At 54.8% G+C, this 217,477-nt stretch overlaps 4 protein-coding genes and 1 pseudogene across 11 annotated transcripts; 2 read left to right on the top strand and 3 right to left on the bottom strand.

The window, feature by feature from the left end:
* Nucleotides 1-8,056: 8,056 nt before the first annotated feature.
* TUBB2B (tubulin beta 2B class IIb) lies at nucleotides 8,057-11,061 on the bottom strand. The gene is made up of 4 exons (XM_065912496.1): nucleotides 10,875-11,061; nucleotides 10,060-10,168; nucleotides 9,674-9,784; nucleotides 8,057-9,358 (listed from the first exon to the last, which is right to left on the bottom strand). The coding sequence occupies exons 1-4, from the start codon at nucleotides 10,929-10,931 to the stop codon at nucleotides 8,298-8,300; spliced, it is 1,338 nt and encodes a 445-aa protein (XP_065768568.1). The 5' UTR covers nucleotides 10,932-11,061; the 3' UTR covers nucleotides 8,057-8,297.
* A 10,019-nt stretch (nucleotides 11,062-21,080) lies between these two features.
* LOC136151149 (leydig cell tumor 10 kDa protein homolog pseudogene) lies at nucleotides 21,081-21,371 on the bottom strand (annotated as a pseudogene).
* Nucleotides 21,372-33,738: 12,367 nt separating this feature from the next.
* PSMG4 (proteasome assembly chaperone 4) lies at nucleotides 33,739-38,438 on the top strand. Its single transcript, XM_065913369.1, has 3 exons — nucleotides 33,739-34,000; nucleotides 35,578-35,653; nucleotides 38,259-38,438. The coding sequence occupies exons 1-3, from the start codon at nucleotides 33,827-33,829 to the stop codon at nucleotides 38,378-38,380; spliced, it is 372 nt and encodes a 123-aa protein (XP_065769441.1). The 5' UTR covers nucleotides 33,739-33,826; the 3' UTR covers nucleotides 38,381-38,438.
* Nucleotides 38,439-39,381: 943 nt separating this feature from the next.
* Nucleotides 39,382-171,508, bottom strand: SLC22A23 (solute carrier family 22 member 23). Of its 8 annotated transcripts, XM_065913365.1 has the most exons (11): nucleotides 170,834-171,499; nucleotides 135,770-135,873; nucleotides 130,679-130,833; nucleotides 73,130-73,298; nucleotides 57,700-57,827; nucleotides 53,002-53,104; nucleotides 52,571-52,803; nucleotides 50,954-50,986; nucleotides 50,812-50,835; nucleotides 49,713-49,836; nucleotides 39,382-42,727 (listed from the first exon to the last, which is right to left on the bottom strand). In XM_065913365.1, exons 1-11 carry the CDS (start codon nucleotides 171,464-171,466, stop codon nucleotides 42,370-42,372), a joined length of 2,064 nt encoding a protein of 687 aa, XP_065769437.1. In that variant the 5' UTR covers nucleotides 171,467-171,499; the 3' UTR covers nucleotides 39,382-42,369. The 8 variants fall into 8 exon arrangements, 4 of the variants coding, with proteins under 4 accessions (XP_065769437.1, XP_065769438.1, XP_065769439.1 ...); XM_065913366.1 differs by lacking the exon at nucleotides 50,812-50,835 and having other exon boundaries at nucleotides 170,834-171,497; XR_010660109.1 differs by lacking the exons at nucleotides 39,382-42,727; nucleotides 49,713-49,836; nucleotides 50,812-50,835; ... (3 more) ...; nucleotides 57,700-57,827; nucleotides 73,130-73,298 and adding exons at nucleotides 122,396-123,309; nucleotides 123,628-123,704; nucleotides 123,857-125,194 and having other exon boundaries at nucleotides 170,834-171,508.
* LOC136151253 (dapper homolog 3-like) lies at nucleotides 171,465-172,788 on the top strand. The gene is made up of 4 exons (XM_065912194.1): nucleotides 171,465-171,492; nucleotides 171,535-172,194; nucleotides 172,306-172,440; nucleotides 172,625-172,788. Exons 1-4 carry the CDS (start codon nucleotides 171,465-171,467, stop codon nucleotides 172,786-172,788), a joined length of 987 nt encoding a protein of 328 aa, XP_065768266.1.
* Nucleotides 172,789-217,477: the final 44,689 nt, after the last annotated feature.

Raw genomic sequence — 217,477 nt, 5'->3', positions numbered from 1 at the left:
AATCCCACACAGCATTATGCATAAAAGTAAGAACACAATAACGTCTCTGCAGATTAAGGAAGTATGGCAAAAAGACAACAGATCCAAATGGATGAAAACTGTAACCTAAAATTTCAAAATATCAGAAAAAATAAAAAAGACTATAACAGACCTGAAAGAAAAATACATTAAAATTAGAAAAACTATAAAATGAGATTGTAAGGGGGGGGAGGGGATTTGTAAATAGACTGAAGGAGGAGAGAGAACAGGCTCTATCTTGAAAGCGGGACTCCGTCCAGGGCTGGACTGTGGACTTTGAGCTCTATGCCCAGGATCTATGGAAACTACAACCAACTGGAAAACCAGGCCCCCAGAAGGAAGAGCCCCAGGGCTCCTACCTAGACCATCCATCGCCCAAAACAATAGGCTAATTATCTGTGTAACCGAATAGAATCATACATTCTGTTATGCTTATTGGGGTATGACCACAGGCCTGTGGATAACTGTCCGCTGTTAACTACCTAGGCTTAAGGCACATGAATCACGGGTTAACTTTGTATCTTTCTTTTCCCTTTGTTCAGACTAGTTTCAGGGAATTGGGGGAGGTGGGTTTGGGTACGTACACTTAGGGTATGTAAGGTTTTCACAGAAACTGGTCAGGGTCCTTGGCTAAGAGGAGACTCTGCCTTGGGCCCGCCGGTGTAATAAACTGCATTGTCCTTCTGAGTGAGTTTGTTTCCCGGAATGTGTGGCCACAACAAGGTGAAAGAAGTAAGAAGAAGAGGTGAGAAGAAAAGAAAAGCATAAGTGAAGTCCAAACTAAATGGAAAACAAGAGCAGATACACGGGACAGGTACTGCTGTAGATTCTTAGTAGGTGGAAGGGCAAAAAAACACTTTAATCAAAAGGAAATGAAGAGAGGGATTCTACTTTCAGCCAACATGGGCCAATAAGAATTAGATTCACCCTCCTGAGTGAAACAAGTAAAAAACTGAGTAAGATGCATGAAATAACAATTCTCAAGGTCCTGGCCACCAGGCAATGAGTGACCGCCGCTGAGGAAAGGGAAGGGAAGTTAGCACGCGATGCCCCAGCCAGCCATTGGGACGCAGTTTCCAGGCCGCGGTGGCGCGGGGTGGGGGTGGAGCCCACACAGGGTTCGGGGGTCTCAGCGAGTCAGAGCGAGACGTCAGGACTCGGAGGGCCCAAGTCGGGCAGGGGGAGGGACCGGGCAGACCACGGAAGAGGAAGGAGCGTCACAGAGCATCCTCTCGGGTCCTTGGCTGAGAACCGTGCGCGCAGACAAGGTCGGAAACTGCTGTAAGTCAGCAACACTGCAGCAAAAGTCAAGGAGAAGGAAAGAGTGCTGCTGGAGAGCAGGAGAGGACTTCCTGCTGGCCCAGCGGTTAAAACCCTCCTGCCAGTGCAGGGCCACGGCTCTGATCGCTGCTCTGGGAAGCTCCCACGCTCAGAGGGGCAGCTAAGCCCGCGCCCCACACCTGCTGAGCCTGAGTTCTGGAGCCCGCGAGCTACCACTGCTGAAGGCCACGTACCCAGAGCCTCCGCTCTGCAACAGGAGAGGCCACCGAGAGGAGAAGCCCGCGAACCTCAACGGAGAGGAAACCCGCTGGCCACAACCAGAGAAAGCCCGTGCGCAGCGACGAAGACCCGGCACACCCAAAACAAGTAAATAGATAAATATTTTTAGAAGAATGGGGGGAAGCTACTGGAAAGCAGGCGACCAAACAAGCCCCAGAGCTCACCCGGGCCTGGGGATGGCCCTTGTTCCTGTTAGACAGAACGGACGCAGTCCTCATGCATAGGCGTGGCTGTGATGTGGGCTCAGCCGTGTCCTCTGCGACCCCATGGGCTGTAGCCTGCCAGGCTGCTCTGTCCATGGGATTTCCCAGGCAAGAGTACTGGAGTGGGTTGCCATGCCCTCTTCCAGGGGATCGTCCCAAACCAGGGATGGAACCCAGCTCTCCTGCATTGGCAGGTGGGTTCTTGACCTTAGTGAGGTGAGATTATCCCTGGGTCAAAGGCTAACCTTGGACTTACCCTAGTAAAGCCGAGAAACACGTTTCAAAAGGTCCTTCTAGTTCCGAGTAATCTTAACTGTGGGCCAGAACAAGGTCCTATGGCTTTTAAAGGACGGTAACAAAATGGGTCCATTTCTGGCCTTGCCATTCTGCTGTTTTTCTCTATTTCTTTGCATTGATCGCTGAGGAAGGCTTTCTTATCTCTCCTTGCTCTTCTTTCGAACTCTGCATTCAAATGGGAATATCTTTCTCCTTTGCTTTTCGTATATCTTCTTTTCACAGCTATTTGTAGACCAGACCACCTGACCTGCCTCTTGAGAAATCTGTATGCAGGTCAGGAAGCAACAGTTAGAACTGTACATGGAACAACCGACTGGTTCCAAATAGGAAAAGGAGTACGTCAAGGCTGTATATTGTCACCCTGCTTATTTAATTTATATGCAGAGTACATCATGAGAAACGCTGGGCTGGAGAAAGCACAAGCTGGAATTATGATTGCCGGGAGAGATATCAATAACCTCAGACATGCAGATGACACCACCCTTATGGCAGAAAGTGAAGGGGAACTAAAAAGCCTCTTGATGAAAGTGAAAGAGGAGAGTGAAAAAGTTGGCTTAAAGCTCAACATTCACAAAACTAAGATCATGGTTCCTGGTCCCATCACTTCATGGCAAATAGATGGGGAAACAGTGTCAGACTTTATTTATTTGGGCTCCAAAATCACTGCAGATGGTGATTGCAGCCATGATATTAAAAGATGCTTACTCCTTGGAAGGAAAGTTATGATCAACCTAGATTAACATATTTAAAAGCAGAGACATTACTTTGCCAACAAAGGTCCATCTTGTCAAGGCTATGGTTTTTCCAGTGGTCATGTATGGATGTGAGAGTTGGACTGTGAAGAAAGCTGAGGGCCAAAGAATCAATGCTTTTGAACTGTGGTGTTGGAGAAGACTCTTGAGAGTCCCTTGGACTGCAAGGAGATCCAACCAGTCCACCCTAAAGGAGATCAGTCCTGGGTGTTCATTGGAAGGACTGATGCAGAAGCTGAAACTCCAGTACTTTGGCCACCTCATGCGAAGAGTTGACTCATTGGAAAAGACCCTGATTCTGGGAGGGATTGGGGGCAGGAGGAGAAGGGGACGACAGAGGATGAGATGGCTGGATGGCATCACCGACTCAATGGACATGAGTTTGGGTGGACTCTGGGAGTTGGTGATGGAGAGGGAGGCCTGGCGTGCTGCGATTCATGGGTTCGCAGAGAGTCGGACATGACTGAGCGACTGGACTGAACTGAACAAAATGGGAAGTCAGCAACATAAAACTCGCAATGTCTGGCAAATTATACAAAACAGGGACTGCCCCGGTGGTCCAGTGGTTAGGACTCCGCCTTCCAGTGCTAAGGGTGTGGGTTCCATCCCTGGTGAGGGAGATAGAAATAATTTTTTTTAGTGGTCCACATCAAAAAAAATAAAATCTTTAAAAAAAGATACAAAGAAGTGGGAAAATATGATCCACAACCATTGTTACTGTTCAGTCGCAAAGTCATGTCCGACTCTTTGCGACCCTACGGACTGCAGCAGCCCAGGGTTCCCTGTCCTTCACTGACTCCGGAGTTTATTCAAATTCATGCCCATGAAAAAGCTCAGTTATAGCCATAGACCTGAAAACGACAAAGAGGGTGAAATGACAGGCAAGGGTTGTAAAGTAGCTCGTACATGATCTATGCATTCAAGAAACTAGAGGAAAGCAGGAACATGAAAAGAAAAGAAATGGAAAAATTTCAGAAGACAGACAGAACTGCTAAAAATTAAATATATTGATATAACATTGAGATGAAAAATACTTGTATGAGAATAACAGCAGCTTAGACACTGCAGAGGACATGAATTGGAGGTGCAGCAATTAAAACCCGAGGTCCAGAGAAAAGACTTGAAAGAAAAAAAAGGAGGTTTCAGTAAACTGTGAAATTCTGTCAAGAAGTCTAAAATGCACATAATTGGAATCCCAGAATAAAATGGGGAGGATAGAAAAATAATTGAATAAATTATGGTGGAAATTCTTATGAATTTGATGAAACTATAAGTTCAAGGAACCCCAAGTAGAATAAAAAAAAGAGGAAACCATCCCCAGGGACATCAGATTAAAACAGGAAAACAGGGATTATCTTGAGCAGATCATCTTAGAAGTAATTGGACAGAAAAATAAAACATAGAGGGAAAATAAGCTGATAAATACTGGTGATGTCTCACATAGCCAGGAGACCAGAGAATTATGTCTGTAAAGTGCTGACAGAAAACAAGTTGTCCACCGAGAATTCCATATCCAGGGAAAATATCTTTCAAAAATGAGGCAAAATACTTTTTTCAGACAAACAAAAGCTGAGAGAGTTATGGCCAGCAGATCTGCCCTATAAGAAATGTTAAAGGCAGTTTTTCAGGCAGAAGGAAAAGTGATCCACCCCAAAAGACGGAAGTAACCTGAATTGGTAAACATTGTGGATAAATCTGGTTTTCTTAGCTTTTAATCTCTTTAAACTATAATTGTTTAAAGTCAAGGCTTGACTCTTCCTGTCTTAGCCTCTGAAGGCTGTCCCTTCTCAGCGGTACCCCCAGGGTCTCAGCTGCATGTGGAAGGGGCCACCCCGCAGCTTCCCCGCCCCGCCGGCCCTCCAGCCCACTACTGACTTGCGTGCGTCCCTGGAGCCTACCAGTATCTTCCCGGGCAGGCAAGCAAGCCTTAAGAAAAGCATGAGGGGTGGGGGAGGTGGGGGGCAAAAGCCTTTAAGAAACGAAGGAACGAGTGAGCCTGTTTTCAAGTGAATGTCTGAATATTCAAGTGAATATCAAGCATTCGTGTTTGATAAAAGCATGACCTTGTAAGAGAATTTCTCTTACACTCTGGAAAGAAATCAGCGGAGAGTAGCTGTCAAGTTCTGTTCTGCAGGAGACAAGTCACAACTGAAATGGGTGAGTATAAAAGGACACTCATGAACGTCCCACCCATTTTCACAAGAAGTTCCCCCGATGGAAAACTCTTCTTGCAACCAGAATCGTATTAGGACTGGCGTGTGGTTTAACCAGGAGATTCCGCATCTCCTGACCACGACCTGGGCAGAGACAGAACGCTCGGTCCGGTGCCCCGCCCAGGCCGGCGGGCAGAGTGAGGACCCAGGGGTAGCTTTGGGTTTTTCCTTGAAGCCAGGATGCGCCTCTGCGGTCTTCACAATCCTCGTGTGGCCTTGTAACCATAGGACCTGAGAGGTGCAGCTGTGGGGAAAAGATCAGAGTCCAAAATCGGATTTGCACAGAGAGTCCTGTGAACTGAGACAAAGTTCGCTGACCCGCCATCTCCTTAGTTACACGATGAGGAGGTCTGACTAGCTGACCTTTTCAGGTTACTTCTAGTTCAAGTTCCTGTTAGCCTCACACACTGTTAGTGACGAAATGGGAGCTCGTCCCTGGTCATCTCTGGGGCCGATGCAGAGATGCAGGAAATCTGCAGCTTGCTGGGGTTCCCGTTCCTTCTCAGACTCCTGGGGTGACCCCAGCCCCCCCAACCCTCACCCCAGAATCCCACGTCATAGCTCCGCGGGTCTTGTCATTCAGGTCCCACGCCTGCCCAGAGTGAATGTCCTCCTGGCGGAATCTCGGGGTCGGGGGAGGGATGGAATCGTTCCTTTGTGGAAATGGTGCTGGAAACACATACCGTCCCCCCACTAACGAACCCCACGACACAACGCTAACGTCACAAAGGCACTGGCGGCCTCAGAAAGTGTCTGATGATCCAGGTGCTAGTCCGCGCGCGCCCCTACTCCCCAGGTGTTTTCCTAAGCAGCGAGTCCCTTTATACAACTGGGCTTTTAAAGCTTCGCCCTGGAGCGTCAGCTTGACGCTCAGCCTGGCACCCCCTTGTAATCCTGCTGAAGTGAGCCCTCGCGGTGCCCACGCGGGCTTGCGACAGGCTAGCAGCCTGCCTGCCGGGTGCCTCCCGTCCACTGCTTTCTCCTGAGTGGAAGGAGAAGCAGGGCTCTTCCAGGGTACCGAAGTCACCAGCAGGATTCCCCCCGCCTCTGGAGGTCTGACCGGCTGCGGGAAGGCACGACCAAGGGCAGACCCGGGGGCCCTGGCAGCTGCCCAAGTGCTCCGGGCGCTTCGGTCCAACGTTCCCCTTCGGTGAGGTAGTTGGAGGCTTTCCACCAGCTGAGCTCAGTTGGAGGCGTTCACACCTGCTGGGTTCGCTGCTAAATGTAGAAAATGAAAGAAGCCACTGGTTCCTCACCTGTTTGACAATCCTCAGCACGGGTCTGGGTTTTAGGATGTGTAATATTCATAAACTGAATGGCTGCTCATTTCCATGGGGGGGCATCTGGTAAATGAACTTATTTTCATACTACTTAGAATGACACTGCTCACACATTTTCTTTGTCTTCACGCTTCAGCCTCTTTAATCTGTGAATGCTTTATCCACCCTTCATCTTTCTCCTTCTCATCCTTGTGCCCCTCCCCTTCCTCCCTCTTCTTCTTTAAACACACACACACTTAAGTAGGAGTAGAACCAAGTAGAATCAAATAAATACAGGGTCAGATTTAAAGTAATATTTCCTCTAATTTTCAATTTGTCTAAAAATTACAAAAAACCCCATAAATCTAGTTTCCTTGGTGTTTTTTTTCTTCCTAGAGTGGTATGTAAATGTTTTGCACATTCATTTATTACTTATTCTTCACTCCTCTTCCCAAAATATGAAACTGACTAGCCCAGCTTAATTGACTCTGCCTTAAGGCAGACCATTGGCACCTTTTTGACAAAGTATAATTGATCCTATAGAACCATATAAATCATGACTGAAAATCACATGTTAAAAAGCCACAGCTTCTTTAGTGATTGAGGGAAGTCTAGAGGCAGGCTTGGGTTCAAATTCCAAATCTGCATGGTAAGAACACAACAAACTGAAAATTGCAATGGCTTACCTATTTAAAGTAAAATTCTCCAAAAATCCAGGGTTTATAATTTCATATAAATTCAAAGGTACTCAACATGTATAAACCTAACTGCTGAAAGGAAAAGTTGCCTGAGAATTTTAGTGTATTAACGATGTATAAATCTATGGCTATTCCTAAGTACAGGGGATTTCATTACCTTAAGATGTCACAGTATCATATACCCTTTGACAGAAAATTCCACTTAGGGAAATTCACACAAAATTATTCACTGAGGCACTATAAGATAGAAATATAAACAACCTGCATGTGTGGGAATTGGTTAAATAAAATACAGCACAACTACAGAATGGATACTACGCATCCATTTAAAGGAGGCAGATCTCTGTATTTTAAAGATACACTGTTTACTGAAAAAACAGGCAGAGGACAGAACTAGTACCATAAGGTGTGAAAAAAGAAAATGGGAAATAATCCACAGAGGTGTGAAGACAGAATACCCCTGCAAGGATGCAAGAAACACAATAGAAGAATGCCTGCCCTCCAGGGGAGGGGAGGGACCAAGAGGCACAGAAGGAAGACAGGCTGGTTTTCCACTCTGTGCTGGGAATTAGGTGCTGTGTGCATAAAGTAACTATTCCCCGTTTCTCTCTCTTTTCTTTTTGTAGAGGAGATAAAGGTGGAGTAGGATTTCTCCATGAGAAGAGTCTGCGCTTTCAACCAGGCATCTCTCAGCTAATAAAATATTTACTTAAAGCCATCTTAAGGGAATTCCCTGGCAGTCCCGTGGTTAGGACTATGCCCGTCCACTTCCACTTGGGCAGCGGGACAGGGTTCCACCCCTGCTGGGGGGAATCCCCCACTAGCCCCACCTTGCAGCCAAAAAAAAAACAAAGGCATCTTAAAAGTCAGATTGATCACCCTTCCTAAACTGGGTACGCCTGTGGTTGGTTTGATTTTATCCTTCTGAAGCCGAAGAGTACATGCATGTGAGCATACCCATCCCTTCGCTTGGGGAGGAAGGATTGAGTAGAATGTGTTCTGACAGTGACATTTACATTGATAATAAAGAGGAGGAGACAGAAAAGAGGACACCGCTAGGACACAAATGTTTATGTGATTTTAGCCATTACAACAGTAGTTCAGAAAGACCTCAAGTGTTACATGGATGTCATCAATATTACAAAAAGAAAAAAAAAGGGACAGGCAACAGGGAAGAGCACCAGAGCCCCAGCGCCCGCCTCGCGGAACCCGGGCCCCCCTGTCTGCTTCTGCGAGCCCCCCTCCCCTGGCCTCCGCCCGGCCTCCCCGCCCGGCCGCCGCGGCGCCCCCGGCCGGCTCAGGCCTCGTCCTCGCCCTCCTCCTCCTCGAACTCGCCCTGCTCGTCGGCCGTGGCGTCCTGGTACTGCTGGTACTCGGACACCAGGTCGTTCATGTTGCTCTCGGCCTCGGTGAACTCCATCTCGTCCATGCCCTCGCCCGTGTACCAGTGCAGGAAGGCCTTGCGCCGGAACATGGCCGTGAACTGCTCCGAGATGCGCTTGAACAGCTCCTGGATGGCCGTGCTGTTGCCGATGAAGGTGGCCGACATCTTCAGGCCGCGGGGCGGGATGTCGCACACGGCCGTCTTCACGTTGTTGGGGATCCACTCCACGAAGTAGCTGCTGTTCTTGTTCTGCACGTTCAGCATCTGCTCGTCCACCTCCTTCATGGACATGCGGCCCCGGAAGATAGCGGCCACGGTCAGGTAGCGGCCGTGGCGCGGGTCGCACGCGGCCATCATGTTCTTGGAGTCGAACATCTGCTGGGTCAGCTCGGGCACCGTCAGCGCCCGGTACTGCTGGCTGCCGCGGCTGGTGAGCGGGGCGAAGCCGGGCATGAAGAAGTGCAGGCGCGGGAAGGGCACCATGTTCACGGCCAGCTTGCGCAGGTCGGCGTTGAGCTGGCCCGGGAAGCGCAGGCAGGTGGTGACCCCGCTCATGGTGGCCGACACCAGGTGGTTGAGGTCCCCGTAGGTGGGGGTGGTCAGTTTCAGGGTGCGGAAGCAGATGTCATACAGCGCCTCGTTGTCGATGCAGTAGGTCTCATCCGTGTTTTCCACCAGCTGGTGCACGGACAGGGTGGCGTTGTAGGGCTCGACCACCGTGTCCGACACCTTGGGCGAGGGCATGACGCTGAAGGTGTTCATGATGCGGTCGGGGTACTCCTCACGGATCTTACTGATGAGGAGGGTCCCCATCCCAGACCCCGTGCCGCCCCCCAGCGAGTGGGTCAGCTGGAAGCCCTGCAGACAGTCACAGCTCTCGGACTCCTTCCTGACCACGTCCAGGACGGAGTCCACCAGCTCGGCGCCTTCTGTGTAGTGGCCCTTGGCCCAGTTGTTCCCGGCGCCGCTCTGGCCTGCCAGAGGGAGAGAGTCTTCATAAGTCACTGATGATTGCATTCAATTCCTTTTCACCTTAAACCCTTTAATAGAGCTCAGTGAGTCAGAGTTCAGATCAGATTTCAGGTTATCATTAAAAGGACCGAACATTAAAATATTTGGTCACGGACATAATTATAAATAAGGAAGGTTAGGGACCTCAGGGGTTGAAAGACCTTTTGTTTTAGGTTATATATTAAGACAAAATGAGCACACCGCTCCATGCTTTCTCTAAGGCGGCCACACCCCTCCACTCTGAGCTGTCCAGGCCATCAGCCATGCCAGTCACTCACCAAACACGAAGTTGTCGGGCCTGAAGATCTGGCCGAAGGGTCCAGACCTGACGGAGTCCATGGTGCCCGGCTCCAGGTCCACGAGGATGGCCCGAGGCACATACTTGTTACCTGCGGGGACAGAGCAGGACTCAGACCTGCAGGCAGAGTGCTCAGAAAAGGGGCCCTGGTACCAGCTTCCTTCCTTACAGAAGCTGCTCGTAGCCCCAAGAGAGGACACAGGACAGGATTCTCACAAGATTCTCAAAGGGGCACTCCCCCCCCCCCCAAAAAAAAACCCCAGGGAAAGATAGGAATCCTAAATCCGCTAGACCACCCTCCCCTGGGGCCACACTTCTGGGGTCAGTCCCTTGGGGAGGGGGGCAGGGTAAGGTAAAGGCGATTACCGGTGGCCTCGTTGTAGTACACATTGATTCTCTCCAGCTGCAAGTCACTGTCGCCATGGTAACTGCCGGTGGGGTCGATGCCGTGCTCATCGCTGATGACTTCCCAAAACTGAGACACAGAAAAACCTGCATTAGACCACGCCCCACCGCCGAGAGGCCCGCGACACACAATGAAAAGGCTCGGTCTCCGCAGCTTTAGGGCAGTCACGCCCGCACCGCGGCAGGGCTTGCATTCTGCAGGGTCACGGAGTTGAAACTGGGCGTTTCCTGGGCGAACAGCTGCTCGAGGCGGGAGGCGGGGGTCTCGGCGGGGAGAGGAGGGACTAGCAACTGGAGGCGGGCGCGCGAGGCGCCCAGCCGCGCGGAGGGGTGGGAGGGGGTCGGGGACCGGAGGGGCTGAAGGACGGGGGTGGTTAGATTCAAGGCACGTCCGGGGACCACGAGACGCTCGTCCTCCGCCCCTCCCCCCGCCACTCGACTAGCGTTGGAGCGAGTAAAGCCGATCCTCCCGGCGTCCCGGCCCCGCCCGCAGAGCGGCGCACAGCCGCGGACACCCCCGCGCGCGCTCCGGGACAGCGTACAGCTTTAGAGAAGAGAAGGGAGGGGCGGCCGGGGGCCGAGAGGCCACACGAGTCACGGCCTCGAGCTGAGGGGTTCCCCCCACTCCCGCTGAAAGTCGCCGCGGGCGCACGCCCGGCTCCGCAGTACAGAGCCGCGGGCAGGTCTGCACTCAGGACGACGTTCGCGCCCGGAGCCCCGAGGGGCGTCAGGCTGGGCCCCGGCCCCACCCGGCCCCGCCCGGGCGCCGCGCCCACCTTGGCGCCGATCTGGTTGCCGCACTGGCCCGCCTGGATATGCACGATCTCGCGCATGGTGCCGGCTCGCTGCTTCTGGCCCGGGTTGGCGTCTGGTCGTTCTGTCGGTCCCCCTGCACACCCACTGCGGGGCCACCAGGAACGCGCTCGGGAACCAGCCGGCTGAGAGCGCCGGCTCGGCGGGTTCGGCCTTTTATATGAGAAGGGTGGGGCGGCCCGCGCAGGCCGCGCCCCCAGCCCGAGCCCCCCAGTCCCCTTCGCGCTAGCGCTCTCCAGGCCCCGCTGACGTAATGCTCCGGGCCCCAGGGACCGTCCAGGGGGCTGGACCAAGAGCCCGCGGCCTATCAGCAGAGGCTTGAGGGCCGGGCGCGGCCCCGGGGCTGAGCGGAGCCGGGTGGGGGGCGTGCGCATTGTCTAGGACTGGGGGGCGGGGGGGGGGGATGTGGAGAAGCTGGGCACCGAGAACCGGGGGGTGGGTGAAGAAACCGAGCGCGGGAGGGTGGAGACGCGAGGGTGACCGGCGTGGCAGGCCCCGTGTGGGGGGAGAGCGGGCACCGGGTGGGTGGCGGTGGGAGACTGGAACAGGTGGAGGGGCCGTCAGGTGCTCCGGGAAGGAGCGCGCTCGCGTGCTGGGGCGCCGGCCGGTGGTAGCGCTGGTGGCCTGGGTTTCGCCACCACCGCGGACTGCGGCGCCTCTTCCACCCTCGGCCGGGGCCCCCTAAGCCACCCTCCCGGGGAGACTCCTGCCCCTTTCCCCAGTCCAACCGCGGTGCGGTGGCCGAACCTCGGCCCCGGGAGGAAGTCCTTGTGACAGCTTGTTGAGGCCGAAGGGCCGTGGCCCTAGACACTTAGGGCCCAACGGCCCCAGGGTGCCCTCCGCCCCGCCCCCGGGGTCCGCGCGTCCCCTCTTTTGTCTCTGCCAAGGGCCCTTTCCCTGTGGCTGCGGCATCCGGGTAGCCGGCCACCTCGGGGAGTGCACCACCCTGCCCGACCCTCTCCAAGAGTCCACACCTCCCCGGCTGGTACCCAGGACTCCTCCACCCGGCGGCTTTTGTTCCTTGGGAGCCTGCGGGGTGGGTGTGGCAGGGTGGACGGTCCAGCAATCAGAAGAGGGTGGGGTTCGGGGGCGGGGCTGCGGCAGAACAAAGAGCTGGAAAACGCGTGGGCCACCTCCCACGACCTAGCGTTTGACAGTCACACTGGGTTCGGTTCATCTTTTGTCCACTAAGGGGACAGGTCCCCAGGGAGATCGCCGCCTGCCCCACCGCTGACATTCTCATCATCCACCAGGCGCCGGAAGCCGAGGCGGCCACGAGGTCCCCAACCTTGGTGCTGCCGATGCGGGCGAGGGGCCCGCCTGGAGACTGCAGCACGGGCGGGCGGAGGCCGCGCGCGACCCTGACGGCCCACGGCGCGCGTGCGCGGACGCGGCCCCGACACGCCTTCAAACCTACAATTTCTAGGGAGTCCAAGAAGGAGCTGATCTCTTTGTTACTTTTCGTGCGTGCGTGCGTGTGTGTGTGTGTGTCTGTGTGTATGAGAGAGCGCTGGAACCGGGTCCCCGCAATTCCGTGGGCGAAGCTTCCTGTCCTCCACCCCGACCCTTGACAGGTCGTCTGCGAGGTGACGTGACCCCTTTTCATCCTCAGGCCAGAGGGGCCGAATGACCCGGGTTCCCCCGGCGGAGAGCAGCCCGCAGCTGTCGAGTGAGACCCGCCGCCCGCCCGCCCCCCCCCCCCCCAAGTATCAGCAAGCTGTCATCGCCTCCCTTCCCGCTGTGGGCGGAAGGGGGGCTTTCAACCCAATTCCAGCGCACAAAGAGAGGCAGAGAGAACAAAAGCTCGGCGCCCCCAGACACCCCCAGCTCCGACGGCGCTCCCAAGACGCGGCTGTCCGAGTCCGGGTGGGGAGGCGCCGGCCGAGGGGCAGAGCGGCGGAAGGTCGCTCACGTGCCCGCTTGCGGGGCTCCAAGGACCGAGTCCTGACCCCGAGTTAGTGCTAGTCACTCCTGCAGATGCAAAAGCGTCCAGGGAAAAGGATGCCCCAGGTCACGCAGCCAGTCAGAGTCAGGGCTCAGGCTGGAATCTCGCGTCCCGGCGCCCAGCCCTCAGGAAAGGGATCGTGTGCAGGCAGAAAGGGTTGTGGCTGGGCCCGGGGTGACGGCTCGGGCGGGACCGAACCGCGCGGGAAGGAGGCGAGCGAGGGCCACACCCGCGCAGCCAGAGCAGAAGCGCGCGGTGCGGTTCGAGCGGACCGGGGCAGAGCGCCGCCGCCCGCCGGGATCCGCCCCACGCCCGGCGGCTGAGCCCCGCCGGCCCGGGTCTCACGGCCAGGTCTCCGCGGAGGGCTGGGGGTGGACCCTCGGGTCCACGAAGATGAGGGAAAACGCCCTTTCCCTGGGCTTTCTCTCAGGAAAGGGGCTTAGGACGGGGTGGGGCTGGAACTCGTCCGTCGGAAAGCCCGGGTGCCCTCGTGGACGCAGCATTTCGGACCCCAGATCCGCTTTTCTCTCCTTCCGTTTGCCGGCACCGTCCCGCGCCCCCGCCTCCACTGAGCTGCCAGCCTCGGTAGCCGCTCCACGCCCCCTCCTCAGTTTGGAAGCTTGAGACTCCTCATCTTAATTTTCACAAGGAGCTGGTTTTGCCTGGCAAGGATGCGTGCTGAAGACAGCCAGCCCTTCCCTGAAGCTTTCACTTCGTCTGCCAACCGTTGTCGCCTTTATTGGGGTAGCTCCCAGAGAAGAGGCTGGTGAGGGGCTTTCAAAGCAAAAAAAAAAAAAAAAAAAAAAAAAAAATTAGTCTCAGTTCCCTCTCCCAGCATCACAGCATTTCTTTTTGCCTGTTTATTACACACAATTCCTCTCCATCTGGGTCACTGTGTATCAGATGTGAAGGTGTTACAGCAATATATTTTATCGTCCTTTACATGCTATTAATTTTAACGATGCATTAACATTTCTAAATTTTCCCCCTCCCTCGACCATTGTAGAAATAACACTGCAAAATAAAATCCCACCTTAATTTTATGCATAACAGTATGAGGCCAAGGCGAGTAAGATACCCCTTAAGCTACTAAAATTCTATTTGCTCTCACACTTTGCAGAGTATTTTTAAGGACAAATTCTGAAGTGAGTTTGCATTCATCTGTAACACAGAGAGTCATTGTGTTAATTAACTGAAGAAGTCTGATTGAGAGGGGGCATTGCATAGCCGAATGGGTAGTGAATTGTTAAAGCATTATTTTCTTAAACCAAGGTGTGTGCTTTTGCATAGACTGAAATTGCAAGGCTTAGAGCTTTCCGGTTTTCTCACTGCCTGCCTGCAATCACTACTTAATACCCAGCTCGCGGAGCTGGTAGCCTGACAGACAACTCTGCCGTGGAGATGCCCGCGGTTTCCTGGGTAACCGACACTTAGCCAATGAATGAAGCGGAATTGAAAGAAAGCGACTGCAAATCCATCATTATTTCCTTTTTCACTCGTCTCAATGCGCTCCAGCTAGAAATATTGGAAAGCTACCAGCCCTAACATCTATGTAAAGGAGTCAATGGCCACAGAACCGGGACTAGGACGGGGTCCAGCCCCACACTGCGACTGCGGGGCGTGGGGGTGGGGGTCCTGGGACCCGCCGGGACGGGGGCTTTCTCAGCTGCCAGGGCCCCTGTGGATGGTCCCCTTTCCTCCCCCTCCTGGGAAGGCAGCCGCTCCCGCAGGGCTGCCCCGGGCCCTCTAATCAAAGGGCCGGGTGGGAGGCTCGAGCCCCGTCTTCCGCGGCCGCGGGGCCCCGTGGGAGCAGCCGGCCCAGGTAACAAAGGACGGGACGGAGCGGGACGACGCTGAGGCCCGGCGTGCGGGTGGCGGAGGGGCGGCGACCTCTCCTTTTGTTCCTCCGTCAAGCTGGCGGTTTTCCCACGGCCGGCCTCCGAACTGGGGTGAAAGTGGCCTCAGGCCAGCCTGAGAGCGCTGGGCTCTCCGCGCGGAGCCTTGCCTTCTTTGTCCCGCAGGTCGGCAGGGGGAGTCGGACCGGCGTCCCCGGGCCCCGCGCCCCTTTTATGCGCGCCCCTCCCGCACACCGTCGGAGACCCTAAGATTCTCGGGCTGGGGGAGGGCAGGCCAGAGGATGCGGACTCTGTGAATCCTTGGTGAAGGACAGCCCGTGACCGAGCCAGATTGTGCGGAAAAGGCAAGCAGAGGGTAGAAGACACCCTTGAATGGGAGCCTTCCGGAATGCTAAGACCGGCAGGTGCAATCCGTGAAGTCACAAAGGTAGAAATAAATTTATGAAATGAATGCTACTCTCTGCTCCAGGTTCGGGGCGTGCATTTTAAGTTTCGTGCCGCTGCCGCCGTAGCAGTGTAGTATAATTGTGATTGCGGGGCTGCCCCCCTCCCAGTAGAAACCGGTCCTCCAGCCTCTGGGCACATGGATATCCAGGCAGCTCACCGCTTCTCTTCTCCATCGGCCCCAGACCTTTGCCTGCCACTTAAATAAAATTAAACCTGTGTATTCAGACAGACAGAGGCACACACGTCCACAGGGTATTTGTGACTGTCTACCCTTTGCCTCTGGCATTTAGATGCCTGGTCACCATTAACCATTAACCTGGTCACCGATGTCTTCACTGCAGAAGCAGGTCACCCTCTGAGTAGGGACTCTTGGCTTGACCTGCCCAGCCTTCTTGTCACTAGCCACCACACATTCACCGTCCATTTTCAAGAAAACAATTCCTTAAGAGAACCTCGGGGAGAATTGCACTCTTCCAAATTCGTCTCTAGAGAGACAGTTTATCAAAACATTTGGTTTCTCACATATACTCAAAAGAACTGAAAGAATTTCATAGAGATATTTGCACACACACTCATGTTCACAGCAGCATTATTCACCATACCCAAAGTGGAAGCCACCTAAGAGTCCAGTGATAGACGGATGTATTCATACAAATCAAGCGTGGTCCACACACACACATGGAATACTATTCAGCCTTAAAAAGGAAGGATGTTTTGACACCAGCTGGAACACGGACGAACCCTGATATTGTGCTTGGTGAAAGAAGCCAGTTGTGAGAAGACAAAAATTGTGTGATTTAACATATACAAGGCACCTAGAGAAGTCAAGTTTGCAGAGGCGGAGAGGGTGAGGGCGGGTGCCCAGGGCCTGGGGGAGGGGGATGGGGAGCGAGTGTTTACTGAGGACAGACTTTCAGTTTTCCAAGATGAAGAGTCCTGGACAGGCTGGCGGTGGTGACTGCACCACAGTGTGAATGAGCTTAATGCCAATGAGATGTAATTGTAAAAACGGTTGAGAGGGCAGATTTCATGTTTGTGTGCATTTTGCCACAATTAAATATAGCTTGTTATTCTCTGTGAAATATATAGAGGCATTTTTTTGTCTTGATGCTAATATGGTGCCCCAAGTTTCTCAGTGGTGGATATATAGACAGATAGGTGATAGGCACAGAGACAGTAGATAGATATTTTAAATACTAACATCAATTTCATCATTTATTGCCCCTTATTCTGCACCAAAGGTGTCAGAGGCATCTTGGCTCCGATTGGCTGATGGCTGTCCTTGTTCTTACATCTCCAGGGATGCCCTGTGGTTCAGAGTCTGTGGTCCAAATTCTTAGCACAGCACTGAGGCCACTCCAACTCGGGTGGTCTACCTTCCCAGTGCTACCCGCCCCCTCTCTGCCTCCACAGTGCATCCCAGGAGACTTGAACCTGCCCGCCGAGTTCCTTTGAGGATGTGTTCTCAAGTCTCTGAGTCTCATTCTGCTCCATCGACTGGAGAAACCTCTCCTCTTCTTTACTGGTGACATTTCCATTGTTCTTCCTGCTGCAACGTAACTACCTGCGGCCCTCCCCACCCCCACCCCAGCAGCTCACCTGGAACCGCGAGTTGCTGATGCTCTGATCCCAGAGGCTTCTTCTCCGGTTAGCGTCAGAGTTACATTTATTACCTAAGAGCAGTGATCACCCAGCTTGTTCATTGCACGCCACTACCCATCAAAAAAAAACAGTTGAGAATACATGCCCAGTATGTACTCAGTCACTTCAGTCGTGTCCGACTCTTTGTGACCCCATGGACTGCAGTCCATCAGGCTCTTCTGTCCATGGGATTTCCCAGGCAAGAGTACTGAAGTGGGTAAGCCATTCCCTTCTCTGGGAGATCTTCCTGACCCAGGGGTCAAACCTGCACCTTTTACATCTCCTGCATTGGCAGGCAGATTCTTTACCACTGGCACCATCTGGAAAGCCCCCACAAGCCCAACATATTTATTATTTATGTGTGCCCAAGGTATTTATCTATAAATTGTATACATTTATTTTTACAAGCCAGTATCTCAAGGTACCATATATTTAGTATGAGTTGTATGCTGAGTGACATCAGAAGGTAGTCAACATTTCAAGTACACCACTGTCTAACTTTTAATTTTATTTTGGCCAACATCTCACCAGACTTGAGCTGCTCATGGTTTTCTTACCTCTCAAAGGACTTGACTAAGAGCCTGTGGAAGGAGCAGAGTGTAAGCTCTGCCGTCTCCTATTGTTCTTATGTGTTTGCATCACTAATATCTTCACTTTGCAGTTTCTTTTCTGTAGTGTTTGAGGCCCAGCTGTGAGGATCCGTGGAGCAAAATCTCGATAACGTGGTGGCCAACCTGTCATCGCTTCCTCCTTTCCAGGGAACGATTCACAACATGTGACCGCAACGCACAGCAGTCTGTGAGGCCCCAGCATCACTGGGAACATCAGCTATTTAACATTAACTGTTACATTAATGTCTTTATTTTTATGGTAGGGCTTCCCCTGTGGCCCCGTGGTAAAGAATCCACGTGCAATGCAGGAGCCATAGCAGATGCAGGTTCGATCCCGGGGAAGGGCATGGCAACCTACTTGAGATTCTTGTCTGGAGAATCCCGTGGATGGAGGAGCTAAAGGAAAGAAGCATAAATAGGACTTCTCACAGTTTCTTCCCACACTGCAAAGGCTGTTTCCACCGGCCCCACCTCCAGACTAGATTTCTTCATGAGGTTAGGGTTCACTCCATTGAGGCCTCTGTTTCCTGCTGGGTTTTGACCCCTTGATGGCAGGAACCATGTCTTATTAGCCTTTATATCTCCCACATTGCTGGAGCTAAGTGCAGGAAAACAATAAATATTTCTCTAGTAAATAAAATATCTCGAATCTGCAGCAACTAGAGAACCCAACTATCTCCAACACACTCAGCAGCAGGTTAGAAACAGAAAAAAAGACCAGGTCATTTATAAAGGTGGAAGAACTCAGCTATCCAGAATTTTATAAAGCAATAGTCAATGCTAGAACATGATAGAACAATTCCTATAGAAATTTCAAGGAAAATATGCCTTAATATTTGCATGCCCAGTTACATTTACTTTAAATTTTTAAGATAACAGGTATTTTTGAACATAAAAGATCTGAGGAAATGTAGCTTCTGTGAGTCATTTTGGAAGGAAAAAAAAAAAAAGAAAAAGAATCTCAGAGAATGTAGAAATAGATCTTAGAAAGGTTGGTTGTTTGACAGCACATGACCTGAGGGATAAAGGCACCTCGAAACACACCTAGAGACAGACACAGAAGTCCTTCAATCGGTCCTCCGTGAAGGATGCTGGAAATGCTTTTTTCAGGTGTTGGCCGAGGACCTGAGGCTGCCAGATCGTCATCAAGTTCCCTGAAATTGGAATTATTACCTCCTTACACGGAATTGGTTGTTTGCCAGTTAATTCTGGAAACTTCTCTGCTACAAAGAGTAGAAGATTTCAAATGATGGAAAAACAGATGCACAGACGTTTTAAAATGTCCCATGAAAATATAAAATGCTCAACAAATCCTAAGATTTTAGGCAGACGTCAAAGCAACAAAGGCCACATTAGAAGTCAGGATGCAAAGTAAGAGTGTGCCTGAGGAGGTGAGTGGGCTTCAAGACACATTGTCGGGGGCTTGAAGAAATGAGCCAGACTGCAGTAGAAAATTCGCTTCTTACTTTGATGACTAAGGATAAATGCCGTGGAAAGAACCAGGCCAAGCTACTGGGAAGCCAAAACTCTATGGAAATGTCACGTGTTTTATAAGGAATTCTGTAAAAACTCACAGAGGCAGAAAGAAAATTTTTAAAAGGCTGTAATAAAACTAAATTAGTAAAGAAAAGAGGAGGTCTAAACTCCATCAGGCTTATGAGGAACATGACCAGATTTAAGAGGAGCGTGGAGCAGTGGTGGAGGAATTAGAAACGCTCTGAGCTCCGTGAACTAACAAAATTATGTAGAAACCCCTAGAAAGATGTGTGAGGCGCCTTGCTCACAGAGAGAAGGAAATCGAAGTTTTGAATCACTGCGTTTGCAGCTGACGGGGAGGCCAGGCCCTGCAGCAAGAGTATTTTAAAGAGGAGGAAGATGCAGTTTTCACAGAAAAACCGTTGCTCAATCCTTTGTTTCCAGCGTAAACTGAGGGCTGAGAGGTCAGCTGGGCGTGACATTTGCCCAAAAAATTCTGCTGGGAAACGAAAGAAAAAACCTGGCAGCACAAAGCCGAGACCGGTGATGACCTCTCTCTCGAGACACAGGGATCTGGAAAAGCAGCTGATCCACAGCGCGTGTAAGTGGGAGATGAAGCCCAGAAGCCGGCAGCTGCAGAGGAAGTGAGAACCCCTGGGCAGAAGGAAGACACCCCGAGTGCAGGACAGCAGCAGAGACAGCTCACAAAACCCCAGGCTGCCCCCCGGGGGCTCGTGACAGCTGGCCCGCTGCACTCACCGGAGCCGAGGGTGACGTATGCCAACCCGGGACAGAAACCAAGGCAGCCAAACCCACGGCTTCTCCACGCAGCGGTGCTCACACCCAGGAGGACGCGGTACCCACAGCTCTTAGGGAAGAGCTAGGCCCAAAGGTTTCTGGAGCAAAATGTGCCTGGGTGCTGGGTTCCAGGAGCTGTCATCACTAAACGCAGAGACCTCATCCTTCCGGCAATGATGAAGGTCCCGGGTGATGCTGGTCTGAGAACTCGGTCTTTCGGGAGGACGACAGAGGGTGCCCACAGGGTCCGCTTGGACGCCTCCTCGCAGGGGGTGGGCTCTGGGCCTCTTCACTGTCTCCCACCCCCGCTGGGCTCACCTCCAGGCCTGGGAACACTGCCCCCTCAGAGCACGCGCCCGCGTGGTGGGAAGCCCTGCAGAGAGCCCCCCTCTAGCATCCCAGGACTCTGCTCTGACCTCGGTGACCTCCCTGCCCTCCTCCCACCCCAGAGCAGGGGACTGTTTGCCACCACCTTTTGCAAGATTCGGGAATGTCTTCGGGCTCCAGAGCTGAGCCTTGGCGGCTCACAGGACGGCTCTCAGGCCTCTCCCTGACCAGGCTCATGACGGTGAACGGGCCGCTGCTTGGGCTCCACTCCTGTTCTCTTGTACTGACTCTTGTTCACCCAGGCTGAGCCCCAGACGGAGGAGACCCTACAGATGCAGCTGCCCACAGCATTACCTGCTTTATTTTGTTACTGTAATCCAAGTAAATTATTTTAAACATTATGAAATTTTAAACATTATAAATTTTTTTTTTTTTGGAAAGCGCTTCTGGTTTAATCAGCATTTTGACTCTGCAGGGTGGTGTCACTGTCTGTCCTGCGGATGGGAAAGTGGCTCCCTAGGCTCTCTGGTTTGTCCCCGGCAGACGGGAAGACACAGGGATATCTGTGGAGGGCAAGCAGGCGAGTCACCCCAGGTAGGAGAAAGAAAAGGCTCTCCCCCAGCCCCCAGGCCGGAGGTGCAGGAGTTTGTTCATCCCTCCCTGGGCATGTGGCTCATGTGTAAACTGGGGCTGGCCGGGTGGTCTGGGCACCTGGCCCGACGCTCCAGCATGGCCTGTTCACAGGAGCGTGTGACCCTGGGAGGAAGGACAGAGTCAGCTGCCTCGCTCCAAGTTATCCAGACAGGATGTGGGAGGGGGTAGTGGGGACACAGGGAGTCGGTGAAGACATCCCCCTGGCCTTGGCCTGTGCTGAGACCTCAGCATCTGAGAAGCCAGCCAGTCCGTGTGCCTTTGACCTGCTACTCACTGGCTCACGGCCAGATCCCTGGTCAAGTTCGAGGTGCAGTTCAAATCTTTGAGAGCACAGTTCCTCTTTCCTGTGGGTTAACCGCACAGGCCTGAGCACAGAGGAGGGGCTGCAGTGATGGTCCCTGCTGGGACGCATCCTTAGGCAGGCATCCTGGTGGAAGGAAGAGGCCTCCTTCTTGGTGCTGGCCTTCAAAAGCGCCAGCTTTTTGGGCAGGCTGGTGCTGGCTTTCATCACCACGTCATGCTCAGTCTTCTTCCGGATCCCAACCTCCAGGTTCTTCTTGAGCTGCTGCTGCTGCACGATGAGTGCCTTCTTGGGTGCGATAACGCGACCGCCCTTCCTCGGGCCCGGTTCTGCGCTGAGGCCGCTGCCGCCGTCTTGCTCTTCGCTGGCTTCTGCACCTGGAACTTGTGCTGCCCCTGCACCATGATCAGGCACGCATTGGAAAAGCTAAACATCATAAATTTTAAACATTATGAAAATGACCTACCCTTAAAAAGTATTTGTAAAATTTAAAAATGTCAAGGTACTTTAAGATGGAAAAAGAAAAAACCTCGCTGTAATTTGAAGAGCAGGACTTCCCTGATGGCTCAGTGGTAAAGAATTCACCGGCCAAGCAGGAGCCATGGGAGACTCGAGTTCAATCCCTGGGTGGGCAAGATCTGCTGGAGGAGGGCATGGCAACCCACTGCAGTATCCTTGCCTGGAGAATCCCGTGGACGGAGGAGCCTGGCGGGCTACAGTCCATGGGGGTTGAAAAGAGTCGGACACGACTGAGTGACTAAATGACAACAAATCTGAAGCGTAGCGAGGTGGTGTCCGCCTCTGCACGATAGTGATTCCCTCGGTCAGGAATCAGATGGTCCGGAATGACCGTAGGGGGCCTGATCCTTTGTCCTAGTCGCTGCCTTCATCCTGGAAACTGAGTGAAATCAGGTGTGTGCCCGAGCGGGGCAGGCCCAGCTGTCCTCATGATTGGAAGGACCCAGAGAGAGGGGGCCACAGTGGAGGGTGAGGGTGAGAAAACAGAGCTCACTTCCCAAACAGCCCTGGTCCTGGCCTTTCCCCGGGAGGGCTGAGAAGGGGGCCTGGGGGCCTTCCCAGGACAGCAGGCTGGGCCCCGCGGTGGGTCCCTCGGGGCCCCTGGAAGTGTTATCTTCCAGCCAGCACACCCTGCGTCATCCTTCAGAGTGGTTTGAGAGGCCACCGCGTTCACCCCGCAAACGTCTGCGGTGCCGGGCGCTGTTCTAGGCCCAGAAAGACAAGCGAACGCATCAGATGGGACCCCGGCCCTCCTGGAGCTGAGCGGCAGCCCAGGAGGTCAGGTTAGAGAAGCCCCGTTCCTGGGGTTTTTGATGTTTTCTTCATCCTCATTTGCTTCCCCTCACTGGTTTTGTTTAGCCGGTTCTTACGCTCCTCCAAACCTTTCGGTTCTCTGCTTAATTGAGCGTGTGGTCAGACAAGTAATTAAGGGCTGCAGAAGCTGGGGTGACGGTGAGTCTGGGCGGCTTGCGGACGAGGTGCGGTCAAGGTGAGTCACCCTCCCATCTCCCCCACCCATCTCCCCCTCTCATCTCCCCCTCCCTCCGTCTCTTCCTCTCTCTCTCTCTGAATGTTTACAGAGTACCTGGTGTGGGAGACAAGTGATTGATTCTGGGATTTCACTTGAAAAGGAAAAGCAAACCTTCAGCTTAAATACTGGTGTCTTTAGTAATTACAGGGTCATCGCAGAGAGGGGTGAACCTGTTTTCCGTGGTCACTGTGAGGCCCTCTTTGCCCCAGACCAGCCACCCAGACAGGGAGGCTGAACTCTCTCCGGGCCCCCATGCGCCCGCCCGGGAAGGGCGTCTGTGGCCCTGGACACAGTGTCCACGAGGTGAGCGCCTCCAGGAGCCCGCGGCGGCGACGCGAGGGTCCAGGGAGAGGCCTGTGGGGGAAGCGTGTGCAGAGGGGCGGCGGGGCGGGGTGCTGGGGGTGCTGGGGGAGGGTAGGTGGGCCTGTGGCCCCCTGGGGGTTTCATTTTAGCCGAGAGAAGACAGTGACCGAACTGTGCCACGGGCCGCGGCCTCCGCACCTCTGGCCTTCAGCCGCCGTGCGCGTTTCCAGAACCCTCGGGGCCCCGTGAGGCCGGCAGGTGAGCCCTGTTCCCTCTGCCCCGAGCCCCACCCGGCCACACAGATTCGAGATGAAAGAGGAGCCGCTGAAGGCGCTGCGCAGGAGGGCGGCGGCCCGCCGGGCGCTGGTCCCGCAGCCTCAGGTCCACCCTGCAGGCCCGGCAGCGTCTGGGCGGCTCTAGAGCGCTGGCCGCCGCCCCCCACCCCCCCGCCCCAAACCCCAGGCCGGGGGTGCAGTGCTCGCTGCTGTGGTTAGACTGGAAGGGCTGGGGTACGGGCGACGCCCAAGCTGATGAGTCAGGGACACAGACGGGTGGGGACGTCCTCTGAACCTGGAGCAAGGCCTTAAAGACACTTCCAAGGGGAGTCCAGGTCGCCCAGACCAAGTGAGCAAGCAGAGAGGGAAGAACACCCAGTCTGGACTCAAACCGCGACCTATACGGGGAAACGAAAGCGCGTGGACGCCTCCCCAGGTCGTGGCTGAGTGGTCATGAGGACGTGGCAGCAGCTCCCTGCTTGAGGCGGGCACCCTGACGGGTAACCGGCATCCTCACTGCTAGCTGAGAGCACGCAAGGGTTCAGGGTCTGGTGCCGAAGTGGGTGGGAAAAACCCAGGTGTCAGAGCTGGGCCCCGGAGTCTGCACTTCCGTGCTGCAACTAGAAGGAAAGTGCAAGGAGTTAGGGGGTGTAAGGGGGCGATGCACAGACTGCATGCCTGGAATGCTGGCTCCAGAATGACGGGCGCACAACGCCCAGGGCCTGTGGGCAAGGAGGCGACTGCTCAGCTTCAGCCTCTGCGGCCGGCCGGGTGGAGAGGTCCTGCCGCCTCCCTCGTGGGCCTGCTGTGGAGCCGGGCTGGGCGAGTGGCGGACAGGGTCTGCACGGTGGTTCTTTGGGGCCCGGAAGCTGTGGTGGGCTTTTAGCCGCAGCTTCCAGAGAGGAGTGTCCAGAAAGGGGGCGACTGACCCAGAGGGACTCTTGGAAATGAAGCTGATCCCGAAGTTTACAGGAGAACCAGGACCTTTGCAACACCAGTAACAATTTGGGATTTGTTCTGAGTTCTCGGAGGGTGTTCCCCGCCTGGGTCCTTGGACTCTTGTTCAGTAGAAGTTGATAGGAGGCTGGAGGAGAAATCCAGGCAAAGCTTCACTGCGGCTCAGCAGCGCGAGGCAGCCAAGGCAAGAAACAGGTGCCCTGAGAGCTCCCCAGGGAGGGCGCGCTGGCCCCTTCAATGCGGCGAGCGTGGGGGCAGACTGGACGGTGGCTCAGGCAGTCTGCCCGCCCCTCGCTGGTAGAGTGTGCAGGGACCCTGTCAGGACCCTGCCTTTGCTCCCGGCACCTCAGAAGTGGCCTTTTTGTATCTTGTTCATAATCTGCTCAGCTGGGCGTGCCTGCAGTTATTTTTAGTCCCGGCCGTTCAGTATCTTTGTATTTTGTTGCTGGAGGTGTTTGTCCAGGTGGAAGCTCTGCTGCAGCAGGTCCAGGGCCCAGCCTGTCTCGAGGACCTGGCATAGTTTGGACAGCAGAGTGCGTGGAGGCTTCCTAGGTGATGTGTGTGTGTGTGTTGGTCGCTCAGTCGTGTCCAACTCTTTGCGACCCCATGGGATGTTGCCCGCCAGGCTCCTCTGTCCATGTGATCTTCCAGGCAAGGATACTGGAGTGGGTTGGCATTTCCTTCTCCAGGGGATCTCCCCCACCCAGGGCTCGAACCTGGGTCTCCTGCACTGCAGGCGATGCTTTACCGTCTGAGCCACCAGAGAAGCCTTCTTAGGGGGTCTGGTTAAATACATTATGAATGTAGTTGACCTTCCAAGCTAAAGTCACCTTTCTTTTTCTAAAAAAACAAACCACAACATTATGGTAAAACACATTCAATTTCCCTTTTATCCATTCTGAAGTATAAGGTCTGTGGCATCACGTCCATTCACACTGTTTTGCAGCCATCACACCATCCATGCACAGGACTCCTCATCTTGCAAATCTGAAACTCTGCCCCATCAGACACTAACTCCCCCGTCCTGCCCCCGGGTCCCTGGCCCCCACCCTTCTACTTTCCGCCTCCCGAGGGCCCTCTTGTAAGTGGGGTCATCTAGTATCTGTCCTTTTGTGTCTGGCTTATCTCATTGAGCACAGTGTCCTCAGGTTCCTCACGCTGTAGCCTGTGGCGGAATTTCCTCCATTTCAAGGGCAGAGTCCCCACTCTGAGTGGGTTCCCAGATGTTCAGATGAGGGTTTTTCAGGGAACCAGGTCGGCTGGACTGTAGTCCTCCCCTTTCATCTGTACGGTTGCCCTTTGTCAGCTCGCCTCTCTCCCTGTCTGTGTACCAGCCTCTGAACCTTCTCTGCCCTGTGTCCCCAGCTGTGTTCTCCAGGCGGGCCCCAACTTCTCATCACCTGGCAGGTTCCCCCACCCCTGCCCGGGCCTCCCACCTGGTCCATCTGACGCCTCCTCATCCTCCTGCATGGCGCTGCCTCTTCCAGGAAGTCCTCCTGAGGGCTCCATCTGCGCTGGACCAAACCACCCAACCCACTTTACTTCTAGCCCAGCCATTACTGTGCTGCACTGCAGTGATTTGCTTTTCCATTCCTTTCGTTAAAAAGAGCTTTGTCTTCATTTTCTTTTGTTCCCCTGGTGCCTGGTACACAGTCGTCACTCAATAATTTGTAGGATAAACATATGCGTGGGTAAGTGAAAAACTGGGAACTCATCTTCGGTATAAACCAGGCACCATCATTAGGATCAATGGACTTAATTATTGCATTTTATGGACTGAGATAGAGACCTTTTTGGTGGAGATGTGACCAAGTTTGGGGCAAACAGGGAAGGGGTCGGTGCTGTTTAGATCTGGTTCTGGGCAGAGGCAGTGGAAAAGGTGCCGTGGAAGGCCTCTTGCTCTCTGAGTCCATACAGACGTGTCTATAAATACCTGTATAGACACATAGACTCAGGCTATTCCCGGATCGATTCAGAAACTGCTCAGATTACAGGGGACAGCTTCACCTCTCCGGAGGGCGCTGCACGCCTTCCTGGGCCCCTTGGTGGTCTCCATCTCCTGCCCGGGAGAGTAACCAGGTATCCGGCAGCTCGGATGCACCTGCGCCCCGCACTGTGAGCCGGTCCATTCATCCGGGCGAGGCGCGTGCACACGGCCGCGCTCCGGAAGCTGAGCCTCGCGGGTGGAGGGGCGCCGCCCTCCCCGCGCGCCGGGCGGACAGGCTGGGCAGCCGGGGGCGGGGCGCGCGCTCAAGCGCATCTTTGTGCCCCCAGCACTCGGGGCGGGCCTGGAGCACAGATGGCCTCAGTAAATGTTTGCCGAGTGAGCCCATCAATGGGCGTTTTGTCGCTGGATCTTTCCACTTTTCCCTTGGCTTGCTCCCCGCTCTCCTTGAAATAACAGCTGCTTTCATGGGCCGAGTCCTTCGTTCTTGGTCCGCTGGACTCGTCTTCAGGGCCGGGAAGAAAACAGCAGGAAGGGACCCGCCCGGCAGCCTTGGTCTGGGCACTGCAGGTCTATGCTCCGGGAGGGGCTCGGGGCCGAGGGGCCGGGCTGGCACCCAGGCAGGTGGAAGAGACCCCTCCGCCGCCGCCCCCAGGTGCTCTGAGCCCCCGACCCCCTCCCCTGCCCTGCCTCCCCTCCCTCCCTCCTCGCCCCTCCCCCTCCCCGCCCCTCCCCCTCCCCTCCCCTCCCCCTCCCCTCCCCCGCCGGGCCTTGCAGACTGAGCTCTGCTCTGCGTCACGTGACCCTCCCCCAGGAGCCGCACAGCGTGCAGGAGAAGCAGCTTTTGTTCCCCGTCCTCCTTGTCCGCTCCTGGGGGGTGGTCCTCGGCTCCGAGGGCTGCCAGGATTCTGACAAAGCCACCCCGGCTCCTCCAGCCTCAACCGGCGCCTGTGTCTCCGCTTCCTCCCGCGTCTCCTCGTGTCAGCCACCCCACGTGCGCCCCAGCGCCTTCAGGGGGGCCCTCCCCAGCAGCGACACACCCACGACGGCCACGTGTCCCCACCCCGTCCCTGAAGTGGGTCCCCCTCCAGGTGTGTTTGCTCATCTGAAAGTGCTGAGTCACAAAACAATCGCATTGAGAGCAACATCACCGAAAGGTTAAAAACGGGGGATTGTGGGAAATTCTGAGGTCTGGGATGAGGACGAATAGATGTCCCACTGGCTTTGGTGACCCGGCCCGAGTCACGGCCCACCTTCAGGGCCATGGCAGATGTCCAGCATGGAGGCTGAGGAGGGATGCCATGTGGAACAGGCTCTGCACCCTCCACCCCCCCACCCCCTGCATCCTGGCTCCCTGGCTGGCCTTCAGCGCCCCCTCCCTGATGATGGGAGAAGAGGCCCCATTGTGGAGGTAGAGGCCCAGCCCTGCCCGTAGTGACCAAGGGTCTTCGGGGTCCCTTGTCCCTCCTTCTTCATTTCCTTGTTTGAAAACTCCATAACAGCCACCTCACAGGATCCTTGTGAGGGTCTCTCCCATGTGGCCCCGTCCTGCCCCCGTTGTTAATTCTCGGCTGGTCCCTGCCTGCGGGGGCAGACGCCATCCTCCCGCCCAGAGCTCAGTGAGTCCTAGGAGCTGCAGGGGTCGGCAGGGTGAGGACACCTGGCCATTGCCCGAGTTGGAACGCCGTTTCCGGCTTTGCTCCCCTGAGTCCTGGGCTTGTGTCCACCCTGCCCCGGGGCTGTGGGTGCGCACGCATGTGGCTGCTCCCCTGGCCAGCCAGACTGGGGGAACCTTTCTATTCATCACTCATGGCTCGACCAGAGGCAGGGGCAAGGCCTGCTCCATGCAAGGGTGGAACTGGGTCTCCTGCTGGGGGGTGGAGGTGAAGTGAGGGGGCGGCGGTCTGCAGCAGAGGCTGAGCAGGTTAACCTCTGCGAAGGGTGGGGCTGGGGTGAAGTGTAATTGGTAAAGAAACTGAACAAACATTTTAAAAGCAGTTACAGAAAAATCTCGCGGTGGATGGTTCTTTCCGTGGTAACAGGGACGGCTCAGCTTGCTTCTGCCCACTCGAAGGCTTGTCTTCCTCTGGAGCACCCTAGGACCCTAGCATCTTGTTTTCCTTTCAAGCCAGAGCCTGATGACGTCAGAACCTGGGCAGGGCTTTTCTCTTGTGCCAGTGCTAAGGAACGCTCCGGGACAGTTGGTGCCAGCAAAAATATTTTGTCTGCACTTGTGGAGAGAGAGTGGGGGAGCTGGCGTGCGGAGCAGGGGAGAGTTGCGTGCCCTGGGAACACTAGCCTTTGGGGGCTTCCAGGACTGATGGGGGCTTCCTGGTGGCTCAGGTGGCAGAGTCTGCCTGCAATGCAGGAGACTCGGGTTCAGTCCCTGGGTTGGGAAGATCCCTGAAGGAAATAGCAACCCATCTCGGTATTCTTGCCTGGAGAATCCCATGGACAGAGGAGCCTGGAGGGCTACTGTCCATGGGGTTCAAAAAGACTTGGGCATGACTGAGCAACTAACACACACATACACACAAGGACTGATGGGAAATTAAAAAAAAATTAGGAATAGCTCTGATAGCCCCAAGGAAGATGGACATTTTAGAAGTCTTCCCTGAAAACAGACTCCTCACATTAGGTAATTTTAGTTGGAGCATCTAATCCTCTTATTTTAAAAATGAGGGAAGATGAGAGCTGCTTAAAGGACTCACTCTGCTACTCTGAGAATAGATATCTGGCCAGGGGCTGAGATGAGGGTGGAGGCCGTGGGGTGGGGGAGCCATTTAGGTTAGTGTCTGCAGCCAGATGGGGGCGATGGGCGGAGGCAGCAGGGAGATGTCTGAACGTCTAAGAATCAGGGGCCACGTTCTGAACTGGGAGACTGGAGGGGCCGGCTTGCCGGGGGACCCCTGGAAAATGAGAGGTTTCTAGGCACGTTCGGATGGAAATGCTTGGTGGGTAGCTGACCTTATAGGGTGGAAGCTCAGGAAGGAGGCTGCGTCCAGAGACACAGATTAGGGGGAGGTCAGTGTGGGCTGTGGCGTGGGGTCACCTGGAAGGGAGAGCAGCTCGGGGAGCAAGTGGGCCCTGGAGCTGGGGAGCCTGGGACCACCATGACCCAGAACCTGGGGGGACCCTGAGAAGGGGTGGGAAGGAGGAGATATTCTGGAAGCCGCGGCAGCCGTAGGAGGGGAGAGGCTGTATCAGGCTACGGCTCTTGACTCCTGAGGTCTTTGCTGGTGTCGGTGGGACCCACTCAGGCGCGGTCAGGCAGCCGAATGGAGTGAGTTCAGGAAGGAAAGAGTGAGGGACGGCAGACACGTCGTGGGGGCTGCTCAGAGTCAATGGGGAAACAGATTTGTTTAAAGATGCGTCTGTATGCCGACAGGAGTAGGCTAGTAGGGAGGAGTGGATCAAAGATGCAGGAGAGGGGTACGACTGCTGGGCGCTGCCCTGGACATGAGACGGGGCCCGTGAGTGAGGGAGTGGACTTGATCCCAGGATAGAAGTGGATGTAATGCTTCAATTGGAGAAGGTTTCTCAGGTTGGGTTGGGGGGGGTGTGGGACAGATCTGGGGCAGGGCATGGATTATCGAATACTCTTTGGGTTAGAAAACGAATGGTTTAACCATTTGGGCCATGCCTCCTGACCCAGGGCCCTGGAAAATCTGGACGACGCCGGTTGTGGTCACTCTTGGTAAATCGTGCCGTTCTGTTGTGGCGGAAGGAACAGTGGTGCTCATCCAACACTCCCATCTGCCCCCCATCCTGGAACCCCTCCACGCCCAGTCACAGTTACGAGTGGCTATCTGCGGCGAATGGGCTATAAGAGGGTGTGATGCATCACTTCTGGGTCGGGGCAGTGAAAGGTGGACCCAGCACTGCAGCTGTGACCCGAGGTGGCACCTGGAGCCCAGTACCCCCACCGCCCCACCTCCTACCCCCCTGTCCAAGCTAGAAATACATAATGAGCTGAAGGCAAGAGTTGGTTCCCTCACAGCACTGCCTTTGCAGGGTTAAAACATTACCATCATGTAACCTGGTCTATTACTAACCCGATACCACCTGACCAACCAGGGCATATAGCAGAGTTTGGGTTTGACTTTGGATTAAAGGCCCAAGGATCTTGTGAGAAACTCTGGTGATGCTGCAGACGTCCTGGACGTTCTCGTGACTCACTGACTGTGCCCTGAGCACGCCGCACACGTGCCTGGGGGGCAGCTGCATCTCCAGGTGGGGCCCATCTCGAACCTGGGACTCACCTTTCCTCACCTGGGAGGAAGCTGATAGGTGTCCTCCCCGTGGGCGGTTCTCTTTTCCATCATCTAAAGCCTGTAGTTCTTGGTTCCTAATGAAATTCACACCAGACGGAGGCTCACAACCCAGACAGGTGGCAGAGAGAGGAGAGGGATGAGCTGAAACATGGGCCGTGCCCTCTTCAAGCCCACAGCTGGGAGGTTGATCTCTCCTGAAGCCTCCTACTGCTGCCTTTGCAGCCTGGGAACCCGGACCTGCTCTTTCACCTGAGTGTTCTAAAACTGCACAGTTTAGAGAAAAGGCTGACCCTGAGTTGAGGGTAGGATCCAGGCCCTCTCTTCACTCTGCAAAGCCAAGGCGGCTCCGCACGGAGCCCGCCCCCTTCCCACCTGCCACCCCGCGGCCCCCTGCGGAATTACAGGCTCCTGTCTGTCCTGGAGTGGAAGGATCCCGTTACCCGTCTGCATGCTTATCTGATCTTCACAGGGTTCTAGCCCTGGAAGGCGCCTTGCAGATGACCTAAGCCTGTCTTCTCATTTCCAGCTAAGGTAACAGAGGCCCAGTGCAGGGATACAGCGCTAGTGAGAGCTGAGCCAGGCCGGAGCCTGCAGCCCCAGGAAGTCCCCGTCTATTCCTCCAGCTCCCTCACTCCCCCACCACTCAGCCCATCTTCCCTGTGCCTCTGACGTGCAGCGCCCCAAGGTGAGGGGCCCCGGAGCTACCCCGAGGAGCTTCCCGAGAAGGAAGGTGGGCAGGAAAAAGGCCATTGCGCCAACGATTGCTCTGTGCGAGGTAAAAAGGCAGGCCAGGAGAGGCTCCCCACCTCTCCTGTGGGCAGAGTCGGGGCAAACCTCCGGACCGGGTTTCTCCTGCAGGGAAGGCAGGGCGGGCAGGGGTGCACAGGGCAGACCGTGGGGCCAGGGGCGGGCCTCCTTGTGGAGCTCAGTGTCAGCCGAGCATCGCTCAGGAATGAAAACGGCCCCCTCAGTTGTTCTGCGCTGGGCTGAAATGGCCTGGCCTTTCCGCAGCTGCTTCTGTCAGTCACTGGGTGTGGGCTGCCTGGGGAGGGGGTGCAGACCCCGAAGGAGGCACAGCGGCAGGCTGTCTGCGCCGGGCAGTTCCAGCAGCTGGGACAGCCAGTCCTTTCTTGAAGGGAGTCTGGGCAGAACATCTCAGAGGCCACCACAGCGTCTGCAGAGCTGGCAGGGTAGATGGGGTGGGTTCCTGAGGACATGGAGGAGGACAGGGTCAGAGCACCGGGGGAGAGATCAACCTCGGACATAGGGAGGGGGCATCTCTGCTTAATGAGGGGGGAGAAGGAGGTAAGAATGAGGCCACACGAAGGAATGGGTTTGAGTAGAGAGACAAGGTGTTGGGGAAATTGAGCCTGACAACCTCGATTTTCTTTCTAAGTGCAGAAGCTGGGTCATCTGCTGAACTTGGGCTTAGTGGGGTTAGGGCTTGAGGGGAAGAGTCCTCAAGGTAAATGAGAGGGTGCAATCCTGGGGGCCGCAGGGCAGTGTGTTGAGGGGCAGCTGCCGATGGGGTGGCTAGAGGTTGTAAGCCTTGCCTGCTGGGTCATGTGACTTCCCACATGTTGGTTATCTGAGCCCAGTGGGAGGAGCAGAGAAGAGCAGTCTCCCACCTGTGCTGGGGCGGGGCTGGGGAGGAGGTGGGCAACAGAGAGTTAGCTAGTTGCCTTAGGTTCCCAGACAGCTCTTCAGGATTCTTCAGAGAGAAACTCTTGATTTGAAAATGGCGTTTGTCTTCTAAGGGGACTAGGCATTAAGAGGGTATTAGGAGTTAATGTGTGGGTGACATCACCTGCTGTGTCAGTCCAGTTTATTGATTTATTTTTCCATGGATCACACTTGGTATTTTGTTGTGAAATCTTGGTCTGATTAAAGGCCACAGACTTTCTCCTCTGTCTTCTGCAAGTTTGACAGTTTTAGGGTTCCCACTTACGTCTCTGAACCATTTTGACTTCACTTTGTGTATGATGTAGAGTGCAAATTCAAGTTCATTAATAATTAAGGAAATGCCAATTAAAATCACATTGAGATACTCCTTAGGATGGCTAAATGAAAAAGACTGGGAGCATGCAGTGGTACAGTCACTGTGGAAACAGCTTGTCAGGTTCTTAAGAATTTACACATGGTACCACCACTCTGCTCCAGGTCTTTAACTACAGGAAATGAAAGCACATGTTCACACAGAGACTTAGGCATTCACACGTGTTTGCAGCAGCTTGACTGCAATATCCCCAAACTGAAAACCGCCCCAGTGGACACCACTGCGTGAGGGCTAAACACACAGCGATGTGTCCAGCCAGCGGAGCCGTGATCATCAACACAAAGGAAGGAACAACTGACTCATGCAACAACCTGCGTGAATCTCAATATAACTGGGAGGAGAGAAAAGGCAGACAAAAACTTGTACACACTGTACTTTCCATTTACATGAAACTCGAGAAATGCAAACTACTCTGTGACTGAGTGCAGCACAGTGCCTGGGGTGGGGAGGGAGGAAGGGTTCCCCGGCGCTTGAGGAAGTCTCTGGGGGTGATGGACATGTACCCTCTTGACTGTGGTGATGATTTTATGAGTTACACGTGTCACAGCTTCAGTCTGTATACTTTGACCAGTGCAGTTACTGTAGTTTATTTCTTAATAAAGCTGTTAATCTATTATAATATTGACCTGAAAATTATAAATTGAATCATTAATTAGCGAACTGAGCAAACTTATTCACAATACTTACCTTCTTAACTGTCAGTTTAATTTAGACCTATTAGAGATTTAAAAGGCAGAACTGATAGCTCTGTCCTTAAACCCCAGATAGTTGCAACAGAATCTGACAAGAGTGGGCGCTGTGTGCTTTTAGTACAAAGACACTCTCAACACACTGCAGGGTCCCCGTGCCACCTCTGAAGGTCCCAGAGTGACTCAAGTCAAGCTCCCCAGCAGGGCTGACAGCGGCCCCCGTCTCGGAGCGGCAGACGGGGAGACTGAGTCTCAGGGGCTGAACCGTTAGCCGAGGCCCACGCTTGTACAGAGACCAGCTCTGGGGTCTTGGACCAAAGGCGCGCCAGCCCACGCCCCTAACTCAACCCACGCAGCTCTTCTGAGAGCCCCCGACATCACTGCCATTCTCACGGGCCTCCAGCAGGTACGGGGCTGCTGGCAGCAGGAGGGCTTTAGAAAGTGTAACCCCGCTCGCGGGACACAGGCGGCCGCGCTGAGCGCTGTGGCACCGACTAAACAGCGCGGGACCACGCGTCTACACCCGGGAAGGTGCTCCTGCGAGTCTACACTTCGCCCAATGGAGACACCGCCCCGCCCCGCCCCCTCCGGGCCCCGCCCCTCAACGTCCCACCTAGGCTCCGCCTTCCCCGAAAGGCCCGCCCCAGGGCCCGCCCCCTCCGGGCCCCGCCCCGCCCCTCCGGGCCCCGCCCCTCAACTTCCCACTCAGGCCCCGCCCCCCGGAAGGCCCCGCCCGCTCGGCCTCTCGGCGCTTTCCTGCTCGCGGCTGGTAGCGGCGGCGGGCTGACGGGCGCGGACGCGCTCCGGGCGGATGGAGCGGCCGGAGGCCGCCGCGGGCGGGGACGTGTCCCTGCACAACTTCAGCGCGAGGCTGTGGGAGCAGCTCGTTCACTTCCACGTGATGCGGCTGACGGACTCGCTCTTCCTCTGGGTGGGGGCCACGCCGCACCTGCGCAACCTCGCCGTGGCCATGTGCACGCGCTACGTGAGTGGGCGGGGGCGGGGAGGGGGAGGAGGGGATGAGGAGGGGGGCGGGGCGCTGGGGTCCCGGAGGGGCGGGGGAGGGGAGGGGGGAGGGAGGCGATGAGGAGGGGAGCGGGGCGCTGGGGTCCCGGAGGGGCGGGGAGGGGAGGGGGGATGGGGGAGGGAGGGGAGGGGGGATGGGGGAGGGAGGGGAGGGGGGAGGGGGGAGGGAGGGGAGGGGGGAGGGAGGAGGGGATGAGGAGGGGGGCGGGGCGCTGGGGTCCCGGAGGGGCGGGGGAGGGGAGGGGGAGGAGGGGATGAGGAGGGGGGCGGGGCGCTGGGGTCCCGGAGGGGCGGGGGAGGGGACGGGGGAGGGAGGGAGGCGATGAGGAGGGGGGTGGGGCGCTGGGGTCCCGGAGGGGCGGGGGAGGGGAGGGGGGATGGGGGAGGGAGGGGATGAGGAGGGGGGCGGGGCGCTGGGGTCCCGGAGGGGGCGGGGAGGGGAGGGGGCGGGCCGGGTCTGCTCGGGGCTGCGCCGCCCACCCGGGGGTCTCTGTCCGCCGCACGGCTGGTACCCCCCGCCCGGTCTCTGGTTGGAGTGTCGGGGTCCCCGCGGGACCTCTGCTGTCCGCTCTCACCCTCCCTGGGCCGGGGGTGGCGTGTCCCCGCCTTTTTCCTCCCGGTTCCTCGCTGACCGCGTTTGTTTACGTTTCCCTCACGGACCTGTCTCCCGCTCTTTGGCTCTCCAGTCCCATCGGGGGTGTAATTGGTGTCCTATTGGGCTATCCAGACCCGGCCGCACCTCCAGGGCCGCCCCTCCCGCGGAATCCAGCCACTTCTCACCTCCCTCACCTGTCACCTGGGCCCCGCACCATCGCTCCCCAGGCCGAGGTCCGCTTTGCCACCTATGGGGTGTGTCAGAGCCGCTGTATCCAAGGGCCGCAGACTGGGGGGCTGAGAACAGCAGAGAGGGCGGAATTGAGGCATCCACGGGCTGCTTCCTCCCGTCTCCGGGCTTGCGGTGCTGCTGACACCTCGGGGCCCCTTGTCTGGCAGCCTCGTCACCCTAGTCCTGCTCCAGTGTCGCCTCCTCTGTGCATCTCAGTCTGTCCCCTTCTTCCCAAAACACCAGTCCTGTTAGCGGAAGGGTCCGCCTCACTTTGCTTATGTCTCAACTACATCTGCAGAGACCCTGTTTCCAAATAAAGTCACCTTCGCAGGTGCTGGGGTCAGGAGGCTAGGACCTGGACATTCCTCTTGGAGGACGTGGCTCAGCCTGGTGCTGACAGCATCAGCCTTGTCATCCCTGCACTCAGACCCTCCAGAGTTCAGAGCCTGCATGGACCTCCAGGCCCTGTAACGGCTGGGGTGCCCCCGCCCCTCTGACTTTGCACCCACTTGCCCCTCTGGGCTGCTCCAGCCTTTCACGGGGCAGGTCTGTCTGCTCCTGGGAGAGGCTGCCGAACTGGGCGACACAGGCCCACTGCAGGGGAGGCTGGCCTGCGACCAGAAGGGGCACTGTGGGACCCTGGGTGCCCAGGTGATCCAGGAGGCTGGACCTTGCAGAAGAACCAGTACCGCTCTCTGTTTTCCTTGCAGGACTCCATCCCCCTGTCCACTGCCCTCCTCGGGGACGCGTCTGACACCATGTCCACCGGCCTCGCCCAGCGCTTAGGTAGGTTCCGCAGCTCAGCTGCCGGAGCACCCGGGTGGTGCTGTTCAGGGAAGCGGGGAGGTGAGTCAGTGTAGGAGGGAGGGTCTCCGTCTGGGAGGTGAACCCCCTGGTCGCTGCAGGAAGCCCAGGCCTTGCGCACTGGTCTCAGGAGGTGGTACCAGCACCCTCTCTGGGGGCCTGCTCCCCACGGGCTCCAATGGCCTTGGCTGCCTCCAAGCCCATGAGTGACAGGTGATTTTGCTCCTCGTCCTCTTGGGAGGCGAGGGTGAGTAACGCCCACGGTGCCCAGTGGCAGCGGCTCCAGGTAGCATCCCGGGCCTGCCCTTCACTGCACGTGATGCTGCTCAGAGCTGGAAGGGAGATGGCCTGGCCTGAGGGTGGTGTGGAGGGGGGTGTCAAGCAGGGGCCGAGGTTGGGGGCTGCAGCCTCCACTGCGCCCCGAGCACCCGTCCCGCAGATGCCTCACCGGTCCAGGTGAGGATGCCTGTGGCTGGCGTGTGTGACTGCCCAGTGGTCCCTGGTGCCTGGGCACCTCGATGGGCAGAGCAGCCTCGCCCCCGTCTGGCCTGAGTGTCCCGGCCGTGTGCGGAGCCTGGTGTCCTGGCTGGGGTGCGGTGGTGGGGCCCCTGCCGTGGTTTTGAGGCGCTCTCTGTGGTTGTGTTCACAGTTCTGTCAGCCTGGTCCCTGGGGAGTGGGCATGTCTGTGGTGGTCACTCTGGGACGACCCACAGTCACACGGATTCCGGGCACCGCCAGCTTTCTGGGGTGGGGGTGTCACGGGGCCCACAGGCTGCACCAGACAGGGTGGAGACCACAGGGCCGGCGGCCACGTCTCAGGAGCGTCCACCACACTTGTGCTTTAGCCTGAAGTTACAGGAATCTGAGTGGTAAGTTAGCTTGGTAATCTTTTATTAGGAAGCAATTTTGATTCTACAGAAAAGCAGCAAGAAAGAGAGAAAGTCTTCCTGTTCAGCTTTTTTCACCTAGGTTCCCAGGTGCCGCCATTCCTTCTCTGCCTTTGCTAGAGTTGGTGGTTTTTAGTGGAAATAGGTTGGAAGCCTGACGCCCTTTTGTTTCACTGTGTGTTTGCCTGCGTTTCAGGGTAACCGCCTCATCCCAGCAGGCAGACCCCATGTGACGGGCCTGGGGGAGGAGGGCGGGAGCCTGCTGGTGTGTGGAGCTGGGACTGGGGGGGTCCCCGAGTGTGGACAGAGTCTGGGAGAGGAGGTGGCGGGAGCTCGTTTGAGGACAACGAATGAGCTGGCTCTTCATTGAAGGGAGGCTGGCTCCTAGTGTCCTCGGGGCGAGGCCTGGAAGCAGTCTGTAAGCAAAAACCGGGGTTCTTTTTATTTCTTTTTGCATTTTGTGTAAATGTTCGGGCTTTTTAAAATTAGGATTTTTCTTTCACTTGGTTTACATCAGTTTACAAACAACGTAATATGAAACAGAACACAGACATCCCCTGTAACTGAGGTCAGATGTGATGGAGGCTCCCACCTGCCCATGTCTGCAAACCTGGTGGCTGTCGGCCACCACCCATCAGGGTCGGGCACGCGTGGTGAGATGCCAGCACTGCCCCCCGCCCCCTGGGGCGGGTCACATGGCTGCTGAGATCGCGGAGGGCCGGCCTGTGACGCCCTGCTGCATCATCCTCTGGACCTGGGTCTGGACTCTGCAGTGGAAGTTGTGTTATTAACTGTTGTTGGTTGTCTGGACGGTGCTGAAGAGACAGGTGTCGCGAGACCGTCTGGTGTGGGAGAGCTGAGCGCCCTGGGGGCTTCCTGTGGACGGGGACCCCTTGCTCCGTGCGGCTCTGGAGGGCAGAGGGGCTGCTGGGCGGACGAGCAGGTGGGCTCGGGTCTTGGCTCGTGGAGGGATGGGGGTCAGCGGCCCCTGGGGTCGGGGACTTTGCCACTGAACACGGAGCCGCTGTGATGCGAGGGGCCCAGCTTCCCCCGCCGCCTACTCTTTGCCTCTGACGGTGGGACTCGCCGGTCTCTGTGGCCTGCAGGGAGGAGCGCTTTGTCCCTGCCCCTGGGGGGCGGGACCGGGGCGGGGGCTGGACCACCCGAGTGTCCTCAGGACCTGTCCTGCCTCAGGTGCCGGCGTGCAGCCGCTCCTGCCAGCCCCAGGCGGTTCTGTAGAAAGGGGCTCAGTCGTGTATTCAGCATGCAGTTGAAAACCATACCTCGTGTGCGTGCACCTGCACATACATTCATGTAGGAGTGTCAGCTCCTCTGGGAGGAGGGTGGTGGGGTTGGGGGAGAGGGTGGTACTGGAGGACCTTAATACTTTAAATCTGTGGTTTGAAGAAGCGCAGCAACCAGCCAGCCCTGTGTGTAGAGCAGGGGGTCACAGACACTGGGATCTGTGAACAGACTTGGGGGGTCTGGGGGTGCACCTCACTGGTCCTGGTGCCGTGGCTCTCAGAACTGCTCTTCTGGATGAGCGGCGGGTCCAGCGACTGGTCTGCTTTGCAGCAGCTGCCTGTGATGTCTTCGGAGTCACAGCTTTCTTCGCTCTCAAAAAACCTGCCTTTTCCAGGCCTTTCTCCGCTGTGGGCAGGCGTGGGGTCACACGCGTCCCTGCGGTCTCTCTCTTCCAGCCAGGAAGACCAGCAAACAGGTCTTCGTCAGCTATAACCTTCCAAACACCAGCAGCAGCTTCGAGTTGCTGGTAGAAAACCGGATCAAGGAGGAGATGCAGGCCTTTCCGGAGAAGTTCTAGCCGGAGAGACTCAGGCACAGGGGACGCTTGAATAAACGGACTGGATCCCACCCACCGCTGCAGCAGGTTTATGTGTTCACGTTTGTTCTTAAAGGGCCAGTCTCCTCCCTCCAGTCGCCAGGGTAGGGTCCCGGGAGGAGGGGTCCAGCAGGACGTGTGAGGATGGGGAGGCTGCCCCAGTCCCCGAGAGGGCGTGGGCCACGACTGTCAGGCCGTCCTGTCAGCTCCATCCCTGAGGTCTTGCTCCGTCGGGCCCTGTCTCCTCACCTGGGAGGTGGGAACCGTTTCCCCGGGCTGGGTTATTACCAGAAACGCTCTGCAAACCCTGGATGCCGGTGCCCCTAGGAACTGGGTCCCGGGTTCACCTGCTTCGCTGAACGGATCCCAGCGTCAGCCCCTTCCCATGCTTCCCGCCACCCTGTCTTTCCTTCCATCTCCCCTCTCCTCCACGCCCCAGGCCCCTCCTGCCCGCGTCTTAACCCTCAGCCTTTTCTTGCCGCTCGCGGTGGCGTCAGTCTCTCTGGGACACGTGCTGCTTTCCGGAAGCCAGCGTTCCTGGGTCAGCGGCTCTTCACTTGGCTTCCGGTTGCATCCCTGGGGAGTTTTTACAGCTTCCTCCCCAGAGTCGGGCGGCCCCTGCTTTGTGTGGCTGGAGAGCGCCCCATGTGCTTCTCAGCACAGCCAAGGCGGGGACAGGACTCTCTGACGCTTGGGGTCCACACGGGCCCCTTTTGTCCCGGGAGGCAGTGGTTCGGGACCCTGGAGCGCGTTTCACGAGGTGGCAGGTGTCACGTTGGGCCGGTGCCTGCAGCTGGGCTGGGACGCTCGGCCGGGATGAAAGGCCCTTCCGGGAACTGGGTCCTGGGCTAAGCCGCTAACCTGTGAGCCCCAGCCCATCACGGCTTGGAGGTACGGAGGGCACCTCTCTAGGAGGGAGGAATAGGTAACAAAATCAGGGCTATGGAGAGGAGAGTTTGGTATAAATACTTTATTAAAGAAATATTGCTTTCTTGTTAAAAAAACACTACATTAAAGAGAGCCCTGGGCACTCAGTCTTCCGACAGTCACAGTGTGAGAATGTTCCCTCCCTGGAGGCTCCAGGCCCTGGCTGAGGTCAGCAGGACGGCCACACGTGAGCGGGCGAGCTCGGAAGCCTGCTGCCCCTCCTCAGCGGTCTGAGCGGTGCTGAGCAGGCGGTGGGCGGTCACCCCACCCTGCCTCCGCCCGCCCGGAAGACGAGGACCTGCTGGCCAGGAGCCCCCCGGCCTGGGGCAGGGCGGGGGCTGGGGTCTCGCGGGCTGAAGCAGGGACACAGTGAGACCTGAACGCACAGTTTATTCCTTGTAGCCAGTGGTTGTGAAATGCCCTGCAGGGGCTCCCATCGGATGAGGTAGGGAAGACATTCCAGAGGAGGTTTGTTAATGGGGCAACGTCTTTATTTCTGTACATTTACACACACATCTCCCCCAGGGTACAACAGCCGTGACGGCATGCAGGCGGCACGGAAGGCCGGGTCAGGGCTGGGCGCAGCTCTGTGCCGCCAGCAGGCACTCCAGGGGTCCCGTCTGGAAGCTTCCGAGTTGTGGCCACGGGGCAGGGAGGGCCCCTCAGTGAGGCTGGCGCGCTGCGTCCCCCTGGCCCAGGGGCTGCGTCCTGGCCAGGGTCCCCACGGTCTTGTGGCCCGTCGGCCCCCCCGTTTGGCTCTAGGAGGTGGTACCAGGGGCAGTACTTATTCTTCGAGGCCTCATTCTTGCTGTTCTGTGGTCAGACCAGCTCACCAGCCCCTTCCCCCTAGTCGCCAGTGATTATGCTCTTAGAAAATGAGATATTTAAACCGTTTTACTGTTTCGGGTGCTAATATGAGGGATATTAGGTGAGTTGTTACTGGTTTCTGGAAAAGAACAGAAAGTAGAAGGGTCGCTTGTGTGCCTGACTTGTTGGAAGGGGGATCCCGGCTCCCTGGGGTCGGGACAGGGGGTGCAGGGTGGCGCTGCTCCCCCCAGGCGAGCAGTCAGGTGCCTGAGCAGCGTCTCCCTGCTGAGCGTGGAGGACACGGGCCGGGGGTCCATGCGTGACCGGGGCCTGGCCAAGCAGGCGGGGGCTTGTGGGCTTGGCCTGCGGGAGGCTTTCTGCTTTGGCCTCACTTCTGAGTCATTGCTCACGGAAGCCGTGAGCCCGGGCTGCCGGGCAGTGCTGCTCATGCCCGCAGGAGCCCGGCCTCGGCCAGCGTCTCGTCTAGTCCAGGAGCCAGGCCTACCATGACGGGACAGTGCTGACCCCACAGGACCGGCGTCCACCGCGGTCACCTAGGACGCACAGTCTGCCTGGAGGTGCAGGCCACACCCTGCGGCTTCACGCGTTCCCTAGAGGTCTACACCGCCAGCGGGAGGCCACGCAGCGCCTGGGGTCGGTGAGTGGGCTGGTCTGGGGTCGCAGGTGGGGCCCGGGGACCCTGCCTGCTGCCCCGGCCCCCACACTGCAGGCCTGTCCTGGACCGGGGGGCCCGCGCCCAGCACGTGAGAAGGGCTGAGGCACCTCCTGGTTTGGCAGACAGGCTGGAGGTTAAGGTGAGGGTGACCCGCCCGTGGAAACAGAACAGAAGTGACTTGAGAGCCGGAGAGCCGGGAGGAGCTGGGTCACAGGCCTGCGAGTTCGCTCGCTTCCCCACAAAGTTCTCCGGAGCCCGCGGCTCCTCCCAGGTTGGCCAGCTTTGGGGGCTCGGCTGGGGGCGGGAGGTCGCCTTGCTGGTTCACACAGACTCGGGGCCACGCCGTCCCTGGAAGAAGAGCCCACCGCAAAGACGTGCCCCAGAGCCGGGGCCGGGCCTTCCAGAGAGAGCCCAGGCTGCCCCCCTGACGGGTGCCGGTGCTGCGACAGGACGGGGCCCGCCTGGCCGGCGAGGGTAGCTTCTTGGCCTCCCCCGTGCTGCCTCTGAAACAGCCGCAGACGGGAACCGAAGGCCTGACCCGGACAGGCGGGAGGACAGACAGGAGAACGTGGCGGGAGGACGGGTCGAGGAACGCGACGGCGGGGCGGGGCGAGCTCGGGTGTGTTATTGCTTCTCTCGCTCGCCTCGATGCCCTCCGAGGAGGCTGCGGTCAGGCCCCGCCCCGGGCAAGGCCGGTCCCTCGCAGGCTCCCCGGGGCCTCCAGGCTGGTGATTTCCGCGCGGTGTGTGCTCAGGACACGGCCTACCTGGGCCACGCCTGCGAGAGTGCCCGTCCCTCCCGGAGCGCTGCCGCGGTCATGTTTCCCTTGGGTTTAGTTCAGGAAGGAGCCGGTAGTGAAGTCGTGCTGCAAAAACGCTGACTGCGAGGCGGGGCGGGCAGGGCCTTTCCTGCGGGAGCTGAACCGGGAGGCGGCGACACCCAGGACAGGGGCGACAGCACTGACTCGTCGTGGACGCGAGGCGCTGGCTGCTGGGGAGCGCAGCGGGCAGACCTGCGCTGGAAGACCGTGGCGAGGCCGCCACTCATCATTTATAACTTCCAGTGAAGTGGTGACGCTTTTCCCCCGAAGGAGCTTCCGGATCAAGTATAAAAGGATGATCTCGAAGGAGAGACGAAGCTGGTTTTAATGATATTGTGAGCTGCTTTTCCCTAACAGAGCGGAAGCTCTTCCCTTACAGAAAAGACCTGTACAAACCATCACAGAGACTCCAGCAAAACCCCAACCATTCACATCTCAGTCTGAGCAGAGCGCAGCCCTGGGAACGCTCGGGGCGGGGGACCCCGGGAGCCGGGCTGCGCGGTCGGGTCCGGCGGCGTGTCCTTCCCGAGGAGGGGGCTCGGTGGGGAAGGGAATAAAGTGCTTCTTGTAAAAATGACCAAAATAAATACAAACATTTCATGGCAGAAAAGAAAGTCTCCGAAGGGTTGTCTGCTAGGTCCGCTCCCTCAGACGCGTGCACTCCTCGAGAGCTTTGCAGGGTCCCCGCCCCCCCGGGGTCCCCAGCCTCCGCGGAGTGGGGTCTCCCGCAGCCGCGCCCGGCTACATGGGCCGCCCGCCATTGGCCGTGGCCCCGTCGGGCAGCCCGTCGCCCGCGGCGGCCGCGTCGTGCAGCCCCGAGTAGTCCTTGAGCTCCGCGTGGGTGGGCAGCAGGGGCTGCTCGCCCCGCCGGGGCGGCAGGAGCGGCTGGCGCGTGTAGTGCTCGCCGTCGGGGATGCTCTCGGGCAGACTCTGGCCCCGGCTCTCGGGCAGCAGCAGGAGGCAGATGATGCAGATGAGCGTACAGCAGGCGAAGATGACGTGGTGCAGGAAGTAGCCCTTCTGGTTGTGCAGCTCGATGATGGGCGCCGTCAGCATGCCGAAGCCCGCGCTGGCCAGCACCAGCCCCAGCCCGCCGCACCTGCGAGGGCGCACGGGTCAGCGGGCGGGGCCGGGGCCGGGCTCCACCCCTGCCCCGGCCAGGCCGGCGTTCCCCGCGTCAGCCCAGGCTTCTTCCTTCCTTCACTTTCAAAGGTGACTCTATAATAACCACAACGGTAAGGGGGAAAACCAGCCTCACCTGCCCTACATGACAGACAGTGTTGAGAAACCAAGTATTACTAGATTACGCTGTTGTCCCGAGGCTTGCTTTCCGCTTAGAAGAGAGGAGGGTGGCCGCGGATTAATGAAGGCATTAAAAACACATCAAGAGGAGAGCTGCCAAGACAGTGGAGCATAAAGGCCCTGAGCTCGCCTCCCTGCAAGGGCCCACCAGAATCACAGCTGTCTGTGGAATAACCATTGGTGCCAAATAGATCCACAACTAAAGACGTAAAGAAGGAACCATGACAAGATGGGTAGGAGGACCAGAAGCACAATATAAAGTCTCATGACTCCCACCAGACCACTGACCCACACGCTAGAGAATATATTCCAGAGGATCTCCTGCAGAAGTGAGTTCTGAGTCCCAAGTCAGGCTCCCCAGCTTGGGGGCCCTGCACCAGGAAGAAACACACCACAACACAATAAAGGCCATATATGACAAACCCAGGCTGCCCAGTGGTAAAGAATCTGCCTGTCAGTGCAGGAGACGCAGGTTTGATTCCCCTCCAGGGAAAAGCCCCTGGAGGAGAAGACGGCAGCCCACTCCAGTGTTCTCACCTGGGAAATCCCATGGAGAGAGGAGCCTGGGGGACCACAGTCCATGGGGTCAAAGAGACTCGGACATGACTTAGCGGCTGAGCACCAGCATGGTCACAGACCCAGAGCTGACATACTCGATGGTGAGAAGCTAAAAGCATCTCCTCTGCGATCAGGAACAAGAACAAGGTGCGCACGTTCACCATTTTTACTCAATGTGGTTTTGAATAAAAATCCTAGCCACAGCAATCAGAGAAGAAGAATCCAAATTGGAAAGAAGTAAAACTGTCACTGTTTGCAGATGACGTGATACTATATATAGAAAATCCTAAAGATGCCACCAGAAAACCGCTGGAGCTCATCAGTGTATTCGGTAAAACTGCAAGATAAGAAATTAGTAAACAAGTCTGTTGCATTTCTGTACACTAACAACAAACTATCAGTAAGAGAAATTAAGGAAACAATCTCATTTACCATCACATCAAAGAGAATAAAATACGTAGGAATAAACCTACCTAAGGAGGTAAAAGACTTGTATTCTGAAAGCTATGATGCTGATGAAAGAAACAGAAGATGACAAAAACAAATAGGAATGTACACTGTTTTTGGATTGGGAGAATCAATGTTCTTAAAGTCACCATCACACAAGGCAATCTACAGATTGAGTGCCGTCCTTATCAGAATACCCATGACGTTTTTCATAGAACTACAACAAACATTTTAGAAATTTATGGAAACACAGAAGACCTGTAATAGCCAAAACAATCTTGAAAAGAAGAACGGAGCTGCAGGAATCAAGCTCCCTGACTCCAGACGACACTACAAAGCTACAGTGATCAAAACAGCATGCTGCTGGCACAGAAAGTGACACGCAGACCAACGTAACAGAATAGAAAGCCCAGAAAGAAACCCACATACTTATAGTCAGTTAACCTGTGACAGAGGAGGCAAGAATGTGCAGTGGGGAAAAGACAGTCAAGCATTCTCTTCTGGAACGTCCACGGCAGACACCCTGCTTCGTAACCATTGGGACGCTGCAGATCAGATCACCCTGGTCCTCGGCAGGAGGGCCACTGGCCGAGTGAACGCAGCAGAGTGAATATGACGACCCTGCAGAGAGCGGTGTGACTGGGCCACCTGAAGCTGGATAAACGAGAACCTGAAACAACCGTTTGGTCCTCATGAGTCTGCTCATTCCAGGAAGCCGCAGGGCGCTGCAGGGGGCGTGTAGGGTGCTGGGGCTGAAGCGCTTGTTCTCAGGCTTTTGATACCAGTGAGCCGTCATTTTCTCCAAGACCACTTGGGTGACCTTCCCGCCTGAGTCTGGGTGGTGCCGAGGGAGGTGGGTGCACAGCCCCCAAGGGGGTCCTGGTCAAGGAGCTGGGCTCCCCTCAGAGTCCAGGTGAACTTGACATGGTAAGGTATTAGGTTACTGTGCGTGCTAAGTCGCTTCAGTTGTGTCTGACTCTGCAACCCTATGGACTGTAGCCCGCCAGGCTCCTCTCTCCATGGGATTCTCCAGGCCAGAATACTGGAGTGGGTAGACTGTCCCTTCTCCAAGGGGATCTTCCCAAACCAGGGACTGAAGCCAGGTCTCCCACATTGCAGGTGGATTCTTTTATCACCTGAGCTTCCACTGGCAGGTGGGTTCTTTACCACTAGCGCCACCTGGGAGGTCTATCAAATGAAATGTATTTGATTTACAGTAGAACTTTGGACTGGTTTTTAAAAAGTGCCTCTGTGTCTACAAATGCATACATATAAAATGCAATACATGTGTGCATGCATATGTACTATGCAATATGTCTTTACATATTTTTCCCCACAAAAGCTGTTTTCTGTTGATTTCCTATTAAGGATCCCTTGGAATTAGTAAGATCAGGAACAGCTGTGGCAGAATCTGATATTCCAGTTTTGGCTCTTGTGTTTCAGAAATCTCAGTTCAGAGAATGGGATGATTATGTAGTTGGTTCTGAGGCTCTACCCTGCCCCCACCACCCCAGAATGCTGACTTTGTACATTTTCTGCTTTTCTCTAGCTTGTCAGGAGAGGGCAGCACCTGCTCATGTTTAAGCAGTAGATTTACAGAGAAGGGAGGACCCAGGGCAGGTTGCCTCCTCCAGCTTCAGGAGCACAAAGGTTTAACATGCACTGGATATCTGTTTTACTAGTGATGATGTGATGGTGATGTGTTAGTCCCTCAGTCGTGTCTGACTCTACGACCCCAAGGACCGCAGCCCACCAGGCTCCTTTGTCCATGGACGTCTCCAAGCAAGAATACTGGAGTGGGCAGCCCTTCCCTTCTCCAGGGGAATCTTCCTGACCCAGGGATCAAACCCAGGTCTCCTGCATTGCAGGCAGATTCTTTACCATCTGCGCCAAAGGGCCCTTATTTTTTTTTACTAGTAATAACACCTAAATTACTTTAACGATAAAAAGGTTGGCATGCAGGCAGGTTTCTTACAAGTAGCAAGCTTGAATTAAGTTTTCTGGGATTTTTGGGGGAAAAAAAAGAAAAGGAAAAAACAAAAGAATCTTCAAATTATCCTTTTAAAGACATGAACCCAGCATCTTGAACACAGAAAACAAGCCTCCTGTTTTTCGATTCCTCTGTTGTGTTACTTATTTTTACTGCTTTTCTGTGAAGTCAGAGATGAACAAATATTTCTGCCAGTCTCTGCATATCACTGCCAGAAACACTCAGGTAGGCATCACTGATAACACCATGTCCCTGGGATCAGACCCTCCGCGTGCTCTCTGTCCCCACCCATCCCTGCAGACGGGCCATCAGGATGGACCGTCAGGATGAGTCTCTCTCGGGGCAGAGGTGAGCTCCCTCCACTTTCGGCAAAAGGCCTGAGTCTTGGGTCACTTCCCAGGGGAGCCTGTGCTGTAGACATTTATATACAACGTAAGTGGCCGCCCTGCGTGTCTCAAACGTGCAGGCCGTCTTTGCCCCTCCCTGGTGCCCGCACGTGAGGGCCGCCTGGAGCAGTGACGCAGGCGGGTTCCACCCGGCGGGAGTGGGGCCAGGAGGAGCCAGTCGGAGAGAGGAAGGTGCTGGGGGAGGGGGAGGGGGGAGGCAGGCACCGTCGCCCCCGGGAGCCTGTGAGGAGGTGTCGGCAGGTGACGCTGCTCACCTCAGGTGAAGGAAACACAAGCAAAAATAGACGGGACCTAATTAAACGGTCTGAAGTTAAAGGTTTTGCACAGTAAAGGAAACCGTCAACAAAATGAAAAGCCAACCTACTGAATAGGAGACAGTATTTGCAAGTGGTATGACCAATAAGCAGTTAAGATCCAAAATACACAAACAGCTGATATAACTCAACGTCAAAAACAGAAGACCCCGATTGAAACATTGGCAGAACCGAATACGCATTTTTCCAAAGAAGTGCAGATGGCCGAGAGGCATGGGAAAACATGCTCCGCATCACTGGTCATCAGGAAAAGCAGATCAGAACCACAGCGAGGTACCTCCTCACCCCTGCCAAAATGGCCATCATCGAAAAGAACATAACCTCCCCCCCACCCCCACGCCAATGAGGACGTGGAGAAGCGAACCTTTGTGCCCTGCTGGTGGGAAGTGCTGCAGCCACCACGGAGACCACGATGGAGGCTTCTCAGCAAACCAGCACTGGGACTACCACATGATCCAGATTCCACTTCTGGGTCCAAGGGAAACCCAAAACACCAAGACCAGACATGCTCCTCAGCGTTCAGAGCGGCATTATTTACAGCAGCCAAAACATGGAAGCATCCCAAGTGTCCACGGACAGATCAAAAAGACACGGTGTGTACATGAGATGGAACGTCAGCCATGAAAAAGAGCAAGGCTGTGCCATTTGCAACGAGGATAGATTTGGAGGGTGTCATGCTAAGAGAAGTAAGTCAGAGAAAGACAAATCCTGTACGGTATCACTTGTAAGTGTAATCTAAAAAGTACAAGAAACTAGGGAATGTAGCAGAAAGGAAGCAGAATCAGATACAGGAAACAGACTAGTTAGTGGCTCCCAGTGGGGGGAGAATCGGGGGGCACGATAGGGTGGGGGTAAGAGGTACAAACCAGCCGGTGTAAAATATGCCACAAGGATGTACACTGCAGCATGGGGAATAGAGCCAGTACTTTATAATTTACCTTTCAGTTAACACATAGTAACCCTCAAACACTCAATCACCGCGGCACACCTGAAACTTACATTGTGCCTCGACTGTCCATAAAGAAAAGCAAAGCCCCGCAGCCAGGCCCTGGCGCACAAGCAGCCAGGAAGTTGGGAGCTGAAGTGGCTCGTCCCTCCCCCAGCGCCTGCCTCCTCCCCGTCCAGTCTGTGAGGGCGCCTGCCTGCAGCTTGCAGTGGCACGGGGCCTGTCATACCAAAGCCACCGCCGGCTCTTCAGCAGCCAGATCCCCCAGTCCTGCCGAAGCCCAAGGGAAGTGCCTGCTGCACCTGGAGGCCCTGGGAGCACACCCGTCACCCGCGGACGCCACGGCCGGCGCCCTGGAGCCTTCTGGCCGCCTCTGGATAGTCGGCCCCTGACCTTCGCAGCTGTGCTGGTTCAGAGGGTGTGTTCCTAACAGTGCTGAACAGAAGGCTCACTCTGTATTAGCAAACATGGAGCTTGCAGGCCCGAGCGGCCCCTCCCGGCTGCTCCGGGCTTCACCTGTGAGATGGGAGGGGCAGGAAGCCCATTTCCCCCCAGCGGCTCTGGGACTGCCCCCGAGGGGACACGCCAGGAAGGGCCGGGGTGCAGGGTGTCCCGCGGGAAGCGTCCTCACTGGGAGACCCCCGACCTCACCTCCTTCCTCTGCAACTACAAACACATCGCCCAGGTCAAGTATTCTGTCTACTTTTGTCATCCTGACAAGCTGATCCCGAGAACATTCGCTGAATTTCCATCCCCAATAATCTTGCCAGGTCTGCTTCCGAGGAAAAGGATGACTGCGTTTCCATCAGTTCAGCTTGTTCAGCAGAACCTAACCATGATGAATGCAGTCTGCGGACCGCCAGGGTGAAGGGTGGCCCGCCCTGGAGAGACAACCACACAGAGGTCTGACCATGATTCCTGCCCTCTGAAGGAGCCCTCCTGTGGGGTGCTTTTGTGAAGGGAGGGCGTTTAACCCGCAGAGAGACGCCGAGGGTTGCTGTCTGCCTGGGTACTCTGCGGAGTCCCGCCTGAAATAAGCTCCTGGCATCGTATTCCAGGATGGGGCAGCCTTCAGGCTTGGCACGCGTGTGAGAACCCAGAAGGAGGAATCAGAAATCAGAAGGAGGAATCAGAAATCAGAAGGAGGAATCAGAAATCAGGCAGTCCCGCGGACCTGCCTGCCTCCGCCCAGAGCCCAGGGGCAAGACGGTCCGTCCTGGGCACCCTGCCTTGAACGGGACTGGCCGCATGTGTCTCTCACGTGGGAAAGGGAGGCTGGCAGGGTGTTGCGTGCTGGTGGCTTGGGCTCTATCTCACGGCCAAATAACTGCCACACACTCAATTAACAAAGCACGTGTTTAGCAAGTTAATGACATTCACACACCAAGTTCAGGAGCTCGACCGAAAGTCACCGCTTCACTGAACCCTATGACATCCGTGCCAGCAGGACACCCTTCCGTGTCGCCACAACCTCAGCACCAGAGCCTGTGCACGCGCCCCCCGCCCCCCAACAGGGCAGGTCCCCCCGCCGTTGCAGAAAACAGGCCGCCACTTGGTCTTTGTACTCGGCCTCTGCCGGGCAGGCACACGGGGGTGGGGTGGTTCCCAACAAGTGTTTGTCAGACAAATCAGTGACGTAACTGGCTGGGCTTTCTCTCTCTGAGGCTCTTTTTTGGACTGGAGACACTGGCTTCTCAGCCAGCAGAAGACCAAGGCCCTTTCTACTCTACTTTCTGAGACCGACTTGTCACTGAATCCTCCTAGGAGAGTGGGCAGCGTTTGGTGGGGCTGAAGCACAGGCATATATCCAGGGACCCCCCTGACACCCCTCCTTTACCAGGGCCTCTTGTGTGGCTTGTACCCCCAAATCCCTCTGTTCCCCATCCCTCCAGCTGCCTGGACGGGACCCAGGGCTCAGTTCTCCCCTGATTCGGGCATCCCTGGGGGTCAGGGTGGAACAGCGGTCCATCCCAAGCGGACGCCCAGCGCAGCCCACACCTTGTCCAGAGGCCCGGGCTAGAGCTGGCGCTCATTCACCAGAAGCTTTGCCAGGCAGCGCCCACCCGAACCCCAGTGTCCTTGGAAGACCCCCTCCCGCCCCGTGGACGGCCCGCACGCACCTGATGACCGTGGGGGTGATCTCTGCACAGAAGAACACGCTGAGGCTCCCCACCGCGTGGGAGGCGAACATGCCCACGATGGAGAAGGTGACGGAGAACTTGTCCTTGACGTTGTCGCTCATTCCTGGGGGAGAACCGGGGCGGTGAGGGGCTGGAGGGCGCGGGGAAGCGGGCGGGGGGGGGGGGGGGGGGGGGCTGACGGCGCTCTCCCCTCCTCCCCTCTGCCCGGGGTGAGGCGCAGACCCGGAGACGAGCAGCGAGTCCAGGCGTGGGAGGTCAGAGCCCTCCCGGCAGGCTCCCCCGAGGCCCCGGGGGTCTGGAGCGCGGGGCCCAGGCTGACTCTGCCGGAAGCTGAGGACGGGAGCGACCGGCAGGGATGGAGGCTGGGGGGCTCCCTGGCCTCAGGCCTGACCAAGACGAGGGACAGGAGTCCCGAGCTTGATTTAGCGGAACAAAAACTCACGATAACCCCGAGAGAGGAACGGGGGCCTGGAGGGAACGTGCCGGACCGAGTCAGGCATCTTGGCCGTGGCTCGGGGTCTGACCTCACACCCAGGCGGCGGCAGGCGCGGGGCGGCAGGCAAGCTGCTGAGGGTCGGAAGCGGGGTGTGTCCCGTTCCCCGCGAGGCTGGCCGGGAGCCCGGGGGGCTCGGCTCTGTAGGCCGGGCTCGTGCGCGCGCGCATCCGAGTGACGTGCAGCCGTGGCCCGTGCGTGCGCGCATCCGAGTGACGCGCAGCCGTGGCTCGTGCGTGCGCGCGTCCGAGTGACGCGCAGCCGTGGCCCGTGCGTGCGCGCAGCCGTGTCGCGTGCAGGGGAAGCGGTCCAGCAGTCCCCGCGGCCAGGGCGGCGGGCTTGCGGGGTTTACATGCGGGGTGGGCGGCTTCCCCTGGCGGCGGTCAGCCAGACCTCCAACGCTCCGGGGCCGCGTCCCCGAGGCCCTGCATCCCAGCAGGCGTGGCTGGGCCGGGCCAGGCTGCCGGCTGCTGCCAGGGGAAGGGGCGAGGGCAGCGTGCAAGCCGGACGCAAACGGGAGGGGGGCAGCCAGGCTTTCTAGAGGCGGGAGGGACAGAGGACAAGTGGATGCGCGTGGTGTCCAACCTACGGCCAACTTCAGCTGCAACTCTTGGGGCGAAAGGGGTGGGGAGAGAGAGGAAAGGGAAACCACAGGTCTGTGAGTCGCTCTGAAAACGCCCTTCCGGTGCAATAAAAAGACAGCCTCACCGCACGCACCGGGGCTCACCTGAGTCTGGATGCTGGCTGTATTTCCCGATCACTGGGCCGTGGAACCGCAGTGGAGGGGGACGAAGGCGGGCAGAGAGGGGAGAAAGAGAGCAGGTCAGGGCGGCTGTTATGACCTCGTGTGTCCAGGGGCAGCGGGGCGGCCTCTCTGCCCGCCTGCCAGGCCCACGTGGGCAGCACGGTTGACACTGCCAGCGGCCAGAGAGCGGGAGAGCCCAGGGCCTCTGGGTGGGCTTTCACCAAATGGAGTGCCTCCTGTTCAGAAGGGAGGTCTGGGGCCCCTCTGGCTCTGGAACCTGAGGGGGGTGCAGCTCTGAGAGGAGGGGTCCAGACACAGCATCCTGTACCCCCTCAAGCCAAAGGGTGACTTTCACTGTGTCCAACGCCACTCAGGTCCCTGCAGCCTGTGCTGGGGCACCAGGCTCAGGTTAGACCAGACGGCATCATGTGCCCGTGAAGCCTGGTCCCCTGGGCACCCCAGCTCAGGGACCAAGGTGGCAGCTGTGAGCCTGGGCTGCCGCTTGCCTGCACGTCCCCCCAACCCAGGGGCACCGAGGAAGGCTCCCCCAAGGGCAACTCAGGAGGCCCCAGCAGGGGACGGACCCCATGTGGCCACAGCTGAAAACAAGACCAGTCTCCCGGCAAGATGCTGAACGCATGCAAACTTGCCCAAGTCGGAAAACTGAGTCCAACATTGGCTGTTCTAGAATCCAGTTTGCACAACAAGGCTGAGGAAGTCCTCTGTCTTTTCCTTCTCTTCCCTTTGTTCTGGACACGCGGTCCCCACCTGGACGTCACACAGACCTGGGATACTAGGAGGCGTTTGGCTTTCTCAGCAGCTCTGGCCTAACTCCCGACACCTCGGGAGGGAGGGGCAGCCATCAGAGGCATCTGGTTGCCGCGGCGCCCGAGGCCATCGTGGGGATGGTCCTGGGTGGAGGGGGCTCGGGTGCCCGGCTCCAGCCTCACTCCGGTTGATCAGACACTCAGCCTCGTCCCGGCATGGGAGCAGCTTCAGTTCACAAGAGCCAAACTGAGCTTGACTCTTAAGAGCCGAACGAGCTACACAGATGGTCTAGCTTTTCTTTAAATGATGTTTAACGATTACTGAGAAGTTCTCTGGCCCCAAGAGCAGCTAATAAACTCGGGAACACATACTGAAAAGCAGTGTCCCAGGGCAAGGGTGTCACTGAGTGCTTATCTTTCCCTTGATGTCACACGAGAGAAAAGTCCTTCCTTCCTTCTCAGGTGATGATGGATCACAAAGGGGCCGTGCGGCCACCAGGGGGTCATGGCTGCCAGGACTGCAGAAGCCTCGGTGCCTGGGAGGGCTGGGGTCAGGGCGGGAGAAGAGACCCCACACCCTAGGGGCAGTGGGGAGGCTCAGGGTCAGGGCGGGAGGAGGAGACCACATACCCTAGGGGCAGGAGGGGAGAGCCCACACCCTAGGGGCAGTGGCCGCGCGCGTTCTAAGGGAAGCTCATCCTGCAGCCGCTCAGTGCAGGGGTTCTGGGAGGATAGCGGGGCCCCTGGGTATCGCCCCACCCCACCCCCGTGACCCTGGTCCTGCCCGCCGCTGGCCCCCGCCGGCCGCCCGCCCCCGGCCCGGCCCACTCACGGTTGAGCAGCCCGAGCTGCAGGAGCGAGGCCAGGGCGGTGAGGATCATGAAGAGCAGCAGGCCGCCCCGGCGGCCCAGGACGCGCACCGCCAGGCACATGGCCAGGCAGGACGCCAGCGCGATGCCGGCCGCCGCGTAGTAGTCGGCGTAGAAGTCCTCGAGCAGCGGCACCTTCACCTCGTGGCCCATCATGCTGCGGGCGAAGCAGTGGTGGATCCCGAAGCCGGTCAGCCTGTGGGCACACGGCGCGTGGGCCACGGGGTCCCGGGGGCGGGCCGCGCGGGGGTGCTCCCGGTGCGCCCCGCTTTCCCGAGGCTGGGGTCCGTGTCCGCCAGCACGGTTCCCTCCAGAGGCTCGGGCGGCTCCTCGGCTCACCGGCCCGCGCCGCTCCTGGGCGCCCCGCCCGCCGCCGCCCGGCCCCCGCACTCACGAGTTCACGCACAGCACCACGATGTTCTTCCACAGGTTCCGGGTCCCCACCACCTTCACGATGCAGACCTTCCTGGGCCTCCGGGACAGCTCCTTCTCCAGCTCTGCGGGGAACGGCTCGTGAGCCACACTGGCCGGCCGGCCGGCAGGGGGCCCCACCGACAGGCCGGGCGTCAACTGCGGCGTCAGGAGGAGAGCGGTTTCCGCTAAGGCGGGGGAGGGCCTGGCTCTGGGGCAGAACACTGTCTTTGCAGGTGCAGCAGGGGCTGCAGGGAAACGGGCCTTTTCCAGAGACAGCAGGATGCACGAAGCAGTCACCCGAGTGGGCTCTGTCTGCAGGCGCTGCTGGCGGGCGCTGAGGCCCTGGTTAGGCTCGGGCAGGGTTCCCTGCCCAGGGTTCTCCTCCTCGCGGAGTCTGATTGGTCTGCATCTCCCTCTGCTTAAGGACTGGGAGACGCACGCGCTGCCCTGGTCCCCAGGGCACAACAAACTGGGCAGGTACAGTGCCCGCATCTTAGAAAGAGAAGTGGCCAAATGGACCAGGAGATCCAACCACTCCATCCTAAAGGAAATCAGTCCTGAATATTCATTGCAAGGACTGATGCTGAAGCTGAAACTCCAATACTTGGCTACCTGCTGTGAAGACCTGACTCATTGGAAAAGATCCTGATGCTGGGAAAGATGGAAGGCAGGAGAAGGGGAGGACAGGATGACATGGTTGGATGGCATCACCGACACGATGGACTTGAGTTTGAGCAAGCTCTGGGAGTTAGTGATGGACAGGGAAGCCTGGTGTGCGTCCATGGGGTCGCAGAGTCTGACTCGACTGAGCGACTGAACAGCCACAACGACACCCTTTTCAGGGGCCAGAAAAGGAAAAGGAGACTTAAGCAAGCAGGACTGCTGAAGCTGGGGAAGTGAGTAAAGACTGAAAGTGCGCCGACCAGAGGCGGCTGGGGGCCTGAGGAGTGGGTAGTCCTGGTGGGGTCCTGGGCAGCCCTCGGTGGGGATGTCAGGTCCGGGCTACAGCTGGGCTGCCCGCACAACAGCCGTGAGGTTTCCCAGCCGTGACACAGTCAGAGGACCTGGGACGTTACAACCGGGAGACTGATGGGGAGGTTTCAGAATTCTGTCTCTGCAGCTTTACCATAAACTTGAGATGAATCCTAAACAAGTGCACTAAAAATAAAGCCCGCGGTGGGTGCGAAGGCCTGGGGGAAGCGGGGTCGCCTCTGGAGGGGCCTGGGAGTGGCAGCTCTCTCGGGAGACGGGGTCTTGGGGGCGTGTGCCCCTCCTGAACGTCCTAGGCCCACTCTGACCCCGGGACGCCCTGCCCCCTCCCTGCCATCCACGGGAGAGGGTCACCACCTCACTAGTGACAGCTGGGGGGGAAAAGAGGCTGCTTAACCACAAGGGCTTAGGAGGTTTTCTCTTTTAAAAATGTTTGGGGACTTCCCTGGTGACCCAGTGGTTAGGAATATGCCTTCCAATGCAGGGGACGTGGGTTCGATTCCTGGTTGAGAAACCAAGAGCCCACAGGCTACGGGGCAATGAAGCCGGCGTCCCACAGCTGCTGAAAGCCTTGCACTGCACGGGAGATCCAGTGCAGCCAAAAAAGAAAAAAGTCCGGATCAGCACCACCACCTGGGGCCCAGAAGGGAGAAGGGGGACCGCGCCTACATCCGCGGGATCAGCCCCCTGAGTCTCCAGAACCTTCTTCCTTCTCACTGTTCAGGCCCAGACCTGGCGGCCTGTGCCTCAGCGGGGACAGCTGGGCATCCAGCCGTCCATCCACAGGTCCTCCTGGCCTTTATCGTCCCCTCTGCAGAAACAGGCTCATGGGCGTCACAGACACACTTTCCCCACGGTCACAACACTAGAAGACTTTTAAAGAGCATGGAAATGTGCTCCGAACACATAACGCCGATCCAACGATACGAGTATCCTCACTGTTGTAAAACTGCTCATGAACCTGCTATCACAGGTTCCACACTTGCTCACCGTGGAAATCTTCCAAGAAGAAAAACTAGACGTCCATTAGGACAGCTGTATAGATTAAAATTTTTTTTGTACTGTGGCCCAAACTGAATTCCTGATACTTTCTGGTATATGAAATAGAGGTTGTTAAGAAGCTGTAGCAATTGTAATTATGACCTGAGTTTTCTTTTTTTTTAAGCATTAAACTCTGGAGCCCAAGTTGACTGTAGTCTGCAGAGGTAGCTGCGTTATTCTGGGTGGAATCCCATTGACCCGTCAGGGCCGCTGGTGTCTTGCGCGTCCCGGGCCTGTCAACAACAACGCAGAACTTCCCAGGTCTGTTCTGGGAGGAAACCCAGCGGGGAGGCCCTCGGGATGGACACCAGAGGCCTTTCGGTCTCTCCAGAAATCTCGGGGCTCCCTGAGGTCCTCACGTGGGGGAATAGGAGGGACAAGGGGCATGGAGAACAGGCTCTGAGCACCCATGAGTCGACAGGGACCCATGACGCCTCCCCTCTCCCTGCGCCTCTTCCAACCTCTTGGAGCCAGACTTGAGATTCCAAGACGAAGGCTAAGTCGGGCCTCTGGGGCTCCAGGCCTCCCCTGCTCCGCACGCGCCCCCTCTCTGCCCTGCTCCCCGCAATGGGCCACCGGGGAGCCGGCCCTGGCCGGACAGGTGATAGCTGTCCTCACCTGGAGGGGTGAGGGGACTGACGGAACCCCAGCTCTCACCCTCGGGCTGAGGCTTCCCGTCTGATGAAGGGACGGAATAACGACCAGACAGAAGTCGCGGGGCTGCCTGGCCCCCTGGGTGCAGCCGCCTCCCTGGCCCCAGGCTCGGCTGACCCAGACCGTCCCAGCTTCTCCCCAGCCAGCGCAGGGACTCCTTCCTGGGCCTGGGGGACCCCCGCTGACCCCTGAGGTGGCCTCTCGGTCCGCGAGGCTCCAGCCAGCCTGAGGACCCCGCAGGAGCAGGAAGCTTATGCAGAGGGTCAGAGGCGGGTCGCTGGGGGCAAGGAGGGGGCCTGACACGGGGACCTGCTCCTCACCAGGGGTCCAGGACAGACGGACAAGACAGAGCGAGCCACCCGGGGCCGGGTCTACGCTCTGTTACCGAGCAGGGCTCAGGCAAAGCCCCTGGCCTGATGTGGGGACCCTCGAACCTCAGAGCCTCACCCTAACGACCTGGCCAGGACGCTCCCCTCAGCGTCAGGCTGCGCAGAGAGGGCCTGCTGCAGGGCGATGGGACTTCCCCGACCCGGCTCACGCGGAAGAGGCCAGGGGGCTCCTGCCAAGGAGGGAACGCTGGGGGTGGGGAGCCCTGCCCCAGCCCCAGCCTCTTGGGGCCCCTTCCCCAGAGGTAGAGGGGGGTGATCGGATTGACAGAACAGGTTCTGAGGGGGGTCAAACGCACGAAGAGCGGCTCAGCCCCGCGTGGCGGGGGTGGAGTCAGGGCTGGAGAGAAGCCGGGAGGGGCCTGGATTAGATGCTGGGGAGGAGCGTCCACCCAGGCAGTGCAGGGCGTGGGTCTGGAGCTCGGACAGCCACCGTCCCCGGGTGCTGCCGCAGAGGGAGACCCAGGGACGGGGACAGCTGCGTGCCCCGGGGCCCCGGGCTGAACCCAGCACCACCAACTCCCGGGCAGGGAAGCGGGAAAAGAGTGAGCACCGCCTTCCAAAAACAGGAGGGAAATGAATCCGTGCAATGAGGATGCAGACAACAAGCTCCTCCCAGACGGGTTCTAACCCAGAAGCAGCAGAGGAGGTGACAAAACGCCGGAGACAAGGCACTTTGACTTAAGAGCGCTGACGTGCTGATGGCCGGGCTTGGGCAAGGCTGGGATGAGGGCCGGACCCTGCGCGAGGAGCAGACGCGGCCCGAGAGGCGCGCGGTCCACCCGGCCCTCCGCCCCGCCGGGCCTGCGTCCACCCCCTCTCCTGCGGCAGCACCGAAGCCGCTGCCGCTGGGCTTGCAGGGCCCACGTCCCAGGGCTCCTGCTCACTAGCTGTGTGACCCCCGGCAAGACGCTCAGCCTCTCTGTGCCTCGGCCCCCTCAGCTGCAAACGGCACAGTCACAGCAGCCTGCACAGAACTGCTGTGGAAAGCCTCAGCACGCGCCGCTCACTTCAGGGCTTGCTGAACACAGCGTTCAGGGCTCCCTCCAAGGTCTACTGGACCAGAGCTCGGGGCTGCCTGCCGGGAGGGGCCCAGGAGTCTGGGCTACAACACCTCCTGGTGACGCCACGCGTCTGGCCCAGCCTGTGCTGACATTCCTGATAAATTCTACGGACCTGAACTTTCCTGCTTCTTCCGACACCCAGTCGATAGGTCCTGACAGATACAGACAACGGGGTAGCTGCCTGAAGGTCCTGCTTGGGAGAGATGGCTCGGGGACCAGGGCCACCCCCAGGCCAGCATCTGCTGACGCCACCAGGCAGGCAGGCAGGCAAGGCTGAGTGCCAGGCGCCGGCTAAGCCTCGAGTTTCCCCCGAGGAGCAGGGGCACGGAAGGTCACGCCTCCCTCCAGACTTGGGCCCGATCACGTTCCTTGTTGAGCTGGGGACTGACCATCACAGGAAGTGAGACCGCTGGCTGGGGCCGCTGCCTGGCAGAGTGGGGCCCATGCAGGGCGTGTTGTGGGGTGACTCCCTGTCCTGGAGGGGTGGCTGGCGGGTCCCCCACGCCTGGTGGGGCCTCAGGGCTGAAGGGAAGACGTGCTCACCGGGCATCACGCCTTTGATGTCACTCTCGGGACTCATGCGGTTCTTCTGCGTGAAGTGCAGGATCAGCTTCTTTGCCGACTCAAACTGGTGGGTGGCCATGAGCCACCGCAGGGACTCGGGGAAGATCCTGCAGAGAGACGGGGGGAACAGGTGAGGGTCTTTGCATCGTGTGGGGTGAGGAGACACTCTGTCGGGGGCTGGGAGCGTCCAGGCAGGTCCGTCTGGGTTTCTGTCCGTGAGCTGGGGAGGCCAGTGGGTGCTCACGACTCGGGTAGTGCCGCCGGCCAAAAGAAGACTGTGGCCCTGGATTTTCCTAGTTTTCTTTAGAAAGTATAAACGACGCAATTTTTAAAATATGGCAGAAAGGAGCAGCATCCTCCCAGCTGTGTCAAGAAACCCATGTAGGCTGTTGAGCACAACGCTGTGCCTCTAAAGTCCGTTCCGGCAACTCACGGACGGGCTGCTTTTGTGATAGTTTGTCTCAAAACCGGGGCTTCCCTGGTGGCTCAGACGGTAAAGAATGCAGGAGACTTGGGTTTGCCCCCTGGGTCGGGAAGATCCCCCGGAGGAGGAAATGGCCACCCGCTCCAGCATTCTTGCCTGGGAAATCCTATGGACAGATCTGTTTCAAAAAACAAATGTTCACAGAATGGCTTTAAGTTTTAAAAAATGCCCCCATCCTAGCAATCTGACAGGCGCTTTCCCGGGCCTCCCCCGCAGAACTGTTTTCACCTTGCTGCTCATGCCCGGAACTGCTCCCTGAGAGGATGGTTTTCAAGGGTTATTGGCAACAGACTCCTTGCTGGTTACTGTTTAGGATGAAATCTGATGAGGATTCCCAGTGGGAGGAAAAAACCTCCCAAAGTCGTGTCTTATTCTCAGTGCATGTTGTAACTTCACGTTTATAACGACATTTGCAAGTCGGCCGAAGAGAACAACGTGCCTGTTTGGGGCAGGGGTCAGCGTGCTTTTTCTGTAAAAGCCCAAACAGCCGATATTTTACACTTTGCCTGCAGGCCGCGAGGTCTCTTCATAAACCAGCCACTGCCCCTTCCTCAGGGGCGGGCTGTGTCCCCAGGACTTGACTCTGAGGCTGGCGGCGCTCCTGGGCGGGGGACGCCGAAGCTGGGAGTCGGGGCTGGGGACGACAGCACAGCCCCTGCGGCCCGCGCTCCGGTGTCCCCGTGTCCCCTGTCGCTTGCAGCGTGTCCGGGAAGCATGACCGATGCTGATAAGCAGTTATCTTTGCTGCTGCCTGGCACCTGCCCTGCCAGCTCTGGGGAGACTCCAGTTAGAGTCAGCCAGAAGCCAGAAAAGCTGACTCTGACAGAGTCACATCACTCATGATGCAACAGCTGTCATCCCCTTGCTTGTCTGAAGAAAAACCAAGTTTCTAAATGTTCATGATGTATTCTGCAGAAACAGCTGACGTCAGCGGTACATTGGGTACACTGGGCTGCTCTGTGAGTGTTAATCTGAGCTGGGCGGCCTGGGTTGTCACCAAGAGTCAAAGAGCCCCCCTCCCACCAGGCTGCAGGAGGGTCCTCCCCAGGAAGGCATGGTCCGAGCCAGAAGCTGGGCTTGGGAAGCCCCACGTCTTTTCCCCTGGGAGCCCCCCAAAAAGCTGATAAAACACAGGTTCCAAACTGGAGGTACAGATTTTTTTTAAATAATAAAAGTTAATGTTTTACTGGCCTTTACCTTTTACAAATTAACTTTGAATAATGTATGTCCAGCAAACAGAAACAGTCAGAATCATATTACATAGACATTAACATCTTGCCATATTTTATCAGAGCTTTTCTTTGTAATGAAATAGCCTAATACAAATGCCCACTCTTATAGCTCTCAATACTCTCTCCCATCCATCTTTCTGATTTATTTGAGTTTAGTGTCACGTTCTTATTTCTTGAGAGAGACACATAGATCATTAACTTTAATTCTTCTTTTCTAATATGTGCATTTTGGACTTCAAAATTCCACCTACCATTTTAGCTACACTTTACAACTTTTGATAAGGAGTTCTTGCTGAGATTTGATTCTAAATATTTTGTGACTCTCTCAGGATTTTTCCTTACCTATGACAAACCTTGTATATATTTTACAAATGTGAATGTTACATGTATATGTATATATAAACATGTGCGTATTACATATATATACACATTTACAAACACATAGGGGTTGAGAGGAGGGTAGTGGCAGAGCTGCAGTCTTGTTTCATTGATTCTTAATTTTTTAAAATCACTTTGAGAAAACAGTCTGTGTTCTGCAAGCTGGCACAACCAGAACCCTGGGTCCAAGAGGAGAGATGAGAGGAGAGGGGCAGGGCCCAGGGAGGGGGGCCCCTGAGGTTATGGGGGAGCAGCGGCCCTCGGACCAGAATGAACCCAAGTAAGAAACTGCTCTCCCAGGAGACCTGGGCACAGGTGACAGGCAGACTCTTAGCCACACGACCCATCTCCAGGGGCAGACAGCACTGCAAACCACCTCCCCACGACCGGGTCTACACTCACTAGGCCTCCGGACACACGTTTCCCGTGTGTTTAAGCCTTTCAAGCCTGTTATGTGGAAGTAACATTCTCCCTACTGCACAGATGGGAAGACTCAGGTGAACAAAGTTCAGGGACATCGTCCAGATTCCGGGGGGTTAAAGGCAGAGCTGGGTCAGAGCCCAGGCACCCCGACCCAGGACCCATGATCAGAACCTCGGGGGTCACAGCAAAGACGCCCAGCCCAAGTGCGGGGATGGTGCTCCGATGATGGGGGATGGGAGGCAGACACTGGTCCAGCGACGCCCCCTCGGGCCCTCCAGATGCCGCGGTGCCCATCCCCTCCCGGGTGTTTCAATCTGCTGTGGTCACAAAGGACGTGCTGAGCCGTCCGCCGGTGAGAAAGCCCAGGACGGCTGCTCCAGCCTGGGTGATGTGTGGTGCGGCCACATTATGGGAACTTAATGAAATGTCTCCCGACAAGTACATAATGTAATAACACCATGGAAATTAAAAAGCCGGCCAGTGGCCCAGGGTCTGGCAGGAATGTAGCTGAGCCTCAGGATATCCATCATTTTCAACAAAAATTTAAGAGCGTAGTGGGCGGCTGGAGCCCACGTCTGCTGCGGGACTCACGCGTGGGGCCGACACTAAAACGGCAACCACTCCAGTATTCCTGCCTGGAGGATCCCACGGACAGAGGACGGAGGTGGCTACAGTCCGTGGGGTCGCAGATGAGTCAGACCGGACTGAGCCACTAGACAAGCAGCAGCAGCAAGTCAGACTTGCACTCATGGTCTGTTCTGCGTCCCCATCGCCTGAAATATCCCTCAGAAATTAAAACTTAACACTGTGATCCTTGCATAATACCATGACGCTGACGTTTTCTTCTTAACGTTTAACAATAAAGCCAAGTATGCTTCTGTCCCACTGGACGCCATGCACGCTGCCTTCCTGCTCATCCACATGACACCTGGTCCTGGCAAGGGTCTGCATCTAGAGCTCGTCTCTCTTCAAATCACTGAACTGGAACATTTACCCACAAAGAAAGTATGGAAGTAAGGCTGATTGCTGACACTCTGTAAGATTAACTCTCTCCTCGAGTTGTTCTGTCTGTGATTCCGAGGCACTCAGTTTTGGGTGACAGGCCTGCTGACAGCGACATCACCACACTCTGGGGGAAACCTGACCTGAACACGATCAACCGGCCACAGGGAGGAACACGCAAACCAGTGAGGACGGAGGGGCAGAGCGTGAAAGGCTTTGCGGATGGTTTCCCTGAATGTGGCTGAGAAAAGGGTCATAGATGGTTGTTCTAAGGGCGCTTTGATTTAGAGAGGTGATTCTAGCTCTGGAGTATTACCAAGCATCACACATATGACATTCTGAAAAGGCTCTCAAAATGGAAAAAAAAAAAAAAAATCAAAGACTAGAATTAAACACCAGTTGGAAGGATATTCTAAGTCTTTGAGTCAAAGCTCTTATAAAAATATACACTTAGTTCCAGTAGATAAGTTTCACCTGAATTTTTCGTTCTGTTTGGTATTGAAAAAATTAGGTAAGGAGGCTCAATTCAGGGCAGAGCAAATGGATATGAATTAGCTCTTTTAAAAAAAAGTCAAGTTCATGATTTCAGCTAAATTTAGTAAGTTAGGGAGAAGGGACAAGTACAAAATTAAAGAAAATTTGGCTCTCAGGATGGTTAAGCCTCAATGAACCCTTCCGGTAAATTTCTGTAGCACAAGGAATTCTTTCATAATTCAATTGCATCCCACGAGCTGATAGGTTACAAAAATTTGGAACGCAGCACCTTTATTGGTTTGCAACATGATGGACACCTAAGCTCCAGAATTCTTTCACTTAGGCAAAATTGTGGGGGGATTTATCAGGAGGTGCAGGCTCACAGACCAGTTTTGTGACCTTGGGCAAAGTCGCCTCGCCCCCAGGCCTCTGTTTCCCCATCTGTGGAATGGGGTGGGGTGTGTCATGACACCAAGGCTCCCCCCGCCCCAACATTCTAATGTATTTCAAGGGGCTCGTGGCGACTGTTGCCTCTTTCTAAAAAAGGTGCTGCTCGCACAGCGCACGGAACCCATGCTCCAAGGCTGCTTTAGGTGCCGCCAGGACGGGTGGAGTCAGTCCCTAAGACGCCTTCGCAGCTGGCCTTTTAAAGGTTCGGCAGCTCTGAATGGACCGCAGCGTGGAACGGCTGGGATACATTTAAAACGCTCCTCAGTTCCCGCTTGAGACAGGGGTTACTGGGAATTCATCTGGGCTCATTTCCTCCACTTCCTTGGACTCCCTTCTTTCAGCTCCTTTTACTAATTGATTCACGGGAGAGGTGATCAGGCCGCAGAAAGCGATAGGACACGTGGGCATTCAAATGTAATATTGTAGGGGAGTTAATCTGGCATTTTTGCCAACGATAAAAATAAAATGTGATGCTGAGAAACGACCTGAGGAGGTGAGTGGGCAGAAGCAGCAAAGCCTCCGTGCGCTTCTTTTTCTAACTGGAATTCCATCGGTTCCTCTGAACCAGTCGCCTGTTACATGGAGCTTCTCGGTCCCCCGGGGAGCAGCCCCTCACAACCCCCCCGACCCTGGCCTGTGGCTGCAGTCCCGAACCCCTCGGGATGATCATCGAGGCCACAAATGGAACCCTGATGGTTCGCCGTGACCTCAGACCCGGCTCTGGGAGGTGGCCCGTTGTGTCACACCTTGGCCGACCCCAAAGGAGTAGCCACAAGGACCGGTGAGACCTCCCGTCTCCTGCCAGGACCGCCCGCTCGTGTGGGGCTGTTGTGGGCTTTGCCAGAGGGCCTTCAGTGACCGATAGAGGCTGGGACCCGGCCACTCCGTTCGTCCGGGGACTCCTGCCAGTTGCCAGCCGGGCAGGCACTTAGCTGTTCTCCCTGCACACCTGTCACCAGGCCACTTCCCTAATTTCTGCCGCCGCCAACCGCTCCACCCTGCCACTCCCACGACACCCATGTGCACACGACACACACACATACCTGCACACAACACACGTGTGCATGCACACGGCCTGGGCGCGGCCTGGTCTCCAGGCTCCGAGATTCTCAAGCTGGTCTTAAGCGACCCCTGGCTTCCCCGCGGTGGGCAGGGTATCGGAGCGCAATACTGGAGCAGAGGTCAGGCCCTGGGCCATGGTGTGGCTCTGGGGTCAGACCCTGCGGCGGTGCCTTGCTTCCGACTGGCAGCTTCCCTCCACATCTACTTGGAAATGTTTCAGTTGACTGCAGGGCTTCCTATTATTTTACATAATCTCTGCCTACTCAGAAGGCAAAAATGGGGCTGCCTCTAGCCTGAGGGCTCCTGAAAATTCCACCCATCAGCAAATCCCCCAAACCCCAATTTAGAGAGCATTCTGATCTGTTCATCAGATGCTTACGACTGACATCGGGCTTCCGCTTTTGTTTCTGTGTTCACCTTTGTCAATATTACCTAACCTTCCCCATCCAGATAATTTGTAAACAACCAGGATTTTATGGAACTTCCCTGGTGGCTCAGACGGTAAAGAATCTGCCTGCAATGTGGGAGATCTGGGTTCAATCTCTGGGTTGGGAAGATCCCCTGGAAAAAGGAAGAGCTGCCCAGTCCAGTATTCTGGCCTGAAGAATTCAGGACTGTATAGTCCATGGGGTTGCAAAGAGTCAGATACGACTGAGTGACTTTCACACACATACATAGGATTTGATGGGCCTCCCAGGTGGCGCAGTGGTAAAGAATCCATCCGCCAATAATGCAGGAGATGCAAGAGATGTGGCGGGTTCAGTCCCTGGGCCAGGATGACTTCCTGGAGAAGGAGATGGCAACCCACTCCAGTGTTCTTGCCTGGGAAATCCCATGGACAGAGGAGCTTGGGGGGCTACAGTCCGTGGGGTCAAGAGAGTCGGACATGGCTGAGCACACACATAGGATTTGACTAAAACATTTTTTGTTGTTGTTGTTGCAAGTGTCCTGAAACTCTCCTTAAATTAACAATCTGACAACCTGCAGAGTCAATCAAGCTCCCAGAGGCGACAGGTCTTTTATGACTCACTTCTTCCACTTTCCTGGGAGGAAAACGTTGTCCTGTGGGGCTTGACCTCTGGGGACGCTGTAGCTGAACTGGGTTTCTGTCCTGGCGCCCAGGGCGTCCTGAGGCCCTTGTTTTACGTCTGCATGGTGTTATTTCGACCCCCTGTTGTAAAGAATCTGCCTGTAGTGCAGGAGACCAGGGTTTTATCCCTGGGTTGGGAAGATCCTCTGCAGAAGGGAATGACAATCCATTCCAGTATTCCTGCCTGGAGAATCCCATGGACAGAGGAGCCTGGCGGGCTACAGTCCAGGGGGTCACGAAGAGTCAGACACGACTGAGCAACTAACACACAGACACACAATCACACTGACATAAACTTTATCTGGACGCAGGAAGGTGTTCTGTCCCCTGGTGTGAGTGGGCAAGACGAACAAACGCTGGGATGCTCATGTACGGTCCTCGTGCCGGCTCGGGAATCACTGCGGGCCTTGACCTCAGCCGGCAGGCCAGAGCTGGGCCAATCGCTCTCTGCCTCAGTTTCTCCATCTGCCCTGGAACCTCCTCCAGAGGGTCAGAGTTGTAGAAAGTGCCGGGCAGCATCTGACTCAGAGCAGACCCTCAAGAAATGTTAAAAATCAGTATTATTCTGGTCAGAATAGTTCTGACCATATTTAAAAGAGCCAAATAATATTTAGGAGCGCTTATCTATTGGAATTGTTAATAATGTTTTTCGGGATATTTATTTAACATGAGGCCCTTCAAATGTTTTACAACGGCTTGTTTCTTGAAATTTTAAAAAATTAAGATTGCTTTTAGCACATACCACGTGCCCGAGGGGTTTAAGTGCTTCTCCTCCCCCAGAGAGTCCTCAGGCCAGCCCGCTCGGATGGCCGTGGTGTCAAGGTTCATCTTCCCTCTGAGGAATGGACAGACTGCTTGTTCTCGCTGCTCCCAGGGCGTGGAGAGCCTCCTCTCAGGCCTCCGTGTTCCCGCGGGGTTGACTCCCTTCCTGCTCTCTGGACGCGTCCCGCGGTCTCGCTGACTGCGCAGTGCTCGGTCGATGATCCCGTACCTTCACGCGTCTTGAAACCTTCTCAAGGCAGCTCACGCCACGCATCCATCAGGCGAGTCTCAGGGAGGCCCCGCTCGATGCAGGGGCTTGGCTGGGAGCCTGGGGGTCGTGAAGGGAGACCACGCCCAGGTTCCCTGCGGGGTGAGGGCCACACGGGTGCCGGGACAGGAGAGCAAGGTGGGACCTTGCCGTCCCCGCAGCTGCCACCAGGGGCCACAGCTGGAGACTCCCAGACGTGCCTGCGTGTGAGGGTACGTTCTCACAGCACAGATAAAATCGCTGGATTCCGTGCCGAGGCCTTTGTGTCTTCTATGGGTTCCAGGAATGCCTATGACTTCCACCATCTGAGATGACCCACAGGAACTGCGCTGGGCAGCAGGCCCCGCGTGGCATCTTGCAGACCCTCACGGATGGCACCTGCTTCACGCCGGGCAGAACCAAGAACCCCTTCCTGCAAGCAGAGTGTGCTGTCCTCAGCCGACACGTGTCCCCTCTCACACCTTGTCAGCATCTTCGTTGGACCAGGCCCCTCGTCCCGTAAGCAGACGGCTGGGTGCTCCTTCTCACGGGGCAGCCCGGCATGCAGCAGCCCCCGGGACTCGAGCCGACAGCCTCCCTGGAAGGCTTCCCGAACCACCCTTGGACATCCAGACCCAGGCGGTCTGGGGTGAGGCCCCGTGGTAGTGCTGGCCCAGCCTGCTCTCTGAGAACCACTGATGGTCGAAAACCAGCTTTTAATGGCTCTCCACACTTTTGAGTGTTTTTACAGAAGCTTTTTGATGTCCTGGTCTTTCCAGCTAAAACCAGGGGTAATCCCACTAACCACCATCTTGGACCTAATCCGAGAATATCAGGTTAACACAGCCTTGCATACAGGAGCCTAAGACTGATCTCCAGAAAAGCGCTTCCTGAAAACTTGAAGACACGTTCAAGTCGCCACACCTGATGCTGCACCTTCCTCGTGGGAGGCACCTGAGGCTCCCCTCCATGACAAGCTGCTCTTCCACGCAGCGGGAGAGTGTGTGTGTGCGTACAGTGGCGTGCTCCCTGAATAAGCCTGGGTGCGCTGTCTCACCAGCGGCCTCGCCGGGGACCTCGCTGAATTGCTGCGCTAGTGGTAAAGAATCCGCCTGCCAATGCAGGAGATGCAAGAGACTCAGGTTCGACCCCTGGGTGGAGGAGATCCCCTGGAGAAGGAAATGGCAGCCCACTCCAGTCTTCTTGCCTGGAGACTCCCATGGACAGAGCAGCCTGGTGGGCTACAGTCCAGGGGTCGCGCAGGGTCAGACACAACTGAGTGACAGACACACACACAGCGCCCTCAGCGCACCCCGGGCAGACATGCCCACGCTCCTGCTCACAAACCATCCCGGGGGCTTGGCTCCTGCAGAGAGGCTCTTCAGGGGGCGACAGCGAGCAGCAACATTTGGGGAGTGTGACGGAGCATCTCCACCATCTCTGGGAACCCTTCCTCCTGGATCTCCCCCCAGCCCTGAGGTCAGATGCCACGCAGACGGCCTTCGCTAGCACCTCCGCAGCTCCGGTCACTCTCTTCAGGGAGACTCCCCGGGGCCAGCCAAGGCCATGTCTCTGTGCACACGTTCCTGATCATGCACACCTTCCTGACCGCACACAGCTTCCTGACCGTGCACACCTTCCTGGTCATGCACACCTTCCTGACCGCGCACACCTTTCTGGTCATGCACACCTTCCTGACAGTGCACACGTTCCTGACCGTGCACACGTTCCTGATCATGCACACCTTCCTGACCGCGCATACCTTCCTGGTCATGCACACCTTCCTGGTCATGCACACCTTTCCTGACCGTGCACACCTTCCTGACAGTGCACACCTTCCTGATCATGCACACCTTCCTGGTCGTGCACACCTTCCTGGTCGTGCACACATTCCTGATCACGCACACCTTCCTGGTCATGCACACCTTCCTGGTCGTGCACACCTTCCTGACCGTGCACACATTCCTGATCACGCACACCTTCCTGACCGCGCACACCTTCCTGGTCATGCACACCTTCCTGACCGTGCACACCTTCCTGGTCATGCACACCTTCCTGACAGTGCACACCTTCCTGGTCATGCACCCCGCACTCTCCCCAACCAGCTCAGTGAGCGCACGCCTGGACCCCCCAATACAGCCGCCCCCCAGAGCACGCTCAGCCCTCAGACCCTCCCACACGACCCCGACACCCAGAGGCCACAGCCCTGCCCGCCGCACGGAGTCAGCTTCTGCCCAGCTCTCCTCATCTGCCAGGAACACGTCTCCACCCAGAACCTATTTCGATCTCCTCTTTCTGATCACTTAATCTCAGCAAGGCTCATTTCCTCAGAGAGGCTACCCCAAGTTCCTTCTTCCTGTGACTTTGACCCACTTCTCCTCGTGCTGCTTATTAGGCAGTGTGTCACTGGCTCGTTTACTGCTTTTTGGGCCGTGGCCCTCCTCACCTCCCAACAAGCATGAGCACAGGCTGGACTCAGAGGCTCTCGGACCTGGAACCGCGTTCAGGGTAGGGAAGGGCGACCAGTTAACACAGGAGGGGAATTCACTTCCCGGTCAGAGTGCTCTGTTGCACAGACTTCCCGAGACGCAGATTCCCTGATGATACTGTTTGGCCTTGGAGATGGATCCCCTTGGTGAGAATTTCCTTCCACGTGGGTCTCAGATCCAGCGATTCCCCACAGAACTCTCCTTTCTGACCCGGAGAGTCCAGGGAGCGTCCCTAGTTTCTCCAACAGCTTCCAGCCGTGGACACTGATAGGAGTTTGGAGGGACACTCCGGCCCCTGTAGTGCAGACTTCCAGGTGCCAGCGTCTTAAGGGTGAATCCCAGTGAATCCCAGTTGGCCAGGCGTGGAGCCTGGGCCCTGTGCGACGCGGAGACCTTCTGGTCCTGTCATCGCTGATGCTCCAAGGTCCGGCTTCCTTCTGGGAACTCAGTTCTAAGTGCACACAGGGTCTGAGACCTCAGCCCCGTGCGGGGCTCACCTAGACCCCCGGACCCCTTCCTGGCTCAGAGGCCTGCAGTGACCTCTGTGTCACTCTGGCTTGAATGCTGTCCCCGATGCCCTTTTTCCTGCCCTGGAGGTCAGCACTGTGTCCGTAATAGTTGATGCAGCCTCTTACCTAGTGTGTGTCTGGAAGCCCCCAGCCTCCATCTGGACCGGACCTTCATCTGCACCTTTATTTCCTCCGCGCTCCGCACCTAGCCTGAGTCCTGGGCACTCGGTATCATGTGCTCTGCTTTTGTTGTGGTTCGGTCACTCAGTCGTGTCCGACTCTTTGGGACCCCACAGACTGCAGCACACGAGGCTTCCCTGTCCTTCACCATCTTCCGGAACTTGCTCAAACTCAAGTCCATCGAGTCGGGTGATGCCATCCAACCATCTCATCCTCTGTCGTCCCCTTCTCCTCCCGCCTTCAGTCTTCCAGCATCAGGGTCTTTTCCAGTGAGTCGGTTCTTCACATCAGGTGGCCAGAATATCGGAGGTTCAGCTTCAGCATCAGTCCTTCCAATGAACATCCAGTGGACTTCCTTCAGGATGGACTCTGGTTTACGGCCTCTGTTCCTCGGAGTTGCTCCAAAGCACCAGGCACGCTGCCAGGCGCCCAGACTGCATACAAATACTGGTTCTTAAAGAGTGACTTTCAATATTTTTGTCACCAACAGCCAGGCGTGCTGGCTGGCTGCAGCTCCTGTCCTCCCCCAGAGGCCAGTTCACGCTTCAGGAGTGAGGACGCTCCTCCGGCAGCAGAGGGGTGGAAGGGTGGTCATCAGGGGACAAAAACGAGGGGCCCTTCAGTGGCCTTTAAAAGCCAGTGACGCCACCAGAGCTGCGGAGGGCTGTGGGCAGAGGTGGACCGCGGTTCCCTCGACTGTCCCCTGGACAGTTGCAGGCCTGCAGGGTATGTCACACCCTGAAAGCGGGGTGTGATAACGGTAACAGCAGCAGCTGTGATCTGCCAACGCCGCTCAGGCCAGATACATGCCAGGTGCTTCGGGGGTCCCGACGTCCACGACAGCAGCTGACCTGGGGTGGAGCGGGTCCACCTCAAAGTCAGGGTGCCCGGGCAGGAACCACACGGCGTCCGTACATCCGGACGCCACCCGTCTGTCTGTCTGCAAACACTCCTCACTTATCAAAGCACCCTGGGTGCCCTTTGCACCATCAAGCTTTGTTTTTACATTTGCATGTTTCAAAGAACATTTTTAGGTTTTCTAACATATTCACATCAGTTCAGTTCAGTCGCTCAGTCGTGTCCAGCTCTTTGAGACCCCATAAACCGCAGCACGCCAGGCCTCCCTCTCCATCACCAACTCCTGGAGTCCACCCAAACCCATGTCTATTGAGTCGGTGATGCCATCCAACCATCTCATCCTCTGTCGTCCCCTTCTCCTCCTGCCCTCAGTCTTTCCCAACATCAGGGTCTTTTCTAATGAGTCAGCTCTTTGCATCAGGTGGCCAAAGTACTGGAGTTTCAGCTTCAACATCAGTCCTTCCAATGAACACCCAGGACTGATCTCCTTTAGGATGGACTGGTTGGATCTCCTTGCAGTCCAAGGGACTCCAAGAGTCTTCTCCAACACCACAGTTCAAAAGCATCAATTCTTTGGCACTCAGCTTTCTTCACAGTCCAACTCTCACATCTATACATGACCACTGGAAAAACCATAGCCTTGATTAGACGGACCTTTGTTGGCAAAGTAATGTCTCTGCTTTTTAATATACTGTCTAGGTTGGTCATAACTTTCCTTCCAAGGAGTAAGCATCATTTAATTTCATGGCTGCAATCACCATCTGCAGTGATTTTGGAGCCCAGAAAAATAAAGTCAGCCACTGTTTCCACTGTTTTTCCATCAATGAAGTGATGGGACTGGATGCCATGATCTTAGTTTTCTGAATGTTGAGCTTTAAGTCAATTTTTTCACTCTCCTCTTTCACTTTCATCAAGAGGTTCTTTAGTTCCTCTTCACTTTCTGCCATAAGAGTGGTGTCATCTGCATATCTGAGGTTATTGATATTTCTCATGGCAATCTTGATTCCAGCTTGTACTTCCTCCAGTCCAGCGTTTCTCATGATGTACTCTGCATATAAGTTAAATAAGCAGGGTGACAATATACAGCCTTGACGAACTCCTTTTCCTATTTGAAATCAGTCTGTTGTTCCATGTCCAATTCTAACTGTTGCTTCCTGACCTGCATACAGGTTTCTCAAGAGGCAGGTCAGGTGGTCTGGTATTCCCATCTCTTTCAGAATTTTCCACAGTTTGTTGTGACCCACACAGTCAAAGGCTTTGGCCTAGTCAATAAAGCAGAAATAGATGTTTTTCTGGAACTCTCTTGCTTTTTCGATGATCCAACAGATGTTGGCAATTTGATCTCTGGTTCCTCTGCCTTTTCTAAAACCAGTTTGAACATCTGGAAGTTCACGGTTCATGTATTGCTGAAGCCTGGCTTGGAGAATTTTGAGCATTACTTTACTAGCATGTGAGATGAGTGCAATTGTGCGATAGTTTGAGCATTCTTTGGGATTGCCTTTCTTTGAGATTGGAATGAAAACTGACCTTTTCCAGTCCTGTGGCCACTGCTGAGTTTTCCATGTATTTTCATGTGAATTTTCATATAAATATTTACAGAATATTTATGTAATATTATGTATTCACATAAATGAACTTTTTTAAACCTTGCCTGTCATTAAATTCTCATGTATTTTTAAAATTGAAAATAATAAGATAAACCCTCTAGCATTTGGCCCGGGAGCCGGGACCCCAGACGGGCTCCAGGAAACCCCTCTCGGCACTTTTCCCCATCAGGTGTGTCCTCCTACCTGTGACAGGTAGGAGCAGCACCTGGGCGGAGCCCTGGAGCCTGGTGGTGATGGAGACGCCACTGCCTGTCCTTACGGGCGTCTGAGTCTCCGAGAGGCCGTGTGGATGCCCAGGTCTCCAGCCCCCAGGGCTGGCAGATAGCACCGCTGCCCCTGGGCGCCGTGAAGGCAGGGAAGCCTCCATGGGGGGCGGTTGGGGGGGTGCAGTCTCCTGACTGCAGAGTGGACGTGCCGCGGCAGCGGGTTCCTCTCAGTGGTGGGGAGGTCAGGGATGAGGCGCCGAGGCTGAGGGCAGTAGACAGCACCCTTGGCTCGAGGGCCCGCGGGTGTCCTCAGTTTTGCCTTCTGTTCAATGGGGCCATGAAATGCCCAGCCTGACACATCTACTATCTGTACAGAACTTGCCATTTGTGTTGGCACAAGTGCTAGGTGAGCAAGTGTTAAATAAGGAAACGTCCTGAAATTCCAAGCCGAGTGAAGCCAAGCCCTGGAGAGCAGCAGGAGAGTGAGCAGGAAAGGCCTCCTCAGGTGATACAAAGGGGGCCACCCACTCCATCCTGCCCTGGGGCACGGTTTCCCACTCCATCCTGCCTTGGGGAACGGTTTCTTTCTTCGCCTCTTAGAGCCTGCCGGAAAGAGCAGGAGGTCCCGAGACGCACAGGCTCCTGTGAGAGCAGAGCCGTCCAGTCTGGGGCCGCGGAGGAGGCTGGGCTTGGCCCGAGGGCGGCCTCCTGGCGGGTGGCCCTTACCTCATCTGGCCTCCTCCCCACCGCTGCCCGGCTCTGCGGACACCCAGCGGAAAGCCACCTCAGTCCATGTCACACGACTGCTCTGCTGGGGGCACTCCTGCCAGGTGAAGATGGGCCAGCCTACTAAGTTGAAAGTCTGCCGCTTTCTTCCCCTCTCTGGCGTCTTTGAAAAGGAAGCCCAATTAATAGCTGTCTCGGCCACAGTGACCACTTAAAGCAAAGACACAATTGACTTCTGGCTAGAAACTAGTTTTCACTAGTAACTAAATAACAGAAAAACTGCGAACTGGTGAAAATCTCTCTGAAGTCTCCTATTCTGGACTGGGGTGGGGGTGGAGTTTGGCACAGAAGGGGGATGGGAGGGAAGGAAAGAGAGAAAAGAGGCTTTTCCGGAACGGGTACAACGCTCACTTTCTGTGTAAACATCTCTATCGAAGGGTGGTGTTTTCTCAACTTTGGCTAAACATTAATCCCCTGTGGAGCTTAAAAGCCTCTAGTTGACCAAGTCATACCCCCAGGCCAGTGTGTTTAGTTGTTTTCTTTCCCTAAAGTCAGGAAGCCAAACACTAAAAGTGACACATGGTTCTAAAAGCCCCAGTGGACTCGTCCAGGACAGGGGGCGGTCAAACACCTGCAGGAGACCAGAGAGTAAATGCGCCTGACTTTGCCACATCGTCCCGGTTGTACCTGCTCAACTCTGCCAGCATGGTGTGAGAGTGGTCATGGATGACAGAGGTGGAAACACGTGAGCACGGCCCGTGTTCCAATAAAACTTTATTTACAGACACAGACAGCGGGCCAGAGCCCGCCCAACCCTCACCCAGAGGAGACGGGGAGGGGCCCTGCTAAATCTCTCCTGGACATCGTCAAAACAGGTTTCCTCCTCCCAACACGGAACCCCGCCCTTCGGAAGCCCATTCGGGAAAGCCACGTCGGAACACCCAGCATCCGGGAAGCCCGGCCAGACGATGGGGCCAGAGGGGGCGCCTGGGGCCCGTCCTGCTTCTCTGTCTGCTTTTGTGTATGTTAGAATGTTTTCCAAGATGAAACAGTTAGAAGAGGAAATTTTTTTAAAAAAGAAGGAGAGAAATTCCCTCATTAAAAACCACAAGCTGGACCTTGGGGCCATCTGGGCCCAGGGCGGGCTGACCGGGCCCGGGCTGGGCGGGCGGGCGGGGGGGGACTCTGGGGGCTGTCTGGGCCTGGGGCGGGCGGCGGGCGGGTACTCACGACCAGTAGAGCAGCATGAGCAGGAAGGGGCAGATGATGAGCGCCTGTAGCACCTGCCAGTCGCGGCACAGGGCGGCCAGCCCGGGCATGAGGAACTGCCCCGCCGTGGTCACGAAGCTCGCCACCATCGTGATCATGAATCGCTTCCCCGGGGGGCACAGCTCTATTCCTGGAACACAGAAGGGACGAGAGAGCCATGAGTACCCGGCCTGCCCGCTCCCCTTCGGGCTCAGACGCTCGTTTTTTAACAGCTGGATGAGCTTGGGTCCCCAGCATGAGGGGTCGCAGGGCGAGTCTTGGCAGAAGAACGTAGGGATGGAGAGCGGCCGGCCCCGGGATAGGAGACGCTGCTGCTGCTTCAGACGAAGACCGAGCGACATCACTCGCGGCCCCCAGCCCTCTGCTGCCCTTTCCTCTGCCTCTGCCCTGCACCCTCCCCACCTCCGCTCAGAAGTCCTCCAGACCCCCACCTCACCGCCCGCGTGTGTCCCAGTTCCTGCTGGACCCTGAGTTCCAGGCAACCCGCTCACACTTGAGCCTAAGTCAGACCAGCCGCATCCGGCCTTTCTTCTGAACCAGACAGGAAGCAAACCATGAAGCAGACTGCATCTCCTAGGGCGGGACTCCCTGAAGCCCGTCCGCCCTCGCCCTGGGCTCCCCACGCAGCCCTCTCAGATGACGGCTCTGCCAGCAGGGGTAGGTCTGATTCACCTGTGAAGCTCCAAAACACAGTGCCTGCCTTCAATAAATGTCAAGGTCATCACAGTCCCTCCTGTTTACAGGAATCTATGCTCTTAATCTGACCTTGAGTAAGGAAGACGGTCCCCAAACCGTGAACTGTAGCACCCAAGTGACAACCGGTGTCCACCCACTGCATGAACTCCTGTAATAAAGGTCCCCAGTACTAGAACACCCAGCTGGGTCTGATACATGTTCCCCCCTATAGAGCATGGAGTCTGTTTGCTATTCTTCTTCAACAATTTGCAGGATTCCCTAAAGTTTGCTTTTTGCTTTTTAAAGTGTAGTTAAAATGAATTCTTAAAAAAGCAGAAGAAACACCCTCAGGAGATACTCCTTCTCACGCCTCTGTCCCCAGAGACGGTAGGTCAGTGGCTACAGACCCCTTGCTGGTTGTCCAGAGGTCAGAGTGGAGGTCAGAGGGAAAAAGAGAGTAAGAAGGAAAGCAGATGAGGGGGAACAGGCGAATCACATTTGGCCCCCAGGACGGAATCGGCGCTAACAAGGATCACGCGCTGTGCCAGCCAACACCTCCGCCAGCTCACACAGGGAACAAACAAGAGTCATCAGAGTCTGCATCTCCGCCCCGCCGCAGATGGACAGGTCACCCTCACAGCTGTCCGTGGGTGAGAGAAACCTGGCCTTGCTGATAAAGGACCTTTGCCACTTAATGAAGAAAACGGGACCAAACAGCCCTCTCCTGGCCGTTTACTGTGATGCTGTAACTTTCAGGGCCGGGGTCAGGTTCAGTAAACGATTACTTCCTAGCGTGGCTTGGGTACTCACCCCAGATCTGGCATTTCTGCGCTTAAAAATAAGGAGATCAGGGTCTTTTAGAAAAGACTGACAGTGGCAAGTTCTAGTTTTCATGTATTAAGCAAGGGCAGAGGATGTGTTGCTATGGAAACCAGAACTCAGCATCAGCCAGGGCAAGTGTGATGCTCTGAGGCCCCGCACTGGCTAAGACCGGATGAAAAAATCGAGCACCCGGCCACCCGGGTAACCTACAAACAAAGCCAGAGAAGCAACCAGGGCTTCACGTCCTCGGGCCCTGCACACGGCTGGCAGTGCTCCTCTTCCCTGCCTGGCTCTTTAATTTCACGACGCAGTAAGCAAACATCTGCAGCTGCCGTGTTCCCCCGGATCCCTTGGGGACGTCTGATCCCACATACCAATCTACGTTACGTGCTGACACATCTAGGGTCACAGGTAACTTCCGGAACCTGGGTCGAGGATTGTGGATGACAAAGGCGCTTCTCCCCTCGACGTGCGCGATTCCACAAGCTGACTGCTCCCTCTCTCCTCGCCACAGTGCCAGGGTGCGCCTTCTGGAGGGTCTCTCCTTGCTCTCCCTGAGGCCGAGCAGTCTCTAACTCCTGGCCACCGGCCGGAAGCAGCAGCGCCACCAGGGAGCTCGTTAGAGACACAGCCGGGGGCTCCGCCCAGACCCACAGGATCACGTCTGCATTTTAACGAGATCCCCAGATGCCTCGCCGAGACGCGCTGGCTCGGTGTCCCCCAAACCGTTAAGCATCACCCCAGCAGGAGAAATGTTTTTGCCTCCTGGACACACAGCTGCCAGAGCTGAATAAGCAACATCATTTCCGGACCTCTCCAGGGCTGCTGTTTCGCCAGGAATGCTAGCAGAGGCGTTCCTTTCTCTCAGGTAGCAGAACGCAGAGCATTCCAGCAGATCCTGGGTGTTTCAGCCTTCCTGCTGGAGCAGTGGAAAAACACAGCGATCTGATGTAAGGGCGCACAGGTGACACTTGCAGACAGCGACCTTCTGCCTTGCCGCACCAGGACTTCGTTCCAAGCTGCCTGAAAGCAACTGGGCTCTGAAGGGCGGCTGTAAAGATGTTTAAAAAAAAAAAAAAGCAATTATCAAAGAACCGCAGGCACTTCGGGTTTGCCATAAATCACATGTTCCTTTTGGACGATGAGAAATCAGCTTTTCTGAGGTGAGGAGAGGAAGGCGAACTGCAGAGCGTGAGTCCCGAGTCCCCGCAGCCGGTGGCGGGGCGGGGGCTTCAGGCGGACGGTTCTCCGGAGAGAGGCTTGGCGCAAGGCTGCACACCAGCGCTCCCGACCCTCATTCTCTCTTAAATGGAGTATAAATAGACTTCCGTGCACTCGCTGCAGGAAGGCGGGGGGTCGACGTTTTCGTGAGATCACACGGTGTTCCCGGGGCTCGGAATCTCCGGGGTTTCTCCGGACGGGGGTCTGCGGTAACGCACGCGCGCGCCGCGCAGGAGGCGGAGGCCGTGGGCCGGGCCGGGGAGGCGGGGCCCCACACAGCCCTCTCTCCGCCCCGCCTCTCCTGGCCCACGAAGTCGGTGACACCCCTCGGCCGGACAGCGACGCACGTCTAAGTGCCGCACCAGGCTGTCGTCCCTGCCGACCTCAGGCCCAGGCCGGGCGCGGAACGAGAAGTCCGTCAAAGCACAGGGCACTGCGGGGCGCTCGGCCGTGCCCACGGAGGGGTGCGCCGGCCAAGGGCCACCGGGCCTGGTGCAGGCGCTCAGAGGCCACGCGTGCAGACGCGCGTCCTCCACCCCGCGCCTGCGCCCCGTCCTCCACCCTGCGCCGGGTCCTCCACCCTGCGCCCCGTCCTCCACCCTGCGCCTCGTCCTCCACCCTGATCTCCGTCCTCCTCCCCGCGCCTGCGCCCCGTCGTCCACCGCGCGCCTGCGCCCTGTCCTCCACCCTGCACGCTGTTCTCCACCCCGTGCCTGTGCCCCATTCACCACCCTGCGCCTCGTCCTCCACCCTCCGCGCTGTCCTCCACCCTGCGCGCCGTCCTCCACCCCGCGCCCCGTCCTCCACCCTGGTCTCCGTCCTCCACCCTGGTCTCCGTCCTCCACCCTGCGCCCCGTCCTCCACCCTGCTCTCCGTCCTCACCCCGCGCCCCGTCCTCACCCCGCGCCCCGTCCTCCACCCCGCGCTCCGTCCTCCACTCTGCTCTCCGTCCTCCACCCTGCGCGCCGTCCTCCACCCCGCGCCCCGTCCTCCAGCCGCCTCTGTCACCAGCCCAGCGGCTCAGGAGCTGCTGCAGAGAAACTGCCGGAAGAGGACAGCGGCCCCTTCCCCGCCCCCCACCTGGGGGTGCTGCTCCTCCACTGGGCCTGGGCTCCTCCCCCGCCCCCCACCAAGGGGGTAGCTCCCTGGCCGCAGCCCCCTGACACCTGCGGGCCCCTCTCCTCTCCCTTGCTTCCTGCCGCTCACCGCGCTGGCCCAGAAGGGGACACTCCCCTCACTAATTACCATCCCGGCTGAGGACACGGGGCCCCAGAGCCCCGGAAGGCAGACCTGGCACATGTCATTGTGGGATTCCTTATTATAGCAGGAGCGTCCGAAATCGCCAGTCATGGGGACTCAAATAGCACCGAGGGCGTGAGCGCAGAAGCCTGCGATTATCTTCCCTGCCCCTGGAAAACTTCCTTTTCCTCTCAGTTTAGGACCTGCCAACCCAGTGGAATGGTTAAAACTGCCTCCACTTAGAGGAAAAGAAAATAAAAAATACAGAAACATCAATATTTCCTACAAATCACGTTCCAGTGTCTGCCAGATGCGCTGACACAGACTTTAAAGCTCAAATGCGGAAGAACCGCACCGCTCACCAGCCAGGCCGCCCGCCGGATCTGCAGCGCTGGACTGAGGCAGGCTCTCCCTCCCTGGAGCTGAACGCGTCGGTGGGCATTTTTCACGTATGAAACTCACTCATCTGCTCAACTCTCTGATGGAGGTACTGATTTTGTTCTGTTTTTCAGAAGAACACCTGGTTTGTCAATTTTATGGTGTCCAGTACAGTATCTTACAGACACTGTTGTTTAAAAGATGGCAATTCAGTAAATTATTTTTATCAAGCCACAAAATTGTTATAGTCAGTACACAATGATTTGTTCCTTAAATTCAATTAAGTGTTTGCTATTTGGACTCTCATCAAATATTCAGTGACAAACAACGTCAATTATAACACACATTCCCGATGTAATATCACCAATGAAGTTTGTTTTTTAAAACCTTTTTAGTTTATGTTGGAGTATAGCGTTAAGTGGGCTTCCCAGCTGGTGCTAGTGGTAAAGAACCTTCCTGCCAACGCAGGAGATGTAAGAGATGTGGGTTCAATCCCTGGGTCAGGAAGATCCCCTGGAGAAGGAAATGGCAACCCTCTCCAGTATTCTTGCCTGAAAAATTCCATGGACAGAGGAGCCTGGAGGGCTACAGTTCATGGGGTCACAGAGAGACATATATGTGACCCAGCATGTACTAGTTTAAGTGCTGTTTTTAATATTCGTTTTTCTATCCCTAGGTCGGGAAGATCTACTGGAGAAGGGATAAGCCACCCACTCCAGTATTCTTGGGCTTCCCTGGTGGTTCAGCTGGTAAAGAATCCACCTGTAATACGGGAGACCTGGGTTCGATCCCTGGTTGGGAAGATCCCCTGGAGAAGGGAAAGACTACCCACTCCAGTATTCTGGCCTGGAGAATTCCATGGACTGGATAGTCCATGGGGTGGCAAAGAGTCGGACACGACTGAGCGACTTTCACCTTACACAAGAGGACCCTAAAGCCCAGAGTGATGAAGCGGCTTGTCCAAGATCACACAGCTGAGGAGGGAACAAAGCAGGACTTGCAGCCGCGTGCCCCGCCCCCGTGTGTCCGCCCCTACTCTCTGCTGCAGGAAGGCCTCCAAGCAGAGCCCCCCGGAGGCTCTGGCCTCTCAGCGGGACCCGCCGGGATCTCAGCTCCTGGGGCCAGGCCCACCTGAAGATGCCCATGGCCCTTGCCCAGAGCCTGGGACAAAGCCGGCACGGGGCTCGGGCGTCAGTCACGTGAGGACAGCATGGCAGGCTCTTCCCGGCGGGGCCAGTGGCGATGCCTGCGCTCCCCGCGCCTTAGAGCCCCGCGACGGAGCCCGTCAGGGTCACGGGTGCTGAGAGGCGTCAGTAAACCTGCAGAAGCCAGTCTCACACGGGGTCTCACGTGGCTCACAGAGCCACCCGCTGATCACAGGTGGGGGAGACACCGCCGCCAAGCCAGCTGCGAGGCACGAGCCACAGAGCCCAGTGTCCTTCCCGGATAATGGATTCTTTCCACCACCCTATGCTGCTTTGAATGAACATTACAATTACTCAAAAGGAGGGAGAAGGATTTAAGTGTTCACTAGTCTGCTCAGGGAATGCTTCTGTTTAAAACCTGTGGCTGACGTTCAGCAGTACACCCTTAAGCAGTTCAATTAATACCGTACCACCAGGCAATGGTGGCCCAGACGGTAAAGCGTCTGCCTGCAATGTGGGAGGCCTGGGTTCGATCCCTGGGTTGGGAAGATCCCCTGGAGAAGGAAATGGCAACCCACTCCAGTACCCTTGCCTGGAAAATCTCATGGACAGAGGAGCCTGGCAGACTACAGTCCGTGGGATCACAAAGAGTCAGACACGACTGAGTGACTTCACTTTCACCAGTTATTTAATAGGAGGAGAAAAACCCGAGAAGTCACTTGCAACATCAGAACGGGCTCAAGTCCATTGAAATCCTGGCATTTCAGGTCTGCTGAGTGTTTTCTAGCCGAGTGAAGGAGCGGAAACAGAGTGAGCGATTTTCACGTCCAGAACAGAGTTTAGGAATCACCACCCAGGTTTCCAGCTGCCAGTTCCAAAGTGACATCCTCAATGCTCATGCTGTTTGGTACCATCCATTCCATGGGTCTAAGCCACATGTTTCCATAATTAGACGAGACACGTAAGCAAACAGAGGCCCCAGAGGCGTCAGATTTGGAACCTCAGAGGAATGTGGCCGAAGAGAGGAGGCCTAAGTTAAAACGTCCAACCGTGCCCCACATCAGGGGCACCCAGCTCCCCGGGAGGATCACCCAGCTTTTATTTCTCTGCATTGGCATTGTTGGCCTTGCTACTTTACAAGCGTGACAAGCAATCAGGAAATTAGGGGGTTGGGTTAATGGTAAATGTATCTCAACTTGAGGTCACAGTATCATTACTGTGTAGTACCTGGTAACAGTGAACGTCCTCTAGTCTTTGGCATAATTTTCCTAAATAGGGAGGAATTCTTAGCAAGGTAGTCTTTCTAAACAAGGTCTTCCTTTTTTATTTTTCTCTTCTTCTTACCTTCCCATTTCTCTTATGTCTACATTTTTTAAACAATTTTTTAATGTAGACCATTTTTAAAGTCTTTATTGAATTTATTGAATATATTTAATATTCAATACTGTGTTTCTAACATGTTTCCAGGTGATGCAGGCGCTGCTGACTCAGGGACCACACTCAGCATTCTGAACCAAGCGTTCTGAACACTGGAGGGAGAGGTTTACACATCTTAATCCTGAGATTAAGTAAGGTCCCCTTTGTAGCATTTTGCTGGGAGAAATATCAACAACCTCAGATATGCAAATGATATCACTCTAATGGCAGAAAGCAAAGAGGAACTAAGGAGCCTCTTGATAAGGGTGAAAGAGGAGAGTGAAAAAGCTGGCTTGAAACTCAGGATTCGAAAAACTAAAATCATGCCATCCAGTCCCATCCCTTCATGGCAAATACATGGGGGAAAAGTGAAAACAGAGAGATTTTCTTTTCTTGGACTCCAAAATCACCACAGATGGTGACTGCAGCCACGAAATTAAAAGACACTTGCTTCTTGGAAGGAAAGCTATGACAAACCTGGAGAGCATACTAAAAAGCAGAGACATCACTTTGCCGACAAAGGTCTGCACGGTTATTTAAAGCTGTGGTTCTTCTAGTAGTCATGTACAGATGTGAGAGTTGGATCATAAAGAAGGCTGAGCATCGAAGAATTGATGCTTTTCAATTGTGATGCTGGAGAAGACTCTTGAGAGTCCCGTGAACTGCAAGGAAATCAAACCAGTCCGTCCTAAAGGAGATCAGTCCTGAATATTCATTGGAAGGACTGATGCTGAAGCTGAAGCTCCAATACTTTGGCTTCCCGATGTGAAGAACTGACTTACTAGAAAAGGCTTCAAGCTGGGAAAAATTGAGGGCAAGAGAAGGGGACGACAGAGGATAAGACTAGATGGCATCACTACTCAATGGACGTGAGTTTGAGCAAACTCGAGGAGACGGTGAGGGACAGGGGGGCCTGGTGTGCTGCAGTCCATGGGGCTGCAAAGAGCTGGACACGACGTAGTGACTGAACACCAACCAACAACAAAACTGCGCGCTGGCATAGTGAAAATAACACAGATCAAGGCCGCACAGCTTACAGCGCCAGTTGGCCTGCAGGCCTTGGGGAGACTGGATGCTTGCTTGTTCCCATCACCATACATGTGATTTTTTTTTCCCACTGAAGAAGAGTTCTTTCAGTATCCCAAGGGCAAGACAGGCAGAGGCATAAAGACCTGCAGTTGCAAAGAACTTCAACCGTCAGCCTACTTCAGATGAAAGGAAGCTCAGAGAACACCCAGCAGGGCAGGCAGAGTCGAATGCCAGGCAGGTGAGAAGCGTGCCAAGCTGGCCTGGTGTGAGGGTGGGCCTGTGGCAGATCGCAGCTTGCCTGCACTGTTCAAAGGCCTTTAAATTCAATTAGGAAATAAATCCCTGTCTGGGTCACCGGGAACACAGCTGGGCCGGGTCTGCCGCGTGCGGCCGGCCGGCTGGAATCGCTCACGGGGAAAGTCAGGTCGCAGAGGTCGTGGGAGCAGCCAGCCCGCGCCCCTCTGGCCCCTTCTTTCTTCACGTCCAGCACTGCATCCAGCACCGAGCAGATGCTCAGCAAATGCTGAGGAAGGCGAAACGAAGGAGGCGCGTGTTTCCACGGGAGCCCAAGAGCTGGTACGCCAGGGCCTGCAGTGTCTACTGAGCCCCTTCCCACGTGGGCGGGAGGGTCCTATAGATGCAAGGACCCCCAACCACAGAGGAGCTGGCAGCCTACTCGTCACGGCTGCCCCCTAGCCATCCTCAAGGCTCCCACCAGGCATCTGCTACCCGAGGCAGCGCTTTCAGGGGCTGCAGCCAGGATGTGGAGGGCAGCGTTCACCGCCGACCCAGGCCTGCCCTGCCAGCATGCCCGCAGAGGGGCTGGAAGGCTCACGGGACAGAGTGTCCAGTCACCCCAAGGTGCAGGACAGCTGCGTGGCCCCCTTTCCCCCCACGACTAAAACCCAAGTCAGCCTCCTGCACCCAGGGTCCGTGTCCTTTAGCTCTTGCCCCGATTTTATAAAAACGAAACCAGCGTTCCTTCCCCTGCCTTCCTCTCCCCGACGTGTGGACCAGGCCCCTGATGGGGAGATGCGAACCGTCCCTTGCCAGCTGCACCAGCTTCCCAAGCCCCAGCCCCAGTCCTCTGGGGCCAAGCCTCAGCTTTTCCAGCTCAGGACCGTGGGGGACACCCGCCCCGAGGCCGGCCCCTATCTGCAGGCCTGAGGTTACCCAGGCCTGTATCTGTGAGTCCACCTGCTGGCTGCCCCTCCCCCACGGGAACAGCGTTGTCCAGGAGAGGCAGCAGTGGGGGGAACAAGCGAGGACATGGGTGGACTCTCCACCCTCCAGACCAGCCTGGTGGCCTGGAGCTGGGTACCCAACACGCTCACGCTACCCGTGCAAGGGCGCAGGATGTGCTGGCCAGCCGGGTGACCGAGGCGGGCTCCCAGCGCCTTCCCCAGCGCCCGGCGCAGCGCCTCCAAGTAACAGAGACTCCGGGATGCGGACCAACAGCCCCGGGGCGGCGGGGGCCGCTCCCAAACACCCCGTTAGTTCCAGGTATCTGTGAAACAAACCAACCTCTGAAAAAGCTTCTACCTCTTGTGAAAGCTGGGGACTTTTCAAACAGCAACTTCTCAAGAGCCGAGAATTCTACCTGCAGCATGAGGAAGGGCCTTTCTAAGTGATCCATTGTTTAAAGGTTGAGGAAGGTTTCCCAGGGCCCACGTGAAAAGGGAAGAGGCACCTCTCACGGCAGATGCGGCCTGTGGACACAGGCCTGGGGCCTCAGGGAAAGGACAGACCCAGGCCGGGAAGGTGGGCGAGGTCCCGGGGCCTGTCTGGGTTTGATGGGATCCACCTGGAAGGGACACCTTTAGTATTTTTAAAGGCAGCGGGGAGGCACTGTAGATTCTATGTATGTCTTTTTTTAAGTTTAATAAAAGGTTTTGTTTCTGGGTCTTTGCTGCTACACGTGGGCTTTCTCCAGCGGCGGCGAACGGGGGTCCCCTCTAGCTGCCGTGCGAGGGTTCTCCTGGAGCCTAAGCTCAGGGCCCGAGGGCTTCAGCAGCTCCGGGCTAGGTGCTCTGCAGCGGGTGGGGTCTTCCCAGCTTGGAGATCGAACCCATCTCCCCTGCAGTGCAAGGCAGATTCTAAACCACTGGACCACCAGGGGAGCCTGATTCTCAGCAATCCTACTTAACAGAGCAGCGTCTTCAGACCATGTTCCTTCTTCAAGGTCAACAGTGAATGGCCAGGAGCCCCATCTTTCACTCTGTCTGTGAGCACAGGGCTTCTCATCACACACAGACACACACACACAGACACACACACACACAGACACACACACACACACCCCCCACTTCTGACCATTTCATACCCTTCAAAACAGCCTGCTGTGCAGTCAGGGGTCATACGGCACCCACGAGCTCCAGCACTTTGTAAAGAGCGAGACCCCATGTCGAGGACCCAGGCAGGCCCACCATCCAGGTGCCTCTGTGAGCTGCAGTGGGAAGAGATTCCCAGAGAGCAGCCCTCCTCTTGGGCTGAGAGGACAGGTCAGGTATAGGACAGAGATCGAAAGTTTGGGAAAGTTCTGCCATCGAGTTACAGCTTTTCCATTTGTTTGTTTAAAAGATTTTCTTCCAAAAGCATACTGTTTATACTGCAAGAAGATCCAACCAGTCCATCCTAAAGGAAATCAGTCCTGAATATTTATTGGAAGGACCGATGTTGAAGCTGAAACTCTAATACTTTGGCCACCTGATGTGAAGAGCTGGCTCACTGCGAAACACCCTGATGCTGGGAAAGATTGAAAGCAGGAGGAGAAGGGACAACAGAAGATGAGACGGTTGGATGGCATCACCGACTCGATGGACCTGAGTTGGAGCAAGCTCCGGGAGACAGAAAAGGACAGGGAAGCCTGATGGGCTACAGTCCATGGGTTTGCAGAGTCAGACATGACTTAGTGACTGAACCACAGCAACCACTGTTTGTATGGGGCAAGAGGCTGTTTCAAGGTGAAGCTTTGAGGGCACGCTTGAAGCTCATTTTTAGTTAGACGACTGTCAGACCTCCCAGAAATATCTGCGGTTTATACAGAATGTGGGGCTTATACACCGTCTTCACGTGAGGAAAGAGTTAGGATTTCAAGGAACAGTAAGCAGGGAGGAACGGACGCCACAAATGTAGACGAAAGAAACTGCTGGAAAGTAAGGTCTGCTGCAGGAAAGTCTGCAATTTCTCATCTCAGGTGACAGGAGTTCTTCCTGATGTGCCCCCTCCCCCTCTAAGCTCCCCATAAAGGGGGATTTATGGAAGTTGAATTATTTTAGAAAAGTCTCCTTTTGGGCAGTAAGGGGAGTGCAGAGAACGCCTCTTCCCGCACCTGTCGACTCGCACGCGTCTCTGGCTCCCAGTCACCCTTACGCGACCATGGCAGCTCCTGGACCCTCCCGGGGCAGACGCAGTGGCCTGCAACACCACCTCTGTTCCCAACCACACGCGTGTCCTGCAAGCAAGCGCCCTCCCCACTGCACAGGGTGGCCCCAAGACGCAGGAGGCCAGGCAGGCTTCCCGGGTTTCAGCACCTAGAACTTGAGCCCGGGCCGTTAGATTTTAAACAGCAGATGCGTCCTCTGAGAACAAAGCAAAGAGTGCCGCCCTCCAGACAAGCTCGGATCCCATTTAGACACACTGTTTTCCTGTTAATCGTCTCCTTCCAATAAGACTTACTCAATTTATCACCAGGGCCATTAACAAGACCAGCCCTTAAAAAGCTAAACGCATCCATGAGGGCTCCCTCCTGTGTCTGCGGAGACATAATTAAACACTCAGCAACCAGCCAAATGTCTAAGGGCCCATCGCTGGCTCCTGAATTGTCCATCTGGTTCCAAACAGAGAGACACTGACTGATGACCTCAGGGACTGGGTGGAGTCTGGCCTAGAGAAGAGATTGTCGGACAACAGTGCCAGCCAGGGAGCGGCTCTCACACGCGAGGAGGAAGGGCACGTCTTATTTGGAAAAGGACGAGTGGAAGCAAGAAGGCTGCAGAAGGAGGAATCTACGTCCTACGTAGACACTGAGGATGTCACTTCCTTCAGAAAACCTTACACTTGGCTCGTTAATTCCTAAGACTGTTAAAGAGGATTTTTGCTCAGGTATAGAGCACAAATTGGGCTTCCCTGATGGCTCAGATGGTAAAGAATCTGCCCGAAATGTAGGCCATTTAGGTTCGATCCCTGAGTTGGGAAGATCCCCTGGAGAAGGCCATGGCAACCCACTCCGGTGTTCTAGCCTGGGAAATCCCATGGACAGAGGAGCCTGGTGGGTTACGGTCCGTGGGGTTGCAAAGAGTCAGACACGACTGAGCAACGAGCTCTGAGGCTCTCTGAGAACACAGATTAGAGTGTTAGCGCTGTCTCTGACAGCCCTGAAGGAATATGCTGGTTTCCACAGCTTTTCCTTCCAGAACTGCACATGTCCAATATGATGACCAACTAGGACTTTTAAAATTTAAATTTAAGTGAAGTTAAATAAAATAAAAAATTCAGTTGCTGAGTTGGGCTAGCCACATTTCACATGTTCTATTGGACAGCGCTGATCTAGAATCTGATGTCGGTGTTGAAATAAAGATATTTCAACACTCTCAAGAATATGTAAGTAGGAAGGAGGGGGAGACAACTTAAGAGATGGTCTTTAAATTGTGAAATATTTCAAGTATACAGTGGAAAAGTATAAGAAGTAATAGAAAATATTTGTGTGCCCACACTCGACTCGGTCAAATCTTTATGTTTACCATACTCCCCCACTTCCTTTCTTTGTTGAAGTAAGAAAATACAAGAGGTTCAGTGAGAGCCCCAGGGGACCTCGTCAACAAGCCCAGTGGAAGCCTTGCTGAGAGTTCAAAGGAGGCTGGTGATGGTGCCCGGCAACCAGGCGGTGAGCACCCTGGGCTCCGGACCAGACATGCAGGTCCGTCATTCAGGGAGACTGCCGCCTGGGCCCTGGCTCCACGTATGCACCTCTGCATGCACACGTGGACGTGGGCCCTGGCTCCACGTATGCACCTCTGCATGCACGTGTGGACGTGGGCCCTAGGGACGGGATGCCACATCCTGCCGTCCCGCCCTGAGTAACCCGGCCATCGCTGGGTGTCCACCCCGTTCTGGACGCTGAGCTGGGCGCTCCCCACGGCCACAGTCACTCACTCAGACCCCCAGAGGACCATGCAGCGACAATCTGGCTGAGACCTCTCATCTGTACACGGCCCGAGGGGAGCGCCGGCCAACCTCCCCAAGCCGTCCCCGGGGGCCAGGCCTGGACTGGGGATGCCTGTGAAATGCACACTCCGCTCTGGGGAGGAAGTGACCGAGCCCCCTTGCCTCCCCACCTCGTCTCTGCCGCCAGCACCACCCTGGAAATGGAAGCTAATCTTCCATTATCTCGTCAGCAAAGTAAACGTTTCTCCCTCTGGGTAAACTAGTCGGGCACCATCTGAGCAGGAGAACAAGGGAGCCTGGCAGCAGGCCTTTCTCCTGGCAGCTCCGAGCAGGAGCGCCCCGCTCATGGGGCTGGGGGCGCCCCGAAGTCTCCTAGTCCGGAGACCCCAGCCCTCCACCGCCAGGAGGCACGGGGCTGCTCCCCGGGAACCTGACCTCTTTCCAGCCCCATCTCCCCTCCCCCGCCCCACCCCAGCGGTCTAAGGCAGGAACCTAAGACACTGTCTCTCCCTCCGTCCACCCCGCGCCTGTCACTATCAACACCTCCTGGAAGACGCTTCGGCCCCACTGACGCCGACCACCAGCACACGCAGTAGAAGGCCCAGGGGAGCCCTGGGACCCCTGGGGTCTCTGGAACCTTCTCTAGGTTGTGGATCACCCCCAGGGCATCCCCGGGGGCCCTGAATCATTACAGCGCCAAATATTCCTTCCTCCGCCTCCAGTTCCTCATGGCCTGGCAAACAGCCACACTTGGCATGCCTTGTTTTTATCAGATTAAACTGTATCATCCCTCTTCCCACGCAGGATTGCGTTTCTGTTGGCGAAGGACAGTGAATATCCGACCAACGCTTTAAATATCACTCACTCTGGGGAGACAGCGGAGAGACGAAGACAGATCCTTGGAGCTACGCAGAAATGAGCGCAACACAAAGGCAGGACATTCATGCTTCGCGGGCGTGCCCCTGACCACCTAGTATAAGGACAGATGTTTGCTCGCTACTTCTGTCTCTCAGGCTTCGATCCAGGAGACAGATGAATGCTAAGCATCCTGATTCCTGGGGTACAGGAAAGAGGGGAACCACACACCCTGGTCCCCTTTGCTGCCTGACCTCAGCGCTCCACCAATTCAGAGTCCTTGCATCTCTTGGGGTACACAAAAGTCTGGGGGGGCTGGGGAGGGCCATGCTGATATAAAATTCTGTCCAAGTCCTTGACAGCATCATACACACCCAGCACACACAAGGGTTCACGACATCGTTGTTGCTGAGTCGCTAAGTCGTGTCCGACGGTGATCTCATGGACTATAACCTGCCAGACTGCTCTGTGCATGGGATTCTCCACGCAAGAATACTACAGTGGGTTGCCACTTCCTTCTCCAGGGGATCTTTCTGACCCAGGGATCACACCCATGCCTCCTGCATTGGCAGCTGAATTCTTTACCACCGAAGCACCTAGGAAGCCCTCGGGACATAGTACTTAAGCCACATTATGTGTTGGCGCTAAATTCTATCTTTTCCTTTTAAAATGCCAAGAAGGAGTCCCCCAAATGGACTTGGTAACCCCCTAAAGTATTACAAACTGTAGCTTCAAGGGTAGGGTTCACGGTAACTGCTTCAGGGGAGGGTGCAGGTCGCTTTAGAAGCACATGTACAGGGGCCTCTGCGAACTGGGACCCTGGCCCGTCCAGCCTGCTTTTCTAAAACCTGCCACCTATTTGTATTCGGTCCACGAACTACCAAAGCTTTTTACATTTTCAAAGGGATCCCAACAATCACAGGAAGAATAATGCTTCTTGTGTGGAATGTATGTGAAATTTGAATTTGAGAGTCAGCCAGCAGTGTCTTGCTGGAACACAGCCACACTCGCTCACTCCCAGCCTGGCTGAGTTGTTCTCACACCAGGGTACAGACCGATGGGCTACAGGACCTGAAAGACAGAACGTCTGGCCCTTTACAGAAAAACTTTGCTGAGTGCTGTGAAGCTCTGATAGGTGCAGACTGGACCACCTGGTCAGTCAGGCAAGTGGGGAGCCAGAGTTGGGAGACATGTACATTTACGGTCCATGCAGCACGCAGGCTCTTAGTTCCCCGACCAGGGATCAAACCTGCCTCCCCTGCAGTGGGAGCGTGGAGCCCTAACCCCTGGACCGCCAGGGAAGTCCCAGAGTCAGGATATTTCCGTTTCACCTTCGTTTGTAACAGAATGACCAGTAAGATCGTTTGAAAAGCAAGGTGATTTTTACCATGAGAACAGATTCCTTGGAGTTTCTCGAGTGTGGGAGGGCCCCGCACCGTGGATTCCAAGGGCAGTGAGCTTGTCATCCAAGGGCGGTTTAATTTTTAATGCTCTTCTTTTATGGGGGCGTTTAATTTGTGGTGGAAGAAAAGGATGGTGTTAAAAACCATCCCTTTCGGAACTTATAATTACAAGCCTGCATTTTCTCCACATGAGGGAACACCAGGCTGATTAGACCAAATTTCTCTTAACATTTAAGCCATTGGAATGGCTGCAAACAAAGGCCGGCTGCGGCTGAGGCCGGGCGTGCCGAGGCTGGGCGTGCAGGAAAGCGAGGGCGTGGGCTGGGGTGGCGCGGCTTCTGAGGCCCGCCCGGGAGAGGAGAGAAGGCTCCCACCTGCCCTGCCGCCGGTGGGCCTTGGTGCAGTGTCATCTGGGGAAGCAGAGACGCCTGGGGTGGACAAAGGAGGGGGAAGGATCAGTGGGAGGGGGAGGAACCCGACCGTGGCTGAGTCGTGGCGGGGGGCTGGGGGCAGCGAGCTGCACCCCGGGCTCTGTCTGAGGGTGTGTCCGCGGGTACCCTCAGCCTGGGTGCACAGTCAGAGGCGGCCGAATAAAGGACCTTCTGGTGCTCCCCTCCTGCCCCCAAGCCTCAGCAGCTTCAGCAGGCCCCCCCTTCGCCCCTCCTGGCCTTGGCCTTGGGCCACTTAGACGGCTTGCAGCCCCTCTTGGCCCCCTGGCCTACCCCACCCCCAGTGCCCACAGTAACCGGACCCAGGGAGGCCACCCTTCTGTCATTTGGAACCAAAACGGTGCCCAAGGGGACTCTGTGCTTCCTTGCAAAGTGGGCCAGAGATCCAGGCTCGAAGGACCTCATTGGTGCCGACACACACACACATGCCCGCCCCTGCCGGCAGGGCCCAGAGCCAAGGGGCCAAGGCCCGTCCACGCCCCACGACGGCAGGGCCAGCGGAAGGGCAGGGAGGACACAGCTCAAGGCTCTGGTGCCCAGCGGCCGGCTGGCAGCCCTCGACTCCGAGCTCGAGTCCCGGAAAGGCACGGCCTCCCTGCACTGGGCAGGGCCGTGGGCCTGTGGGCGGCCAGGCATAGGGCCCCCGGCCAGGCCGCGGGGACCCTGGTGAAGGGGCGTTTGGGACGGGCAGCGTGGAAGTCACACACACTCCAGCACCCACCACACACACGTGCACGCACGCACACCAGGCACACGCCGCACACACCGGGCGGGAGCAGCGGGCTTCAGCTGCAACAACGGTCAGCAACAGCAGGGGGGAGCAGCCGCCCCGAGGGGCTGGTTTCCAGAGGCTCTGACCTCTGCCTCCGTCTCAGGCTCGTTTTCCCACCTTTAATAAGAAACCTCTACTGACACTCCCCTGAGTCCCGGAAGCCAGAATCCCCTGGGTCCTTCCATCACATTCTCACGTCAGGTGAGAACTTCCGTGTCTAAGCCACACGTGTTTCGTGTCCTGAGGACGATCAGTGCGCCCCGTTGTTCTCGCTTGGTCAGTAAGTCGTGTCTGACTCTCTGACCCCGTGGACGACAGCCCCCAGGCTCCTCTGTCCATGGGATTCTCCAGGCAAGAGTTCTGGAGTGGGTTGCCATTTCCTGCTCCAGGGGGTCTTCCTGACCCAGGGATTGAAGATGCATCTCCTGCATCGGCTGGTGGATTCTTTACCTCTGAGCCAGATTAGGAGTTTACGACCCTCTAAAAGATCATAGACTTAAACATCAGGAGCAAGGCTCGACTGAACACAGAAGACTGAGTGGCTGACAGTCCTGCGGCTGAGTGAAGACAGAGTGATTGGGACTTTTGTCCTCAAATCCCCAGAGCGGGCACGTGCCTCTTTGCCGGGGTGGGACGGGGCTGGGGGAGGCTGTGCACTGCCTTCTTCACCGACGTCTGACGCGGGTGGGTCTCTGTCCTTCCCTCTCCTCCCCGGGGGACGTCCCCCAGGACCCCAGCTCAACCCCGACCATGACACGGGCAGGCCCTGGATTTTCTCCATCTCTTACAGGCGGGCTGCTTGGCTTTTCTGAGGGAGCCACTGGGGGAACCCTGTTCCCGGGCCGGGCTAAGTTCTCCAGGGAGACTGGTGGCGAAACCACCTTCCCACGAGGTGATGCTCCTGGGCACCCGAGGGGCTCGCGGGGGTTCCCACGATCTCAGGCATTTCCCCTTCGAGTCGGCGCGGCCAAGGGGAGCCGCGTGAGAGTCCAGGCCAGAGACTCACAGAGAGCTCACCAGGTGGACGGACCGGACCCCCCCGGAGACACGCCCTGCCCGCAAGACCCTCCGTGGGAGATTCAGCAGGAGACACATTCTTGCCCTGAAACTGATAAGTGAGGGCCTGAGACCCGGGTTCTCCTGCCTTCGCGTGGGGGAGGGTCAGAGGATTCCAGAGAGGCTGGGAGTCCGTCAGCCCCGCACCCCACTGCACCCGGCCTGTGCCTCATCACGTGAGTCCCCCGTGTGGCCAGACCCCCTGGTCACCCCAAGACCCTGAACCGGCATCGGGCCGTCCGCCAGCAAGTGACGGATCGGCCACTCGGCGGGAGAAGAAGGGAAACTCGCCCTCTCAGTAGATGACCCCTTACGAGTGTCGGTGGGAGACGGGGAGTGGGGGGGGCTGCCCAGGTTTCAGTTATCCGCACTGTGCTGTGTGCTAAGTTGCTTCAGTCGCGTCCGACTCTCTGTGACCCCATGGATGGTAGCCCCCAGGCTTCTCTGTCCATGGGATTTTCCAGGCAAGAATACTGGAGTGGGTTGCCATTTCCTATTCCAAATACAAATACACAGGATACCACTTAAAGTTTCTTTCAAGGCAAACCAGTACCATATAGGGGCCAGGTGGAACTAGTGGTAAAGAACCTACCTGCCAATGCAAGAGATGGAAGAGATGTGGGTTTGATCCCTGGGTTGGGAAGATCCCCTGGCGGAGGGCATGGCAACCCACTCCAGTGTCCTTGCCTGGAGAGTCCCATGGACAGAGGAGCCTGGGGGCTACCATCCATGGGGTCACAGAGAGTCGGACGTGACTGAAGCAACTTAGCACACAGCACAGTACCACATAGTGTCCTGGAGACGGCTTGGGGACAAGGACAGATGGGCTACGACGAAAGGAAATTCATGGGGCGACAAAGCAGTGGGAGGTCCCATTGACAAACAAGTTTGTCCCCAATGACAAACAAGTGAGGAGGAAGAAGCTGAGGGGTAGGAGCCCCAGACTATTCTTTTAAAAAGAAATTCTGTTGATGTGCAGTTGATTCTGAATGTTGTGTTAATTTCTGCTGCACCGGAGAGTGACTCAGTTATACACATATATATGCTTTTTCATATTCTTTTCCATTCGGGTTTATCACAGACACTGAATATAGTTCCCTTGGTCTACAGTAGGACCTTGTTGTTCGTCCATCCTATATATACTACTTTGCACAATAATCCTTTGTCTCTGAGTCTGGGGAGGGGTGCATCGCTGGGTGACATCAGGAATGCTTCCTAGTGACTGTGGATGAAAGAAATCAAAGTCCACGCACTCCTCTGAGCGGCTCCCCTGTTCCCCCCCATTCTCAGGAGCTGGACCAGAGGCTCCTGGCACGTTTGGAAGGAAATGGTGAGCAAGTCAACAGCTGACGGAGCTGGGCCCTAAAGCAGGGCACGAAATCCAGCTGACCCGCGGCGGGGTCAAGGGCCATGCCCCTGTCTTGGAGACAGCAGTGGCTGTCTCAGGAAGAGACACCTCCAAGGAGTGACCTTGGCAGCCTCTCACTTCCTCATCTGCTGCTGAAAATACAGCTGACCCTAAACTGAGCCGCCGCGCTCTGCCCTCGGTCAGCGTCTCCGTTTCACTGGGCAGATCTCAGCCAAGGGGAAGGGTGTTTATTTTAGAACTGAACCCGCCGGCCAGGACCCCATCCGCGCAGGGTGTCTCTCCCCCAGTGTGGAGCGGGGGTGTAACTGATGACTCCATCCTCCGCTGGGCAGTGAGGACTGCTGGCTTGGGCTGCCGAGTGCTGAAATCAGGCCCGTGATGTCAACAGAGGAAGATGCAGCGTTACACCCGGGTCCTTCGGAGCATTTTTAGACTCATGACCTCGTAAGGCCTCAGTAAATCCTATAAATAAGGATATCAGGTATCATGCCTATTTCTAAGATGAGAAATGACACCTTCAAAGGCCAGTTCATCGACATGGGGATGCACCAGAGACCCAGGCTTCTAGATCGCCCACTGCAGGCAGCCCAGAGACTCCTCTTTAAGCAGACAAGCCAGCCTGGTAGAGACAGTCACAGCAGCATAAAAACCAGACACGAGGCAGGTCTGTACGAGACGTTAACACCTTCTATGGAGCCCACACCACACTCCCCGGGTCTCAGAGGTCCAGCGGCACGCAAAGGCCAGGGGAGTATTTATCACTGTTTTTGCCAAGCAAACCCTCCCTTACCTTAAAAGCAAAGGTCAAAAGCACAGACTAACTCCCAGGGCAAACAACCGGCTGGAGAACATGCCTTGGCCTCCGGAAAGCCTGTGCTAACAATCATCCAGACGGCTTTCTTCGGCCAGGCAGGTGGGCGGCCTGGCGACAGCATGGGGACCAGCCCCTAACCAGCAGCAGGAGGCGACGCCACACACAGGGGGTGTGTGTCCCCGCTCCCCACGCTCTGCATCAGCCAGAGCTTAACGGCCTCAAAAACCGAGCCCCGCACATCATGCAGTTCACCCCTTTCCAAGGATCAAGAAAGTGCAGGTGTTAGTTGCTTAGTTGTATCTGAGTCTTTGCGACCCCATGGCCTGTAGCCCGCCAGGCTCCTCTGTCCATGGGATTCTCCAGGCAAGAATACTGCAGTGGGGTGCCATTCCCTTCTCCAGGGGAATCTTCCCGTCCCGGGGATGGAACCTGGGTCTCCTGCATTGCAGGCAGATTCTTTACTGTCTGAGCCACCAGAGGGTATCAAAGAGACATCTAAACACGTATCATAAATAAAAACCCAGACTCGACCTTTCTGGCGACCAGAGTAAAAGCTCCTTGAGTTTAGGGGCTGAGTTTCTATTCAAAGTCCCACGTCCAGCTTTTGACCCAGAGGAAAGACTGAGTAACGGTGAGTCGTGGAGCAGAGCAGGCTGGCCGTGTACCATGAACGCACCTCGTCTGCTTATTCAGCAGGGACTGTGCAGAGGCGCTCTGCTGGGGCAGGTGCCAGGATGAGCAAGCAGCCTGCCGGCCTCAGGGGGACGGCAGACTGATGGAGGAGGCACGGGGCTCTGAGGTCAGACCCCTGGGAGTGGGAGGAGGGAGGTGACCCTGGGGAGGACTCTGCAGAGGAAGGGGCGTCTGAAACCACCATGTGGGGGATGGGGAGAAGGGACTGAGGGCACGGCTCAGCTCACGCCCAGGAAGAGAGGTCGTGAGCCGGCGTGGCCGCCGGGACCCATAGCCCCTGGGGGGGTCTGCTTCATCACCACGGACAGCACCAGAAGTGGCCACGGGTCCGCGAGGATGGGCTGCCAGGGGAAGGTGGGCAGGGGTGGGGGCACTGCAGGTTCACAGGCGCTCGGGCCACGGCCTGGGCAGCCTCTGCTCTCTGCACCCCGGTGCCTCTGAACCAGGCCTCCACCGCCTGCCTGCTTTCACATCAGGCCTGCGCTCCCCGAGGCCGCACCCCTGTGGGTTTCGATGATTTAACAGGACGGGAAGACGGGGCGCGCCAAGAGGGAAGGTCTTATTCCTTCAGTGCTGCAGAGACGGGTCAGCGACCAGACAGGCTGCACCCAGAGCCACGATCATCCCAGCAGAGCAGAGTACGGGCCCCGGGAAGGGGAGGCGGGAAGGCGCCACCTGAGGCCCGGCTGACTCGGGGACGGGCTGGAAGGCCCACCTCCCGGAGGCCTCACCGCCACCCGGCAGACACAGATGGTGGTGAGCCAGCTGGCGGGGGCTGGCCCTCGTCACCAAATGGTCTTCTCAGCCCCCACACATAGACTTCCACTCGAACAAGTATCCTGAGTGCAAGTTTAAAGCAGAACGGAAACCAAGGAAGATCTACAGGCAGCCAACAGGCAGCTGTGTTTGATTCCACTCCTACGAGGCCCCTGGAGCCTTCAGATTCACAGAGACAGAGAGTACAGGGGTAGTTGCCAGAGGCTGGAGACCAGGGGATGGGACGCTGTGCTTAATGGGATAGAGTTTCAATTCTGCAAGATGAAACAGTTCTGGAAACGGACAGTACGACAATGCAAACGTAGGTAATGCTGCTGAATTACACACCTGAAAATAGTTAGAAGGGTAAATTTTGCATCATGTGTCTTTTATTACAGCAAAAACTCAAAGGAAAGTGGGCAAATTGCCTCTGGAGCCCTGCCCTGCCTGGGCCCACCTGCGCCACCCACCGAGGTCCTCAGGTCCCCTTTCCCGTCGGGGGACCAGATAAACTCGGTCACCATGACATGGAACTGACTCCGGGAGCGTGTTGTGTTCCATCCTCAGGGCAAGGATCCTGTGTGGCTTAAAATAGAGACTTCCACCCTGACTGTCAGACGTCAGGCACCTGCTCGGCGGCAGGGAGAGATCACTTCAGGGCCTTCTCAGCTCCTGAGGTCAGCCGGCACCTCCGGCCGCACGCCCATCCCCACGCTTGCACTCACTCCCATGTCCATCACCACCGACGCTCGGATGCCCCCCGGTTCCCGAGGAGCGAGCTGAGGCCTTTATGACGACGCCGGGCAGAGGGGCCGACAACCCCACGAGGCGCGTCCACCACAGGCTTCCCCGGGGAGGGGGGCGTCTCGGGCCAGGTGCGGGCGGACACAGCGGGCAGGCCAGCGGGAGCTCAGGGGGACAGCAGAGCAGCGGGGGGCTGGGGGACCCTCCGTCCAGGCCTCGGGAGCATCCCGCGTCCCACGTGTGCACGGTTCACGGACAGGACGGGGGCGGGAGCGCACAGGAAGGGGCAGGATCGCGGCTGCGTGCGGCTGGCCGCCCGGGTGTCCTGGCTGAGATGGGGCCTCCACCGCCCGCCCCCTGTCCTGGCGCCGCGGGGGCCTCAGCTTTACACCTCCCAGAGGACACAGGGCCAGGGGCAGAGCCAGGGGACGGCTGGCCCCACGAGGCGGCGGCCACCGGCAGGCACAGCCCGAGGACACGCTCAGAGTCTAGGCCACAGGCCTGCTCTTGCCAGTGGCCGGGCGGCGTGGCTCTCCCTGCCCTGGGCCGTGTCTGGCGTCCCACACGCACCGAGGCAGGCGGGACACCCCGGCTCCCCTGGGGCCCCTCCCCCGGCGAGCCCCTCCCCCGGCGAGCCCCTCCCCGATCCCCGTCCCCCGGGGCCTCTCCCCATCCCCCTTCCCAGCCCCTCCCCCAGGGCCCCTCCCCTGCGGCCCCTCCCCGAGCCCCCTCCCCTGGAGCCCCGGCCCGAGCCCCTCCCCCGGCGAGCCCCTCCCCGATCCCCCTCCCCCGGGGCCCCGCCCCGAGGCCCTGAATCCCTCCCCCGGGGCCCTCCCCATCCCCCTCCCCCGGCGAGCCCCTCCCCGAGCCCCTCCCCCGCCCCGAGCCCCTCCCCATCCCCCTCCCCCAATCCCCCTCCCCCGGAGCCCCGCCCCGAGCCCCGCTGGGAGGTCCCCAGGCGCGCACACAGACGGCGCTCTGTCCAGCCCGCACACAGACCACAAGAGGGGCCCGTTGGAGATGAGCGCCGGGACCGGAAGGTGCCGCTGACTGCCCGCGCTGCGTTCACGGCTCAGAGCCTCCTTTCCTGCACTTGACCCCGGGGCCTGCGGAAGGCAGGACAGGCTAATTCCGGCCACACGCTGCGGAGCGGACAAAGTGCTCACCGCTGGCCCAGACTCCAGGCTCCCGGGCTGGGGATGGCCCTCATTCATCCCCCTCTTTACGAGTGGTCGGGACCCGAGCTGGCGAGGCCCTGCGGGCGAGGTCACACCCGTCCCGGCCCTGCTCGCACCTGGGCCGAGGTCACACCCGTCCCGGCCCTGCTCACACCTGGGCCGAGGTCACACCCGTCCCGGCCCTGCTCGCACCGAAGGGCACAGATGAGGGAGGGTCAGGAGGTGGCCCCACCGCCGCACTTCGAGGTCGGCCTGTGCCGCTGACACGGGAAGGGATGGCAGGGGAGGGCGTCACTCCAGGCCATGAAATGCCCCCCACCCACCGCCCCGCGGAGGAGGAGGTGCCCACGCTGCTCCCAGGCCCATCGGGGGCACCCTGCAGGGAGCAGCGGGAGATGCGCGGCCAGCCCGCCGTCGGGGACACGTGGGCTGAGTCTGAGGTCGCTGAAGGCATCTGAGGCGGGGGAGTGATGTGATGGGCTTGGGCTGAGAGGGGTCGCGGTGGAGTGGAGAGGAGTTCGAGCGGGATGTGCAGAGCCCCCGAGAGCGGCCAAGCCCCCCGAGGCGGCCGAGAGGGAGGAGAGACCGAAGGGCGGGTGCGCTGCAGCCGCGGAGGTGGGAAATGCCACGTGGCCGATCCTTAGCGGGTTCGGGAAAAACAGGGGAGAAGACACGACCAACCCGCCTCGGCCCGCGCTCTGAGAAAGGGCCAGGGCCTCTGAAGCGCCGGCTTCTCCATCCGCCCAGGGGGCCTCCGCCGGGCACCCACTGGGCACCTGTTCGCCCGCCGAGGTTACGGCATCAGGCGAAGCCGGCAGCAGGCTGGCGCGATGCCCCCTTTAAAGCGCTTCCCGCGAGGAATAAACAGGGAAGGACGCTGGCCGGACCGACAACCGTGCAAACGACCCACCAGGAATTTACCAGAATAATCCCACTTGAAATACCCTGTCCTGTCATAATCCTAAAACAGGGATGGGCCATGTGCTCATTTCTTTCCCCCTGAAACTTCTAAAGCATTAGGGAGCTAGCTGTCGGGCCTGTAAGGTCAGTGTCTGTATCCTGAGTTCTTCTGGGGACACCTGCTAAGTGGTGGTAAACGTTTAACTCACACTGTCGGCGTGGGGGGCCGGGTTAATATGTGTCAACTGTCCAGTAGGGTTCCTGCCTCAACAAACAACTTATTACACTCTCATTAGTGCCCTAGGAGGCCTCCTGGGGGAGGGAGTCAAACCCCTCACCCTCCTCCCGTTTGGACGAAAAGCAGTAATGTTTTCTGGGAGCAGGGCGTTTGGGCCCAAACCTGAATCCTTGGTTCTCTCTGACGCAGTGCTTGCTGGACCCACGCCTCGTGAACACACTTCCCGCCGGCCCCTCCTGGAACGCCTTCCACACAGTCCCAGCGCTGACACCACAAGTCAGGCTGCTCCCGGACCCCCGTCCCCCACGCCCACCCACAGCCGGGGAGTCGTCAGCTGGGATGCACAGGCGTGTCTGGGGGGAGCCATGAATTTCCTGTAGTTTTACATACGACTGCACGGGTGTAAAATAGGCATTTTCCAGCGGAAGAACCCATAGTTTTTGTCAAATTCTCGCAGGGGTCTCTGACCCAAAAAAAGATTCAGATGACTCGGAAGCACCAGTTTAAAAGGCTCTTTCATTTCTGTCAAATTGGCCATATTTCAACATAAAGTGGGTCAGAGCGATCAGAAGTGGAAAGAAGTCAAGGATGGGCAATTGAATCTGTAAGGTTTCAGGGAAATTAAAACAGATCCTGCGACGGGATATGATATGGGAAAGGACTGCGACAGAACGGGGTGGGGGTGAGGTGATGGCCACGGAAGGGGAGTCAGGGTCAGGAAGGAGAAAGAGCCGTCGGAACCCCCAAGTGGACGCAGGGCCCTCCTGTCTGCCCTGAGGTGGCCGCCGCAGGCAGCTGGCTTAGCCGGCACACAGGTGCCTGTTTTTATTTAAACAACTGGAAAGCATGTGTGCGGTGCAGAAGTCCTGGCCACCCCCCCCACCCCCGACACCACCCCCGGGACAACCTGCGGACACGTGAGAACTGCTTGGAGAGACGCGCTGATTAAAATTCTGTGGTCTTTCCCAGAGATGCTCTATTTTTAACCCAAGTCCGACTGTCACACAGGGTGAGGTTTACATTGCTTTTCGGTAAGAAAATACCTTTTCCTTTTTAATATTCCCATGAATAATTTAGCCTCGCTGACAATTCCTCCCGTCTCCTTCAAGCACTTTTTCTGAAGACAGATGGGGACGTTCCGGGCAGAAGGGACTGAAAAACCATGTGAATCTCTGCCTCTCACCCTGCAGGGGCCCTAATTAAAAATAAAAGAACCACCACAACAAAAAGACTAAAGGACTGTAGTCTGAGAGCTTTGAACATCACCATCACCTCCTGGTAATTCTCCTGCAGCCTTGGGTTCAAAGTGATAGGTCTATTTTATGAGCGCTTCCCGAAAGTTCATGCATAAATTGCTTATTAGAAATAATGGTGTAAACAAAGGAACCTTCTATGAAACAGAAGGAGACTCGCAGACAGAGAGAGAATAGACGTGGTGGCCCAGGGGAGAGGCGTGGGGAGGGAGGGAGGGGCGTTTGGGGTTAGCAGACGCGAACTATTGTATATAAGGATGGATAAGCACAGGGTCCTACTGCACAACACAGCGAACTATAGTCAAAACCCCGTGATAAACCACAACGGAAAAGAACATGAGAAAAAATGCATACATGTATAACTGAATCACTCTGTTCTACAGGAGAAATTAGCACAACGTAACTTCAACTGCACGTCAATTAAAAAAAAGAAATAATGGTATGAACATACATTTAGGTTCTCAATTCAAGATCACAATTTTTAGGTGCCCTGACTCAGCCTACACAAACCATTTTAACCCAAAGACTGCTGAAATGCTTCATATTTAAAATGTCTGTGTGCGGAAACAACATTGCTTTGATATCACAAGTGGTTTTTAATATATTTTAAGTGCAACCTTAATTTTAAGTGAAAATTTCCGTTACATACAGGTACACCTCCAAATTCAAGAGGAAAAAGAAGAACTCACTCCATGGTAACTACTAATTATTATTTGTTAACATCATAGTTTTGTTTTAGGATGAAGAGGCAAACTGTAAGGAAACAGCGCCAGCTGATGAGGATGATGTTTCGGTGTGGACTCGTGAGCACCACTGAATGTCACTGTGTGGGATCCACGCTTCCACTTTTTTTTTTTCGTGCTTCTACTTTTAAGGATGCCTTGGTTGGGAATTCCTTCCCCTAAACTTTTCCACTGATTTTCTTTGCAAAACTAAGGTTGGTTAACCACATCCAGGGATGCAAGAAGTCTTTTTAAAATTAAGCTTTTTGGGGAAGTGACTTACATGGAAATTATTTAGCAAGACGATTTAGATGCTTAAACACATGTGGAAGAATCCCAAGTGGGTCCTCGAGGAACCTGGAGTCTCCGGCAGAGGTGGTGGGTGTGGACCCCCGAGGGCAGGGGGCCCGCTCTTGATTCTGACTCCATGAATCACTCTCTGCACAGGCGTGAAGAGTGGACTCTCCCCAGGACCCTGACTTGGGAGAAAGCCTCATCGGGGTGGGCAGGCTGCCCAGGGCACCGGTCAGCCGTGCTGGTCCAACGGGATCTGAGGCTGCAGAGCTCCTCGCTCAGTGGGCTGTGGGCCCACCTGCCTGACTGCCCGCTCAAACTCCAGGTTGAGCAAGTTCCCCGTGACCTTGCTGGTGCCTCCGTCTGCCTGCCTTGTACACATTTAATGGGGAGGGAACATCGATCCTGGTCATGTGTCAATAACTCGACTGACCTCTTGAAACCTGCAGGCCTTCAAAGCAGGACATCAGGGACTCACGTCTCCGCCCCCCGGCCGAAGGGTCTCCTGTCTGCCGAGCCCCGCCACAGGGTCAACTGTTTGGTTTCCTTAAAACAGCTCCTACCTCAGGCTTTTTTTCTTTTTTTTAACGAATTCCATAGCTCCTGGGAGTGTGGTCTTGTTCTAAGGGAACCACTTTGTATTTTATTTACTCTTTAAGAGAGGCTGTAACACAAATATGAACTGATTTGGAAAAGCGCCTTAGAGAGGCTCCCCAACTAGGGTCCCCTCCTCGATGAGCGTTTTTATTTTGGCGTTTGTCTGGCACCCGGGTTACCAGCACGACTTGAGATCTGCTGTTCAGACTCAGGAGCGATTTCAGAAACTTGAAATAGCCGCCGCTGGCTGGCTGGCTGCCAAGCCTGGGAGACAAAAACGAACAAGATTCTCCTCCAGCGGACACAGGTCGGTGGGCCAAGACCCAGGCCACGCGTCGGCAGCTTCTCCCGTCAAAAGCCAAACGGTGAAGGTGCTGGTCCTTCGGGCCACGGGCTTTCTGTCGGGACCGACCGATGGCTGGCACCTCAGCGCAGAAGCCGCCAGCTGTCACAGAACTGCCAGGGCAGGGCCGGCTCCAGAGAACGGCTCTGATGGACACGGAAACTCCGATTTCTTACAGTTCCCACACATCACTAAATACTCATCTCCTTCTGATGTTTCATGAGTCGTAAAAGAGCATAAAAACCGCTCACAGCTCAGTGACCACACGGCACGGGCAGCTGGCCGAGCGTGGCCGGGGGCCGTGGCTTGGAGGCTCCTGAGTTTGCCCCTTCCTCGCTGGGTGTGGGTGAGCTGCCTGGATGTCCAGAACCCCGCTTTCCTCGTCTGTAAAATGAGGAGGCGAATCATTGTTTCTTGGGTTCGAACGATGAGGCCCCTAAACATAGACAGCACTGGATGAATGCCAGCTGGTCTTCCTGGGGGGGCAGTCTCGCTGGTCACGGCAGTAACAGCTAAGCTTCCCAAACACTTGCCTCCCGCCAGCATGGAGTTGAGTGCTGCGTGCTTTTTATAGTATCTTATCTAATTTCCGAGGCCATTGATTTTAAGACGCGACGTTACTGAATGGGCCACCAAGTGGCCCAAAGCTGCCAGTTAACCTCTGACGCAGCATCGATCGCAAGATGCATCCTGATTTCACGAATGCTAAAATAGCTGTGCGTGTATGGGGCGGGGAGGACTGCACTTTAGAACCGACGAAAAACGGTGTGTCCTTGAAGTCCGCGAGCATCCTAGGAGGTGGGCACCCTATCTCCACTTTACAGAAGAGGAAACCGAGGAGCGGCCCGAGCGTGCTCAGATGGCTAGGGTCCAGCGTGGGCAGCAGAGTCCGGAGTCTGAACTCAGACCCTCAGGCAAGAACGCCTGGTGGAAGCTGAAACAGCTGGACCTCTGAGTAGGAAATGGCAAAGTCCAGGAGTCGGGCACAGAGGGGCCCTGTCCTCGGTCAGAGAGGACACACCCAGGCCAGCCAGTCGTGTCCCCCGGGCGCTACCGGGCAGGGTGTGATTGCAGAAGGAAGTAACAGGAAACGCGAGTCTCAGATGCAGGATAAAATCAGCAGCTGTACCAGCATCTCACCTGCAGGGCCCCCGATGGCTGCCTGGGGAATCCTGTCCGCTCAGGGAGGCGGACCGAGATGCTGAGTGGACGTGACGTGACGTCCAGGACCCGGGACCTCAGGACACGTCCCTTGGTGCCCTGGCCGACGAGCACGGGCCTGGGGACCTACACGGCGTGGTCAGGGTGGCTCACGCCAGGCACCTGCTTCCTCCTGAGAGCCTGGAGTCTGGTCCGAGCCGGGCAGAGGGGGCCGATGTGATCAGTCCTGGTCAAATCCCCGGGTGGTGAGTCTCCGATGAGCTCCTGGAGGCACCGTCTCCCACGTGTGCTCGCAGCCCGTAGCTGGGGAATGAAGTGCCCCTCCGTGGGACTCCCCGCGGGTGGACGCTGAAGTCAGGCCTGGCCCCCTGCGGCTTCGCCCTGCGCTGAGTTTGTTCTGTTTCCTTTCCTGTGATAAATCACAGCTGAACCAGAGGCTGACATGCTGAGTCCTGAGGCCCTCAGTCCCGGGGTGGGCTGGGGGCTCCGACACAGCCACGCTCAGCCGTTTTGTCTCAGGGCATCGTCCTCAAGAGACGGCGCTGAGCCGGGTGCTAGATGGAGGCCCTGTCTGCGCTGGCCCCGGAGTGGAGGTCGCGAGAAGCCAGGGGAGGATCTCTGTCCCGCTCGGGGGCGGGCCGCCCCGTCCACACTCCGCTGGGAGAGGTGACCTTGTGATTTCTGTCCTTCGAGTGGAAGACAGATGGTGGCAGGAGACGGTGACAGTGACGATGGAGGTGACGACGGCTCACGCTTTCTGGGACCTGCCATGCACCAGGGGCACGTCCCGCATCGGCTCACCCTCAGCCACCCTGGCAGGCGGGCGCCGCTGTTGGCTCCATCTTGCGATGAGGACGCAGATCACAAAATGGCTAAGAGCCGCCTGCCATCACACACTGGTTCAGGGACACATTCCTTGGCTTTAGAATCTGAGTTCTCACCACTGCACCCAACTGTCCCTCTCTGGACACAGACAGAAATCTGCACTTGTCTCGACAGGCCCGGTGCCACCCTCCCCTCGAGGAGTCACAGCGCGGTTCCATGCCAGCCTCAGCAGGATGCGTGTGTGTGCGCCACCCTCTGAGCGGTGCGGACAGTGTGGACTCTGGGCCCCCCCCCGGGCACCAGGCTTTGCACCACACACTTAGAGCGGACAGATGGGAGGGGTCACCGTTCGGGACTGGGGGGGTCAGCACAGACCAGAACTGTGATCCAGTCTTGGGGAGCGTGTGGACACAGCGGGATCTCAGCGGTAAGTTCTCAACAGTCAGAAGGGAAAGCGAGCAGCCCACGGGGAAGAGGTGGACCCGGCCACGACCGTGAGAAGCGGAGAGGCCTGAGAGACAGCCGGCGGAGTCACGGACCCACCAGCAGAGAAGTCAAGCTGACGGCTCCTCCGTGGAAAGCTCGAATCTAACAGTGGAGTGCGGCCAGGGAGGAAGCGATGGTTTGCTAAGAGCTATCGGGGGCAGAGGGAGGCGTGGGCCAGAGCCCTGGGGACGGGGAGGAGCTGAGAAGATGCCGATGGAGTCTCAGCACGACCGGAACCTGTGCGGCTTGCAGGCAGAGGCTAGAGCGAGCTGGGATCCACGGCCGGACTCCTGTGAGACCCCGGCCGGCGCGACCTCTCTGAGCTGACGCTGGTGCTGACGGGCTCAGCCTTCCCCAGTCTAACCTTTGAGGATCCTGACAGACTTGGGCTGGAACTGCTGGCAGCCGTGGGCTTAAGAACCACTTCTAAAGAGAGGACTGACGGCCTCCAGCATCTCCCTAGCAGCGGCGGGGTGTTCACGATGGCCCCAAGAGCAGGCGCGGAGAACTGCAGCCATGACGGTGATACTGACGGGGGTAAGGGAGTCAGGGCAGAAAGTCAAAGACATCCATCGCGTCACACAGAAAAACACGTTTAGAGGAAAAGACGACCTTAGCAGTGACAAGAAGGGAGGCTCTCAACAACAATAAGCTACATGGAAAAAAGGAGGAAAAAATGAAAAGCAAGCCCAAGAGAAGACAGGCTCGCTGGTGGCTGCTTCCTCCAGCCTGGTCACCAATTAACTCGCCAGCTCCGCAGCTTCAGACAAACCACCCCTGTCAGAACATTTCTGGACAGCTGCAGTCAAAGCCGATTAAGTCTCAGGATCGTATCCCAGCACATACTGTGTTTTGAAGGCGGACCAGCCACTGACCCTCGGGAAGCTAACTGCTTTTCCATTTTCGAGCACAGTCAGGCATCAGACGAAACCATTCATCTCCTAGGTGGCCGCGCCCCATAGCGAGCTTTCTGCCCGGGGACCAACGTGGACCCAAGGCAAGCGCCAAGGCCATGACCTTGGGTGGACGGAGCAGTCCTCGGCAGAAGCTGCTCAGTCCTGCCGCGGAGGCTGCTTCCTGCTCCGTGCACAGTCCCGCCCTCCAGGGAGGGAGACTCCATCCCCCGATGTGAGTGCTACATGCGTGCATATTGAGTATCCAGGCAGTTCTGCAGCTGGCTCCTTCCAATCAATTATCGCGCCTTGTACACATTCACAGGACTTCCCAGGTGGCTCAGTGGTAAAAAGCCTGCCAATACAGGAGACTCAGGAGACTCAGGTTCCATCCCTGGGTCAGGAAGAGCCCCTGGAGGAGGAAATGGCAACCCACTCCAGTATGTTTGCCTGGAGAATCCCATGGACAGAGGAGCCTGGCGGGCTACAGTCCATGGGGTCACAAGAGTCGTACTCACTCAGTGAGTGAGCACGTGCATATACACGAGGTCAGTACCTGGCAAACACCAATTTCTGGTTTAATGGGGCAGATAGAAGGGATGCAGATGCAAACGTTTAGCAGCTCTCTCTTCTCATTAAAATGTTCCCCTTAGAGGAAACCACACGCCTCCTCTGTTCACTCGGACTTGCCTTTTAAGTAGCTGATACACTGGGAATTTTAATAGTAAAAATAAATTCATTTGGTGCCATGCATATTTCTGTTCCCATTCTAGTGGGCGCTAGGAAGCCTCCTCTATGTTCCACCCCTGAATGTTTTATGGCCACAAACAATTCTCTGGAAAACATGCGGCATTCCGGGTAATAAAGATCCTGCAGATTTAATAAACAATCGTGCCAGTGAGCGCGAGCAGTAAATGCTAATGCTGGCTTCAGGGCACAAACACCCATTGTGCCGGCATCTCAGAGGGGCGCCGCGCGGGAGAGGCTGGACCAGTGACTGGACTCCGGCCCCTCTTCCCCTCGTCACTGATTTCACCGAGGGATTTGAGCAGGCCCCTTAACCACGGCTGTGTCAGGAGCAAACTAGGGTGCGAAGTGAGCCCTCCCTCTTCTCTCCCCTGAAGCCCACCTTTCAGGCCAGGTTAGAGCCTCCCCCTCCGTGGTAAAGAAGCTGCCTGCCAATGCAGGAGATGAGGGTTCCATCCCTGGGTCAGGAAGATCCCCTGGAGAAGAGAATAGCCACTCACTCCAGTATTCTTACCTGGGAAATCCCACAGACAGAGGAGCCTGGGGACCACAGTCCATGCAAAGAGTCGGACACGACTCAGTGACTAAACTACAATAAGAGCCCCTCCCGGCCCCACCACCCTCCGTGCACGCCCCATCCCTTGCAGCGACCCCCACGCCACTTCCTCTCACTACAGAACATGCCCTCTTGACTCCCTGGCAGGAAACGTTCCGTCTCAGGCCCCCTCCCACAGGAAGGCCTCCTGTCTCTCTCAACATGCACACGGCTCTCTCCTGAATTTCCGGTGACTTCCAGCCACCCACACCCATCCCTCATTGACTCACTTGCATCACTAACATCTTAGCATCTGTGGGATACAGCTCAGCGCATGCAAATGCAGGTCCCTACACACGCACAGTATGCGGCCATTCGGACGAAACCCAGGAGGACACACAGGTACCGTGTGGGCCAGCAGGAGAGAGAAGGACGCCGACCGTAAGGAGGTGGGAGTAACGCTGGGTGGGGGCTTCAGAAAAGATGGGCCCTCCCCATCCAAAAGTCTTACAGCCAAGACGGTGGGAAGCTCCCTGAGAGAAAGGCCCACCCTAATGATAATCCATAAACTTCGGGGCTTCCCTGGTGGTTCAGACTAAGAATCCACCTGCAGTGCAGAAGACCCGGGTTCAGTCCCTGGGTCAGGAAGATCCCCTGGAGGAGGAAATGACAACCCACTCCAGTATTCTTGCCTGGGAAATGCCATGGACAGAGGAGCTTGGCAGGCTAAGGTCCATGGGGTCACAGAGTCAGACACAACTATAAATACTAAAAGCTACCAAATGTTCCCCGAGAAAGTTCACTGTCAAAGATGAGACTTCTCACGCTGTGGGTCGCTGTCTGTGAACGGGAGGACACTGCAGAGCAAATCCACGGTATGGCCGCTGCAGGGCCCGGGGGTGGGGGTGCACAGCGTCTCCACTTGGCCGGAAATTTCAGCGTGTGTGACACTGGAACAGCACACCTGTGGGCCGGGAATGCGGCCACCTTTCCTTTCCCTCGGGGCTAGACTTCTCCCACTGACTCTACCCCTGCTCCACATCATCCTCAACGCAAGCTGGAAACCCACGCCCCCGGAGCTTAAGGCAGAAACTACAGGACTCAGGCTGAAGGCTGCGGCCGGGTGGGCTCAGGGCCCGGCCCTGCTGGCCCGAGCCCCTTGGGCCCGGCTGGGGGGTTGCCTAGGTGTCCTGCAGCTCTGTTCACAAGGGATGATGAAAAAGGTGCATTTCCTCAGAGTCAGGGATCTCAGAGCAGCATCGATTTAAATCTTTGGGGCGTCGGGGGAGAGAGACAGACAGAGGGGGGGAACACCTACATGTGAGCGAGAGAAGACATGAAGGACACGGTGTGGGAGAAGAGGGAGGGGTGAGAGAGGAGGAACCCCAAAATGACGACCACGGAGGACGCTCAGCAGGAAACACGTCCAGGGCCGGAGCAGGGCCCGACATGCGGAGAACACACGCACAGTGAACAGGCCCGCTGGCTGAACGAGTTGCCCAGACTCAGAGGGTGAAGCAGGTGTTGGAGACTCTTGGACGAGCGTGTCAGGTGGGTGGGCATCTGCGTGCGTGCCTGGGGAGGACGCTGTTGGACCCAGCGCCCGTCTGGCTTGTCCTCCTGGAACGTCCGACATCCTGGGTGAGATGTGAGGGGAGGCTCTTCTGGTGAACAAGTCCCAGCCACAGTCACGAGCACTGATGAGAAGAGGACTCGGGGGAGCGGCCGGTCTGGCTGCATCAGCGAAGGGTATTTCTGTCCATCTGGGCTCCTAACAATAGCCTGACCCAGGAAGCAACCCTTCCTGACATCATCACGACCCCCGAACTCTTAGTAGATTCATCATCACGTCCAAAGTCGTATGGCAGTGGACCCTGTTTTTGCAACTTATTTATTCTTTATAAAACTCTATCCAAAGTCAACACTAACCTTCTTTCCTGTTTGTCTGACATTAAAAGATGGTGCAAGCAGGGGTCCGCACAGAGAGAAGCCCGCACTGGCTTGTGTGTTAGTCGTGGGGCTACGTCATGCTGCAGGAACAAAAAACTCTGTAATGTCGGATGCTCAGAACACCAGAAGGTCACTTCTTGCTCATACCACATGCCCCATGCAGGCTGGCTGGGTCTCTGATTATCACTGCCACTTGAGGGTCAGGCAGAGAGAATGGTTATGTGTTAAGGTCCCCAGGTCCCTCGCCAATAATTCAATGCTCTGGCCCAGGAGGGACGTGTCACTTCTGTTCACAGCTCATGGGTCCGGGCCAGACACGGGGACCTGCCCAAGGTCGAGGGAAATGCTGGCCAAAGTCACCAGTGGCATTCACATCTTGTTACAGGGAGTTGATTGTTCAAAAATGCTTCAAACACACATCACGCATGAAGAGGCGGCCCCGACCTCCTGGAAGCTCTGTGTCCTGAGACGTCTCTAGGCCCCAGCCCCATCATCCCCCTGCAGAGCCCAGGCCTGTCCCCGAGACTGATGTGGGGCCCCGCTGGGGTCGTCTCCACCCGCCGCACAGCACAGCATCCCAGAAGTGGCTCGGCACCTGGACTTCGGCCCCCAGACCTTAGTGTGGGCTCAGCCCCTCCAATTTCACACCCTCCTCTTCCTCGGTGACTCTCACGAGGGCAGCTTCTGTCTCTTCTGCCAAACGTCAGGCACCCTGGAAGGTGGGAGAGCAGACAGGCGGACCGAAGGTTTCAGGACCACTGCTCAGCTCCTCGGCAGAGAGCAGCAGCCAATCCAAGGAACCCGTCCTGTGGCCGTGAGCGGCAGCTCCCAGCCAGGTGGCCTGCGTCTTGGCCTCGGTCCTCCCACTCACTGTGGCGTAGGGGGTGGCTCCGTACCCCTGGGGCACTGTGCCGTCAGCGAGGGGTGCGGGCCAGACACACAGAACCGGAGCCACTCGTCCCGGACCTCTCTTTGGCCACATTTGTTTCAAATGACTCGGTTACACAAAGAGCAAGTCGCATCCCTCTGGGATCCTGGGAGGTAAGCATCCCCATTAAACCAGAGAAAGACCAAGATTGACCCAGCATTCGCCTCCAACTGTCCGAGGCTGCCGTCTTTCCTGCAACCTTCTCCGGAGCTTGCCCTGTTTCCATGAGAACCACATACAAGGGTCAGGAAAACAGCTTGCAAAGGTCGATTCCCTCACTCGTACCTGGAACTCTTCAAAGAAGCTGCTCTGCCCAATTCCCTAAAATATCAGGCCATGTTTCTGCCCGTCCCCTGCCTCCCAGCCCCCGAACACACCCTGCGTGCTTGACCCTCTGTCGTCTGCACACACGGCCAGCCAGGCTCCCATTGCAGAGGCTGGTGGGGAATCAGGAAGCAAGGGCCGGGGGAAGGACGGCGAGGTGGCCGTCCAAACTCCGTCCCTGCTGCACCTCAGGCCCCGGAGGCATCTTCCTTCACGGCTCCACACGCACGCACAGCAGGCCGCCAGAAGGTGAGCTGGGGTCCTGGTCTGGAAACCGCTACCTTCCCACCTGGATGGAGCCACTCAGCTCGCCTCTGGCCTCACAGGCGCCAAGGCCCACCCTGCCTGCCCTCGTCTGGAGGCACGGTGCAGTCAGGGCTTCCCCTCTGGAAAGTCCTCCGGAGCAGACACTGGCAAACACAGCTGATGGGCCCATTTGGCCCAACGGCGAGTTTTGCAAATAAAGTTTTATTGGTGCACTCCTCTGTGGGCGCATCATCTGTGGCTGCTTTATGCCAGGACGGCAGAGTAGTTGCGAGAGAAACCCTTTGGCCCAGAGAGCTGGAGATACTCTCCGTTCGGCCCTTACAGAAAGCGTGCTGAGCCGTGGTCGGGGGCTTGCGGCAGGGAAGGGCCGGGGGGACAGAGCGGCGGCCCCACGAGGATGCCGTCCTGGGCGGTGACCGTCACACGCAGACCCGCAGACCGAGCGCACGGCTTCCTTTACTCAACACCTCCTTACGTGCCGGGAACTGGGACATGATGATGGCAAGATGAACGCCCTGTGGGAGCTTAAAGTTCTGTGTTGGGATGAAGACGGGGCAGAAGGGAGAGAGGCGTAGAGACATGTGAAAAATCCGTCAGGGGTCAAAGAGCGGCGGGCCGTTCACACAGCGAAGAGAGGGCGTTCCGCCTGCCAAGGTCAACACAGACGGACCCGGGGCACAGGCCGGGGGAAAACCATCACGACCAGGACAGGTGCGCGATCCTGACCTCGACGTTCAAAACATGCGAGCTAGTGGACATGTCGTCTACAGATCCTGCAAATCCTGCGGACACAGCGAAAGTGTAAAGAAGAGCAAGGGAAGGGGAAAGGCAAAAGCCAGGCTCGCAGAGACCGAAGGAGCGGAGGGGGCAGGAGGGCGGGGCGACAGTGGCTGGTGGGGGCGACGCGCGGGGATGTCAAGGAACAGCTGGATTCCTCCCCTGTGTGTCCTGTTGGGATCCTTCACGTCTGACTTCTTACACTCTTGTCCCTATTCACTGTCGAATCAAACTCAAGTTTGAAAGCAGTCACTGTGACGAGTGAGGAGGCCCCCAGCTCAGATGGGCGGGGGGGAGGTGATGTCGGGAGAAAAGCCACTGGAGAAAACGGCACACTGTCCTTTGAGGACCTGAGCAAACGTCGGGGGAGAGTGTTCCAGCGAAGAGCGCCGTGCAGAGTCCAGGAGCCACAGAGGAAAAGTTCCCGAGGGCCTGAACGGGCAGGGGAGGGGGCAGTGGGAAGGCAGGGCTGGAAGGGCCCCCGGCCGCCCTGAGAGGCAGCGTGAGCCATTGAAAGACTGGCGCCGTCGGGTAAACAGACACGGTCAGTCATCTTCTAAAAAGACTCTTCTTGCTGCGGCAACGTGAGTTTATTCTGCTGTGCGGACGTCCCCCTCGGGGTCCTGCAGGCCTGAGAGCGATGCTGGCCCCTGACACGCACCACCAGTTCCACAAACACCGCCAAGGTGTCGGGCCACAACCGCAAGGCCCTTTGTTCCCACAGCCGACGGGCATTGACTACGGACTCTTATGAGCACGAACACACACAGTTTGTGCAAACCAATGTTTTTTGCACCCTGACTTAAATATCAGTGCACCGGGAGAGACTACACCCACAAAGACATTCCAGTGGTGAATCTTCGTAAAGCAGACGCTCCTTCTCTAAAACAATCTCCTGCCACAAACCGACTTGACAATGAAAGGCTTTAATCCATCAGACCCATTTTAAACAAGCATTCCATCTAAATGCGCCTTTCTTCTTTGAAAGTACAGACAAGTGAAAAGTATGAATGCTGTAAACATTTTAAAATCATATCAGTAGGAAAATCAGTTTAAAAGCATATGTCTCTAGAGGCAGGAATAAACATGCATATATAATAATAATAATAATTATTATTATATAAAAAGGTACAAAGACAACAAAACAGAAAAACAGCACTGCCTCTGGTTTCATCATCACATCACCTAGTTCAAACCTGCAATTTGATTAGTAAATAATGACTGTATTTTTTGCCTCCTTTTCATTCTATTTGAAAAAAGAAAAGTCAACATTAACTCTTACTCTGCTGTAGAAAGTTAGATCAAATCATCTCCAAAGAACACAGTGACTTCAAAAGTCTTCGAAACTCTATGACCCAGCAACTCCTCCTCAGAGCATGTGCCCTAAAGGAGCTGGAAGCAGGGACTTGGGCGGACCGCTGTGCACACCTGTCCACGCAGCGCTGCTCAGAACCGTCCAGAAGAGGAAGCCTCCCAGGTGACCGATGATGGGTGAACGGGGTGTGCCACACCCACAGGGTGGAACATGGCTCGGCCTCAGAAAGGAAGGGGGTTCTCACCCAGGTCACGGCGTGGATGAACCCCGACAACATTCCGCTCAGTGAACAAAGCCGAAAGACAAATCCTTGGTGATCCCACTTACACAAGGTCCCAGAGTCATTGGATTCGTAGAAACAGGAAGGGAGAACGTGGGTGTGAGGGTCTGGGAGGAGGGCGTGGGGAGGTGTGGTTTACTGGGGACAGAGTTTCAGTTCTGCAAGACGAAAAATATTCCAAGATGGATGGTGGTGACACTAATAACAGCAATACATTTAATGCCACTGAGTCGCACACTTAGAAAGGGTTGACATGGTTTTACGTTAAGTACGTGTGTGTGCGTGCTAAGTCGCTTCAGTAGTGTCCAACTCTTTGCAACCCCATGGGCTGTAGCCTGACAGGCTCCTTTGTCAGTAGGATTCTCCAGGCAAGGATGCTGGAGTGGGTAGCCATTCCCTTCTCCAGGGATGGAACCCAGGCCTCTTACATCTGCTGCACTGGCAGGACGGTTCTTTACCACTAGTGCCGCCTGGGAAGCCCCTAACGTTATGTATATTTTACCCAATGAAACACAAAAGTCCCAAACCTAGACATCTTAATCGAGCCACACAACTGGTGATTTGTTGTAGATGGACTCACCTTGTCCCTCCCTGCGGCCCCGATGGCCCAGGTTCCTTAAAGGTCTCTGGGCTCCTCGGGGATGTCCTCTGAGGTCACAAGACTGACCGGAGACGAGGACATCCGCGTCCTCCTCGCTGTGGGAACAAACACATGTACCTGCTTCTGGCCCCCGAACGCCACCCCTGTTCTCACAACAAACCATCCTCAGAGGCCTCTGCCACCAGAACGGGGAGGAGTCTGTCAGCTGCACGTCGGCAGGGCAGATCCGGGCTCCGAGTGTTTCTCAGCTCACCTTCTCCAAGAACACCCACAGAGTGACCCCTTAGGCACTAAGATCCCTCGACAAGCACCTCGGCTCTGAACTCAAGCCGGACGCTGCCAAATTAGATGAACTGTGCTCAAAACAACACATCTCTCCATCTCTCCATTTAAACACCTCAGTCCCTGCTGGACACGAAGAGGAGGTCTCAGAGGGCTTAAAAACAGCACCTTCACACACTCCTCCCAGGTCTTTAATTACCTGCACATGCATTTATTACACGACTTGGGTCGCCATGAGCTAGAAACACACCAGTGATGCCGCTCCGGCTTGGAAAGTTCCCCAGGAGTTTAGAAATGGACCCGAGGGAAGACAAGAGGGGGCAGGACGGGACGCTTGGGAACACGGCCCCAGGGGAGCCCTGCAGCGGGGCAGACAGGCCTCAGCGCTGGACAGGAAGGAAGAAGGGAGACTCGCTTGCTGCACAGAGACCACAGCCGCAGCCCCGGCCGTGCACTCGGGAGGGGCACCGTCCTCCTTAACGAGTCTGCTCGTTTGGGAAGTCGGGGGAGGGGCTCCGAATAAAGCGGCCGCGGGAGGTTCCTGGTTCTTCTGAGACAGCCTTGTTCTTGGTGCCCGGAGGAGACTGGCACCTCTGGCCGCAGCCACTCTGCGGGCCCTGCTCCCCAGCGGCCAGGCCACGCCACGCTGGAGACAGCCAGGGCCCAGGGCCAACACTTGCATCAGATGGAAAAAGTGAGTCCTTTATAATCCAGCAATCCCACTTCTGAGTATATACCTCAAAGAACTGGAAGCAAGGTCTCATCCCTGCTCCCTTCATCAGCCAGAAGGTGGGCGCAACCCACCTTCTGTTCAGGGGCGGAAGGACAGATAAACTACACACGGCCTAGACAGACACTGGAATACTGCTCAGGCTTAAAACAGAAACCTGGCCACGTTTTACAACATAGGTGAAGCTTGAGGACATTGTAACTTAAATAAACCAGCGCAAAAGGATAAATACTGCATGATGCCACTGGCGTGAGGTCCCCAGAGGACTCAGATGCAGATAGAAAGTAGACCGTGGGTAGTGGGGGCTGGCGAGGGGGAGGGGAGGCCAGCGTGTCACGGGGCACAGTTTCAGTGGGAGACGGACGGTGGTGACGGCTGCATAACAAAGTGAATGTACTTAACAACCAGTTAGAAAGGGTTACGACGGGGAACTTTCTGTTAGAGCTTTATACCACAATTAGACAATGTTTTAAAAGTGCACGCAGAGGGTCAGCGTGTAGTAAGAGAAATAAGCCGGTGATTTCTGTGTGAGCAGCCAGGGAAGACTCTCTGAGGAGGGCCCGAAGGTGGAGGGCAAGGTGACGTCTAGACCGAGCTCGAGGGCATCTTTAGTCCGCTGCCCCCAGGTCGTCGATCAGTCGTGGAAGCAGAGGGGTGAGCGATCAGTTCCGAATCCAGCCAATCCTCTCGGCTTCCGGTCCGAATCTGTCTAGTCCACAAGGCTTTCATGAGAAATCTCAGCTAATTACCGCTACCATTCATAACCACCTATGTGACACCACCATGTGCCCTTCCCCTCATCCTTCATAGATGAGAAATGGACCATCAGCCTTTCCAGCTCCACACACACACTCCTACTCTGACAGTGCCATGAATTCCTTCATTCACCCAACTCATATTTAGACACCCTTTCTGTTCCAGGCACAGTCCTGGGTACCAGAGATACAGGGGGAAAGAAGGATGAGAGGTCCTGCTCCGTGGAGCTTACTCCAGAGCAGGGGGTGGTACTGATGGAGACACAGATGAATCAGTAAATCAGTAAATCTCCAGGGAGTGATGGATGCTGGGAAAAAGGCAGACGGTCCTAAAGGAATAATGTGGGTGATGACCACCGATGTGACGTGAGCAGAATCATAGTGACAAGACGTGGCCCAGCCTGCAGAGGTCCAGGACGCAGCGTTTCAGGCAGAGGGCAAGGCCAGCACGGATGACCCAAGGAAGCAGGGGGAGCCCAGCACACAGAGAATGGAAAGTTCACTTTGGCTGGAAAACAGTGAGGTCAGCAGGAGGCAGGCCTCATAGGACCTCACAGGCCATGAGGAGGAGCTGGGGCTGCACCATGAAAGCTGCTGGAGCGTGAGGCGACGATCACGGGTCGCTCCCCACACCCTTTGCCCCGTCTCCTGCGGGCTTGTGGATGTTCCAGACGAAGCAATATTGCCCAGCACCACCCCCTGTCCCCAGCAACCGGCTGTGGGCAGGACACTAAGGGGAGGTAAGGTGTGGTATCCTCAACCTCTGAGAGGTGACCTTCATGGGAAGAGCATCCCTGCATCCTCTCTCCCACCACTGTGCTGGCCGTAATGCGGACGTGAGTGCAGAATTAGCAGACAGAGAGAGTCCGGGCCCCAGAGTCAGGAGACTGTCCGTACCAGCCCTGGGCGACTCCAGTGAGGACAGACATTACCAGCTACTTTGTGTAGATCCCTGTCATTTGGGGTTTTCCTGCTGTCACAGTGAAGCCGCTGCTGACTAACCCCGAGGGTCTGCGGCGGATGGGTACAAGTTCTGGTTCACGCCGTATAAATATCGCCCCGGTTGTAAGAGAAGAATCAATTGCATGGCTCGACCAGGAAGATGGTTCAGGAAGCTGTTGTGGCTATTCGGGCAAGTAATGGAAAGGCTTTGCCTCAGGGGCAGTAGCTGGACAAGTGATCTGTAGGACTTGATGATCAAGAAGACAGTGACTCAAACTCAGCTGGAGCCCTGGTGCGGACGGTGGTCCTCGACTGAGGCTGGCAGGATGAGGGGGTGAGGTCGGGAGGCTGGCGGGGTGATGAGGGCTCTGCTTCAGCCCTGAAGCAGGCACCTGAAAGGCCTCCAACAGCCAAGCTGAATACCCTCCGGGCCATGGGGTGGAACTCGGCAGGGAAGTAAGAGCTGGTGAAATAACTCACCCCCAGATGATTTAACACCACATTTCCAGCGGCACAGGCTTCCCAGGCAGGTCAGCGGTAAAGAACCCACCTGCCAATGGCAACCTGGGTCGGGAAGATTCTCTGGAGGAGGAAACGGCAACCCACCCCAGTATTCCTGCCTGGGAAATCCCATGGGCACAGGAGCCTGGCGGGCTACAGTGTATGCGGTCGCAAAAGAGTCAGACAGGATTGTGTGACTAAACAACGTGGCGTGTGGTTCCAGCAGCGCCGACCAACACAGACTTTAATTCATTAAACTTCATTAGCGTTATAGCCACGCTGCCCTGCTCAACGGCCCGTGGTGACGTCAGAGCCCTGGGCGGTGTAGACAGCCCACTCTCAGAACAGCTGAAGGCCTCTGCGACCGCTCTGGTCTACGCCTCTTACCATGGATTTGCTTTGTCTCACAAGCTGAGGTGCGAGAGAGAGTGGAGAGAAAATCATTTATTTTATTTTATTTCTTCTTCTGTAACGTGGACCGCAAACCACCACTGTTCTCACGCCCTTGCCCAAATGCTTCAGGTTCATGTCTCTCCACTGCTCACAACAATTCCCAGGATTCACAGAGGGCAGAGGTCTGCATGACGGTTCAGAAGGTAACCAGCCTGAGGTCTCAACTGTTCTTTTACTCGGGGTTGCCTTCTCAACCCTGAGAGAGGATGGGAGCCTAAGAGACGCTCTTGCATCAGCTGAAGGCAGACGCCTCCATGCCCTCGCCCCAGCCCCACACGGACGCCAAGCAGCGGTGAAGCGACAGAAAAGCCAGCCATGCAAATGTCGCTTCTACGGTCACAAGGCGGACGGGGAGACTGCCAGACAGGAGAGCCTGGAAGAGCACCAAAAGAGCAATCATCCCTGCAGAGAACATGAAATGAGACCCTACAGTGACCCCACAAAGAAGCAGAAAACAAACACCCCCACAAATGAGTGGGTCAGAGACCAGCCGGGTGTCCGGGTGACGATCACAAACGAAAAGCAAGGTCTGGGCTCCGCGACACTCCTCCCGGGTTCCCTGCAAACCCACCTCCACTGGGCGGCGACCTCTGTGTCACTTGTTCAGTCGCTCAGTCGTATCCAACTTTTTTGAGACCCCATGAACTGTAGCCCACCAGGCTCCTCTGTCCATGGGATTCTCCAGGCAAGAATACTGGAGAGGGTTGCCATGCCCTCCTCCAGGGGATCTTCCCGACCCAGGGATTGAACCCACATCTCCTGCATTGGCAGGCAGATTCTTTACCACTGAGGCACCAGGGAAGCAAGTGATTCAGTTTCACCCTTGTAAAGAACAAGATCCGAGTACCCTGGAGCAAGTTGATATCCAACAAGCTCCAGGCTGACATCCAGGTTCCAGCAACATCCCTGCCCTCCAAGAGCCGCGCAAACACCAGGATAGCCGCCGAAGGGTGATTCTGGAGGGGACCCTCTTGTCTGTGACAAAACTGCCAAGAGAAGGAAGGCTGGGGTAACTTCATCCTTGAGAACCAGAGATCTGAGTCACTCGTTCCCCACTGAACCACGTCCGGGGACGCCTTCTGTGACAGAGGACAGTTCGGTTCAAACCGGTCAGAACCAGGGAGAACTAGAACAGCACAGTCACCACGGGATGAGAGGACAGGACCCCCAGCACCGCCTCCCCGAAACACAGAATGGAGCAAATGCTTTCTCACAGAGGCGGTGATGGCTGTCCTCGGCCTCCAGAGTGAAGCCTGGGCACCTCACCCGGCACCCACGCCCCGGGGGGCCCCAGTCCTCCGGGGAAACCTTCTCCTTCCCCATGGAGACTCCCTGGAGAGTCACACCTGCTGATCAGGCTCCTGGGTGAGCGGGAGGAGCATCGGGGGAAGGTGCTTGGTCATCAGCTGGACGCGGCCAGAGAGGAAGTGGACCCTGGAAAGGGAGGGGGTTGAGGCAGGAGAAGCCATCAACCTGGGGGTGGGGGAGGGGGAGCTGAGGGTGGCGGGAATGGGGCCAGGGAGAGGGCCCCGCGGTGGGGCTGGACTCCGGACTTTAGAACACGGTTCCTGAGTTGGGGAGAGGCCTGCGGCCACCTGAGGACACGTTCCAAGCAGTCTGCAGAAACTCGTACATTTTATGTTCTCATGTCAGTGAAAACTCACCTACTGATACATTAACATAAGCATCACCCTGACTGTCTGGTGAGCAGCCAGGAACCCAGCATGGAGCTAGGACTTCAGGCCCATGTTTGTGTCTGAATTTACACTCACAAAGGCCAAAGGTCACCCTGACCGGCGGCACAGATTCAGGCTAAATAGTGGTTTGAACACAGTAGCAGGAGAACAGACTCTCCACACATGTAGACAGCAGTCCAGGACGTGATCAGGCTGAAGCCGGCCATGGAAAGGCCACTGGAGCACTAGGACTGTGGGTTTGGTAGGGTCGGAAGGGTAGGTGTTTGCTATTTGCACTGGATGCTCAGAGGCCAGAGGAGTTTAGCGCACTCTGGGTCCTGTGGGTGATGAGGGACCAGCTTGAGCCTAGTGCATCCTGGGTAATGTGAGTGGTCAGGGGAGCCTAGAGCATCCTGGGTAAAGTGGTTAGGGACCGGCCAGAGCCTAGAGCGCTCTGGGTAATGAGAGTGGTTAGGAGCCAGCTGGAGCCTAGAGCACCCTGGGTAATGAGAGTGGTTAGGAGCCAGTTGGAGCCTAGAGCACCCTGGGTAATGAGAGTGGTTAGGACCCAGCTGGAGCCTAGAGCACCCTGGGTAATGAGAGTGGTTAGGACCCAGCTGGAGCCTAGAGCACCCTGGGTAATGAGAGTGGTTAGGACCCAGCTGGAGCCTAGAGCACCCTGGGTAATGAGAGTGGTTAGGACCCAGCTGGAGCCTAGAGCACCCTGGGTAATGAGAGTGGTTAGGACCCAGCTGGAGCCTAGAGCACCCTGGGTAAAGTGGTTAGGGACCGGCCAGAGCCTAGAGCACCCTGGGTAATGAGTGGTTAGGAGCCAGTTGGAGCCTATAGCATCCTGGGTAATGAGAGTGGTTAGGAGCCAGCTGGAGCCTAGAGCATCCTGGGTAATGAGAGTGGTTAGGGACCGGCCAGAGCCTAGAGCACCCTGGGTAATGAGAGTGGCTGGGGGCTGGGTAGAGACCAGAATCACGGGCGGGAAGCCTGGGAAGGAGGCTAGGACAATGCACAGAGATTCTGTCCTCCGTGACCATGGGACAGGCCAGGCTCCTGCAGGTTTCGAAGAAGAAAGGTAGAGTTTTAGATGCACGTTTCGGGGGGCTGGTCAGGCTGGGGCAGTGGAGAGCTCAGGCCAAGCTGAAAGCTGCAGGCCGTTGCGGCGTCTGGGAGAGGAAGGAGAGCCTGTGTGAAGGCCTCGGCCACGGGGAAGAAGAGATTCTGAGGAGGCGGGACGAGTCCCAGGTCACTGAGAGCGGATAAGGGAGGGGCCGGGACCCGGCGACCAGCTGGGCACCTGGACCGAGTCTCCTCCACACGGTGGGGCGAGGGGGGCAGCCCGGGATTTCGATTCCAAACCCTATAGATTTTGAAGCCAGTGGCCTCTCCCTCCTCCGGCAGGTTGTTGAGGCTGATGACAGGCAGCTTCACGTTCAGACATGACAAATGGATGGTGCCTTAGGGGCACCTGAGGGGGCTGACTTAGCAGGCAGTCGTCTGTCCAGAAGTTCGAGGGCAGTCACAGGCTCCGCAGAGCTGAGTGTGCTAAGAACCTGACTGACAGGAGAAGTAAGTGGGTGGAGGGAGGCAGGAAGCGGTAACCTGAGAGACCACTGGGACGTCAGGACGGCCTGATAACCAGGGCGCGAAGAAAGGGCCGGTGAGAGTGGCCAGGAATGCAGGCCGAGGACTGAGAAATGCAGACAGTGGATGGAGCAATGGTCGCCCCGTAGGCAAGAGGTAACCGGGGCAAAAGCAGCTTCCATACAGTGACCACTGTGATCTAAATCATTTCAAGCATTGCTTTTAGTTCCTGTGTTCCCCAGAAAAATACCACCTTGTCTTCATGTCAAGTATTTTAGGAAGAAAATAACTTTTAGAAAAAAATTTGGTAAAATATATATAATATAAAATTTACCATCGCCACCATTTTTAAGTGAGGAAGTTAGGGGCTTAAGGGCATCTGCATTGTTGTGCAAGAAAATAACAGTGGTAAATTTTCCTTATCACTGGACAGGAAAAACCAAGTTAGAAGGCAAGACGGTAATGAGATTTTTTTCCTTGAAGTTGCCTAAAACAGTGCATTATCTTGGCTCGACAGCGGGGAACTCAGAACTGCAGCAGAGCTGCAGAGGCAGCTGTGTCCTTCTTGGGATGTGACGTTGCTCACGCTGAAGGCAGGGTGTGTGTGTGTGTGTGAGTGTGCACACGCCTGTGCGTGTCTGTGTGTGTGTGCACATATCTGTGTGTATCTGTGTGTGCACACACCTGTGTGTGTCTGTGTGCGTGCACACGCCTGTGTGTGCACACACCTGTGTGTGTCTGTGTGTGTGCGCACACGCCTGTGCATGTCTGTTTGTGAGTGTGCACAGACCTGTGCGTGTCTGTGTGTGTGTGCGCGCACACGCCTGTGTGTCTGTGTGTGTGTCTGTGTGTGAGTGTGCACACACCTGTGCGTGTCTGTGTGTGTGTGTACATGCCTGTGCGTGTCTGTGTGAGTGTGTGTGCACACGCCTGTGCATGTTAGTGTGAGTGTGAGTGTGCACACGCCTGTGTGTGTCTGTGTTTGAGTGTGTGTGTGTCTGTGTGTGTGTGTCTGTGTGTTGTGTGTGACTGTGTGTGTGTGTGTCTATGCATGTCTGTGCGTGTCTGTGTGAGTGTGTGTGTGCACACATCTGTGCGTGTCTGTGTGTGTGTCCACACGCCTGTGCATGTCTGTGTGTGTGTGCACACGCCTGTGTCTGTGTGTGTGTGCACACGCCTGTGTGTGTGTGTACACACCTGTGCATATCTGTGTGTGTGTGCACATGCCTGTGTGTGTTTGTGCGTGTCTGTGTGTGCACATGCCTGTGTGTGTCTGTGTGTGAGTGTGTGTGCACATGCTTGTGTGTGTCTGTGCGTGTCTGTGTGTGCACACACCTGTGCGTGTCTGTGTGTGTACACATACCTGTGCGTGTCTGTGTGAGTGTGTGTGCACACGCCTGTGTGTGTCTGTGCGTGTCTGTGTGAGTGTGTGTGTGCACATGCCTGTGTGTGTCTGTGCGTGTCTGTGTGTGCACACACCTGTGCGTGTCTGTGTGTGTACACATACCTGTGCGTGTCTGTGTGAGTGTGTGTGCACACGCCTGTGTGTGTCTGTGTGAGTGTGTGTGCACATGCCTGTGTGTGTCTGTGCGTGTCTGTGTGTGCACATGCCTGTGCGTGTCTGTGTGTGCACATGCCTGTGTGTGTCTGTGCGTGTCTGTGTGAGTGTGTGTGCACATGCCTGTGTGTATCTGTGTGTGCACACACCTGTGTGTGTCTCTCTGTGCGCGCGCACATGCCTGTGTGTCTGTGTGTGTGTGCACACGCCTGTGCATGTCTGTGTGTGAGTGTGCACACACCTGTGTGTGTCTGTGTGTGCGCGCACACACCTGTGTGTCTGTGTGTGTGTCTGTGTGTGTGTGCACACGCCTGTGCATGTCTGTGTGTGAGTGTGCACACACCTGTGTGTGTCTGTGTGCGCGCGCACACACCTGTGTGTCTGTGTGTGTGTCTGTGTGTGTGTGCACACGCCTGTGCATGTGTTTGTGAGTGTGCACACACCTGTGCATGTCTGTGTGTGTCTGTGTGTGTGTGCACATGCCTGTGTGTCTGTGTGAGTGTGCACATGCCTGTGTGTGTCTGTGTGTGCATACGCCTGTGTGTGTCTGTGTGAGTGTGTGTGCACATGCCTGTGCGTGTTAGTGTGAGTGTGAGTGTGCACATGCCTGTGCGTGTCTGTGCGTGTCTGTGTGAGTGTGTGTCTGTGTGTGTGTATCTGTGTGTGTCTGTGTGTTGTGTGTGACTGTGTGTGTGTGTCTGTGCGTGTCTGTGTGTGTGTGCGCGCACACGCCTGTGTGTCTGTGTGTATGTCTGTGTGTGAGTGTGTGTGCACACGCCTGTGCATGTCTGTGTGTGAGTGCGCGCACATGCCTGAGTGTCTGTGTGTATGTCTGTGTGTGTGTGTGCACACGCCTGTGCGTGTCTGTGTGAGTGTGCACATGCCTGTGCGTGTCTGTGTGAGTGTGTGTGTGCATACGCCTGTGCGTGTCTGTGCGTGTCTGTGTGAGTGTGTGTGCACATGCCTGTGCGTGTTAGTGTGTGTGCATACGCCTGTGTGTGTCTGTGCATGTCTGTGCGTGTCTGTGTGAGTGTGTGTGCACACCCCTGTGCGTGTCTTTGTGTGTGCGCACACACGCCTGTGTGTCTGTGTGTATGTCTGTGTGTGAGTGTGTGTGTGCACACGCCTGTGTGTGTCTGTGTGTGTGTGCACACATGCCTGTGTGTGTCTGTGTGAGTGGGCACATGCCTGTGCGTGTCTGTGTGAGTGTGTGTGTGCATACGCCTGTGCGTGTCTGTGTGTGTCTGTGTGAATGTGTGTGCACACGCCTGTGCGTGTTAGTGTGTGAGTGTGCACACGCCTGTGCGTGTCTGAGTGTGTGTGTGTCTGTGTGTGCGTGTCTGTGTGTGTGTGTGTCTGTGTGTGTGTCTGTGTCTGTGTGTGTCTGTGTGTTGTGTGTGACTGTGTGTGTGTGTCTATGCGTGTCTGTGCGTGTCTGTGTGAGTGTGTGTGTGCACACCCCTGTGCGTGTCTGTGTGTGTGTGTGTGCACATGCCTGTGTGTGTCTGTGTGAGTGTGCATATGCCTGTGTGTGTCTATGCGTGTCTGTGCGTGTCTGTGTGAGTGTGTGTGTGCACACCCCTGTGCGTGTCTGTGTGTGTGTGTGTGTGCACATGCCTGTGTGTGTCTGTGTGTGTGCACACGCCTGTGTCTATGTGTGAGTGTGCACACGCCTGTGTCTGTGTGTGAGTGTGCACACGCCTGTGCGTATCTGTGCGTGTCTGTGTGTGTGTGTGTGCACATGCCTGTGTGTGTCTGTGTGTGTGCACACGCCTGTGTCTATGTGTGAGTGTGCACACGCCTGTGTCTGTGTGTGTGTGTGCACACGCCTGTGCGTATCTGTGCGTGTCTGTGTGAGTGTGTGTGTGCACATGCCTGTGTGTGTCTGTGCGTTTCTGTGTGTGCACACACTTATGCATGTCTGTGTGTGTACACATGCCTGTGCGTGTCTGTGTGAGTGTGTGTGCACACCCCTCTGCGTGTCTGTGTGTGTGTGTGTGTGTGTGGCGGGGTGCTGAGCAGTGTTCTGATGTTAAGGAGTAAAAAGGAGAGACTGAGGAGGATGTGATGATGGCTTTTTTTTCCATTTATTTTTATTAGTTGGAGGCTGATTACAATACTGTAGTGGTTTCTGTCACACAGATGATGGCTTTTAAACCGCCAGCTGACGTGCAGTGCTGGTGTCGTCTCAGGCGTACAGCAAAGTGATTCGGTTACATTTCTTTTCAGTATTTTTTTCCACTCCAGGTTGTTACGAGATACTGACTCTAGTGCTGTGGGCTACATGGCAGGAGCGTGTTGTTTGTTTTATACACAGCAGTATGTATCTGCTGATCCCAACCTCCTAGTCTATCCCTCCCCCTTTCTTTTCTCCCTCCTGTACACACAGTTTGCTTCCTATGTCTGAGAGTCTGTTTCTGTTTTGTAAATAAACTCCCCTGTATTAGTTTTTAGATTCCACACATAAGTGGCATCATGATATCTGTCTTGTCTGACTGACCTCACTATGAGCAGGTCCATCCACATTGCCGCAAAGGGCACTGCTTCGTTCTTTTTAAGGCCGAGCAATATTCCGTTGTACACACACACCACATCTTCTGAAGCCAGTCAGCTGTTGATGGGCAGAAAGGCATGTTGCCTTTGCATGCCTGGCCCCTAGCAGCACACAGCAAGTACTCAAGCTCATCACGGCCCGCTGGTACCCAGGAGGCCCTCAGACACTTGCTGAGGGAGGAAGAAAGCCATCCTGCTTTCACAGGCTGCCCCAAGCGAAGCCCAGACTCTGAAGCCCAGCTGCTCTGGCGAGGCGCAGTCACACCGGCGCTGACAGCAAGCGGTCATGGCTCCTCCTCTTGGGAGTCACATTTCTCTCTGGTCTCACCGCCAAAGTTCTGTTTTGTTGCATTTTGTTTTGGCCAATAGGAGTCTCGGGAAACCACTCATGACTTCACCTCCCACCAGATCCATTTGGATGTCTTTGAAGAAGCCTGGTCTTCACCTGCTCCCAAGGTGACGCTCACTTTCTCTCTCTTCTGTTTCAAGAATGAAAAACAGTCAGCCTAGTGCCGCTCTTACTTCTCCTCAGCCCCTGTCCCCGTCAGCCCGGCTTCCAGCCCTGTGTCTCTTCCTGTCTCTCCAGACGAGAGAAGAGACTCCGGCAGCATCCTACGGGATTCCCAGAACAGGCCTGTGGGTCCACCTGGCAAGCGAGCGGCCAGACAGGAGGGAGGAGAGAGCAAGGCGGGCTTTCCCAGGAAGGTCGGGGTGCACGGACGGGGCTGTGGCGGGACGGCAGGGCCTGGCCCACGGGGGCCGGGAAGCCGGGACGGTTAACCCGGCCGCTCGCTCACCTCCTCCCACATCGTCACCTTGGACTCCAGTCCCCACGCGCGGCAGCCTCCGGACGGCAACGACCCCAGCTGCCCACCTGGGCTGGACGGGGACGCCGCTCAGAGCCCAGCATCCCTGGCTCCTGGTCCTCCCTGCCCCTGGGGGCTAGGACCCCCTCAACATGGAAGAGGCTCCTGGTTGAGCTTAGGGTTCCAAAGGGAGAAGGCGGCGGGCAGCGGGGGTTTCCACCTGGTTTTGCTGTTTTCTTATTTGGACCGCGGTATTCAGTGTCCACACCTGGAGTCCGTTTATTTTTGTTTTCTACTCATTTTCTCCACCGATGGTTCCAGAAGTGACTCAATAGTTCCGTGGTTCCCCGGGACACTGAACACCTGTGCCCTGACTTCAGAGAGACGGAGACAGAGGCGTGGAGATAAGCTGGTTTGTGGCAGACGCAGTGGGTCCACCACGGAGCTCTCACTACACCTGGGTCTCCAGATTTCCAGATCGTCCTGCTTCCCTCTTGGTGCGTGAACACCTCATTTCAAACGAAGCTCTCGGCCACCACTACCATCCCGCTGCTAAAATCACTATGTGTCTGGAAACGCCTAGTCCTTAAGGACAGACATGGTGTTAATATTAATATTATCCTCCATTGCTAAAAAAAAAAAAAAAGTGGGGGCGGGACTTCCCTGGAGGCTCTGAGGTGTAGAATCCGCCTGCAAGGCAGGAGACAAGGCTTCCATCCCTGGGCCAGGAAGATCCCGTGGAGAAGGGAATGGCAACACAATCCAGTATTCTTGTCTGGGAAATCCCACGGACAGAGGCGCCTGCTGGGCTACAGCCCCTGGGGTCACAAGGAGTCAGACACGACTGAGCGACTAAGCATGCATGCATGCTGGAAAAGGCATGCAGAGACTGTGGTTTTAGAATGCTAGATAGCTAAATATTTCTATTCTTTTCTGCCAGTTTTGAGACAGACTATCTTCTCACCAAGTTCAAAACACCCAAAGAAATAGGCACTCTGAAGCCCCCCGTACACACACGCTGCCCTAACCTCCGGCAGAAGTCGGAGTCTGGGCCTCAGTGAGCCCACCAGGCGCAGACCCCCTCCTCTGCCCGCGTCTTTCCGCCTTTGATGTGGACACACACAGTGCACCTTTGTGTGCGCCACAGACAACAGACGTTTGCACTTTCCTCGGAGTGAAGTCTCCATGTAAATCCGCACCGCGGCTAACAGCTAAGAAGGGGGAGAGAGGGGTCACCATTTTCATTTGAAGAACCGGCACCACTCTGAGAAAAATCGGTCCTCGGGGGTGCTTCCCGGCTCCCCACGGGACGGCTCACCCCTCCAGCCTCAGGCCAGCCCCTCGGGGGAGGGGCCCGGGCGCCCCTGCCCTCTCCTGCACCCTGGGGTCCGGGGGGTGAGGGGGCATTGCGGGCACAGAGGCCCGGCCACCTTCCTCTTCTATATGTGCTCTTCACTTGTCACGGTCTGTCTGCCGGGTTAGCAGAGCGTCTCCAGAGAAGCGAAGGCCAGATGAGAACCTAAGTCCATCCTGATTTCCCAACCGTATCATTTGGAACCTGCATCAGACAAAAACTCTTATGAAATTAAAAAAAAAAATGCTTGCTAAAGGCTTTGGGTAAACTCTGACTCACTGCCTTGGCTGACAAAGCCTGTTGGCAGGTGTGGTCCCACCAGAAGTGCAGGGCTGGGGCTCCCAGGGCGGCTGCTGAGTATGCAGGGCGGCTGAAGACGGGGGTGTGGGTGAAGACAGGCGATGGGTCATGGTGCCCAGAGCACGTTCTCGAGAAACCGTCCCTTCACCCAAATGCGATGCACATATTAGCGCCCCAGCCAGCTGAATCACTACACCTACCCCACAGCCCAACAGCCCACCACCTGGAACTATGGTTCACTGGATTCTTTTCTTATTATAAGCACGGCGGCTCTAACGCTCAACAATCCTGGCAACTGAAATACACCCCAAGGAGTATTCAGAAAAACATTAAATTACAGAAATACACAGAGGACTTCCATGGTGGACGAGAATCTGCCTGCCAGTCTCTGCCAGTCCAAACAGCGGACACCAGTTCTACCCCTGGTTTGGGAAGATTCCACGCAGCACAGAGCAACTATAGCCCGTGAGTCACACCACTGAGTCCGTGCGCCTGGAGCCCGTGCTCCTCGCTAAGAGAAGCCACCGAAAGGAGTGGTGTGTCTGCAACCGAGAGCAGTCCCTGCTCCCCCCAGCTAGAGACAGGCTGCACAAAAGCAATGAAGATCCAGTGCAGTCAAAAATAAATAAAAGAAAGAAGCTATATTAAAAAAAAACCAGATAAGGAACCCTGGAGCACCAAAGTCCCAGAATGAACAAAAAAAGAAAGAGACACAATAGCAAGAAGGAACATCACCCAGCACGCTGGAAATGACTCAGCCCGAGGCCAAGCCCTTCATCTCGTGAGCCACATCACCCTGCCCAGAGCAGAGTCAAGGCTCTCCCGAGATTATTTACCAGTTAAGACTCAGCTTCTCAATTTGCAAAGTAATCAGTAACTCAGTCACCTGTGAAGTTTCTGGCCACCCTTTGATTATGCGTAAAATTTGTCCAATTATTTAAGCTGTCTGGGTTTGAGGAGGGTTATTATAATGAGGACACAAAGCCTTTGAGAGAAGTTTTCAAGGAAATGGCTCACTGCTGTTAGGCCAAAAAACAAAAACAAGGAGTGTTCATTCACTCACTGTCACTAAGGTGTGGTCTCTGCCATCAAGAGGCAGGCTTCATCACTTCCACTTGGGGAGGGGGAGGTTGCCCCAAGTGGGGAGAGAGAGACAGAGATCCAATGAGGACCGATTCAGAGAACGTAAGAAAACCATTCCTCTCCTGCAGGACTCAGCACATGGGACAGCAAGTCAGCTCCGAGAGCTGTTTTCTCTCTGCGCTTCTTTTCAACAAGGACACATCCCAGCAAAAGTGGCATCACCTTGCCTGTGGGGTGAACCATCCCTGGGGAAAGAATTCACACGACAGGTCGTGGCTGCCCTTGTTGAGAAGCACATGGGCAAGACTTTCATCTCTGGCAAGTATTTATTTTCACGAACAGATAAGGAAACAGGATGCTCGCCTCTTTCCTTGGTCTGTGCTTCCCTGCCCCGGCCTGGCTAGGTCAAGGTTTTCTCTTTTCTCTTCTTTGTCAGAGCTAAGAGATACAAGGAGGCCACCAGGGCGGCCAGGTGGGTTAAATTACTTGAGTGTCTGCGCGAGCAGCCTCAGAGGCGGCCGGACCCGCCTGCAGCCACCAATCGCAGTTCAGCATCGCTCCGTCTCTGGCTCCTGCCAGCGGGCTTCCAGGTACAGGCTCCTGGGGAAGATGCCAACGGTCTCTGGTTTATGTCCTAATTACGCAACCTCGTCTCCCTTTGGTGAATTTAAGGAAACTACAGTTTAAAGGAAGGAGTGTTTAACTGAAATGTACCCATAGAAAAATTCCAAAGCCGAAAAAGCCTTAAGCAACTCCGTACATAAAAGTACAGTTTCCCACATCAGCGACACGTCTCAAACACAGAGTCCACCTTCACAATGAGCTCCGCAAGCCACGCGACCTGCCAAAACCAAGCCTCTCCCCACTTGCAAAGCCAGGCACCTGAAGACGGAAAAGAGAACCACATCCTGTCTCTTCTGAGAAAGTTCAGACCTTTCCAGCAGATGCACGAAGTGAGATAAAAGCCTGCCAGTGGGAGGGATAAAGCGTCAGGGCCGTTTAACATTTATCTCCCAAATAATCAATGCCTCCGGTGTGAGAGCTTCGGCCGAGAAATATTTTAACCCTGTGACCAGGGTTAGCAAGAAATTCCTTTAAGCGAAACAAATTGCCAAGCATTCGCTCAGCCCAGGTGCGACGGGTGTACGAAGCAAGCACCCTGGTCAGGAAGTCCGGTGTCACCAGCCCCGAGGACTGAGGGCTGGGGTCCTCCATTCCCACCCCAGCCTCCGTTTCCTCCAAGATCGCCGGGGGACGGGCTGTCCCCACCCAGCACACAGCACGCCCGCCCGATGCTGTCCACTCAGAACTTTCTTTCCTTTTCTGAGCCTCTCTCCCCAAACTTGGTTCTCCTGCCGTCTCTCAGTCAACCCCCTGATTCACGCTGTTCGAGTGCTATCTCAGCAGACAATTACACTCTTCTGCTTTATGTTAATTTTGCTATATCACATATCACATCGACTTAGTGGGCCACTAACGGACACTTGGAAATTCTCACCACAGTGGTTATCTGCCGTGACGTCTGATTTGTAATCCCAATCTAAGAAAATGTAACTCTTTACTCATGCCCTGTGTCATTTCAGAGAAAACTTAAGACTGCTCACACAAACCCATACAGCCATATAACACTGAACTTATGGCAATATAAAAATGGGACAAAGGAAAAATGAAAGCAGAAAATTTCAAATAAAACTGGGAATGGGGCCAGCATTTAAAGCTCAGCTTGCCGAGCCCACACACATGCTAGATAAGATTCGAGGTTTTCCAAGTTCCCCAGTAGTCGGTGGAAAGAGGAGCACTTATGAGTGGCAAAAATATGCCGGCCCGCTGGTCAAAGCAGCCACCATCTGTTTCTGTAAATAAGGTCTTACTGGAACACAGCCACACCTAATCATTTACATCTTATTTATTGCTTGGTGTTGGAGAAGACTCTTGAGAGTCCCTTGGACTGCAAGGAGATGAAGCCATTTGTCAATCCTAAAGGAAATCAACCCTGAATATTCACTGAAAGGACTGATGCTGAAGCTCCAATACTTTGGCCACCTGATGTGAAGAGCCGACTCATTGGAAAAGACCCTGATGCTGGGAAAGACTGAGGACAGGAGGATGACAGGCAGTGACAGAGGACGAGATGATTGGATGGCATCACCAGCTCAATGGACATGAGTCTGAGCAAGCTCCGGGAGACGGTGAAGGATAGAGAAGCCTGGTGTGCTGCAGTCCGTGGGGTTGCAAAAAGTCAGACACAACTTAATGACTGAGCAACAACAATAGGATATCATGACAGAGCTGAGTGCCTGTGATGGAATGAAACATTTACCACCTGGCTCTGTAGAGGAGAAAGTCTGCAGACACCTGGGTTACTTGGCTCTGCACCCCTGACGTAACAGCAAAGCTTTCCTGGGATAAGCACATTTCCGGTGTGGCTCTGAAGTACACGAGAACTTTCCATTGTCAAGACCTCACATGTAATCTCTTGAAAAACATCCTTAGCTTCATTTTTCACAGTCACAGGTTTATAGAGCCAATGGTGATTCTAAGTGAGGCTGACAGGGTGCCGTGGGGGGGAGTTTTCCTCCAGGTCTGGTGAAGGCAGGGGAGTCTGCAGGGATGGCCAGAGCTGGTCCTCCCACTCCTGATCAGAGGCCGGCAGGGCTACTGGGTCGGGCTCCTCTCCCGCTGAGCCCCAAGGGTTCCCCCGGGCCTCCCTGCGGTCTCTGGCAGCAGTGGGCATGCAAGATAAAGCTGATACGTCAGCTTTGCTTTAAGGCTCTTTTCTGTGAACGTCCTCTGCGCTGAGTTTGACAGGCACCAGGGTGTTGAGACGGAGGCTGTTTCTCTGCTCAGTTCCCGAAGCCCACTGTCCCATTCTGCCAGCCTGCAGGGCTGCCCCAGAACAGGGCCCTCCCGGGGGCACAGCACGGCGCCCTCCCGTGAGAGCTGGAGCCTCGTGGTGATGGGGCCCTGGAGAGCAGACCCCACACGCTGGCACACACCCGGGGCCTGCGGGCCTGAGACAAGGGCCAGGGTCTCCTCCAGAAAGGGGGGTCGCTCCTCTGTGCAGACCATGGGGGCAGGGAGGGAGGAGGGTCCAGGCAGCTCCTACGGAAGCGCTCAGGCTCCAAACGTACCCCAAGACCTCTGTTCAGAGGTACAAGCCCTCCACAGGGTCGTCACACCGACCTGCTGACCCGGGATAGGCACAGTCCCAGGGACCCCCCAGAGCAAGGCTGCCAGGACAGATGCAAATAACCTGAAAACGGCGATGTCTAAGAAACCACAACTCAAGTCAACGTCAGAAGAGGATGACAGAACAGCCGACTGTGGATTCCGGAGAACACATCTGTAATCCTATTCTTCTCCGTGACTGTAAACTCATGCTGTAATGGACCGTAGTTCTGTCCTCTACAACAGGGAGCAAAATCCAGTTTATTTAAAAGTGTCGTTTAAAGGGATCATACGCTAAACAAAGGTAGCTGCACCTTAAGATAACCAGAGCTATCCTTATCGACCCCTCTAGAAATTGCTACTTAATCTCCGATCCTACACGTGTTGTCCAAGGGAAAGAAAAGGAAAATACAGTACGAATAACCTTATATTATTCCTTACGGTCCTTTCCACACCATGATTAAAAAATATAAAACTGGAAAATAAATAAACATCCACACCTAAAACCTTCCTTCTCCCTGTGGGTGTGTGGCCATGCACTAGAAAACACCAAAGAAGCAAGACGGCCGTCCTAACGGGGGTCCACACGGACGCCCACACAGCGGATCAACAGAGGACAGTCTTCACCCTGAAAAGATCGCCACTTAAATCTCCCGGCACCAGGGCTTGGAGTTCAAGTCCAGACCACTCAGGCCACACGGGAATGTGGGACATTTGGACTCTGCATAGCCTTAGCGAAAAACACAAAGAAAGAAAACTCTTAAGAAATCCATCAGAACATGGAGCCCACACCAAACGTGAGCCACTTGCTTTGTTCCCTGGAGCCAAGCGCGAGGACGCCTGGGTTTGGAGGAGCACGCAAGTCAACACAGAGGACCCCGGCCCCCGCGGCAGGCCGAGCCCCACTTCTCCAGGCAGCGATGGAACCCCCCACGGGCTCCGACGCATCCTGAACCCGGGCCAGAGTCCAGGTTGGAAGGCGGGTGAGACGCACAGCCTGGGAGCAGGGTCCTCGCCGCGGAAGATGCCGTCGTCTGCGCTCCAGAGTCGCAGCACGTGGATGCCTGCCCGCACCTCGCACGTGGCGGCCACACGCTCCCTCACCTCCTCAAGGCCCCCCCGAAGGCCCCTACTTACGCAGTGCGTACAGGGTGAGGGTCACCCCCGCCAGGCAGAACCCTTCGAAGAACCTGAGCGTGCTGAACATGGTCACGTTCACGGATAGTGCCACGGTCAGTCCGAAGATGAGGATGAAGATGATGGAGAAGAGCAGCACAGGCCGCCGGCCGAACCTGCACGCGGACAGGGACACGGTTAGTCATCGCGGGCGGGGCGGGGCCGGGCCTCCCCGGGGGCCAGCAGCTGCTGGGTGGGGACCCCACGGAGTCTGCATCCCTCCTGGACCCTTGTGGGGAGGCCCAGGGGTAGGGGGCCCTCAGGGGACACACACCCACACCTCGCCCTGTAGATAAGGGAACACAGGTCAACAGCCGCTGCACGACAGACGTGAGACGGGAACCAATTCCTGCTGGCCAGTCTACTCCTGAGTTTATGGGGGTAATTCAACAGAACCAGTAGTAACTCCCCAAACCTCAACCTTGGCATGCCTAGCATAAAATGGCTTGGAGGCTGTGACCTTTGAAACTGGCTCCAGAGTCAACACAGACATAGGGTGTGTGGCTTCCAGCTGTTTCTCTGAGTTGTTAACAAGCTCAGCCTCGACCTCACCCGAGGCCTGGTGAGCCAGGGGCCGAGCCGGCGGCTGGCTAGTTTCAGCTCCACCATGAGGAGTGACCAGCAGGGAGCACAGACTGAGCGGGGGTGGCCTGAGCTGTAAGGATGCACGTGGACCTGGAAGGGAGGTCCCCAGGGGCCTGTCCTCTCCATTAGGGAAAGGCCAGTGCACCCTGGGTGGGCGGTCACCGGGCCGGCTCGAGCGAGCTCCGGGAGCACCAGCAGGCGGTGAGCTTCCAGGCATGGCAGGGGGCGGGGGGACGGCCCTCGGGCCTGGGGCGGCCCTCGCTCGCCACCCCTCCCAGACCAACCCCCCCACACACGAGGATGAGCGTGGCACAGCCAGCGCGGACTAGGAGAGCTCTGAGAGAGGCTGGACTCTATCTGCCAAGGGAACAAACGCCAAGCCTGGAACCCCCGATGCCAGGACATCCTCCTGGAAGGGAAATACCCAGCAGGGCGAACAGAAACGAGAGGTTTGGGGTTGCCTGAGGTCGGGGGGAGACCGGCAGAGGTTGGGAGCGGGCAGAAGAGGGGAACGTTCTGAAGGCGCGTGTGCCAGTGGCCGTGTGTCTAGCTCTGCAGACACCAAAACTCACTGACCTGCGCACTTAACATGCGTGAGCTCCATGGTGTGTAAACCGTCTCTCAATAAATCTGTTTTTTAAAAAAAGCAATACGCGGTAGCGTCTGGCCTTGGCTGTGCAGGAGACAGGTGCTATTTCTACATACTCTGGGGGCGGGAACTCCAGGACACCATCTCATTCAGGATCCCTTAGGCCTCTGAGCATCCCCGTCCGTCACTCCGGGTTAGAGAAATGGGGCCAAAGCTGTGAGTTCAGTGCAACCTAAGTCGATTTTCTTGTCGAGATTTTGGCCGTTACTTCCCTTCGCTTGCGCTGGGGTCACATAGCCCTTACCAGGAACGACTATAGGAAGTTCTGTCCAAATCCAACTCATCTACAGAAATGAACTTAAACACGGCTCAGCTGACTTATTGAAAGGAAGGAAACCAGAGTCTAACTTATCCCTCTTTATTTCCCTCTGCTTCCCCGTCTGTCCTGCATTGCAGAGTGTCGAGATCACTAACAGGACGACAGACCAGGCACCAGGCAGCCGCGGGTCTTCCTACGTCTGGCCTCCCCGACGCCCACCGGACACAGTCTGGTCTGTCCTGACACGTTAGGGAAGATCCTGGATTTCTGTTTAACTTGTAGAAACAATTCTAAATCTTTCCCTCCCAAGTGCCTGCTAAAAATCATTAAGTGAAAATTCATATTAGGAATGGGGGGCAAACATGGTCTTCAAAGTCAGAGCCCTGGCCCCGACCCAGACTCCCTGGGGACGGAGATCCCAAGCAAGACCCACTGGGTCCCATGAGCCTCAGGCTCTCTTCGGGAAGGGCCAGCCGGTGTACATGCGTACACGAGTTTATAAGCCCCTGGGGTTCAAGTGGGCCCTGGCCCTCCCCAGAGCAGAGGTCTCCCACCAGATGACCGGTAAACTCACACTCCCAAATCTGCGATGCAGAGGCGTCGTCGGTCAGCCAGGACCTCTGACAGGCAGAATGTCGGCCTTGGGGGCGTCCCCGTCCTAACCCCCAGAGGCTGCGCCGCCTCTCACGGCACAAGGGGCTCTGCAGATGGGGTCAAAGTGAAGGGCTCTTGGCTGCATGGAACCAGGGAGACGGTCTCACGAGAAGGACCTGGCCAGCCACAGTGGGCTCGACTAGAAGTGGGGCTGGAGCCAAGGAACAGGTGGGCCTCTGCTGTTGTTTAGTTGCCAAGTCGTGTCTGACTCTGCGACCCCGTGGACTGCAGCCCGCCAGGCTCCTCTCTCCATGGGATTCTCCAGGCAAGAATCCTGGAGTGGGTTGCCATGCCCTCCTGCAGGGGATCTGCCTGACCCAGGGGTCGAACCTGCGCCTCTTGCGTCTCCTGCACTGGCAGGCGGATTCTTCACCACTGAGCCACCTGGAAAGCACGGGAAAGTCTCTAGAAGCTGGCAAAAACTCCTTCCCTGACACTGACCAAGCTCAGCCCAGAGCCAGAGGGAAGGGGTCTGGGGTGCAGCCCATACACCGCCTCCCAGGACCGGCAGGATGAGAAATGTGCAGAGTCCAGCAAAAGACCCAGCAAGAGAGGGAGCGAGGTCATCTGGCCACAGCCACTGACCGAGCTTGTCCCCATCCTCCACCTAAACTAACACATTGCCTGACAGGACATGCTGTCCAGCCCAGACTGAACGTGTGTGCAAAACAGTCACCTTTAAAAACAAAAACAAAAAGTCATGCAGCTGAAGCTTCACTAGACACTGACTGGGGTCTTGGCATAACCTACAACCTGGTCAGCTTCCCGACACGGCCGTGAAATGGTGCCAGCAGCTGTGAAACCCGGACTTCCCTCTGTATGTGCTTATCTCCTTTGAAGCAAGGCTCCAGCAGGGAGTAAAATGCTAACAGTAAATCAGTCAAGGGCGGAAAATACCAAACCTTCAAACTGGAACTGAGGCCCGCTCAGAAGGCTCAGAAAGCCGCAGCACAGCCGCCTGCCCTGACCTTCTGGGCACCCCTGGCCCACTCCCCCCACCCCACGACCTTGGAGAAGGGGCTGCAGCTTAGCCCCTGGCTGCTTGCCAAGGAAGACCCCAAACTCTCCCGTCTTGGTCCCCGGGGCCGGTGTGTGATCAGGGAGGCTGAACACCACTGATGGGCAAGGCTTAAGAAACCACAAAACCACCTGTAAACAACTTAAAACCACTGCAGATCTCTTGGGTGAAGTCTGCATTTACTTTCCCTATCAAATCACTGAATCAGGACGCTAAGACCTTAGTCAAGTCCGCGTTTTTAGGAAGAAGTGAGGTGGTTATATTACTCTTATCTTCCCAACCTATTTCAGTGTAGGTTCCTGGGAAACAAAATTCCTTGTGGTTAAAACATTGGGATTGGAGTGTCTTTTAGGTCAGTATAGCTCACTCTGAAAACCTTTAAAAGTTCAAGTATTTGGTTTGAAAAAAAAAACAAAACTGAAATCCTCAGTCTTTTCCAATCCCGGTCCCTCCCCTCTCCCCAAAAACCCACCACCAAACCCCACGTGAGGGCGTCGGTGGGTGTCTGCAGGTCACTCCCAGCATCTGTCTTCCTGCCCCGGGAGGATGCCCCTAAGAAGCACTTACAGATGATGATTCAGCAAATTCTGAACACATGGGCAACCGCACTTCATGTTAACACAGGGAACACCCAGTTAGATGTCAGCTTTCGGGGAGAAGTTTCCAGAACTTGAAAGTGGTCTCCCTGGGCTCCCCCCGAGGGCTCTTCCCGCGGCGCCGGCCAGCGGTCTCAGCCGACCAGGACAGAGGGCACACCTCGGCCTCGAGGAGCCTGCTCCGCATCACTGCCGGCTTTATTAAGTCTGGGATTCAAGAGGCCCTGATTCGTAAATAAAGCCCCTTAAAGAGAAAGAACGTCAAGCGGGGAGGGGTCCCCGCACCTCTCCTCTTCGGCAGCCCTGCTCCCCGCGAGCCTCAGCAGCGCTGGGCCGCGGCCTTGCTATTCGGGCGAGTCCCCGCTGCCGACACGAGGCCCGTGACTCAGGCCACGCCCGTGGAGTCCGGCTCTGGGGCCGCGAGGAGCTTAGTTTCAAACGCCGGCTCTCCAACCCAAGGGCACCTGGGGATTTTACTTAAACACGTGCCTCTGGTTTTCCCCAGGAGATGGGGTGAGGCCAGTTTTCCACTGGGAAACGGGGGAGCTGTGCGGAGGGGCTATTTTAATCCACAGAGACACTCAGCACAGAGCCCGGCCACACAGGCGTCGGTGAGGGCGGGCTGCTGACGCCGCACTCCTGCCACGGCGGCCCGCGTCTCCATCCCACCACCCTCTCGCTCCCCCCGGAACCCTCACCTGGCCCCTCACCCACCCAAGGAAAGCACATTTATTTTTGTCTCCGGTCCCCACCCCTCTGCCCGCCCTGCCCAGCCGCCCCCCACAGGCCGTCCACTTTTCAAAGCCCAGCTCCCCGTGGACCTGCAGAAGCATCTCCTGGCCAAGCCAACTCACAGGGACGGTCCCTCTCTGAGGTCTGCCCGCATCTGTCCAGTTCCCGAGCGTGAGGAGTCTGGCTGTCCTCTCCCTGTCTTTTGAGGCCCCTGGTCTGTCTATGCCTACCCAGGGCCCAGCCCTTAAAGCCTCGAAGCCACATTCCCAGGCTCTTTCTAACCTCGCTCTCTCAGGAGATGGGCAGCTGGCTCCAGGCTGGTTTAGCTAGATTCTAGCAGCCAGGGAATTGCAATGAATTTAAATCCTTACTTCAAAAGGGTCTGCTCTGGGCACTGGCCAGCTCTCTCTGTCTGAACTCTGCAGGGGGCGGCTGCCCCCGTCAGCTCTGGCCCCAGTGCCAGGGCTGGCGGGGGGAGCCTTGGTCACGGCAAGCTCAGGCCGACCACGCCCCGGGAGGCTCCGGGGGGTTGTGGTGTGGCAGGCATGCAGGTACTTACCAGTCAGCAATGCATCCAGTTATCAGGTAGCCAAAGATTAATCCAACCAGTAAGGAGAACTTAGCGACATGGACCTTCCAGGCATTATCACACACAAGATCCCACTAGAGGGGGGCAAATAGAAAACAGGTCAGAGAGAAACACACACAGAGGCCAGCGTCATCAATCACAGAGCACGCATCTCTGCGGGCAGGGGTCGTGACGCCCTTCACAGGCTGCGTCACACACTCCACTGGGGGTTTCTCCAGGGCTTGGAGAATCCAACAACGGGAAATATCACCTGGCCACAGAAGGCGGCGTGATGCTTTCGTCTGGGGCAGAGGACAAAAGTCTGCAGGGTCTGGTGCCCTCGTGACATCTGGGGGGATCCTCCCTCCATCCCGCGGGGAGGCAAGGCCAGGTGTCCCCAGGCACCGACAGCCAGCACACGCCCCGCGGTGGGAAGCCCCTGCCGGCTTATGCACAGCGAGTCACAACAGCGCGAGCTCTGCGTCTCCAGCCTGGAAACCCCCCAAACTTCACAAGTCATCCTAACAGTTAAGACAGTTAGCGGTCAATGCTGAAATAGCCACTTGAAGCAGTTTTACATTTTTCTTGTCAATGCCACACGTTTCCCCATATTCCAGGCTAAAGCCACCTGCTCTACTTGGAGAGAAAGCCAATCAGTTGGTGCACACAACTTTTAGACTAGTTTTACATATAAGCTTTATTATTTAAAAAAAAAATAGAAAACAGCCCTCCAATCTTTCCCTCCTGCTTTGGCAGAAGTGGGAGAAAAACGCACGTCCACTCTCTCCGAGTGACGTGTGTCCACGTGGAGCACAGTGGGGACCGGCCCTCAGTCCGAGGGCAGCTGATGTCTGGGTCTGAGGGGGCAAACAACCGGGGTCTCTGCATCAACCAGCATCGAGGAGAGCCGTGCCTTTGCACCGGCCTCTGCGGAGGAGGCACCAGCCGCCTGTGACGCCGGCCCCTGGACACACCCAGGGCCAGGCACCGCTGGCCGCACAAGTCGATCATTAATGACTCAGATTCAAGGGCTCTGTACCGGGATCCTGTCCTCCCGTGTCTGCTCAGGGACCCCCAGCAGCAGCGTCACTTGGGAAGGCGGCAGAAACGCGCATTCTCGGGCCCAGGCCAGACCCCACGGGAGGTTTTGGAGGAAGCGTGGCGAGGCGGTTTAACAACTCGTCCAGGTGACCGAGAGGCCATTCGAATTCGGTGAATGAGCTTCCCAGGCTGGGGCTCAAACAACACCCCCCCCCACCCCCGAGTGCAGGGGGTGGTCAGAGTCTCCAGGGAACACGCCGGGCGGGGCCGGAGGGGCAGCTAAGGGCGCCTCTGGAGGCCAGCCTGGAAAACCAAACTCACGCGTACCTGGTTTCTAGGAGCAAACGCATCTGTAACAACAAACACCTTCCGCGGCGCAGCCTGCATGTCTAACCTGGGACACGCAGCCTGAAGCGCTGCTGAGTCACTGCATCAGGAGCCGGGCGGCGTCGGCTCTTTGCCCCCCTGGTTTCGACTGGGGGCTGTTGGTCTTCTCTCCTCTCTGCCCTCCTGTGAGTCACAGCCCGGGACGGTCTGTACCCCCGCCCCGCTGTCTGCCTTCTGAGGCTGCTCCTGCTGTTTCCCCTTCTCTCCTCGTGGCCCACAGGGTAACCGATCCACGGGGTACGAGCTGCATCTCCCCGCCCAGCTGGCCCCGCGGGCCGAGGAGAGGCTGACAGCCCCTGTGATCGTCCCAGCCCAGTGCCGTGGCAGCTCCCCGCACCTCCGCCGGGCACACGCTTGGCAGGGGAAGGGCATGCCCTGTCCCAGGTGCTGCTGGGGGAGGGCGAGGCTGGGGCACCAGGGGCCCGCTCTGCCCTCGATCTCCACCCAGACGTCCCACTGGGAGCTGATCTGAGGTCAACTGATGCCCGCAGCACACCCTGCTTGTAGGAGCTGGCCAGGAGGCAACAGAGAACAGAAGCATTCGGGAAGCGGGGCTGCCACCACTGCTGTGTGTTCAAGCCTCCAAACCACAACCCGACCCAGCCCTGGGCAGCCACCACCCAATCCGGCTGCTACCTACAGAGATGTCCAGGGTAACCTCTGTCAGTTAGCAAGGCAGGAGCAGAAAACTGATCCGGGGAGGAGACAGGCCCTCTTCCGCGGCCAGGAGGGAGAGGCGGCCGGTCAGCACGGCCTGCTGACGCCACGGCCCGCACCCCGGGGGTGGGATCCAGGACAAGGCAGCCACCTGGCGCCCTGACCCCCTCATCCAGGTGCCAGGGCAAACAGCATCTCTGAGTCAACAAGAAAACCGCCCCAGACCCCCGCAAGCTCCTCAAGATAAAGATCCCCGGCCTGGGGTCTGCTGGATACCCCCAAAACCTGGAGGCCCCCCTGGAGGCACATTCAGTAAACCAGGCGGGTGCGGCCGGGATCTCCTGTCTGACCTCCACATCTGATGAGAATAAAGTATGCTCAGATGGGCTACAATCTCGGGAAGGATTTCAGGAGTCTAAGGAAGCCTCGAGATCACTTAGTTTCCAAAACTTGCCCCATTCCCAATAAGACATGGCTGGGGTCCCCTGGTGGCTCAGCGATAAAGACTTCCCCTGCCAATGCGGCAGACACGGGTTCGATCCCTGGTCCGGGAAGACCTCACGTGCCACTAAGCCCGAGAGCCGTAATGACTGAGCTGGGGCTCTCGAGTCCGAGAACCACAAGTCCTGAGCCATGAGCCCCAACTTCCGAAGCCCCATGGGTCCTGGAGCCCGCGGTGTGCAAGGAGAGACCACTGCTCACCCGCTAGAGAGGGTCCGCATGCAGCAGTGCAGACCCAACACGGCCAAAACCAAACACGGACAAAATTATGAGAAAAAATAGGGTACAGCAATCAGTCATTTCACCAAGCAAAGGCACGTTCAAAATGTCTAAAGTGCAAAACCAGGCTCAGGGGCATGGGTCACCCGCTGTCACCGCCCTCTTCTCACGGCCCCCACACCGATCACCAATCGATCACCAAGGCCCCAGGGCGCTCCTTGCCCCCACGCGGCAGCACCCGCTGCAACCGCGCGCTGCAGGCAGCCTGTCTCCCGGGATCCCGCGGGGGTTCACGCGCCACCCGTCTGCTGCGGGCCCGCGCGCTGCAGGCAGCCTGTCTCCCGGGAACCCGCGGGGGCTCACGCGCCACCCGTCTGCTGCGGGCCCCCGCAGGGCTGGAAACGCCGCCTCCGGACGGCCCTCCTGCTAAGCTCTCCCACGTGGCGGGGCTCGGCCGGTCATCTGCCGTCAAAATACCCTCCCGCGGTAACCTGAAGCTGACTTCGGGGGTGGCTGAGTTAGGAGGAGAGTGAAGGGGGGAGTGTGGGAGCCCGCCCTCGGCTGCCCGGGAATTCCGAGTGCTGGCTCCACGGCCCGGCTCCCTGGGCTCCCCACCCCCGAACTCACGGGGTCTCCACGCGTTAACCCCTCAGACCCACCCCCTGCCTCTGCAAGGGCGGGACCAGTCCTCCAGTTTAGCCCTGCGAGCCTCGCAAGGCCGCGGAAGCGGAGACTCGCGGCCCCGTTTACAGCCTGACGCTTGCTCTCTTTGCTGTTGTTCTGGGACCAGGGATGGTCCTCAGTTAGGCAGCTGACCCCAGAACGTGACCTCAACCTTAGCTGCCCGTGTTTTTTTCTTTTTTTTTTTTTAAGGCAGCAGTTACAAAACATCTGGTAGACTGTTTAACCTACCTATACATTTCAAGGATAAGTTGAAAGAAAGAAAACTGATATTACTTTCTAAGGAATAAATCTAATTGCTTCACTTGCCAGAGGAGAGAAATATTCATCGAGGAAACTAATGAAATTTCTAAAGAAGATGGAAAATAAATGGGACGGGAGGAAAAGAATCTTATTTTCAGCAATAATGAAAACTCTGATAAAGTGAAATGCAAACAAGAACATAAAAAAAGACGGATGGAAACAGATTACTTATCCAATTTTGAGGTAAAGAGGGGCTCCCTACGGATGAAAACTAAAAGAGGGAAAATTACCCAAGGAAAAGATGATGGATTTTATAAGTGGATCTGTTACTCCTGAGTTATTATTCATTTTACTTATTTAAAATCTCCTCATATCAAAAATAACATAAGCAATATTATAAAGACTTAAATTTTAGGATATATTGGAAGGGGATAGGAGTCTGCCAGCCCCTAGAAAGGTCACTTTGGCACACGGGTGATCTTCATCTGGAGGCAAAGGAGGATCAGCAGATGCAGAAAGCAGCCTCCTCAGAGCCCCTCCACCTGCCGAAAAGCAGAAACTCTGGAGGAGCAGGGAGGGCCATAAACCCCCTCTCCGGGCAAGCCCCGAGGCCGTGAAATCAAAGTCGCGCCGAGATGTGTCTGCAAACAACCTCACTGACAGATGAAGAGTCTGGGACTGGCATGTGGACACATCACTGTGTATAAAACAGTAAGTCAACAAGGGCCTGCTGTACACCACAGGGGACTTGACTCGATATTCTGGAGTAACCTCAACAGGAAAAGCATTTGAAAGAGAACAGGTACACGTGTAAAGGTAACTGAATCACTTTGCGGTACACTACACAACACTGTAAGTCAAGTACGCTCCAATATAAAATAAAAACTTCAAAAAACCTCACGGAAACAACCCTCACCTTCCATTAGTTCCCCCCCCCCATATATTTACTTCCCAAGTCTGCTGCCCCTAAAAGCCTCAACTCTTCTCCCCCCTTTTTGCAGACATGTTGTCCTTTGTCAAGATGCTCCGTGAGCCCAAGCCCTGCCCATCCTTCGGAGCGCTCATCCTTCGGAGCGCTCATCCTTCTGAGCGCTCATCTTTCTGAGTGCTCATCCTTCTGAGCGCTCCGTGTGCCCGGCTGCACTCGGCAGTGAACCCTGGTTCCCTCTTGTTCGGCCGCCTCCCCTCAGTCTAGCTGCCAGCGCCCCAGTCACAGAACCTAGGGGCATGGAAGGAAGAGATTTCCTCCTACAATAGCCAAGGGTCACTATCCTCTGGAGAACGGAATGGCAATCCACTCCAACACGCTTGCCTGGAGAATTCCAAGGACAGGGGAGCCTGGCGGGCTAAAGTCCATGGGGTCACAAAGAGTCGGACATGATTGAGCAACGAACACTTACTATCTGTAGTCAGTATTTCCATAACAATATCGACCAATGCTCTAAGTTTCTGGTCAAGCATCCAGAAAATTAACAAAACATGAAACAAATGGTTAAAGGACACCTGGGAAATACTTCATTCCTCTAATGAAAATCAAAGCACAATACTTTATTAACTAAAAAAAACTGTGTGTGTGTGTGTGTGTGTGTGTGTGCTAAGTCAATTCAGTCATGCCCAACTCTTTGGGACCCTGTGGACTGTAGCCCGCCAGGCTCCTCTGTCCATGGGATTTCCCAGGCAAGAATACTGGAGTGGGTTGCCGCTTCCTTCTCCAGGGGATCTTCCCTACCCAGAGATCGAACCCATGTATCCTGCATTGGCAGGCAGATTCTTTACCACTGAACTACCAAGGAAGCCCAATTAAAATCAAAGCTCAATACTTTATTAATATTTTTTTAAAGATTTTTTTTTTTATGTTTCCCAAAGATGCAGGAGAAACAGAGGATCGAGTATGTGCTGGGCATGTAAACGAAGCCCTGAGTTTCTGGAAGGCTGTCTGGGAGCACGTATCCCGTGACTTGAAATCGTGACCACTCTTCCATCCTAGCAATTGCTTTTCTTGGAACTTTTCCCCAAGGAGACCTTGAGGGCAGCCCTCAGATGTCCCGGTACAATGAGCCTCAGTGTCGGTCGCTTGCGAGAAATGAGACCCTGCCTGACGTTCAGCAAGACTGTAGAGCATGAGAACGTTTCCGTCTGAAAGCAGATGCTCCAGAAAGATGCTCCCAATGCAACACTAGGAGAAAGCCTCGGCGTAAAGGGCTCGAATACAGGCGTGTTGGGCGAAAGTGTGCCAGTCACTCGGTCACGTCCGACTCCTTGCAACCCCACGGACTGTAGCCTTATTTTCAATTTTATACTTTTCTTGACTTCTCCAAAGTTTCTACAATTAATCGATAAATTTTATAATGGGACAACAAATATAGGTAATGTTAGCTCCCACCCACGGAGGTGGAAGTGATGATGGTGATGAGGGTGAGACAAAATCATTAAAAATAAAAAACAACCAAAAACTTTTCACCTTTTCAGGAATATGCATTTTAACACAATCTAAACACTCAGGCTGGTTAGGAAAGTGACTGGAAACAAACTGAGGAACTTGGACGATTACTGTGATGTTAATGTTGCTGTTGTTCAGTCGCTCAGCCGCGTCCGACTCTCTGTGACCCCGTGGACTGTAGCCCACCAGGCTCCTGTGTCCATGGGGTTCTCCAGGCAAGAACACTGGAGTGGGTTGCCGTTCCCTTCTCCAGGGGAGGGAGCTTCCTGACCCAGGGATCGAACCCGCGTCTCCTGCACTGGTAGGTGGATTCTTTCCCACTGAGCCACCGGTGAAGTGATGTTAATTAACACTCACCGACTAAAGCCAAAAGCATTTTTTAGGGAACTAAATGAAAAATTTCCCCCAAGTTTCATCTTTGGAGCTGGAGATCCCCATTAGAAACCACAAGGGCTTTTAACACACACATGTGCTCTAGAGCTGAGGAGTCAGGGGAGATGAAAGGAAGAGTTTCTGCTCAGACTACAAAGGGGATAACACTGCTGAAAATTTCAAAAGCTTAAATAAAACAGCATTCCTGACTGAGTTGTAGGGATTTAGAGAAATGCAAGGTCAGCATTCTTCTGCAACCTTTTTTTCCCATGAAGTGGCATTTCACTGGTCCCTCGTGAACCGCCATTTCATACTCTGAGGATTCGCCCTGCTTCTCAGCTGGAGACTACAGAAGTGGCAAACACACACTCACTCACACTCACTCACACTCACACACACTCACACTCACACACTCACACTCATTCACTTTCCACCCTGGAAGGGCGGTCATGTAAGCTGGATCCATGAAGCACTTTAGCTAAGATCAACTGTTCAATGGGTCTGTGTTTTTCAGTGGTTCTTTCTTTCTTTTTTAACCTAGCTGTATTTGGGTTTTTCCCTAAAAGATTCTATCAAAATTCAAGAAATACTGCATGTTTTGAAAACCCCAAACTATTCTCTGCTTTTTTTGCCTCTAAGGCTCATTCTGCAATTTTCGGAGATTGGCTACTGTCGACAGTAGCCAACAGAGCTGCCAATTAGGGCTGGCACTCTCAGAAGCTTCCTTGAATGACATAACGAACAACCTTGCCAGCGACTCTGGGAGGTTTTTCATTTTTTTCTCTTTAGTTTTGCTTCTCTGTTTTTCATTCATTGCTGTTCCCCCTCACTTGGTGCCCCAAACTCAAACACAGTACACTGAGGGAAACATCTGAACCAAAAATCTACTGCGAGCCTGCTGGCGCTACACGGAAGAGACCAGCAAGCCTGAATTCCCCGTGTGTGTGTGTGTGTGTGTGTGTGTGTGTGTGTGTGTGTGTGTGTGTGCGTGTGTGTGTGCGTGTGTGTGTGTGTGTGTGTGTTGGGGGCACTATTCCAAAACCGCAGCATCAACGCTGGTAAACGTCTTCAACCTCACGTGGTCTGCTGTGGACCAATGCAGTCATTTAGATTCATCGTAACGCTTGCTCAGTGATCCGTCCCTGTTCTTTTTTTCTCCCACTGTTGACTCCAAAGCCTGCTGCCCTTTGGCTTCGAATGTTGCCATCAGGGGCTTTCTTGCTTCTGACTGAATTTGACCATTTTTTAAAGGTCTGGAAAAATAAAACCTCTTATTCATAGCACAGGGAACTATATTCAATATCTTGTAATAAACTATAATGGAAAAGAATTTTAAAAAATATATAATGATATAATATATATATAATGTATATATGTATTTGATCTCCTTGGACAGCAAGGAGACCAAACCAGTCCATCCTAAGAGAAATCAACCCTGAATACTCATTGGAAGGACTGATGCTGCAACTGAAGCTCCAATACTTCGGGCACCTGATGTGAAGAACTGACTCACTGGAAAAGACCCTGATGCTGGGAAAGATTGAAGGCAGGAGGAGAAGGGGGCGGCAGAGGATGAGATGGTTGGATGGCATCACTGACTCGATGGACATGAGTTTGAGTAGGCTCCGGGAGTTGGTGATGGACAGGGAGGCCTGGCGTGCTGCAGTCCATGGGGTCACAAAGAGTCGGACATGATTGAGCTACTGAACAATGACGACAAATATAATATATGACTGGATCACTCTGCTATACACCTGAGACTAGCACAACACTGTAAATCAACTACACTTCAATTTCTTAAAAAAAAATTAAAAGAACTTAAAAAGGAAACAGAAAATCATCTACCTAAACAGGCCCTGAGGAGTGGATGTAGGAGCATCCCTGGGCAGTAACACTCAATTTTCTTTTACTTTTTCTGAAAGGAAGCAAGGGGGTATACAGTCTAAGCAGAGGTTATGCTAGTGAATGTTCTGATTAATCTGCCATCACGCCCTGGACGGCACTGGGGGACGCTGAATCTCCAATCCTCAGGCAGCTGAGATGGCAGATGAGCAAGGACCTTCCATCAGCCAAAACCTCTGAGAGCCTCTCCAAACGCTGCAGTGCATATTTTACTACCTCCAAGAAACGAAATTGATAGTACCCACTATTTATTCAAAACGGCTACTGCAAAACCAGAAAATAAGGGAGGAAAAAAAGCCACCACGGAGAGTACTAAACCCGAGGAACTATTCGTGGCCTAAATGAAATCAACACCCCGGCTTCTAACACATGACTGATATTAGTGACTGAAAGACTCTTCGATATTAAAAAGCTGTCTCATGTGTCACTAAAAGAGATCTTAGTATCATACAGTGCAGGAAAAAGTGAAAGTGAAGGAAAGAGAGTGAAAGTTGCTCAGTCGTGTCCGCGTCTCTGCGACCCCACGGACAGTCCATGGGATTCTCCAGGCCAGACCACTGGGGTGGGGAGCCTTTCCCTCCTCCAGGGGATCCTCCCAACCCAGGGATCGAACCACAGGTCTCCTGCCCTGCAGGCGGATTCTTTACCAGCTGAGCCACCAGGGAAGCCCCAGCAGGAGCAAAACTGGACTCTCTCGTTTAAAACAGCCTCCCTAATTCTGGAAAGGAGCCAAGTGCTGGGACCGCTGGACGGCAGGGTCAGAGCAGCCTTGGAATGAGAAGGATGTGATGACCCCGGTGACCAACCCCGGAAGAACTCAGAGGCAGAAGGAAGAGTACGCTTCACCTGTGAAGCTGCATGCCCGGCGGGCTGTGCCCTGACCCCTCTCCACCCGTGAGGAGCCTCCAGGCCAAGCCGCCCTCACCTCTGTGCCCACGGCTGCCCCTGCCCCTGCCGGCCAGGGCCCAGCCTCCCCCCGGCTCCACCCGCTCCCCACACCCGTCCTCTCACCTCCACGCACACCCGATCTTTCCTCAGTGCCTACTCAGAGCGTAAAACTCGTTTCAGCCACAGTTCTTTAACAGGGACCATCACCCGTGGGTTGTAGAAGGCAGTCTTTCTGTACTGGTGGCATTTTTCCTTTGAAAGGGCACATATGACCTTTGTAAGCACACGGTTAATTACAAGGGGTAAAAAATTAGAAAGATGCAATGAATACACTTCTGAGTATTTAATAAAGACAGCTGAGCCACTCTGCTCTTCCTCGTGCCCCAGTCGGTACTCCTATAGCAACCTGCACTCAGGGTGAACGGCCAGACCGCTCATCAGAACGTGTCTCACTTGCCTGCGGTTTACAGATCTTTCCTTCTCCAGCTTGGGGGCTGGCAGCCCACAGCCCACGGCCCCGGCACGGCCCTGCCTCCTGTTCTGCGCGTAGTCTGATGGGCGTCCAGCTGCACGCCTTGGTCCGTGTCTGATTCTGCTCGTGCACAAGTGTGTGCGCAGAGCAGTGTGGTGGCAACGCAGACCACACGGTCTGCCAAGCAGAGAACATCTAGTGTTCAGCCCCGCACACAGAGAGTCTGCCGACCCCAGGACTGGACTGTGAGTTCCTGGAAGAAAGGGACTGCGTCTTCAGCCTCCAAGCCAATGTCCGTGACGGGGCAAGACAGCAGCTGGAGCTGCCGCCCAGAAGTGGATGCATCCGTTTCTGCAGGTGTCCACTGTGCCAGGGACCTTCTCACCCCTCCTCCTCTCTGCAGCGATTTCTTCCAGTAGGATTCAAACAGTGGATACACAGTTTATGACATCCATAGAGGCAATATGGCAGTTTAGTGTCTCTGCCACATTTTCTGTTATTAGTCATTTTCCCCAAGGGAAAGAGTATTCTAGTTTTATTATAACAAGCCATAGAATATTGGGGATGATAAATTTAGTTGAAACAATGAACAATTCTTGCTTAATGGAACAAATCTGTTACGTAAATTAAGCATCGTCTCAACATGTGCTGAGCACCCGCCATGGTCTAGGTGTCCTGTTGGCTGCTCTGACTAAGTGTCTCATTCAGCTGTTGGAAGAGCCGTACAACTCAGGCTTTATGACCAGTGAGCCCGCTTTACAGATGAGGAAACTGAGGCTGAGGGGAAGCAACAAGACCAAAGTCAAATGGCTTCTCACAAGGTTATAAATCTGCGTCTGATTAAAACTCATGCTCCTTCCCCAACCATCAACTCAAAGAGACGGCCCTCATTCATGCAAACACAAAGAATTCTCTGTCTTATATTATGTTGCTCTAGGTTACAGCATCTGTCTTGCCAGGTATTCAGAAGACTTCAGATACATGGAAGCAAAGCATAACCATGGAAGCAGAACAAGTTTTGTTGCTACTTTATTGTTTTGATGACTAAACAAAAATAGCTGGTAATGTCCCTGTGAATAGCAAGGATGTACTCAAGGGCAGTAATTAAAAAGTAATATCCTAGTGTCTTATTTTTCATAAAATTTTAGTACCAAAATGCTGGGAAAAGTCAAGGTCAACATCCTGATATTGAAAATGAGAAACCTGAGACCCAGAGAGGTGAAGTGACTTATTCAAGTCACCTGTGGCTGGGCCAGGACTCCTGGACTGCAGTCACCCCAGTCCAGGTTGCCATGGAAGGTATAACTTCCTGACAGGTGACCCTCATCCAAACTGTCCCGGTCCATCACTGCTGAGCAGGACGAGGACACGTGGTCCAACTCCTGACCGCAAGGTCACCTGTCTGCATCACCTTTCCTCTGATCCAAAGGATTTTCAAAAGTTGACTCAACATTCTAATTGGGACCAACTTTTGGGCTTCTTGTCAAATAATCATTTTTTAAACAACAAATGAATCAGAACAGAGGAGAAGCTAAACCAGTTTTCTCCATTTCAACATCAGTCTAACCATCTTGAAAGAACGTGAACAATAGGAGGTGAAGTGGCGTCTTCAGATGAGGATGCTGTTTGCTTCGTCTGACTCAAATCAGAAACCAGGGCGGTTGTGGATCTAGATGATCGCCTTTTCCACGAGCACCGGTGACACTAACTTGCTAAACAAGCTACACAGATCCCTCAGCTGCTGAACTCTCAAAAGTTCTAGTGCAACACGATTTGGGGAATTTTTACTAATCTGCCCTTTTTCTTTGCTGCACTTGGGCTGGGCAACAGTTTACCAGGGTCTTCGAGGAAGAGCACCGTTGGATAAACAAGAGCACGGAGGAGGCCAGGAGTTTGGAGACCGACGCGGGGGCGGGCTGGGCGGGGAGCAGCTGGCGCCCGGGAGGGGGTGCAGGTTCCCCGAGTTTCGGTTCTAGTCACGTGACCCGGGAGCGTTACCTCAGCTCTCAGGAGCCTGGGTTGCAACATCTATGATATAAAGGTCATAAAACTTGTAATATGGGTTTGTTATGAGTCAAAACTAATATAAAGCATGTGCCTGTGTAGTCACTGGCACAAGTGATTACCGCTCATTCAGTCTGCAGCTCCTTTAGGGCTTATGTCTGCTGGGAACACTTGCAGGAGAGCTAATAAAGCTACTTTCAGAAAGGGTTTGGATACTGAGAGTCTGGGTCATTCATGGAGCCTTACCCTAACTGATCCCAGTGGAGGGGTGGCACCGGAAGAGACGGGGTGAGGCGGGCAGAGACGGGGCGAGGCGGGCAGAGACGATGCCCCAGGGGCACAGCCGTGTCCGCCGCTGGGCAGGGTCTGCAGGGAAGTGGGCGCCAGGCCCCACGGGGTCTGCGCCCCTCACACCCTCCCCCTGAGCTCGGACGCAATGTCCTTCGCTTCAGCAGCCACAGACGGGGACAGCATCCCAGCCACACGAACCAGACATCGCACAAACAGGCATAAACACAGTGCTTCTCTGACCCCAAGGAGAAAAAGGAGGCTGCTTCTCAAAAGCTGACAACGCTACGACACCCAAAAGGGTGTTTACATTTTCCCCCCTTGAGCCAACTATTAATATCTGAGCTGAACTGGCAACGTGACAGCTCAAGGTGACAGTGTGGTTTGTCTCCTGCTGCCCAGGGCTCAGCGGGACCCGGACGTGCAGATACAGATGCAGGAGGGGCCCCGCTGTCCACATCCCACGGGGCTGGGGGATCCCCGTGGGGAATGGCGCCTGGTCCCCTGCACCCCCCTACCCCCAGCGGCAGACACGGCTGTTCCCAGGGGGCGTTGTCTCCGGCACTGGCTGTACAGACAGGCCATGCAGCTGGAAGACACCCCTTCCTCGGGATCACTGACGGACCAAGTTAACAGACGATTCTCCAAGATCCTCCTCGAATAAAATGCAAAAGCATTCTTAGACCAACCCCAGAACCAGCTCCCCGAGGAATACCACCCACTGCCGAGAACCGGAGGGACAGACCTCCAGGACCCACGGCGGGCTAGCCAGGTGGGTGAGGGAGATGGCAGTCAGCCAGAGCGGGGAGGCAGGGGCAGAGACCCCTCAGGCCCGAGTGGCTGCGAGTGGCCAGGCTGGGCCTCAGGTGGCCTCCTTTGCAGGTCCCCAAGGCTGCCTGGGTGCGCTCACCTCCTCCCCTGCCAGGCTGGCCAGAATCACATGGGCTTTATTTACTCCTGAGGACAGGCCTGGGAATGGTGGACTCCTGAGAGGAGTCTTCTGCTGGGAAGGCATTTGAAATGGCAGCACTTGGGAACCTTGGGAACCTGGGCTCTTTCTTGTAACGGTATTAACTGCATCAGGGTTGGGCTGGTGGGCATGGCCTTGTTAGCCAACTAAGCCAGGGCCCCTGAATTCCATCCTAGCCTTGGACCTGCTCTAAAAGCATGCAGTTCACAGATGACCGGATGAAAACCCTCCGTCCACCACTGATTCAAGAGGGCAGATTTTACAAATTTTGCCGCAGGGCCACGAAGGCCACCCTCTGGGCGCTCCACCCGCCCTGTCTGAGGCACGCAGGAAGCAGACGAGCAGTGAACGGCCCACAAGTGAAACCTTCAGCTGGACTGTGCTCCCCTGCAGGGCTACGTCTTTAAGACGCATTCACTTCTAAGTCAACAGCGGAGGCATTTTCTGAGGGTGCTTGAAAGGGCAGCCACAGGTGACGCAAGCTGGGGTCTGCCCTGCAGAACTTCTCAGAGCCTTTATAGACTGCACACCACAGATCCAGGAGAGGGGCTCTGTGATGTACCTCCCAAACCTGAGACCTTGGAAACCCTCCACCCTATGCTTTGTAATGGGCATTTTTCAAACTGCACAGTAAGAGATGTTGCCATGTGCATTCTGTTTGCCTTATGACCTAATATACAATCACAATGCAAATTAAAAAAAAAATTTTTTTTATTAGTTGGAGGCTAATTACTTCACAACATTTCAGTGGGTTTTGTCATGCATTGATATGAATCAGCCACACAATGCAAATTATAACATGGCAGTTCTGGATTTTGAGCTTGGGGTCGAACACTTCAGTCACCCCTGCACCTACATTAGGAAGGGGGCCTGCCAGTCACATGTGTCAAAGGACAGGCAAAGGAAGCAGAGGAATGTTTTCTACATTTGATCACAGAAAATGAAAATAACATTGTTCTGTGTCTTTATAAAGACTATAAAGGCTAACTGGTGATGGATGAACAAACACTCATTACCCTTAGAAGACATGCAGAAGGTCGACCATGGCAAAATGCAATCACCGCGCACAGTTCAGCCTCCTCAAAAGGACGGGAACCTCCAGTGGACGTCACCGCCTCTTGCGGGAGGACGCTTGGCCAGCCAAGTCCAGTGGCACTTACGGATTCCTTAAGGAGTAGTTCCATCAACAACAGAAATGAATGCAAGGTATTTCTATGTCCCTGTGCCAACCCAGGTGGCTCAGACGGTAAAGAATCTGCCTGCAATGAAGGAGACCCGCATTCCATCCCTGGGACGGGTAGATCCCCTAGAGAAGGGAATGGCAACCCACTCCAGTATTTTTGCCTGGGAAATCCCACGGACAGAGGAACCTGGCAGGTTACAGTCCATAGAGTTGCAAAGAGACAAGACTGAGCGACTAAAACTTCCACTTTGTGCAAAGCACAACAGCCCAAAAGTAGGAGCAACCCAACGGTCCGTAAACACATGAATGGATATGCAAAATGTCCACACACACAATGGAATATTATTCAGCCCCCAAAAGGGAGGAGATTCTGCCACAGGCTACACCAGGGACGACCCTTGGGGACACTATACTCAATGAAATAAGTCAGTTACAAAAGGGCAAATAAGATTCTACTTATCCGAGGTTGTTAATAGTCAGATCCACGGAGACAGAGAGTCGAAGGGTGGGTGATGGGATGCGGGGAGTGAGTGGTGAATGGGGACAGAGTCTCAGTTTAAGAAGATGAAAACGTTCTGCAGATGATGGTGGTGATGGTTGTACAACATCGTGAATGTACTTAATGCCAGTGAACTATATACCTAAAAATGGTTAACACGGTTACGTTTTACTTAATATATATTTTATCAGAATTTTCAAAAGTGGAATGAAATTGTGTTCCAGTTCTAACAAAGATGAACCTGAGATGACTGATCAGCGTTCTGCTTAGCTCACACACAGAGGCTTCAGGAAGCACGGGGCAGCCCCTTCCTGCCGGGTAACTTCAGGAGCCGGCGCTGAGCGGAAAGGTGCCGGAGATCCGGGGACCACCCCTCGCCCGGTGCTGAGCGGGCGCGGAGCCGCGCCTCTGCCAGACCAGGTCTGGGTCTCACAACCACGCATGCGTGCGGCAAAGGCCACGCCGTGAACAAGCCACGCGTAAATTCACGTTTCGCAAGGTCTTTCAAATCATGGGGCTGGTTTTACAAAACCTGGAGGAACCGAGCCCCCGGGGGCCGCACACACTGTCCTTCAGAGCACCGCCTTCCTGAGCGCAGGAGAGACGCCTTCCTCTCGGGCGCAGAAACGCCATCACCGTCAGAATGAACTCAGCCTCTCTGCACAGCACCGGGGGCCCACGTCCTCACACCGGGGTCTCCAGAGCACCGAGGACAAGCGCATCCTCGAGCCTTCACCTGCTTCAGCGGGAGTCCAGTTCACCGGGGACGATGCGTGTGCACCGACGCAAACATGCTTCCCGACCAAAGGCCCAGGGACTTGAAAACGGGACAACCCCACGGAGAGCGCCTCGGCTCCCGAGCTTCAGACGTGGCCGGAGCCGTGTCTGCCTGCACTTCGCGGCTTCCTTTAGGGTCTGCAGGCAGGGGAGAGGGCGGGAGGGCCGAGCCTCCCACACACCCCAGCCCTGCTGGTAAACCCTCCTCTAACCCCCTCCTCGCCCTGAAGGGGACAAGAGGGACCCTGCAAGCACGTCCACGGGAGGAGGATTCCCTGGCCCGTCCCTACACATGGGCCGCCGCTCTGCCTTCAGCTGTGGCTGGTGGCCGGCGGATGCCCCCTCTGTTTTGTTTGGTCTCCTGCTCCAGACTTAACACCAGAGCTGTCTGCCTGCAGCAGGCTCACCCAGGTCTCCCTAAGCCAGGAGGGACGGGGGTGCCCAGCACAGTTCCCCTGTGGCTGGAGAGCCTGCAGCCCAGCGCCCCCGGAGTGGGGAGGACGACCACAGCCGCACGTGGTACCCGCCCCGCGGTCAGGGGACCAGCGGGTCCTCGCAGGGCTCCTTCGGCCTCCCCAGCACCATCCCCGGCCCCCTCATCGCCCGAGGGGTGCAGGGCAGCTGTGGGCCAGGACGCTCGCCCGGGAAGCTCTATGTAGACTCCTGCGTCCCAGAGCCCGCAGCTTCTCCCCGACAGCACCCCCTCACTCCTGCTTTTGACCCCCAGAAAGAAAAGAGAAAGAGGGAGGCTGACCCAGATGACAAGCAAGGCAGGGCCTCCCACCCGCTGCTCTGATTCTGTCAATCAGCGTGGAAGCCTCAGAACTGAAAGGTGAGGAGGACCAGGAAGCGCGTACTAAGTTCTGAGCTTCACGTTCACGGAGCCTGCGCGAAACGGCCGGGGACAGGGGACCCCAAGCGCGGCGCGCGAGCGATGGAAGACGGGTCAGAGGCCGTGGGAGCAGGAGCGGCCGTCGACGTGGCGGGGACGTGGACGAGGCTCGCTGGAGACGCAGGGGCGAGCAGTGGACACGAGGCCGCGGGCCAGCGCTGCGCTGCCCGAGGCGGACAGGCCTGCTCGGGGCGCGGTGACGGAACTGTGCGCGCGCGCGGAGCGCACTGCGGCTTAATTCAGGTTCAGAGGTGTAGGGGGCTTCCCCGGGGGCTCAGACGGTAAAGAGTCCACCTGCAGTGCAGGAAACCCAGGTTCGATCCCTGGGTCGGGAAGATCCCCTGGAGAAGGCAATGGCTACCCACTCCAGTACTCTTGCCTGGAGAATCCCGTGGACAGAGGAGCCTGGCGGCCTACAGTCCATGGGGCTGCAAAGAGTCGGACACGGCTGAGTGACTGAACACTTTCGATTTTTTTCTAAAAGGCATGTAAATCGGTCCAGACCCGCTGAACTACATGCTTAAAATCTTCCTGTTTTATACTGTATTTAATTGTACCTCCATTAGACATTTTTTTTTGAAATTTTTTATTTTGTATTGGAATACAGACAATGAACAATGTTGTGATAGCTTCAAGTGAACAGTGAAGGGACTCAGCCCTATATGTACATGTATCCGTTCTCCCCCAAACTCCCCTCCCATCCAGGCGGCCACACAGCACGGAGCAGAGTGCCCGGGGCATACGCAGGTCTGTAGGGAAAGAGCAAGTTAGCCAGGCGGCAGTGGCCAGGCTCTTTTGCCCACTCCACGCACGTCCTGCACCTGGGGTCACTTGGGGCACTCCGGGATGCGGTCCTGGGCAAGCACCGCCTGAGAAGCCCTGGGAGAGTCACGTTGCATTTTGTCATCGTCGATCCTGCCGTGTCGGCCATGAGGGAGTTAAGCAGGTCGGCCCTGCTGCTGCGAATCAAGACTAGTTCCCACGGCTCCTCACAAGTTCTTCCAGCTTTCCCGCCTGCGCCTGGCCCACCCTGGTTCAGCGGACACGCAGAAACAGCGAACAGTGACACAAGGTCCCTGTTGGTGATCCACTTTAAATATCGCAGTGCTGTACCCCCATTTTTTAAAACCTGGGAAGATTGTTTTAAATGGGTCCCCAAAGATGAGGCAGAAACACTGAGCTGACTGGGGCTTCCCTCTCCTCACCTTCCCAGGTCTCTGGTGACAGGGGCGAAGGAGACGCGGGGTGGGGGTGAGGGGTGGGCGGTGACCGCCGAGACGGAAGAGCCTGCAGGCTGGACGAACCTCGAGGAGGGAAGGCGGCAGTCCGGACTTTCCGTCTGCTCAAGGAGACCCCCTCCAGGCCACGAGCTCAAGACAGCGCAAGCGACCCCCGCAGGTGCTGTTTATTCCAACCCCCCACCCCCTTGAATGGCACCCCCAGATGCTCGGGTCCACAGCCACCTCTCCTGTCACCCGCCCCCTCCCCACCCCATCGCCGCCTGGCTCCAGCCACTGCGGCCGCCTGCCTGCAGATCCATCACTCTGCAGCAGATAGAATCGTCTGGAGAAGCTCTCTTCTTGCAAAACGGACGTGAAGGACAGAACCACCCCAGCGCAGGGATAAGAACCTGCTCTCATCTCCCTGAGAGCACCCTGTCGTGGGCTGAGCTGTGTCCCCAACATGAGCTGGTGGCTCAGAACACGACCGTATGTGGAGAAGGGGCTTCACAGAGACGGTCAAGGTCAGGTGATGTCAGCAGGGTGGGTCCCCATGGGGGGGGTCCTTGGGAAAAGGGGACACAGAGACACGGAGGGAGGCCGGGGTGAAGACACGCGGGGAAAGCCGCTGTTGGGAGGGTCACTGCACCATCACGAGGATGGAACCATGTCCCCTCAACATCCACCTGCAGAAGCCCTGCCTGCCGCGCTTCAGATGTGGCGGAATCTGGACACGAGGCTTTCAAGAGGTGGAAAGTGTTAGTCTCTGAGTTGTGTCCGACTCTTTGCGACCCCACAGACCCTCCGTCCGTGAGACTCGCCAGCCGAGAATCCTGGAGCGGGTTGCCTTTTCCTTCTCCAGGCGATCTTCCTGACTCAGGGGCCAAACCCACGTCTCCTGCATTGGCAGGCAGATTCTTCACCGTCTGAGCCATGAAGAGGTGATTAAGCCGTCAAGAGGAGGTCATGGGGGGGGGGGGGGTCCCACGGTGTCCTCACCGAGGAGGAAATCAGGACACAGATGCTCAGAGGAGAGGCCTGAGGACCCAGGGAGGAGGCACCTACCAGTCAGAGAGAGAGGCCTCGGGAAAACCCGCCCTGCACGGCCTTTGACCCCGAGTCCAGCCTCGAGCCTGGAGGGACTCAGTCCTGCTGTCTCAGCCCCAGCCTCTGGGGCTCCGATACGAGCACCCAGCAGTGTCAGCCTCCTACAGAGTCAGGGCGAACCTCTGCTGAGGAAGGTGGGGAAGAGATGCAGAAAAGACTGTGGACTCCAGAGAGGCCCGACGTTTTTCCTGCCCGTCTCAGAACCCAGTGTGACCTGACGTTTTCTGCCCTTGGCAGCGAGCGGACAGCATCCCTACTGGCCCACAAGGGCTCAGACCTTCACAGCTCTGGGCCGTCTCTCTCCCAGGATGAAACGAGAGCTTCCTCCCACTTCCTGCTGCCCCCCACCCCCCACCCCTTGCAGGCTCCCCCACCCACGCTGTTCCCATTCTCGTCATCTCCGGGCCCTCCCCATCCACGGGGCATGACTCACGGGCTCTCAGCATGGCGCTGAGCAAACAGAGCCGCCCAGCAAACACAGGACCGTCACACCCTCTGCACTTTGCCCCCGGGGTCCTCTCCCCAGGTGAACAGGAACCTGAGGGGTTCAGCTGCTGCCTCTGCCCTACGGGTTCAACCAGGTCGCCGAGGAGAGGCGGCTGTGGACCACAGCCTCCTGCCTGGCGAGGAAAACGCCTCTTGGAGACTGAAGACCTACTCTTGGTAGCAGGCGTTTGGGCTGAGTCCCTTCAATCATGTCCAACTCTTTGTGACCCCATGGACTGTAGCCCACCAGGCTCCTCTGTCCGTGGGATTCTCCAGGCAAGAATACTGGAGTAGGTTGCCATGTCCTCCTCCAGGGGATCTTCCCGACCCAGGGATCAAACCCATGTCTCTTGCGTCTCCTGCACTGACAGAAGGGTTCTTTCCCACCAGCCCCACCTGGGAGGCCCTCAGTATCATAAACGGTCTTTAAACCCTGGTCACCCCACCCTCCCGCCTGCTCAGGTCGTCAGCTTCCCCCAGATTGCTGCTGGACTGAGACCCATAACCAAGCCTCAAGGATTTCTTTCTTCACCGGCCTCCCTGGAATCACTTCTCTGAGACTCCAGTCAATACTGCAGTCAACGCAGGACCAGAGTTACAAATGGGGAAAATAAGATGGCAGGTGAGAGAGTCATCAAGGAGAGAAGTCACTGTTTATGCCTAAACCACAGTTCAGCCCAGACCTGCAATCCGCAGACACGCAAAACCCAAAAACCCTCAAAACAGCCTCATAACCTTGATGATACCTGTTTTTGAAAAGCAGCTTCTTCTGGGACTTTCCAGAGAAAGCATTAAAAATAAAACTTCTATCACGATGAAATAATAAAAAACCCTCGCCTGGAGCCTAGAAGACGTTACAGTTCACCCACCATGCGACCGCTCCGGAAGCTTCCAGACGCGCCACTGTCTCTCTGGGTGACCGCTGGCGAGGCATCTTTGCTTCCTACTGGAAAGTCGCGTCTAAGAGCCGGCGAACGCGCCCCAGCCCCGGAACGCTCCGCCAGGCCTCCCCGTCCGCAGCCCCGGATAGCCCTTCCCATCAGGACTCAGAGCGCAGACCCTCGAGGACAGTGAGCGGGACCGGCGGACGGCACGGTGAGCGCTAAGGGGGGAAAGATCTCGCCGGCTGCGGAAGCCGGGGGTCCGAGCCTCCCCGAAGGGGGCGGCGGGCTCCAGTCAGCGGAGGGCCCCCCGCCAGCAGCTCTGGAGACCCTCCAAGGCTGAGAGTCAGAGGCACACGCGTCCTGGGCGACGCTACACCTGGACCACAGCAGGTTCGCTGCCTGTGCTGGGGCGGGGCGGGGGGCTCCCTGATCGCGGCTCTGACCCGTGAACGGTGCTCGTGCTCAGGATTGGGGGGCTCCCTGATCGCGGCTCTGACGCCGTGAACGGTGCTCATGCTCAGGATTGGGGGGTCACCCTGATCGCGGCTCTGACGCCGTGAACGGTGCTCATGCTCAGGATTGGGGGGTCACCCTGATCGCGGCTCTGACGCCGTGAACGGTGCTCATGCTCAGGATTGGGGGGCTCCCTGATCGCGGCTCTGACGCCGTGAACGGTGCTCCTGCTCAGGATTGGGGGGTGTCACCCTGATCGCGGCTCTGACGCCTGAACGGTGCTCTTCCGGCCTCCAGCGCTCGCTCCCAGGGGGCAGCTCTCCTTTCCTGCCGCTGAAAACACTATCAAACCACCTCAATGGGAATTACTACAGAAAAGACTGGTCTGAATTAGGGCCATTTTGAAAATAAATACCTGTCACTTGCAAATAAATGTTTCCTTTACAAGTAATTAACCACTATTCTAAGTAGAGGTTCAAAGGGCCTGTTTAATGAGGGGCGGACTTGTTGGCGACTCCGGCTTACAGGTAAACTCCGCTGGGTGCTGTTTCACAACGTGCCTCCCGGGCAGGCCGGCCCTGGCGGACGGCTCTCAGACCCTCAGTGCCCCTCCACCGGGCTGACGGCCATTCCCGGCCTCTCTGCAGCGTGGACCCGCGTTCCAGGGGAGCCGTGGTCTCAGCTGGGCTGCCCCGTCTGTTGGCTGGGCGTCTACACGAGCCTGGACCTGAACCCGCGACATCGGGCGCATCACCCTCTGCTGCTCCGCACAGGGCAGCACCCCTGCTCCCCGGGAGCCTCTAGCACCCCGTCCTCCTGGGACGTGACAGCCACGTGTGCCCCGGGGAAGGACACACCACTGGAGATGCCCGAGGACCTTTACACCAGCGGATGCCGGGGGTCTGCCGATGCGCCCCAAAGTTCCCCAGGTGCGCCCCCGATCCTAGATCCAGAAAGACCAGCTGTGTCCACACGGACCTTGCATTGGAAGAAAAGACTGTGGCGAGCAGGTCTCGAAAACTCTGGCTTAGAGCCAGGATGGGGCCCAGGGCCCCGGATGAAGCCCAGGGTGATGAGCCGCTGGTTCAGACGCATCGCATGGCCCTGCACGGTCCTCGGCAGCTCCTGGAAATGGGAAGTCAGGCCTGCGCTGACCTGCAGTTACATCCTCTCCATCTGAGAATGAAGTCAGCTTCTCCACCCCCCACCCCCAGGGGGCAGAGAATGGTTCCACTTGCATGAGGTACTGAGTAGTCAATTCACAGAGACAGGAGGTAGAGGGTGGCGCCCAGGGGCTGCGGGACAGGGAGCTGGTGTTTGATGGGGACAGAGGTCCAGTTTGGGAGGACTCTTAGAAAGTTCTGGAGGAGGATGGAGGCGATGGTCGCACAACACGGTGACCGTCCTCAACGCCGTCACACTGTGCGCTCACCAAGGGTTCAAATGGCCAACTTTATGTTGTGACGATTTCACCACAATTGTGGAAAAAGTTTTAAAGTGGGACAAGGACTTCGTGTTTTCTGCAGACGCTCATGTACGTCCATTTGGGAATAGTGGAATGCCTCAGGAAGAAGCCACCAAGAGTGGCCAATTTGTAAAGCACCTTTTTTTGTTTTTTGTTTTTTAAGCACACAGACACACTTTATTATCTACCCTTAATATTCCCTGTTGACCAGATAATTTTTAATAGAGGTGAAAAGAGGGAAACCGTGATCATTCATGGTCCCCGCACACAGACGTCACTCTGCAGACACTTTGATTCATCTCCCTGCTGATAAATGCATCCCCCGATAACTGGGGTCACTGTACATACTTACAACCTTCACACTTAGAGGATAATTGCTCTATGTTACTGTGCTGGTTTCTGCCACAATCAACATGAACCAGACACGGGTGTCCCTGTGTCCCCTCCCTCCTGAGACGCCTCCCAGGCCCTCCCCATCCCACCCCTCCAGCTCGTCTCGAGCGCTGGCTTGAGCTCCCTGCATCATACAGCGAATTCCCACGGGCTCCTTCACACATGGTGATGTGTGTGCTTCCACGCGACTCTCAGTTCATCCCTCCCTCTCCTTCCCCCACTGTGTCCACACATCTGTTCTTTATGTCTGTGTCTCCACTGCTGACCTGCAGATAGGTGCATCCATACCATCTTTCTAGTTTCCATATGCATGGCTTGATATACACAATATCTGTCTATCTGACTTATCCACTCTATATAATAGGTTCTAGGTTCATCCACCTCATCAGGACTGACTCAAATGCACTCTTTTTTTGTGGCTGAGTAATGTTCCATTGTATACATGGACCATAATTTCTGTATCTAGTCACCTGTCGATGGACATGTAGGTTGCTTCCAAGTCCTAGCTATTGTAAAAACTGTTGCAACAAACAGCGCGGTACATGCCTCTCTTTCGATTATGGTTTTCTCAGGGAATATGCCCGGTAGTGGGATTGTTGGGTCATATGGTACTTCTATTTCTAGCTTTTTAAGGACTGTCCGTACTGTTCTCCATAGTGGCCGTATCAAGTTACATTCTCACCAACAAGGCAAGAGGGTTCCCTTTGCTCCACATCCTCTCCAGCGTTACTGTTTGTAGATTTTTTTGATGATGGTCATTCTGATGAGGGTGAAGTAATACCTCATTGTACTTTTGTTTGCATTTCTCTAATAATGATCAATGCTTAGGGTCTTTTATGTATTTGTTGGCTGGCTGTCTGTTTTCTTTGGAGAAATGTCTGTTTAGGTCTTCTGCCCATTTTTTGATTGGGTTGTTTGTTTGGTATTAAGCTGCTTGTAGGTTCTGCAGATTAATTGTCAGTTGTTTCATTTACAATTATTTTCTCCCATTTTGAGGCTTGTCTTTTAATCTTGTTTATTGTTTCCTTTGCTGTGCAAAACCTTTTAAGTCCCATGTGTTTACTTTTGTTTTTATTTCCATTACTCTAGGAGGTGGGTCACAGAGGATCTTGCTATGATATATGTCAAAGAATGTACCGCCTATGTTTCCCTCTTAGAGCTTTATAGTTTTTGGCCTTACATTTAAATCTTTAATCCAATTTGAGTTTATCTTTGTGTGTGGTGTTAGGAAGTGTTCATATTCCATTCTTTTGCGTAGCTGTCCAGTTTACCCAGCACCACTTATTGAGGAGGCTGTCTTTTCTCCATTGTGTATTCTTGCCTCTTTTGTTAATGATAAGGCGCCCGTAGGTGCGTGGGTTTATCTCTGGGCTTTCTATCTTGTTCCATGGGTCTATATTTCTGTTTTTGTGCCAGTACCATACTTTCTTAACAACTGTAGCTTTGCAGAATAGAGAGAAGTCAGGAAGGTTGATTCCTCCAGGTCCATTCTTCTTTTACAAAATTGCTTTGGCTATTCAGGGTCCTGTGTGTGTCCATACAAATTGTGAAATTTTTTGTTTGAGTTATGTGAAAAATATCATTGGTAGTTTGATAGGGCTTGCATTGAATCTATAGATTACTTTGGGTAGTACAGGCAAAGAAGGAACCTACCTCAATATGATAAAGGCCCTATACAACAAACCCACAGCAAACATTATTCTCAATGGTGAAAAACTGAAAGCATTTCCTCCAAGATCAGGAACAAAACAAGGGTGCCCACTCTTGCTACTATTATTCAACATAGTTTTGGAAGTCCTGCTGCTGCTGCTGCTAAGTCACGTCAGTCGTGTCCGACTCTGTGCGACCCCACAGACCGCAGCCCACCAGGCTCTCCCGTCCCTGGGATTCTCCAGGCAAGAACACTGGGGTGGGTTGCCATTTCCTTCTCCAATGCATGAAAGTGGAAAGTGAAAATGAAGTCGCTCAGTTGTGTCTGACTCTTAGTGACCCCATGGACTGCAGCCTACCAGGCTCCTCTGTCCATGGGATTTTCCTAGCCACAGCAATCAGAGAAGAAAAAGAAATAAAAGGAATCCAGATTGTAAAACAAGAAGTAAAACTCTCACTATTTGCAGATGACATGATACTATACATAGAAAACCCTCAAGATTCCACCAGAAAATTACTAGAGCTAATCAATGAATATACCGAAGTCACAGGATAAAAATTAACATATAGACATCCCTTGTATTCTTATATACTAACAATAAAAAATCAGAAAGAGGAGTTAAGGAAACAATCCCATCCACAACTGCAATGAAAAGAATAAAATACCTAGGGATAAACCTACCTAAAGAGACAAAACACAGTATATAGAGAACTATGAGACACTGATTAAAGAAATCAAAGGTCACACAAACAGATGGGGAGACGTACCATGTCCTTGGATTGGAAGAGTCACTATTGTGAAAATGACTATGCTACCCAAAGTAAAGCATCTTTTAAACACACAGAAAAAGCAGCTTTTAATCTAATCTGGGAGGAAACAGTCTGCAGCACAAATTACGAGGCTGAGTGCATAACCATCCATGGTTTAATATGACCGCTGGGAGGCTGGTGGCTGGTTTACACCAGTGCTGTCGCCATTGCACATATTCTTTAAATGATGCTAAGAAGTAAAATGTGACTGTCAGCCAGCAGGAATCAAGTTATACAAAGACTGACCCTCTTCCCCACTTAAAAAAAAAAGCTGACAAACACTTAACCAGCGTCCTCCCCGCGGGCTCCTGTGACTCAGCGCGGGGTCCGCTGCTCAGATAAGGAAACCGGCTCACTTCTCTGAGAAGCAGGGTTTCCAGTGCCGGGAGCCTCCCAGCCCCTCAGAGCCCTGCAGGCCCCCTCCTAACGAGACACTCAGGGCTCAACTGGTTGGGGCCATGCCCCCGACCCAGCCCCTCCAAAAGTGAGTGAGACTTTCACTGCAAGGCAGCGAGAAAAAGACACAAACACGGGGAAGCAGAAGCAGAAGGAGAAGGATGTGAAATCGGGAAGCGAGAGGCGGGACGGCAGGGGGACCCTTGCTGGGTTTCGCAGCGCTGACCGCTGGCTCTGTGAACAGGGACGGGCGCGCGGCCCCCGGGGGCACCCCAGGAGGGCCGCGCTTGGCTTCCGGCTCCATGGTTGGCACCTTCGTCTTGGGAACCATACGAGCAAGAGGGCCTGCGTTTTCATCTTGCAAGTTACGTGGCTGGTCTTGAGTAGAAGAAAGGTTTGCAGACCCGCCCTCAGGGGCAGGGGTGGGGGCAACGCTTGGCCCCACGCTTCAGTGCCCGTCCAGGGGCTTGCCCCAAGCCCCCTCTGCCCTGGAGCTAACAGCTGAGGCCATCTGTACCTATTTCCAGAAGAAAAGCCTCAGGAAGCACGGTCCTGCCGATTCCACACCAAGCATAAGGAGCCAGGTAAGTTACCTCCCGAGTCTCTGGGAAGAAGACGACTTTGTCTGAAGCATTTAATGGTGAAAGCATCCATATTCATTTATTCTCCATTCATTGCCGAAAAGAGCCATGTCTAGTGCCTTTCACCCCCAAAAAGAACAGCCACCCTTGTCTCCTGTCACAAGGTCTGGAGGGGTCCCCCACTCTGGGTAACTGCACAGTTTCAGAACTGTGTTCCGAAACCTGCCTCCTCGGCCCTGAGTGGACGTGAGAACCGCACCCAGGAATCCGGCGTGGGACAGAGGCCCACACTGGCCAGTGCCTGACCAAGACCGGGTGAGCAAAACCCAGTCTGGGGGGTGGAGGGGAGCCAACTCCAGGAGAAGCTGACGCGGCTTCCAAAAGGCTGAAGAAGGTGGCAGAGCCCCTGAAACAGCCCCCTGCCCCCCTTTCTGGCCTCAGATCCCGCCCTGGGTTTCCTCAGCCATTTCTGCATTTTTCCAACCAATTTCTTCTCTATTTTGTTAATGTCATTGGAAACTTGTTCCCTTACTTGCAACCAGACGAGTCCTGAGACAAGAGGGTCAGTCAGCACTTCATCTGGGCAAATGAGGACCCAAAAGCCCGCTGGTGGTTTTCTAGGACAGCAATGATTTGCTGTAGGGGAAACCCGCTTCAACCAGCCCATAAGCCTGTCCCTTTCCCAGAAACACAGGCTTGTGAATCTCCACGTCAGTTGTCTGGGGGAGGTCAGCTCCTACACAATGACCAGCACGGGGTAAACACTGAGAGAAGCAGAGATCCAGGTCTGTGGACCACCAAGGTCAGGTCAAGGCCTCCCTCAGACAGAACCAGGAACACTGCTGGAGGTGGAGCCTGGCCCTTTCCCCTGCTTGCACCTGCCCTGAAGTCCTCTCCCCGATCCTTGCGGTCAGGGCTCAGGTTACCCTCTGCCCCTGTTTAAAATTCCACTTTCTCTCCATCCGTTTTCAACCAGCACAGCCAACCAGACTTCCAAACTCAGAACACCGTCTTCCATCAAAGGGCATGGACTCAGATTTCTGACCCAGGACCTCAGTGGAGGCAAGGAAGCCTCCCCACGCTTCCACCCACCAGGAGGTCAAGAAGCTCCTCTCCTTTATCAGATCCCTGGGCCCCGTGGCCAGAGGCCTGCTCTGTTTTCATGTGAGAGCCACAAATACCTCCCAGCCCCTTCAAGGCTCTTTCAGGCAAACCCCCCTGGAGGCCCCTCTTGGCCAGCCCCCTCCGGCCCCCTGGACTGGGGCAGCCAGTCTGAAAGGTGCACCTGGCTTCCCGTGTCATCAGTTTCCAGGTGAAGGCGTGAGACGCCCTGGAACGGCTGCAGGATAAACTGCCCGTCCAGGTGTGGTCTATCAGCTCCTCCCCATCTAAGCATTTCTGACCTGACTCGCTCAGCCAGTCCTCACCCCACAGATGAGGAGGAAAGGAATCTGAGATTTCCAGGTGCCTCCCGGAGGGTGGGGGCCTCACTCCCATTCTTGCTCCCCCCCCGGCGCGGGATGGGGGGAGCCCTGAGCCCCCTCTACCCATGAAGGCCCTATAGATGAACGGGTCGTAACCTCCCTGCCAAACCAGAGAGCACCAGTCTTTTCATGACATGAGCTCAGGCAAGCTGATGTGTATGGTGAGGACTCAGTGGGTGAAAGGTACACATCTAGTGGGGAGATGGACAGACACACGGCCAGTGCTGGGGGCATTGTGTGGAGACCCGGTGGATCTAAAGGATGAACAGGGACCAGCGGGCCAGCGGAGGAGGAAAGCGTTCCAGGAAACAGGCTCAGAAGGCAGATGGAGCAAAGATCAGGGAAGCTGCCGGCCAGGTCTGCACGGCCTACTGCAGGAAGCCACAGTAACAGCCCCCAGCCACCCCCATCCTCTGGCAGCAGCAGGACCCCACCTCTGATTGGCCAGTAAAGATGAAGATAAAGGGCAGGTTCCTCCCCCATCACCCCTGTCCTCCAGGTGGGGCCCCAGGGCGGAGGCAGGCACACCCTCAGGCGGAGCGGGTGAGAGATCCTAACCCTGCAGCTCCAACTCTGGACAGGCCAGTGACCGCCCGGCTCCTTCTCCTCCCTGAACTGAACTTCGGACTTATAGATAACGCCACAGTCAGCCGTGCCCGGGACAGACTTTCACCCATGCCAGGCGCTGGGCATAGGTGAAGCTGGTTGATGCACCCCACGCTAGCTGGTGGCTTCCCGTTTCAGGCCCCTCAACCTTGGGGAAATTTACTTAGCAGCCTCCCCTTTGGAGCCAGAGGGCAAGAGAAAATGCTGGAACTCTCCAAGGCCAGTGCTTCTCCTATCAACAGCACTGGGGCCGGGTCAGGCCCACTTGTCCAAGGCCTGCGGTGGACCTGCTGGCCAGGGGACTTCTCCACAGCCCCCCTTCAGGCCCCCCTTGGGATCAGCAGCCTCCCTCTGGCAGGAGAAGCAGGCCCGGCCTCCCTGCCGCCTGTCCGCGGGGTCCCAAGCAGGGTCGACCCCAGCCCCCATCTCACCCCACAGGCCCTCCCCGGGCGCCTGCCTTTCCAGCCCCTCTCTCGGCCGGCTGAGCTCGTCTCGTGACTGTGAGTCACCCCGGCCCATGCTCCGGACCGCCCTGCAGATCCGGGCTCCCGCAGGCCCCAGGGCCCTTGCAGAAGCCGCTCGCTCTCCAAGGGAAAGACCCCCTCGCACTCACACCCCGCCTCCGTCTCTCGGCATCTCAGGCCTCGGTGTCAACACGGCCGGTTCGCCTGGCCCAGGCGCTCTGCTCTCTCTCTCTCATTTCCCTTTCTTTCCGTGCACTCGGCTCGGTTTGTAATTAAAAAGTCACGATGATTAGCTAACGTGCACCTCCCTCGTTAGTGCATCAGCTCGGTGGGACCTGCGATATTTCCGCCTGGCGCTGTATCCCCAACGCAAACCACAATGCCTGGCCCAGGACCCGCACTCCTGTCCGCAGAAGGCAGGAGGGGACAGTGGGGGAGGTTAGGGAACAAAAGACAGGAATGGCCCAGGGTCACACTCAGGGGCCTGCTGATCGCCTAACAACGGCTTCAAAGAAGAACGAGAAACCCAGGTGTGCAGCGTTTGCAGACATCCCTGGGGCAAACGCTCCCGGTCGCCAGCCCCGCATCCTGACAATTTGGTCCAGCCGGCTCCAAGCCAGGACGGACAGGCCGTGTCCAACATGCTTCTGTTGCTGTTGTTCAATCAGTCGTGTCTGACTCTGTGACCCCATGAACTGCCGCACGCCAGGCTTCCCTGTCCTTCACCACCTCTCGGAGTTTGCTCACATTCCTGTCCACTGAGTCCATGATGCTATCCGTCCGTCTCATCCTCTGCTCTTAAATGACATCAACTCTTGTTTTAAAATTATTTATTTTCGTTGGAGGCTAATGACTTTACAATCCTGTGGTGGTTTTTGCCACACATTGACATGAATCAGCCACGGGTGTACGTGTGTCCCCCATCCTGAACCCCCTCCCACCCCGCTCCCCACCCCACAAGTGACATCCACTGTTGACTCAGTACTACCTGGGACTGAAGGCCAAGATGAACTGAGGCTGGTAAAAAAGGCCGAAGACAAGAGGTTGTGCAGCTGATCCAGACCGAGAAGATGAAGGAAAGGTGAGACCTGGGATGAACACCGTCCCCCAAAAGATGGAAGATGTGCTTAGTAACTGCGCAACATCCCGTCTCTCCATCAGTGAGGACCAGGCCGGATTCTACGCAGAGGAGCTCGTCACGAGCAAGTCAAAGCCTTCGAGAAAAGCTGCTATACCCGCTGACCTAACATTTGTTTTCCTTCCCAGTAATTTACCCTAGTAGCTCAAAAGAAGCAAATCTGACCCTACAATACCAAATCAAAAAAGTACTGAGATCATAAAAATATTAGAAGACAGTGTTTTTGCCTTCATATTCCAGGATTGTAGAAGCCCTAAATCTAACACCAAACCCAGAAACCATGAAAAATTCATTTGACACTATCCAAACCAAAAGTCTGTGTGTGATGAAAACACCACAAACAAAATCAAAAGACAAACAACACACTGTGGGGGAAAAAACGTTCACAAAGCATCCCCAACACTTAACTTACTTTATGCATAATGTACTTCTGTAAATCATTAAGAAGATAATGCCCTCCCCCCAAAGATACACACACAAAGGACGTGAAGACGCAGGTCACAGAAAAGGGAAGAAAAATGGCTCGAAAATTTTCAGAGATGTTTAACCGCCCTCCTCAGAAGACAGTGCAAGTAACAGCAATGACCACAATTTCTCATTTAGACCTGGGGCAACGCTCCAGGGTGGGCGGGTGGGGGTCGTGTGGGAACGGGCCTCCCGCCTAATCAGCGGAAGTGTGAACTGGTAATAAGATCTCTATGGAGAGCACTTCGACAGCGTCTATCAAAATAAAAACACAGCCTCCACTTCTACGTTTCCTGTGTGCCGAAATTTCACTGTACATTATATAATAAGCAAAAGGCCCCCTTAGAACGTGAGAAAACAGAGAGGAGGCTGCCCGTACTGGTGCACACCCTTCCCCCACTCAGGTGATCAAGAAGCATGAGACAGTGCGTATGGCATATTGAGGTTTAGGAGAGAAGATAGACATAAATGAAAATAGAATATTTTTGGAAGGATACATAAGAAACTGTAACCATGGTTGCTTTTGAAGAGGGAACTTAGACGCAGAGAGGGTGAGAAATCTTGCTTTTACTCTTTATGTCCTGTCCCATGTGGGTGCATTTGTTTTTATTACGGTCAGTTTCTTAAAAAAAAAAAAAAAAAAAAAAGACAGGCACAGACATGTTCACTGCTGTGTTGTATATAGCAGGCAGACTAAACAAAACCACACTGGGATGACCTACAGCTAAGTTCTTTCTAAAACTATTCCTCTTGTGATGATATTGTAATCATTCTCCATCCTAATTGGACTGAGCCACTTTAAACAACTTCTAGTGTTGAGCCCCAGAAAAAGAAGTCAAGTTGTTTCCTGGGATATTTAAACAACTCTCAGGTTACACAGGAGAAAAGCCAGCAATCTATGAGAGTTCTTGGCAAATAGAAAAAAAATCAGGACACTGGAGATGAGCAAGCACCTTAAATTTCACGTACAGAAGGAGAGCAGGTTAGGAAGTGTTACTGACACTGATTTTAGGCGAAATTCTAAGGGTTGTTCAAGGAAGTGGAGAGCATTAGAAACCAACAAGGGTTCACTCTGAACAATACAGGGTTCACCATGCAAATTATTGAGAAGAGTGTTTTAAACCCAGCAGAGCTGTGTTAAGCACGACAGTCTTCCTACGTGGCTGGGGATAAAAGGAAGAGCAAGCAACAGCACGTGGGAGCTGAGGACCAACTTCATGATCCACTCAAGGCTGGTGAACCGACTTAAACCTCAAGACCACACGGTGTTAAGAGCGGTCTTAGATGGCTCAACATTCTTAACCAAAGGCACCAACACGTGAAAATGCCCTGAACACTTTACAGGGCAGCACGAAAGTGGCATCATCAGCATTATTTTGAAGGCACCGCGGATCCTGAAACACCAGGGACCAAGGCAAAGAATAGAAATTTACAAAGACAGAAATAAAGTAGAAATAAAAAAAGATCCTAACAGGAGAGATCTAGCAACCCAAACTAGCAAGCATGCCACACACGGGCACCAGCTGAGAAAGCCCTGCCTGAACACGATCCCATCGAGCTTTGGGGACTGTGGCCTCAAGGTAGACAGATGACGCGTCTACTGAAAGCCTTCACACGCTGACCGTGAACTTCATGAGTGGAAGATTCTGATCACAACAGATCAGGGTGTGTGTGCCTGCTAGCCGTGTCCTGGGCGGTCTGCTTAAGAGACACGCACGCCGTGTGAAGTTGTCAGAAGGGTAAATTCTGTTCCTTATGGAAGGACTGAAGGAGCTGGAGATTTCCCAGCCAGGAAAGAACCCAGCCCTTGTACCCTCAGATATCGGAGCAGGTGTGATACGAAGGAAGAAGAACCATTCGGAGGAGAATGCTGCACAAACAGGCATGAGACGATCCTTGTTGTCGCCACCAAAAAGCACATCTTTCTGTTGGAAGAGCTGCTGAGAAGTGGGCTGCTAGCTCGCGGGGCTCTCAGCAAGGGACGGCCATGCTGGGGACGCCACCGGGAGGGGACAGAGGTCTGTCAGCTCCAAAGCCCCTCCTAACTCGAACAGCCTGGAGCTCTACGGGCCTGGCAGTTTCATGTGTGTAGAGGCTATCCTGGCCTGTATAACCCAGTGGTCCCCAGCCTTTTTCATACCGGGGACTGATTTTGTAGAAGACAACTTTCCACAGCCTGGGGGTGAGGGGGATGGTTTGGGGATGATTCAAGCGCATTGCATAGATTGGGCCCTTTATTACTAATCTAGTGCTGCTACTGATCTGAGAGGAGGTACTGGTCTGTGGCACAGAGGTGGGGAACCCCTGTAACAGAAAGGACAATATATGATATATATATATATAAATGGTATGTATCTTTAACATATATTTAATATAACGTGACATATTCATTGGAAGGACTGATGCCCAAGCTCCAATACCTGGGCCACCTGATTCGAAGAGCCGATTCATTGGAACAGACCCTGATGCTGGGAAAGATTGAAGGCAGGAGGAGAAGGGGACGACAGAGGATGAGATGGTTGGATGGCATCACCGACTCGATGGACTTGAGTCTGAGCAAGCTCCGGGAGACGGTGAAGGACAGGGAAGCCTGGGGTGCTGCAGTCCACGGGGTCGCAGAGTCGGACGTGACCGAGCAACTAAACAACATCACTATGGACAACAATAAAAGGAAGATCAAGGCGCCCTCCCCACCTAACACCCGGGGCGAGGACAGGGCCTCTGTGGCAGGCAGGGGCACGCGCGCGCTGAAGGAAGCCGAATGACAAAAACCTTGCACGGGGCTTCTTTGAGTGGGGAAGACCCTGGCACTCCGCTGGAGGGGAGGGCACAGAGAGCACTCCTCAGACCCCGCACTTCCATCTGCTGACAGGAGAAGCAGCCAACTCTACTCCCTCGGGCAAACCACGCTGGCAGGCCCCTGACCCCGGAGTCGGCACCCACCCAGGATACGTTTCGCATCCGTCCATCTGATCCAGGGTCCAGGGGGCAGGGCCCGCAGAGGAGGCGGCCGGCCTCAGCTCTGCCAGAGTGTGTTTAAAAGGCTCTTGAGAGCATCGGTTATGGAACAGAACACCGTGGAAGGACAGACCTTTATTTAGATCTTATTTGTGCGTGAAAATCAATATGTCCTTTTTCGTCTTGGTCTTGCAGGAAAATGTGTCTCTCCCTACTGCCCCCAAGTCTGCACCTCCTGGACTGCCTTGTCAGCGGCCCGGAGCTGCACGGCAGGCACCCCAAGCCACGCTGCGCATACGTGAGCCCCTCGATCGCTCAGCGGGAACACCTGTCCAGCTCTCCCAGGTGCCCGCAGAGCCTGCTTTCAAGGACGGTTCTAGTCGCCTCCTCCCACCACCCACAGCACCACTAGGTAACGATTCTCTGTCCCACCTCCTAACTCCAAGTTGGCCTCCCCGTCACCCTGGGACAGACCACCCTGTACACTCATCTGCTTTGACCTCCATTATTCCTCCCCTACTGTACAAAAAGGCTCAAAGTATTTGACAGTGTTGCAAACCCTTAGTTTCACAGACATACAAACAGTGTTAAGATAATCAATGTTCATTTTTCCTGCTGGTAAACAAAAGACAGATATTGGCCTCCGTGGATGGGAAACAGTCACAGAAACGCCTTGGCAGAGGACAGGCTGACTGGGGGCAGGGGGCTCAAGGTGAACAAGCTAGAAGGATCTCCCCATTAACAGGTAACCCGACAGTTCCCAGAGGCCAGATCATTTCTCAGCAGGCTGGTACAAGCTGAAGACAATGGTTATGATGATGTAAGAGTTTCATCTTACACATCCATGAGGCACAACTGTTTACCAACACATGTTTTGGGGGAGGGGGGAATACATGCCTATGGACTATTATAAACCGTCAAATTTCAGTGTTGCATTTAAACAAAGCATTTCAAACTCTGCCCAGAACTGCACGGAAGTGGGAGAAAGGTCTACATTTACTTTGAAAGGCAAATTAGTTGTTTACAACACAGAAGGGGCAAAATAACACAAGTTGTTCGACACACTGGCACACGACCCCTCTTACATGTTATGAAATCCAGACAATATGTAGGGGTCTTGGGTGTTAATTTCCTAGTAGTGCCCACTCTCTGTCTTTTTGCAGGCCATGCATCTCTTGCAAACACTCCTGTTCTGTTTCCCAGGATGCAGGACCTCGGCTAGAGGGGACCCCTGGGCTGGAGCAAGTCCATGTGGAGCTGAGGCTGGCCGGGATCCGATCTCAACGCCAGGACTAGAGGGCTGCAGTGTGAGAGCCCGGCTGTCCCAGAACAGCACAAACTCAGCACCCTTCCTAACTACAGAGGTGTTTGCTTTCTCAGGAACGCTGGGGGTGGCAAACTCCACCGGGAGATAAATACCCCAGCCTCTGGGAAGGACTGAGCTTGGGGACAGGGAAAGGGAGATTTCAAAAGCCATTTGCTACTCTGGCCACCACTTGGGCTCTCCCGTCAGCTTTAGTCAGTTTCCAGTGCCAGCGGGGGATGGCTGGGGTCTGCCAGGAAGAACGCCTGGGCATAGGAGCGATTCTGGAGGGGCTGGTTCTCTGTGGGAGACTCGGGGGGCAGTGGGCCAGCATAGGGCTGAGCCCGGGGCCTGGCTCCAGCGGGCAGACCTTGAGAGGCGCGTCCGCAGGGCCAGCGGCTCACAGACCAGCCTCGCGCCCTCCGCGGGCCACCCCTGCCCGAACGCAGTGACAGCTCCAGGGTGGGGGAGGGAAGCTCGCTCCCTCGCGGCGGGAGGGGCGCCCCTTCTGTGTGTGCCAGCGGGGACGCGAGTTTGGGTGCCCCTGGGAGTCGGGAGGCAGAGCCGCCGCGAAGGGCTGCGGGAGCCCAGCCGCGCACCCAGGCCCGCACCTCTGGGGGACGCAAGGAGGGCGAGCCCACGGGAGGCCGTGGGCACGCGAGCGCGCAGCACCGCAGGACCCCGTCTGCAGAGCGCGCGGGGAAGTGCGCGGGGACCGCGGAGGGCGCAGCGCGCTCGGGATGGGGACGCGGGGCCGGCGCGGCCGCTGGCCTTACCTTGCTGACCACGTTTTGCACCAGGCCTGTGCGGATGCCGTAGTCCCACGCGTGGCAGTCGCAGTTGGAGGCGTTGTCTCCCTTGTCCGGGGGGGACGGGAGGGGCGGCGTCTCGCCGCCGTCCGCGCCGCTGCCGTTGCCGAGGGGGCCCGCTGTCCCCCAGGCGGCGGTGGGGAAGGGGGTGGTCGAGGGGCTGGTCCCGTTGGCCAGGTCGCCGCCGCCCCACCGGCCCGTGGCCGTGACCCCCGCCGAGTCGGCGCCCTTGCCGGCCCCGCGGCACCAGAAGTTGGGCTGGTCCAGGAGGAAGGAGTCCGAGAACTGGCTGAAGCCTATGAACAGCGCGGGGATCCAGGTGAGCAGCACGAGGGTCTTCTGGTAGCCGCCGCCCAGGCCCCCGAGGAAGGGCAGCACCGACCCGTCGTAGTCCAACAACAGGAGGCTCGGGTGCGCTCCGCCGGCGGCGTGAGGCGCGGGCAGCGGCTGGATGTCACCGCCGCCGCCGGGGCCCGCGCGTCCCCCGAGGGGCGCCGAGGCCGCCGCGTCCCCGGGCGGCAGGGCGCCGTTCTCCTCGGCCGCGGGCGGCAGCCTCCCGGGCCCGCCGCCCGCCGCCTCGCGCCGCCGGTCTATCGCCATGGCCCGGGCCCGCGGCGCCCGCAGAGGCGCATAGAGCGCGGCGGAGGCTCCCGCGGGGCCCCGGGCAGAGCGCGCGGGCCCGGCGCCGCCGCCGCCGCCGCCGAGCAGGGCCCGCCGCTCGCAGGGACGATCGGCCGCCGCGCGCGTCACTGCGCCCCCATGGCCCGCCACCCGCGCCCCGGCTGCGGCCCCGGCGGGCGCCGGGCGGAGGGCGGGCAGAGGCCGCGGCCCTCACCCGCCGCCGCTCATCTGCTCAGCGGCCCGGGCGCCCGCGGCCGAGCCCGCCGCTCTCCGCGGCTCCGCGCGCGGCGCGCTCGAGGAGGAGGAGCGGCGCGGTGCGGGGCTGGCCGGCGGAGCTCTGCGGGGCGCGGCGCGCGCGATGCGGGCGGCTCGGCGATCCCCGCGCGCCCGGGATGTATTTATCCGACCCCGGCGCCTCCCGGAAGCCGCGAGCCCGGTGCCAGCCTGCCGCGCCGGCCGCGCTCCCCGGCTCGGCTCCCCGGCTTCCCCCGCCTCCCGCGCCCCGGCCCGCCCCCTCTCCCCCCGCGCGGTGGAGGTAACGCGGCACCTGCTGCGCCCGCTCCTGCGCGCGAGCGCCCCCTCCGGCCCGCCGCCGCCGCCGCGGGAGGGGCGGGGACTCCGGCGCCCGGCCGCCGGTGCGAAGATCCCCGCCCGGATCCTCTCGGCGCCCGGCCGGGCGAGGGGGCGGCGCGCGCCACCGCGGGCGCGTGGGGTCGGGGGCTCGGAGGGGGCGGCGCGCGCCGGGCGGGGGATCGGGTGGTCCTCGGGATCGGCTCCGGCGGGCGCCGGCTCTCGGTGACCTCTATCCGTTTCCCAAGTGCCCGCCACCAGCTACCTGCACCCCACGCCCGGCTCCGAGCCCAAGGGTCGCCAGCGTTCGGGAGCAACCCCCCGCCCCCGGCGCTGTTTCGAGGTGCCGACACAAGTCGAGAGGGCGCGTTTGCCCATTTCAGGTCGTGGGTCTTCCGCAGCGTCAGGTCCCCCGAGACCGACCGCAGCACCCACTCCCAAGTCGCCATTTCTCGCCCCACTCTTGTCTAAACACGATGCCGGACGGATATATTGCCAACCTGGAGTTACATGTAAATACCAACACCGGATCGCGAAGGTGCTGGCGTCCCTCACCCCCTCCCCTAGGTGCGCTCGGATCCCGGCGGGAGCGCACGGGGCCCCGCGGCCCGGCCTCCCCTCCCCTCCCGCGCTCCCGGGCCGACCGTGCCGCCAGCGCGGTACACAGAACACCGCCCTGCGGCAAACGGCCGCATTCGCACATTTCCTCCTGCACCCGGCCTGCCCGGTGATAGGGACCCTTGATTTGACATTTTGGGAAGTTTATTAATGAGTGTCTCAAATAGAGCAGTCCGTTTCCACACTTGTTTGGGGGGAGGGGAGGGGAATGGAAGAAATGCTTTTGCTTTCCAAAAGAAGCTGCGCTTACTGAATGTACTCTTGGATTTCCATTATTTGCTTACGTTTTTTAACCTGGGTTTCCTCTTTGTTATGGGTAATACGTACTTACTATATAAAATACTAGCACGCAAGAGAGAGAGAATTCTTTAAAGGCTTCCAGGGGCCTCGGGGGCAGGGAGCTCATGGAGTCTCCTGTGAGCCTGAGAAGCGGAGATTAGATAAGCAAGGGGCCCGCAGGAAACGCCAGACCTCGGAGAAGTGGGTCTCAAACCCTGCGCGTATCTAAACGCTAAGCACTTCGTTAGTATTCAGTGTTTTGGTAAAGACTGGACCTGGCAGTGTTGGCTTTCAGATACTCCTCTCGGGACCCCCAAGAGGTAGGTCCTCAAGATGAAGCTGCAGGGTTAGGTGAATACCAGGCCAGGCAGAGCCAAACATCTAGCTTGGAACCAGATCTTCTGACTTTACACTCTGGGGTTTCCTCCATTTCAACAGGCAGGGTAAACAACAAAACCTCGACAAAGCAAACAGAAAGAAAATCAAGAAAACAAAAATCATAGGAAAGAGTTTTGAAAGATATTTGTCAATATGCATGGGGTGGCAAAGAGTCAGACACAACTGAGTGACTGAACTGAACTGATTTTTAAGTGGGAGAATCCCTGGCCTCGGGGAGGAGTTTCATTGCCAAGCTGTTTGTTAGCTCTTGTTTCAAAATGGTGGTAAAAACCCTCAAGTGGTACATTCCCAGAATTGGGGGACATGCTTGAAATGGTAGCCCTTGAAATTCAAGCTATATGGAGAGAGTAACATGGAAATTTACACTGCCCTGTGTAAAATAGAGAGCCAACGGGAATTTGCTCTATGACTCTGGGAACTCAAACCCCCGGCTCTGTAACACCCTAGAGGGGAGGAGGAGAGGGGAGAGAGGTGTGAGATTCAAGAGGGAGGAGACATATAGGCACCTGTGGCTGATTCATGTTGATGGTTGGCAGAAACCAACAAAATTCTGTAAAGCAGCTATTCTTCAATTGAAGAATAAATTAAAAAAAATTTTTTTTAATCAAACTAAAAGGAAGTCACCTAAGATGTTAGGAATTAGCCAGCGCCACACTGACCTGGTTGTTGTAACTGAGTTACCGATTAGATTAGGGTTTTCCTAAATTCATCTTGAATCGACATGCCCCCCCCCCCCCAAATCTAGTCAAGAGGATTGAAAGGTAACAAAGTGCTCTTGAATTTATTAAGGCATATCGCAAGTGACCTCACAGAGGGACCTAGAACAAAATGAGTCAGGAGAAAGAAGTGGAAACTGAAGGCCGCCAGGGTAAGTGTCCGGGATCACTAGCCGGTACAGGGCAGCCTATCAGACACCTGCTATCACATTACTGAATTCTACTTTCCTGCACCGTAGTTATCACTAAGGGCTAGTTTTCTTGTTTGCTTATTTATTTATTGCCTCCTGACTCCAGACGGTTCCTGTCTTCAGCTGTGTTTTTGCTGCCTGGCACACCCAAGACAGTATATATCGTTGAATAAATGAGTGTGTCCAGTTGTCATTTCTTGGTGAGATCATTTGTTAGGATCCTCCATCTCCGTTCACTCGGATTCTTCAGTCACCCAGCAGCCTTTTCATGTATGTTGAATCTCTCAAATACAGTGCTCAGATCAGCCAGTAGGAGAATTCAAATGGTCCTGACAATTCTTTGTCTTATTCTAAGTTATTGTGGTTAAGTGGGTTAGCTCCCAGTGTAAAGTTTTTGTGGGCAGTTAAAAGACAGTTGCTCCTTGGAAGAAGAGCTATGACAAACCTAGGTGGCATATTAAAAAGCAGAGACGTCACTTTGCCAAGAAAGGGCTGTATAGTCCAAGCTATGGTTTTTCCAGTTGTCATGTAGGGATGTGAGAATTGGACCATAAAGAAAGCTGAGCACCGAAGAATCAACGCTTTCAAACTGTGGTGTTGGAGAAGACTCTTGAGAGTCCCTTGGACTGCAAGGAGATCAAACCAGTCCATCCTAAAGGAAATCAGTCCTGAATATTCATTGGAAGGACTGATGCTGAAGCTGAAGCTCCAGTAATTTGACCACCTGATACGGAGAGCTGACTCATTGGAAAAGACCCTGATGCTGGGAAGGATTGAAGGCAGGAGGAGAAGGGGACAACAGAGGATGAGATGGTTGGATGGAATCACCGACTTGACGGACATGAGTTTAAGCAAACTTCGGGAGATAGTGAAGGACAGGGAAGCCCATGGGGTCACAAAGAGTTGGACACGACTTAGCAACGAAACAACAACAAATGGCTTTGCAGACCATGATTTGTGGGCCAAAAGCAGCTCATAGACCACACACTATGCATCCAGAAAAATAACTACTAACTTAAAAACCAGGAGATTATTTTAAGCACATGGAAGAAGCCCTGGCCCTTGTGATGCTCGTTTCCTTGAAAGATAGGAAAGGTGGACAGGAGTTCTCCAGCTTCTCTCGTTTCTGCTGGGCACGCTGGGATGTGTGTGCATATCATTTGTCTGACCCCAGAGAACGTCTGAGATTGTGACCCTAAATTTATGTTGGTATCCTGAACTCACTGATCTCCATTTCTCTTCCTTTGAAAGCATGTCAAAAATGTCTGTTTGTAATTTTATTAAAATTGAGAAAATAATGAAAAGAAATAAAAGATACAACCAAATCACCAATACACTTGAACAATTTTATTTCCTTGGAGATAGCAAGAGGAAAAAAAATATTTAGCTTACTTCTAAAGTTGATAGAAGTCTAATTTTAAATCCTCCAAAATTCTGGAAGAGTTAGTTTCAAGGAATTGGTATCAGGGTTAATAAAATGTACAAAACAATCATAGCAGATGGACTTCACATTGTTTTCTTTTCATTTTTTTTTTTTGAACCTGTATGTTCATGCTTTTTATTTATACTTGAAATGCAGGTAGATATATTTTAAAACATCGTGTCCTTTTTTTTTTTTTTAATACTACAGTCTGATTGTTTCTTTCAAATAGCTATTTGAAAGGTAGATTATCTTGATTTTTGGAGGATGGGAGAAAGTGATATGAAATTACTTCAAAGTCTACTGTGTACATTTGAACTTTATTTACATCATCCTTTTACTTTTGAAATGTTAACTTTTGACTAACAAGGAATTTGACATTTACAAAACCTATCATAAATGAAAGTGCAACAACTTCTGTGGAAGAAGTAATCAAAATATCACAAAATCTATCCTTTAAAAAACTTACAGGGAATATGTTGAGAAAAACTGGAGGAGTACAAGCCAATTCATTGTTCCTGATCAAGGGAAGTGAAAAGAAGTAACAAAGTGAAGATAAGACTTCTATGCAAAAAGCAATTCAATGATAAATCTGATGGATAGGGCCCAATTAAAAGCTCGGTTAAAATTTAATTTTGAACTCTTATTGAGTTTTAAAACAATTAGTAGAACAAATTGATCTAGAATTGGGGGCTGGCTCTTGTTTGCTAAAAACCACAGATGTCACGTTAGCCTTCTTGTGGTTAAGAAGTGTGATATCACTTACATCTAGAAACTAATACATGGTACAAATCAACTTATCTGCAAAACAAAGACAGACTCACAAACCTAGAGAACCCCCTTGTGGTTGCCAAGGGGTGGGGAGGGGTTAGGGGAGGGGAGGATTGGGAGTCTGGGATGAGCAAATGAAAACTATCACATGTGGGATGAACAAAGAACAAGGTCCTCCTGGATAGTACAGGGAACTATATTCAATATCCTGTGATTAAAGCACAATGGAAAAGAATATGAAAAAGAATGTATATATATGTATAACCAATCACCTTGCTCTACAGCAGAAATTAACACAACATTTTAAATCAACTATGCTTCCAATAAAATTTAAAAGAAATAAATGGAATGTCAGAATGTTCCTTGTCACATACACAGCAGCAGAGCTGTGTCAAAGAGACAAGCTCCTGATTTGAGCAACAAAATAAAGTCATGTTGGTTACTAACCCAAAGCATGAAAGAACTATGGGCTTTCCAGATAGCACAGTGGTAAAGAATCTACCTGCTGAGGCAGGTGATTCAGGAGGCGCAGCTTCCATCCCTGGGTCGGGAAGATCCCCTGGAGGAGGAAATGACAACCCACTCCAGCATTCTTGCCTGGGAAATCCCGCTGACATAGGAACCAGGCAGGCTACAGTCCATGGAGTCAAAAAAGAGTCAGACACGCCTGAGTACTGAGCACATCAAAAAACTATCCCCAGTTCCATAGTGATACAGACAATGATTGAATAAAGCAAGAAAGAAATGGAGAAGAGATAAATCCCTCCTGTGGGAGAACTGCAGACAATGCATGTAGGTACACGGCCCTCGAGAAGGTGGAGCCTAACTCGGCACTCATCGAGTGTGGGCTGGCCGCGGCGTTTCCTTCCGAAGCGGAAGGGTCATCACTTCAACAACAAGGACAAAGTCAGCCGGAGAGCATGTAACCTTGACCTGGTGTGATGAGAAGGGCCCTTACCTCTGGAATCTTCCTCCCCCAAACCCCAAACCTGTCTAACCAGGAGGGAAATACCAGGTGCATCCCGGCTGAGGATCCTAAAAAATACCTGACCGGAACGGAAAAGTGCTCGGCTCATCCAAAGCAAGGGAAGTGGGAACGATGTCACAGCTCAGAGGAGCCAAGGAGAGGTGAGGATCAAGCGTGATGTGGCAACTGATGGGGTCCTGGAAGAGGAGGACTTCCCGTCCGCGCGAGCTGGAGACTTTAGTGAGTAAAAATGTACCCATATTGGCTCTTTTGTTCTGATTCATATACCAGGCTAATAACAAGATGTTACTAGCAGGGGCGTTAGGTGTAGGGTATATGGAAACTGTACTATCCGTGGAAATTTTTTCTATGTGTCAAAATATTCTAAAATAAAAAAACTTTTTTAAGGTGATTTAACACTTTTTCAAGCACTATTTCATTGTAAGTTCCAAATGAGCGATTTTCCTCTGTATAGTTTCTATGTCTGCAATGGTATATTTTTAAAATTTTAATTGGACCTATAGTTGATTTACAGTGTGTGATGATATTTTTAATCAAGTAAAGATTTGGTTTTGGAATTCAGAGCTGATGGGGGAGCAGAAAAAAATAAAACCTCGGACAACAAATTTTAATTTCATTGATTTGCTTTTGGCTGTGCTGGGTCTTTGCTGCCGCACAGACTTCTCTCTGGCTGCAGCGAGCGGGGGCTGCTCTCTGTCGCGAGGGCTCCTTATTGCAGTGGTGTCTGCGGCAGAGCGCAGCCACCATGCACACGGGCTTCAGTACTTGCAGCCTGTGAGCTCAGTAGTTGCGGCTCCCAGGCTCTGGAGCACAAATTCAGTAGCTGTGGAGCACGGGCTTAGTTGCTCCATGGCCTGTGGGATCCTCCCAGACCAGGGATCAAACCCAGGTCCCCCGCATTGGTGGGTGGATTCTTTACCACTGAGCCACTAGGGAAGCCCGAAAAGTAAATTTTAATGAAAGCTTGTTCCAGGAACATTTTTTAAACTACTCTAAAATATTAAAGACCCCCGCAGCAGTAAATCTGCCTGCTGCGGTCCAGGCTGTGGTCGGTCCGAAAGGCTGGGGGCTGGGGCGTGAGCCTCAGGGCAGCCTGAGAGTCAGGCAGACTCAGTCTTCACGTTCCCCCGCCTCATCTGTCACAGTTCCATCTCGTGCCGTGTTCTGATCAGCGACCCAGAAGTGCACTTGCCCCAAGTTTTCCCCTCATTTTGGCAGAGTTTTTTCCTCCCGCTTTGGTAACCTTCTCCAAGACCCCATTTCTATAGAGTTAACAGAGCCTGCGGGGAGGAGGCAAACACATGTGCTTTTTGGGTTAGCAGCTGCTGCTGGGTGATGGGATGGAGCGGCCATAGCCTCCAGGTTAATGGTCTTTGACAGAATCTTTTCATCAACCAGAAAATGCTGGGATATAAATCTAAGGGCGTTCGAGGGAAACTCCACTTTTCCAGTGTACGTCTCTGAAGGCCAGAGCAGAGCCCTGGTCGTACGTCTCAGTAGCCACACTGCCTGGCACTCAATAAACATTGTTGGAATGCACGAAGGCTGGGGCGGTAGGCGGGATTTTGCCAGAAAAAGAGGGAACAACTAGAAGGAACAGCCGGAAGGAAGGCCCCGAGGCACAAGGAGAATTACCGTTTGCGAAAGTTTAGGAACCTCATGGCGTTTCTATATGATGATTCAATTACGGCATGTAAAGAATAACATTGTTGTGAAATAATAAGAAACATATTAGAGGAGGAAATGGCAACCCACTCCAGTGTTCTTGCCTGGGAAATCCCATGGACAGAGGAGCCTGGTGGGCTGCAGTCCATGGGGTCTCAGAGTCGGACACGACTAAGCGACTAAACAACATCAACAAAAAATGTATAGGTGAGTCTCTGTTGCTGGTTCCTGGCACAGAACTCCTACCTCCCTTGAGATTTCCAGGTGATAAGAGCACTAGGAGCGGGCCTTCCCCGGTGGTCCAGTGATTAGGGCTTTCTCTTCCAACGCAGGGGGTGAGGGTTTGATCCCTGGTGGGGGAATCTCACATGCTTTATAGCCAAAACACCAAAACATAATACTGTAACAAATTCAACAAAGAGTTTAAAAATGACCCACATTCAAAAAGAAAAAATATCTTAAAGCTAAGCAGACAGAGAGCCCTAGGAGCATCCCTTGTTCTAAGCAGGTGAGCCTGGGTGGCTCCCGGAGGCAGGCTGGTGGCCAGAATACAAGCCAGGGTGAGCAGCTCGGAATTTTCAGCCCCTCTCTCCCCAGATCTCTAGAGAGGCACAAGGGGCTGGTAATGCACTCTTCAATAAACAGGGAATGGTAAGTAGACATTTCCACCACTTCTGTGAGCCGCTCTATGAAGTGAATCACACTCAAGTCCATCATCGCAGCGTCTGCTGTAGCTATTGGGTCAGAAGCGCCGGTGAGGCCGGGTCTGTAACGAGCGTCTGCAGGGGGGTGGGGAGGGCAGTCTCGCTGCGACCGAGCCCTGATCCGTGGCGTTTGGTGTAAGTCCGGGACGGCAGTGTCAGAGCTGAGTTAAGTTTCAGGACACCATGCTGGTGTCCCAGAGACTCGCGGGTTGAGAGCCCTCCGCACGTGGTGACCAGAAGTGAAGTGTTTTCCGTGAGCAGCAGAGGAGACCCATCCGCAGGCCAGAAAGACACAGGGGCAGAGGGACGTGGGAAGGAGAAAGTGCGCTCTTCAAAAGACTGTGTTAAATATGAACGTAGGAGCTTTGAGAATTCTGGGGAAATCCTCACTTTAGAAAATGACTTTACACTCCAATAATAAATGTAAAGTGACTTTATTGAGGTATATTTTATACGCGCACGTTTTAAATTTAAACAAGGATGTACACACCTGCGAAGCCCTCGCCCCCATCAAGGTACAGACCCGTCTCACCCGGAAAAGTTCCGCGGCGCCTCTTTGCAGACGGTTCTCAGCCTCCCACCCACCCTGGACGGCCAGTGGCCCGGTTCTCTCACCACGGGTCAGTCGTTCCTGTCCTCAGCGTCACGTGGAAGCAGGCGCCGCAGTCTGATGGCCGTCTGCCTTCATTCAGCAGCCTGTGAGGGGCCCCGCGTCTTCGCAGGCGTCAGCATCTCACTCCTGCATGCCTCTTGCTGAGTGGTGTTCTGTTTCGTGAACATGCTGTCTATCCCCCTGCTCACGGGCCACTTGGGATAGAGCTGCTCTGGTCCCTCAGATACAGACGTCCTCTGTGTAGACACATGCTCTCGTTGCTCTCGGGTAAAGGTCTAGGGGCAGCACCAGTTGGGTTATCTGAAAACGGTGCTTTTTGGGTCCCCGACCCACAAAAACTGTCCCAATGGCCCCTGTGTGAACGAAGGGCCGCGGCCAGGTGGAGCGCCGACCGAGCGGCCGGGTGGAGCGCCGTCCGAGCGGGCGGGGAGCAGCTTGCGTTCTCGGGAGATGCGGACAATGCCCGTGTTCTTTGAGGACACGAGTGACCGTGGGGAGATGGCACCGAACTTGCTGGTTCGTGGTCTGAGCTGACGTGAGTGACTGGCACGTCACTATCTGGAGGTGGACTTATTTTAGGCAGCATAGCAGGGTCTCATACTTGCTGACACAGCAAGACATCAACAGGAAGTTACCGATACTGAGAGTAGGTTAGTATTTTTTTCATATGGAAACTATAGACCTAAGGCAAACTGACTTATGCAAAAAAAGGGACTTCCCTAGCTTATGTAACCAGAGGGCGGGGGTGGGCTGGCTTTGGACACGCTGCAGCCTGGGGCGTCTCTCCCCGGAGCTGCCCGCTTCTCTGCCCTCGTTCTCAGGCTCCCGTGTGGTCCCCTGCTCACCCACCCTGGCAGCTCCCACAGAAAGAAGCAGCTCTTCTCGAAAGGTCCCAAGAGCGTCCCCAGCCGGTTTCCACGGCTCTGACGGTTGGAGGGCCCCGTGCGCTTGTGAGCCTGTCTCCACGGCGCCTGGCTGTGATGCCGCGTCCAGGCCTGGCCACGTGCAGGGAGGGGGCCCGAGGCTGGTCTGAACCCCGAGCCTGGTGGGGTGGGAGGTGGGTAGCAGAGCCCCCTGGTGAGGTTCCTGAAGCAGAAACGCCCATTTCTGTGCTCGTTAGACACGTCGTGCAAACTGTACTATGTCGACGTCACCCAGGGCCCTTCATCTCAGAGAGAGAACAGCTGAGACATTAGTGACAAGCGGTCAGGAGGGAATCCTCCACTTTTCGGGATAACTCAGCAAATACACGAGAAGGACTTGCTGCCCACGAAACAGCGGTGACGCTCAGGTACTGAACTCCATGCTTCCCCGAAGCAACGGTGGGAGGGCTGCTCACGAGGCCGTGACTCCGAGGGGAAGATGCAAGGCCTTCCAGGTGTGCTGGCTGCAGGCCTGCTTTGCCCAGACCCCGAAGGGCACGAGCAGCTGTCGCTGTGGGGAAGCCAGGGTGGGGGACTGGGGAAAGGAGGCCAGCTCCACGGGGCGTTCTCCCCGTCAGCCCCCAGTGGAGACGTCCCCTCAGAGCGCTGGATTCCGGGAGGTCACAGACAGGGCAGCAGGCGGCCCTGGGATTCGGTGCCCCCTTCACCTGGGACAGGGAGCCCCCCCCCCGCCGGCTTCCTCATTCCAGCGTCTGCCTCCAGGCACCAAAGCCTAAGCCCAGGAGAAGTATTTCAAGCCCCCCAACACTCGGCAGGATGTCGAGAGCAGAGCGTCTAGAGTCAGACTTCCTGATTTCTTTCTCCGGACCTCACGGCTTCCGGCTGGGTGACCTTGAACTGGTCTCCTCACCTCTGTGAGCCTCACTGTCCGCTTGAGTTGTTGTCATTCTTTGGTTGACAAGTTATGTCCGACTCTTTGTGACCCCACGGACTGCAGCCCACCGGGCTCCTCTGTCCGTGGGATTCTCCAGGCAAGAAGACTGGAGAGGGTTGCCTTTCCTCCTCCAGGGGATCTTCCCGACCCCGGGATCGAACCTGCATCTCCTTCATTGGCAGGCAGATTCTTTACCACTGAGCCACCAGGGAAGCCCTTCCTCATCAGTAAAGTGGGAATAATCTTCACACCTGCCTTGGTACCGACCGGGGCGGCTGTGATGAACATGAGATGGTGGGAGCTGGGGACTCGGGCGGGTGAACAACTATACAATACCCAGGGTTGTTCAGGTGCGGTCAGAAGTGGTCATCCTGGCCTCAGCCCCTCGAGAGACCCAGACTGAGCTTAAAGGATTCCTCATCCCCACCATCCAGGGTCCGCTTCCACCATCAGTCAAACAGAGCAAAGAGGCTGGAATTCCCAGGACGTTCCACTCCGTTAGCTCCGCTAATTCCGCAGCAGGCCCGACAGACGCAGAGCTGGACTCTGCTGCCTGTGGTCAGACCTCCTGGCAGCAGTGACTCTGGCCTTGACCTCTGTGTTTGGACCGGAATCCCCGGTGGCCCCTTTGCCCAGGGCGGGCCAGACAGCCCTCTATCTTATCTACGGAGCTGAATCCACATCATCAAGACTGCCACACCCTGCTGGCCAGCGTCCCGTCCACCCACCCAATCCCGCCCTGGAGCAGCCCCGAGCAGGCTTTTACACCTGCAGTCCCGGCCCTGATTTTACACCCAGAGGCGCTAACAGCTGAGCTGACCCCACCGCCCTCTGCCCGCCCTCTCCTGCCACAAACATCGCTCCGCGTCTTTGGCAGAACCGGGGGTGGGCCACGCTCCTGACCGTCTCAAGAGCCATCCCTGGTCCCCATGCCCGCCTGGTGCATCACTCCCTGAAGTGTCTGCACCCTGTGACAGCCGTGGCGGAGGTGAGGACAGCAGCTTTGACGGGGCTGAGTCGCCCGCCCGAGGTTGCGTGGTAGCCCGCCCGGGATGCAGGGGGATGTCGGCCAGGTCCCCTGCCGGCCTCAGGACGCCAGCCCTCCCTGCAGCACTGCTCTGCCCGCCCTGTCCTCCCAGAAGAAGGTCGTGCTGGGGCCTCTTTCACCCCGAAAATGCCTCGCTCCTGGAGCCCCTGGCTCTCTGCCCCAGCGCTGGAGACCCTGGGAAACCCCCGAGTGCTTCCCCACAGGAAAGCGCGCGCCTCCAGCTCCTGAGGTCAGCTCTGTGACCCCTGCCCCCCCGGGGACACCACTGAGCCCGTACGCTCTCCAGAGCCCGCTATCTAGTCAGGAGGCTCACCTCTGCATCCCTTGGTCGGTGAACAACATAAAGCCCCAGACAGGGAAGGCTCCTTGGAAACCTGCCCGACTTGGCTGCCCTCTGTGTTGGACTCAGGACTCTTCTCCCACTAGGAAGGCTCTGGAGTCTAAAATTCTCTGTTGCGCCCTCTGTCTTCCTGTTGGACGTGTGACTACAGAGAAGCACAGGGGAACTCCAGTCCCTCCCCAACCCCGGAGGGACAGGCCCTCTTGGGCTGAAGCCTGAACTGGTCTGAGTGGTCAGGGGGCCTGGGGATCACCTGGTGTGAGGGGGCGCTTTCTGCAGAACGGATCCGAAAAGTGAGACTCTAGACTCCATTGTCTAGGATTCTATTTTACATTTACCTTTTTTCTTGCCTAGATCATTAAAGAAAAAAAAAAAACCTTAATGCCTTGTATCAGATGAGACTTTTACACAGAGAAATAGAGTTTTTATTTTATTTAAAAAGTTTTTATTTTGGAGTATAGTTGATTGCTAATGTTATGATAGTTTCAAGTGTTCCGCAAAGTGATTCAGGTATGCATATACATGCATCTCTTCTTTTTCAGATTCCTTTCCCGTTTAGGCTGTGACAGAATATTGAGCAGAATTCCCTGTGCTCCACAGTAGGTCCTTAATAGTTATCCGTTTTAAGCGCAGTAGCAGTGTATACACATCCATCCCAAACAAACAATCTGTCCTTCACCCCCAGCCTTCCCCGCTGGAACCGTACGTTCATGCTCTGTCTGTGAGTCTCTTTCTGTTTGGTAATTAAAGTTCACTGGTGTAATTCTTCTAGATTCCATGTGTCGGTGAGATGTGTATTTGTCCTTCTGTGTCTGACTTCCCAGTATGATAATTTCCAGGTCCATTCATGTTGCTGCAAATAGCATTATTTCATTTTTTTTAATGGCTGAGTAATATTCATTGGGAATATGTACTGCATTTTATCTATTCATCTGTCTATGGACCGATTGTAAAGTGTACTTCTGTGAACATTGGGGTGCATGTGTCTTTTTGAATTTTGGTTTTCTCAGAGTACACACCCAATAGTGGGGTTGCTGGGTCATATGACAGTTCTGTTTTCAGTTTTTTAAGGAACCTCCTGCTGTTCTCCACGGTGGCTGCACCGGCTTCCATCCCCACCAGGAGTGTAGGAGGTTCCCTTTTCTCCACTCCCTCTCCAGCATTTCTTGTTTGTGGGCTTCTTGATGATGGCCATTCTGACTGATGTGAGGTGATACCTCATTGCAGTTTTGATTTGCATTTCTCTAAAAATTAGTGATGCTGAGCACTTACTTTTCATTCGCCTCTTGACCATCTGTATGTCTTCTTTGGGAGAAATACCTCTTTAGGTCTTCTGCTCATTTTTTGATTGTTTATTTTTGATATAGAGCTGCATGAGCTGTTTGGAAAATTTGGAGATTAATCCCTTATAGGTCACACCCTAAGCGAATATTTCTCCCATTTTATGGGTTGTCTTTTAGTTTTGTTTGTGGCTTCCTTTGCTGCGCAAAAGCTTTTGATGAGTTAGGTCCCACTGAGAAACAGATATGTTTAAGTGATCGGAATATGAGCCGAGGAGTCCCTCCTCTTCCCAGAGGACAAAGGACCCCTGAGGATGGCACTGCTATGGTTCCAAACTTTCAGCCTGCTTCCCGAAACTGCATTTGGAGTTTGCAGCACATTCTTTGAATTTCCTCAGTTGCAAAAAAAATTTTTTTACACTTAATGAGAGCGGAAACGTGTCCAGGCCCCGGGGGGCCCTGAGAAGAACGTCCATCTCCCCCCGCATCATCCACGGAAAGGTGGCTTCTCAGCTGCTCCCGCTCAGCTGCGCTTTCCAGCTGGTGAGATGAAAGTCTCTTCTGGGGTCTGTCTTCTCTGATTTTCAATTTTCTCCCTTTCAAAGGAGAATGCATGCGCCGGGCCCCCATCCGTTCCCCCCCAATCAGACCTCCGGGTGTGAGGTCCTGCTGGTCCCGCCGTGGCGAGGGTCCACACGCAGCGCCTTCATCCAGTCTGCAGGAGAGAGGCCTGCAGGGGCCCCAGGCTCACCCGGCCGGGCTGGGAGGGAAGGTCCACTTGCAGCGCCTTCACCGAGTCTGCAGGAGAGAGGCCTGCGGTGGCTCCAGGCTCACCCGGCCGGGCCAGGAGGGCAGACGGCCCAGGTGGCGTTGGTCCCTCCTCTGGGCCACCAGGCTCCGTGGGCTCTGGACTCCATGTCGACTCCGTAGCGTCTATGCTGGCCCAGGGCTCACTGTTTGAAGCTGTTGCCAGGAGAGGCTGTTTTGCTTTAAACCCAAGTGCAGACTCGCTAATTAAGGCCTCTCTTGGAAGCTTTGCAAACAGCCGCCCCCGCACCTGCCCCCAGCAAGGGGGGATGATCTCTCCTGGGCCTGGAGGCCAGTCTGGGGCGAGCTGGTTAGTGTCTTTGCTCCGGCGTCCTGGCTGGTTTTCTTCCAAGGCAACAAAAAAATCAATAACTTCTCCTTCTCCCGGGTGGCGAATGCAGTTTTTGATGGTAACACACGAGGAAGCTACGCGGGTCCTCTCATTGTCTGACAGCCTCTCACTTTCTCGGAGAGGAACCTGAGGGCCAGGGAAATCCAATGCTTCCACCTAAATGGAAGATTCCATCAGAGGCCAGCCCAGGGCAAGAGCTCAGGTCTGGAGCCCAGTTAACACACCCTGGGTGCGGCTCCCCAGAAACTGTGTCTGGGGAGGACGGCCAGGGTCAGCCTTGCAAACAGTCCATGAGGCTCTTTCCCTCACGTCCCTCCAACCTCAGTTTTCTGGAAACAAATACGTTCTTTCTGAGTTGCTCTCTTAAGCGTGAAGCTCTCTGAAGATATGACTGTGTAGCCTTCATCTTTTGAACCTTGTAGGGGCTCATTAAATGGGGATGAAGGGATGAATAAAACCAGGCAAAACATCACCCCCCAAATCCCCTTTGACACTTCTGATGGTGCCAATGAGTTTGGTTAACCAGCCATTAAGCAACTTTCACCATCTTTCCCTCTTTTATTTTGAAGTTGACTTCTTTTAAAAACACCAATGCAATATTTAAAATAAATTGAAATCAAAAATAAAAATGCTACTCACCCAAAGCTTCACTTTATCTTCTGAGCTTAAAGAAAGGTGATTCTTCTGGAAGGCCAACCTCTTATGAACTCTATCTTCCTTGAGATTTCTGAGCCTTCTTCAAAATTTCTGAGTCTTTTAATCAACCTCTTACTCAGCACTTAGTCCAAGAGGAGCTGACTTCTGTCCATGGGGAATCATTTTGCAAATATCGCAGACACTCATAAGGCAAGAAGAGGCTCTGAGGCTCAGCACTCACAGCCTTGAGGCTCCGTGGTTTCTGTGAGTGCTTTTGGGGGTGTGTGGACACATCGGGGGCCATGGTCTGAACAGAGGAGGAAGTTCCTCTTTCTGGCAACGTAATTAAATCACTGGACCAATGGAAAGTGAAAGAGCTTTGCAAAGTTAAAAGTAGTGCAAATACCCATCATACTTTTGGGTTGGCCAAAAAGTTTGTCCAGGTCTTTCCATGCACGCTATCATTCTTATTTAATATCATTCAATTATCACTGAATTATTGCTCGCTATTATTCCACTAAACTATTAATGCTATTCTCACGGGTGCAGTGACTGAATGTCAGGGGAGATGACTGCTAAAAGCCGGTGTTTCTCCTGAAGGGACTCTTGCTAAGAGGGGTGGGCATTGGGCTTTTCTTTACAGCGAATGCACATGACGTGGAGTGGGCAGCCCTGAGATCCGGGCTCCCCACATCATCAGGGCCTCCTGCGGACGTCTCCTCCCATCTTGGTTCCTCCAGGCGCTACTTGTTGTGAACGCATAGACCATGTGCTGGTTAGATGGTGCTTGTGAATAGAGGAAAATATTTCCACTGCTTTGCTGACTGCTTCCAAGGTCCTTTTCTGTCTTAAAGGAAAAAAAAATTCACTTGATAAAATCCTGTCTGGTCCCCAAGGTGGCGTCTGCCCAGTAAGTAGATTCCCGTGACCACTTCCTGCCTCCTAGACCTACAAGGAGAACTGGTGGGAGTTATGCAAACTTGTTGAGTCGCTCAGTCGTGTCCGACTCTTTGTGACCCCATGTCCTGTAGCCCGCCAGGCTCCTCTGTCCATGGGGATTCTCCAGGCAAGAATACTGGAGTGGGTAGCCATTCCCTTCTCCAGGGGATCTTCCCAACCCAGGGATCGAACTCAGGTCTCCAGCATTGCAGGCGGATTCTTTACCACTGAGCCACCAGGGAAGTCCTACTGCAAGCTTAAAACCCTTCAAAACATCATATAATCAGCCAATGATGATAGGAGTTTTCAAGGTGGTCATGATTTCCAGTGTGTTGCTGGGGGTATTTTTAGAGTAAGAGAGACGAGGTGGCTGCCCCGAGTGCCACGTGGGGAGAGTGTCCACTGACACGTCCAATGATCAGGGGAAACTCCAGGACGACGCCGGATGAGGGCAGCATACACGGCCTTGTCAACTTGGGGTGGAGGCTCTTTGCTTGGGGTCTGTGCCCCTGGAATTACACACCGATTGTGTTCCTTTTTCTGGGGGAGAAGTTCCCATCTCTCCTTGGGCTTTTATATGGGGTCAAGTTGTCTCGAAAATTTAAATTCCTGCATTTTTAAGGTGTATTTTTTCTTTCTCTATTTTGGCTGTGCTGGGTCTTCGTGGCTGCGTGTGAGTTGCAGTGAGTGGTCCCACGCTCTGGCTGTCGGGCACGGCTCCTCACTGCCGTGGCTTCTCTTGCTGTGGAGCATGGCCTCCAGGGCTGCGGGCTTCAGGAGTTGCAGCGCGTGAACTCAGAACTCGGAGCTTCCAGGCTCTAGAGCGCAGGATCGGTAGCTGTGGTCCACAGGCTTAGCTGCTCCAAGGCATGTGGGGTATTCCCAGGCAGGGATCGAACCCGTGTCTCCTGTATTTGGTAGGCAGATGCTTTATGAAGTGGGGATATTTTTTTAATGTCAATTTACTGACATGTGCCATTAACAGTCCCACTTTGCTACAACATTTTAAACATGCTGCTTTAAAAAATGTGGATAATTTTACAGTGAATTAATTTATTTTAGATCTAGAACTGTAAAAGACGGTGAGAAAGCCATCCCACGCGTTAATGTGCTCCAGAACCAGGCACTTCCCGCCCCTGGATGAAGCGTCAGTGTGAATGGTGGCCTGACAGGTATCTAAAAATGTGGATTCTTGTTTGAGCCTAAAACATCCATTGACTCTTACGCCATGTACCATGATGTACTGTGCTAGGACAACCGCCCAGAGGCTGAAGGCCCCGATGGGGAGTTCACAGTCCAGGGGGCATCTGGCGATAACGTGGAGTGCTTTGGGAAAAGCATGTGCAGGGCATCGGGGAACTCTCTGACCCAGATGGGGGCTCAAAGAAATCTTAAAATATCCTTGAACTACTTCTGCACTTTAGGAGTTCAGGAGGTGATGCACAGGGTTGCTTCTCAGGAGGGAAGAGGCCAGTTTCACATGTGTGGGAATCATCTGGGGCTCTTTAAAATGCAGATTCTCCAGGGCGGGCCGGGCCTGAGAAGCTGCGTTTGCGAGAAGCTGCTGACTGACCCCACCTTGAGTAGCTCAGGGTGGCCAGGACTCACAGCAGGGTACAGACACCTGGAGGAGTCTCTCTGTCTCTCTGAAATGTTTTAAACTTTCAGAAAAGTACAGGCAATAATATAAGCCGGTACCACCTCAGTTTTACAGATGTCAGCACATCTGCCTTGTGATTTTCTGAAGACACACCCTCCCTTCCCGCTTCTCCCTCATCCCCCAGCAGAACCCGCTTCTGCTCCTGGTGTCTTTGTTTTCCATCCATGGTGACAAGAAACAAATATCAAAGCAGGGCCTGGGTTTAAAACAATCTGAACATGTTATAGCCCATCAAACCAGACTCATCGGGCGCTGGAGAGTCATTTATCTGAAATGGGTCTCTGGAATGCACCAGGACATTGAAAACGGCTGTGAATTATGTTTACTTCATGTTTTACACTAAAAAAAAAAAAAAAAAAAATGGGAAGCATCACGGTTCCTGTTTGGGACAAGGCGTTTTTCTAATCCCCCAAGTCGCTGTGCAAACCTTGAATACAGTGTCTAATTCCAGCCTGTGGAAGAGCCACTTCTTTCTCACAAGCCAGCTAATGTATGCGTTTGCAGACACAGAGACCAGAATAAATCAAGCAGGCCTGCTTTGGTCCCCGCAGGTGATGAGAGGTGGGAGGAAGGAACGAGACCAGGACAACCCGGCTGGCACCTCCCGCCTGGGGGGGCTCGTCCACACGCACCTCCCAGGTCTGCAGAGGACGTGCCAGGCTTCGGCGACACAGACTTAACGGGGCACCTGGGCCCCGAGGACTTCACCGTCCAGGGAGGGAGGAAGACAGAATTAATGTCACTATGGCGTGGGGAGGGCTCAGTGCAGAAGGTGGGCCGTGACAGCACAGTGTGTGAGCCTCGGGAGACACAGGCAGGCCTGCTGGTCACCGGTTGCAGGTTTAATTATCGTGGCCTTTGTCTTGGCTGAGCTGTGGCAAACGCCTGTGCTGTTTGCTTTGTAATTCGGGGCACAACGCTAAAGGCCTGAGGTCTGCGGTGCTTCCTGCGTGCGGGCAGGAATTCACGCGTCAAATGCTCACTTGCTGGGGGGGGTGGGGGTCCCTGCTCGTTTCTGCGGATGCTGAGGATTGACGGTGTGGTGGGGTTTGCTTTCACCATTAAACGGTCCTTACCACCTTCTGACGTCTTGGCTCCATGTCTTTGGATAACAGGTCCACACACTGGAGAGGGAGGTCGCGTTACTCAGAGTCTAGAGAACTGAAAAACAAGAGTCTGGTGACCGTCTCTGGAGCCCCTGGGGTCTGGGCTCAGCCTGGCCTGCCCCCTGCCCTTGGTGGACACCATCGCCCTCTTGGGCTGAGACTGGACACAGCTGAGACTCCTTTGGAACCCAATATTTGCCATCATTGGTGGAGGCTCGGAGGGTAAAGAATCCGCCTGCAATGCAAGAGACACAGGAGATGTGGGTTTGATCCCCGGGTCAGGAAGATCCCCTGGAGGAGAAAATGCAAGCCACCCCAGTATTCTTGCCTGGAGAATCCCATGGACAGAGGAGCCTGGCGGGCTGCCGTCCATGGGGTTTCAAAGAGTCAGATACAACCCAAGTGACTGAGTACGCATGTCTCTGTTCTAAAAGGGCCTGCCACCCCAGAAAGAGAATGTCAGCCTCCCAACTTACAAGTGGGCAAGAGGTCAGTGCAGATGAACACAGACGTGGGCTTTCGGGGTTTGACTGTCAGACCACGTGGGGGCCCGGAAGCTGTGACCGGGAAATCCTTAGGTGTGAGGGCGCGGAAAGGCCTCCACACTGGTGGCTGGTTTAACCCTTGGGAGGAGCCTGGGGAAAGGTCATGTGTGCCCATCCCCACCCCCCACGACAGTACTGAGACCCTCGTGGTTGGACGGCTTCCCTGGGAGGCAGGGCCAGGTTGGGGGTCGGGTGGGGAGACAGAGACCCATTCTCACGCCAGGAATCACAGCCACCCACGCAGTGGGCCGGGGGACGCGCTGCTGATGGAGTCAGGGAACAAGCTTCGTATGTTCGGGAAGGTGGTAGAAATGTGGGTGCTCAAACGGAAATGAGCCGTGTGTTACTGGACACTGGAGGAAAGCAATCCTGGTTAAACAATAACTTGACTATGTTCTAGGGTTGAGTGGAAGGTGGACCTTGCGTGTGATGAACTTGGATATTTAGCTGAGGCGATGTCTAAGCCAAGTTTGAAGGAGCTGCTCGATTTGCTTAGTGTAAAATGAGAGAGGAGTGAGAGAAATTAAAAGCAAGGCCTGGAACAATGATTTGCACACCTGTGCTCACAGCAACATCCTTCACAGTGGCTGAGAGGTGGAAGCAACCCAAGTGGCCATTGACAGATGGTGGATAAACAAACGTGGTCCATACACACAGCGAAGTATGGTCCAGCCGACAAAAGGAAGGAAATTCTGACACAGGCCACAACGTGGATGAACCTTGAGGACGTGATGCCTGGTGAAATAAGCCTGATACAAAAGGACAAATACTGCACAACTCCACCTGCGGTTCCCAGAGCCGTCGAAGCAGAGACAGGAAGCAGCAAGAGGGCGCCCGGGGCTGAGGGTCGGGAATGCAGAGTCGGGGTTTAACGGGGACGGAGCCTCGTTTTGGGAGATGGGTGCTAGGGACCGTCAGACCCCCCTGTGGAGGTGCTGGTGATTGTGGCGCTCTGCACCGGACATGAATGGTTAAAATGGTACATTTCAGGGGAGGAGGAGCTAAGATGGTGGAGGAATAGGATGGGGAGACCACTTTCCCCCCACAAATTCATCGAAAGAATATTTGAACGCTGAGCAAACTGCACAAAACAACTTCTGATCGCAAGGAGAGGACATCAGGCGCCCAGAAAAGCAGCATCTTCAAAAGGGGGTAGGACAAAATATAAAGATAAAAAGAGAGACAAAAGAGCTGGGGACGGAGAGCCGTCCCGGGATGGGAGTCATAATAGAGGAGGTTTCCAAACACCAGGAGACCTTCTCACTGGTGGGTCTGGGGGAAGTTTTCGAAACTCAGAGGGCAACTTAACTGGGAGGAAAAATAAATAAAACCCACAGATTACATGCCTAAAAGCAACTTCCAGCAGAAAAGTACCCCAGACGCCCGCATCCACCACCAGCAAGTGGGGGCGGAACGGAGAGGAGCAGGCAGCATTGCTTAGGGTAAGGACCGGGCCCGAATGCCCTGAGGGCAATCGGAGGGAGCTAATGGGAGATAGCAACTTAAACTGTGGGGTAGCAAGAGAGAGAGAGAAAATTAACCGGCCGAACACACTGTCTGCAATTCGCAGAACAAAGGAAGAACTGAGCAAACCCAGAGAAGAGCTAGCGGGCTGCGGGCCAGCCCATCCCCGCTGGAGGCAGGAGGCAGGAGGCATGGGGGAGGGGAAAGGGGCAAATGCGGCCCCAGAGACGGCACCCCCTACCAAACTGCAAACAGGCTCCCAGTTTCTAACCAAAGACTTCCTGAGATTCTGGATGGCTTACATCTGCCGGGAGGGTCGCAGCTAGAGACCAGCCCCCCAGAACAGACAGAAGGTGCACCCGACCAGCGTGCAAGGAAACTGAGGCTGGGGCCACGGAGGGGAGAAGGCACGCGCACCTGGGGAGAGGGCGCCCATCAAGCTCCTGGCTGCCTGAGCTGCTCAGCCGGGGAAGGCACAAAACGCAGGCCCAACCGAGTCTGCGCTTTTGTGGAGTACCCGAAAACTGGAACCGCGCGCAACGCAGGGCCCGCTCCATATAGAGCAGCTGGGAGCCTGAGCAGCGTAGACGGGGAGAGCACACACCCGTGAGCGGGGCAAACTCAGTGTGGCCGGAACACTGCGAGTGCTCCCCACACAGGCCAGTGACATTTGTCTGCAGCGCCCCTCCCTCCGCAGGAGGACTGAACCAGCGAACCTGAACAAGAGACCACCTCCACCCGCCTGTGCCAGGGCGGAAATTAGACACTGAAGAGACCTGCAAACAAAAGCCAAAGAAACAAAGGGAACCGCTTCAGAAGGGACCGGTGCAACAGATTAAAATCCCTGTAGGTAACACCGACCACACCGGAAGGGGCCTATAGATATCAAGAAGTGTAAGCTGGAACGAGGAGCTATCTGAAACTGAACCGAACCCACACTGACCACAACAGCTCCAGAGAAATTCCTAGATATATTTTTACCTTTTTTTTTTAAATTAAAAAAAATTTTTTTCTTTTCTTTTCATTTTTTTCTCTTTTATTTTCTTTTAAAATTCCCTATTACTCCTTAACTTTCATTTTCATTTTCATATATTTTTACTATTTTTTTAATTAAATTTTTTCTTATTCTCTATTTTCTCTTATTTTCTTTTAAAGTCCTCTATTACTCCTCTATTACTCCTTAATTTTCATTTTCATTTCACTATAACCTTGAAAAAAAAAGACCCTATTTTTAAAGTGAACTTCTTATATATTTCTTAAATTTCTATATATTTCTTAAATTTGTCTTTTTGTTTTTAATATTGTATTTTTAAGAGTCTAACCTCTACTCTAGATTTTTAATCTTTGTTTTTCAGTATTTGATATTAATTTTGGACATTTAAGAATCCAATATTCAGTACCCATTTTTACTCAGGAGTGTGATGATCACTCTCTCCCCCTTTTGACTCTGTTTTCTCTCCCAGATCACCTCTATTTTCTCCCTCCACCTTCTCTTCTCAATCTAATTTTGTGAATCTCTGTGGGTGTCTGGGCTACAGAGAACACTTAGGGAACAGAGTACTGCATAGATCTGTCTCTCTCCTCTTGAGTCCCCCTTTTCTCCTGCTCATCTCTATCTCCCTCCTCCTCTCCTCTTCTTCATGTAACTCTGTGAACCTCTCTGGGTGTCCCTCACGGTGGAGAATCGTTTCACCATTAACCTATAAGTTTTATAATCAGTGCTGTATAGTTGGAGAAGTCTTGAGGCTACTGGAAGAATAAGACTGAAACCCAGAGGCAAGAGACTTAAGCCCCAAACCTGAGAACACAGAAAACTCCTGACTACACGGACCATGAAGTAATAAGAGACCATCCCAAAGCCTCCATACCTACACTGAAACCAACCACCACCCAAGAGCCAGTAAGTTCCAGAGCAAGACATACCACGCAAATTCTCCAGCAACGCAGGAACATAGCCCTTAGCGTCAACATACAGACTGCCCAAAGTCACACCTAACACATAGACCCATCTCAAAAGTCATTACTGGACACTCCATTGCACTCCAGAGAGAAATCCAGTTCCACGCACCAGAATACCAATGCAAGCTTCCCTAACCAGGAAATCTTGACAAGCCAATCGTCCAACCCCACCCACTGGGAGAAACCTCCACAATAAAAAGGAACCACAGACCACCAGAATACAGAAAGGCCACTCCAGACACAGCAATCTAAACAAGATGAAAAGGCAGAGAAATACCCAGCAGGTAGATGAACATGAAAAATGCCCACCAAGCCAAACAAAAGAGAAAGAGATAGGGAATCTACCTGAAAAAGAATTTAGAATAATGATGATAAAAATGATCCAAAATCTTGAAAACAAAAATGGAGTTACAGATAAATAGCTTGGAGACAAGGATTGAGAAGATGCAAGAAATGTTTAACAAGGACCTAGAAGAAATTAAAAAAGAGTCAATTAAAAATGAATAATGCAATAAATGAGATCAAAAACACTCTGGAGGGAACCAAAAGTAGAATAACGGAGGCAGAAGATAGGATAAGTGAGGTAGAAGATAAAATGGTGGAAATAAATGAAGCAGAGAGGAAAAAAGAAAAAAGAATTAAAAGAAATGAGGACAACCTCAGGGACCTCTGGGACAATGTGAAATGCCCCAACATTCAAATCATAGGAGTCCCAGAAGAAGAAGACAAAAAGAAAGGCCATGAGAAAATACTCAAGGAGATAATTGCTGAAAACTTCCCTAAAATGGGGAAGAAATAGTCACACAGGCAAGAAACCCAGAGAATCCCAAACAGGATAAACCCAAGGCAAAACACCCCAAGACACATATTAATCAAATTAACAAAGATCAAACACAAAGAACAAATATTAAAAGCAGCAAGGGAGAAACAACAAATAACACACAAAGGGATTCCCATAAGGATAACAGCTGATCTATCAATAGAAACCCTCCAGGCCAGAAGGGAATGGCAGGACATATTTAAAGTAATGAAAGAGAATAACCTACAACCCAGATTACTGTACCCAGCAAGGATCTCATTCAGATATGAAGGAGAATTCAAAAACTTTACAGACAAGCAAAAGCTGAGAGAATTCAGCACCACCAAACCAGCTCTTCAACAAATGCTAAAGGACCTTCTCTAGACAGGAAACACAGAAAGGTTGTATAAACGCAAACCCCAAACAAGGTAAATGGCAATGGGACCATACCTATCAATAATTACCTTAAATGTAAATGAGTTGAATGCCCCAACCAAAAGACAAAGACTGCCTGAAAGGATACAAAAACAAGACCCCTATATATGCTGTCTACAAGAGACACACCTCAAAGCAAGGGACACATACAGACTGAAAGTGGAGGGCTAGAAAAAAATATTTCACGCAAACGGAGACCAAAAGAAAGCAGGAGTCGCAATACTCATATCAGATAAAATAGACTTTAAAATAAAGGCTGTGAAAAGAGACAAAGAAGGACACTACATAATGATCAAAGGATCAATCCAAGAAGAAGATATAACAATTATAAATATATATGCACCCAACACAGGAGCACCACAATATGTAAGGCAAATGCTAATGAGTATGAAAGGGGAAATTAACAGTAACACAATAATAGTGGGAGACTTTAATACCCCACTCACACCTATGGATAGATTAGCTAAACAGAAAATTAACAAGGAAACACAAACTTTAGATGACACAACGGACCAGCTAGACCTAACTGATATCTATAGGATATTTCACCCCCAAACAATCAATTTCACCTTTTTCTCAAGTGCACACAGAGCCTTCTCCAGAATAGATCACATCCTGGGCCATAAATCTAGCCTTGGGAAATTCAAAAAAATTGAAATCATTCCAGTCATCTTTTCTGACCACAATGCAGTATGATTAGATCTCAATTACAGGGAAAAAAACTATTAAAAATTCCAACATATGGAGGCTAAATAACACGCTTCTGAATAACCAACAAATCATAGAAGAAATCAAAACAGAAATCAAAATATGCATAGAAATGAATGAAAATGAAAACACAACAACCCAAAACCTATGGGACACTGTAAAAGCAGTGCTAAGGGGAAGGTTCACAGCATTACAGGCTTACCTCAAGAAACAAGAAAAAAGTCAAATAAATAACCTAACTCTACACCTAAAGCAACTAGAGAAGGAAGAAATGAAGAATCCCAGGGTTAGTATAAGGAAAGAAATCTTAAAAATTAGGGCAGAAATAAATGCAAAAAAACTAAAGAGACCATAGCAAAAATCAACAAAGCTAAAAGCTGGTTTTGTGAAAAAATAAACAAAATGGACAAACTGTTAGCAAGACTCATTGAGAAACAAAGGGAGAAGAACCAAATCAACAAAACTAGAAATGAAAATGGAGAGATTACAACAGACAACACTGAAGTACAAAGGATTATAAGAGACTACTACCAACAGCTCTATGCCAATAAAATGGACAACTTGGAAGAAATGGACAAATTCTTAGAAAAGTATAACTTTCCAAAACTGAACCAGGAAGAAATAGAAGATCTTAACAGACCCATCACAAGCAAGGAAATCGAAACTGTAATCAGAAATCTTCCAGCAAACAAAAGTCCAGCACCAGATGGCTTCACAGCTGAATTCTACCAAAGATTTAGAGAAGAGCTAACACCTATCTTACTCAAACTCTTCCAGAAAATTGCAGAAGAAGGTAAACGTCCAAACTCATTCTATGAGGCCACCATCACCCTAATTCCAAAACCAGACAAAGACGCCACAAAAAAAGAAAACTACAGGCCAATATCACTGATGAACATAGATGCAAAAACCTTAACAAAATTCTAGCAAACAGAATCCAACAATATAGTAAAAAGATCATATATCATTACCAAGTGGGCTTTATCCCAGGGATGCAAGGATTCTTTAATATCTGCAAATCAATCAATGTAATACACCACACTAACAAATTGAAAGATAAAAACCATATGATTATCTCAATAGATGCAGAAAAAGCCTTTGACAAAATTCAACATCCATTTATGATAAAAACTCTCCAGAAAGCAGGCATAGAAGGAACATACCTCAACATAATAAAAGCTATTTATGACAAACCCACAGCAAGCATTACCCTCAATGGTGAAAAATTGAAAGCATTTCCCCTGAAATCAGGAGCAAGACAAGGGTGCCCACTCTCACCCTACTATTCAACATAGTTTTGGAAGTTTTGGCCACAGCAATCAGAGCAGAAAAAGAAATAAAAGGAATCCAGATAGGAAAAGAAGAAGTGAAACTCTCACTGTTTGCGGATGACATGATCCTCTACATAGAAAACCCTAAAGACTCTACCAGAAAATTACTAGAACTAATCAATGAATATAGTAAAGTTGCAGGATATAAAATTAACACACAGAAATTCCTTGCATTCCTATACACGAACAATGAGAAAACAGAAAGAGAAATTAAGGAAACAATACCATTCACCATTGCAACAAAAAGAATAAAATACTTAGGAGTATATCTACCTAAAGAAACAAAAGAACTATACATAGAAAACTATAAAACACTGATGAAAGAAATCAAAGAGGACACAAATAGACGGAGAAATATACCATGTTCATGGTTTGGAAGAATCAATATTGTGAAAATGAGTATACTACCCAAAGCAATTTATAGATTCAATGCAATCCCTATCAAGCTACCAACGGTATTCTTCACAGAACTAGAACAAATAATTCCACAATTTGTATGGAAATACAAAAAACCTCAAATAGCCAAAGCAATCTTGAGAAAGAAGAATGGAACTGGAGGAATCAACCTGCCTGACTTCAGGCTCTACTACAAAGCCACAGTCATCAAGACAGTATGGTATTGGCACAAAGACAGAAATATAGATCAATGGAACAAAATAGAAAGCCCAGAGATAAATCCACATACCTATGGACACCTTATCTTCGACAAAGGAGGCAAGGATATACAATGGAAAAAAGACAACCACTTTAACAAGTGGTGTTGGGAAAACTGGTCAACCACTTGTAAAAGAAGGAAACTAGAACACTTTCTAACACCATACACAAAAATAAACTCAAAATGGATTAAAGATCTAAATGTAAGACCAGAAACTATAAAACTCCTAGAGGAGAACATAGGCAAAACACTCTCCGACATAAATCACAGCAGGATCCTCTATGACCCAACCTCCCAGAATATTGAAAATAAAAGCAAAAATAAACAAATGGGACCTTATGAAACTTAAAAGCTTTTGCACAACAAAGGAAACTATAAGCAAGGTGAAAAGACAGCCCTCAGATTGGGAGAAAATAATAGCAAATGAAGCAACAGACAAAGGATTAATCTCAAAAATATACAAGCAACTCCTGCAGCTCAATTCCAGAAAAATAAATGACCCAATCAAAAAATGAGTCAAAGAACTAAAAAGACATTTGTCCAAAGAAGACATACAGATGGCTAACAAACACATGAAAAGGTGCTCAACATCACTCATTATCAGAGAAATGCAAATCAAAACCACAATGAGGTACCATTACACACCAGTCAGGATGGCTGCTATCCAAAAGTCTACAAGCAATAAATGCTGGAGAGGGTGTGGAGAAAAGGGAACCCTCTTACACCGTTGGTGGGAATGCAAACTAGTACAGCCACTATGGAGAACAGTGTGGAGATAACTTTAAAAAATGGAAACAGAACTGCCATATGACCCAGCAATCCCACTCCTGGGCACACACACCGAGGAAACCAGATCTGAAAGAGACACGTGCACCCCAATGTTCATCGCAGCACTGTTTATAATAGCCAGGACATGGAAGCGACCTAGATGCCCATCAGCAGACAAATGGATAAGGAAGCTGTGGTACATATACACCATGGAATATTACTCAGCCATTAAAAAGAATTCATTTGAATCAGTTCTAATGAGATGGATGAAACTGGAGCCCATTATACAGAGTGAAGTAAGCCAGAAAGTTAAAGACCAACACAGTATACTAACGCACATATATGGAATTTAGAAAGATGGTAACGATAACCCTATATGCAAAACAGAAAAAGAGACACAGATGTACAGAACAGACTTTTGGACTCTGTGGGGGAAGGCGAGGGTGGGATGTTCTGAGAGAACAGCATCGAAACATGTATATTATCAAGGGTGAAACAGATCACCAGCCCAGGTTGGATGCAGGAGACAAGTGCTCAGGGCTGGTGCACTGGGAAGACCCAGAGGGATGGGGTGGGGAGGGAGGCGGGAGGGGGGAGCGGGATGGGGAACACATGTAAATCCATGGCTGATTCATGTCAATGTATGACAAAAACCACTGCAATATTGTAAAGTAATTAGCCTCCAGCTTAATAAAAAAAAATAAATAAATAAAATAAAAATAAAAATCTTCCAACAAACAAACAAAAACCCAACAAAACGGTACATTTCGTTGTGTACATTTCACATTGTTTTTTAATAATAAAAATATCTTTTTAAAAAAAAGAAAGAAGAAAGCTCTGCAGTGAATCCCGTGCCCTGAACCTTTTATATCTCTCACCTCCTGGGCCTGAAAGGCCGGTTCTTCACCTCTGCTTCCCGCCTGTCCTCCCCACTGCCCGTCTTCCCCAGGATCGTCCTTCCTCTCCCAGCTGCATCCTGCGCGCCCAGGCCAGCCCACTCCTCTCGGTCGGCGTTGCTGCGGCCGCTGCTCTGGGTTCTGTTCTGATAGGCGGAGCCCTGCATCACCTGCCTCCCTCGCGGCCCGCGCTGGGTGGCCATCTGTCGGTGGTCCCGGCCCACGCCCGCTGCCCGGGCCCTCAGCCGCTGCAGCTTCTGCTCCCAGTCACCCCATGCTCGGTGCCCCCTGCGCCTCCGCCCACAGCTGCCCCCGGCATCCTCCAGCCCCGCTGCTGCACCCCAGCACCCCTCACACCTGGAAGCCCAGCGGCCGCGCTCAGCACCGCCGGAGATGCCCGGAGGCAGGAAGCCGCGCCCCCGAGGACCGCTCTGGGCCTCTTTTGCCCTCGGCTCCCAACAGGTGTTCCACGGCCGCCAATCGATTGATCCAAATAGATTTCAACTCAGGCAGTTGAGCTGAGCAAACATCAGGCTGCTAATCAGTCTCCAAGATGCCAGCCGTGCTATTTTAAAGCTATTTAGGACGTGCAGTCCTGGCCCGCGGTGTCTGCCAGTGGCAGAAAGGAGCGAGGCCTCCTCGTTTGGGAGGAGGCGGCTCCCGGGTCACCGGAGGGCACGGCTGGGGGCCCCTGGGAACCGCGTGGGAAGGAGCTGAAAGGCGTGAGACGGAGGGGTGCCGCGCGGAGAGGCCTGCCACCTCCCAGACGCGGCCTCTGCTTCGGGGCAGCTTGAATCCCGCTCTCAGACCTCGGCGGTGCAGGAGTTGCCAGGGCCGGCCTGTCTCCAGGGCGGAGGGAAGGTCAAGGTCAAAGATGCCCCGGCCTCCCACGGCCCCCGCCTCTCCACCCTCCCACCCCTGCTCATTCCCCTCACCCTCCCCATGCCGTCCTACTAAAGCTGCACCCGTCAGGGGGGATGGAAGTCCGAAAAGGCATGGGTGTGTCCTTTCGTGGGGGGCCCCTCACTTGCCCATCCTCACCCGCCCTGAAGCTCTTGCATCAGCGGGGCTTGAGCCCCTCTGTGCCAAGTGCTGGCGGAGAGCGAGGACCAGGCCCCCAGCCCTCCCGGGGCTGATGCCATCTCTCACCCGTGATGTCACAGTGTGCGGGGCCTGGTCTAGACCCCGACGGGCCCTGATGCACAGGGGAGGGCCCACGTGGCAGGGGGTGGGGCTCGCGTGGGGGAGGGCTCACGTGGGGGAGGGGCCCGCGTGGGGGAGGGGTCCGCGTGGGGGAGGGCTCGCGTGGGGGAGGGGCTCGCGTGGGGGAGGGGCCCGCGTGGGGGAAGGCTCGCGTAGGGGGGAGGGGCTCGCGTGGGGGAGGGACCTGCGTGGGGGAGGGCCCTGTGTGGGGGAGGGGCCCGCGTGGGGGAGGGGCTCACGTGGGGGAGGGCTCACGTGGGGGGAGGGGACCGCAGTCAGCAGGCAAGGATAACTCTCAAGGTGTGCGATGTGCTTCCCGGATAGCAAGGTGCTGAGGACCTGGGGCTCACCTGTTACACCTGAGCAGAGGAAAGAGAACCTCTTTAATGGGGGCACATGGCTTTTTCCAGTTCCTTATGATTTAAAAGCAGCGCTCTTTGTAGAATCGTGGGAAGGCCGGTTTCCGGTTTTGCAGGCCCCAGGCGTCTTGCCCTCGGGGCTCACACGCGAGCTGGCAGATCGCTTCCCTCCTGGAGGAACCTGAGGATTCTCAAGCACTTGCTCCTGGGAACGTCCTGCTGGGTGTGGACCCAGAGGACTGGGGCGGAAGGACGGCTCCAGACACGCTTGTTCAGCGGAAGCCCCGATGGCGAGCCCCCTGAGGGCTCCAGGGGTCGCCGGGGTGGGGCGGGGTTCACCTGGAGCATTGCTCTCTCCTCGGTAAGGGACCTCCTGGCCCATGGCCCCACACACACATTTCCTGGTAAGATCTTACAAAGCCCCCAAGCGACCTCATTCTGTTGTTATTTAGAGAATGAAAGCCGTCTCTGTTCACAAATACTTTCTCACCATGGAAACTGATGGTTGAGATTCTCCCAGTTGAGACGCTTTTTACACAAGCGCACCTGTTGGAATGTGGCTCCAGAACCCTAAGGATTCCCGAAGGCGGAAGTGGAGACACTCACCTGGGCCCCGAGGACCTTTCTCGAGCACCCTGGGGAGCTTTGACGGCTGGGTGGGTGGAGAACCGCTGCCTTGAGCCCCCGGGACTCAGGGAACCCCCGAGATGGTCAGGGAACCCCCGTGGGGTTGCCCGCCTCTCCGGAGGGTCTGCTCACAGCCCAGCCTCTCCAGCCAGTTACCCAGAGATCCGGCCTGCTCAGCCGCAAACCCAGACCCAACTTGGAGAGCTCTTCGAATGATCCAGAGTAACTGAAGGTTCTATTGGGGGTGGAGGAGAGGCTCGCGTTGCCCCCACAGAGGCAGCCGACTGGAACCTGCTAACTCCTCTCCCCTTTGCAGACCGCCCCGCCTTTTCTCAGTCGTCTTGCTCTGACTCATCTTACCATCACACTGGGGGCTGGTGTCCAACCTCCCATGGCAGGAGGGGCTCTTTAAGGCATTTTTCAGTGCTGAGCTGGGGCACTAAATAAAGAATCTGCCTGTCAATGCGGAAGACACAGATTTGATCCCTGGGTCGGGAAGATTCCCTGGAGGAGGAAATGACAACCCACTCCGGTATTCTTACCTGAAAAACCTCATGGACAGAGGAGCCTGGCAGGCTATAGCCCATAGGGTCGCAAAGAGTTGGACACGAGTGAGCAACTAACTGTTTATGTTGACTTGGTTCATGGTCCTTTTCAGGTCTACTGTATCCTTCTACTTTTCTGTCTATTTGTTCTATTTTTAAGAGTTTGGTATTGAAACTCCAACTAAAAATCTTAATTTATCTACTTAAAAAATAATTGTAATATATAGTGGAACTATATGTAACCTTGTTCTGTATTTTACAAGTCTCATACATGTATTATTATACTTTCATAAATTTAAAAATAAAAAAGTAAAGATACCTATCATGTTGGACTAGGTCCCACCCCAATGACCTCATTTAACCTCCTGGGTTGGCCCTTCAACATGGGAATCTACACGTGTGGGGGACACAGTTCAGCCTGCAACAGGGAGTCAGGTCGTGGGGTGAAGGGATGCGTTCATGCCCCAGAGGCCGTGGTAGAAACCTGTTGGCCTGGGGTGGCGGTCACTGCAGGGTGGGCCGGAGTCCCAGGAGCCCCGCAGCGGTGCGGGCTGGGCCTCTGCCGGTGAGCAGGCTCTCCCGCAGGCCCAGGGCCAGGTGAAGGAGCTTGGAGGGGCAACGGGCCACCCTGCCCTCCCGGGCAGCTTTGGGTGGAGACAGGCTGCCGTTCCTAGCCAGGATGGGGGATCCTGGGGCTTCTGTCTGGCAGACTGGGTCCTGGCTTGGCAGCCCCTTCACTTGGAGAAGCCCCTCTGCTTCCTCGGACCCATCCGGCTGGGGGTCCCTGGTCTGGGTCTGTCTATTCGTGCCCCGACCTCGGCCCCCAGCGCCTCACAGCGGCCTCCACGAGGGGCTCGGTCCCAGGGTCGTCGCCCAGCAGGTAGCTCACCTTGGGCAGGTTTCGTCCCTGCCCTGGGCTTGGTTCCCTCGCCTGGAAATTGGGACAAGCCCACGGCCCTCCAGTGCCGCCCCGAGGACCACAGTGAGCAGGGGGCAGCCCCTGGCCCGGCCCTGACGGAGCGGGGAAGGGGGCAACGCTGCCCAAAAAGAGAAGAAACGCACAAGGGCGAGGTCACACCGTCAGCTCCGACTCAGCAAGCTGCTGGGGCTCACACGCTTGCTACCCTGGAAAGTTAAAACAGAAGACGTGCCGGGCGTGGTCACAGCCTGCAGACTCAGAGGGCTTCCTGCGAGCTGCAGAGGTCGCTTCGTCCTTCTATGAAAAGGAATCTTGAACATCAACTAGCCAGTCCCCCTGTCTCATGGGAGAGGAAACGGAGACAGTTGTGAGCAGGGGTGTGGCGGTGGGGGGCTGACGGACGGGACACTCGGGGCGCGGCTCGGGTCACCAGACAGAGAGCGTGTAACTAGCAGCTGGGGTCGGCTCCTACTTGGCCTGAGACGAGTGCTGGGCTCAGTGCTTTGTTTTGTTAACTCGGTTCTCCTGATGGCCCTGTGGGGCACCTAGTGCTGTGATGCCCATTCTAGAGATGGGGAAACTGAGGCACCCATAAGTGATCGTCCAGGGTCCCACAGTGAAGGTGCAGCAGCATTTGGACCCAGGCGGTCTGACTTTCAGAGTCCGTATTCTTCACCTCTGCTTTACCACCTCAAAACCACTGGTTCTCAGCGAGTGGGCCCTGGCCCAGCAGGGAGATGGCCCAGACCCTCTGGGTGGACCCCACAGGCCCTCCAGTGGGTTCTGGTGCTCAGGCCTGAGAACCACCGCCTTCCTGTCCCTTCGTCCCGCGGAGGCCTTTGCTGGAGGTGGAGAGGCGTACGAGAGGTCCCGGGGAGGCTGGGACGACTCCTCCAGGACACATCAGGTGACTGATGTTGAATTTTAATGAGTGCAAGAAATGGCCTGGGCTGGGAGGCTGCCATAATGGTGTTTGGTCTATTTCTTTCTGCAGAAGGAAGCTCGAGGCTTATTTCTATCTTTCCTTTTCCCCCTTGCCAAGTACCTACCACAGAGCCGACCACTGGTAATCAATAAGCTTTTATGGTGCCCCTAAATTACTTGCTTCTACATAAAGCGAGCCTGAGAGCAATAGATCTCTGCTGGGAAAGGCTTCCTGGATGGAGGCTGTGTTTGTGGGAGAGGAGGGGCTCTGGGCGGCGAGGCGGCGCAGCTCTGGAAACCCGGCGGGCTCTAGTGCCAGGGGCTTCTGTCTCCTTTCTCTCTTCTCTCTCCTTCGTTTACTTTTCCTTCCTTCCTTCCTTCCTCTTTTCCTCCTTCCTTCCTTCCTCCCTCCGTTCTTTCCTCCTTCCCACCGTCTCTCCATCCATCCCTCCTCCCTCCTTCTGTCCCTCCTCCTTGCCTCCTCCCTCCCCCCTGCCTCCCCTCTGCCTTCCTATGCCAGGACCCCGGATCTGGGAGGCCGGGAGTGGCAGCAGGCAGGGTCCACTCCATCAGCAGCAGCAACCCCTCGCAGAGTGGCTGCTCAGTCCCAGCAGCTCCAAACTCGCTGGTCCAGAGATCTTAGCAAGGACAACCTTCCCCACCCCGGGCAAAACAATGGCCTCATGGAGTTGGAAGATGCCCCTGCCACCTGGCTCTCTTGGGCTCTTGACGCCTCGGAACCACTGGGCAGAAAAAGGGATCAGGTCACTGGCTGGAGTGACAAACCCTGGTAACCCAGGGGAGACTGTGAATCGGGCAGCAAGGACTGCGTCTGGAACCTGGGGGGCTCCTAGGGTAAGTCGTCGGAGTATTCCCTGCCTCATAGGAAGGTCAGTGGAAAACTACAGCAACCAAAAAAACAGGAAAAGGCCGGATGATTCAGGATTCAGACCACTGGGCACATGAAGGTTTGGGTAGTTTCACCAGGTCAGGACCCAGATAACGGTGGACGTTCTGATTGGGGGCTCGGGAGCCTGGAGTGGGTGGCGGGTGGAAGGAAGTCCCCGCCCGGCCACTCTTAGGAGGCCGAGGACCTGGCCTGCCTCCTCCCTGCTCGGATGTGTGCGTCGTTCTGCGTGCACGCGGACATGAGCGTTTCCCTTCTCTTTCCACTGTTATCTCGCACACAGACCAACCTTCCCGTTCTGTCTTCCGGTGACAGAACATTCAGCGGGACTGTGACTTGAGAAGCAATGACCATGTCCGGTGGTGGATGCAGGGCTTTATGAAAAATCACTTGTCCCAGACTGCCCTTTGGTCCTCTCTCCTCCCTGGACCCCTTTGCACAGCGAACGGGCTGCTCTCCCGGGATCCGGGGCCGTCCCCCCAGCCGGCGGCCTGGCTGCTCGTGGGAAGCTTCCCTGGCAGCGGTGGGAGGGGGTGACGGAGGAGTGGGGGTGACGGGCACGTCCCGGGTCCCTGTGTCAGGACAGACACGGCAGCTCCCAGCCGGCAGCAGCTTGAACGCGATCAATACGCAGCATCTCCGCTGGGAGCCGAGCCCCAGGGCCTGGGAAGCACAGGTTCGGAAGCTTCCAGCCTCTACAGGCACGGAAGTCACGCCGGAAGGTGACTGGGACAGCGCCGGCCGGGGTCCCCTCAGACACACAGTCCCCCACCCCCAAATGCACCCAGAGGAGAAACGGGACAAAAGCTGGGGAGTGAGTCTCCCAGGCGCTCTCGTTTCCTTCCTGCCCCACCACGGGTCCCTTCGCTGACTTCTCCGTGGAGACCAGGCGAGGGCCGTGCTGGAGGCGCTGTGGGAGGGCTGCCTCGCACACACACCACAAAGGGCTTCCACGGGCGTGACATCATCTGAAAGCAAACACAGAGTTCCTGAGGCCGACCAGGTGCTTCCCCGCGTCGCGGCTGCGGAAGCCGAGGCCCAGAGAGGTCAGCTCACCCCTGTCCCGGGGTCGACACAGCCGACTTGCAGCTTGGGCTCTGTGGCCTTCTTGACCACATGCCGCAGACCTTCACGAATATTCTAGAAGTGTTGTTGGCCTGAAAAAAATTGTAGTCTTGTACCTGGATTTTAATAATTGTATAGATCTCTGAAAATCTTTCAGCTCAAGGCTAAAAGCTATGTAAAATGTTTAGGAGGAAAATTTCTTTTGAGTTGTAGGTAAAATGTCGTGCAGTGCTGTAAGTGCCATAGAGCTGAAGAGATTTGAAAGGTGTGTGGAAACAGTCTCTGCTGTTGCCTTGTTCTAGATAGATAGATAGATAATAGTCACTCCATCTTATCTGACTCTCTGCAACCCCCTGGACTGTAGCCCTCCAGGCTCCTCTGTCCATGGGATTCTCCAGGCAAGAATACTGCAGTGGGTTGCCACTTCCTTCTCCAGGGCATCTTCCTGACCCAGGGATCGAACCTGGGTCTCTGCATTGCAGGAATATTCTTTACTATCTGAGCCACCAACAATGCTTCTCTCTTTGCTCTAACCCTCCAATATTGACAGGCCGTGTCTAGGGAGGGTAGTTGTTTCCAATTTCTGTGATAAACAGCCACGGTAACAATATTCACCATTGCACATGGATTCAGAGCCAAAAAGGCACAGAGCATGTGGTTTGCGTATTTCTTAAGTAATGTGAGCAAATTCTGAAACAGAGAACATGGAACAGGTTGGGTTCTGGGCTGGGGAGGCTGTTTCTAAACAAATCACATGGGGTTTGTTTTTTTAATCTTTTAATTATTTATGTATTTATTTTTAATTGAGATATATTTAATTTACAGTGTTTCAGGTACACCACAAAGTGACTCAGTTATGCACACATACAAACAGACACACACATATATTTGTATTTATGGGCTTGCCTGATGGCTCAGACGGTAAAGAATCTGCCTGCAATGCAGGAGACCCAAGTTCAATCCCTGGGTTCAGAAGATCCCCTGGAGAAGGAAATGGCAATCACTCCAGTTTTCTTGCCTGGACAATTCCATGGACAGAGGAGCCTGGTGGGCTACAGTCCACGGAGTTGCAAAGAGTCAGACATGACTAAGTGACTCACACACACAGATTCTTCTCCTTGATAGGTTATTACAAGATATTGGATGCAGTTCCCTGCACTACGCGGTAGCACTGTATTATTTATTTTATGTGTAGGAGTGCGTATCTGTTCACCCCTAACTCCTAATTCATCCCCCCCCCTCCTTTCCCTTTGGTAACCATGAATTTGTTTTCAATGTCTCAAGAAACCACCTGTTTGGAAGAGAAAAAAAGTACTCCATGGAGATAGAACAAGTTCAAAGATACCCTGAGGGAACTTAGTGATTCAGATTTCAGACAAATAAATTACACCTTTGGTTCAGGCTAATTCTGTGTGTTTGCTTCTAAAATACACATGCAAACAAGTGTGAGCAGTTACTCAGAGCTTGATTGGTTTAATGTATTAATCACTATGTTGCAAAACCTGGACACTAAGCTAGAAAACATCATGGCAGAAAGAGAATCCCACTGAAGACTGTCTCTGTCAGGGAAATGTTTACCTCTGTCTGCAGGATTCTGTTCCAGCCGTGAGCAGACCTCTTCACCGGGGCCTAGCGTCACCTCAGAAACAGGAAGGCTTCGTTCACCTTCGCACCATCGCATTGGGAAAGAAACGGGCAGATGAGCTGGGGTCCGCTGGAAGGATTCCCAGTCTGAAGGGAAAACCCCCAGGGCCCCAGCTGACTGTTTCTTACACCTCGGTTGCTATGAAGGAAGCCCCGGTCATCTTCGACAGAAATCTGTCTTTGCAACAGACCCATCGGCACAGAGAACAGACTAGATGCCGGGGGGAGGGGGCGGATTGAGAGAGAGACAGGGAGTTTGGGGTTGACAGACACAGACTGTTACATATAGAACGGATCACCTCTAGATGCAACTGTGCTGCATTGGAAACTCAGCATCCTGTGATAAACCATAATGGAAAAGAATATAAACAAAGAACGCCTGTATGTGTATGACGGAGTCACTTCGCTGACCGGCAGTTTGGCACGGCACAGTAAATCAGCTAAACTTACGTATTTAAAAGAGAGAGAGAGAGAGAAAGAAACCTGTTTTTCAAAAGAAAAGGGGTCGGCAGGGTACCCTCTGCCCCTGAGGCTGTGAGCATGTGCCCGGGGTGGTTGAAATACAACCTTGGAACTACGTGGGGAGAAGGAAGTCCCTCACAGTCCCTTCTGGATGCATTCTGCACCTCACTCATCTTTACTGGGTTCCACCGAGGAATCAAAGAATATTCAAATGCTGTTCTCTGGCCTCAGGAAACTTGGATTTTTATTCGCATCTAGCCGGGGGACTCACCTTCTCCCTAAGGAAGAGAAAGAGAAAATAAAAAGCAGACAGTCTGGAGACCTGGTTTGCCGGAGGCGCACAGAGGTCTCTGGGGAATAGGTGGCCATCTGTTCTTCCTTCTTCCCTCCCTGCCGCAGGGTAAGTCCCCAGGGAGGTCCTCAAGCCTCATGAAGAAGGAGGCTAGCCCTGTGGTCAGGCACAGCTCCTCAGCGGCTTCAAGTCAGAGTTACAGGGGCTTGGTGTTAGTCCTCAGTCGTGTCCGACTCTGCGGCCCCGTGGACTGTAGCCCGCCAGGCTCCTCCGTCCATGGGATTCTCCAGCAAGAACACTGGAGTGGTTGTCATTTCCTTCTCCAGGGGATCTTCCCAACCCATGGATCAAACCCAGGTCTTCCCTCATTGCAGGCGGATTTGTTACCATCTGAGCCACCGGGGAAGCCTTAGGGAAGTTACTTAAAAGTTCTCATTAGCGAAACAGAGATAATCAAATCTACCTCTCAGGCAACCAGAAGGCCTCATGAGCCAGGTCATCTGTGGCTGCAGAGGCCGGGGTGTTGGGGGGGGGGTGGGGAGGGAGGGGGGAGGGAGGAGGAACAGGAGAAACAGGAAAGGATGAAGCGAAGAGGGGACCCTGGTGGGGGGAGGGGAGCCCCGCACCACCTGCACCCTCCTGCCTCCTGGACATGCGTGTGTTTTTTTAAAATAATTGTTTTATTTTCAATTGGAGGATAACTGCTTTACAATGTCGTGTTGATTCCTGCCATGCAACGGTGTGAATCAACCGTGAAAGTGAAAGTCACTCAGTCGTATCCGACTTTTGGTGACCCCATAGACTATAGAGTCTTTAGGCCAGAATACTGGAGTGGGTAGCCTTTCCCTTCTCCAGGGGATCTTCCCAACCCAGGGATCGAACCCAGGTCTCCCAAACTGCGGGCGGATTCTTTTACCAGCCGAGCCACAAGGGAAGCCCAAGAATACTGGAGTGGGTAGCCTATCCCTCTCCAGTGGATTTTCCCAACCCAGGAATCCAACCAGGGTCTCCTGCATTGCAGGCGGATTCTTTACCAATTGAGCTATCGGGGAAGCCCACACTTATCTGAGCTCCCAGTGTTACACTGCAGCTTCCCGCTGGCTGTCTGTGTTACACGTGGTCAAGTATATGTTTCCATGCTGGATGCACTTGCTAAACGTTGGAGTCACAGTGAGTAAAGAGCCCTCAGCCACGCTTCTCAAAACAGAAGCCTCAGTGTATATTTGGAAGACAACAATTTCATTTTCGAGGGAGAATTTTTGGTAAAAAGAGTTCACACGGGCAATTAAATTCTAACCTTTCAACACATCTGCTAAAAGCTATGGAAACAATAGTGTCTTGTAATTCCTATGAGCCAGCGCTTTGCCAGGACGTCGATGACCTGATGCATCCTCAGGACCCTGTGACATCAGGGCTGAGAGACCCATTGCCCAGTCGTGCACGCTGAGCTCAGAGGGGTCAGGTCAGAGTCCAGCAGGAAGGCAGAAACAGCAAGGTCCAAGCCGAGGTCCCTTCTATCCCAAGTGCCATGCCCTTCACCTCTGACCTCGGAGGCTGCGGCCCTGCCACCCTCACGGAGGACGGCCACCGTTCTCTCAAGTTCTGCAGCGTGGTCGATATCTCCATCTCCCTGCATCCTTGACTCCTTTACGCTCCATCCTTGGGCATAAGCACCCGTTCATGGACTGAAGCAGGAGGGAAGGTCGGCGCTGAGACACCTCCTTCCCACCCGGCCTGGCCCCCACCCCGCAACTTCATCCTCCCGAACTTCCTTATACCTTCTGCCTCCCTTCTCTGTGCAAACTCAAGACCAAAGACATGCATGTTCCTAGTTCCTACCTTCTTACCCCAGAGTTGGCACGCCAAATGCACCATGCTTTGTGCACTGACTCTGTTTTCACCTAGCCAAGTGCCCAGGGAACATTTTGCTTTTAGCTCCAAGGGAGCGTCCTCTTCCTCCTCACAGAGACAGGCCCTGGTAAGTCATCGGTTACCTAGCCAGGTGCTCGGGTTTGGCCACTTGCTGGTTGCACGTGTTTTAGAATCATAAACAATCCTACAGAGAGCCACCTGGTCAGGGGTCAGTGTCCCCGCCTCAGGGGTAGCCCCAGGAGCAGGTCATGGAGTCGGGGAAAGGCCGCTGGACGTCTTGCTGGCCGTGCCCCTCACAGGCAGGCGGGCACATCCACTGAGACAGGACAACAGCGTGGGCACCTGGGCACCCTCGCCCCCCGACACCAGAGTGCTTGGTCAGACTCCCACCGCCTTCCCAGCTGTGACCGCAGGCGTCTCGGACTGCCAGGCTTGCACGTGTTTTGAACCACGTGTATTTCTTGTTCTGTGAACCGCCTGTGACCTCGGCCTGTTTTTCTGTTGGTCTTGGGGTCTTCTCTGCTTTCATCTCTGAGAGCGCTTCGTGTATTTTGGAGAAAAACGCTTCTCTGTGTCGGGAGGTGCAGTTTCCCCAGGTTTTGCCCTTTTCGCTTTCCCTTCTGGGTTGCGTTTTGGTGTGGTTTTCTGTATGGAAGTGGCTGCTGCTCACATTTGCAGTTTTTTGAAACTGGGGGCCATTTTCAAAGTCCCTCTTGAATCTGTTACAACGTTGCTTCTTTCTGTGTCCTGGCTCTTTCGCTGAGAGGCACATGGGGTCCCAGCTCCCCAACTGGGGGTCGAGCCGACTCCTTCAGCATTAGAAGGCGAAGTCTTAACCATTGGACCACCCGGGGAAGTCTCTATGCTTGCAACTGTTCACCTCTGTGTTTTGGCTGCTGGATTTTGAGACCTAGTTCCATATGTCCGTCAACTCCAAGGTTATTCTATTTAGAGCCCCAACAGGAATTACAGGGCACACTCAAAGTCTGGTGACCCAAGTGGGGGTTGCATACAAAGCGACTAATGACAAGGGCCTGGGCACGTGTTGGGGGGCCCAGGGGTGAGAATGGGGGCCCTGCAGCAACAGACAGGGCCCATCAGCCTGGGCCCCCAGGGATGGAGAAGTCACAGCCTGCAGGGAGGGAGCGTGTAGACCAGGCCGCCTAGAGAGGGGCCCCTGTCTGGGGGGACCAGGAGCGAGCACCCCGTCCTCACATCCCTCGCGCCTCCCTGTCTGGCCGCAGCTCCACGCTGGGAGAAGCCTGCTGCGGGTGTGTCCCCGTGGACAGCAGTCTAGGGCCCAGAATGAGGGAGCGAGGGGTCTGAGCTCTGTGTGGTGGACCCGGGGGGCATAGATCAGGCCCACTCACAGAGCCCTCTGGCAGCACTTTCAGGGGCTTACTTTCCCATTGACAACTTTGCCATGGAGTCTCCCTGGATGGACTCTGGGTGGTCCCCGCTTCCCTTCCCCCAACAACCAGCCACTGGTCCCTATGCTGTTTACCACAAAATCCCCTTTTGCCCCCATTTGTCATATATTAATGTCCCATGGGCACGCAGGGCTATTTCTGGACTTTCTCTGCTCTTCCAGTGGGCTGTGTGTCTATTCATATTCTGTATTAATCACCAAGGCCTTGTGAGGGTTTTAAGAACCGGGGAGACCAATCTCTCCTTGTTTCTCTCTTCTGCTTTATTTCTCTCTCTCTCTCTCTCTCTTTTTTTTTTTTTTTTTTTTCTCTTCTGCTTTAGAGTCTTGCTGGACTGTGCTTACTTACTTATTTTCAGTGAATTTGCTTGTCTGTTTGTGAAGGAAGGAAGCTCTTTAGGTCATTTGGGGAGATTACATTAAACCTATGCACTTATTAATGGTGATAGAGTAAATGTGGTCATTGTTAACAATGGAGAACCGGGTACAGAACAGGTAGGAGTTCTTGGTACTGTTCTTACAACTCGATGCTGGTGCGGCTTCTGGAACGTGGTCCTCAGGCTTCTCCCCACAGCACCCTCGCAACACCGGTGCTGCTTGCGTGGGGCTTGTGAGGTACCAGCCGGCCACCAGCCTCTGGCCACAGTAAAACTGGCAGAAACAGCAGCAGTCTCGGGGACTGGATAACTCCTGGCCTTACAGAGCACGGACCAGGCCTCCAGGGAGCTGTCTTCAGTGGCCGAGAACGCAGCCTCCAGAACCCCGCCAGGGGTTCGGGGGAGTTTGTACACAGACAGCCCTGCTCCAGGAAGGATGCAGAAATACATCCTGTGGGTGCAGAGGAAGGCTCGGGTCAGGGACAGAGGGAGACGGGGCTCGGGAAACGGATGCTCTTCCTCAGCCGGTCCCAGAGGCACTAAGAGGTGGGAGCTGGAAGGAACAGCATGGGGGGGAGGCTATGTGCACGAGGGCGTGGGGACCGAGTGGGGGAGGCGAGGGGGCCCCCATCTGGGCCAGAGTGCTGGTAAGCGGGGTCCAGCGTTGCTGACTGCTCTGGTGCTGTGCTTGGAAGGCAACTGGAGTGTTTGCGTGCATCTGTGCCATGTGTGAGCATGTGTGTGTGTCTGCGTGTGTCTGACAGAGACCACGGCGGTTGGAAATGGGGCCCATCTGGGTTCCTGCTGGTGCCAGGACTAGACCCGAGTTCCACGAGGCCGTTGTCCCCAGCTCTTGGCAGCCCAGATTAAGAGCAGCCCAGCTGGGCAGCCAGGGCCCAAGGTTCCAGAGCCGACCGGCCCAGCGGATGGCTTCTGCCCCTGACTGGCTCCACGATGGGTCAGGACAGTCCTGGACAGCGGACACCCCTGCGAGACCCCGGGTCTGTGACTGAGCGGAATGCCGACCGCACGGAGGGAGGGAGGGAGCCACCACCCGGATGGATGGATGCAGCCACCGCTGCCTCCCCAAGGGCCTGTCAATGATGGCAGAGGCCAGGTCTGGGCTAAACCCAAGTCCTCTGTGCGGCCTCCCAGCAGGTTGGAGCGGGTCGTGCGGGAGGTGGGGGATGGAGGACTCTCGGTGGGTGATGGAGTGTGGATGTTCCACATGCCCCGCAGCATCTGTGTGCGCCAGCATCCTCCCACTGCTGAGACGCGTGTGCAGGGAAGGAGCCGGGCCCCAGGCGTAACAACTTGTGTGCAGGGAAGGAGCCGGGCCCCAAGAGCAGCGACGCGGGTGCAGGAACGGGGCTGGGCTCCAAGAGCTGGGGGCGTAACCCCAAGGCTTTTCACCAGCAGATCCTGAGGTCCAAGGATGGGATCTCTGTGTAGCCGGAGAACGTGACTTTAGATCAAGGGACATGAAATACACTCCAGAGAGAAAGAAGGTACTCATCTTCCCATTCTCTACACGTCAGCCCAACTGCAGACCGCTGTGCCCGCTTCCCCTCAGCTTTGACTGGAAATAACCTCCCAGAGTCAGGCTGCTGGGTGTGAAAGAGAAACGAAAGACGCAGTCCCTGAAAACTGGACACCATGTACCTCCTTTGGCGCAGGATTCCAGAGGGCTTATCAGCTCCCGCTTGGTTGTATGTTATCTGGTACAACCCTGCGCAATTAGAAACAAAATAATCCAATTTAGCCGACATTAAGCAGCAGCTATGAAGTGAGCATGCTGCTGGCTGCCAGGACTTTCAATATAACCAGGTCGCTGGTTTATTCATACACTTCTGATGGTTCCGGTGGTTGCTGGGGAGGAAGTTGGTATCATAACTGCTTAAGGAACAACCTAGCTGTCACTAGGGTCTTTAAAAGAATAGGAATCTTTACATTGAACATTTACTTATTTTATAGAAGGATAAAAATAAAGTGTCTCTTTATTTTTACACTTTATACTCTTGAGACAATTGTCTCTTTACCACAAAAGAGACTATTCCTCTTAGTGTAAGAGATGGCAGAAAAATGAGTTATTGTTATTTAGTCTCTCAGTCGTGTCTGGCTTTTTGTGACCCCATGGACTGTAGCCCGCCAGGCTCCTCCATCCATGGGATTCTCCAGGCAAGAATACTGGAGTGGGTTACCATGCCCTCCTCCAGGGCATCTTTCCCACCTAGACATTGAATGTGAGTCTCCTGCATTGGCAGACGATTCTTTACCACCTGGGAAGCCCTACAAAAAATGAGTGGGCTGGGATTTTACAGTCACATACGCGCGCGCGCGCACACACACACACACACGTCTGTACTGCCTGTCTCCACTTGAGAACAGATCAGTTGTCTCTTCCGAGTGAAGACAGGGATATCAGCGTTCTCGGGCTGCTTCCATTTCCTCCCTGCTTCCTCTTCACTTTGTTGTTGAACTACTGCTGGCTGAATGGAGCTCCCCCAAGGATTGTTCCTACCGTGGTCCCTGTGACGGTGGGCCTCTGAGACCGGGTCTTCGCAGGTGTGATCAGGTTAGAATGAGGCCGTGCTGGTGACAGGGACTGCTGTCCTTACGGGGGACGGACGGGCTGACACAGACCGCAGGCCGAGGCTGGGGTGGGATGGTCGCTACAAGCCTTGGAACACCCCGGGCTGCTGGCGGCCCCCGGGAGCTGCGAGAGGGCCTGGAGCAGGTCTCCCTGCGAGCCCCCGGAAGGAGCCCACCCTGCCATCTCCTTGGTGCGGGCTTTAGCCTCCAGATCTGGGAGAGGAGAAATCTCTGCCGTCCCCAGTTTGGGGTGCTTTGTCACAGCAGCCCCGGCCGAACTTACAATCACTGGTGCGCTGTCCACGTTTGCAGTAATCACAGTCTGCTGGGCAACAGCAGTTCCTGCAGATGTGCGGCCTGCGCTTTACCTTTAAACAGACTCACTCTTCACCACCCGCGCCCCTAGTCACACACGCTCCTTTCTCAGCGGTTACTTCCTCTCATCTTCGGACTCTTGGTGCCGTCCTCCTCCTCTCCTCCCCGCCCTCCCCCTCCCTCCTCCCTGCCCTCCCCCTCCCCGCCCCCTCCTCTCCTCCCCGCCCTCCCCCTCCCTCCTCCCTGCCCTCCCCCTCCCCGCCCCCTCCTCTCCTCCCCTGCCCTCCCCCTCCCCACCCCCTCCTCTCCTCCCCGCCCTCCCCCTCCCTCCTCCCCCTCCCTGCCCCCTCCCCGCCCCCTCCTCTCCTCCCTGCCCTCCCCCCCTCCTCCCCTGCCCTCCCCCTCCCTCCTCCCTGCCCTCCTCCTCCCCTGCCCCCCCTTCCCCATCCCCCTCCCTTCGTCCTCTCCCTCCCCGGCCCCCTTCCCCCTCCTTGCCCTCCCCCCTCCCCAGTCCAGCCCCCTCCCAGCTCCCTTCCCACCCCCCTCCCGCCCCCACCGTGCTGGACGCTTGCTTAGCTACTGACTCCTTTCTTTCCATCTGACACCTGCTTAAGGAGCTCCTTCCAAACCCTCTGCTCTGAATTAAAGAGGTGACTGGACATGACGCCTCCATCCTTGAGACTGGGTTGTTTTTCTCTGCAAGCAGCTTAAAGTCTGTTTTCCTGATGCCTTAGAGTGCAGCCCCAGCGGAGGGAAGGGCTTGACCTGATCAGGTTTGTGCCGCGCCATCTGGACTTTGTTCCATGAACCAAGACCTGCCCCGACTTGTGGCAGGTGTGCCCGGCTCCTGCAGGAAACACCCTGGGATTCAGGGCCTTCCCCTCGGGCAGTCTGACTGTAGCCCTCGCCCACTGTCCTTTCTCAGGACTGATTCCACCCGCTCAGGCTCAGGCAGGGGGAGAGACAGCCCATCTCAGCTGGGGGGACCCTCCCTTGTGGCTTCCGGGCCTCGAAGACTGGCCGTGCCCTGGACTCTGCCCTGCAATCTTCCCCCTGCCCTTGGCTTCTGGTTTTTAAATGCACCTGTTTGTGTTATACTCTTTTCCTCCTTGCTGGCTGTTGGGAAATCCTATTTTTTTTTTTTTGCCAGTTAAAATTTTTTTCCCTTATTTTTACTGAAAATTGGGAAGGGAAATTCTGTAAGGTCATCTCATTTTAATAGTGAACTTATGTTAAACCGATGTTTGATACAATAGCAGCTAATATAATAATAATAGGAATGATGTTGTCGGGGTACGTGGATGAAGATACTGTTACTCAGACTTCCAATCCCATCATCCTTATTCTAGGGACATGTCAAAGAGGAAAAGGGTCACCAGGGATGATTTTTGCTTCAGAGGCAGTATCGTAGGACTCTCTGGAGAAACAGAACCAATAGGGTCTATATATCTATTTGTCTACGTCTACGTTGTTCACTTGCTCAATCGCGTCCAACTGTTTGCGACCCCATGGACTGCAGCACACTAGGCCCCCCTGTCCTTCATCACCCAGAGTTTGCGTAAACTCTTGTCGGTTGAGTCAGTGATGCCATCCAATGATCTCATCCTCTGTCGTCCCCCTCTCCTCCTGCCCTCAATCTATCCCAGCATTAGGGTCTTTTCCAATGAGTCAGCTCTTCACATCAGGTGGCCAAATTATTAGAGTTTTAGCTTCAACGTCTGTATCTCTGTCCATATCTTTATACAATCTACACCTGTATCTACTTTCTCTATACCTTTCTTTCTCTCCCTCTTTCTTTCCCGCCCTCCTTCCCTCTTTCTTTTCTTCCTTCCTTCCTTTCTCTTTCCTTCCTTCTTTTGTTCTATCACCTATAGAGTGATTTATTATGAAAAAGTAGCTCATCTTATGACAGAGAAGGAAAAATGCTATGAACTCAAAGGTCTAAGAATGGGAGAAATAAGTGCTGTGAGTCCCATTCCAA

Source organism: Muntiacus reevesi, chromosome 20 (genome assembly GCF_963930625.1).
Source record: "Muntiacus reevesi chromosome 20, mMunRee1.1, whole genome shotgun sequence".
NCBI classification, from domain to species: domain Eukaryota; kingdom Metazoa; phylum Chordata; class Mammalia; order Artiodactyla; family Cervidae; genus Muntiacus; species Muntiacus reevesi.
This window is presented reverse-complemented; position numbering and strand designations above follow the sequence as displayed.

What these genes read in the sequence shown, in the direction of transcription:
- PSMG4 (XM_065913369.1), top strand. Translation starts at nt 33,827, where the DNA reads ATGGAGCGGCCGGAGGCCGCCGCGGGCGGGGACGTGTCCCTGCACAAC. An exon ending in TGGCCATGTGCACGCGCTAC is followed by an intron (nt 34,001 to 35,577) that starts GTGAGTGGGCGG and finishes TTTTCCTTGCAG; the next exon opens with GACTCCATCCCCCTGTCCAC. An exon ending in CGGCCTCGCCCAGCGCTTAG is followed by an intron (nt 35,654 to 38,258) that starts GTAGGTTCCGCA and finishes TCTCTCTTCCAG; the next exon opens with CCAGGAAGACCAGCAAACAG.
- SLC22A23 (XM_065913365.1), bottom strand. Translation starts at nt 171,466, where the DNA reads ATGGCGATAGACCGGCGGCGCGAGGCGGCGGGCGGCGGGCCCGGGAGG. An exon ending in CTCATGCTGCTCTACTGGTC is followed by an intron (nt 57,828 to 73,129) that starts GTGAGTACCCGC and finishes GTCTCTCTGCAG; the next exon opens with GATCTTCCCCGAGTCCCTGC. An exon ending in GCAGCTCGGGCTGCTCAACC is followed by an intron (nt 50,987 to 52,570) that starts GTGAGTGGGCCG and finishes TCCACGGCCCAG; the next exon opens with TGATCGGGAAATACAGCCAG.
- LOC136151253 (XM_065912194.1), top strand. Translation starts at nt 171,465, where the DNA reads ATGGCCCGGGCCCGCGGCGCCCGCAGAG. An exon ending in GGCCCGCGGCGCCCGCAGAG is followed by an intron (nt 171,493 to 171,534) that starts GCGCATAGAGCG and finishes GGCCCCGGGCAG; the next exon opens with AGCGCGCGGGCCCGGCGCCG. An exon ending in GCGCGCGCCACCGCGGGCGC is followed by an intron (nt 172,195 to 172,305) that starts GTGGGGTCGGGG and finishes CCGTTTCCCAAG; the next exon opens with TGCCCGCCACCAGCTACCTG.
- TUBB2B (XM_065912496.1), bottom strand. Translation starts at nt 10,931, where the DNA reads ATGCGCGAGATCGTGCATATCCAGGCGGGCCAGTGCGGCAACCAGATC. An exon ending in GTACTACAACGAGGCCACCG is followed by an intron (nt 9,785 to 10,059) that starts GTAATCGCCTTT and finishes CTGTCCCCGCAG; the next exon opens with GTAACAAGTATGTGCCTCGG. An exon ending in GCCCGACAACTTCGTGTTTG is followed by an intron (nt 9,359 to 9,673) that starts GTGAGTGACTGG and finishes TCCCTCTGGCAG; the next exon opens with GCCAGAGCGGCGCCGGGAAC.